General features: G+C 34.9%; 2 protein-coding genes across 2 annotated transcripts; one reads left to right on the top strand and one right to left on the bottom strand.

Moving 5' to 3' along the window:
• The first annotated feature begins 28,940 nt into the window (after positions 1-28,940).
• On the top strand, positions 28,941-38,177 carry kbtbd8 (kelch repeat and BTB (POZ) domain containing 8). Its single transcript, XM_051123134.1, has 4 exons — positions 28,941-29,062; positions 29,972-30,179; positions 31,385-32,502; positions 35,297-38,177. Exons 1-4 carry the CDS (start codon positions 29,047-29,049, stop codon positions 35,758-35,760), a joined length of 1,806 nt encoding a protein of 601 aa, XP_050979091.1. The 5' UTR covers positions 28,941-29,046; the 3' UTR covers positions 35,761-38,177.
• Positions 38,178-111,440: 73,263 nt separating this feature from the next.
• suclg2 (succinate-CoA ligase GDP-forming subunit beta) lies at positions 111,441-271,967 on the bottom strand. Its single transcript, XM_051122645.1, has 11 exons — positions 271,803-271,967; positions 242,377-242,518; positions 210,941-211,040; positions 207,637-207,727; positions 201,064-201,216; positions 197,939-198,028; positions 191,251-191,347; positions 185,494-185,655; positions 181,418-181,560; positions 122,546-122,666; positions 111,441-112,063 (listed from the first exon to the last, which is right to left on the bottom strand). The coding sequence occupies exons 1-11, from the start codon at positions 271,884-271,886 to the stop codon at positions 111,948-111,950; spliced, it is 1,299 nt and encodes a 432-aa protein (XP_050978602.1). The 5' UTR covers positions 271,887-271,967; the 3' UTR covers positions 111,441-111,947.
• Between the last annotated feature and the right edge of the window lie 16,391 nt (positions 271,968-288,358).

Here is a 288,358-nt window from a genome sequence, read left to right as displayed (position 1 = left end):
ATCTGCAATGTGTTGTTTACGTTAAGGGAATTGGCGAGCGAGCGTGCTCACAGCTCCGGCATTTTCAGCGCCTCTGATTGACGCATTTTCAGCGTTGACTAATTTAAGCGCCTCTGATTGGCCAATGCACACCTAAATTCAACAGAAACACTTTTGATTAGTTAAAAGGATAAACGCTGCACTGTAATGTAAACAAATATAAATGTAATTTCGCGCAATTGATACTTTTCAATCATTTTCACATTTTGTTAACTTGTGCAGTTGTCTTGTATTTATTGAATATTTTTGTTCATTTTGGTGGCATTTTTGGCTTTGTCTTTAAATATATAGGTACCAAACTTGAGTTTCCAATATATTTCTGATCTGATTCTGGTCCATTTATAATCTTAGAACCAAATTAAATCCAGATTATAAATGTCTGGTCTTCAAATATGTAAGAACCATACTTGAGTCATTTAGTTTCAAATTTGTTTGTTTCTGCTAAAACTATTACTTTTTAAATTTAGAAAGTGGCCAGGACAGTTTTTGGATTTTGGACTGAAAACACCTGTCCCAAATGTGTTGTCAAACACTATTTTTTCAGTATGATCTATTTTTTTAGATTACTCTGACCTGGCAAAAACACCAATAGAGGAAGTAGGCAAAAAAGGCGAACTGACTTTTGACTAGATTATTCATTATACTTCTTTAAAGTAATTATTCTTCCTGCAGATGTTTGTATGGACATGTGGAAACCAAACTCTCACATAGGGGTGAAACTTCAGCCAGATGTAGATGAGATTCAAATGAGGAGATTGACAAATGTGTAGAGGGAGTTTGCCCCCTGGTGGACAGGAGTCATACTGACATGCCCTGCAGTCACTCCATTCTGCTCTGGAGGTCCTGTGGAAAGACTCTTATAAACTTCCTGATTTGTAGATTTAATCATATCTGAATTTTTATATGTCTGCATCTGTACCATATGTTGTAAAATCACACATTCATGATGTTTGTGGGGCTTTACAATAACATGGATAACGTGATGGACTGTTGTTGAGCGTCTTGTAATGGTTTGTGTACATCCTGGCAGACTTGAGTTAGAAACAGCTTGTTTTGAAGGAAAATCAATTGCCTTAGACTCTCTTTTGCCCTTCGCTTGAGTTCTCAGCTGCTGAAACGTGAAAGTTGTTGGACAGAATCACAGCCGCAGGGTGGGTCCTCAAAATGCTCACACACACACACACACACACACACACACACACACACACTCAACCTTTAACATACCAAAACACTTATCTTTTTGTGTCCATCTCTAATTGTAACTGACTACATCCATATGTATGCAGAGACTTGGCAAACAACGAAAGAACTGGCCAACTCTGTTAACAATTTGGAGAACAGAAAATATACACTACTGTCCAAAAATTTGGGGTCTGTAAGATTATTCTATTTCCACAAAGGCTGCATTTATTTGATTAAAAAGAGTAAAAGTGTAATATTGTGAAATATTATTACAATTTTAAATACCTGATTTCTATTTTCGTATATTTTTAAAACTATATTTTATCAGTCATTACTCCAGTTCTTCAGAATCATTATTATATTCTGATGTAATGCTCGATTATTTTATTATCGATGTTAAAAACAGTTGTGCTGCTTAATATGTTTGTAAACTTTAATTTGTAACAGAACGTTTTAAAAAGCAGTATGGAATTTTTTTTTAATATTATAAATTTATTTTAATTATTTTTTTTGCCCCAATACAGTACTGAACCTGTTTGATTTGCCATATTTAATAAATTTAAGCTATTATTTGCTTAAAATCTTGACTTTATTCAAACATGTTGCATTATGACACTATAACCCAGGTTTGATATCTATATATCTTGCGATCAGACACTTGATATAACTTGTTTGAACTGGTATTGGAAAGTTTTATGTCCATAAATGTAAATATACTAAATGTAAGCCCCACTTTAAAATCTTCAAACAAGAACTGTAGTTGTATTTAAATACAATTTTAACGTCTGTTAACAAGAAAGCTATAAAAGCATCTAGAATTTATGCCATGTTTAATATTCCTCCTTAATATACTTGTATTTTTATTTGTATGCCCATTTTTTTTTTACTTCTGTCTATTTTAAGAATTTGTAAATTATATTACTCTTTCTGTTAACTATTAATCCCTAATTTGTTTAATGTTAAAAGATTGTTTACGTACTGTATTTTCTGTTCGTTTTGTACGTGCTGTAATCTTTGTTGTTCGTTATTGCAATAAAAAAAAAAAAAAAACAGCTTTTCAGTCAATGTCACCTTTAATTTTCATCTCTAAATTAACTTTCTTGTACAACAGAGGTGGTTTTTGTTTTTGTAGGAGATTAATTTTATGGAAAAGAGCAGTTTGGACATTCTGCTAAACATGTCCTTTCTGCGTTCCACAGATGAAACAAAACCATACTGGTTATATAACACATTAAGGCAAGTAAATGAAGACAGGAGTTACATTCTTGGATGAACCATCCTTTAAACATCAGGTGAAGTCACAACAAAAACAGAACGTAAGCATCCACCAGATGGCATTAGTGCTCCATGATTAATCTCTCTGTTTACCATAATGTGAAGTAGTAAAATAAATCGTTTTAGATATATTTGAGTGCAATTAAAACTTCTAACTTACAGCTTAGCATCTTTTCATTGGACTTGTACAATGTGATTCTTCTAGCTGTCAGAAGAAGTAGCACTTTGAATATGGTAACGTCACAATTATGTCCTGCACTACAGTAAAAGTGGTCACTTGAGACGGCATGATTGACCAATTGACAACAATTTAACAAGCTTGATTAATCTGAGATAAACAAACTACTTATTACAAGTGATCTTGTCTAAATCAACACATACAGCCAAGGACATCCACATTATAGGTCTCTTGTTTAATTGTGCAATGCTATGTATGTTGCATAATGCCATAATGCTCAAGGCTTAAACGCTGAATGTGTGTTTGTCACATAGCAATGAGGTTATTGCTGTTTTAGAACCAGGTGCTGTTAGCAACAGGCTGCTGTGCTGGGTGTGTGTATGTGTGTGTGTAACATCTGTTTGGGCCAAACTGTTTAGGCGTTGTACTGGCAGCAGACCTATTTGTCCATATGGAAAGGAGGATTAGATGATAATCAACATTTTATCGCCCTGCAATAATATTTAATTTGCAGTGACACAAATTGGAGTACATGCATCTGCATGACTAACTCTGGCCTGAACACTTTAGTTTAACGCATAGTTTGAGTTTGAATACATTCACAGTGGTTTCCATCCGTTTTTTTTTTAGCCTTTATTTTAAAGAGACAGTTCACCCCAAAAATGAAAATGCTGTTATTAATTATTTACTCTCATGTTGTTCCAGACCAGTACACCTTCTGATGTCACATGGACTATTTTAATGATGTCCTTACTACATTTCTGGACCTTGAACATATCATTTGCGTTTCTGTCTTTGCAGGGTCAGAAATCTTTCGGATTTCATCAAAAATATTTTTGTGTTCTGAAGATGAATGAAGGTCTTACATTTGGAATGACATGAGGGTGAATAATTAATGACAGAATTTTCATTTTTGGGTTAACTATTCTTTTAAGGATAGTTAAGCCTCTTTAAAAATTCATGTTGTAGTATTTTATTAATACTACTGAGTTCCAGTCTTCTAATCCAGAAGTTTGCAACTGTTTTGACTTCAAAGGCCCCCCGTTGTCCAATTTAATATCCAAAATCCCCTCAAATAAGAAGAAATATTTCTTCCAGTATTTTCTGCTGCAGTCATGACAAAGTTTTCAAACCTTTTTGTTAACAGAAACTGGGATAGCGTGTTTAGTATTATATAATAATACAATAGTAATTTAATATTAAAAGTGTGTATTTCAGAATCAGAATCAATTATACAATATATTCAAATTAAATATATATTTAAAAATATATTTTTTGAAATGTATATATTTAAAATATATATATATATATATTTGCTATTCCAGAAGTTTCAAGAACTGTTTTTCCCTAATACATCATATTTTCCAAGAGGAAAAAATTTATTTTAATTTCATTTAATGGAAGTCAGGGGAAATATGGGAGGAAAATAAATTGACAAAATGTGTTTTAGATATGTTATAAATAAATAAATAAATAAATAGATAAATTAAAAAAAACTATTGTTTAACTTAACAACTTAACACTTAATTTACTAAATATTATTACAGTTGTTCATTGTTTTTAAAATGCTGGTTGGGAATTGTGATGATAATAATTGAGATTAATTGCAATGAGATAATTAGATTTATTTATTTTTTTTATTATTCTTTGACGTTTATTCCATGAATATCTCTTATTTTGTGTTTCTGACAATTCTACACTGTCAGAAAAAAAAAGTACAGTTTTGTCACTGGGGCAGTACCCTAAGGTACAAAAGTGAAAAGGTACATCTTTGTACCTTACCTACCCCTAAACTGTACGTATTAGTACCAGGGGTTGCACTAGACTTCAATATTGTCCGTCAAAATCTATTATTACCTGTCATTTTAATTTTCATATTTTTAATTAGAATAACACATTTAATTGCTTTTATTTTTGTTCACAGTTTCATTTTTAATCATGAACCTACAGGAGGACAGCGCAGTGTTTAAAAAATATGCTAAGGATGGGTTAAAAAAAAATCGATTCTCGATTTTTATAGATTCTCATTTTGATGAACCAATATTGATTCTTAAATCACAGTCAGTCTCTTGGTCTGTGCTGTTTTCAGTTGATGAATGGACAGCACATAGTGCGTCTTCCTTCCAGGCTAGGCTTTGTGTTACTTTTGATATAAAACAAAGTCTCAGATTTCAAATTCTGTCAATTTCATTAGGAAATTAAAGCAATAAATACCGTTTTGGCACTCTGTAATGTGGCGTAATAGATCGTTGTAGCTTCTGTGTACTCACCTGTGTAATCAAACACATAGGAAAACATTCGAGATAGTTTCGTTTTTGTTCTGTATCCCCTGCTTTGCTGCCACACTGGAGCGCACTGCACCGCAGCGAAAGAACTGCACTTTTTTTCTCACAGTGTAGTTTTTTTTTTTTTTTTTTTAAGATTTTTGCCTTTATTTTCATAGGACAGTAGAGTAACGGCAGGAAGCGAATTGGGAGAGAGAAAGAGAGAGAGATGGGGGCAGGATCAGAAAAGGTCAAAACAAATTTAAGATCAAAATTAAGTCTTACATATAATTTTGTATAGCTTTCAGGCTTCTATTTGGGGGTCAAAGTCTCTCCCACATAGTTTTCAACTCTAGTCTGCAGTAAACTTCTAAGTGCACTAATGAAGTATTTGCAAGCATATCTGGATAATTAAATGCAGTGTGAAATGAAGCTCTGCAGCATTTATTTCCTGTCACAGCGAGAGCATATGTTGTCAGTCTGGCTGCTGTCTGATATTTCTGTCTGTTCTTCAGAAGAACTTTTCCTTTCTGAGACTGATTAAGATGTTTGTCATGCTTTGGAGAGCCCTTCAGAAGAAGCACGCTCGCTCGGCATTTCTCATCGATTGAGGCGTGTAGAACTCATTTGTCTGAATCACTGCTGGATATCAACCGATAGGACGTGTATCTTATGACAGACTTAAGGTTCCCCTTCTTTTCCTTTCCCAATGACAGACGTCTTATTAATGAGTCCTTCTCAAACTCTAGACTAAAATCTGGTCCCTCTAATCATTTACTCACCTTTATGATGTTCCAATCCTGTATGACTTTCTTCTTCTGCGTTACACAAAAGAATGTTTCTCCACATAATGAAAGTCAATGAGGTCTGAAACAACACCGGACTGAATTTCTCTTTAATCAAGGCAGTGTGACACACTTCAGGTTGTCTGCGTTCTGCCAGTGTGTTCTGACATTTACGCAATTCCATGCATAGCTGAGTAAATGTCATTTTGTGTGGATATGAACTGTTTTTCAACATTGAATTACAGGCCACTCTGACATGTACAGTACCTGACAGGCGAACGCTTTGAGAAAAACATGTTATTCTTTCCTCATGTCAACAACTGCAAACATGATGGAACTGTTTTATTAACCTCGGTATTGCTTTTGTCCCCTCGACCGATTTTTTACCTGTCACGCAGCTGAGATACATAGATATATCTAGTATAAATGATATCACACTTCCAATAAAGTGGGCTTTCGGTGGAAACGTAAAGTCATGTTACCTGATCTGACAGGTGGTGCGATTAATAAATCAGTGAAACTTGTCTTTGTGTTATGTTTGTAAGATAATATTATAGACATTATCATTTGTGTGACAAAATACCCCTTTTATGCAATATATACACACTAGGGCTCGGTATAAAAAATGATTTTAATCGATTCTCATTTTTACAAAACAATATAGATTCCTAAATCCCAAGAATCGATTAGCCTAGCCTGTTTTCAGTTAACGAAACAAAACATTTAAGTGCACCTCCCATATAATGAATCGCGATAAGCTTTGTGCTCTGTTAATTTTGATGTGAAACAAAATCTCAGATTTCAAATTCTGTCCATTTTATTGTAGTATTCAAACTATAAATGCTACATATTGCTGTAGCACCTAAACCGATCGCCTCCTCCGCTTTAATAGCAGTTTTAGCAAAAATAAACATGAATAAAAATCCAAAAGTATGTTAAAAGAAAGAGTACAATTTACTGAAATCTGTATCCTGTCTCATGTAATCGCTTAATCAGTGTTTCAACCGTGCAAAGATCTCAGTGTAACATTTTATAAACAATGTCACGTAACTTGACATTTACCTCAGAAAAAATATATTCGATGACCATAAACTCGTTAGTCATCTAGAAAAATATGGTGCATTTTGCTGTATGCAGCATATTCATTATCACTATACTGTTCTTCAGTGTTTGATTTATGTTTAAATAAATCTGTCAAGCCACCATTTAAATGCTTATATTCAAAAATGACATATAATTATGTAATTGTAACTTTATTTATTATAAAAACTTCATTGAGTGTAATTTAAGCGTTTGTATACAGATCAGTTAAAGGAGTAGCTCACTTCCAGAACAGCAATTTACAGATAACGTACTCTCTTGTCATCCAAGATGTTCATGTCTTTCTTTCTTCAGTCGTAAATCGATCCAAAATGGGGTTGTAAACGATCCCAGCCAAGGAAGAAGGGTCTTATCTAGCAAAACGATCGGTTATTTTCATTAAAAAATACAATTTAAATACTTTTTAATCTCAAATGCCTTGTCTTGTCTTGCTCTTCCTGAACTCTGTGTATTCTGACTCAAGACAGTTAGAGTATGTTGAAAAACTCCAATCGTATTTTCTCCCTCAACTTCAAAAATCATTTCAAAATCATCCTACATCACTGCAGAAGTACTGACCCAATCTTTGCAAAGTGAACATGCAGAGATCAAACACCCTTAACAAAAAAGGCAAAACAGCGATATAGGATGATTTTGAAGTTGAGGGAGAACATGAGATGGGAGTTTTTCGACATACCCAACTGTCATGAACCGGAAAAACACACAGAGGTCAGGAAGAGCAAGACAAGACATTAAAAAGTATATAAATTGTATAATTTTTATGAAAATAACTGATCGTTTCGCTAGATAAGACCCTTCTTCCTTGGCTGGGATCGTTTACAACTGCATTTGAGATCATTTGAAGCTGCATTTAAACTGCATTTTGGAAGTTCAAAATCGGGGCACCATATCAGTCCATTATATGGAGAAAAATCCTGAAATGTTTTCCTCAAAAAACATAATTTTTTTACGACTGAAGAAAGAAAGAGATGAACATCTTGGATGACAAGGGGGTGAGTAAATTATCTGTAAATTGTTGTTCTGGAAGTGGACTTCTTTAATTTTAACCTTAAATATTATAGTAATGTAGTACCAATTGACTCTCATGTATATTTTACAGCATTGGTTGAGAGATAGCGAAATCGAATCGCATTGAATTGGAAATCGGACAAAATCGCAAGCTTGTGAATCAGATTTGAATTGTGAAATCTGTGTCAAAACACAGCCCTGGTATACACTACTGTTCAAAAGTTTTTATTTTCTTTAAGAAAACATAAATAACCGTTATATCCACTATTCATTATACCGCATCTGCATTCATGTCCTTAACCCCAATGAGACATTAACAATGACAAAAATAACACTGGCCAGAACAGAGCAAATGAAAATTTTGGTTTTCAGAGTGACAGAGACAGATATTGCTCTGACGCAAAGGGAGAACCTGAATGGCAAGTGTACTTTAGGCAGGCGAAAGGTGTAAAAAAAAAAAAAATGACATACTCGCTTGAATAATTAAACAGCCTGTCCCTTTCAGAGATCAATCAACGACTTTACTCGACCTACAAGGTCTTCAGATCTTCCAAGTTTAAAATGAACAGCAAAATGCCTATCGCAGGCGATGGGTGGTCTGAAAGTAAAATCACATTGCCATAAATAAAACAACTCCCTCGGTTTTCATACAAAGCAATACTGCTGTGAAACAAAGCAAGCATTCATAATAAGCGGCGTAGACCGCTCGGCATCAGCTAGGGAGCCGGATTAAAGGTGTGCTTATTTCCTAAAAGGATTTTGACCTCTGTGTCTCTCTGACAGGAGGAATCATTAACCACTTGAAGCGCCGGCCGCTGCTTCAGCCCCTCTGATGCAAATTTCATGTCAAAACATCAAACGCGCTTCTGATCAAAGGTCATCTCCCTTTTGTGTAGGTGTTTGATAGCAAAATTTCTATTTCATCTCCAACTGTCATAGTGCGTTAGAGTGCACGAGGAGACAAGGGAGGCTCTGTGCTCGGAGCGCATCGAGCACGAGTTGAGAGGAAAGCGAAAATGGTCTTTTTGAGGTGTTGATGAGTAGTTTAGATTTTAAAATTTGTTTGCTTTTCCAGATAACAGACTTACCATATGAGGGCAGCAGCTGAATGATAACTTGTAGGGCAATATCTCTGCAATTTAAGCTGGGCAAATCAATTTTTTTGTCCTGTTGCAATATAGTCTTTGCAATAAACTTCTCATCTAGACTTATAAATGCTTGTGTGTGTGTGCACGTTACAGCACAACCCACAACTTAAATTGTACTGTCATGTTTATATGTATAGTGTGCATATATATGTATTCATGGGGTCTAAAAGATCTAATAGCATTTTGAATAATGTTTTTAAAAAATGTTTATAGATAGATATATATATATATATATATACATATTTTCTTAAATTTCTTAAAAATAAATGTAAATTATGAAACTTATGTTTAAAAAAAAGGTGTCCTGCATTTTCATGTCACTACCGAAAAAGTGCTTGTTTTAGTCCATTGGCTGAGACTTATTTTAACTACACCCCTATATTTATAATCAGGAAATTATTGTGTGTCCCTCTCTCTCATAGCTACATGGAGATAGGCCCCATCATTTTGAGTTAATGTATTCAATGTATTAATATATTTTTTGGGTGTTATCCTATAAAATTTCCACTACCGTAACAGCCAAAACCAAAACATGTCATCGTTGTTTCGGTAGTGACAAAAGGGAATATGATAGTTTTTAGTTCAATGTATATTCAGACTAATGAACCCTTAAGTTTGAAATCAGTATGATCAACTTTTTGCCTTTTACAAAGAAAAACTGGATTCAAAATACAACAAATCTTATAAATCACACTTGAAATATTGTTAAAATTGTAATTATTATTGATTTACATCTGAAAAATGTTAAATAAACTAGAAAAAATATATATTAACAAGAAAGATGTAAACAAAATCTTAATATAGAAAAGATCTAATAGCATTTTGAAAATGATAATGAAATAATGTTTTTAAAAACACATTTTTTATTTTTTATTTTTTTGAAGTGAAGTTCAAAAAATGTTTTTTTTTTTTTTTTTAACATTTTTTCTTTTTCTTTTTAAAAGTGCTTATTTTAGTCCATTGGCTGAGACTGATTTTAACTACACCCCTACATTTATAATCAGGAAATTATTGTGTGTCCCTCTTTCTTATAGCTACATGGAGATAGGCCCCATCATTTTGAGTTCATGTATTCAGTGTATTAATATATTTTTTGGGTGTTATCCTATAAAATTTCCACTACCGTAACAGCCAAAACCAAAACATGTCATCATTGTTTCGGTAGTGACAAAGGGGAATATGATAGTTTTTGGTTCAAACTAATGAACCCTCAAGTTTGAAATCAGTATGATCAACTTCTTGCCTTTTACAAAGAAAAACTGGATTCAAAATACAACCAATCTTATAAATCACACTTGAAATATTGTTAAAATTGTAATTATTACTGATTTACCTCTGAAAAATGTTAAATAAAATAGAAAAATATATATATTTACAAGAAAGATGCAAGCAAAATCTTAATATAGAACCCTTCTTATTAAATTTAATACTGTATTACTGTAGTGGGGAGAGGACAACTGCACAATTACTAGAAATTTGTACCTTGAATATTACAAAATTGCATACATACAAAATTTGTGGGATTTTTTTTCCACTAGAGTTTTCAACTCTGGCTTTGAACCAATTCTGTTGAATGGCCCATATATTCTAAGAATAATATTACAGAAATTGATATTGGTTTTAGACTTTTGGATCCCGCTATACATACAGATTTTAATCTGCATACTATTCGCAATCCCATCTCAGCATACAAGAGTCCCATCCCAGCATTCACCATGTCCTCAGAAATAAGGTTGTGAAATTAAACAGGCTGCACTTTTGGAGACGTCAGAGCCCATTGCACTGCATTATCATTACTGCATTTTCTGCCGACCTCTTCTAGTTCCCATGCAAATGTGGCACCTGCAGAGTGTGGCTGCTCAAACGCAGGCCTGTGGAATAGATTTCACGGCTCATAATGCAAGGCCGGGGATTGCAGGTATTAGAATGTGACACTGCATGCAAATGAGCATAAGCCACGTGATTAATAGTCAAAACAGCCCAGTCCATTTGCAGCTGGAAGCATCTCTCAGGTGTTAAAATGTTGATATTTTGAGCCGGAAGACATCCATCATTTTAACCTCACTCTCCGAGCTTGACGTATCAGTGCGTGTCAATCATCGGAGAACAAGTTCCCTGTCACAAACGCTAAGACTGCCATAGCACAGACAAATCTCCGTTCGCTAACAGAATGAGACGTTCGTGTGTTGTTTATTTCACACCGCTGACTCGCTAAAGTGTGTAAGAACAGAGATGGATCTACTGAGAGGTGCGCCTGCTGTTCTTTTCCACACCTATAGATGGCTCTGTTGCACTTCCGTTCAAAGCAAATCACATTTGCATTTTTAGCACATCCACATATTCTCTCTTTGTGAATATGAGCATAGGTGTGTATTGGTTTTACACCTTCACTTTTTGGAGGCATCACGCTGTGACTTTGTTCCTGAGAGGATGTGTTAGGTATTTCTGTTGCTGATTACTAGCAAAGTTCATAACAGAGATGCGATTCAGCTATTGCGTATACGTACAGTCAGTGAGGAACCGAAAGTGGCTCTGTTACAGTGCTGTGTGTGAACTTTATTTCATTAATCTTCCTGTTTGCAAATGGAAAAATGCTCTTTGAAAACTTTGTTTTGCCCAATGTTGTTCTTCCTGTGATGTAAGTTAGTGGTTAAAAGAGAAGTCCACTTCCAGAACAATAATTGTCATCCAAGATGTTCGTGTTTTTCTTTCTTCAGTCGTGAAGAAATTATGTTTTTTGAGGAAAACATTTAAGGATTTTTCTTCATATAATGGACTGATATGGTGCCCCAATTTTGAACTTCCAAAACACACTTAAAATGCGGCTTCAAACAATCCCAAATGCGGTTGTAAATGATCCCAGCCGAGGAAGAAGGGTCTTATCTAGCGAAACGATCGGTTATTTTCATTAAAAAAATACAATTTAAATACCTCTTGATCTGAAACGCTCATCTTGCCTTTCTCTCCCTGAACTCTGTGTATTCTGACTCAAGACAGTTAGGGTATGTCGAAAAACTCCAATCGTATTTTGTCCCTCAACTTCAAAAATCATTTCAAAATCATCCTACATTGCTGCAGAAGTACCGACCCAGTCTTTACAAAGTGAACATGCAAAGAAAATCAAACACCCTTAACAAAAAAGGTAAAACAGCAATATAAGACGATTTTGAAGTTGAGAAAGAACATGAGACGGGAATTTTTTGACATACCCTAACTGTCATGAACCGGAAAGAAAACAGTTCAGGCAAGAGTGAGACAAGACGAGCATTTGAGATTAAAAAGTATATAAATTATATAATTTTATTGAAAATAACCAATCGTTCCGCTGGACAAGACCCTTCTTCCTTGGCTGGGATTGTTTACAACCGCATTTTAAACTGCATTTTGGAAGTTCAAAATCGGGGCACCATATTTGGAGAAAAATCCTGAAATGTTTCCCTCAAAAAACGGCTGAAGAAAGAAAGACATTAACATCTTGGATGACAAGGGGTGAGTACGTTATCTGTCAATTTTTGTTCTGGAAGTGGACTTTAAAGCTCCTTTAAACGCGAAAGTAAGCTTATGGGCGAGACTTCCGGTTCATTAGCCGCTATATAAACAACGAGAACGGTAAACGGTAAAACTCTTTGCACTACAAACCATTGATATTACATTAAAATAATATGGTAAGACACACCAACTTAATATCAAGCAACCAAACAAACTGTTTTGTACAGCTGAAAATAGCTGGACGTGGATGAGACTGAAAGCTAGACCCATAAAATTTACAACTGGCTACACCCGCTCTTACTGGAAAAATAAGGTGGATATAGTTTAATTAATTAATCACAATTTGTCTTATTCCAGAAGTTTCCAAAACTGTATATATCACTAAGAACAATAGTTAAACTGCAGAAATACAAAATATGATTTCAGTTTACCTTTTTAATATGCTGCATATTTCTTTGGTACTGTAATTATGTTAGATCATTTTAATTTATGTATAATAATATTGATATTTATTTTATGTTAAATTATATTAATTTAAATAATTTTAGTTTAGAAAAGTTTGCTGAGGCCCACTAGTGGGTCTCAGCCCCCTGTTTGAGAACCTTTGATCTTCAGGAAACTGATTTGTATGCCACTCAGGTTTTCTAATATGAGAATATGATGTCTGAAAGACCATCAGTGTTAGAGAAACACAAAACTCATCTCCGTAACAGATTGCCTTGTCGTAACATGTCCAAAGTGAGTCAATGGGAGAGAGATAGATTCATTCCAATGGGCAATTTATTCTCTCCCGGCTGCATATTAAAGTCGAGCCTCAATGTCCATTGTTGGGCATAAGGGATTAAGACTTTCACACGCGGCGCTAATAGAGAGAGAGAACGAGATTAGGAAAAGTTATTCAAGATTTATCCGCAGATATTTTTTGAAGGACCATCAAAATGCCCGGCGTAGTCCCTCCAGTGCAGTTTAGCAGACGTATTTATTTCAGTCTTTGTATTACTGCCATTAAAATTTGCAATGTTTGCACGCTCATTCTCTCCCCAGGTCAGAGCCTTTGCCACACAAAGACCCGTCATTAGTATTCCTTATACGACTTTGCGCCAGACAGCCAGCGCTGCTTATAAAAAGCTCCTCTTCTATCAGAGACACCCCCCTTACACATAGTGATGGGCTTATTTAAGCATGAGATATAGGTGTATAAATGGAAAGAGAAAGCCGAAAACCTTTATTCAACAACACAAAACCTATTCTGACTAAATCTGTTCCATTTTTTGTTTAGGTAGGATTCAAATGGAATATGTAAAGAGAGTCAAAACATCTTCTCTTTCAGAAAAGATGGATTTTCATGCACGCATATGCATACGCTCACACGCCTGCTCATAAATACAAAACACTGGCCTCTACTAACAGTTGTCATGTTGTCAGATGAAATGACCTTTACCTAAATGACTGCATGTCTCTTCACGCCACATTGAGTGGCTTTGCATCGGTAGACAGGCCTCTGTTGGACACCGTCACATGTGTGTTTAGTCGCCTGAAGAGATGCAGTAAACTTAAAAGAAATTAAAGTAATAGTTTGCCCAAAATTGAACATTTTCACCCTCAGGACATCCAAGTTGTAGATGAGCTTGTTTCATCGGAATAGATACCTGCAGTGAATGGGTGCCGTCAGAATAAGAGTCCAAACTGCTTATAAAAACATCACAATAACGCACAACGACTCTAGTCCAACAATTAATGTCTTGTAAAGTGAAAAGCTGCATATTTGCAATAAACAAATCCATCAATAAGACGTTTTTAAATTCAAACTGTTGCTTCCAGCTAAAATATGACTTCTTTCTATATTATTAATTTTAATCAGTTCATCTGAATGAGGAAAGAAATATGCACGCTTTTTACAAATTAAAATAGAGTACCAAAACAGTTCTAAGTATGTTGGTGATTTTTTGATGTTGCATTATTATGGATTATGAACCGGTAATTTGGCCAGAAGTGACGATTTAAAGTTAAAATGCCTTAATGACAGATTTGTTTATTACAAACAACCAGCTTTTTGCTTTGCAAGATGTTAACTGGTTGACTGGAGATTATTGTATCAGCTGTTCAGACTCTCATTCTGATGGCACCCATTCACCGCAGAGAGTGAGAAAAGATTTTTGGGTGAATTATTCCTTTAAGAACATTATAGCAGATTTACGTTTTCTACAACAAATCCTGTGAATGCCCATTAAATAATCTTCAGCACCTGTTCTGTAGCATTATAGTTAATATATTCCAGATTTTCACTAGGCAAACTAATCTATTTATGAAAAGTATTTAAGAATATTTATCTTGAATCTGAGAGGATATTACATTTTCAAAATGTTAACGCTCCAGTAAGAACAAGCAGGGACTTTTTAAAATTCATTTTTAATAACTAAATGACATTTACATTTGCCGTAATATTTGCTAAATCAAAAGACAGCATTTGTGATGAAGATATTGTCATGTATTTTCTGTCCCTTCTGAAGCACAAACTCAGTTCAGCTCTACTAGGTTCCAGTCAGTTCACCTCAGTTCGCATTAACTTCAGCAGCTAACTCAGCTCAATGTTATTCAATCAGCTCAATTCTGTGCAATCCAACTACAGTTTACTGAGCTCAGTTGATTTCAGCCCAAATAAACTCAATTTCTGCTTGATGCAGAATGCTCAGTAAGCAGGATAGCCGGAAACTGCTATAATTCATTGCCTCAAATATCCAATAACATGACACAGCATCTATGCAGCATAATCTAAGATATTACCATGCTAATCAGAACATCCATATTGCTATAAAATTACATACATATAGAAGCCCTATTTGGTTCCATTTGCATTGCGTATACTCTTAGAAGACAGCTTCTAGCAAGAGCTGCTTAAAATAGAGAGATATCCACCTTATGACAAAACACATTTAGTTCCACTTAGTTTTCTTTACTTTGCATGCTTTTAGCAGACACTTTCATATTGAAGTGGCATATAGATGAGACCAGGGTTTTCAAAACTTTTACTCTAGTAAATGTTTCTGTTGTTGTTCAGTGAACACAGGTTGACCTTTTGTGACAACATGCCCCAATAGCATATTGTTACTGGGGTAAGGTGTCACAATGGGAAAATGTACTACTATAAATGGTTATAGTAATAAAGAAAATATTCTAATTGAAGAGAGTTACATACAAAACTACTGCTAGAGAACATGCAACTGGACATTGACTGAAGTCTTACTTGTGTGACAACTTGCCCCGGTCTCCTCTATATGGTGTTTGCATACGGTACGAGTGTAGTAACTGTTGCATGTGACAATCAGTTGTTTTTATACAATAACTGTACACATTACTTACTATCACTACTTGACTGTTTCACAATTTTTCATTGCACAATAGATGTGCTAAGTTATTGTTGAATAAAGTATTGCATTTCTTCTCATGGCAGAGGCACACACTGTTGCAAGGGCAGTAAAGCTACGGTGCCCTTGTTAAAGGAATGGACGCCTGAGGCTGGTTCAAATGCATCTATATCCAGGGTGTGATCTTAAGCTGGAACATTTTCATCTGACCCAGGATCAGTCCAGCCCTCTGGAAACACAGCCAGGGAATCAATCACATAGTAATGCCGACCACCCTCTCCCTCAGAGCTTTCTAAAAAACACAGCCCTCCTTTACCCCCTCTTCTCTGCTCTCTAGGTCAGAGTTTGTCTATGAATTTTTCTGTCTCACTCTCCCAAGGGCAGCTGGACACTTCAAGCCGCTCGCTGAGACTGTGCTGTGACCATTTACTATGATGTGTTTTGGTCAAGATAATAAGGACACTTGTGTCATATTTATGAGGTTAGCTGTGGTGCTTTCAGCTACTTCATAGCAAACTTTTTTAATTTAGAGTACCATACACTGGAAATGACTCGAATCTAATGTATCAAACAGTGGTTGTAAGAAAGCTAGAGTTATCAGGAGAAGACACCCAGGACATGTTCCAAGCCCCCGTGTCTAGATGTTCCCACTAAGGTCCTCTTTGGTGGAGGATGATCACAGACTTTGAGATTTACTTTAAATTTCAGCAAGCTGATCACTCACTAAAAACTCCCACAGATCATGTTTTCATGCCATTTTAAGTCTTATTTTGATGTAGCAAATTGGTTATATCTGAGTGTGCAAGTTGTTTACTTACTTTTTGAAATTAGTATTCCCATTAACATCATTATATTGTTCACTCAGACTGATTCGCACAAACACAAGAGGCGGGATTTATCGCATTAACCAATCACAGCCAAACATAACCAATCATATCCAATCAGATTGCTTCCTTTCATGTGACTTTCCTCATTCATTCTTAATGACCTCCCACCAAACTGTTAAAACTCAATGGGCTCAAAGGAGGCGATAGAGACACAGATTCCTGCTGCCACTTTACCTGCTGGTGTTGCTGCTGGACAATATTTCTTTAGAAAAACAAGTGATTTATGCACTCTTTAATGTTCTAATATTGGTGTTGTTTTATTTATGTACTTCAGATTATTTTGCAGTGCCTCATTTGCCTCCTCAGAGGAAACGCCCCTAAATACGCCTTGTATTAATGATTTTTAATATACTAACAGAGCTGGGTAGATTACTTACAAATTGTAATCGGTTACTGATTCCAAATTACATGACAAAAATTGTAGTCAGTAACATAATCCATTACATTACACATTTTAGGTAAAATAATCAGACTACTTTTAGATTACTTTTGACCTAACTTGTATATCACATTGATTTAAACAGGATAATCTTGTACAATGATGATGTAAAAATACAAAGAGTGAGAAAATATATTCCTGTGCATTAAAAACATTGCTTCCCAAACTAGGGTTTGTAAAGGAACTGCAGGGGGTTTGTGAGTTTAATGAAGTGCAAAATAATCAAAATAATCAAAATAATACACTTACTAAAAAAGATGAAATATTTTGTTTACCTGCAAGCCCATTAACCAATGTCAAAGAACTGTGAATGTGCGAACGTAATACTTAATTATTAAAATATTTATTTTAAAATCTCAGCGATACTTAAAGGGGTCATTGATTGTGATTTCACTTTTTAACTTTGGTTAGTGTGTAATGTTGCTATTTGATCATAAACAACATCTGCAAAGTTAACGATACTCAAAGTTCAATGCAAAAGGAGAAATTGTCTTTTACAGCATTGCTGATTGACCACCCCTTTAAAGTAAATATATTCAGTGAAAGATGTTCAGATGACAAAAAGTTTGAAAATGTCTGCAAAGAAATAATGTGAATTTGTGGATTTTAATGAGTTTAAAGGACAAACGTCTTTCAGTAATACAAAATAAAGCTACTAAGTGATCATTACAAAAAAATTGAATCATGAATGTTCATCAGTAGTTGATGCAATGTTGAAACACTTCTTAAACCTGAAATGACTTTTGTAAATCCATTCATCAAATGCTGTGTCGCCACCTGACTAATGACTAGTCTATGTGTGAATGTCCACAAAACTGGACTTTCTGAGTGTATATAAGCAGTAGACTATTTTAGAAAGTAAAATTTAGATGATAAAAAAGAGGAATTGGAGAGAATCAATAAATGATGAATAATTTATTGCTATTGTGTGAATAATATGTAATTATGGAATCAATAAAAAAGTGACTGTAGTCTGATTACGAGTATTTTAAAATGAAACTCACAGGTGCATCTCCAAAAATTAGAATATTGTGAAAAAAATCATTTTTTGTTTGTAACTTATTTAAAATCTGAAACTTTCATATATTCAAGATTTATTACACATAAAGTAAAACATTTCTAAAGTTTTTTTGTTTTAGACATTATTTTTTTTGTTAATAGGCATTATTTTGATGATTAGAGCTTAAAGCTCATGAAAGTTAAAAATCCAGTATCTTAAAATATTAGAATATTTCCTAAGATCAATCAAAAAACGGATTTGCAAAACAGGAAAGTTCAAGTTCTTTAAAGTATGTTCATTTATGCACTCAATACTTGGTCAGCAGCACATATTACAACAAATTCCTTGCTCCTAGCACAAAATACAGCATCAGTAAAGTGTGACATGTAAGTTTGTATATTGTTGGATCGACTGTTTCTCATCTTTCTCTTGAAAATATCCCATGGATTCTCAATGGGGTTCAGGTCAGGCATGTTGGCTGGTCAATAAAGCACAGTAATATCATGGTCAGCAAACCACTTGGAAGCGGTTATTGCACTGTGGACAAGTGCTGAAGTCCTGCTGGAAAAGGAAATCAGCATCTCCATAAAGCAAAGCATACTGTGCAAAACACAGTAGACCAACACCAGCAGATGTCACGGCACCCCAAATCATTACTGACTTCAGAAACTTCACACTGGACTTCAAGCAGCTTGGATACTGTGCCTTTCCAGTCTTCCTCCAGACTCTGGGATCATGATTTTAACATGAAATGCAAAATTTACTTCTATCTGAAAAGAGGACTTTGGACGACTGAGCAACAGTCCAGTTCATTTTCTCCTTAGCCCAGGTAAGATGCTGTTTCAGAAGTGGCTTGGTAGTCCTTTTCCTGAAGACATCTGAGCGTGGTGACTTGATGTGCTGACTTCGGCTTCATTACACCCCTTGTGAAGCTCTCCCAAGTGTTTGAATCGGCTTTGCTTGACAGTTTTCTCAAGCTTGCGGTCATCCCTGTTGCTTGTGCACCTTTTAGTACCCAATTTCTTTCTTCCAGTCAACTTTGCATTTAATATGCTTTGATACAGCACTCTGTAAACAGCCACCCCATTCAGTAATGACCTTTTGTGACTTACTCTTTTTGTGGAGGGTGTCAATGATGGTCTTCTGGACCACTGCTATGTCAGCAGTCTTCCCCATTAGTGTGGTTTCAAAGAACAAGAAATACCCGGAATTTATACTGTAGGGATGGTCATTTAATGAAACTCAAATGTAAATATTCTAATGTTTTGAGATACTGGATTTTTGACTTTCATGAGCTGTAAGATCTAATCATCAAAATTAAAACAAAACACATTAGAAATGTTTTACTTTACATGTAATAAATCTAGAATATATGAAAGTTTCAGTTTTTTAAATAAATTACAGACAAAAAATGAACTTTTTTTGCGATATTCTAATTTTTTGAGATGCACTTGTACTGTAATTACAAGTACTTTGGAATCTGATTACATAATCCAGATTACATGTAATCAGTTACTCAGATCTGCATATTAATAAAGTATTCTTTTACCAAAAAACATGCATGCCAAGCAGTGTTGTTATAAAGATGTGTTAGAATGTTTGTGTAGAAATAAAAACAAATAACTTACTTTATATCCACTGGAATCGCACTAATACATATACTGGGCTAAATTATGTGATGGAAAGGTAAATCCAGACATCTGGATTATGAAAGATATTGCTTTCAGTACGAAAATCAAATGAAGCAACATATGAGAGATGGTCTATTGAATTGACTGGCATACCGTCACTGTACGCCACAAAGATCAAGTAGTAAAGTTGCATTTTCTGCCTCCAGTCCTGAACTGAAGGACTATGTGATTGCCACTGTGTGATACATTACGTTGACATGATTGCTGAATATTCTCCTGAGGACTGGGATAAAAAATGAAAAAAGGCCAGAGAAGTTTCTGTTGGGACCTCAGAATTCATGGCATGCAATTGGATTTGCTGAAGGATCTTTCCGTGTGGCTGCAGTGATATTGATGACAGGCAGAGCTTTCACACACGGTCGCTCACCACTCGTGCTGAGGGACTTTCTCTAATCCGATTCTGCTATTAGAGCAGGAGACCTCTCAGACGGGGGTCCGTTGGCCTCTCCCTCGCTCTCTGTTCTCAGAGCTAAGCAACCGAACTGAGCTTCATGGGGCTTACTGCTGTTGAGAGGACAGGCTCAACAGAGAAAGAAAGAGAGAGACAATTAGAAGGATGCTAAAAAAAGCATGATTGTACAAAACTGGATCCATCAGCTTGACAGGTAGGACAAATGAGTTCCCTTACAGCAGGTTCCACTGTGCCTTATTTATTTGCATTAATAACCTGAAGGACAGATGCAGTGCGGCCACTAAATCTAATGAAGTGTTAACACAGAGAAAGAGAGAGAGAGAGAAACTGTGAAGAACTGTTAGTATTATAAATGAATAATGTGGCATTAGGTTACATTCAGCAAGATTGGACTACATATATATGTGTACATTTTCAACAGACTGTATATATGAAAAATAACAACTGTTTTCAGACAGGTTTCCTGAGCACAAATCCTGAACACACTCCACAATTGCTGTGGAGGAATGAAATCAAAAGCTCTACAAGGATTTTTTGTTTTACTTATACATGTTTCTGCATATTAAACTGTTATATGAGTATTTTAACAAACAAACAAATAAATAAAAATACACACACATTGTAATTTTTGGACCAAGTTTCATCAAAATAAAATAAAATAAAAAAAAAATAAAACAAGTTTGTATGCAAAATATCCATACTGATGGGCAAAATGCATAAAAATAAGCACCACATAGAAGTGTTAATGCTAACTAAAACTATTCAAAATTGTTTTCAGTAATTGAAGTAACAAAATTTAAAACTAAAATATAAATATTAGATTTAAAAAACTTAGGAAATTAGAAATGTCACCTTGACAACTAACTGATATCAGTTTTTAAAAAAAATAATTTTATATATATTTTATATAAATTTTAAAAAAGTTTAAGTTACTAAAATTACTAAAACTAAAACTTTTATTAAAGCTAAGCAGAAATAAATAAAAATGACAAAAGCACATAATGAAATTTCTGTAACACTTCACAATCAGGTTTATTAGTTAACATTACATAACTACATTAGTTAACATGAGCTAAGAATGAAACAATACAAGGTGGGTGAAAAATAACTAGGCAATATTTAGTGGCTATAGAACTTGTAGTATCAATAGTATCAATAATTATAATAATTAATTATTTAATAATAATTTATAATGTTTCTTAACATTAGTTAATGCACTGTGAACTAACATGAACAAACAATGAACTGATTAGTTTTATTAACAGTGTAATAAATGTATTGTTCATTGTTCGTTAAGAAATTATGTTTTTTGAGGAAAATATTTCAGCCTTGTTTTTTCCATATAATGAACTGATATGGTGCCCTGATTTTGAACTTCCAAAATGCAGTTGTAAACGATCCCAGCTGAGGAAGGGTCTTATCGAAACGATTGGTTATTTTCATTAAAAAAATACAATTTAAATACTTTTTAATCTCAAATGCTTGAATTGTTCTGCCTGAACTCTGTGTAAAAGTAAATAAACGGTATTATTTTTATAAAAAATAACCGATCGTTTCGCTAGATAAGACCCTTCTTTCTTGGCTGGGATTGTTTACAACCGCATTTGGGATTGTTTGAAGCCGCATTTAAACTGCATTTTGAAAGTTCAAAATCAGGGCACAATATCAGTCCATTATATGGAGAAAAATGACAATGGGGTGAGTACATTATATGCTATGCAACTACATAATGTTCTCAATAAAATCATTTCATTGTAGACACATCGGATGATTTAAGAAGGCCTTGCAGCTTAATCGAGAAGTTCCCCTGTCATTGCGGAAACCCCCCTGTAACACATTGAGAAATAATTGTTCAGTCATTTGAATAAGTGGCTCCCCGACATGTACGATAACCATTGTTAAGACACACATAGCTCTGTTTCCATGCCGGGGAAGAAGATTGTTCTCTCTGTGAGATGGAGCCACGAGTGATGGACATGCTACTCGCAGATGCTCGCATATTCATTCCACGTATGGGGGGTAGAGAGGCACTTTTTAAACATGAGGCGGGAAGCTCGGGCAGGTATTTACTGCTGCTTCCCATCGCGCTCCTATTTGCCTCATCACGGGTGGCGAGGGAAGACGCGGGAGACTGAACGGTTTCTCTGAGCATCTGCAGATGCTCTAACACGGGTCCCCGGAGGCATATAATAACCTATTACCTCCATCTCTGACTAAAACACACATTTAAACTACAATTACACCCCCTGCTTTCTCTCCCTCTTGCTTTTCATTTCATTCCCCTACAGCGTCTCTTTTGCAATTCAGTACTGGAGCTCCGGCATCTGTGTTCCCTGTACAGCTCTCTCTCTCTTTCTCTCTGTCACGTTTCCACTCTCTCGCTTTCATCAGATGGGGAAAGAAGTGAGATCGTCTCACAGTCTGAGAGGTGTTTGGTGGGCCAATTTATTACCTACTGCAATTGCTCTCAGCGCACATTTCCTCCACTCACATGCACACATGTGAAGAGGTTTAGTCAAACAGAAAAAAAGCTCTTTTTTTACTGTGATTTCTACACTTTTTTGTTTGTTAATGCTGAATTTGTTGAGTCAGTGTTTTATATTATTTATATTTAATTATTACAAAGGCCCATACACAACTGGCAAAGGCAACAACACAACTGACACATTCAAGGCCCATAAGGGTATTTAGGACATAGATAAAATACTCCATCTGACATCAGTAGTTCAACCTTAATTTTATGAAGCTATAACAACTTTATTCAACAATTTCTTCTTTTCTGTTTCAGTCTTCGATGTGCGTTCACGACAGTACTGTGACACAAGCTGTCTATGGATGGTCAGAAAGCTCTCAGATTTCATAAAAAATATTTTATTTTTTGTTCCGAAGATGAACAAAGGTCTTACAGGTTTGGAACGACATGAGGGTGAGTAATTAATGAATTTTCATTTTTGGGTGAACTGTCCCTTTAAACCAACACTATTTTCTTGGCTGTCATATTATGGCATTGCAGCAGTTATCGATTGTACTGAAAATCATTTCAGAGGACTTCAGTAGTAATATTACTGTAAAATTGATGTATTTGCCACAATTCCATATACCACAACCAAACACAGCTCATTGGAAAAACATGCTTCTACCAACATTGTTGCAAAACTCCAAAAATGTACCTGAAATTAATGCAAGAAACCTTTTTTCCTTTTTACACAAATTATGATTTCAATGCATTTTGCTGTTTGAATATGTTTGTTTCGCATATCCAGTTTCATATGGTTTTTCTGATATGTGAGCCATTCGTAAGGGTCAATTTTTATAATCTGAAAGCTGAATAAATAAGCTTTCCACTAATGTATGGTTTGTTAGGACAATATTTGGCTGAGATACAACTATTCGAAAATCTGGAATCTGAGATTGCAAAAAAAAAAAAAAATCTAAATACTGAGCAAACTGCCTTTAAAGTTGTCCAAATGAAGTTCTTAGCAATGCATATTACTAAAACATTAAGTTTTGATATATTTACAGTAGGAAATTTACAAAATATCTTCATGAAACATGATCTTTACTTAATATCCTAATAATTTTTTGTCATAAAAGAAAAATCTATCATTTTGACCCATAAAATGTATTTTTTTGCTATTGCTGCAAACATACCCGTGCTACTTAACACTGGTTTTGTGGTCCAGGGTCACATATAGTAAACTTGCTCGGTAGCTCACCTGGTACAGTATTGCACTTGTGATGCTTGAGCACTATGAAGCACAGTTTGACAAGAGAGCTCAAAGCAGTATAAAAACAAGGTAAAATGGCATAGTTGCTTCAACAAATGCATTTTATTCCACACTTTTTTCTTTAACACCATTGGTTAGGGTGATTAACTGAACATGCATCTTAACACCACTCGCTGAATAATTCCCTTTGAAACTGCTGCGAAATGTACAAGAAGCAGTGTAATTTTTTCAAAAATATCACAACAGGCCAATATTTTTCATGAGCCAAACATAAGGGCCAGAAAGTTCTCGGATTTCATCAGAAATATCTTAATTTGTGTTCCGAAGACGAACGAAGGTCTTACGGGTTTGGAATGACATGAGGGTGAGTTAATTAATGACAATTTTTTATTTTTGGGTGAACTATCCTTTGAAAGGTCTGATATACTACCATGAATAACGATGAGTATTCTAGTGAACGTTGTAATAAATTAATTATAAATAATATAAAAGAAAAGTGTAGAAATAACAGCTTAATATGGTTTTTCGTATATAGTAAACTTGCTCGGTAGCCCACCTGATACACCATTGTGCTTGTGAGCCGGAGCATTCGAGTACGAGTCCCGTGAAACACGGTTCGGCAAAAGAGCTCGAAGCCATGTAAAAACAAGGCAAAATGGCATGTTGCTTCAGAAAAATGCATTTTATTCCACACTTTTTTCTTTAAAACCATTGGTTAGGTTTAGGGCAGGGTTTAGTGTAAGCAGAGTGTCTATTTACATTAAATATCCCGCCTTGTTAGCAGAGGCTATTTACATTAACTCTGCCCACCAACATGTGATGGGCTTAGACAAGATTACAAAAGATGGCTGTCAAGTAACCGCTCCATTGGTATGAGCAGTAAACCACTTAATACTGGCTTTTTGACACGATTGACCCGAGTTCCAATCCACCTTTCTCTGAATTCGTTCTTCTCCCTTTTCACATCACATATCACATCAGAAAGTCATTAATTTTCAATAAAAATAAATAATTAAGAAGTGGAAAATAAGGTGTTTATTTAGGGGTAGGTGTAAGGAGGGCTTTAATCTCACAATAAGGTGGCAACTATTTAATAATTTTAATAAAAATGTCAATTTACATTCAATACATTATTACTGTATACTGTTTTATAATGTCTTACAATAGTGAGGTGCAAATATAAATAGTATAAATAGCATATTACTATTTTTTGCTAAGAAAATACTACTATTTTTAGATAGTATAAACAGTCTCTGTTGCTATTTGCCCTTAGTGTAAATAGCATATTGTCAAGAAAATACTGCTATTTTCACTTAACGGCACTCACTGGATGGCTCACTTTGAAACTGCTGTGCAATGTACAAGTAGTGTAGTAGTGTAGTGTACAACAGGCCCATATTTTTTATGAGCCAAAAATGACTATTATACTCATGGTGACATTATAACGCTGGGTTTCTCCAGTTCTTAACGTGGTGACTGGGGCACTGCATATACTCTGAAGTTTTGTTTGGAATACATAAATGCACATGTAAAATGTAAAAACGTGAATTTGGATAGCAAAGTTTAGGGTTTATATAAACAGAACTTTCAAAATCTGAAATTTTTCACTTTTAGGTTTCATTTACAATCTTCAAAGATGAAGAAAGTCTTAAAAAATTCATTGTTTATTGTCAATAGTGTAGAGATGAAATAAGCACAGCTCACATAAAAATGACTTTCAAAGTAAGCAGCTTTCTGTTGATCCTGAGCTCTGGATTTTTCCTGTGGAAATCAAACAATGATAAATATTACCACATGGATTATATTTGGAACAACATGAGCTTGAGGGTGAACTATCCCTTTAGGTAAAATTATATGATAATTAAAACTCAGATCAATATATTTTTTTCCCATGTTGTTTATTTAATGAGCCATTATCCATGGATGCAAGATCATGTACAGTCAGCCATCATTATTGCAAAATAAACCGCTTCAGGGCGATACAAGACTTCTGTACTATGGTCCTGATGATATCATACCCTAACCCTAATGATGCCATAAATTGCTTTGAGATGCACTGCAAAGCAAACAAGGCCAAATTTGTTGTTATTGCTGTTGTCTGTTCCTGACTGCATATCTTGAAAATTGTGACTGGTTAACAAAGCAAATGTCTTTACTGTCAAAAGCTGAAATGGTAAAGCCATAAATGCGTGAAGCAATTCCAGATAAAATGTACAGCAGCTTATCATGTAGGATTGCTATATTGGACAGGAGAGACTTTCCTGAGGGAAAACTACAAGGTTAAAACGTTACTGTGTGATTGTAGATTTCCGCAGTCCTGGGCATATTCTGAATTTTGCAAGGAATACAGCTTTTCGAGTTTGACCTGTTCGCATTTTGAATTAGTAAATCCGCTTTGCTCTGATGTTAGTACAAAGTGTGCAGTCCCAAGGATATATGATGATATGGTGTGCTGATATCAGGAAATCCGCCACTATATATAAAAGTAGCAGGCTATAGGAATGTAAACATAAGCAAAAAGATATTATACAGCCAAGCCTTTCATTTCAGTGCAATTTCATGGCCTGTTCTAGTTGTGGAGGAAAGGAATCGGAAAAAAAAGTGAAATCGATTGCCTGGATTGCAGTGGACCACCTTTTTGTGCAGTGTTGGACGGTGTCAAAATGGATCTCCAGTCTGTGCTAGACTGACAGGAAGAAAAGAAAAGAACACAGCTCAAGCTGTGCCAAAACATGTGCTTGTATCCTCTGGCCTGAGACACAGAGAGGGCACACAGAGCCAGGAATCAGGAAGCAACGAGAACAGGAGTGCTGTAATGGATGACTTAAACTGAATTATATTCCAGGTCCATTGTTTTATATTATTATGTAAAACAAATATGAATAATGTGTATTATTTTGAATAAATTATTCATATTCAGGCTGCCTCTATTAATGTAGCAGGAACTGCTGTTGAATTTAGAAAATAAATTACCTTGAAAAACTGCAGTGTCTGAGACAGCATACAGAAATCTGTATAATTGAAGATGTACCTTGAAACAGTCCTAATGTTTCTTTGAACTGACTGACAACAGCATGGCAGTTTATCTAGCAAGAGAGATGTAGGAATAAATCTATATTTTCAATTTATTTTCTTAATGCATGTTATTGATCTTATTGTAAATGATTCATTCATGCACATAATTAACTTTTTTCTATAAAAAAAAAGTATTTTCTGACCTTGCAATTTTTAATCACAACGTCATAACTTCTGGTAAAACATAGATTCCTTACAATTGACTACAAGCTCACATTTAGATCTGCCTCTGTCCAATTAACTAGACACAGAACCACATCCCAGCTCTTGTTTTTTTCTTTTTCGATAACGAGTTTCACTGGGATGTACAGCACAATACAGAAGAAAAGCTCTGTTGCTACTTAAGTTTCATGAAGACTTTAAGTAGTTGTTATTTACCAGATCTGTGGGGTGTAGGTTTCTGAGTGAATCTTACACAACCTGTACAACATTTCAATGCAAAATCAGAAAAAATATTTTTTTTAGTGAATTTAGATTTATTTATATATTTTCGTACAAATATATACAAATGTATTTATATATTTGTGCTACATGACATTATTGCAATAAACAAACTGTGCTTACTTACTAAAACAATGACTAAAAATTGAAAATTCTATTTTTTTCCCATTGATTTTGGGAAATCACCAATATTTTGTCAGATTCATACTAATCAGAAAATTTATAAAAGAATGGATAAACAAGGGGTGAATAGGTGAATAAAATTCCCAAATTGAGGTTTGCAAGTGGGTTTATGAATAAATAATTTCAAAATAAAAAATCGAAATAAAACACTTCATAAAAATGTATATTTTATTTGTTCACCTGCATGTGACCATTAACCAACATCAGTATACCATGAACCCAAATGCATTTTTAAATATCCTAAATCTTAAAAGATTAGTTCACTTCCAGAATGAACATTTCCTGACACTCCCATGTCATCCAAGATCTTCATGTCTTTCTTTCTTCAGTCGAAAAGAAATTAATGTTTTTGAGGATTTTTCTCCATATATTTTTCTCTTTGCATGTTCGCTTTGTAAACACTGGGGTGGTATTTCTGTCTATGTTACATGTGACCTTTCCAACGTTATAAATTGCGTGACGTCTAGCTAGTGCAAGACAAGCATTTGTGGTTAAAAAGTATATACTTTTGTATTTGTTAAAGCTGCATTAATACTGCAGTTTGGACCTTCAACCCATTGAAGTCCACTATATGGAGAAAAATCCTGCAATGTTCCTCAAAAACCTTAATTTCTTTTAAACTGAAGAAAGAAAGACATAAACATCATCAATTCCAAGCTGATCTGGAACCACTGATTACTCCCAACAATTCTTCTGGCCTGTGGCATTGTGTTTGCTCTCTGGGGGTCTGGGCCTGAAATTATGTAAAGCTGCTTTACAACAATTACTATTGTTAAAAGTACTATACAAACAGTTAAGTGAAAAGAAAAGAAAAGAAAAGAAAGAGACGGGAGCTAACTCTGTTTACCAAGCTAGTTTTTACCTTTACACTTTAAGCTGTGGAAGTTGTAGCCCTTAATTTCATCTGGAACAAAAAACAAGTGTGAAGAAAGATGAGATAAAATAGATTTGTCACTATTTTTCAGGACTGTAACCACCATATATAGGGCACACATCCAAACCAGTATTCAGACATCAAAACAATAATTTTCATTGAGCTATTGCTAAACTTGTATACTTAGTCTAATATTTTGTTTACCTTCTAGGTATTATTAATTAACTGTGTTCATTTAACTTCCTAAATGCTGGTTTATCTTCATATGTATCAGTTATCCATATCACAAACACATGCACACACGTTCATAATGGAATATAAACTCCCTTGGTATTGCTTTGAACTATTTTGCGAAAACAGCCGGCCTCGAAAGACTATTGGCTGTCGCTGGGGTTCGGCGACGCTGATTGGTTGCTGCCTGTTTCCGGGGCTCCATTCCATTAGTGACGTTTTCCCAGTCGCCGTGAGACAGATTGGGGAGAATGGCTGCCAGTGGAGGTTAGATCTTCTCTTCAAAATCCAAACTTATTTCTGAAAGTTTTCCAGTTTGTTTGCGTGTTATTGCCCTGTAATATCATATTACTTTGACGGAATGAGATAGAGTTAGACGGCTTGTTCAAATATACGGCGAGTTCCGGTGGTTGTTTGGATATAGGCAGAAAAGTACGGAGAGGTAGCGGCTAGCGAGACTAGCTCAGCGAGAGACTGTGTAAACACTCGCTTATTTGCTTGCTACTTTACGATACAATTCATTCAGCTATGCTGATTCTCTTCTAACTGTGTACTTTCGCGATATTTAATGCGTTGTCACGGTTTATTTAGTGTTATGAAAGAGCTCTAGTCTGGGCTTCAATGGCTCGAGACCGGACTAGCCTGATGTTGTGCTAACCGGTAAAACAGCACCTGGATTAGCACAGCTAATAAGTTAAGCACCGAAACTCGCTTACTCGAAGTAAATAAACACAGTTCTTAGATAAGATTATCAGTAGAGTATGAAATGTATGAGGTTGTCAAAACCAATACTAGTTCTTTGGACCGTATTGCTTATTTTTCTGCTCTTAACTCGTTTCATAGTAAAGCCATGTGGGTGCTGTGGTTGGTAAGTTGATTAATAGACAAGAAGTTGGGTTTGAACAGCTCTGAAGGAATATTATTTTGTAAACTTTAATGTCACTAACTTTGCACAGAGCCTATGGGTTAGGAACATCTGTTGAATGAGCTCTTTTTTATTTTTGCATTGAGACTGTTTTGACAAGAGATTGTTTTGGGCTCTAGTTCTAAAACAAAAAACAAAGGCTAATAAAGTGTAAAAATGCTCTCTTTCCCTATTACATGTCACCGTGATATTCTTTATTGTCGCTGTAAAACCTGGAATCATCTTAGCTGTTTAACCATTTTGTCTTGTAGACATAGGAAAGCTGTTACAAGTACAGAATGGGACTCCAGCAAGCACAAGCTACAACGGGGTAGATGCCCTACATGCCTGTAACATCCTCCAACAGCTTAAAGCCTTGTACGACGAAGCTCAGCTGACTGACATTGTCGTGGAAGTGGACCATGGCAAGACATTTTCTTGTCACAGAAATGTCCTCGCTGCCATCAGCCCTTACTTCAGGTAGCACCTGCACACTTCACACATCTGGACTGTTAAAGTTCACCCAAAAATTAAAAATTCTGTCATTAATTACTCACGCTCATGTCGTTCCAAGACCAGTGTTTATCTTCTGAACATACATTAAGATATTTCTGATGAAATCTGAGAGCTTTTTGACCCTGCATAGACAGCAAGGCAACTGACACATTTAAGGCCCAGAAAGATAGTAAGGACACTGTTAAAATAGTACATGTGACATCCGTGGTTCACCCGCAATGTTATGAAGCTACGAGAATGTAATGGACTATTTTAACGATATCCTTACAATATTTCTCGGCCTTGATTGTGTCAGTTGTGTTGCTGTCTATGCAGGATCAGAAAGCTCTCGTATTTCATCAGAAATATCTTAATTTGTGTTCCGAACAAAGGTTTTACAGGTTTGGAGTGACATAAGGGTAAGTAATTAGTAACAGAATTTTAATTTTTGGGTAAACTATCCCTTTATGTATCAAGCTTTTTCTTAACATTTGTTGAGAGATTGTGAAGTGATAAAAGCTAAAATTGAAACACAGACCCTTAATTTATTGTATAACATGATATTTAAAGATTTAACCATTAAATACTATAAATAGATTTGAAAGCTTTGTTTTCAATACTTTATTATACATTAATTTATAAAAACTTTAAAGGAATGTTCCTGGTTCAAGACTAGTATAGTTAAATACAGTCTTTCAGCTTGAATATCATGACCATGTAAACCTATTAGCTCTGGTGTAATATGCACAGTAATTATTATTATTATTTTTTTTTGCGATGTCATAATTCAAAGGCCAAGCAGGTTTTCACTCAGTTCATTTAAGCTCTTGAACCAAGATGTAAACTATAAAATCTCTATATTGAGTGATTGATAATTTTTTGCTTTAAAAATTTGAATGGAGTTTTTTTTTTCTTTTGGAAACTGACAATAAACAAGAGCTTCCTTAAATAGAATACGCTCATTTAACATAAACTACACGTTAATTGTAAAAAAATGCTTTGGAGTGCCACTTATTTAGACTTTAACATGCCTGACTTGATTATTGGAATCTAGTTAACCACAGTTCACTGAATACATATTGTCATAAAAAATGACCTCCTTTTTTCCTCTGTTAAAATTCAGAAATGCAGTCAGCAACACTGCTTTGTTGTGTTCCCGTGGTAATGGTGTTTGTTTTATCTTTTGTCAGATCCATGTTCACAAGTGGCCTTACTGAGAGCAGTCAGCGGGAGGTGCGGATTGTTGGCGTCGAGTCAGAGTCCATGCATTTGGTCCTGGACTATGCTTACACCTCACGTGTCACTCTCACCGAGTCTAACGTGCAGGCACTGTTCACCGCTGCCAGCATCTTCCAGATCCCAGCCCTCCAAGACCAATGTGCCCAGTTCATGATCAGCCGTTTGGACCCTCAGAACTGCATTGGGGTCTTCATGTTCGCAGATGCTTATGGCCACCAGGAGCTGCGGGAGCGCTCGCAGGATTACATCCGCAAGAAGTTCCTGTGCGTGATGGGAGAGCAGGAGTTCCTTCATCTGACCAAAGAGCAGCTGGTCAGCATTCTCAACAGTGACGATTTGAACGTGGAAAAAGAGGAGCACGTGTACGAAAGCATTGTGCACTGGCTGGAGTATGACTGCTCACGTCGGGAGGCAGATTTACCGGAGGTTTTTGCCAAATGCATCCGCTTGCCCCTGCTGGACGAGGCCTTTCTGAGCCGTATACCCCCAGCCTTCGCCCTGGCCTTGTCCAGGGACTCCTCGGATAAGGGTCGGCTCAACGGCACCAACGGCTGCCCGCAGCGGCTGGGTATGACTGCATCCGAGATGGTCATCTGCTTCGACGCGGCTCACAAGCACTCAGGGAAGAAGCAGACCGTGCCTTGCCTGGACATTGCTGCCGGGAAGGTGTACAAGCTGTGCAAGCCACCTAATGACCTCAGAGAGGTTGGCATTTTGGTCTCGTCAGAGAACGACATCTTCATCGCTGGAGGCTATCGGCCAAGCAATAGCGAGGTGTGCATCGACCATCGCGCAGAGAGCGACTTCTGGCAGTACGAACATGCTGGCAACAGGTGGCTCCCACGATCGCCCATGTTGCGGGCGCGCATCGGCTGCAAACTGGTACACTGCTACGGGAAACTCTACGCTCTGGGTGGTCGAGTGTACGAAGGGGACGGACGAAATGCTTTGAAATCCGTGGAGTGCTATGATGCCAGGGACAACTGCTGGACGGCGGTCAGTCCCATGCCGGTGGCCATGGAGTTCCACAGCATAGTAGAGTATAAAGACCGCATCTATGTGCTGCAAGGTGAGTGGGGTTATTGCAGAGTCACCTGAAATCAGGGTCATCAAAGTGTGCAAAAACGTATTTCCTTGTAATTCATTGGCCTGTCATGTCTTCTAGCTCTGCTTAGATGATAAGGTCAGGTGGGTTAACCTCTCTCAGCAAAATCAGCATTAACTGAGAGCACAGAAGACCTAGACTAGCACTTAATATTAGGAATGCACCAAAATTTCACCCACTGGAAACTGTCAACAGAAAATGGCATATAAATTTATTAGTCAAAAGAGAAATTTGAGAAAGAAAAAACATATTGTGGAGCAAAACAATGTATAGAATTGTAACATTTGTATTATAATGTGCAGCTGAAATAAAGACTCTTAAAAGTCAATATTGCACACTGAAACATGTATAATTAGGGCCCTATCGTTTTAGTAATGCAGAAAATATGGATGAAATCGCAGAAACCATTCATAAAAATGGAATTTACTGTATAACGCGGAATGTCACGGAATTTGCGAATAAATCGAAAGTAGGTCAGATCGCCATAGGGGCTAGTGTCTGGGAATATTATGGGTCAAAAAGACTTAAATATGAATCCTGCAGGTTCTGTGTGAGTGAATGCTGCAGACATGTTTTGTTTACGCTTGTGGTGTGAATGAGAGTAACTTTATGAGCATTTGACCGTTTTTAGAAAGACTGTTGTCATATACACAAACAAAACTATTCCCAACAACCCATCAAAATAAAAGTCTGGTTAAACTTAAAGAAATTGTGACAGAGAAAGATTAGTTTTGTACAGTAGAAGTACATCTTAATGCAATACTACTGCTGACAGTAAAATTATTATTAAAACTTTATTCTTATTCCTTATTTTAATAGTACACCTGTTTTGCAGCAGTTTGTTTGCCAGAAAAATTAAAAAGGCTTTATTGTATTACAAGAAAAATTAAATTAATATTGTATACCTTTATTTAATTAGCAGGAAAATCTTAAAATAAAATGCATTTCATAGGGCCCTAAAAATGTCACTTTTAAAAAAAAAAAAAAAAAAAAACTTTAATAAACTGCTGTTAAATTTTATAAGTTTAATGATTTCAAGACATGCTCATTGATTAGTAAATCTTAATTTAACCATAAAATTTAACCATAAAAGTTAGTAAAAATAAATAAAACGGAATCCAAAAAAACGAAAACGGGAAAAAATGGGAACTTGAAAAATGAAACTGAATTGTGATTTCATAGGGCACTACATAATTCAATGCTTTCTGTAGTTTTAAAGAATATTTCTAAAACACTTGCCTCTATAAAATGTCACACCAACTTAAAGTTGGGGTAACCAGTTTACTAAAGAAGTATTTAAAAATGATGACAACAGCATTAACAATCATAATAATTATTAAATGTGTCCATGTTTATATATCACATTTATAATTGGAAACTAAAACATTTTTATTAATTGAAATAAAGTATAAATATTACATGTCAAACTTATTTTGGTTGCCAAAGCAGCTGTTCTAATTTTGTCTGGTTTAAGTTGAAGCACTAAATGGAAATAAAATACAAAACTATAAGTAAAATAAAAATAAAAACAAATGGTAGTATTTAAAATAAACAACAACTAATAAAAATGACAAAAACCTAAAAAAAATTAACTAAAAAATAAAATAAAACGCCATTCAAAATATTTTTCCTTTTAACCTTGTGTGGGGTAGAGGTGTCACGATAAATTGTTCTCTGAAAATGAATCTTATGAAATGAACTTATGCTGCATCCCAATTCGCCTACTTATACTATGCCCTAAAAGTATATACTCTTTTTGTGAAGAAAAACTTTCATTTGAGTATGTAGCAGAACAGTTGGCAAGATTTAGGACATACTATTTCGTCATAGCTGCGTCTTTAATGGACGCTCTGTTTATAGTTATATGCATCATGTCACTGTTTAAACTGGCCGGTCAATCATCTTGTCACAGTTAACATGATCCCCATTTCATTTAATTTGATTTTTTTTACTGGATTTGAGAGAAATGAAGAGGCACGTTTATCTGCCAGTCGCAGGTTTTCTCATGCCGAGAACTCTGCTCATGTGCTTGTGTAATGATGCATTTGAAGGTTAATGACCAAACGCATCATTATAAAAGTTCACAATGTTGCTGCAGATGAAATATAACCTGGATAACATTAAAAACTTTTTTTCTTTAAATCAGGTTAGACATTTTTTATCACTCTGTCCTTCTGTCTCGCATATCCGCCATGTTGGTAGTTCTTACCGAATCCTCGTCCACCGCGCAATGTGTTGTGAGCAATATTAGCAATTAGAGTGTGGCATACTTTTTTTCAAACATACTACAATTTAGGACATACTAATTCTGTTTTCAATTACTATTTAGGACGGATAGTATGCGAATTGGGACGCAGCATTCGTTTTTAACAGCACACTCAAATGCTCACATAGAAGATCGCTTTTGCATTTCACTGAATAAGTTTAAGTGGTTAAATGTACTTGCCCACTGTGATTCAGCCTTTTCAAGCTTTATAAATGATTATTTTAAGTTCAAGTGGTGTACAAGCAGAATATGTCTGTTTTTAAAGCATGCAGTGCCATCTGCTGTTAAAAACTAAGCTCATAACTTGATTCAAGAGAGAATTGCCGAATCGATCCATGAAACGATTTGTCGTGACACCCCTATTGTGAGTCCAGAATTTTTGGTTTTGGCCAAGTAGGTTAATTGTGGTGCTAGGTAATAGGAAATACATATTATGCCATTTTGGCCATCAGTATGGATATTGATCATTCTTTTATCCTTATTCCCCCAAAGGAGAGTACTTCTTCTGTTTTGACCCTCGCAAAGACTACTGGGGGCATTTACCATCCATGAACGTTCCCCGTTCTCAAGGCTTGGCTGCCCTGTACAAAAACTGCATCTACTACATAGCAGGCATCTGCAGGAACCACCAGCGCACGTTTACGGTCGAGGTGTACGACATCGAGCAGAACACCTGGTGCCGTAAAAGAGACCTCCCGTTTGACCAAGCGACCAGCCCCTACATCAAGGTGCTCCTGCTTCAGGGCAGACTGCACCTGTTTGTTCGAGCTACACAAGTCATGGTAGAAGAGCACGTGTTCCGCACCAGCCGCAAGAACTCTCTCTACCAGTACGACGACGAAGCCGACCAATGGACAAAGGTCTACGAGACGCCGGACCGCCTCTGGGACCTCGGCCGCCATTTCGAGTGCGTGGTGGCCAAACTATATCCTCAGTGTCTTCAGAAAGTGCTGTGAGGAGGGGGAAGATCATATACAACGTGTGCTGTTTGAGACAGCGGATCAATATTTTTGCAGAAGGGGGATGGTGGTACTGCTCAACACATGGTGCTGTTTGTGTCCCCGACACCAGAACTGCAGGGGAAGTCTTAAAGCGTTAAAGGTTTCAATCAATAAACTCGAGGGTGCTGTTCGGAAAAACGCAGTATTTTATGTTCGACAATTGTGCGCCAAGCACCCACGCAATCGCTTGTTTTACAGTTAGAAAAGTGAATCATAAGTGCAATTATCTTTTGTTTTTGTTTCGCAGATGTCGAGTCGTTTCTGCTCCATTATATCGTTGCTGTTTTGGTTTGGGTTGTTGGCATGCGTCGTTGGCGAACATGAGCAGTGTGTCAACAGTTGAGTAAAATAAAAGAAAAAAAAGTGAAATGAATATATAAAGCTATAAATATTCATACGGGTATGATGAGCGTTTTGGCTCACTGTTGGTGTGAATACTGAATATTTTTAAAATGTCATTTCTTTCAGGTTTTCAAATAAATGCGTTGATCCATGCCACCTACAAAAAGATTTGCTTAAGAATTTAGTTAGATTATTAATGGAAAGTTATTTGTTTGCCAAGACAGGTGCATGTACGTAGGTGGCTCTTTTTTACATTTTTGATTTTTCTTTTCCTTTTTAAGTCAACCCATGTGCTATAACTATAACAGTTTTAATTTTCATTCAGACTCTGCTTTTATGTTTCGTTGAGCCCAGCTCCCACATCCAAATCTATATCTTTGCAATTTCGCATCACCAGCCAGATCTTTAGTGAGGTTACAAGATTTTACTCAGTCTCCATATTGGAGAAGAACTAAGGATACCAGCTTTATGTGTAGCTGAAATCAAAAGCGGGCAATTTGTTGACAGCCAAACACAGCTCAGATCAGGAGAGGACATCGATAGGGTTGGCCAAAATGTGGATGCCTACATTCCACCGTCATTTGTGACTCTGAAACCTGCAGGTGAGGTTGGAGTATAGATGCCTCCAAAATGCCAAAACGAGTTCAAGGAGTCTTAGCCTGCACCCCACGGCAGCAATAACAGGCGTTCTGTCATTGTTCCTTAGATAAAGTGCATTAGAAACTTAAGCGATGATGTTTCCATGAAGAATTCCAGAAAAGTGGCCTTTGTTTTGCCACCGTAGGCTGGTTAACGTTCAGTGAGATGTGTTGCTATCCAGGGATGTTACAGTGCCTGTTCACATAAAAAAAACAAAACAAGCCCAGGCATCAGTAATGGAGTGCGAAAAAGCCGCTCTGACGTCTTACAGTTTGGTTTGCTTCTGCACTACGGTGCTTTGACTTTAGGAAATCCAGTCCTCCTATATTAGCGTTTCCATGCCCTGTAAATGAACACTCTCTTTCTTTCTTCCCATCCCCTCATCTTCCAGTCTCAAACTATGGAGAAGAAGAATTGTTTTTGGTGCTGCTTTTTTGACAATCTTGTACAGTGATTTTACAGCCATTTGTCATTGCTCGACACTTCCAAAAGTCGTCAGTCTTATAAGTTATTGTCTCTCGACGTTCGTTTTGTTTCTCCAGCCTCATGTTTATTTCGTCATGCAGGTTCCTGATTTTGCACTACATTATTTCCTCCCTTGAAAGCGACTCTGTTTTCAGACACAGAGACTGAGGACGTGGTAAACGACGTCTTTAAATAGGACGGCTGATGCGCTCTCTCATGTCGGGCTCTTTGGCGCCCGCGAGGCCCAAGCTTCATCTGAGGCTTTGGTGAAGGGAGAGGGATGAGAAATCGCATTGGCTTTGGTGCAGTTGCCGCACGTTTCACACACTTGCATACGCTCAGTAGCACGGGAACCAGAAATGGACACTTCTCAGGATTATTGTCGATACACAGTACTGTATTTAAATGGTTTGTTGTATGTGTAATATACTGTACCATATGTTTGCTGTACTTGCACAGTTTTTTTGTTTTTGTTTTTTGTCCTTTATTTCTAACTTGAAAAATAGATGTTTTTTGTTTTGTTTTTCCTCCTTTCGGATGGGTGTGTGTGTTATTTTTCTTTCTAGTTTTAATATTTACTCTTAGGTTTGTTAGAGTTTTTGATTTTCCTCTGTTAAAAAAAATTGTGAATCACAAAACATGGACATTAACATAAGCATTTTCTTTTTTTTTTCCTCAGTGTGTTCTTTTGTTTCTTAGTGGTTGCGTCAGTCTTAAGGAATACAAAGCATTACAGAAAATAAGTTATGGCAGTGCTATTTTCCAAAGCACCAGTCTGTCTAGATGTTGAAAGCTTTGAAAGAATTTATAAATTATACTTTTGTGTTGTTGGCTGCTGCAGGTGTGAATGCTCTACAGCCAGTTCTTTCATTTGTCACGGCTTGCAGTTAATTTATCCTCAGACATTAAAACAGTGTTTTATTTTCCTTTTGCATTACTGCTTTGCATTTTGTTCATTTTTTTTATGTATTTGGTTTGCTTGTATGTATGGTGTGAGAGTTTAGTAAACATTAATTGATCTCTACTGTGAAATTCACCTTGCACATAATTTGAAAAATAAAACAATAAAAAGTGAACAAGTGGTGCTGGTATTTTTAAAAGTGAAGAATTGATATAGGTAGTTAACCAAAAAAAAAAATATATATATATATATTATATGAATTTCAAAGTGACCATATTTATATATGTATAAATACCAGTCAAATGTTCTTGAACAGTAGGAGTTTAAATGTTTTGTGAAGAAGTTTCTTCTGTTCACCAAGCCTGCATTTATTTGATCCAAAGTACAGCAAAAACAGTAAAATTCTGAAATATTTTTACTATTTAAAATAATTGTTTTCTGCCTAAATATATATTTTAAAATGTAATGTATTCCTGTGATTTCAAAGCTGAATTTTTAGCATTATTACTCCAGTCACATGATCCGAAATCATTCTAATATTATGATTTACTGCTTAAAAATATGGTATAGTGTATAATTTTGCAAAAGCTTTTTATTTCAGAAAAAATGTACTGAACTGTTGCAATATTAATAATAAATGTTTCTTGAACAGCAAATCATGTGAAGGATCATGTGACATTGAAGACTGGAGTAATGGTGCTGAAAATTTAGCTTTGATCACAGGAATAAATTACATTTTAAAATATATTCAAATAGAAAACTATTATTTTAAATAGTAAAAATATTTTAAAACGTTACTGTTTTTGTTGTACTGTGGATCAAATAAATGCAGGCTTGATGAGCAGAAAAGACTTTAAGACTAAAAAACATTAAAAATCTTATACAAATCTCTGTTCAAAAAGACTGGTAGTGTGTATATATGTATATACATACATACATACAGAAAATTTCTTATTCATTGGTGGAAAACAAGCTGCTGACATTAATTTATATCTCATCTCCAACAAAATAGTTTACACAGGTTTGCACGGGTACAGTGTGAGCTTTTTTTTTATTATTATTATTTATGGCACTGCTTGCATGTCCTGGCTGATAAACAGCCTTATTTTTTGGTTACTATAGCAAAGTTATTGTACTGTTTCAGCGGACATTAAAATGTTTCTTTCATATTTAGAAAGAAGCTATGACTGTAAAGCAAGGAAAATGCTTTACTATATTTGCAGTGATCTAGGCAGCTACTTTAGTTTAATATAAAATCACAAATGGGGGGAAAGAAAAATACAAACCCAGACTTCATTCAATGCTCCTTTCAGTTCATTGCCTATTAATTTTTAAGGAATGCCTGTGCTGTTTTCACAGCTTCTTTCTCTATGAAGTGGTTATGTCTCATAAATCAGCCTGAGCTTACCATCATATTGATCCTGACTGACTGGAGTTGCTTTCATCTAACTTGACCACGTACTTTAAAGAGCTTCTCCCTCATGCTGGGGTATGCGCTATTTAATTATTTAACAAAAACCTATTTTTAATCAAACTGGGAGGAGAACTGAATATTCATTTGCTCCAAAATTGTGACAAATGAGGAAATTAACTCGCCAACTTATCCAACAGACTTCTGCTCTCAAATCTAAAAAAACCTATGCAGTTTATAATTAATTTTAAAGTGATAGTTCTCCCATTTTTGAAAACTACCCCATGGTTTACCCTCAAGCCATCCTAGATGTGTATGATATTTTCTCTTTTCAGACGAATACAATTAGAGTTATGTTAAAAAATGTCCTGGCTCTTTTAAGCTTTATAATGGCAGTGAATGGCTGTTGAGATTTTGAAGTCCAATAAGTGCATCCATCCATCATAAAATGTACTCCACATGGCTCCGGGAGATTAATAAAGGCCTTTATTAACCCCTGGAGCTGTGTGGAGTACTTTTTATGATGGATGGATGCAACTGGATTTAAAAAAAAATCAACAGCCATTCACTGCCATTATAAATCTTGGAAGAGCCAGATCATTTTTTAATATAACTCTGATTGTATTCATCTGAAAGAAGAAAGTCCTATACACCTAGGATGGCTTGAGGGTGAATAAATCATTGGGTAATTTTCTTTTGGATGAACTATCCCTTTAAAGGAGAACTCCACTTCCAGAACAACAATTCACAAATAATTTACTTACCCCCTTGTCATCTGTCGTGAAAAAATTATGGTTTTGGAGGAAAACATTTCAGGATTTTTCTCCATATAAAGGACTTCATTGGTGCCCCGATTTTGAACTTCTAAAATGCAGTTTAAATGCGGCTTCAAAGGCTCTAAATGATCCCAGCCGAGGAAGAAGGGTCTCATCTAGCAAAACGATCTGTCATTTTTTCTGAAAAATAAAAATTTGTATACTTTTTAAGCTCTGGGATGCGCGTTCATGACACTACGTGACCCAGTGTTTACAAAGCAAACGCGCAAAGACTAAGAAAGTGCAAGTAAGTCAAACAAAAAGCTACAACGATGTCGGACGATTCTGAAGTTGTAGGAGAAAATAAGATATTTTCGCCATTCTCTACCTTTTTGAGCTGGAGTACACAGACGATGAACTTAGACGTCATTCGTAGTACTGGTGGGAAGTTCGGATCATTTTACAGACTCGGACATTTGAGTCTCGTTCAGCAAAATGAACAAATCTTTTTTCGAGTCATTTCGTTCATTTTAGCAAAATATAATTAAAATGTTACGCGTTGCTTCCCTAACACATCTACTGCTTACACAAATGTTGATCACACTACAAACAAAACTATAATGCTATAAGAAACAGAAAAGATTAATTCATTGTTTACCTGAGCCTTTAGTCTATGATTAGCTCACCTCACTTCTTATCTGACAAGTTTTCAGGTTTGAGTCATTCGTTCATCACGTGACAGCCCCATAAGCTCAACCAATGCAGTGTGAGCCGGAAAAATAATTGATTAGTTCATCTCTCGAGTCTTCAGGTTTGAGTTGTTCGTTCACCACGTGACAGATAAGATGAACGAACGACTCGAAAAACCCGAAAGACTCGAAACAGGTGAACTAATTCCAGTACAGAACCTGATAGGATGTTGTGCATGCGCGACTGAACGAATCACTTCCCGAGACGACTCGTTCTTCCCGAGTCACATTAAAGATTCGTTCAAAATGAACGAATCGTTCAAGAACGACCCATCACTAATTCGTAGCATCGTGGACGTGCATCCCAGAGCCTGTGCTACATGAGCTTTTGTGCTTAAAAAGTATACAAATTTTTATTTTTCGAAAAAAATGACCGATCGTTTCACTAGATCCTTCTTCCTCGGCTGGGATCGTTTAGAGCCCTTGGAAGCTGCATTTAAACTACATTTTGAAAGTTCAAAATCGGGGCACCAATGAAGTCCATTATATGGAGAAAAATCCTGAAATGTTTTTCTCAAAAACCATAATTTCTTTACGACTTAAGACAGAAAGACATGAACATCTTGGATGACAAGGGGGTGAGCAAATTATTTGTAAACTGTTGTTCTGGAAGTGGAGTTCTCCTTTAAGACGCAATCGACACTGACAACCACATTACATATCAAATATACCATATAAACAGGTTTCTAAGTGTCTAGTACAGCAGCAGCACACAGGAAGAACATATTAAAAAAGACAGAGAGCGAGAGAAGGGAGAAAACGAGTGTGAGACCCAGCGGTCCCATGTGTAATAGCAAAGGCAGAGGGCTTCATCATACTGCCCTTGGCTTCACTTTCCCCAATGTCACCCTATATGCAGTAGAAGAAAGACAGCAGGAATACATCAGACACGCTTCCATTGCTTCTCTACCACACACACAAAACAAATGCTCCCAGCTGGAGCTCCATCATAAGCTCACCTGAGCAGCTTTGACTTTGGCAGTCGGGTTGTTGGAAGTGTAATGGAAGAGAGACCCCTGATACCGCCGGAGAGCCCACCTCACTGAAACGAGACAAATGCACAACTGCTATTTCTTTTGTTTAGAAAGCAAAGACATAAAAACCAAATCCATTACGACGGAGACAATCAGAACGCAAGGAAAGCATGAATGCCTGCAGCTCGTGTGAAATGAAAGACTTTTATGCTTGTATTTTTCATGCATGTTTTTTTCCTCCAAGCCGTTTCTGTAAGGACTCCTGTCTTGTGCTTATTCACGAGGACGTGCGGTTTTCTATGTAATTTATAAGCTAAACACAATCACGATAGCTTCTCAAGGTTGTAAGGATTTGCAATGAAGGATAATCGCGCCGTCGTCAGCTGGTAACTGTAATCTTTGAAAATGATCCATGTCTCGCAAACGTGTAATCTTCCTTATGTTTATGAGAGATGCTGAATTATGAGAGGTTGTGTATTTTGTAAGCCTGGGAAGACGTTCATGTAGTAATCACCTTTGTGTGGAAGCGTCTTTTGATTGATGTTTTCTATTGTTCCTTCACTGTGACATTGTAAGGTGGATGAAATATGATTAATTTTCTGTCTTGGGGGTGAAATAAGAATCCAAAATGTTTTGATTACAGAATCGTTTTTTAAAAAGTCTACAATAAATGTGTTTGTGTTTTGCAATTAATTTCCAAAACTGCCTTCACAATGCTTTAAAAAGATCAGTCATACAAATTATTTGGAGCTACTTTTTTTTAGAAGACATCCTGAAATTGCAAAGGCCTGAGGTGACCTTAACATAAATACTTTATTATTACACAGGAAAAGGAAATTGCTCATGGTCATAATCTAGGCAGAATTTTAATAATGCTCAAATATAAATATTAGGGTTGTTAGTCAATTAAATTTTTTTATCTAATTAATTACATGTGTCGATTAATTAATTGCAAAATAAATTTGACTGTGAAAATACCCACAAAAGATTTTTTAAAGCTATTTTTGTGTTAGTAAGAAAGTAAGAATTGTAGCTTTAAAAAGATATAAAATCATTGAATCAACATAAAATTTATTGCACATAAACATTTAGGCTGCAACCGCCCAACGTAAACTGTAAAACATAAAAGAAGATAATTTAAGAAACATCTCAGTATTTTTTGTTCATGAAAATCATTGGTAACCCAAACAGCTTTGTTACTAACAGTCTTCAGAATACTTTCTTTTATGTTCCACAAATGAAAGGTTTTGAAAGGACATGAGGGTGAGTAAATGATGACAGATTTTTTTTTTTTTTTTGTGTGAACTATCCCTTTTATGTTTTTATTATTAATATTTTATCTTTTTTTTTTTTTTTTTTTTAATGAAATGATACTCTAAATAAGAAACTAAATCTGCCAGCAGGTGGCTGTAAATGTCTTTATGAGTCATTCACTCATTTGATTCGATTCGTCCAAATGGCTGATTCATTCAGAAATGAAGTAAATGGCTCTCTTTATGAATGGGCCTTTGAATTATTGATACACACGATTCGTTCAAAACGCAGATTCATTCAGAAATTAAACACCGCTGTGTTGGATGTGCAACAATTCTGCTATAGCTTCAAAGGTAATATGTTTTCTGCAAAATTTAGCAAAAACACTTAATATAATGTTTAAAATATAACACATCAGCTTCTTATTTACTGAACTGTTGTATAAAATCTAATTTAAGCTCGTGTCATATTGCTCTTGCTGCCCATGCGATATCGCGTCATATGTGATATATAAATATGAGACAAAATGCATACTGGAGGGCATTTTTTGGCACGAATATCTTGAATTTTAGGGCATAACTGCATTTATGGAGTTGTCCCCCTCCATCATATTTGTCAGCAGTCAACTGTATGAAATATAAGATGATGTACAGGTCTGGGGGCGGGGCCAGCGCGTTAACTGCGTTAAAATATTTTAATCGCGTATTTTTTTCATAACTAATTAATTAAGTTAACGTGTTAAACTGACAGCCCTAATATATATTATAAATTAAATTTCTCACAAAATGTATCAATGTATTTTTCTTTTTTTGTTTTTGCCAAATCAGTTTTGAAAACTAGAACTAATGTATTTAGATTATGTAAGGCTTATGAGATCATTGTTTATATTTCTCATTAGAACATTATTAAAAATTAGATACGTTTTATGCATCTTCTATTTGAAAACCTGGGCTATAAGACCAAAAAAAGCACTAGGAGACTGATGTGCATCATTTAGCTGATAAGTTTCTCTTCTTGCTCGGGGTTGTTTTCTTCAATTCGAAACGTGAGTGTGATCTAATAGGTGTCATCAGAAATGGGTTTTTATTACAGTTGGAGAGGATACGGGATGAATTGAAAAGCAATCTTGTAGGTGACTGATATTTGAGAGTATATGGGCGTAATGGCACTGAACAAATCTTTCTCATCAAAATGCTTTTCTTTTGCTGGCTGTTTTTCCCTCTCCATATCATGTGAGCAATGAATCACTATATGAGCAGGCAGGTGTTCAGAGCTAGTGATGTGAGGTGTTGCTACAGTACTGAAAACACTATCACACATTTTCACATGTGTAAATATGCATAAGCAAGTCATTGGTCTGATAGTTTGATATAGAAATTGTACATTTTCATTACTGATTAATTTAGCAGTATCATATGAGTGCTGTTCTTCAGACCAACCGATATTGCTTTTACAAAACAAACGATTCAATAAATTCAATAAATAGTTAATATCAAGTAACTTACATTTTAGACAATTATTACACAGTACACAGTTATACACCAGATGCTACAATAGAAGTAGCCGAATCACAGCACACTACACATAATATTGGCCTTTTCAGATATTTAATTGTAAATTTAAACATAATGCGTTACTTTACTACTTAAAAAAAAAAAAGTAAACAATGTAATTTACGTAACTTGTAATGTGTTACCGCCAACACTGCTTGTTGCACTGGCATGTTGTTGCATACTGCAGAAAGAGTCACAAAGAAATACCCACTACTAATGTACAGACTGACAGTAATTTCAGCCAAACAAGTTGATTTGGTTGATATCGCCAGAGGGTGAGTGGATGAGCACTCTGGAGTACATGTCATTGGGCTTTATTTAGCAAAAGCCAGATTTCCAGTTGTTTCTCATTATTAAGGCCTTTGGGTCTCTGCTAAAACTTGTCTCCACAGATCACGATGGTCCCACTGTCCCTCTCCAGAGCGCTGAGTATGCGTGCTCAGGGAAAAGATCATGGCCTGTAGGCCTCTGCATTGTTCTCTTTCTCTTATTTTCACTCTCTGAATGTAATTACGTCTGTGCCATCCCATTGCCCCGGGATGGGAGTGTGGTGCGTGTGCCAGCCCTGAAGGACTGCCCAGTGAGCCTCATTACCCTACCACAACCTGCCACAGAGGACAGGAGTATAGATAAAGAAGGAATTAGTGGCCTCTGTGGCCACATGGCATCCCAAAGTGCAGCAGTGCTTTTTGTAAGCAAAAAGATTCAGTCCAAACACACAACTTAAAGAGACAGTTCACTCAAAAATGAAAAATCGGTCATTAATTACTCATACTTGAGTCGTTCCAAACCCGTAAGACCTTTGTTCATTTCAGAACACAAATTAAGATATTTTTGATGAAATCCAAGAGCTTTCCAACCCTGCATAGACAGCAATGCACCTGTCACATTCAAGGCCCAGAAAGGTAGTAAGAACATTGTTAAAATAGTCCATGTGACATCAGTGGTTCAACCATAGTTTTATGAAGCTACGAGAATACTTTTTGTGCACAAGTTGACGTTTCTTTCCACAATCACGATTTTTGACTCGAACTTGACTTCGCACATGCTGAAAACATTAAAGGAGAAGTCTACTTCCAAAACAAAGATTTACATATAATGTACTCACCCCCTTGTCATCCAAGATGTTCATGTCCTTCTTTCTTCAGTCGTAAAGAAATTATGTATTTTGAGGAAAACATTTCTCTATTTTTCTCTGTATAATGGACTGATATCGTGCCCCGATTTTGAACTTTCAAATTGCAGTTTAAATGCGGCTTCAAACGATCCCAAATGCGGTTGTAAATGATCCCAGCCAAGGAAGAAGGGTCTTATCTAGCAAAATGATCGGTTATTTTCATTGAAAAAAATACAGTTTAAATAGTTTTTAAATCTCAGATGCTCGTCTTGCCTTTCTCTCCCTGAACTCTGTGAATTCTGACTCAAGACAGTTAGGGTATGTCGAAAAACTCGTATTTTCTCCCTCAACTTCAAAAATCTTTTCAAAATCATCCTACATCGCTGCAGAAGTTCCAACACAGTCTTTGCAAAGTGAACATGTAAAAAAGATCAAACACCCTTAACAAAAAATGTAAAACAGCGATATAGGACGATTTTGAAGTTGAGGGAGAACATGAGATGGGAGTTTTTCGACATACCCTAACTGTCATGAACTGGAACAAAAACAGTCCAGGGAGAGTAAGACAAGATGAGCGTTTGGCATTAAAAAGTAAATAAATTCTATTTTTTTATATCGTTTCACTAGATAAGACCCTTCTTTCTTGGCTGGGATCATTTACAACTGCATTTAGGATCGTTTGAAGCCGCATTTAAACTGCATTTTAGAAGTTCAAAATCAGGGCACCATATCAGTCCATTATATGAAGAAAAATGCAGAAATGTTTTCCTCAAAAAACAATTTCTTTACGACTGAAGAAAGAAAGACATGAACATCTTGGATGACAAGGGGGTGAGTAAATTATATGTGAATATGTGTTTTGGAAGTAGACTTCTTTAATCTCACAGCTTTGTTCACACATAGCATCAATACAGAACTAATCTGGCAATGTTACAACTTCTGAGGCCAGCGAACCGCCACAGCTGATCTGCCACCGTTTTGACAACTGGTCTAATTCACAGATGACCTCTAAATGGAAAAATGCTGTTACATTTACAGAAAGTGCTGCATGTGTGAAAGCACTTCTAATGTCTTCAAAACTTTCCCCAAAAATGTCACCCCTCTCCTTCAAAATCTTCAGGAACTCATCCATATATCTTGAGAAATGCTGACTGCCTCCTTCTGACAGGCAAGCTGTCACTTCCAGGAATTCTCAACCTCTTTCACACATACATCATGCTGACAACAGTAAAAGATAGTCTGCCTCTGATGTCTTCTGATGCCGGTAATGCCCTAAATCCTTGCTCCTGGGATGTGGCGTTACATGATCTCAATTATTCCTGAATTTCTAAATCACACCAAGCACATCAATCCTAATGAAACTTTAGTGATGTCATTAAGACAAGAAGACTCATACTGAAGGGTTTACAGACATCATTGTTCAGCAAAAACCTCTGAAATGAGAAACCCCTCTCTTCCTTTACTTACATCTCTCTGTGTAGGTGAAGACGAGAGCTGTGCTCATTTGGAAGACGAAGCGGCATTAAATTGGATTTTTTGGTGAAGGAGGCAGCGCTCAGCGAATTGTCCAGAGTCTCTAATTTATTACCATTTAAATAGAGGAATCATTTCTGAAATTATTTCAGCTTCCGTTAATGAGTTTTTAGTTGCCAATGTGAAATGAGATGGAACCCTAATGTGCACAGAGCAGAAATGGTCTTAATTTAATCACAGACCGCACCACATTTAGGAATGGCCACACTAGCCTCGGAAATGGAACTCATTTGGTTCCAATCTTTATTTTTCACAGGCTTTGGGCTCTCCTTCAACCTCTGGCCTTCCCTGACGATTACTGGGATGTATTTCCCAGCCAGAAGGCCCCTAGCACATGGTTTTGCTGCCATGGCAGAAGGTGCAGTATTTCTCTGCGCTCTGGGTCCTCTAAATCAGCAATGTTTTATCCGTTTGTCTTTATCCTGGTTGCCCGAACAAATCTGAGCGTTTTCAATACATGTTATGGCTGAGTAATGTTGAGTGATACTTCATTTTCAGCTTAAGATCGATTTTTTTAGTCCAAAACTAGGCTTTCATTCTTTTTCATTGTCATCGCTACATCTTTTTCAACCCAACCCACGATTAAATGTTTCGAAGAGCACAAATTGATATTTAATGAACTCTTTTGATATGACAGACTGTGTTAGCCTATTACAAAGCGCACTATAGTAAAAAGTGATTTATCAAACATGACTTTTCAAATTGCATTTTCAATATCATCACTTTTTTCTTGCAGCACATATAGATTTTAGAGCCGCTCAAATAGCTTAGCGTAGCTTTAACAAAGGACCAGCTGTGACTAGCAAGAGGTGCAGTTTTAAGCCCATCAACATGCATTTTCTTTCTCATTTTGGTAACTGGCTGTGTGCTCAACATCATCCACTGTGCCCATCAGCCAAACACTGTGACATGAATAAATACCCACCACCATCATTTAGATACTCTTGCCATAGTGAACACATTTGCCAGGCTGGAACTAGTGCACTGGCCACTACCAAATGGATTCAGACTTGAATGTCCCATTTGTTTTATCCCGATTCATGGCCTAGTAGTGTATTTGGGATTGCATTCATCATGGTTGGTGCTTTTTGGACCAAACTAAGCTTTGGCAACTTGTTAAAAGGTCCAACTAAAGAACTTCTCATACAGTGCCTTGCAAAAGCATTCATACTTTTTCATTTTTTCACATTTTGTTATGTTGCTGCCTTATGTTAAACTGTTTTAAATTACTTTTTTACCACATCAATCTACACTCCATGCACTATAATGACAAAGCAAAAACAGAAAAATGAAACTGTCACAACTTTATAAATTTATTCAAAATAAAAAAACTGAAATTAGTACTTTGCAAAAGTATTCATACCCTAACTCAGTACTTACCTGAAGCACCTTTACAGCCTCAAGTCTTTTTAGGTATGATGAAACAAGATTTGCACATCAACTTTTGGCAGTTATCTGCCAATCTTCGCCTCAATTCTTTACCTCTTTAGCTCTGTCAGTTTGGATGGGGTCTGGCAGACATTTTCAGGTTTCTCCAGAAATGTTTGACTGGGTTCAAGCCACTTAAGGACAACCACAGAGTTGTCTATAGGCCACTCTTTCTGTGTGATTAGGGTCATTGCCCTGTTGGAAGGTGAACCTTCTTCCCAGTCTGAGGTTCTGAATGCTCTGGGCTGGGTTTTCATTAAGGCCATCTCTATATTTTGGTGCACCGAGCTTTTCTTCTACTCTGACGAGTCCCTCAGTCCCTGGCACTGAAAAACAACCCCGCAGCATGAGGTTGATACCAGCACACTTTACTTTTGGGATGATACTCTGCAGGTGATGAGCAGTGCCTTGTTTCCTTCAAACATGATGCTTGGAAGTGAGGTTCATCAGACCACAGAATCTTGTTTCTCACAGTCTGGGGGGCCTTTATGTGCTTTTTGCAAATTCCAAATGTGTTTTCAATTGTTTTCACTGAGAAGAGGATCAAGTCTTGCCACACCAATATAAAGCGCAGATCAGTGGAGTGTTGCGGTGATGTTTGTCCTTCTGTAAGTTTCATATATGATCATGGAGCTCAACTAGAGTGACCATCAGGTTCTTGGTCACCACTCTAGCCAAGGCCCTTCTCCATCAATTGCTCAGTTCAGACTACATGCTTCTGTGAACCTTCAATGCAGCAGACCTCTTCCACAGATGTGTGTCTCTGAGCTCTACAGGCATTTTTTTTTTTTTTAACTTAGGGCTTGGGCTTTTTGCTCGGATATGCATTTTCAGCTGTTAGATCATTTAAAGCTAAATTTCAACTGTCCCAGATAAGGGTATGAATACTTATGCAATGGAATCATTTAGGTTTTTAATTTTTAATGCATTTGCACAGATGTTAAAAACTTGTTTTTTGGTTTGCTTTTATGGTGTATGGGGTGTAGACTGATTTTCACATGACAAAATGTGAAAAAAAATGAAGAGGTATGAATACTTTCGCAAGGCACTGTATATGTCAGAAGAGTTTACCTGTGTGTTGAGATGTTTCTGATGCATCGGTACTCGTGAATGCGCAGTGGAAACTGACATGCACGAAAGAGAATAAAATATTTAAATAAAGTCAATATTTTAGTTATATTTGCACACAAAAGTATTTTTGTGGATTTATAAAATCACGGTTGAACCACTATCAAATGGACTATTTTAACAATCTCCTTACTACCTACCTTTCTGGGCCTTGAGTGTGTCAGTTGCGTTGCTGTCTATGCATGGTCCAAAAGCTCTCTGATTTTATCAAAAATATCTCAGTTTGTGTTCCAAAAATGAACGTGTCACGCTTGACGTCGTGTGCGGGAACAGATACGCAGGAGAGCGGAGATCCAAACAATGCACTTTTAATAAACAATCCAAAGGAACAGACTCAGGGAAACAACGGGAACCAGCAACCAACGACGAGCAAAACAAACTGAAGACAATCTAATCACCGACAAGACCGTGTGGAACAAACAAACCTTATATACACAGAAACAGGGGAGTGGTCACAAACGAGATAACGAGGGGAAGTACAAATAAGGGCAAGACTAAACCAAAAAGCACAAAACCAAAGGGGGGGAACACAGACTAAACCAAATGTACAAGAACCATAGGGGAAAAAAAACACTAGGAAAAACATGACAAAACAGAACACAATCCTGACATTACCCCCCCCTCCCCTAAGGCGCGACTCGCGCCGTAACTATACACAAATGGGTGGGAGGGTGGGCGCCCTGGAGGCTGTGCCAGGCGGACACGGGGGAAGCAGGGTGGTGCCTCCAGGGTGGGTCCAGGGACCATGGCGGGTCTGGGAGTTCAGGGAGCCATGGCCAAGGGTATAGTCCAGGCGGCCATGGTGGGTCTGGGAGTTCCGGGAGCCATGGCCGAGCACACAGTTCATTTGGCCATGGCGGGTCTGGGGATTCAGAGAGCCATGGCCGAGCACACAGTCCTTGTGGCCATGGCGGGTCCGGAGGTTCGGGAAGCCATGGCCGGGTAAACAGTTCAGGAGGCCAAGGCTGAACAGGGGAGTAGCCCCCCCCCAAAATTTTCTTGGGGGAATTTATAGGGAGCGCTGGATGAGGTGCTGACTCAGGAGGGCGAGCTAAAGGAGGAGCCGACTCAGGGAGGCCGACTCAGGAGGGCGCGCAGACTCAGGAGGGCGCGACTCAGGAGGGCGCGCAGACTCAGGAGGCGCGCAGACTCAGGAGGGCGCGCAGACTCAGGAGGGCGCGCAGACTCAGGAGGGCGCGACTCAGGAGGGCGCGCAGACTCAGGAGGGCGCGCAGACTCAGGAGGGCGCGCAGACTCAGGAGGGCGCGCAGACTCAGGAGGGCGCGCAGACTCAGGAGGGCGCAGACTCAGGAGGGCGCGCAGACTCAGGAGGGCGCGCAGACTCAGGAGGGTTCCAGGGCAACTGCGACAAGGCCTGGGACCTGGGGAGAGCAGGGATAGAGAAGGTGGACAGAAGGAAGGGAGAAGCAGAGAGTCTGTGGGGGAGCGCCGACTCCGAGGGAGGATCCACAGCAGAAGCAGCCACGTCAGGAGGCATTGGCACGGCTTCTCTAACTGACAGGAGCTCTGGAGCTGACTTGAGACCTGACGGGACCTCTGGAGCAGACTTGAGACCAGACAGGAACTCTGGAGCAGGCCTGAGACCAGGCGGGAGCTGGAGCGGAGCAGGAAACCGCGTTCTGGCCTGGGACCTGGGGAAAGCAGTGATAGAGGAGGAAGACTGAATAGGGGGAGAAGCAGAAAGGTTGTTGAGGGACGCCGCCTCCCTTGGAGGATCTACAGCCGTGGCTGACACCTCTGGGGGCATGGGCGCGGCTTCTCTGGCGGAAGGGGCCTTGGGCCCAGACGGGCTCTCAGTGGCGAACTTGTGAGCCGACGTGACCTCGGGAGCACAGTGTGCCGCCCACACACACCAAATAGCCACCGCCATTAGGGGAAGAGCAACTGCGGATGGCAGGATCTCTGTATTAGGCTCGTGAAGACCCGCTGTGGCGTGACTTGACTCAGGAAGTGGAGCGGTGTCTTGGCTTGGCTCGTGGGGAACAGCTGTGATTTGGTTTGACTCAGGAAGTGCCGAAGGAGACGTGGGCTCTGGAGGGAGCTCTTGAGGAGCGGGCTCTGGACGGCGCTCTTGAGGAGCGGGCTCTGGACGGCTGGACGACCCCAACGGAGACTCTGGAGGGCTGGGCGTCTCCAGCGGAGACACTGGATGAGCAGGCTCTGTACGAGCGGTCGCTTGAGGGCGCTCTGGCGGGTCCGGGGGCTCAGGCTTGGCGGCCATCTTGGCCGGGGGCTCAGGCTTGGCGGCCATCTTGGCCGGGGGCTCAGGCTTGGCGGCCATCCTGGCCGGGGGCTCAGGCTTGGCGGCCATCCTGGCCGGGGGCGCAGGCTTGGCGGCCATCTTGGCCGGAGACTCTGGCGTGGCTGCCATCTTGCGTGCAGACTCTGGCGTGGCGGCAGCCATCTTGCGTGCAGACTCTGGCGTGGCGGCAGCCATCTTGCGTGCCATGGGCGGTGTCCGAGTGCTCGCCGCGGGTTCCATGGTGCAAGCAGGGGTGGACACTCGGATCGTCGCTGCCCATGCTGACATTAGCGGGGGGTCCAGCACACTGGCCACCACGGTTGGCCATGACCTTGGAGGGCTGGCCGCGATCTCCGGACTGACGATGAGAGAGGAGGGAGTATGAACAGGAGGAAGCGCAGGAAGACCAGAGGGAGCGGACCGGTTGGGACGGCATGTGGAGGAAGCCGGTTGATGGTGGGCTGGAGCGGCAACGTGTTCTCTAATGGGGGAAAGATTGGAATCTTTCACATCCACGTAAAAATCGGAATGACAGAGGGTGAGGACCTGGTTGATAAATTCAGCAACCGGTTTATAGCGATCCTCATAGGGTATGGAACTGAGCAACTGGGAATCATTTAGCCCCATTAGAAAACACGTATTAACCATGGCATCGCTCCAACTCACCAGATGACAAACATCCAAGAATTCCTCCACATAACGTTCCACCGGCCTCATCCCCCGCCGAATACTCATAATCCTCCTCTCGGCATCCATGTTGTAATGTGGTCGGTGATTCTGTCACGCTTGACGTCGTGTGCGGGAACAGATACGCAGGAGAGCGGAGATCCAAACAATGCACTTTTAATAAACAATCCAAAGGAACAGACTCAGGGAAACAACGGGAACCAGCAACCAACGACGAGCAAAACAAACTGAAGACAATCTAATCACCGACAAGACCGTGTGGAACAAACAAACCTTATATACACAGAAACAGGGGAGTGGTCACAAACGAGATAACGAGGGGAAGTACAAATAAGGGCAAGACTAAACCAAAAAGCACAAAACCAAAGGGGGGAACACAGACTAAACCAAATGTACAAGAACCATAGGGGAAAAAAAACACTAGGAAAAACATGACAAAACAGAACACAATCCTGACAGAACGAAGGACTGACGGGTTTAAAATGACATAAGGGCGAGTAATTAATTTTCATTTCTGGGTGAACTATTCCTTTAAGTATTTAACCATTACTAATGGTTCAGAAATATGATTTATAGGCCATGACCAAAAGGCTGGTAAGCCATTGTTTTCCACCCCAAAGCTAAAAAAGCCTCAAAGCTTTCTTCATCAGACTTTCTTCATCTGAGTCAACCATAATATTTCCGATCCCCTGTCTCGCCATAGGTATTAACCGCCTGTCTCAGGCATAGCAGGACAATGACATTTACCGTGGCTTTACAGTTCTTCACTTTCCCTCACTTTTCCCTCAAAGGAAAAGGTCACACTTGAGGCTTAATAAAGTAGTTGGAACAGAACAAAACAAACAAAATCAGAGCCGAGCCAAAAACAGTTATTCTCTCCCTGTTGCCTGCCTACCTAATGTGAGTACACAGAGGTGGTGCTGTAACGCTTTCCAGGGTGTCATTATTGTAAGACATTCCAGCAGAATTGGATTATGGTCGGCGAGTGAGATTTCGCGGTGAGCTCGGGAAGGGAAAGAAAGGCAGTAATTGGTCACGCTTATTTACTGCTGTGAATCAAGTCACCCCGCTTTGAGTTGTGGTGCACGCCCGCTTGAGGATTTGGCTCTATGCACAAATTACGGAACGTTTTCCGAGGATAAGTAGCTGGAGGCGTAATGAAGTCTCTTTTCGCCTCACACTCGCTTACTTCACCGCCGTCCCTATCGGCCAACAATAAACGCCGGGAACTGCCCAACGGACCCCAGACTGCTGACCAAGGCCTCTGTATGTGTTAACAGCACATTACATCATACCTCAGATGGCCGGCTATTATTGAGGACTTTTCTGTATTGAGGAATGTATTTCTAAATAACGTTTCTATATTACGTAAATCCAAAGTGAAAAAACATGTCCTCGTTTGGTATATTTAAACATAGTGTACTTACAATAGTGCTCTACAGTATATACAGTTGAAGTCAAAAGTTTACATACACCTTGCAGAATCGGCAAAATCATTTTACCAAAATAAGAGGGATCATACAAAATGCATGATATTTTTTATTTAGTACTGACATGAATAAGATATTTCACATAAAATATGTTTATATATACACTATTTTATTACATAAACAGTTTATACATAGAAAAAACTTACATTTTCGATTCATCAAAATATCCAGCATTAGCAGCTATTACAGTTCTGCATAATCTGGGCCTAAATTCATTGTATTCTAAACTTAATTGGCAATCAATTGTTAAAGCTATTAAGGTGTGCTGACCCAAAAATCTTTTAAAAACCTGGGCCAAGTTTAAACCAGTAACCAGGCATCACAGCTGGTAAAGGGGCATGTCTGACTTTGACATGTATATATTGCCATTATTATGTAATCAAAATGAAAATTATTATTGCTGGTCTTCAATGATAATGTCAAGTTACTTTAATGTATTTGCACCAAAAAAATGATAAGGATTTATGCTGATATCGTTCAAAACCATACTTTGCCAGGGGTATTTCCAAACTTTTGGAGGGCAGTGTAGTCCACAAGAGAAAAACATAGTTGAATTTATAAAAATGACCCAGTTCAAAAGTTTACAGAAGGTTCAAACGCTCACTGACGCTTCAGAAGGAAAAACAATGCATTAAGACCCAGGGTGTGAAAATGTTTTGAATTTGAAGATCAGGGTAAATGTAACTTATTTTGTCTTCTGGGAAACAAGTAAGTAAGTACTAAATGAAAAAACTGAGTTGAGATTTTTTTTTTTTTATTTAGCCTAGTATTAGTTTTATTGTGATATTGACACTGTAAAATAAATTTACTTATATCATAAGTAATACATTTTGGTCATATTGCATTCACTTGTGTGAGTTTTGCTTCAGTGACAGGTAGTATTGGCCTGAATTTGGACAGGAAATGGCCACCTCAACAGATTTATTCTTGTGTTTTATAATGAGCTGAATTTTCTAGGCCTACTAGTTCTGCATTGTGACCCCTTTCTGAAACCCATGTTTAATGGAGTAAATAAGCACCCATCCACAGGCGTACCCACACAAACACACTTTTAGCTCTCTCCTCCGGAGGGCAGAGTCATTACATTCCCCCTTTATGTCCCAGCTCCTTGTTATGACCAGAATCCATATCCCACTGCCAAAACCTGCAGGTCAAACTAATGAGGATGAAGACAGAAAATTGCAGTAATTAGCCTTTTGCTTTTCTGTGTTCTTAATGAATCTCAGATCAGCCCTTCACTCATTAAATGCTTTTACCTGTGTGATAATTAACCAATGAATACATTAGGAAACAAAAAGAAAAAAATTAGGGGTGACCACCAGATGGAGACTCATTACCGGTGCACCAATCAGGCGCAGGCCCTAATGAGGGCCCCGGTCATCGGCAGACACCCCGAAACGCTGAACGTGATCAATCAAACTCTGGCGGTTGGTTGTTTGGTGTGACGCAGAGCGAAGGGCAAAGAGAACGCCCTCATCATCATCTGCACAGCGGAAAAACTCATTAGCTCACGGTTTTTAATTGCAGCGCCAATGCATACGGAAATGTTTTTATAATGTGTCAGAGTTTCTTAGTTCACAATCAATTTTTAAAAGCATGGCTGATCTGTTCTTCTCATCACTGGGGTTTCAATTTTAAGTAATTCTATATGGGTTAAATTTACAGATTCTGTGTTTCTTTAACAAAGTGTTTTTCTTTAGTAATTTGGTAAAAACCTAGAGTACTTACATTAATCTTCAAACATGTTTCTTCAGTATTTTGTACGTTTTTTGTGCAAAAAAAAATTATTTGATACATTTAATGTTCTTTGTTTCTCATGATCAACATTTAAATGTCTCAGTGTGATACTATATACCTATATAAATTATTTTACAAATGTCTTAATTAAAACAAATATATATATATATATATATATATATATACACTACCGTTCAAAAGTTTGGGGTCAGTACATTTTTATTGTTTCTTTTTTTTTAAGAAATTAATACTTTTATTCACCAAGGATGTATTGTTAATAATTAAAAGTTTATTAAAAGTTAATAATAAATAATTTACATTGTTATAAAATATTTATATTTTGAATAAACACTGTACTTTTTAAACTTGTTATTCATGAAAGAATCCTGAAAAAAAAAAAAAAAAAATCACAGGTTCCAAAAAATATTTGGCAGCACAAATGATGATATTATCCAACATTGATCATTCTAATAATAAATCCGCATATTAGAATGATTTCTGAAGGATCATGTGACACTTAAGACTGGAGTAACAGCTGATAAAAATTCAGCTTTTCATCACAGGAATAAATTCTATTTTAAAGTATGTTAAAATAAAAAACATTATTTTATATTGTAAAAACATTTTGCAATATTACTGTTTTTTTCTATATTTTGAATCAAATAAATGCAGCCTTGATGAGCATAAGAGACTTCTTTAAAGACTATTACAAGTCTTACTGACCCCAAACTTTTGAACGGTAGTGTATATAAATAACACACTGGCACACTTACCAGGAAGCATGGTAGACAGGTTGGACGACTACTGGAATATGTATGACCTGTATGGTGCTGCATTTTTACTGCAGGTTGCTTCTTGTTCCCTGTGAATGACTACCGTATCAAACAGGGAGAGGCAGAAGAGGCACGAGACGAACACTGAACGGAGAAAAAGAGGGGCTCTGTGGGGTAGAGCAAAGATCAAAGGTCAAAAAACAGAGCACGTACACTGGCTGCATCAAAAAGATAAAAACAACATAGAGTGACATTAAAATTGCAAAACCATCTCTCTTCTTTATTAATGAACTGTATTTTAACAAATATGTAAATTGTTTATTAAAAGACTGCTTTTCGCATTTGTGAAATTCAAAGAACTGTCTCTTGTGCGAAAAACATGCCTAATTAATTTATTCAGTTTAAAGTCTTCTGTTTTTTTCTGTTTAAAATTGCATTTTCAATATTTTTCATTCCAACGCATAAGTCCTTAAAAATACTTCAGTATGATGAAAAATCAGATTCTAAATAATAACTTTAATTGTAAAGTTCAGCTTATTGTCTCACATTTGACCATTTTCTTTGCCTGTTTAACATTTTGTCAACCAGAAACCCTGAAATACATATTTTGAATGTTTGGAAAGTGTGATAATGACCATAGAATGGCAAACTAGAATAAAAGGGTGGAAAAAAATCTCTCCCAAGGACAAAAACATGGTGTCAGATCAGGATTTACTATGCAGCCATGACTGTTTGGAGCTTTGCTCAATTTTTCACGCCAATTAGAAAGCTGGGTAACAAGTTTTGAAATGTCATAGCTAAGGGCGTGACTGGCTAATGAAGCGAGTCCCGGATGTTCTGAACCAGTAGCTTGGAGCTGAAAACTCTCTATTCCTCTCCACTGTATTTTTCTTCTTCTCTCTTCGTCTTGCACACACACTTTCTCTCACATTCAGCAAATTGCCAAGCCAATAAATTAGGCAGGCCCTGTTCAAGGTCTGGGGACAAGGCAAAGGACGCAGAAGAAAGCCCCTGAGATATAGAAGGGCCTGCACGCTAGCTCAGTGTGGTTGTCTCTGCTTGATTCCCCGACCCCTCCACACCCTTTGTATTTTTCGTCTTTTACGTCCCCCACCCTCGTCATCCATCCCCTAGTGCTTTGGTTTGTAAGTGTTGTCCTTCATGGTCTGGCTTTTACAGAGCTTTCCTTTTTTTATGAGTTTGTGTCCAAAGGTTATGAAATGACCCATGCTAGAACACATTAATACACTCACTCTATGACCAAAAAAACCCCTTTATCCCAGATCAACTCCACCATTTATAACACTGATGAGAATAAAGTTGGATTTAGAGCTCATGTATTATGTTCAAACGTGTCGCTTGCTCTATGATCCGTTTAGACCGGCGGTTTTCAGAGTGGAAATAAGTGGGTCGGGCGAAATGTGAAAATGGTGCCGTGTTTTCGTCAGAAAAATGTACGTTCTCATATTCAATTACTAAGTTTGTGGCCATAACTTGTACTTACATGTTTTTCACATAAACTGTGTCGCAGATCACGGCGTTACTATTCAGCTGCCACGCTCATCACGAGCTGCAGGAAAACAGACGTGCTTGTCCTAATGTTCGACCCCCACTTTGCGAGTACATTTTCATTGGGACCTATTTAATAATTCAAATTTCAAATACCCAGTCATACAAGTAATATTTAGAATACAAATTATTTCAGGAAAATTAAATATATGCCATATGCAATTAATATATGTGTACATTATTCTTATATTGCATCATATTGATATTTGTCCTGGCATTTAATTGCACTATTCAATGGGTAAATTAATTTATCAGAGTCCAAAAATCACCAGACAAACACACACATGGTTAGGCTTTTATTTGTGCATATAACATGGACCGATCTATGGAAATTGTGGTGAATGCGTCTTCCGACGGAGCTTAGTCTTTTGGCTGCTTTATTTTTAACTAAGCACCAGATCGCGCTGTTTTCGACACTCTTGAAGCTTTGAATCTTGTCCTGAAATAAAAGTCTCGGTGCTTCATGGGGCTTTATTTGCCCATGACTCCTGTCAACTGTTTAATGAATGAGTGTCACGTCCCGCTTGTTTACTTTGAACCGGAAGACGCTCCCACTTTTGACGCAAGGCCTCATGGGGCGTAGGAAACTTGTGGATAGGTTCAGTTAAATGTTCTATGATTGGCTGTTAATAATCTGTTCACTGATTTGTTAAAGCCGACGCGGCTACCACTGCCGCTCACAAAAAGACAAAATATCTTTATCTTTGGCGGCGCCTGACGCAAAGCGCCGTGCTTGTGGAAGCGGCAGGATTTTGGGTGCACGAGCACCGCTTGCGCTCCGCGGTTTGCCGCTTTCCGCATGTCTTCCACTGAAAATGAACTAGACACTTGCGACTGCCGCGTCCCGTGTGAAATGGCCTTTATTCTTTAACGCGGAAGTACGCCTATGGGCGAGATTTCCGGTTCATTAGATGCAATAGAAAAATAACGAGAAGAATAACAACGTGCAGCAAAGTGTAAAACTGTCTGCACTACAAACCAGTGTGTTCATAATTAAGACATACAAATTGGCAAAATCAAGCAGCAAAACGAGATATTTTGGACATGATGAGACGTACTGGAAGCCAGATAAAATTTACAAATTTCTACACACGCTTTAATTGTTGTGACACCCAAAAAGAAAAAAAATATTAAAGATATATAAGGAGTATGGTAATGCAATAAAATTAATTGGCTAAATAACTAGTACGCTATTTAAAATATTGTTTACTGTTGTCACATGATCCTTCAGAAATCATTCTAATATGCTGATTTTATGCGCAAGAAACATTTCTTATTATTATCAATGTTGAAAACAGTTGTGCTGCTTAATATTTTTTATAAAAGTCATGATACATTTTTACAGGATCATTTGATGCATGAAAGGTTCAGAAGAACAGTATTTATTTACACGTGATAATATCCAAGGATTTCCAGTGCCAATGACAGTATGATATGCACTGAGTTAAGGAAAAAAAGTTGCTACAAAGACATTTCCCTGTGAGACTGCCATGCCGAGATCAGTATTTAGACGGTACTCTTCAGATGCCTCTGTGGAACAATAAAAGATCACAGATGAACTAAACTGCATTCAGCAAAGATCTGTTAAAGCGGTAGAGAGCAGGAAAAAGGATGAGAAGCATGAGTGTCTATGTGTCGGTATGTGTGTGTGTCTGTTCCAGCCCGCATGTTGCTAAGGGAGGTATTGAAATACTGCTTCATCAGTCACTACGCTGTGTGTGTCCCATCTCTGGAAAAGGGGAGGAGATGAAAGTAATTTAATGTACATTTATAATTAATTCCCTCTGTGTGTGCGTGCGAGTGTGTGTGTGGTGGTCGGCCTGGGCCGCTGTGATGGAGTGTATTTATTATGTGCTTTTGAAGGAGGTGGCATGATGGGGCGCGGCCCAGTGACATCGCAGCGCGAGACTCATCAGTCCTGTGCCGGGCTACGGCACAAATGTGGGGCACGACAGAGCTGCAGTGGCACTTGCATTCTCTATAATTCTCATTCTATCTTTTGCGTCCTTTCCAATGTCTTCACTTGCCTGGCTATTTTGTCACAATCTCCTCTCCTTGATGATCCTCTCCATTAGATTCACTGCGCTGCTCAGACTGTGATTAAACCTGTCAGTTCACACGCTCTCAAAGACGCATTAGTCTCTCCTGATATCTACAGTAATTAATGCATGGTAAACAGATGTTGAAAGAGGTCAGCTGGCATTAGACAGGTGTGAAAACAGGTGACTGTAATGGGCCGCATATGGAGGTGTGATGGATTAATGTCTTTCCCCCTGTGGCAGCTGGTGATGGGCGCTCTCTGTGACCCTCCACGAAGAGCGGACCAACATTTCGGCCAGTGTTGGCAAACACTCCATCCCCTCCTTTCTTCTCTACATGGCTCTTTAATTCTCACAGTTCACATTTACTCACCATTTTATCACTTAAATGGTTAGTAGTAGTGGCTGATTGCTATACTGTCAAGGCCGATATTATCGGCTGATATTTGGCATTTTTTGAATTTCTGTTTGCCTGATAAGTGACGGAAATTGAACTTTTATTATTTTAACAGATTTGAGAACCAGCTGCCTCTGGGCTCTCGTTTTTATAATTATACACTACCAGTCAAAAGTTTTTAAACAGTAAGATTTTCAATGTTTCTTAAAGAATTCTCTTTTGCTCACCAAGTCTGCTTTTATTTGGTCCAAAGTAATATTGTGAAATATTTAATATAACTGCTTTCTGTTTGCGTATATTTTTTATTCCTGTAACCAAAGCTAAATTTTCAGCATCATTACTTCAGTCTTTAGTGTCACATGATCCTTCAGAAATCAGTCTAATATGTTGATTTGCTGTTCAAGAAGCATTTAATATTATTATTATTGTCAATATTTAAAACAGCTGAGTACATTTTTTTCAGGATGAATAGAAAAATCCAAAGATCAGCATTTATCTGAAATAAAAAGCTTTTGTAACATTTTACACTATACCATTCAAAAGCTTGGAGTCAGTATAATTTTCTTTCTTTCTTTTTTTTTTTGAGGGGAAATTATAGAAATTAATACTTTTATTTATTAAAAGGGTCATCGGATGCAAAGTTCACTTTTACATGCTGTTTGAACATTAATGTGTGTTGGCAGTGTATGTACACATCTACCCTATAATGATAAAAATCCATTCAGTGGTTTTTAAATAATCTGTAAAAATAATATCCCCTCACGTGAGTATAAGTTTTTTTTTTATGAATCTCTGTAATCACCTTTCCTAATAACTTGCTAGTTAGCAAGTTTTGCAGCTAAATGCGCTAAATGCGGCTAAAGTAAACAGGCTCGTCACTCCACAGAGAGAAGAGAGGGGCGGGGCGAGCAGAGCTCATTTGCATTTAAAGGAACAATCCATCAGAATGGGATGATTTTTGCAGAGCTCATTTTGACAAGGTAAAATGGGTGTTGTTTTACACTACCATTGAGAATTTTTAACCAAAGTATATCATAAACTTTTCATTAAGACCCTAAAAAATCATATCAACCTGTGGAAAATGGGCATCCGATGACCCCTTTAAGGATGCTTTAAATTGATCAAAGACATTTATAATGTTCCAAAAGATTTCTATTTCAGATAAAGGCTGTTCTTCTGAACTTTGTATTCATCAGCAAAACCTGAAAAGAATTCTAATCAGCTGTTTTCAACATCATCATAATAATAAATGTTGTTTGAGCAGCTATTTCTGAATATTAGAATGATTTCTGAAGGATCATCATGTGACTGGAGTAATGATGCTAAAATTACAGGAATAAATTACATTTTAAAAATATTCAAATAGAAAACAGTTATTTTAAATAGTGAAAATATTTCAAAAATTTACTGTTTTTGCTATACTTTAGATCAAATAAATGCAAGCTTGGTGAGCAAAAGAGACTTTTTTAAAAAACTTTAAAAATCTTACTGTTCAAAAACTTTTGACTGGTAGTGTATGTCTTAAAGGGACTTATGTCTTCACCAAAAGTGAAAATTCTGTCATTAATTACTCACCCTCATGTCATTCTAAACCTGTAAGACCTTTGTTCATCTTCGGAACACAAAGGTTATATATATATATTTATATTTTTGATGAAATCTGAGAACTTTCTGACCCTGCATAGACAGCAACGCAACTAACATATTCAAGGCCAGAAAAGTAGTAAAGACATCGTTAAAATAGTCAATGTGACATCAGTGGTTCAACCGGAATGATATGAAGCTACAAGAATATTTTTCTTTAGAAAGCTCTCAGATTTCATCAAAAATTAATGAATGAAGATCTTAGATATCAGCATTGACACTGGCCATGAAACAAGCCATAATGGTTAACCACTAGTTATTAGGCTGGTTTTAACCCCATATTGAAGGAAAAATGCAATGTCTTTACTTGTCCTTAGTCATTCCAATCCCATATATCTTTCTGTCTTCCATCGGATTAAATTATAAATCACTTTTATGGTGTCATTTTTGGAGTATTCACTTTCATTATATATAAAAGAGCAGCTTGAACATTCTACAAAACATCTCCTTTTATGTTCCACAGAAGAAAGAACATCATAGGTGAGAATGAAATGAGGATGAGTAAATGATTACAGAATATTCATGTTCACAAATGCAAAAATTCACAAAAATGCAATATCTGCTTTTTTCATGCGGAACTTAATCTCAGTCTGAGCAACAAGATCTAGACCGCACTGTATGATAAATTTAATATCAAGCTTTAATTACCTCATTGTCGTGAGAAAATGACCTCATTGTCATCAAGTTGTTGATTACTGACAGCTACAAGCAGATTCACTTCTTATATTACATGTATACGTCTCAGCAACTTCCTTACGCCCACACAAACACACACATACACGATGTTGTAGGTATTCTGTGTCACTTGGTGAACTCTCAGCAGAGCTTGTTTTTACGGTGGAGATTATTTCATGTAATTGGGCCCTCTGTGGTAATGACCTTGCATCTTTTTTCCCCTTCCCTCTGTAAATTGGAGAAGGGAAATCTAGTTTGACATGGAGCCCAGAAGATGTATTAGGGTTCTATGGTAACTGCCTGGCACAATAAGGTCGCAGCGTAAGTGTTTAATTAGAGTAAGTGTGGCCGTCCCTAAGGAGAGACATTTTATTACCTCAATATGTCATATGAAAGATTCACCAACAGAGAGAGAGGGGGTACTGTAAAATATAAAAATGAAATATATTTTCAGGTATGCAGTAATTACAACGCATAATGTGCTGAGTTTTAATAGATACCTGTGTAAAACTCAGGTTAAACGCATATGGCACAGATAATCAGATATATTTTGTAAGGCAGCATAATCCATTTACACCAGCCACATACTCATTTCAGTTTTGCCTTAAAGGGATAGTTCACCCAGAAATAAAAATTCTGTCATTAATTACTCACCCTCATGTCATTCCAAATCCGTAAGACCTTCGTTCATCTTCGAAACACAAATTAAGATATTTTTGATGAAATCCAAGAGCTTTCTGACCCTGCATAGACAGCAATGCAACTACCATGTTCAAGGCACAGAAAGGTTGTAAGGACATCGTTATAATAGTCCATGTGACATCAGTGGTTCAACCATAATGTTACGAAAATACTTTTTGCGTTCAAAGAAAATAAAAATAATTTATTCAACAATTTCTTCTTTTCCATGTCAGCTCTCAGATTTAATCAAAAATATAAATATATATATATATATATATATATATATATATAATCTTTGTGTTTCGAAGATGAACAAAGGCCTTACAGATTTGGAAACGACATGAGGGTGAGTAATTAATGAAAGAATTTTCATTTTTGTGTGAATTATCCCTTGAAGCAATATCTAAAGCATGCAACAAACTGCAAAATGCACCAAAGTGCAAAATAATTGTTTCCAAACAGGTTTCCCAAACACTATATACAGCCGTAAAACGTGATTTCTTATAATTTATAAGAATAGCTGTTTTTGATTTATGAATACATTAAGATTTGTGGTTAAGATTACTTAAGGTGTTCCAAGCATACTTCATCAAGAAGGAATACACTTTAAAAAAATCTGTAACATTTACAGTGAAGAAACAGCAGCTGTGGTTATCGAAATTTTACCATAAAAAACATGGTAGTAACATTTTTGATTTTACAGGTTTAACTTACATTTACCGTAATATACCGCAATTATATATGGTAATTTCATTAACTGATATAATGCTAATATACAAACCTATTCAAGTACTGAAGTCAGTTTTGTACCTTTGTAATACACTGATAACCTCCAAATTCAGGTGGTGAAGAGAAAATCACGATGAATCAAAGCCAACCGCAATCAACTTATATAACATATATAGAAAGTGCAAAGTGTCATTCACACAAACACTAAACACCAGCATGGTAACACACATGAAACTTAAGTAATGCAATAAACATTCATTTAACAACATTAGGTGTAACATACAACCCTAATGTATAAAACTGATTAACAAAAACTAAAAAGAAACATACATTTGAAATGTAATGCAGGGAATTCTGGGAATGTCAATTTACGGTTATGCACTGTAAATTATAAGGTCTTTTTTTTTACTTCCAAAAACGGTATACTACCGTAAAATTACATGTAATGTCCAATACAGTTTTTCACCGTATACAGTAGGGGAATTTGCCGTTAACCATTTAACAGGTTTTTACTGTAGCATTTTTACAGTCTTTTACCATTTTACAGTGCACAAGTACCACAAGAATGATAGTTTGTGTTTGAGAAATCAGATTGCTGTTGTAGTCTTTATATAATGGGTTATTAAAAAAAAACACATCATCAAAACACACATCAAAACCCAAACTGAATCCTGAGAGGGTCTATTGTTTGGACAAACATAACCCCACTCACAATCACGCACCATTGGTTAAGAGCAGATTGGTTTTCTGGTTTATTTTTTTGCCATTTACAGAGCTAGGTTGTCATAAAAGTGAGTGATACCAAAGCCACTAGATGGCAAGCCTGAAAGCATTAGCCAAAAACCCCGTAACGGCTAAAGCTAACGCTTCCGGTTTGGCAGTATGTGGGAAAGGATACTGGAGGCCGTTTTTTTTTAATGGATGTCAATGGAGAGGCTTCACTACGCTGAATAAAGAACTTTATAGAGGAAACGGCTTATCATTTAATGAATCGACAACCTGTGCTAATCTTCAACATGTTTTACACTAAACTAAACTTTAGGATTGAACTATTTTTAGTTTACCATGAAAAAATTGCTGTTTTATAAGGAAAATCCCTTATTTTTGCGACAGGTGGGATTCAGTTTATGGCATTTCACATTCATTTCTATGGTATCCGTAAACGGCGATTGGGTGTCGCACAACTCTGAATGAAATTCAATGACGTCAATGCTGTAATGTGATTGGTTATTAAGGGACCGTTACGCTTTCTCCAATAGTAAGTAATACAGTCCCTCTCATCTCCCATCATAAGAAAATCTCTGGTGATACTACTCAGAACATCTATTTCAGTAAATGTATTAGATTTTAATAAATAAAATTTATACAAGACCATTTTATGCTACAATCTTTCTGTCCAGTCACAAACTTCACCCTGTCCAGATGACATCTGAACACTTGCTTTCAAAGAACTCAATGAGGTTTTGACTCATAAATGGCCGTGTCAGACACCAGAGGTCAGTATTGCTCCACCATACAGATGAACACAGCGGAAATAGATTTACATGCAGATCTCGGTGTGGTCACAGGTGTTTTCTCTATTAGAATATTTAGGGGGAAACAGTTCAATCTGCTGCTGAAAAAGAACATCATCAGAGAAATGTCAGTGTAATCTCACTCACCTCAATTCAAGAAACACAAGTCGTGATTTAAAGCCATGATCTTTAATACTAAAACAAACAACACATTCCAGGTTACAGTGTGGAAACAAACACCAATCACAGACTGAAATATAGAACTGACCTTCTGTAAGAAAATACAAAAGTAAAATTTAGAGTAACAATGCTTTTCAAAGTTGTTTCCAATTTGGCTCAAAACTTTTAAGACTATTTCTCAAAAAAAAAAAAAAAAAAAGTTGTATCTGTTCATATTATTATTACTATTGAGCTGAGAAGAACTAAGAAATCAACAGTTGTATAAGAATAATAATACTGTAACAAATTTGATGCTCATTGTTAGTGTTATTTAATGCAGTAAGTAATGTTAACTAATGGCACCTTGTTGTAAAGCGTTACCAAAATTACTTTTGTACTTCAGACGACTGACGTCAACTGAGGTAACTGGAACAAATACAGAAACCTCAGTGGTAATTTGGTGTTTTTGGCTGGTTGGGCCTAAACATTATATTGCAAAATAAATTACAGTCTTGGATCTCAAGCCACAGTTATTAACATTGGAAACACAGTCTCAGTATAGGTACCAAAAGCGGTCAGAGAGATGGAGGATTAAAATTCAGAAGGGAAAACATGACCATTCTCCCCCCTGCAATTGATTGGCGAGGTGTTGTTGTCAACATTAAGATTTGATTACTGCTGACACGATGGCCTGAGTGGAAAACAAAGTCGTGTAATGCCAGTGATGCAGTGTGCATATTAAATATAGCACGGATCCTGTCGCTGTAATTAATATGCTGCTGTGGTTTATGAATTTCCTGTCAAAAACAGAGGACCACAGCAGCATGGACAAACATATGTTGTTTCAACGCTTATTCATTCACTGTTATGTGCTTAATAGATGGAAAAAGAGTTTAGAACTGGCTTGTTTGAGGTAAATTAATAGTCAAATTATTTGTAAATATTATTTTTGAGTACTCAGTTATTACCATGAACACCAGTGTATGTATTTCACTGTAAAATGGCTTTAAAATAAGCTTGCTGTGTCTGTGTGTGTGTGAAGGTTGCGTGCCAGAGTTATGTTAGGATCTGTTGCTGTTTCTCTTGAGGATTTTCTCACCTGCTCTTGTGATATTTGCCACTCCATATAACACATCAAATGTCATATGTGCCTTCGGTCTTAAAGGCTTGCTGATCATTATCAACCTGTTAAGAAATGTGACAATTAATGGATTAATTTAAATATAATTGCAATGTGTGAGTCAGATGATTTAATCCAATGTCAGTAAAGACGAGATTTTATTTTACCCTTTTATACTCACTGTTTTGTACTTAAGAATATTGTATATCTACTTATCTGTATTATTTTCTAAAGCCAAAAATCTCCACATTAATGGGTCTTGATGAAACTGCATGGACCACTATTCTGTGTACTTTCTTAATTCACTGTGGATATTATAAAGTGTTACCCTTTAGCCTTTATGAGACCATTTTTGATCATTTTACCAAATGTATAGCTAAACAACAGCTTATTAAGTCTAAAAATATTTTGAATATACAATAAATATTTCAATATGTAAATTGTATTAAATCTGTTGAGAACAAGACATACACATTTAAGCAATACATCTAAATACATATTTATATAAAAATACATGCAAGAAAAAACATTTTTAATGTTTTTTAAAGAAGTCTCTTATGCTCACCAAGCCTGCATTTATTTGATCAAAAATACAGTAAAAACTGGAATACTGTAAAACATAACCACATTTTAAAATAACTAAATTTAATATGATTTGATGCTCAAGAAACCGTTTGTGCTGTTCAATATTTTTCAGGAAACTATATTTTTCTTTTTTTCCAGTTTTCTTTGTCAAATGTTCCAAACAACAGTATCTATTTTTAATTTTTAATAACATTTTTAATATTTTTAGCTTCACTTTTGATCAATTTAATGCATCCTTGCTGAATAAAAAAGACTTTCAAATCCCAAACTTTCAAACGGTGTATCTAAACCTTTTTTTTAAATTATAAAGTTGACCAGTCTCTTTTAAAAGTAATGCATTACAATATTGGGTAACTAAGAATGAACAATACTTCTACAGCATTTATTAATCTTAGTTAATGTGAATTTCAGCATTTACTAATGCATTATTAAAATGAAAAGTGCTTGTTAACGTTAGTTAATGCACTGTGAATTAACATGAACTAACAATGAACAACTCTATTTACATTAACATTAACAAAGATGAATAAATACTGTAATAGATGTATTGCTCATTGTTCTCTCATATTGTATTGTAAATTTATTGTAAACTCACTAAATATTGCGTTATTGAGGGAGAAAATATGATCAGAGTTTTTCGACATACCCTAACTGTCATGAGCCAGAATACACAGAGCTCAGGGAGAGCAAGACGAGCATTTGACATTAAAAAGTATATAAATTGTATTATTTTTCTGAAAATAACCAATCGTTTCACTAGAAAAGATAGTTTATAACTGCATTTGGGATCGTTTGAAGCCGCATTTAAACTGCATTTTGGAAGTTCAAACTTGGGCCCCATATCAGTCCATTATATGGAGAAAAATCCTGACATGTTTTATATATTTCTTTACAACCGAAGAAAGAAAGACATGAACATCTTGGATTGTAAATTGTTGTTCTGGAAGTGGACTTCTCCTTTAACATTAGTTAATGCACTGGGATAGCTTGTTTGTTTCAATATTAAAAAAAGTTCTATCTTTGGCAAACATAAAAGCCCTTTCACAACAGTGAAATTATTAAGCGTCAGACTGAAGGAAAAGTAAATTCATGTCTGTACAGTAAAACACAAAAGAATAAAGTTCAACATTCTACAAAAAATGAAGCTCAAATTTTAGTTTATCTAGAGTAATTTTTGCTTATTAGTATGGTTGAATTGGCTCATCGAAGGTCAGCAGCAAAGACATTGGTTAATAAAATGGGATTAAATATAAAGAATATTTGTGTTATTTAACAATTAGACTTGAGTCATTTTCTGAATTGCATTTCACTGTTTTTATTCATTTTGAAGAAGTAACTCAGCTCTTTTTTGTAAATTAAAAAGTACTGCATTACTTTACAAGTTACTTGAAAAAAGTAATCAGATTATGTAATTAAAGCATTACTACCAACACTAAATATGACAAAAAGTTCCTTCTTATTTCCAAGCAAATATTCCGGCAAATTTGATTGGGTGGATCGACTGTCAGTCTGGATGAAACAGCGTGATCCCGCCCTTATACATGACCTCACCCCTGAATTGCATTATTTGGGCTCTCAAGCCCCTGACTTCACTGTCACAGATACTCCCGTTCAAAAGCTTCCTGTATATAAAGCAGACATTTCAGTGCACATCTCAGGTCAAAAGCACTACTCCTGAGATTGTTTGAAAATAGAAAAATGTTCTTTCAGGCATTAGCCCTACAGAGCAGTTTTGTCCCTTTTTTTTTTCTCCTACGGAGGAGAAAATGAGTGATTCGGTTGCATCTGGGCTCCTTCCTCACTTTCTGTCATTTTCAGGCCAGCGCTCCCCAGAGAGTCCTCCAGCCGTAGGCGTGACATATATAACGCATGGACTCTGTCACGCTGCCTTATTTTAGAGTGCCCCGCTTGGCTGCGGGAACTTTAACTTTATGTAAATCATATTAATAAATTTGCGCCAAAGTTGCTCAAAGGATTTTCACCCACGTTACTGGAGGGTGACAGAAGGGGGGACCGTAATCCCTTTTGTTCAGTTCCGGCTCGCTGCGAATCCTCTGTGTACTTGTGTATGAATGATCGTAGTATGTATGTGTGCAGGCAATGCTTCGCCACCTAATGTCAACTTTACATTCATTAGGACAACACGCAACAACATACAGTGCCACTATAATAATTACAGACGTGTCAAAACAACAGTGAAGACAAAATATTATGAATAATTGATTCATTTGATCCTTTTAAGACCTAATTTACCACCTGAGCACCGTTTGCATTCAATTTTCATTTAAAACAATTATTTCAGCATTGCTTACCGAGTTAAAAGCATTGCTTTGGTAATGCAGGAATGGAGTTAAGAGTGATGGATGAATTCAGCCTGCTGACATGAATGCTAATCTCATATGTAAATGTGGCTGCTCTAAGTAGTTGAAAGATTGGATAGTTAGGCTGGTTGAGGATTTTTCTCAACGCACCTGCCACTGTCATTACAGTCTGCACACACAGCGCTATATAGTTGTCCCTCTGACTCTCAATTATCAGAGCTGTGTTAATACAGGGACGTTAATTAGTTCCCTGCAGGGTTAAAGTTTAGAGCTGTTAAAACTTTAAATGTGTGCAGTCTTTTTTGTCTTTGGTGATGTTGGCTATGAACTCAGACTTACTGATTACACACACTCGTACAAATATTGAGACGTAGGGGATAATGTACAGTCAAATGGTCATTAACATGAATATTATGACAAAATAAAGCCGGGGGGGGGTCTTGTGTCACCTTAGGGGTTTATTTAAGAAGAAATTATTACTTGTTATAGCTGCAACTGACCAATAAATTGATCAATTACTTTTTAAACTTATTTTCCCCCCTAGTAATACTTACAACAATCTATATATAATTGTGAAGTATCACTGCATAAGACTATAAGACTTTTAGGGGTTCAAGTGAAAACTGTAATTGTTAGACTGTCCCAGGATAAGCATTCTCCACCTAAAACTGATCGTGCAGACCAAACCGTAAGTCGTAGAGACTTGAAAGTTGGAGAGATGGTAGTACTCACATTGTCTACAACGTCACCAATGCTCGTCCAAATCAGCCTGACGGTGGCACTACACTGATCAAAAGTACGAAATCGCCCATAACCGTTAGTTGCAGGCTCTTATATTGTTGGACTCCTTGGCTCACAATGGACTTTTTGTGAACTAGTCCTAGTTTTTTTCACCTGATCAGAACCAAATCAGTGCAGAAAGATTCTCAGGAGCAATTAAATAGTAATAATTATCAAAAAACAGTTGAACTTTCGACTTCCTTTAGGAATGGGACGCCAAAACATTTGTAAGGGGCGGAGACACTATTACCAAAATTCCTATAACTCTTGAATGGAAAGACATATCATTACCAAACTCAGTGGTGCTATAACAGGTAAAAACATTAAAATGGCTATAACTATATGCATCAGTTAGTCCGACTGACTATGCTGTGTCTTTGTCCAAAGTGCCGCAAGTGTCTATGAGGACATTCGTATATCTTAAATAACATGGCCACCAATGGCCAATGAATTTTGAGCACCTATTAGACAAGGTTAAGGGAGGCTGATTGGAACGAAACTTGGTGGGCTTGTTCGACTCATTGCTCCAGAGGTCTGTACAAATTTTGAAAGAAATCAGCTACTGTGTGGTGCTAACAAGTTCTACACATCTGTAATCACCTGGTGTTTCACACATCCACACAATCATGTGATCGATCTCCTCATGCTGAGCAACTTTGCCACTAGAACCACTGCTGTCAATCAAATCAGAAAAGAAAAAATGTTGAATTTTACACTTTGGTTAGCTATAACAGCTGTTAGGGTCATTTTAAAAGGGGCATGGCCAAGTATATCCAAAATGCATAACATGCATTGTCTGTGTGAGCACATGCCACAGATGATTCTAAACAAGCATTTGTTGCAAGTTTTATGGAAATCATAGGTGGCACTGTAACAGTCATAAACGTTAAAAATCATCATATTTCTGTGGCAACCTGGATTTCCCAAAAATACTTTTTAAATCATTGAATTAGGTGGTTACATGCTTGCTAAATATTATTTAATGTCTTTTTTTAAATGTGCCTAAAAGTCTTAAACCACTTAAACCCTGAATGGTTTTTCACTTAATATACTGAAAAAATTGCATTAAGACAAAATATACTACATACTATATACTATATATATACTACTATACCCTGATAGCACAGGTACATCTCAGAGATGTCTATTTGATGTCTGCAAGATTTATTTTTTAGATTATTTGCTCATCTGCAATACGTCTACAGGACGTTTCCTATTAGATGTCAATTAGATGTCAAATCAGATGTCTTTAAGATGTTTTTGATTTAGAATGTATGTAAAACTGACATTTTACAGACATCTGCAAGATGTTTGTACACAGCAGATGCTTTCCAGATCAAGTGATCTTTAACAGACATCTTGCAGACATGCATGTGCTATCTGGGTACATTGTCAGAAAAGTCTTAATATCTTATGCAGTTTTGCTTCTCAAGTAATATGATCTTACTTCAAGGATTGTTATATTTTCACTGGAAAACTAGATAAAATACTTAAGAATATAATTTTTGCATTTAATAAAAATAAGTAAAATGTACAATAATTTTAGATGTTTTCTATATGGTTGCAGTACAAATGTGCTAACTGATGATGATTTGTATATGCATGTTTAGAAACAGCACAACACAGTTCATGAAGTGATATAGAGTATTATATTTTTCTTCATCTAAATTGTGCATACAAATTAAATATTTTCTTTTTGAAACATTGCATATTGTCGAGGCAGATTTTTTTTTGTCTACGTAATCTTCCTGTCCTGCCTTGAAAAGTACACGAAAAAATATAAGATTGCAACAAGGGACATTCAGTCTATCTTCAAAAGTAAGTGACATTGAATCTCATACTTCATCAGTCCCTCAAGGCTTTTTTTCATTTTAGATTCTTTTTAGACCATTAGTCCAAGTAGGACAGTGATCCAATTCACCATGGACTAAAGACTGGACAGAGGGCGTCTCCTACCAAAACCTCTGCGCAAATTCACATGATGTCCTAGAAAATGTGCTGTATAAGACATATGCATTAGAGATAGATAGATAGATAGATAGATAGATAGATAATTAGAGACAAAGTAGACAGACAGAAAAGTTTCTATTATCTCTATTTATCTGGAGGCGATTTGGTTTTAATGGGCTTCAGTGTGCTTCATTCTGCCAGCATGGGTCACACACCTGGGTCTCCATCAGAGCCAGCAAATATATCTTTCTGTTGCTGTTTAAAAATTAATTTGCGTGTATGGAGCATTGATTAGTATGAGCTCACTCTCATGTGATCAATACACCTGATGAGGATAATTATAAAGCGGAACTGAGATGTGTCAGCATTAGATATGGTGAATAGGAAAGAAGAAAAGACTTGATGTTATCTTTAGCTCATCATTAGCACCCATTATGTGTGTGTGTGTGTGTGACTAAGATGTCTGACTGCTAATTGACCACACAGGTTAGTCCTGATGAAGGTCAAGGCAGACATGGGTTTATGCTTCAGTGCTTGAAAAACACAGACAGCCTGACAGAAACCAATAGTATTTCTTGTAAAGTCCTGAGGTAACATGAACCTTACAAGGTGTTCTAAAATGACACTTTTTTTTTAATGTGAACAATGATTTTTTTACACTTCTCCTCACCAACTTTCAGCTTCTTTTCAGCACAGCAGTAAATGTCACATTCAAAATGCACCAAAACACTTCATACATATCTCAAATCGACTCATTCTCCCATAATACCATCAAAGGTTGTCACCGAACTATGGAAGCCTGTATAAGAAATTAAAAAAAGGTAATTGCAACTTTTTATATTGCAATTCAGTTTTTTTTATCTTGCAATTCTGACATTTTTCCGCTGAATTGCGTGATACAAACTTGCAATTCAAACTTATAAACTCAGAATTGCAAGGTATAAACTCACAATTTGGACTTTTTTCACATGCAATACGAGTTAAGTCAAAATTTTATGAGATATAAACTCTTTCTTTCTTTCAATTCTGAGAACATCTTTGCGAGAAAAAAGTCACAATTGTGAGGTACAAACACGCAATTGCAAGAAAAAATTCAGAATTGCAAGAAATTGTACAAGCTCGCATGTGTGGGAAAAAAGTCACAATCTCACAGTTCTGACTTTATAATTCGCAATTGTGAATTTGTCACGCAATTCTGAGACAAAAATGTCAGAATTGCAAGATATAAACTCGCATTTGCAAGAAAAAAGTCAGAATTGTTACTAATCTTGCAATTCTGACTTTATTTCTCACAATTGCCAGTTTATGTCCTGCCATTTTGATTTTATAACTCGAATTTGTGAGTTTATGTCATGCAATTTTGAAAAAAAAAAAAAATCAGAATTGCGAAATACAAACTCGCAGTTGCGAGAAAAAAGTCAGAATTGTGAGTTTTTATTCTAGCATTTCTGACTTGATAACTTGCTATAGCAAGTTTATATCATGTAATTCTGAGACAAAATGTCAGAACTGCAAGACACAAACTTACATTTGAGAGAAAAAAGACAATTGTGAGAGATTTAAAAACTCACAATTCTGACTTTTTTCTCGCACATGCGAGCTTGTATCTTGCAATTCTGACTTTATTTGTAATTGCGTTTTTGTACCTCAGAGTTGTGACTTTTTTTCTTGCAAAGTTTTTAAATCTTAAGTTTTCAAATCTGTCTCGCAATTCTGACTTTATTTCTCGCAAATGCAAGTATATATCCCACTATTCTGACTTTATAATTCGCAATTGTGAGTTTGTCCCGTAATTCTGAGACAAAAATATCAGAATTGCAAGATATAAACTCGCATATGCAAGAAAAAAGTCAGAACTGTGAGTTACTAATCTTGCAATTCTGACTTTTTTTCTCACAATTGCCAGTTTATGTCCTGCCATTTTGATTTTATATCTTGAATTTGTGAGTTTATGTCACGCAATTTTGAAAAAAAAAATTCAGAATTGCGAAATATAAACTTGTAGTTGAGAGAAAAAATTCAAAATTGTGAGTTTTTATTTTAGCATTTCTGACTTTATAACTTGCTAATGCGAGTTTATATCATGCAATTCTGAGAAAAAAGTCAGAATTGTGAGTTGGTATTATGCAATTTTAAGGAAAAAAAGGTCAGAATTGTGAGATAAAAAGTCAATTTAGATTTTTTATTCAGTGGCAGAAAGTGGATTTTTTTAGTGGATTTTTAAAGGAACTTTGATTTGTCCATGGACTAGGGTGACGATATGAAGAGTTCATTTGCAAAAACAGATAACTCAGTTTTTAACAATTTTCAAAAATCATGTTTTTTTATTGTGCATTCCAATGTATCTGATTCAAACTGCAGTTGGGTTATTTTAATTAAGTTAAAGTAACAAAAAATAAATAAATAAAAAATACAGCTAACTAACAGAATAAAACACAATAAACACACAATAATATAATAAAAAACATAATTTTTGAAAATTTTAAAAAAGTTATTTGTTTTGCAAATAAACTCTTTATATGTCCTCTTTGGCTGCATGGGATTTCTAAATTGCCTAAAATGTCTGGGTTTTGGCTTTGTTTTCCTGTTGTATTCATACTTGCCGAAGGTAATGACTAAAAAAAGTTGTTTGACTAATAGCATCCAGGCATTGTACATAATCGACCAATCATGGTGTGCGATCAGTCGTGGTGAGACCTACATATAGCAGTCGGAGCAATGCAAAAATGAGCAAAAAGCCAAAACCTGGACATTTTAGGCTATTTAGAAATTTCAGCCAGGACATGTCAGAGAAAAAGATTTCACGAGTTCACACTTACATATAATGAACTGAGTAAAGGTTATGCGTTTTTGGCGTGCTGTCTGGGAGAGGGCTCTGAGCTCGGTAATCATTCCAGAGCCCGGGGCACTGCCCCTGCCCGGGGAGCGGGGTCAGAGCTAGGCATTTTAGCCCGAACCCAAAGCGCTCCCCCCCCGGGGAAGGAATGGCCTGAAGGTGAGGAGTCGGGGTGGTGGATAGTGGCTGCGAGACGAGAAAAATGACAAATAATAAATAAAACTGCTTTGGTTATTTGTAGAGATTCTCTCGTGCTGACTGGATAGGGAGTGTGATTGCTGATGATGAATTGGCCGTGATAATTATCTGTGCGTGCTCCTCCCGAAATTTGTTAATAAAACATCACTTAGTGATTAGTTGGATTTTTTTCAGGAGAAAAACCTGGTAAGCAGGATACTGAATTAAAAGTCTCAATTTGACCTCCATTTAACCTCATTGCTGTCAAGAAGAATCATTTATGATATTTTTTTTCCTGTTGTCAGTGAGGTGTCAGGTGTTTTCCACACCTTTGGGTTTTTACAGTTTTACGTAAGTGGTAATTAATAGTGACACTGCAGTGAGCATCTAGTTTTACACCTCAAAGCACAGAAAGAAATCTGTACACTATAGAATGTGTGGAAGATTTGCATTCGCATTTCTGACATTGCAAGCTCCTGTATACAATCATATACTGTTATTGTCAGAGTAACAGTGAGCTCATAGATACAGAGAGATCACTGGAAAGTTCAAACTTCTGATAGAAAATAGGCACCTGCTTTTGTTAAGTGGATAAGATGAAGAAAAAAGAAGAAGAAAGGAAAGAGAGGTGAAGAAAGTCCCCCGCAGCGTGCCCTTCAGGCGCTCCTGAGAGCTCACGCTCTTAATGGGAGTAAATGTTGCCCTGTCTGACTTCCACCCAAAACTCACACACTTGTCCTCATCAAAGACCCCCGCTGTCCTGTCAGAGAGGGAGCGAGTGTGTGTGTGTCTGTGTAAGTGAGCAAATTGCTATAAGGCCAATGTGAGAGGCCAGAGGGGGTCAGGCACGACCACTGGATGATGTGACTGAGTGTGCGACCGCCCGCGGGGACGAAAGCCTTCCACTCCGCTGAATCAGAGCTTGTATATTTGTTTAAGTTGCATGATTCATGAAGGGTGACATGGTATTGGCACAGCATGAGAGACTATGCGCTTTTGATGCGTGTGTGTGTGTGTGTGTGTTAAAGAGGCTGTTGAGGGCACAAGGTGAAGGTGACATTATTGCTATCATCGCTGTTAAATAAAGGCAAGAGGTTGCATGTGTCTCCCTCTTTCTGAGTAAACACTCATATGCTGTACACTGAAAAAAAAAAAAACTCACAAAACTCAGAAATAGAACAATTACAAACTAGTAGGAAATAACATTGAATTGAAATGTTGCAAACTGTACTATGCATTCTTCAAAACATTCATATGAGCAGAGATCAGTCATGAAATGGCTGTTAATTGGTTCCGTGGAACACGTGAGTGTAAGATAACAGGAAGTGCATTAACACATTACCTCACAGGTGTCAATTTGGGGTGAGCTAACTATAGATATACAGTATTAGTAAGAGAATATTAATTTTATATATAATATTTAAATTAGGCAAATAAATGAATCTAAATCACGTTATAACAGCGCAAGAAGCAAAGGTGTGAAAGGCCTATTTTAGGGTGTGCATTTTCCTCCACTGTCCATGGCAACTGAGGAGTCTATGACATAACTTTGCTCTTTAGATTTTAGGTCATGAAGAGTTGAATGATATCCAATATGCCTTGATCAGCCACAGTGTCTATGCTGTATTTTACCACTGCTTTGGTGTATTGAAACAGAACTTTGTAATTTTTCATTATTCACATGGATGCCTAGTGGCTCGCTTTCTTTTCTAAGGTAGTAATAACTGGCATTTTGTAATTTCTTAAAATCTTTTTTTTTTTGTTTGCAATACAGCTTTGCTCAGATAATCTTGTAACCTTTTTTTAAATCAAGTTATTAAATGTTTGTTTGATCACACTTTAGTTTAGGGACCAATTCTCACTGTTAACTAACTATTAACTAACTACTTTAACCTCAATATGCTCCCAATTTGCCGCTTATTAAAAGTGAGTAAAGTAGTTGGTAATTTTAGGTATTGGGAAGAATTAAGGGATGTAAAATATGGTCATGTAGACCATTAGTAAGTTATTAGTAAGTACTAATAAACAGCCAATATACTAGTAATGTGCATGCTAATGAGCAGCTAGTTAATAGTGAGAATTGTATGGAAACGACACTGATTTTAAAAAAAAAAGGTAATTGCGACTTTTTATCTCACAATTCTGATTTGCCATTGTGACTTTTTGCGGGTTTATATCTCACAATTGTAATTTTATAACACGCAATTGAAAGTTATTAAGTCATAACTGTGAGATGAAAACTTGCGAAAACATATCAAGTCTTTTTTCCTCCTCAGAATTGGACTTTAGAGCTTGCAATTGCGAGTTTATATATCTCACAATTCTGATAAAAAAGTCAAAACAGCAAGAAAAAAGTCAGAATTGCCAAATATAAACTCGGAATTGCAAGAAAAAAAGTCAGAATTCTGAAATATAAACAGAATTGCAAGTAAAAAAGTCAGAATTGCAAAATATAAACTCAGAATTGCGAGAAAAAAGTCAAAATTGTTAGAAAAAAAGTCAGAATTGCGAAATATAAACTTGGAATTGCAAGTAAAAAAGTCAGAATTGCGAGAAAAAGTCACAGTTGTGAAATAGAAATTCAGAATTGCAAGAAGAAAGTCAGAACTGTGAAGAAAGATGTCAGAATGGCAAAATATAAACTTAGAACAGCAAGTAAAATATCAGAATTGCAAGAAAAAGTCAAAATTTCTAGAAAAAAAGTCAGAATTGTGATATATAAACTTGGAATTGCAAGTAAAGAAGTCAGAATTGTGAAATAGAAATTTAGAATTGCAAGAAAAAAGTCAGAATTGTTAGAAAAGATGTCAGAATTGCCAAATATAAACTCGGAATTGCAAGTATAAAAGTCAGAATTGCAATAAAAAAGTCAATTGCTAGACAAAAAAGTCAGAATTGTGAAATATAAAATTGGAATTGCTAGAAAAAAAGTCAGAATTACTAGAAAAAAGTCAGAATTGCAAAATACAAACTGGGAATTGCAAGAGAAAAGTCAGAATTGTGGAATATAAACTCAGAATTGCAAGAAGAAAGCCAAAATTGCTACAAAAAAGGTCAGAATTGCAAAATATAAACTCAGAATAGCAAGAAAAAAAGTCAGAATTGTGAGATACAAACTCACATTTGTGAGAAGGAAAGTCAGAATTGAGAGTTTATATTACACAATTCTAAGAAAAAAAGTCTAAATTACAATAAAAATTGTGATAAAAAAAAAAAAGTGAATTGTGAATTGTGAAATAAAAAGTTGCAATTACCTTTTTTGTTTATTTTTTTATTTAGTGGCAGGAACGGGCTTCAAGCACAGCTCACACATAAGTCACTTTCAAACAAAGCAGTTTTCTGTTGCGAAATCTGCACTGAGAAATCTTCCACCCTCACACAAAATTTCCTATTGAAATGACTGGATTTTGCCAAGGAAGATTCACTGATCGCACCTACAGTATTTCCAGAGAAGGTGGATTAGTCTCCACATTTTGTCAGCTGCTCATTTGCATAAAGTTTTCATGATGTCTCAAATTGCCAATGCTCATTAAAAATGAATGACTTCCAGTCAGTATGAACCAACCCTGTTGCAGTTTCATTTGTTTATATTCAGAGCCAATATAGATTCCAGGGTTAAAAATTATGCTGTTTTTAACAAATTAATCAAACCTTTCTAATGTTCACTGTTCACATCAAGAAAAAAAACTAATTTATTTAATCGTTTTCCTTTTTCCTGAGCTGATTACCTGAAATGATGGAGGTTAACTAATCTGGAAATTAGATGCATCATCTAAAGTCAGCGAATGTGAACAAATCAGGCAGACTGGTGCCTCTCACAGTTCATCTGTTTGTCACAGATTAACTGCTGTTAATCACTGTCTCTACAAACACACACACACCTAAAAACACACATCCACTTGCACAAGCTGCTCTACTCTAAGCAAACACAGACTCAAACATGTCCACTTTCATTGTCTAGGTCTAGAGGAGATCCAGCAGAGCCATAATGATTCATTCACAGGCTGACATGCTGATTTTCCACTATCTGAAAGGGCTGGAGTAACCATCCCAAACATTAGTTACACAGCGAGCATCTTTTGACAGGCCGAGGAGGAGAAATAGAGAAGAAAATGGCAAGGTTATCAAATAAAATTTGGAAGGAGGGAAGCAGAAGAAGGAATGCCAGCCAAACACAGTCGCATTAACTATGGCACGAGTCCCAGTAACCTGCTCTGTGGAGGCCAATCAAATATTCTATTACATTACACCCCAATTTTTGCCCTGCGCTCCATCCTGTGCCAATTTGGAGGGGCTCAGTGGACCGAGAGGGTTGTGTATACGATGCCTCGTGGAGAAAATGTTTACCCTCTCGCCATCTGTCTGTGTAGTCGGACATATTGGAAATCAAAGTGGGGGGACAGAAGGGGACCAGGCCCCAGGTTGCTAAGGGCTTTGGCTCGGGCCGGCGCCGTTAAGCAGCTCATGGGTCTAGACGTACACATGGAGTCAGTGGATGCAGGCTAACAGGTAAAAAGATGACAGAGGCCACCACCTGCGTCTGATGTTGAGACATATGGTGTGACGAGTTGTTGAGGAGAGATGCAGGTGTACACATATTAACATATAAAAACACAGAACCTACGTCCAAAGACTGAAGTCCAACAGAAAAGTGCAGCAGGTTTTTAGCAACAAGACATCTGGGAGCAATCCCAGACACCTGAACTGATAAAGGAATCATATATGCAAAAACTAGAAGGCCATCCTGAATTAATTTTTAAGGGATATTAGATCCGAAAAAGTTAGTTAATTTGAAGTTACAGAGATAAAGATGGATCTAACGTTAAAACAATAGATAGAACTAAAGAATGATAAAAAATATAGATAGACAGATAGATAGATTAGAACAATAGATAGAATGATAGAATGATAGATAGATAGATACATAGACAAAATGACTGACAGAAGGGTAGATAGATAGATAGATAGATAGATAGATAGATAGATAGATAGGTAGGTAGGTAGTTAGATAGAATGACAGAACGACAGAATGATCGACAGAACAATAGAATTATAGGTAGACAGATAGATAGACAAAATGATTGACAGAACGACAGAACGGTAGATAGATAGATAGATAGATAGAATGACAGAACGACAGAATGATCGACAGAACAATAGAAATATAGGTAGACAGATAGACAAAATGATTGACAGAACGACAGAACGATAGATAGATAGATAGATAGATAGATAGATAGAATGACAGAACGACAGAATGATCGACAGAACGATAGAACGATAGAATGATAGATAGATAGATAGATAGATAGATAGAGCGAGAGAGATGGACAAAATGATTGACAGAACGACAGAACGGTAGATAGATAGATAGATAGATAGATAGATAGATAGGTAGGTAGATACAACGACAGAATGATTGATAGATAGAATGACAGAACGATAGATAGATAGATAGATAGATAGATAGATAGATAGACAGATAGATAGATAGATAGAATGACAGAACGACAGAATGATCGACAGAACGATATATATATATATATATATATAGATAGATAGATAGATAGATAGAACGACAGAACGACAGAATGATCGACAGAACGATAGATAGATAGATAGATAGATAGATAGATAGATAGATAGATAGATAGATAGACAAAATGACTGACAGAACGGCAGAACGGTAGATAGATAGATAGGTAGGTAGGTAGATAGAACAACAGAATGATTGACAGATAGAATGACAGAATGACAGAACGACAGAATGATTGACAGAATGATAGAACAATAGAATGATAGATAGATAGATAGATAGATAGGTAGATAGATAGATAGATAGATAGATAGATAGATAGATAGATAGATAGATAGATAGATAGATAGGTAGATAGAACGACAGAATGATAGATAGAATGACAGAATGACAGAACGATAGATAGATAGATAGATAGATAGATAGATAGATAGATAGATAGATAGATAGAACAACAGAATGATAGAACAACAGACAGACCGATAAATGACAGATGGATGGATAGATGTTTAGATAGATAGATACACAGAATGAACTTCCCACAAATCTGCTTTAGTGAAGGTCATTTATCTGGGCAGGTGACAGCATGTGACATCAGTCTCTCTCTCTCTCTCTCTCTCTCTCTCTCTCTCTCTCTCTCTCTCATAGATGACCAGGCTCCTCATAAAAAAGATCAAACTATATGAAATCAGCCATATGAAACTATTTCCTCTCTTCTTTCCATCACCTGCTCTCTCCTCCTGGCACAGACAGGTGTCCAAGCAAACATCCATCAGGGCTGCATGACATCAGGGCTTCAGACTGATCCAGGTACAGGCGACATGCTAAGTCCAGATCCCCAGTGGATGGTACTAATTGCTCAGTGCTGGTCTGAATCCACCAGGCGGGCCGGCAGGAGAGGGTGGGAGCAGTATGGAGAGGGAGAAAGAGGAAAACAAGACACATTCTGATAGGAAAGACAAAGGAGAACCCTGGAAACTGGGACCGAGGAATGAAACTTAATGACTTCTCAACTTCTAATTTCTTAATTAAGGCCCATTTCCCTTTCCTCCTCTAACAGTTGGGGCGGCTAATTAGGCACGGCTCGTGCCCGATGCTGAGGGCTCACACTGGTATATTGACTGGCATATGCTGCAGTGACTGTGGGCAGATTGTGTGTGGAGGGGTCCATTAGAGAAGCCAAGCTGCAGGAGCGACTGCAGAGCCCACTGAAGCTGGGACGGCGGGATGAGATGGAGAGGAGATAATTGGGGAGTAAAGTCACAGATCCTGCTGTCCCATGAAGACCCTTTAGGCAGCAGTCAGTGAGCAATGAGCTTCCTAACTGGCCACTCTGTGGTGCCATTCAGCCACAGGCCTATGAGAAAAAACTGCTGGAGAACTATTAAATTACAATCAATCTCCAAACAGAGAGTTTTTAAACTCTAGAGCTTTTGCTTTGTAGAGGCATTACTGGTTGGTTTGTTCATTGTTATATATGTTAATTTGATTATAAATACATTATTTTATTAATTTATTCCAATAATGGTTAGAATGTTCATTGTTTATGCTAGTTTCATTATTAATTTTATATTATTTATTTTATTTTAGTTATTTTATTTTAGAATTTTATTGGTTGGTTTGTTGATTATAAATATGGTGTTTTTTTTTTTTTTTTAAATTGTATTCCAATTAAAAATGGTTAGATTGTTATTATATTATTATAAATTCAGTATTTTTTAATTCAATTATAAATATAGTATTATTTTATTGATTTTGTTATTTTATTCCAATAAAAAATGGTTAGTTTATTCATTTTCTGTGCTAGTTTCATTATACATTTAATATTAATTAGTTTATTTTAGTCATTTTATTTTATAATTTTATTCCAATAAAAAATTGTTAATTTGTTATAAATTTAGTATTTATTAATTTATTTTAGTTAATTAATGTATTATTTTATTCTAATCAAAATATTGGTTTGTTCATTATATAAATGTTAGTTTGATTACGAATATAGGGTTTATTATTTCATCTTATTATTCTAATAAAATATTGGTTAGTTTGTTCATTATGATAGTTTGATTATAAATACAGTATGTATTATTTTATTATTTTATTCTAATAAAAATTGTTAGCTTGTTCATTGTTTATGTTATTGTTCCAATGATTTATTATAAAAATTATTGGTTAATTTGTCCAATGTGTATATGCTAGTTTGATTATAAATATAGTATTATTTTATTTTATTTTCCCAAAAGACTTAAGTATTATGGAATCAAATCAAAATGAAAAATAGCTGTACTTCAGTGTTTCAGTATGTGTGTAAATTTATAGCACCTGAGTGCTGATGAGTCAGTGAGAAGGCCCATCCAACCCATCAGTCTCAGTCATCTGCTCAGGACCACCACACATGAGGTTCAGACCCGATCTTGTCACCACTGTGCCCAACATGCTTGTGCAAATGTGAGTGACAGAACAAGAGATGCTCTCACATCTGACAGCATGAAAAATGAGCCTGTCTTCCTTACAGACAGGTACAGCTCTGCTCCGTGACATGACCAGCAATCAGAAACATTTCATTTGAACAGCATAATACTAAACCAGCATTATATAATGTTCCTCATATTGCAGTAAAACACTTTGCATTAAAAAACACTCACTTTCTCATAAGTGAACAGCTCTAAAACATTTTAGGGTATTGCATGTGCGCTTCTAACATGAAGGCTGGTCCAAATGGTAGGTATTATGTTTGTGCTGTCTACTAAAATAACTCTTCTGAGAATTGCATGTTTTTTAATGATCTCACTATAAAAAAACAATAATTTAAAATTAAAGTTCAGTCAACTCAAATAAGTTTAGAAGTCTAGAAATTGCACTGGAAACTAGAAGCTGTACTAAGCGTCTTAGATATTTGATTTGATTAAATTAAAAATTTGGTTTTCTAGACTTAAAAGCTGGGTTTGTTACCCAGATTCCTTAAAAACTCACTTAGTACAACTAACATTTCAAGTTGACTAAACTTTTTTGAGTTGACTGAACTTAAAATTTTAAGGTAGCAGGGTAACAAATTATTTTAAGTTGACTCTACAAATATTTTTTATTTTTTTTACAGTGAAAATGTTTAATAACGCTGAAGCGATAAATATACAGTACAATTCAAAAGTTTGGGGTCGGTATGATTTTGTAATGTTTTTGAAATAAGTAGCTTAATCGTAAGCTACTTTGATTATAAATATAGTATTTTTTATTTTATTTTATTATTTCATTCAAAAAAAAAAATTGTTAGTTTATTCATTGTTTATGTTAGTTTGATTATAAATAAAAAATATAATATATAATATAATAAATATATAATATAATAAAACAATATTGGCTAGTTTATTGATTACTTATAAATTAGATTTATTTTATTTTTTTTATTTTATTTTATTTTATTTCCCAAGAACAGAATTTCCCAATACACTTAAGTATTATGAAATCAAAGAGAACAACTGTTTTGTAATTTAAAAATGAAAATAACTGTGTAAAATTGTAAAAAAAAATTTTTCACCCAGTATTTTTACTGAATAGAAATTTCAAAAGAACAGCATTTATTTAACAAAATTGAGTATATTTTTGTAACAATTCAGTGCATGTGCATTTCTTAAAAAAAAAAAAAAAAGAGAAAATCCTGAAACCAAACTTTTGAATGGTAGTGCAAAATACATATACTTATAAATATAATACATTTGACTTCCATCCATTTGAACTACTTTGCCAAATATATGTGCGGAATGTATTTTATTCTTATTAGAATATAATATTGTTAGCTTAGCGAAATGCAAACACCAAACTTTATTGAAATGCGGAGATGCAAATTCTGTGTGCTGCCTGTATTGAGCAGACCAAATTTTAATATTTAATTTAACATGCTGTTTTAAGTAGGCAGTAGACAAACCCATTTATTATTTAGTATATTTTTTAGTTAACATAAATATATAATACCTATTATTGTAAAACAATATAATATATACATAATAATAATAATAATAAAAGAATGCTAGGGAGTAATGCTCTCTGATTATGAGGTCATACTAGGTCATGAGTGAAGGATCATTTAAGTGATATGAAACATTTCATGGGTGTCATTTTTCAGAAAATGCAATGTCTTTTCATTACCGTACGATATATTAACATATGTGGGCCGTGAGCGTGGCAGTCGAGAGAAGAGGAAGTCAGCAGACTGAAGATGATTTATGCTGTCATGCTTAAAATGTGAAATACAGTAGAAGTGTCCGCAGGGACAGAGGGAGTTCTGCTCATCGCTTCAGGGGTTTAGATACCTTACTTTCCCCCATGAGAGTGTTCACTACGTCCTCTCCCCTCTCTCTCTCTCTCTCTCTCTCTCATGAGAGTCACTCTTTTCCATCTCAGTCACAGTCTCTCAAGAAACACTGGCGGCCCACCAGAGAGGAGCCCTGACTAATATTTATTCAGTTATTCATTTTATCTCTCTCCATTTGTCTCTGTATCTCTTTCACTCTCCGAGAAAATGAGAGCTGATGCTTGTAATGAGCTTAAAATACAGACCCGACCGACAGGCTCCTCAATAACCTCAAAGCTGCTTCAACCTACCATGTCGACTCTAATTTAGCACAGCATCAACCACCAGATATTTTAAAACCATAGGACTTGATGAGCATGACAGTGTATGAAATACAACACCGCACAGAGCCACACAAACACACACACACACTCTTGTGATCAGTGAGATGGGAAATGAACTCTGTAACACGTTCTTAGAGCAAGTAAATACTACAAGAAAACATTAAAAAAATGTTTTTTGTATTTTTTTTTAAGTTCTAGTAACACAAATAAAGAATCTCAGCACATCCTGTAAATTACATTATACTTTGATATAAGATATACTAAGATTATATTCAAGCGGCAACCTCCCGCTCTCTCTGTTGAAACCATCACGGAAGTGACTAAAACTGCAATTCATCAGCTGGCCGCTAGAGACTGGCTCCAAAAGGAAGTCAATCCCAAGGACTCCCCATGTTAAAATGCCCATCTTTACAGCAGAAAAAAATATGTTTACAGCCTGGTACAAAAAGTGGTTTTGGTCTATATGGCTAATTTTGCCCTTCATGTCAACTGTGAGGGGGGGGATTTTTATATAACTCATCCGTTTAAATTATATTAAGCCTTAAAATTGGGCATAATTTAGGGTCGTGGCTAGTATTGCTTTCGTCAACGAAAATTATGACTAAATATTGTCGTCAACGAACCTTTATCACATGACGAAAACGAGACGAGACGCAACGTAAATGACTATAATTAAATGTATAATGCAATATTGTTGACGAATAAAAACAAGACTAAATGTGATTTACAAAATAAAAACTATGCTAAAATGTCTCTTCATTTTCGTTGACCAAAACGAGACGAAACACGTTATTTCGTTTTTGTCGACTAAAACTAGACTAAAATGTCATCAGTTTTCGTTGACTAAAATAAGACTAAAATGCTCAGACTTTTAGTTGACTGAAACTTGACTAGACTAAAAAGAGTATGAACGTGACTAAAACTAATGAAAACTAAAATGACAGCTTCACACAAAGACTAGACTAAAACTAAAATTAAAACAGGCCGCCAAAAACAACACCAGTCGTGGCCACTTGAGTGACAGATGTGACATGCAATGACGCGATTCCAAGATAGCGACGGCCGACTCCTGCTCACTAAGAGCTTCAAAAATATTCTTCAGAAACCTACGGGTGACGTCATATATTTTTTTTACAGTCTATGATTATACTACAGCCTGTTGAATGCTTAAATCTGATTGGCTGAGAAACGTTCTGAAGGTATGCATTATTTTCAGGGAAACGCACGGTGAACGTAGTTCCAGGCATGATTTCAGTTATTTCAAAGGTCTTTACAGCCTAAAACAGCAAAATAACCATAACCCACAACGACGCTGGCCAAAAAAATAAAAACAGTAAACAATATGATAAAAAAGACATATTATTTCTATGTTTTCGGCACAAAATTGCATTTTATTATGTACGGAAAGCACATACTCTATTTCTCCCACTCTCTCTCCCTTATAGACGCACACATACGTGCTAATGTTGTTAGCGCTGCTCTGACGATTAATGACCTTAAAAACTACATGATATTGCTCACAAGCGAGGCTCCTGAAGAAAAACTAAAGTTTTACTATTAGTAGAGACACTGCTGCCAATCACTTCTGAGAAATGCACAGATTCAGAGAGGTAATTCACGAGCTTAATCTCTCTCTCTCTCTCTCTCTTTCCGTCTGTCTGCTTGTCTGTCTGTCCGTCTTAACTTCATTATTAACTGCATTAGTCGGCTATCAATGGCTCAAGCGTCGTTTTTAGGTCTAAAGCAACGGAGGTGTTGGATGAGCTGCGTAAGAAATTAATCCTACTCACAATAGTGTTTTAAGGACAAAAATTTGAAAATATGAAATCTATGAAAATAATGCACACCCCTTACACCTCAGGTAAATTCGTAGAATTTAACGGACCGAAGTCAATTATTCCTTACTTAATTACAAATAGCAATTAAATTGTTTAAATGATGGCAGATTTTAAATCATGGCAACGTGTTATCAAGTTATATTATTGTAAATTAGTTTTTAAAAAAGCCATGCAAACTACTGTATCACCGCTATTTTTTAAGCTCCAGGAACACCTTTTTTTCACAGTGAAGTGTAAGACAAAAGATCAATAGTTGTGTGTGTGAAGCATCCCGAGAGGTGCAGGTACAGCCACTTCTGGAAGCCCAAGGACCCACATCATTTTTTCTGTCCCTGCTCTCTCTCTCTCTCGTTTTCTTCCAATATGATTACTCCTGAATGAAGGTTAAACCCACAGCAAAGTTACAGAAGAAAAAGCCTGTTCTCCAGGCTCTGGATTTTGACACAGAGGGGATAAATTCTTTAGTGTAGATTGTATCAAGTTCAAGCTGCTAGAATATGCTTTGAATGCTAAACGACAGAGCTTGGGCCAAAAAACATTACATGTTTCATATTGCACCTGACAGGTGAGTAAAATTACAGCTTCATGTCAAAGTGATAAGAAGCTTTTAAAGGGAACCTTGGGTATTAAAGAGGTCATCGGATGCTAAGGTCACTTTTACGTGTTGTTTGAACATTAATGTGTGTTGTCAGTGTATGTACAAATCTACCCTATAATGATAAAAATCCATGCAGTGATTTTTAATTAATCTGTAAAAATAATATCCCCTTTTTCAAATCGAGCCATTCTCAGATGCCTGCCGTTGTTGCATCACACCAACAGAGGCCACTCCCATGACAGTTGATTGACATGAGCGTCTTACCTCAGATCAGTTGTAACAGTCCGTCCTTTTTTGTTTTGATGCCGGAGCAGGGATGTAAGTTAGACAAGAATATCTCAGATTGAGCGAATGAGGTGTTGCTGGATGTAATAATGAACATAGTGGTCGTCATTTACTCCCAACATCTGAGCCAGTAGATTACGTTTGTTTGTGAAGGGAATGCGCCTCCCGATCTACATATATCCGGCTATTTTCATGCAAATCATTCATGATCCAGCTTCACTTACAGCAGAAGTAAGTATAAGTATTTTTTTATGAATCTTTGCGATCGCCTTTCTTAATAAAGTGCTAGTTGGCAAGTTTAGCGGCTAAATGCGGCTAAAGTAAACAGGCTCGTCTTTCCACAAAAGAGAGGGGCGGGGCGAGCAGAGCTCATTAACATTTAAAGCAGCCTTGACCAGAATGAGATGATTTTTGCAGAACTGATTTTGTCAAGGTAAAAAGGGTGTTGTTTTAGACTACCATTGAGAATTTTTAACCAAAGTATATTATAGACTTTTCATTAAGACCCTAAAGAATCATATCAACTTGTGGAAAATGGGCATCCGATGACCCCTTTAAGACTTGTATGGCTTAATATAATGCAAATGATGTCTCTTACTAAAATATATAGTAGAAAACCATTACAGATTTACCTTATTTAAAAAAAATCCACATCTTTTTATACATATTTTGGACTAAGGGGGGGCACCATTATTTCGATGACATGAAATGGTCACACTCTGTAAGCTACTGGTGCTGCCTGTTGCTATTTTTACCACAACTCAGAAAATAACATACTGTCACAAAACTTCACAAGGTGTGAGAAATCACAATGCTTTTTAAAATTAAATAAAAATTAATGACAGATTTTTTCATTTTTTATATGTGAGAAAGACCCCAAAGTCTAGAAATGCTGTTTTATCTTTTATCTATGTCTTGTCTGCAAGCTAGTTGCTAACCTGGCATCTTCTCTGCTCTCTTTGCTTTGGTAAACCCTTTGACGGCTTGTCATCTCAACCACTGTTTACAGAATGTTAATTAGCTTCGAATAATTTAAATAATTTATGCTTCTCAATTATTGCAACATCCACCTTGATTTACCTGACAGAACATCTCCTGTCACACCAACCCCAATCATCCCATTACATTCATCGGGAACGCTTCACTAATCTTGCGTTTCGTTAAGCTGCCGGAAACATGACGAAAACCAACTTGGCGTAACGACAATTGAGCTTAAACAGAAACTAAAACAATCTTAAGACAAATTGTTGTTTGGCTCACCAGATGCACACTTCAGAGCTGAGCGCTCACATTTTTCCTCCTTTAATTAAACTAACCAAGTTCAGTTAAAGCAGGCTATGTGAACATGCTGCCCAACTTGGCTCTATCCAGCGGGCTGCTAATATGCCGGGTGATTAGCGCGCACTACAGGTGTGCTAGCTAGCTGAGGGGAAGCGTGCAGCGCTTGGCTTCATTCTTCTCCGGGTCTGGCCACTTATTACACTGTGCAAGTCAGGGCCGTTCATTCACTCCAGCAACATCCATCTGCTCCGGCATTAGTGGCTAAATTAGCCGCTTAATGTTGCGTATTTGTTTAAGTAATTGGCTGGTAATTAATAACCTGAAATGCTGCAGGCTCACAGTTTGAGAAGTTTTAGGTGCCTCCTCTGAGACGATGGCATTTAGTCGTGATCCCATTAGTATTTGTAAGTATTTGAAAGTAAAGTGTGGTGCTAGCACACATATATTAATATGTGTTTGGATAGCCGCTGAAATCTGTATCAGAATGATTTCTGAAGTATCATGTGACACTGAAGACTACAGTAATGATTGATGAAAATTCAGCTTTTCTGTCACAGGAATTAATTACATTTAAAAATATATTAAAGCAGAAAACAGGCATTTTAAATTGTAATAATATTCACAATAGTACAGTTTTAACTATATTTATTTGATTTTAGAACATTTTAAAGTTTACAGTAATTAGATGCTGCCAATGCACACACACACACACTGTAAGTATGAATACAAATAAGATCAACCAAGTTGCTACAGAGAGGTGCTTTAAGGTAACTAACTTGTACACTTGTAAGTGCAAACTGTGAAGGGTTTAACATTTTACAGACTTAAAAAATAGGATCATCACATCAAACAGACTTGGCAGAAGGAAAGAGAAGGAGTGAAATCCAACCGTTTTTTGCGAGGTAGGGTGTGTAGCGTGTAATTTGTTTGCTGTGCCCTTGGCAGTTAGGGTTTGGAAAGCAGATCTCGCTGGCATACTTCCGTCTGCTACTTTGGAAAGATCTGTCAGTGAGGTGGGAATTGCTGAATTAGCGCCATATTAAACCTTGACACTAATGACTGTGTTCAGAGGTTGTTTTTTTATAAATATTTGATGTATCATCATCTATGGAATAGCGGGGTATGAGGAAGTGAGGGAATATGCCAGAGGGATGTTGGGGAGAGAGAGATTGTGAGAAAAAGAACGAGACATACAGAGTGTTAAAACAGCACCGCACTGGGTTTAACACTGCAGCTGCAGTCGGATGAGTATTTCTGAAATCATTAATTAGACAATTTTGGGTATTCATATTCATATATGTGACTCTGGACCACAAAACCAGTCATAAGGGTCAATTTTTAGAAATGTATATGTCATCCAAAAGGAATCAATGGAAAATAAATAAGCTTTCCATTGATGTACGGTTTGTTAGGATAGGACAATATTTGGCTGAGATACAACTATTTGAAAATCTGGAGTCTGAGGGTGCAAAAAAATCAAAATATTGAGCAAATGAAGTTTTTAGCAATGCATATTACTAATCAAAACGTTTTGATATATTTACGGTAGGAAATTTACAAAGTATCTTAATGGAACATGATCTTTACTTAATATCCTAATGATTTTTGGCATAGAAGAAAAATCAATACATACAATGTATTGCTGGCTATTGCTACAAATATACCCGTGCTACTTAAGACTGGTTTTGTGGTCCAGGGTCACATAACATGTTTAACACAATTACCAAGGAATTTCAACAAAAACCTTTATTTCTCCTTTACATCTCCTCTCTCCACACAACATGCTCCTCAGCAAAGGTGAGCTTAGCCATTTGATTCTTGCTGTTTATGAGAGGTTTGGTCAATGCAGAGTGTGCTTTCAATCCGATATCTCTTAAACATGCTGAGACAGATCTTTACCCTGTTCAGCGCTAAATTGGCAAGCAATTCCAGCTGCAGTGTTGAACCGATTCCCCATTAAGTCTCTGCATTATCCTGTCTTCTCGTGTATTTGTCTTACACGGATGTCCAGCCTTTTTGGGGGACTTGAATGAATTAGTGTCATTGTGAACCTGCAATAATTGAGAAATCACAGATTTGGAATGACCAGCTTCCCTTGCAATGGTTAAAAGTGTCATCAATTTGGCCTTCATCTGGACAATCTGCTGTTGCAGGGTTTTAGTCAATTTAGAGTGGCCCACCATCTTGTAATCTCAGTGGAAATTATAGGAATGCGACCAGTTACACATTTAAGGAAATTAGCACCAGGTACCAGATTTACTTGGAGGTATCTATAGTTCTGAAGTTCTTGTTCAAATATCTCATTTAGGTTTTTTATACTGTGCTTTAGAATACTATTAATTGGTGAAATATGCTTCCCTTTTACTCCTGTTAGGATAACTTCAAATGTGGCCCTGGACCACAAAACCAGTCTTAAGTAGCACGGGTATAATAACAATAGCTTGTAACAATAGCCAAAAATACATTGTATGTCACACCCCTGGACTTTGAGTTGGTTTCTCCCATCCATTTCCCCCCCCCGCTGTTCTGTGTTCTTGATTTATCCCTAATTGCCTGCACCTGAGCTTGTAATCACCATGTCTATTTATTGTGTGTGTTCACCATTTAGTCTTGTCGAACCTTAATGTTGCTACCCTGTGTTTACCCTGCTTACTTGGATTATTAAAGACTTTCACGTTTTACTTCGTCGTTGTTCGTTTGTTTTGTGAAAGCGTGACAGAAGGTTCGACCGATACAGTTTTTTTTGCGTGTGTTACCCGTTTTGTTTGTCGTGTTTTTTCAGTCTTTTTGTTTCCGTCGTGTTTACACCAGTTCACTCCATCATGAAACTCGCTTCCATCAACGTCCCCCCAAGGAGGAGAGATGCCATTCTGGGAGGAAGGACCATCTATATCTTCCAGGATGGCAGGGATCTTGAGGACTATGTGGAGGAGTTTATTAGCATTTGCCATCTTGCTAGCTGCGATGACGTCTGCCTTATGGAGGGATTTTGGTGTGGACTGGAGCAGTGGAAAAGGAGAGTGCTGTGGACAGCACTACCCACTGCACCACCGCTGAGGGTGAGCGGAATGGGGTTTTGGGACATTGCTCGAAGAACGACTTACCTGAATATAATTCTGAGGATGTGAATACTGGATCTGTTGTAATCTCCGAACTATCCACGGGCTCTAATTTCCCACCCACCCTCCCTCAGTTTCCTCAGTTAAATAACCATAAGGTTTCAGCCATGCCACCAATGCTACCTGTCAGTCCCTCTGCTCACCCTCAGCTCACCATCTGTGCGGTGGGTTCGCCGCAGGCCTGCCAGTCACCATCGGCGTCATGGCTGGAGGATCCGTCATCTCCGCCTTCAGCCTCTGAGTCCTGGACTCCACCTCGGTCCTCCGAACCTGCGGCTCCACCCCGTCTCTCAGCTCCCTCGCCTCCACCGTCGCCCGTCGGTCCACCAGCTCCACCGGGCTCCATCGTCCCTCCGGCTCCGCCCTGGTCAGCCATCGCCCCACCTTCGCCTCTGGACTCCACTCCTCCGGCTGCGCCTCGTCGCTCCGTCCCTCCGGCTCTGTGGACCTCCTCCCTCCCGCGGGCACAGCCTCGGTCCTCTGTCGCTCCGGCTCCGCTGCGGCCCTCCGGAACTCCGCCTCCGCCTTGGCCCTCCGGATCCTTGATGTCGCCCTGGATCATCGGCTCTCCGTCTATGCCTCGGGCTCTACCACCACCTGCTCCACCTCCGTCGGTCGCCCCCCTGGAGTCGTCAGCCTGTTCTCCACCATGGCTCCTCTCTCCATCGGCTCCACCGTGGGTTTCCATCTTGGCTGCGGTCTGGGTCTCTCCTGGCTCCTCCTCCTTCGGATCCCTCCTATCTCCTCTTTGGCTCCTACCTCCGTCATCACCCCCATGGACTACTCCGTCACATCTCTGGAATTCATCCTTTGTCCTCCTCCCGGGAGTCCGTCCTCCTCCAAAACCTCCTCCTAAAACTGGGTATTTTCTGTTCTCTTGTTTGTCGGTGCGAGGACGCGCCTTTCCGGGAGGGGGAGGTAATGTCACACCCCTGGACTTTGAGTTGGTTTCTCCCATCCATTTCCCCCCCTGCTGTTCTGTGTTCTTGGTTTATCCCTAATTGCCTGCACCTGAGCTTGTAATCACCATGTCTATTTATTGTGTGTGTTCACCATTTAGTCTTGTCGAACCTTAATGTTGCTACCCCGTGTTCCTGTGTTTACCCTGCTTCCTTGGATTATTAAAGACTTTCACGTTTTACTTCGTCGTTGTTCGTTTGTTTTGTGAAAGCGTGACATTGTATGGGTCAAAATGATAGATTTCCTTTTATGCCAAAAATCATTAGGATATTAAGTATAGATCATGTTTCATGAAGATATTTTGTACATTTCCTACGTAAATATATCAAAACTTTTGATTAGTATTATGCAAGTAAAGAACTTCATTTGGACAACTTTAAAGGCGATTTTCTCAATATTTTGATTTTTTTTTTTGCACCCTCAGATTCCAGATTTTCAAATAGGTCTATCTTGTACAAATATTGTCCTCTCCTAATAAACCATTCATCAATCGAAAGCTTTCTTTCAGCTTTCAGATGATGTACAAAAGAATTAAGAATTAAAGTAAAGAATTAACTGTGAAACCATCAGGAACCATTTAGTCTCCAGCGCCACCATTTTCCAGAGCTGCAACCTACCTGGAGTCTTCAGAAGTTCAATGTGTCAGGTTCTCAGAGACTTTGCTTGAGAAAAAAAACTAAAAAATGACCCTCACTTAATAAGAATAACATTCTTATGTTAAGAAATACATGAAGACAGTTTTTTTTTATAGGCTTTATAGACATAAGTTCAGAGTGACTCTTGAAGGACCAGCACCACATCCTCTTGTACTTCTGATTCAAGAATTTGTCTTCCAGAATCTAGCAGTACATTTTGGGAGTTCATGTTTAGTCTATCTCCTATCCTGAAAAGTCTGACTTGCAGAGATGTACTAAAATGAACTCCCAAAACTTACTGCCCGATTTTGGAAGATAAATTCTTGAAAGAATGGTGTAAGAGGATTTGATGCTGGTCCTTCAAAAGTCACTCTCAACTTATCTGTCTATAAAGCCTATAGAAAACAGTCTTCATGTATTTCACAACACTTCAGCATGTTATTCTCTTTAAATGAGGGTCATTTTTTAGGATTTTTCACCCAAGAAAAGTCTCTGAGAACCTGACACATTGAACTTCTGAAGACTCCAGGTAGGTTGCAGCTCTGGAAAATGGTGGCGTTGGAGACTAAATGTGACCCAGGATCACAAAACCAGTCATAAGGGTCATTTTTTCAAAATTGAGATTTATACATCATCTAAAAGCTGAATAAATAAGCTTTCCATTGATGTATGGTTTGTTAGGATAGGACAATATTTGGTCGAGATACAACTATTCGAAAATCTGGAATGGAGGGTGCCAAAAAATCTAAATATTGAGAGAATTTGTATATGTATATGTATATTACTATTCAAAAAATAAGTTTTCATATATTTACAGTAGGAATTTTACAAAATATCTTCATGGAACATGATCTTTAGTTAATTTCCTAATGATTTTTGCCATAAAAGAAAAATCGATAATTTTGACCCATACAATGTATTTTTGGCTATTGCTACAAATATACCCCAGCGACTTAAAACTGTTTTTGTGGTCCAGGGTCACAAATGGTTCCTGATGGTTTCACAGCTAATTCTTTACTTTAATTCTTAATTCTTTTGCAGTTAACGTGTCTTTTCTTCTCCACCGTTTTTTTTCCTCACTGTGCTGACCCAACGAGCATTTCTCTGTCCAATGGTCATGCCTTAACTTTGCAAATTCTAGTATTGCATTAGTATTGCATCCTTCTCATGGGCATTTAATAATTTTTGACTTTTCAGTCTGGGTTAAATCTCTTTTTTGTTTTTTTTATATGTAAAAGAAAACATGCCTAATAATTACGCACACCTGAATATAAGGAGTTCTTCACTTCCAGCCTTCATGGACAAATATATATCATGTATAAATGATTAAATACAAAATTAATAGTAGTTATTAAGATTGATGTGGTTTGGAATTGGTAAAATGTGCTTGGAAAAAAAATATGACCAGAATATTAGCGTGCCTAATAATTATGCACACAGTGTATAAATCTTAAATGTATAATTTTAAAAAATTGACCCTTATGACTGGTTTTGTGGTCCAGGCTCACAAATAGGACTATGCAGTGACCTTTAAATTTAGGAATTTGTAGGATTTTCTCTAATTTTGGTCTGTAATCTCCACTGTATATGTATTCACCCAGAAATGGCAGCATGACTTAAACACCACCACATATCCGGCAAGTTGTCAAAAGCTCTTCTAGAACAGCATCTATAGTCACCTAAAAAATATTTACAGATGTGGAAAAAAAACGGCAGAGCCTTTGGCAACTTTAGCTGCCAAGGGGTGCAGCACATATGCAGCGCTACTTACTTTAAGACATGCAGAGGAAAGATAAAGATACCTGGGTTTCACACAGTACATCCCTGAGAATTTCATTTGACACCACTATCTAGGCTAAACTCAACATCTATCTTTTCATTTGAAGGTTAGGTGACACAAGACTGTCCTCAAGTTTTTTCTTGAAGTGGCACTTTTTCAATTTGTCACTGAAAGATAAACAGGCAATAGGATTTACATTAACAGAAAACAATAACCAGGTCACCTTTTCCAGCTCTTTGAACACGTCTGTTTGAATGGTAATAACCCAAGTCGCAGTGCTACTGTATCTAATTTTAAATCTGACAAAAATACAATAAGCGCACATGCAGAGCGTAATGAATACCGCTCGTGAAAAAAATAATCCTGACAGGTTTTACCCTTGTAAATTACCGAGGGAGACATCCGATTCTGTGTGAAATTCGAATCCATATTGATCCAGTCAAGCCACCGATAAGAACGGAGATAAATATTCGTTGGTATTAAAGGAAAAGCCCCGGGCAATTACTACAGTGATGGCTTAAGCTACTAATTGCAGTAGAGTTATCAATGGTCGGAAGCGAGAGAGGGAATAATCAGTTCGTATAACCTTGCGAGCGTGACAGTGACCTGTGAATATTGTTATAATATAGAACAAACTGAGAGCTGCACCTCTGTAGCACGAATCCAGCGCAGCGGACTCATTAAAAGTGAGAAACTCACAGAATGCGGCTTTAAATAGCAAAACAGACATGACCCTTGGAGATCAAGTCCAACTTGAAAGGACTTTTCCTCGCCCATTTTAAAAGAGAAGAAAGTGCCTTTTCATGATGGGTAGTTTGAACTGCATTAGCTTGCATAATTTAAGGTTAATGAGACAACAACCCAGCATGAATATAGAATCTCATCTCGTCTCTCATCTCTGCTACTCCACGACTGTGGGCGTTCATTAAAAAGGGATCGGGCAGAATGTTTTAATGATTTGTGAAACCATTAGAATTTCACAGCGCTATTACATCACATTCGCATCCATTCCCCAGTGTTTGCCTCTCAAAGAGAAGCTGCAGACTCATTTAACATCCTCTCAAATGTTGGGGGAGATAATTTGCTCTAACTGGGCAAGTAACCCCCCTGAAAACTAAATTATCACTGACTCAGGATCAGTTGCATGCATTTGTAAGATGAACCTCACAGAATAAGGAGAGTCCATAAAACGTGTCCATGTAAGTGAGGACTTAAGCAGCTATACTCTTCCAAGACGTCAGTTTGTCCGGTTACAAACGTCACTGTATAAGTGGATTTTGAGGAAATGCCCTCAGTGATTAAACAGGATTCAAAAATCATTATTGTAATTGCATGTTTATGCCACATCTTCAGGGTAATAATGTTTCATTTCATTCATAGTTGAATATATGAGCATCCAGTTTAATATTATTCATATTTGTCACAGCTGTGTGAATAATATTACAATCATTTCAATGGGAATTCACACAAGATTTTTTCATTTTCTGCAGCGGAGAAATTTCATCGTGTGTTAAAGTTTGTTGACCTTTGACATGCAAATTTGCAGCATTGACCACCAAACCCACAAAGGTAGTAAAGACATTGTTATAATAGTCCATGTGACATCAGTGGTTTAACTGTAATGTTATGAAGACAAAAGAATACTTTTTGAGTGCAAAGAAAACAAAAATAACAACCTTATTCAACTATTTGTGTGTGTCTCTGTGTCAGTCCTCGACGCCCATTCACAAGAATACCATGACACTTACTGAAGAAGTGCACCAAATCAACAATGCTGAGAACCAGTCTTTCCTGTAGAGGACTGGATAAAAATATTAAAAACAACCCAATAAAATGACCCAACAGGCTAAACCCAGTATTTGGTTTAAAATAATAACCCAGCATTTTTTAAAGCGTATGTATAAGTAAACCTCTGCATGTATATATACAGTGATTATGTTAATTCAGCAAAACAAAGTGAAGTTGGCAGGGCAGAAATCTGTGGTTTGTGCAGACAGATTCCTGAATTTTTCATATGTAAGAGCATATCATCAGCATAATGTGATATGGATCTGCTTGCTGAGGATTGTCAGACAGGAAACCAACTGTGTTTGTCAACCAGACTGACCTTGTGTAAACAGCAACCAACACTCTGTTAATTGATTATCCAGCATTAAAGGGACAGCTCACCCAAAAATGCCATCCTAGGAGTATATGACTTTGTTCTTTTAGACGAATACAATCAGAGTTATATTCAAAAATGTTCTGGCTCTTCTATGCTTTATAATTGGAGTGAATGGGTGTTGAGATTTTGATGTCCAAAAAAGTGCATCCATCCATCATAAAAAGTACTCCACATGGCTCCAGAGGTTAATAAAGATCTTCTGAAGTGAATCGATTACATTTGTGTAAGAAAAATATCCATATTTAAAACTATAAACAATAATCTCAGCTACTGATAACTTCTCTAGTGGCGTTCCAGTGGATCGCCACTAGAAAATCACGTTTGATTTAAAATCAAATGAGTATGATAATTTTCTTTTTCGTTCAATACATTAAAAAGTAATCCATATTCAATATTACAAATTTTCTGAAGTTCTTAAAGAGACAGTTCACGCAAAAATGAAAATTCTGTCATTAATTCTGTCACTCACCCTCATGTTGTTACAAACCTGTAACAGCTAAGTACATCTTCTGACATCATCTACATTTTTTGATAAAATCTGAGAGGGGATCCTAAGACAGAAGGACATGAGGGGGATTAATTAATGACAGAATTTTAATTTTTTGCGTGAACTATCCACAAGTTGTTATTCACAATAAATCTTGCTTGCTGCTTGCGTGTTTTTTTCTGTCTAAGAGCTTATTGTTATGTGTAAGTATATATCTTAAGCTTTTGTCATGGAATTATAATGAGTGTGCATCCAGCTGCAATTGTGTGGATGTGTTTCCTGCTTTACTCTTCATTAAATCTTGAGTGAAAGAGGATGGCATGGGCACAGACAGGACGGAAGACACAGAGACGACAGTCATGTAATTTCTCCACTCGCATTAGACTCCACAGGGCCTGTATGTGAGGAAGGGCTTTCCACTTTCCTCTTAATGACATGGGCGTGCAGATGAGGCGTCATCCCGTGATACAGGCATCCGTAATTGGACGGGGGGGACGAAGTGTCCTAACCCCTCCGCTGTTCCACCAGCCCAACACGACAACTAATCACCTCGCAATTTGCATGGAGAGCTTCGCAAATCAGCCTAAATAACGGGGCACCGGTTTGAGAGATGAGTTTTTAATCTCGGCGAGATGAGATACTGACCCGAGTGTTTTCTTCCCCCTTCGTTTTTCTTCTTTCAGGTTTTCATTTGCGCTCTCTTCTCATTTTTGCAATGGACTGCTGAATAAATGCGCAGAGGCAGGAGTCTCATCCCGCTCAGACAGCGAGAAAAAAACAGGCCTCTTAAAAAAATGAAAAAGAAGAAGCCGCACTTGTCCCTGTGAATAAGTCTCCTCTAAAATGCAATCAAAGTGATGACAGATATTTTAGCAGGAGGGAAATATTCCAGTGGAGCCTTTTCAGATGATCAGACAGTTATTCATCTCTCATTGCCCCTGCTTGACCCGTGTAATGGAGAATTTTACAACTGGAAGTGTCTGAAATATCTAGTGGATGTAAGTAATGAGAGCGTTTAGGGGGAATGGCTGCTGTGAGATCTATCTGAGGGCCACGGATCAGGCCTAGATGGCAGGGTTATGAGAAGCACCTGTTTGACGTGGGTGTTGGATTACACTGGGAAAGTTTTCAATCGAAACTTTCTCTAAGAGTTTTTGAGACACTTTATATACTTTATTCTAGCACTTAATATGCAAGTTCAAGTCCAGATCCAGATCTTTATTAATTACAAATTAGCATAACTGAGTGAAAAGTAGAAAACTGACAAACTGACGTAAATCTAAGTCTGCATTTAAATATGCATACCACGTTACCTGTAATTTGGGTTTTAGAAAGTTGGTATATTAAAGGGATAGTTCACCCCAAAATGAAAATTACTCCCTTGATTTACTCACCTCAAGACATCTTAGGTGTTCATGACTTTCTTCTTTCAGACGACTGCAAATGTAGTTATATTAAAAAATGTCCTGGCTCTTCCAAGCTTTATAATTGCAGTGAATGGCTGTTGAGATTTTGAAGCTCAAAAAAGTGCATCCATCCATCATAAAAATTGCTTCACATGGCCCCAGTAGTTAATAAAGGCCTTCAATGCATCAATGCATTTGTTTAAGAAAAATATCCATATTTAAAACTTTACAAACTGTAATTTCTATCCTCCGCTAACAGTTGTACACACGTTCATAAGAGACTGGCATTCCAGCGGCTAACGTAGGACCAGTGTTGGGCATGTTAGTTCAAAAAAGTAATTAGTTATAGTTACTAGTTACTTTTCACAAATAGTAAATGGTGAGTTACACTGAGTTACATCATCACAAAAGTAACTAATTACCAGGAAAAGTAACTATTGTGTTACTTTTTATATATTTTTTTAAATATGTCAAATAATTTGGATGCCCCGATATTAAATATGTTAAATGAATAAGACATTGTAAGCTAATCTACACTATTTTAATGTTGCTAATGTGAGAGACACCTTCCAGGGGCTAAATAGCACGTTACTGGGGTCACTTCGACCCACGTTTGAAACTGCAAAGTAATACTTTTATTTATGTATAGTCATTATAACAACAAAACAATGTACTTTTGTAAAATAAAGAAAATAAACAGGGTGCACTCTCTGCCGTCTTAGTCTCCGTCACCTCTCTTTACAGACACGTAAATAAAACAACCTGAATTTCAGTGAATACCTGTTTTACAGACATGAGAAATATATGTATAGAAAGCTTGAAATGTCTACTTTTACTTGAAGTAAGTCACATCGAAAACAAATATTCCGTATGATACCAACACGACCCTCAGTTTTTCCCATCTAAACTCATTAGGCCTCATTCATGAAACTTGTGTATAGATATATGAGTAAATTCTGAGTAATTTGCACGTAAAACAGACCTTCCAGAAAACTGTCCTGCTTCGTAAACATCTGATTTGATAGTTAAACGTGTATGTTAATGAATTCCAATCACTGGTAAACGGGGCGCTCGTACACGCTCATTCACAATTAGCCTATGAATTATAGCTACGCAAATTGCATGTCGAGGAATGCAGTAACGGTAAGAGCGTTGTAACAGGGGAAACAGTAATTTGTTTGATTACGGTTTATAAAGTTGCATATATGGATATTTTTCTTACATAAACGCATCAATTCACTTCAGAAGGCCTTTATTAACCCCCCCCAAAGTGTGTGGAGTACTTTTTATGATGCATGGATGCACTTTTTTGGGGTTCAAGGTCTCAACACCCATTCACCGCTATTATAAAGCTTGGAAGAGGCAGGAGATTTTTTAATATAACTCCGATTTGTCTGAAATAAAGTCATATACACTTAGGATGGCTTGAGAGTAAGTAAATCATGGGGTAAATTTTCATTTTTGGAAAATTAGTTCGGAACTATCACTTTAATAAATGGGTTTCTTAAGGTTTTATTTGTTAACATTAGGTTACATGAACTAACAATGGACAGTGCTTCTTCAGCTTAACGTTAATCTCTTTATTTATTAATACATACTGAAAAAAAAATATCGCAGCAATGAATTTTTGCAAAGTTCTTTTTATATTTGCCTGTAGTTGTTTCCTTTGTTCAAACAGCATCCCTCATCTCTGGAAAAACCTGCAGTGATGTGGCTAGGCAGAATGGCCCAGTGCCACATTTCAGTGTGCACCAGGTGCTAGCAAGAGTGTGAGTAGCTTAAAACAACATTCATTCTATTAGTGTAAACCCTCTAGACTAAACAAAACAAACAAATTCACAAATGCGTTCCTTCTCTTCATAGCGCACGTACACACACATCACAGTGCAAAGCAGCAGGGAGCTCTCATCACGGGCGAGGATGCCAGCCCTCATCACCTTCAGAATTTGTGGAGTGCTGCCGCGCTGTATATGTAGCCTTCATCGGCTCATTACAGACCTGCTTCATCAGACGGCCCAAACCGCTGCTGACAGCCCACTCTTCCTCTGTTCGCACACAACACACTCTCTACGCCGTGCCGCATACTCAGAGTTATTTTATCTCAATGACATTTGACATACGCAAGCTTTATATATTCACCTTGAGCAGAAGGGCAGGGAGGAGGAGATTGAAGAAACACTGGGGAAATAGAGAAAGTCACCTTTGTCCTTTGATTCCATCTGAGTGCGTTTGTGACATCTGGGTTTATGCACCACATCTATGATCACAGAATTCAATTTGTAATTGTACAAGTTGCAAGAAAAAAAATACAATATTTTTAGTTTCACATTCACCAATATAATTCCATATACACTGTTAGACAATAAAAAAATACAGTAACACTACAATGCATGTGCATAAATATGCATTAATTCATGCTTAATTAATGCACAGATAATCACAAGTTAATTTATAATTCATGAAGAACTAAACCATTTATTAATTATTACTACATCAGCAACTAATAAACATTTTCTATGAACCATAGATTAAGTAATCAATAAATTGCTATTAGTTAAATGTGTCATAATGTATTAGTTCCCTAATAACTTATTTTATTAAATAATTATGTAAATTAATTACCACAGTGGTCAAAGTTATGTACTTCAACTTCCAGTTGTCTACTTTAAATACTAATTAGTTAATGATTTTCAAATGTATCATTATGTTGTGACTTTACTTGTTGAGGCACAAAACTATTAACTAATTGTTAAGTAATATGTCATTGCGGTTATGGATTTAGAATTAGTTAGTTAGTCATGTGCCTCAATGGGTTGAAGCCATGCATTTCAACTTCCAGTTGTCTGCTTTAATTAATCATTAGCTAATGATTTGCAAATATATCATTGTTATGACTTTACTTGTTGAGGCACGTGGCTAACTAATTCTAAATCCATAATCACAATGATATATTACTTAACAATTAGTTAATAGTTCTGTGCCGCCACAAGTAAAGTCATAACATAATGATATCTTTGCAAATCATTAGCTAATGATTAATTAAAGCAGACAACTGGAAGATGAAATGTGTGGCTTCAACCCATTGTGGTAATTAACACAGGAATTTACACTATTAGTTCATAAAATAAGTTATTAGAGAATTAATACAGTATGACACATTTAACTAATAACAGTTTATTGATTACCTAATCTATGAATCATATAGAATGTTCATTTGTTGCTGATGAAGTAATTACTAATAAATGGTTTAGTTCTTCCTGAGTTATATATTAAGTCATGATTATCTCTGCTTTAGTTAAGCATGAATTAATGCACATTTGTGCACACGTATTGTAAAGTGTTACCAAAAATACTGATATAAATGACTAATAATATTCATAAAACAATGAATTTTGCCAAAACATTGCCAAGTTTAAAAGATTGTAAATTAAGCTGTTATAGGGCTGTCAAAATGGCTAAAAACTAAATTCAAATTTTGTACTTAAATATTATATCAAATTTAAAATCATAATAAAAAGCTTTTGGCTTTTGGCTTCTCTAATGCACGTTTATTCAAAGCAATAAAATAACATGACTGTCTATGGAAAAAAAAGTGCATAATAATATTTATAAACCAATTATAATTAATTAAGTTGCTTAAACAACTATAAACAAAACAGCATCATCTATGTATGTATGAGTTTAAAACAAAGGACCAAAAGTCAGTCACAGAGTACTTCTTTTCATTTATAAACATGCGATGCAGTGATGGGGAAAAAAATGCCATTAACTCTCGAGATACGTTTTTTTCCAAAGTTAAACCTGTATTATTTTACATGGCTTTCTACATATGGGTCTCTCTTGTGTGAGGCGCTAGTGCAACGGTGATAGATGTCCCTCTAAAAAAGTGCAAAATAATGAAAATTAGTTTCAGTTTTGACGTAAACAAGATGCTGCATCTAGTGGCTTCAACTGGATAGGCTAAGAAAAACATTATAATGCAACGACAATTACATTGTCATCGTATCTTTTGCGACACTTCTTAAAGCACACCTAAAATTCGAATGCAACACTTTGGAAGCATAACAAATGCAGTGCAATTTCTTCCTGCCTATCGTCCGCCATGTTTATTCTGAAGTCTCAAGAGATTTTGCGAGATTTTCTGGAGTGTAAATGAACAGTATAAACCAGAGGTTACGCTAGACTTTAACAGGGTCATAAAAATTCTGTCATAATCTATTACTATCCACCATTTTAATTTTCATATTTTATTTAGAATAAAGCATTTAATTGCTTTTATTTTTGTTCACATTTTTATTTTTAATCATAAACCTACAGGATGACACCGCAATGTTTAAAAACAACAAAATATGCTAGGGCTGGGTAAACAAAAAAATGATTTCTCAATTTTAATAGATTCTCATTTTAATGAACCAAAATCGGCTCTTAAATCACAATCGTTCTTTTGGTTTATGCTGTTTTCAGTTGATGAATAAACACTGCGTCTTCCTTCCAAAAAATAGCAATAAGCTAGGCTTTGTGTTACTTTTGTTTTTTGTTTTTGTTTTAGTTCTGGATCCAGCGCTCTGCTGCCACACTGAAGCGCACTCATCACCAACTGGACAGGAGTGGGAATTACAGCTACAATTTAACAATAGATCACCCTCAGTGCACCCTCAGCCTTCAGATTTTTCCGTCACTGATAAAAAAAAAAAAACAGTCAATGACGGTTAACGCGACCTCTGGTATAAAGCTCATTTTAACAAAGTTTTAACCCAGTACATTTTAATTTAACAAATAGTGAGCAGATTATCATAACAGACTTTAGAAGTACGATTAGTTAAACCACTGAATTTTATTTTCATTTGTCTAGCCATCTGATCTGAATGCATCGGCTGTTTTTCCAGTGTGTTTTTCTGCTGCGTGTGTGTTTATGTCATCCTCGCACCTGCTCCAAACTCCACCAGGACGCTACAACATCTCATTATCGGGCCGTTTTAAACCAAACGCTCCTGCTTTCACTTCTGTTTTAATTAGAGAGGCTTTTTCAGAGGTCACATGAAATGAGCTTTTAATTAGTGTCAGCCATCAGTTGATTTCCTCTTTATTGAAGCCGTCTCTCTGGATACCTCTTTGTAGTTAATTGGATCAGAGAAGCACTCACAAATACACATACAAATCACTGTCAAAAGTTTGCAGGAGAAGAAAGTTTGTCAAACAAAAAGAAACTAACAAATATTTGAAAAGACGGCACGGTTGACTGCCAGCAGTGTATTCAGTCAGCACCTTTGTTGCTTCCTCGTTTAATTAATAAAGGGCCATTAAGCGCTCGTTAACAAAGGGGGATAATATACAGCCCCAGCTGGTGAGGGGGGAGCGCATAAAATGAGAGAATGAGAACGGAGAGACCACCAATTGGAAGTTTTACAATATAAATGAGGATATTGAAAAAGCACAATCATGAAACTATAAGAGCAGGAGTAGCTGAAAAGACTGATGCTAACTTAGTAAGACACGGACAGATGAAAGACAGGACACATGACAAGTGTGGGAGGAGATGTTAATCGAGCTTTAAAGAAGTTGTTCACTTCCAGAACAAAAATGTACAGATAATTTACTCACCCCCTGTCATCCAAGATGCTCATGTCTTTCTTTCTTCAGTAAAAAAGAAAAAAAAAATTCAGGAATGTTCTCAATATAATGGACTTCTATGGTGCTTGCGAGTTTGAACTTCCAAAATGCAGCTTCAAAGGGCTCTAAATGATCCCAGCCGAGGAAGAAGAGCCTTATCAAGTAAACTGATTGGTTATTTTCTAAAGAAATTGACAATTTATATACTTTTTAAACTCAAATGTTTGTCTTGCCTAGCTCTGCGTGAACTCTGTGCATTCCGGTTATGACGGTTAGGGTATGTCGAAAAAAAAATCTAATTTTCTTCTCCAAATTTAAAATTGTCCTAGTTTTACCTTTTTGTAAAGGGTGTTTGACCCTCCTTGCGTGTTCCCTTTGTAAACACTGGGTCGGTATTCTGCAGCGATGTAGGACGATTTTGAAGTTGGAGAAAAACAAAAGATGGGAGTTTTTCGACATACCCTGTCTTGAATCGGAAAACACAGATTTTACGCAGAGCTAGACAAATTGACCCTTCTTCCGTGGCTGGGATCATTTAGAGCCCGTTTGAAGCTGCATTTTGAAAGTTCGAACTTGCGTGCACCATCCACTATATGGAGAGAAATCCTGAAATGTTTGCTTCAAAAAACAATTTTGTCACGACTGAAGAAAGAAAAACACGATGACAAGGGGGTGAGTAAATGATCTGTGAATTTTTGTTCTGAAAGTGAACTTCTCCTTTAAGGTGCTTCTCTAAAAGTTTAGCCTTGGGTAAACTAACAAAATCATCCATAACAAGTTAAATATGGCATCATAATCACACTTAATTTTATTATTTTTTAAATCAAATCACCTTATCTTTTCTTGGTTGCAGAAATATCAGAAATATTATGTATATATATACTATATAATAAATTACAAATTATAAATTATAATAAATAGATAATGTGTATGTGTATGTATATACACTGACCAAAATTATAAACGCAACACTTTTGTTTTTGCCCCCATTTTTCATGAGCTGAACTCAAAGATCTAAGACTTTTTCTATGTACACAAAAGGCCTATTTCTCTTAAATATTGTTCACAAATCTGTCTAAATCTGTGTTAGTGAGCACTTCTCCTTTGCCGAGATAATCCATCCACCTCACAGGTGTGACATATCAAGATGCTGATGAGACAGCATGATTATTGCACAGGTGTGCTGTAGGCTGGCCACAAGAAAAGGCCACTCTAAAATGTGCAGTTTTATCACACAGCACAATGCCACAGATGTCGCAAGTTTTGAGGGAGTGTGCAATTGGCATGCTGACTGCAGGAATGTCCACCAGACCCGTGAATTGAATGTTCATTTTCTCTACCATATTCCATCTCCAAAGGCGTTTCAGAGAATTTGGCAGTACATCCAACCACCCTCACAACCGCAACCCACGTGTAACCACACCAGCCCAGGACCTCCACATCCAGCATCTTCACCTCCAAGATGGTCAGAGACCAGCCACCTGGACAGCTGCTGCAACAATCGGTTTGCATAACCAAAGAATTTCTGCACAAACTGTCAGAAACCATCTCAGGCAAGCTCATTTGCATGCGCATCCTCCTCATCGGGGTCTCGACCTGACTGCAGTTCGTCGTCGTAATCGACTTGAGCGGGCAAATGCTCACATTTGATGGTGTCTGGCACTTTGGAGAGGTGTTCTCTTCATGGATGAATCCCGGTTTTCACTGTACAGGGCAGATGGCAGACAGCGTGTATGGCGTCTTGTGGGTGAGCGGTTTGCTGATGTCAAAGTTGTGAAACGAGTGGCCCATGGTGGCAGTGGAGTTATAGTATGGGCAGGCGTATGTTATGGAAAACGAGACGCTGTGACAAGATCCTGAGGGCCATTGCTGTGCCATTCATACACGACCATCACCTCATGTAACAGCATGATAATGCACGGCCCCATGTTGCAAGGATCTGTACAGAATTCCTGGAAGCTGAAAACATCCCTGTTCTTGCATGGCCAGCATACTCACCGGACATGTCACCCATTGAGCATGTTTGGGATGCTCTGGATCGACAGATACGACAGCGTGTTCCAGTTCCTGCCATTATTGAGCAACTTCGCACAGCCATTGAAGAGGAGTGGACCAACATTCCACAGGCCACAATCAACAACCTGATCAACTCTATGCGAAGGAGATGTGTTGCACTGCATGAGGCAAATGGTGGTCACACCAGATACTGACTGGTTTTCACTAAATTTCACCAAGCTGATCAATCACTAAAAACTCCCACAGACCATGTTTTCATGCCATTTCAAGTCTTATTTTTATGTAACAAAGTGGTTATATCTGAGTGTGTACATTGTTTATTTACTTTTTCCATTAACGCCATTGTATTGTTCATTCAAACTGATTCATGAATGCATAACGCGAACACGAGGCGGGATTTATCGCATGAACCAATCACAGCTGAACATAACCAGTCATATCCAATCATACTGCAATGGAGGCATTGCCTCCTCTCACATGACTTTCCCCCATTCATTCTCAAAACTCACTGCACACTTTAGATGGTCTGTTAAAACTCAATGGGCTCAGGGGAGGCGACAGAGACACGGACTCCTGCTGTAACTTTACCTGCTGGTGTTGCTGTTGGACGATGTTTCGAGTGATTTCACTTTTTAATGTTATATTTTGTAATACTGGCATTATTTTATTTTGTAGTATGATTTTTTTTTTTCCTCATCAAATATTTTGAAGAGAGGCTGCCTCCCTATATGGACATCTTTTTTTCATCCAAGTTATAATCTATAGATATGGATTAGAGCTATTTGAAATAATAGCACGAATGGCATCTGGAATAGAATTCATGACTGTCAGGTCTATTATTCCAGGTAGAAAGAGTGAATAAAACTACGATTGAAAACGAAAACTGTCTAGATTCTGTAACTTTTTCCTTCTTTTTCATCCTCCACCTTAAACCTCGAACTCCTTGTTAAGGAGACAAAGAGAGTAATTTAAATCGATCTTAAAGTGCTGCAATTACAGAATCCCAGGCTGCAATTCTATAAGAGGGAAATGGATTTCTCTGCCCATCTGTGCTATATGGCCAAACCATGAGACCTGAATATAAAGCACTGACTAGATAACAAAATCAACCACCTGAGAGCGCTTTCGGCCAACATTTTCCCTTCAGCTTTGTTGTAAAACATATCCATCGTTGTCTTTTATGGCTCACCGCAATAATGCCGCACAGGCTCCACGAGATGAGCCTCTTTGTGAAGTTTTACAGTGGCAGAAGGCAATCCTTTAGACGACAATGCCTCCTACAGCTCAAGGACAGCGAGAGGTCAGCAAACTGGCAGACTTATTCCTCAGGCAAGTTTTCAGGAAACTTCAACCTGACCTTGGGAAGTACCGAACGTTATTAAACTCATACGGAAGAGCTCCAGACATCCGTTTTTGACTCCCACCACAACGCACTGAACTGGCAACACATAATGAGTGAATAGCCCATGTGTCTGACAACCCAAATACAACATCTACAAGCACATTGCTGGTTTATGAACTAATAAATTTGTGGCTGTTACCGCTAAACGACACAATAAATAACCAATATTCCTCAACGGATGACTTGACCTTACTGTCCAGGGAGAAAATTGCGCTTTTCAAGAAAAGGCTGGCGATCAGTTTCACGCTAAACTCAAAAGACAGATTCCTAAAGTGGCAATTACCATTTTGACATCCGTTCTGAGGGAAACAAAGGGCTGGAATTCTTTCAAAAGTCCAAATGAACAATTACAAGGGTGTATAAAGAAAGACGGCTCTTTAAAATGCAGTTTACGTAATGAGACCAGCAGACAGAATAGCTTTTGAACTACTATATCCACAGTTTCCCATCATCTTAAGGGTTTTCAGCTCATCTGTATTTACACAAGAAAGCGGCGCTAATTTTGGTCATTACATTTACTCTCCTCAACACACTCACAAACACAATGACCTCTGAATTATACAATGACGCCGCAAGAGCATATTCTAAAAAGACTCCCAACTCCACAGGCTAATCCATCAACACACTTGTATTTGACACGGTGAAGGAAGAGCTTGAAATAGGCAATTATTGAACCATCTCCTCGATTTACACCCATCCGCACCTCACCTTCACATGTAACTTTGTGGATACGTGCGGCACGACATGGCATCGCTCGGTCAAAAATCAGCACTTCGCAGGCCGTGCGAGTTGGTTTCGGAATTTTCGCGGACGCTCGAAGATCAATTTGACTGCGAGGCTGAAGAGTGAGAAGTGAGCGGACATCAGGCAGAATGAAAAAGTGCAAGAAGACAAGGAGAAAGTGAGACAGAGTTCTGTCGCTCGAGGCACTTGATCTGGTCCGGGTGTCCTCTCGGATCGCCTGACAGATAATCCATTAAATGTTCCAAGCCGCTGACAGGGATGGATTTCAGAAAACGCCTCTGAACACACACTCACACACAGTGTAATGCTGTAATTATTACTTGTGGTTTAAAAACGCATTTTCTTACGGTACTCCCATTTACAGACAATTATTGTGATTCTTAATCAAAAATGAAAAATATATATATTTTTTAAATTGAAATATCTTTTATTTTTAACATTGCGGACTCATTTTTAAATATACATTAACATCAATACATTCAAGATTACAAAAGCTTACATTTATTGTGGGCTTTCAGTTTTTAAAACATCTTCATGACAGGCACAGTATAAAAACCACCACTTTATGCTTATTTAAAAATTAAAAACTAAATGCAAGTGAATATACATTGATGCATATGCGTATCACTAATCAATATTGCATTCGTAGTCAATCGTAGTCAATAGTTTTAAATTTTATACTCATAAAAAAGACTTATGACACTCTTATAAACAAAATAAACCTTAAGTCAAACTGGGACGGCAATATCATATGGAGATTAAGAAATCAATATCAGATTTGAGATTTATTTCACAGTTCAATCATATAAAAACGAGGCTATTCCACCATATGACACTGTGATATTTCATGGTTTACATAAGGCGATGAACATTCACTATTGGGATTAATATGGAATGCGATTAAAGTTTAATTAAAAATAAAAATAAATCTACACTTCTGATCAGATCAAAGGCTTAAAGTAAGGCAATGAATAGTTATTTATTGAGCTTTAGAAATGGCTGCTTACAGCAAAATTATTAACTCCGGGAAAAGTCACGTTTCCCAAGACTGCCTTGTATTTAGGACACTCTTAGAAGTTGGGGTCTGTGAAGAGGGTCTCAAATACAGTACTGTCCCAAGAAAAACTGGACAAGATGCCCAATGACTCTGTAAGTCGCTGCGGTTCAGCAGGCAGGTGTGTGAATGAAGTGTGTAAGGCTCTGTATATGTCACGGTGATTCTGGCCACAACTCTAGTGGTGTATGTGTGTGATAATGGCGTGTATGCATATATTCATTTATTTCTTGGCAATGGCGGCAACAGCTTTCTTGGCGGCATCATCAAGGTCAGTGGCAGAGGTGATGGGCAGCCCGCTCTCAGACAGGATACGCTTCGCCTCCTGGACATTAGTTCCTGAACATCAAAATATAAAACAACAGCAAACACACTTGGGTTAATGGGGCTTGTTAAGCCTTCACTTACATTCTGACAGACACACACAATCTCAGGGATGCATATTCTATCAGCTATTTTGTTTTTAATTTTTGGCATCTGTAGGTATTGGATATTTATAATAACCACTGCTGGATATTTTGGATATTTAACCGTGGATGCTCACTTCTCATCGCCATTGTAGCTGCAGTCGTTTATGATTTTAGCTCATACATGTGATGTGTTATAATTATTTTAACTATTTATTTACACGTAATGTACACGTAACTTGAATAATTTATACAATACCAAATTTATCATTACATTCAATTGCTTATATCTATGGCCACACAATATGATATAAACAAAACGAATATAAATAAAATAAATAAAGAAGAAAAAAAAAAAAAAAAAAAAAAAATAATTCAAAACATTTTCAAATAATTAGGTTATATCTAAAATATGCTAAAATGCTAGCAAATAAAAACAAAATTTTGTGTGTATTTTTTGTTTAGGTCTAAAATATCACCCATGACATAATACAAATCAAACATACTATTAAAATCAATCGATTTTAAGCTGCATAATATAAAAATGTTTGTAAATAAATAAATAAATAAAATAAATGTAATATAAACAACACAGAAGAGAATAGAACAGAACAACAAAATATAATACTAAATCTACTAGCTAAATACTAAATCTAATAAAAACAAAATATATTTTTTGTGTGTATTTTTTGTTTAGGTCTAAAATATCACTCATAACATAATACAAATATAATTAATGTCATATATATAAAAAAATATAAATGAAGTAAAATATCAAATAAATATCAAAAATACCAATAAAATCAATATATAAAAATGATATAAAATGATATAAAAATGTTTGTAAATAAATAAAATGAATATAATATAAACAACACAACAGAACAGAATAACAAAATATAATTCCAAACCTATCATTAAAATAATTTGGTTATGTCTTGACCCGCATATTATAAAACAATACTAGCCCAAAAAAAAAAAAAATTGTGTGTATTTTTTGTTCAGGACAAAAATATCAACCATAACATAATACAAATATAATTAATGTTATATAAATAAATATATAAATATATATGACATAAAATATCAATATCAAAAAAAAAAAAAAAATACCAAACATACCATTAAAATCAATTGGACATACGTAGGCCCACATACTATAAAAATAATATTTATATAAATAAATAAATAAAAATGAATATAACATTATTAATACAACAGAACAGAATACCAAAATAAAATACCAAATCTACCATTAAAATAATTTGGTTATGACTTGACTATGACAAATAAATATATATATATTTTTGTGTGTATTTTTCATATATATATATATATATATATATATATATATGAATGAATGAATAAATATAAAATAATATATAACATTTCAAACCCATCATTAAAATAATTTAGTTATGTCTAGACCCACATATTATAAAACAATACTAGCAAATATAAATAATTAATAAAAAAAATAAATAATACAAATTATTAATTATTATTCATTACAATATATTGTATATATAAATGTATATGTATAGATGTAGAAATATATATACAATATATATGTCATATAAATAAAAATATAAATATATATGACATAAAATATCAATATCAAACAAATATTACCATTAAAATTAATTGGTCACTAATATTACATTACACAAATGGAACTAATTACATAAAATTTTATTAGATTATAAAGATAGAATATTAAGATTAAATATAATATTATATTATATATTAATTATATTATATTATGTAATAGTATATAATTAATACTATACAAAACAAATATATTATTAAAAATATAATATATAATATAATATAATATGATATAATATAATATAATAATGCTTATCAGCATCAGCCTGTATTTCAATATTAGTGCATCCCTACCATCCTTACAATGAGGCCTAACAAGAAATCCGTCCATAGTTAAAGAAAAAAAAGCTCAACATTTTCTCAAAATGCTGTGACTGGCAGGGGCTGAGTTTGGGGAGTGTGTCTCTGCTGGTTTGACGGAGCAGTGGTGTTGAAAATGCACTGGGATCGTTCCATTGGCTGAAAAGGACAGGAAATGTTCCATTGGCTGAATGGCAGTGGGGTTGTTCGTTCCATTGGCTGCAAGCGCGAGTGCTGCATTCATTGGCCGGAGGGATGTGTCGTTGCCAGCTGCAGACGTCCCGACTGAGCACGCACTGTATCATTTTGCTTGGGCTGCCCTTGCGGTCTCTACAGTGACTCTGAATGTCACTGAACTATGGCCCCCCTGACACAGGGCCAGGGCCCGGGGCCAACACAATAAAACAAATCAGAAAACTACTCCACAGGGGTCAAAAGGACAGAAACGGACTGAGAAGAAAAGGCAGAAGGACAAGAAGTAAAGGGAATGGAAGTTCTAAGATGTAAGTGGAGGAAGAACAGATGTGTGTGACTCTGTTGAGCAGTTGTAGGTGTTGATTTTACAGGTGAATGTGGAGATTCAGGGAGAACATCTCACTCACAGGAAATTTGTGTTAAAAAACAAGCCTATAAAAAGATGGATTTCCAGTTTTTTTACTTTAACTTTTAAATGTTATTTTTAAAATTCTGAAGAAGCTATTTGAGCAAAATGGTTTTTAACAATGATTGAAACACTTTTTTTTTTAAAGATTTTTTAAGATTTATTTTGACAGGACAGTATAGTGACAGTAAGTGGGAGAGGGGCAGAGGGGGGATCAGGAAAGGTCCACAAACTTGAAATCAAACTCGGGATGCCTGAAGCGCAATGGAGCGAAAATATATTTCAACATTTTCCATAACATTTTTTTACATTTATTTTAAAATAAAAATATAAACATCATTATATATTTAATAGTCATTATTTTTTAACTTTATTGAACTTTATTTTACATTTTAATTATTCATATACTTATTTGAACTTTGTATTTTCTAAACTACTATATATTTTATAATAAACTATGTTTTGTTTTATTAATTTATAACTATTTTATTTTATTTAAAAACGTATTTAAACGTGTTTTTCTAAACTATTATACATTGTTTCAATTAGTCATATACTTATTTAAACATTCATTTTTATGACTATTATATATTTTGTTTTATCTAGTAGCGTTTGTTTACTTTTTTTTTATAAAATTCATATTTTATATTGTTTAATTTAGTAAATTTATACTTCAACTGTAACTATTATACATTTTTAAAATAATTTTGAATTTGTTTTTGTATTTTTGTATTGAAGTTTTTTTTTTATTTATTAATATACTAATTTAAACATTTATATTTTTTAAACCATTACATATTTTATAAAATAACATTTTTTACAACATATATTTTGTTTTATTTAACAATCTATAACAAATGTTATTTTTATTTAAAACCTTATTTAACCGTATTTTTCTAAACATTTTATTTTATTTTTTTTTATTCATCTGCTTATTTAAACATTTCTTTTTATTTACCTATTATACAATTTGTTTTATCTAGTAATGTTTACACATTTTCAGTCATTTTGAACTATTTTTAAATGTATTTTTGTATTGTACTTAATTTTATATTTTAATTACTCATACATTCATTTGAACATTTACATTTACAATCATTTATAACTATTCATATTTTATTTTAAAACGTAAACGTATTTTTCTAAACCATTATACATTGTTTGGTTTTATTTATGTACTCATTTTTATTGTACACTTTTTACGTACAGCAATATACGTTTACTTTTCGTTTTATTTTTTATAAACTTCACTACATTTTATATAGTTTTATTTAGCTCATTTACAGTTAAACTTGAACTATTACACATTTTTAAATGTATTTTTGTACTGAACTTTTTTATTTAATAAATCAAATAAATCTGAATATTATCAGATTGGATCTGCAATTCTACATGTGCCAAAATATGTCTTTTAATGTGTCTGTAACAGTTCAGGTGACATACTCACATATAAATCTAAAGTATCTCTACGTCAGTATACAAGTATACGTACATGAGCGTGTGTGTGTGTTGTTGTTGTCCTGCAGTGTAATTATGATAATACTCGCTCTCTCAGGAGAGAGGATGTTCTAATCAATAGCAGTTTCATGAGGAATTCAATTACCAACACCACTTAACTACTGATATTTCAGCGCTTTTGTCCGCTCGCACAATAACTCATTTCTAACACGTCTCCCGCATTTGGCAGCATCAAACAATCAATTGTATAATTTCATTAGCAGAGGGCGAGGGCGAGCGGGGCCGTGTGCTGGGAGTATAGAATATCTGCCGACCGCCGCTGCTTGACAATGCTGAGTCGTCTGAGGGCAACGAGAGCAAACTTAAACAAAAGCCATGAAAAATACTTACATATATACACACAGCAATTTTTTTTCATGGACTGCTCTGATTGCCAGTGACGGCCTTGTGCGAGTCATTTCTTTGCATGTGTTATATACGTGTCTGAATATGTTCTGTATATGGTAATACCTCACACACATACTGTATATTGATCTCAGGATGTAAGAGCTGACAGGTCTGTACTCACTCACTGCCACTAGGTGCTGCTAGAGACCAACTTAACACCAAAACCAAGCAGAATCAATCAGTATGAATTGGCCTATGCCTCTAAACAAAGCTTACGTTACAGTATATAATGTATAAACATACATACTCATTATGGAACTGACATAATATGATTATGAATAAGTATGCACAAATAATAACAATGAGTTTTGAAAGAAGCTTTATCAGAAAACTACTGAAACGTGAGTTTTAACCAATACAGCATGCATTCAAAAAGTTTGGGTTTGAGTGGTTTTGTGTTGTTGTTGTTGTTGTAAAGAGATTAATACTTTAAGCAGTGCAAAAATTTTTATAACAGATGTTTTTTTGAGTATGATTTCTGAAGGATCATGTGACTGGAGAAATGATGCTAAAAATTCAGCTTTGCCCAACAAGAATAAATTATATTTTAAAATATCTTAGAATAGAAAAGTATATTACTGTATTTTAAAAACAAATAAGTGCTAATATCTCAAAATCTCACAATTTTTAAACAGTAATATACACAAAAAATTATATATTTTTTTAATTAAAATATTTTTAAAAATCAATAATAAAATGCAAGATAACACACATACTCGTTATGGAACTCAAAATAAAATGGATTATGAATAAGTATGCACATATAATAATATAATATAATAATGAGTTTATAGAGGAGCATTATCCGAAAACTACTGAAATGTGAGTTATCATAACATATACAACATCTATTCAAAAGTTTGGGGTTAAGAGTTGTAATAATATTTCACAATATTACTAATATTAATATTACTATATTAATTAATACTAATTAATAATATATTTTTAATCAAATAAGTGTGATTAAACATTACAAAATCTCAAACTTTTAAACAGTAATATACACAAAATACTACTTAATAAAATAATATGTGACCCTGGACCACAAAACCAGTCATAAGGGTCAGTTTTTTTAAATTGAGATTAATACATGATCTAAAAGCTGAATAAATAAGCTTTCCATTGATGCATGGTTTGTTAGGATAGAGCAATATTTGGTAAAGATACAACTAGTTCAATATATGGAATCTGAGGGTGCAAAAAATCAAAGTAAATCGCCTTTAAAATTGCCTAAAATGCATATTACTAATCAAAAATTAAGTTTTGATATATATACAGTAGGAATATTACTAAATATCTTCATGGAACATGATCTTTACTTAATTTCCCAATGATTTTTGCCATAAAGGTAAAATCAATCATTTTGACCCATACAATGTTTTTTTTTGGCTATTGCTACAAATATACCCCAGCGACTTAAGACTGGTTTTGTGGTCCAGGGTCACATATGGTTAACCTGTGTTAAATGAAGCTGCAATGAAGTGCTAGAGCACTTAGGTACTAGTTAGTCCAAACCACTATTTTGGTTTCCAGCAACAGTATTCTGTGCACGGAAGTATGTAAGACTAGAAAGAGAAAAGTAAAAAAAAAAAAATTAAACAGCCTCCATCCCAGTCATGGCAGAGCAGATAAAATTGATTTGAATGCTTTTGAGCTTCACAATATCTTGCATTTTATTATTATTATTATTTTGCTTTTTTTAATATGTGACCCTGGACCACAAAACCAGTCTTAAGTCGCTGGGGTATATTTGTAGCAATAGCCAAAAATACATTGTATGGGTCAAAATTATAGATTTTTCTTTTATGCCAAAAATCATTAGTAAATTAAGTAAAGATCATGTTCCATGAAGATATTTTGTAAAATTCCTACTGTAAATATATCAAGACTTAATTTTTGATTAGTAATACGCATTATTAAGAACTTAATTTGGTCAACTTTAAATTTTCTCAATATTTTGATTTTTTTTGCACCATCAGATTCCACATATTCAAATAGTTGTATCTCGGCCAAATATTGTCCTATCCTATACATCAATGAAAAGCTTATTTATTCAGCTTTCAGATGATGTATAAATCTCAATTTCGAAAATTTGACCCTTATGACTGGTTTTGTGGTCCAGGGTCACATATGTAAACTCTTACTTAAGAATTTCATAGAGTTCCCCACTTAATTTGCAGAGAAATGTGCAAAATGTCAGTGGATTCTGAACAGCTCTGATAACAGGATGCTAAAAAAAGATTAAAAACCATTTCTTAAAACCATTATTACAAAAATATGATTTGTCTTTAATTATTTTATGACTTTAAAGTGAATATGACGCATACATATAATCACATTTTATGCAGAAATCATACTTTTCCCTTGCAACGGTAATTTTTTTTTTTTTTTTGTTATATTTATGGGATTTTCATACCTTTATTGTGAGAGGACAGTGGAGAGCTGACAGGAAAGTACTGGGAGGAGAAAGGGAAGTAGGACCCTGAGGAGGGATTCGAACTCGGGTCGCCGTGAGCGCAGTTGCGCTATATGTGGTGGCACTAACCACAAGGCTATAGGTACCGACCTTGCAACAGTAATTTTAACTGGTAGTAAAATCATAAATGAAAGAGAAATCAAAATTAAGAATCCCTTTAATTACCCCTGAGATTTTAAAATAAATATTTTAACATTTAAGTATCACATTTGCATGTTCACTCTTCTCTGATTTTACAGTTCTCACTAATCTTTTCATGATTTAAATAATTGTTAGCTTTTCATTAAACTCACAAATGCCCTTCAGTTACTTTACCAAACCCATTTTGGGAAACCTTGATGTGATATAATATAAAATGCACTTTATGTTGTTAATTACAATGAATGGAACATGGAATGGAAATGTCTGAATATAATTTTAATATGAATCTATATGACATGCATTGCATTTCAATTTAAATTTGCTCAAATGTTTTTGAGTTGTCTGAACTGAGTACCACTGATCTTATACCCAAACAGGACACTTGTCTTAGGTGTCTACACGAAGAAGCTGATTGTGGAAAAGCCGAAGGAAGACAATATGTAGAGATGTACACATGCACACACTCTGATATGTACTTGAAGTCTTTCTTGGAAAGGTGTGGCTTATGGAGAGACGGGGTAAGGTAAGAAATGGGCCTGAATCAATAGGCAGCTAATACAACTAAACTCTAAGCTGGGAACCATCTTATAGCGATCTGTCAGACATGATCAGCCACAGACAGAGAGACAGAATAGACGATCGATCTGTAAGCAGCATGCAGCCTCTTACACCCATTACTGAGGGCTTTCAGGCCACTGTGGCTAATTCACTTTTCCAGAGAGGGCAGGCGAATCCGAGCCACTGTTGCTTCAAGGCATTTTCATTTGGATGGTAAAATGCTTCGTGAAAATTGCGTGTCAGTAATTACTTTCACACTATGTATTATATAGAGGCTTTTAGCCATTTAATTTAAAGGGCTAGTTCACCTCAAAAAATTTAAAAAGAAAATGATGAAATTACTAAAATTTAATTTAAATTAGGGCTGTCAAATGATTAATTGCGATTAATCACATGCAAAATTAAAGTTTGTGTTTACATAAAATATGTGTGTGTACTGTGTATATTAATTATGTATATATAAATACTAGGGCTGTCAGTTTAACATGTTAATTAGTTGAAAAAATAATGCGATTAAAGTATTTTTAAAATTACGCGCTGGCCCCGCCCCCAAACCAGTACATCATCTTATATTTTATACAGATGATTGCTGACAAATATGATGCAGGTCAACAACTCCATAAATGCAGTTATGCCCTAAAATTCAAGATATTGGTGCAAAAAATGCCCCTGTACAGTACATGTCTCATATTTTATATATTTCACATATCAGACAATATCACACAGGCAGCAAGAACAATATGACAAGATTCTGTCCCAAGTTTATCATGAGCTTAAATGTGATTTTATACAACATTTCAGTAAATAAGAAGTTGATACTGATATTTATACACTATATTTAGCCATAGCAGAATTGTTGCACTGATCAACACAGCAGTGTTTAGCTTCTGAATGAATCTGCGTTTTGAATGAATCGTGTGAATCAATGATTCAAAGGCCCATTCATTAAGAGAGCCGTTCTTAATTCCTAAATGAATCAGCTGTTTGAATGAATTCAATTGAATGATTGAATGACTCACAAAGACATTTACCGCCACCTGCTGGCAGATTTAGTTTCTTATTTAGAGTATTATTTCATTAAAAAAATAAAATAAAATAATATAAATAAAAACATTAAAGGGATAGTTCACCCAAACCTACTTGATACTTTCTAATTTAACAAAAAATAGCTTTAAATAATCTTTTGTGCGTATTTTCAGTCAAATTTATTTTGCGATGAATTAGATTACTTAATTGACACGTTATTAATTAGATTAAAATGTGTAATTGACTGACAGCCCTAATAAATACACACACATACATGTATATAATTTATTTATTAATATATTTATATTTACATATAATTTATATTATACGTGCATATAAATATTTTGCATATAATTATAACATTTTTCTTAAATATACACATGCATCTGTGTATTTATACATACTGTAATAAATACACGCAGTACAAAAAAATATTAGGTAAACAAACTTTTATTCCTCATGTGATTAATCATGATTAATCATTTGACAGCCCTAATTTAAATATATTATTAAAATTATTTTAACTATAAATTTAATAATACAATTTAATTCAATAATACAAATATATTTATTTAAAAATTCCGTCCGTAAATTTTTAAAGACTGTGCTGGTTGCTCTTTTCCATGCAATTTCAATGAATGTAAAACTAAGGCATTCAAGTTTGCAGAAATATCAAAAAAATGGCCCATATGTTTTCTGCAAGTCTTCTAAAGCCATTTGATAGCTTTATTTGAGAAAAAGACAAATGACATTGCCCTCTCGACACCTGTTCAATCTTTCTTTTGCGAATCTGAGAGAAGCAGTGATGTTTGTGAATGAATCATTCGTTTGAGTCATCACAATGATTCATTCAAGTTCTCAACTCACTGACTTGAAGGAACAGTTCACTCAAAAATGAAAATTCTGTCATTAATTACTCATCCTCATCTTGTTTTAAACCCGTAAGAACATAATTTCATCTTCAGAACATAATTTCAGATATTTTTGATGAAATCCGAGAGCTTTTTGATCCTGACAGCAATGCATCTACCACGTTCAAGGTCCAGAAAGATAGTAAGGACATAGTTAAAATAGTCCATGTGACATCAGTGGTTCAACCGTAATTGTTAAAGCTAGAAGTAAACGAAAATAATGACTTAATTTAACAATTTCTTTTCTTCCACGTCAGTCTTTGCCATTGCTGTCTATGCAGGGTCAGAAAGTGCTCGGATTTCATCAAAAATATCTCAATTTGTATTCCAAAGATGAATGAAGATCTTACGGGTTTAGAACGACATGAGGGTGAGTAATTAATCATTTAACCATTTAAACGGTATTCAATGACGCATATTCAATGGCCCACATATGCATTTCCTCCAAAATTGCAAATATTATCAGAATATCTAATATAAAGCTTGTCCTATATTTAAGCGGTCCTCAGAAGGACAGGGTACGGCATGGACAAACGAGGGGCAGAAAACTAATGGAGTGGAGTATATGTCTCTCTCCGGGCAAAACGACTCAGCTGTTTTCTGCCAATTATCCTAATGGCCAGATGGGAGCAGGCCGAGGCCCAGTGTCACACAAGCACGTAGCATTAGCATACACAGGTGAGAGGTCCCGCAATCAACGCCTGGCCCCTCTGCTTCTCTCACCGCCACCAACAAATGCTGCGGCGTGACACGCTTGCTAACCAACACCGAAAAACTCTACACTTGACAGACACGGGGTTGGTTAAGCATTTGCAGAGTGTTAAGCGGCATGCTTTGATTCGAATATTGCAAATTGGGATAGAAATGTTATTGTTTGGCCACACCCACCTTCGAGCCTGACCACCAGGGGAACCTTGAGCTCCAGTTCTCTGCAAGCCTTGGTGATGCCGTTAGCAATGATGGCACAGTTAACAATCCCTCCGAAGATGTTTACCAAGATGGCCTCTACCTGAAAGTGGAAAAATGCTTTATTTAGACCAAAACGTGCTAGAAAATGCAATGTTTAAAAGAAAACTCCACTTCCAAAACAACAATTTACAAATAATTTACTCACCCCCTTGTCATCCAAGATGTTCATGTCTTTCTGTCTTCAGTCGTAAAGAAATTATTGTTTTTGAGGAAAACATTTCAGGATTTTTCTTCATATAATGGACTTAATTGGTGCCCCGATTTTGAACTTCCAAAAAAAGTTTAAATGCAGCTTCAAAGGGCTCTAAACGATCCCAGCTGAGGAAGAAGGGTCTTATCTAGCAAAACGATCTGTCATTTTTTTCGAAAAATAAAAATGTGTATACTTTTTCAGCACAAAAGCTTGTGTAGCACAGGCTCTGGGATGCACGTTCACAGCACTACGTACTATTGGATCACGTCGAAAGGTCAAACTACAGACCCAGTGTTTACAAAGCGAACGCGCAAAGACTAAGAAAGTGCAAGTAAGTCAAACGCTGTTTAAAAACAAAAAGCTACAACGAAGTCGGACGATTCTGAAGTTGTAGGAGAAAATAAGATGGGAGTTTTTCGCCGTACTCTACCTTTTTGAGCCGGAGTACACAGACGATGAACTTAGACATGATTCATAGTAGTGACGGGAAGTTCGGATCATTTTACCGACTCGGACCGAGTCTCTTTCAGGAAAATGAACGAATCTTTTTCCGAGTCACTTCGTTCATTTCATTCATTTTAGCAAAATATAATTCAAATTACTTCCCTAACACATCTACTGCTTACACAAACGTTGATTACACTACAAACAAAACAAAACTGTAATGGTATAAGAAATAGAAAAGATTAATTCATTGTTTACCTGGGTCTTTAGTCTATACTCTTTAGTCTTTATTAGCTCACCTCACTTCTTAGCGGACAAGTTTTCTGGTTTGAGTTGTTCGTTTATCACGTGACAGCCCCATAAGATGAACGAACGACTCGAAAAACCCGAAGACTCGAAACAGGTGAACTAATTCCAGTACAGAACCTAGCAGGATGTTGCGCATGCACGATTGAACGAATCACTCCCTGAGATGACTCGTTCTTACCGAGTCACATTAAAGATCCGTTCAAAATGAATGAATCATTCAAGAACGCGCATCCCAGAGCCTGTGGTACACCAGCTTTTGTGCTTAAAAAGTATACAAATTTTATTTTTCGAAAAAAATTGGCAGATCGTTTTGCTAGATAAGACCCTTCTTGTTTGGCTGAGATTGGTTAGAGCCCTTTGAAGCTGCATTTAAACATTTTGGAAGTTCAAAATCAGGGGGCACAACTGAAGTCCATTATATGGAGAAAAATCCTGAAATCTTTTCCTCAAAAACCATGATTTCTTTACGACTGAAGACAGAAAGACACGAACATCTTGGATGACAAGGGGGTGAGTAAATTATTTGTAAATTGTTGTTCTGGAAGTGGACTTCTCCTTTAAGAAGACAGAAAGGCAAGAACCTTCATGGTTCTCAGACACTTTAACCAGCAAATGTTCTTAAACATCATTAAAATCAATCAATTTCAAGGCAATTCAACATTTTGGAGTTGAGGAGAACTAGAAAAGTTAATATTCCTAATGGGTGATCATGAAAAATTCATTTTAAAAAATGTCTATTATTTATCAAATTTTATAACAGTTTCAGGCTTTCCATGGCTGGAGAAAACGCTGAACCCCATATGAATAAAGACCAGCTGCCAAATAGGTTATTAGCACTAGCATGCTAAAAATCTTCATGGGGCTGGAAAAGACATTTGAGGTGCTTAAGTCCTGAAATGAGCGGCCCACCTGAGGAGAAACTGGATATTTGAGTCTAGCGCAGTATTAGCTGTGCTAACAATGCTACATAATGACCATAATTCCTCAAAAGAAAATAAGCAGATAGCGCTTTACACAATCCACCAATTTACATAAATGTATAGCAGCGATCAAAGGGATATTAGCGGGGGCAAACACTCATGTATGTCCATACACGTCCAGAATTGTTAACAGCTTGTGAATGTGTTTCTCTTACAGGGAAAGAATTTCAATTAATCAACGTCGATTCATTTCTGTCAAATTAGCAAGTCAACAGATCAGATTAATTTAGCATGTTTACTTGTAATCTATGCTAATCTGTGGCAGTGACTGCTGACTGCATTGGTTGGTAATGATGTTTACATGGTTAGAGAGGAAATCTGAGGATCAGAGAGATTTTGGCAGATTCACCCACAATTGCTGTTATTTACCTTACCGGCTAGAAACTAGATATTATTATTATTATTATTATTATTATTAATTGTTATTAATTATTATTTAATATTTATTTTATAAATTTTTTATATAGTAAAAACATTCTTTTTTTTACTATTTACATTTTATATATTATTATTATTACTATTATTATTAGTAGTAGTAGTAGTAATAATTAAACTGTCAATTTTTGTTTAATGCAGGATAAACGTTCATAATGCAATAGCTTTTTAATTTCATTTATTTATTATTATTATTATATTATTATTATTATTCCTACTACTATTATTATTTATTTGACACATTTAATTTTTGTGTAAAAATGTTCATAATGGCATAATATACATTTTTGTATATTAATATTATTATTAGTAGTAGTAGTAATAGTAAATTTACTGATTTTTTTGGAAAAACACAGTTAATAATATAATTGCTTTTTCACTATTTATTTTATAAATTATTATTGTTAATATTATTATTATTATTTAACACTTATACTATTTATATTATCATTATTATCATTATCATTATTATTATTATTATTTAATATTTAATATTTAATATTTATACTAAATTGTGTGCAAAAAAATTTCATCATGGCATAATTGCTTTTTTCACAATTTCCATGTTTTGTATTTTAATACAAATTTTGATATAATACAATTTTTGTTTAATGCAGAATAAACAGTTCATAATGTTATAATTTTTCACAATTTATTTAATAAATAATAATAATAATAATAATTATTATTATTATTCACATTTCATTTCTGTGTAAAAAAGATTCATAATTGCTTTTTCTTTTTTGTATTTAATAATAATAATAATAATAATAATAATAATAATAATAATAATAATAATAATATACATTTATTGACAAATTTTGTTTAATGCAAGATAAACAGTTCATAATGGAATAATTTATTTTTTACAAAATATTTTATAAATTATTATTATTATTGATGATGATCATAAAAATGTACAAAATAAATGACAAATGCCATTACTGTTTATCCTGCAAATTAAAGTAAAACTAATAGCAACAAAATAATAATAATAATAATAGTTTGTAATAATCACTATTTATTTTATAAATTATTATTATTATTAACATTTAATTTCTGTGTAAAAAAAGAGTAATAATGGCATAACTGCTTTTTCATAATTTACCTTTTTTTTATATAATAATAATATTATTATAAATTTACTGACAATTTTAGTTTAATGCAGGATAAACAGTTCATAATGGAATAATTTATTTTTCACTATTTATTTTATAAATGACTACTATTATTAATATTATTATTATTGATCATGATGATAAAAATGTACAAAATACATAAAATACAAAAATGCCATTATGAACTGTTTATTTTGCAAATTAAAGTAATATTAATAGCAATAGTAATAATAATGATAATAGTAATAATAATAAAAAAACAAACAAACAAAACAAAACAAAAGAAACAATTAGGGTTTGATGCTTTCATAGACAATATTTTTAATACATAAATATAGCGAGAAGTTTTTATAGTGCATTCTGGGAATTTTTCGGCAGGTTCAGTGCAATGCAACCATTCTGACAGCCCTCTCTGCCTGACTCCCTAGTCAGTGCACTTACTACTGACTGAGACACACCCAGACACACACACAGAGAGAAAAGGTAAATCCAAATAAGATTTTTACATAAAAAGGGGGAAAACATCAAAGATAAATCCACAGGCTGACAGACAGTAGAGGTGAACAGCCTGAGACAGAAATAGACACAGGCCGAGACCCAAAGACAGGCAAGACAATGCCTCCACCAACAGGTACATCCCCACCTGGCTGAGCTGCCAGATGGCACATCCACATCTTTACATCCCGAGATTCGCAGGCAGCTAGTGTTTCATTGTCAACTTGTGATATAAATAAATCCACACCAAAACAAATGAAGGCAAACACGTCTGGCTGTGGTGTTGCTGACAGAGTAAAGGGCGCCCGGTGCCAGAGTTTCCAGCATGTGACCCTGAAGCAGCACATTCCCTCTCACACAGCAGATGAGTGTGGGGTCTGTTAGTACATCTGACAGACTGGATGGAGACAGAAAGAGAAAGTGTCTGTAATGTCCAGCTGCCGACGCTGGAACTGGCAGGCGTTTACCATGACTGCAGAATGTCTACATCTGCTGCGCCTTCCACGTCAGTGGTTTACACGTTAATGCACAACTCTAGCGGGATAAGAACAGAAAAAGCATGATATGTACAGACAGAGTCACTGCGCAGCCAAAGGCAGTAATACGTGACCTAAACCTTTCAATTCAGAGCTCTGCTCGAACGGAGACGTCTTTTGTCACAAACACAACCACACTGAACCACGTCACCCTGACTGTGTGACACATTACAACCGGGCCATTATTAAAATCACCAGGTTTCAAATATGTATACAAAACTGTTTTTCTATTAGAAATGATATTATCAGCACACCAAATTAACTGAAAAGCTTTTAAATTTCTATTAAAGTAGTATATTAGATTAGATTATATTTTCAATCTGGAGACTTTTGTGCCCCAATGTACATAAAATATCTGACTGAAATATAGGCTAATAATTATTAATAATTAAAAATCAAAAGTTAAACAATAAAATGTTAAAATATAAATAAAAACAAATAATAAAAAAAAAATAATAAAAAAAATAAATTATTAAAATAAAATAATAATAATAATAATAATAATAATGATAATTATTATATTATTCACATTTCATTTCTGTGTAAAAAAGATTCATAATAGCATAATTTACATGTTTTTATATTTTACAACAATAATAATAATAATAATAATAATAATAATAATAATATAAATTCACTGACAATTTTGTTGTATTTTTGTTTAATGCAGGATAAAGAGTTCATAATGGAATAATTTATAATTTAAAATAATTAAAATAATAAAATTAATAATAAAAAAAATAATAAAAATGTCCCTGTCACACTGAAAATGGGATAAATAATACATTTAAATAGTAATAATTAAAATTAAGGTGACAATAAAATGTAAAAAATTGACTTAAATTAGAACGTTTGAAATGTTTGAAAGAGACAAATATTTTTTTTAAATACAGAAAATTAAAGAGGAATGTACGGTATATATAATATATGATGCACATTTTTAAAAAAATTATAAAATGTCATTCAAATACAAATAAAATGAAGATAAAGACTTTTTGTGATGCAATTTCCTATCACATTTATTAGATGTTCAATTCCAGATTTTCAATCTGGATACTGTTCAATATCAATGTAACAATAAAAAATAAGTAAAAAGTGATGCAATTTGTGACTAAATTGATTAAAATGAATGTGGAGAAAAATGGGATGATCAAAATTAAGGTGTAAAAAATCAGAAATAAAATCATATAAAAATATGTTATTGAAATGCAGGAAATGTAAGAATAATGTAAGGAGAATGTAAATTATGTTAGAATACAAAATAATAAAAATCATCATAATCATAATAAAATATGTGATTCAAGTAAAGTTATGTCAAAAATATGTGTAATGTAATTCCTCTGTTAATTTGAAAATAGGGAAAATAATACAGTTAAATAATAATAATTTAAAATTAAGTTGACAATAAAATGTAACAATTTTACATAAAAAATTAGAAAATTTGAATTGTATAAATGACACAAATTTTTTATTTGAAATATAGGAAATTAATGAGGAATGTAACTGATTTCCTGTCACATTTGTTAGATAATATTTTCATTCCCAGATTTTCAATATCAGGATAACAATAAAATGTTAAATTATATATAAAAAAATAAAAACAAAAAATTATGAAATTTGTGATTAAAATGATTAAAATTAATTAGAATACAAACTTTAAAAATAATAATAAAAAAATATGTGATTCAAGTAAAGTTATGAAAAAAAGATACATAATGTAATTTCCCTGTCACACTGAAAATAGGGTAAATAATACAGCTAAATAATAATAATTAAAAATTAAGGTGACACTAAAATGTAAAAATTTTACTTTAAAAATGTGAAAATTTGAAATGTATGAATTATACAAATATTTTATTTAAATACAGGAAGTTAAAGAGGAATGCAAGGTATATTATTGCATTTTCAATCTCAGATTTTCAAAATCAAGGTAATACAATTTTCAAATAAACAAATAAATGATGAAATTGTGATTGAAATGATTAAAATGAATGTGGAGAAAAATGTAATGTAGCTGAAATTTAGGAATAATGTAAGGCAAATGTAAATTATGTTGGAATATAAAATAAAAAATAATAAAGTGAAGTAAAGTTATGAAAAAGATATATGTAATCACACTATAGTGTGAGACAGTGATTCAAACACAAGCAAATTAAATTGAATATAAAGAAGAACTGATTTCTGATGTAATTTCCTGTCACATGTGAGTCTGGGATACATTTTATTGAAATGCAGGAAATTAAAGAATGAAAGGTGAATATAATGTTCTACAAAAAGTTGATAAAACATGGTATTCAAATCCAAGCAAATACAATAAAACCTAAGTTGTGATGTCACTTCCTGTCACATTTGAGTCACATAAGCTCTTTTCTATTCCCAGAATCGTTCCGTTTTGATGGAGAGCAGGCTGCTCTGCTCTTCCGATTTTCCCTACACTCCTCACACTGACACTAGAGGGCAGCACAGATCCAGGAGCAACAGCACAAATCCTCATTCCCCACACAACAGTGTCTCCAGCAGCAGCGCATTTTTCAATTCGCCCTTTATTGTGCACAGTCATATTTCTTCCAGTCATGCGTTTCCTATTGACATCTATGTATATTAATGATACAGTAGGCATGATTTATGCTTTCTCGTACATGAGTAAATGCTGCTTCGTAAAAATATAGTGCACTTCGCTCAAACTGCCAGTGGGATTTAGCATGAAAAAGAACAAAAGCGATAGAAACTGTCAGAGTCGCGGGATTCTGTTTTCTTACTTTTCCTAAACAAACTCGTTTTGCTGTTGGAATGTCGGATTGCACCTCCAGGCTTGCACATTGTAAAGTTAATTTTCAGCATACTGCATTAATGGTGAAGTGAAACACATGCAACTCAGCTGAAAGCATAACAGGCTTTGCTTATGACAATGAGATGAAAAAGAGGGCTGAAAAGCACTACAGGTGATGACAATAAGTAGCAGAGCACAGAATACAGTGTGAATTGATCAAGAAAAGAACTGTTTGTGTATATGCTAAACATGAAGCTGACTTAATGTCAGCTGTCCACTTAAATAGCAAATCATTTCTTGCCTTTCATAGCTGCAGCAATCCAATTCATCTACTCTTTGTTAAGTGCAAGCTCAATTTAGATCAATTTATCACTGATTAAGCTAGTTAATGCCCCTCTGAATAATTCAAATATCAAAAACATAAAAAAAAAAAAACTGGTCAATAAAATAGGCAGTACAGCAGCACAAAGGATGATTCAGAGTAAAAAGCTTTGAAGACACTGACACGTCATCCGTACTCCGAAGAGATGTCAAAATAAATAAAGTAAATTAAGCTAATTAAAGCAAACAATTAAATATTTATTAATAATACAAATATTTATTATTAATAATTAAATATTTATTTTATTTTATTTTATATGTTATTTTATTTTATTACATTTATTTCATATAAACCTGGAAGCCCACTTCTGCCACGGAATAAAATAAAATAAAATAAAATAAAATAAAATAATCATGCAATATCTAATTTGTCTCAAAATTATGAGTTTAAATCTCACAATTCTGATTTCGTATCTCATTTTTTAATTCATATCTCACAATTCTAAGTTTAGATCATGCAATTTTTAATTTGTCTCAAATTTTTTGGGTTAAATCTCACTATTCTAGGTGAATATCTCAATTTTGAATTTAGACCATGCAATTTTTTAGTTTGTCTCAATTCTGAGTTTAAATCTCACAATTCTAGGTTTATATTTCAAATTTTGAGTTCATATCTTGCAATTCTGAGGTTAGATTGTGCAATTTTTAGTTTGTCTCAAAATTTTGAGTTTAAATCACACAATTTAGGTTTTATCTCAATTCTGAGTTTATACCTCGCAATTCTGATTTCATATCTCATTTTTGAGTTCACATCTCACAATTCTAAGTTTAGATTATGCAATTTTTAATTTGTCTCAAAATTTTGAGTTTAAATTTCACTATTCTAGGTGTATATCTCAATTCTGAATTTAGACCATGCAATTTTTAGTTTGTCTCAATTCTGAGTTTATATCTCATAAATCTGAGTTTATATCTTAATTTTGAGTTCATATCTTGCAAATCTGCGTTTAGATCATGCAATTTTAATTAGTCTCAATTCTGAGTTTAAATCTTACAATTCTTGGTTTCTATCCTAATTTTGAGTTCATATCTCGCAATTCTGAGTTTAGATCATGCAATTTTTAGTTTGTCTCAGAATTGAGTTTAAATCTCACAATTTAGGTTTTATCTCGATTCTAAATTTATATCTCACAAATCTGAGTTTATATCTTAAATTTGAGTTTATATCTTGCAATTCTGAGTTAAGATCATGCAATTTTTTATTCGTCTCAATTCTGAGCTTAAATCTTACAATTCTAGGGTTATATCTTAATTTTGAGTTCATATCTCGCAATTCTGAGTTTAGATTGTGCCATTTTTAGTTTGTCTCAAAATTTAAAATTTAAATATATTTATATATATATTTAAGTATAAAAAGATTTTATCGAAAAATTTTATGTCGAAAAGAAAAAATAAAGTCGCTATGTTCCAGCCAAACTTCCTGTACAGGAACAGAAAACAACACATGGGATCTTGAATCCAATTTTTTACGCTTTTTCTGCGTTAAAATAAGCAGAGAGGTGACTCAAACAGTATCAAAACCCTTTTAAGCAAAGTACACCATCTGCTGCTCTTAAAGTTGCTGTTTGCCTGCATTAGGCGCCAGTGGGTCTAATATCACATGCTTGTTTCAGTATACATGAATCATGACTTCTAAGAAAGCTGCACCAGTACGTTGTCCCTGCTGGTTTTCACTTTTAAGAAAGCAGCCTACTTTTGACTAGCCCTTTTTATCTTTATTTGCTTTGGAGTAGCTTTTGTTTCAGCACGCGTTCTTTGTGACACAAGACGACTGGGGTGTTGGAAGAGGGTTTGTGCCAATAGCTTGTACACTGCACCCACTGGTCAGTCATTAGCTTCGTCCAACGTCCTTTGTGATGTGTTTTAAAGCCTTGAAACAATAATCCCAAAAAACAAGATGAAACAAAAGCCGTCTGATTTAAAAAAGGAGGCAAATCTTCATTAATACGCAGCTCATTAGAAATACCGTTGTGCCACTATCAGCAGCAGGACGCCTGTGGTGTGGTCGGGGAGCGCTGCCATTATCATCCAACTGCACATTGGCAGCAGTGCTCCCAGAAAAAAGGGTGTCTACCCCGTTGACCAGTGCTAATCAATCTGTGGAAGTGCATCTGTCTTTTGTTAACGCCTAAAAGAGTGAAAACGTTCGTCTAGCCGTACCCTATTAGCACCATTGTTCTGGTTTATCGGCGCAACGCAGGCTTCGTGCGTTCGCTTTCGCACCTTAGTCTCTTAGTTGATGTGGAATACTTCAATACGAAAGAAGTCAAAGGTTAAAACCCAACATTTTCAAATGAAGAGGGGCGGGTGACAGCAGTCATTAATCTGAAAGGAGGAGCGAAAGGGGAATAGTTTGTTTTTGGACATTAGACAGACAATATAATGCCGTTTCTGTAGGTGTGTAGACGGTAATAGATGGATATTGTGCGAATTGCTTCCTTAGTATTAAATATTAACAGTCAGAGCATGAATACACAAGACTTTTGAGGAAAAAAGGCACGTTATCAGAGCTGGGAAACACTTCTGATGGACAAAATGCTCCAGCATGTGCCATTTGAACAGACTGAGCTTCATATCTCATCATATCAGTCAACCAAACTTGGCATAGTCATAGAGATATGAAAATAATATTCAAATATTTTGGCAAAGTGTAAGCTTAGTGACAGCAAAGCCAGCGCCGTCGATAAGAAAGTTAATATGCTTTTTCCTTTTTGATATCTCCGTCTTTTGGCTCTCTTCATTTGGCACAATCTTATCAAATCTAGAGGCTATTTTCCCCTTCTGCTAATCCATCGCCAGTAGTTCTGCTGTTCCTCTGGAGCAAAGAGAAAGAAAAAAGAGACGGGGGGAGAGAAAGACGTGGTTTGGTCCCAGGCTGTTATTGAGGGCTCAGATTGGGCCTGGCACTGGGGATAAGAGAGAAATAATTATCCAGCCTGCTGAAGCATGACAGCCTCTCTCTTCACCCAGAGTGAAGGAGATGAAGCATTATGTCAAAAAATCAGCTCGCAAAACACAGACACATCTTGACACCGCCATTCCGAGTATCACTTCGTGTTAGGAGACACTTGAGAACTGCTGGTCGACTTTTCGTGATTGACAGCTTTGACGGGATCTGTCTTCCGGCTTGCGGTTGGAGCTCAGCGTATCGAATGCATCTTGGTCAACAAGTTTTAGGATGTACGAATGCATAAAAAGGAAGACATGTTCGCATTTGGGATGTCCAGCCCAAACACATTCGTGATCCTGAGGGACCTAAGATTTGAAAAATATTACTGAACTTGGGAAGAAATACAGAATTCTGGCATGAAACTCTAGCTCAATCTGACCTGGTGACATCATTGTCACATGGCAGCTGATTGGTTCTCTCCTGTATCGGTAGCCAATGAACTCACTGCTCAATATTTAAATACCTGGCTTTTGTTTGCTGTTGCAGTTTGCAGCGCATTTCAGAAACCCTCCACCTTCCCCAGCTCCACCTGTATAGATCTGCTATGGCGTGATTCATGTATGCTATATGGGGGTTATTTATATGTGTCATATGTGCAGCAGCAGTGTTTCTCACATGCTTACAGCAGCATGTTGTGGATGTACTGGCAGTACTTCGTACCAAATACATTAACACTGTCATGTACATTACCATGCCAATCCCTCTGAAAGTTGTCATGACAGAAATAAAACCAACATCTCTTCAACATCTCTTGTTCCAAAAATCTCTCTTCTCCGTACTTGCTCTTGAAATGAAATTCATTATTTTTCCCTCTCAAAACACATGCCATTTTCTCCATAAGATCTGGCTCACATTGTGCTAACGTCTTTCATCCCTCCCTACCACGTGAAATCGCGGTCAGACGTGTGTGCCTGCTCTCTCCATCTCTCCAGGAAAGAAAAGAAACCAATCAAAGCAGAAATGGATTTGCAGCCAGAGACTACAGGCATTGACGGAAGGGGGGGGCCGGTGTGTCCTAGTGAATTGAAACCTGGCGTCGGCCGTATCCGCTTCAAGGTCTGTGTCTCTTGTGCCTTAGTGGTGGGGTTGTGAACTGTGACAGCCACCGTTTCAGGTTGAAGCATATCAGAGATGAGCTAGACCATCCTTTCAGACGTCACGTCATTCAATTCTCTCTCAACACACAGGACTCAATACTTGTCAATAGAGAAAAGGACAGACTGAGCTTCAAGAGGACAAGAACACTTATAAAAAGTTACAAACGCACATGTGTAAACACTTGAGACAATGTCAGCTGACGGTTTCAAATTATGGAGATTTGAATAATTTTACTGGCTCAATAAATTGTCCTTTGATATTTCAGGTTTTTCTTAAAGGGATAGTTCTGTCATTAATTACTCACTCTCATGTCGTTCCAAACCTCGAAGATCTTCATTCATCTTTGAAACACAAATTGAGATATTTTTGATGAAATCCAAGAGTTTTCTGACCCTGTATAGACAGCTACACAACTACCACGTTCAAGGTCCAGAAAGGTAGAAAGGACAATGTTAAAATAGTCCATGTGACATCAACAGAAAATACTCTCTGTGCTCAAAGAAAACAAAAATAACAACTTTATTCAAGTATTTTCTCAGGTGTCATGGTACCCTTGTGAACACGCATCGAAGACTGACACGGAAGTGTTAAAGTGCCTCTATTGTGAATTTTTGAAAATGACCTTTCATGCAGTGTGTAACACAGCTCTAAGTAAATGAAAACATCCAGCAAAGTTTTAAATCTGAAAGTGCTCTGTGTATAAAGTTATTGTCTTTCAAAAGAAAGAGTCGATTCAGAATCATGAAAATGAGCCGTTTTTAAAACGAATCTTAAGCTGTTTCAAGTTGACGTCAATTTGAAACATTAGCATATTGCCCACCCACTGTTGCACGCACAGAAAACTTGAACCCCCCCTGCCTCAAACACCATAGCGGATTCACGTGGAGAAGACGCTGTGCTCTGCATTGTGAAGGTAAATCCATTAGGGTACAGTTAGGGTATGTCGAAAAACTCCCATCTCGTTTTCTCCTCCAACTTCGGAATCGTCCTACATCGCTGCAGAAGTACCGACCCCGTGTTTACAAAGTGCACGTGCAAGGAGGGTCAACCGCCCTTTACAAAAAAAAAAAAAAAAAAGAGGTAAAGGTAAAACAGCAATGTAGGGTGATTTTGAAGTTGGAGGAGAAAATGAGACGGGAGTTTTTCAACATACCCTAACCATCTTGAACAGGAGAGCACAGAGTACGTCCAGTATGTGCATCACAGAGCAAAACAACATGGGCATTTGTGATTAAAAAGTGTATAATTATGATGTTTCTTAAGAAAATAACCAATCGTTTTGCTAGATAAGACCCTTATTCCTTGGCTGGGATCGTTTAGAGCCCTTTGAAGCTGCAGTGAAACTGCATTTTTAACCTTTAATCTGTTGAGCACCACTGAAGTCCACTATTCAGGGAAAATCTTGAAATGTTTTCCTCAAAAACCTTAAATTCTTTACGACTGAAGAAAGAGATCTTGGATGATATGGGGATGAGTAAATTATCAGGAAATTTTTATTCTGAACGTGGCGTAATCCTTCAAAAAATTTTGCTCTCATGTACTCTGTAGCATGCAAAATATGTATTTAGTTTAGTTGTGTGTGTGTGTGTGTGTTGTGTTGCTCCGTGCAGCTTGTAGGTCTCTGGCTAACCTGCTAACAGCAATATCTGTTCGCTCGCAATTGTCTAGAAATGTGACGTTCGCTGGTGTACAAACTGCCGTGCTTTATATACGTTTCTGTGTTGGGCTAACGCATATACCATGGCTGTTTGGGTGCTTACCACCAAGCTGTGGGCTAGAGTAATGGTGATGGGCGTTCCATTTCTGAAATTTTTTGCCATGGGATTGACATCCCATGGTAACTAGGAATTCACAAACTCCAGTGTTGATCCAGAACACTTAAGAAGAGATGATGTCAACCCCACAGAGGACTTCAGATGATACCAACCCTGAAACAACATACAGCACTACCAAATTCTGCTACTAATTTATAGTGTTCTTTGTCTGTTTGATTACGTCATTAATTGATCTTTACCACACATCTCTACCATATGTACATCAAGCTACTACTACATATATTGTAAAAATGTCAATTTGGTGTAAAGTTGCTTTGCGACGATATGTATTGTGAAAAGCGCTATACAAATAAATTTGAATTGAAAATTTGAAAATGCACTGCACGCACAATCACAGCAGATTAGCGCCATGCAAAGGAGGGCTTTGGACAAATGATTCGTTGTGTGAATCGTTTGGAAGTCGTTGAGCAAATAAGGTAAAAATAAATGCATATTATAAGACAATAAAAGTGTTTTTTTGACCTTGCATGCAGGTCAGCCTGTTGCTGGGCACTCCCAAAACCAAAATATGAACCTTTCATAATCTATAATAGGAGCACTTGTTCTTTTTTTTTTTGTTCTTTGTGCACAAAAAGCCTTCTTGTGGCTTCATTACGGTTGAACCACTGATGTCACGTGGACTATTTTAACTATGTCCTTTCTGGGACATGAATGTGTCAGTTGTGTTGCTGTCTATGCAGGGTCAGAAACCTCTTGGATTTCATAAAAAAATATCTTAATTTGTGTTCCGAAGATGAACAAAGGTCTTAACGGTTTGGGATGACACAAGGGTGAGTGATTAATACAAAATTCTAATTTTTGGGTGAACTATCCTAATATAACTTGGCAAATAAACCAGAAAACATTTTATTTTATTTTATTTTATTTTATTTTATTTTACATACCCTAAAATATGAAATGTGGATTTTAAGCATTTCAGACTTTTTTGTTAATCACATAGTTACTTGCACTGAGTAGCTCTGTCCATTTCAAGATTCCACTCCATGTAACTGTATATTAAACATCAAACATGTTCTGATGCTTTTCACTGTCAGTGTGGACAGAAAAAGACGGGAGAACCCGTTATGTCACGCCTGGTTAGGACATCGTGACTCGTGCTGTCTGGCATAAAGGGGCTATAAAAGCGTACCGCCGTCTGTATTTGTGTGTGTGTGTGAGAGAGAGTTCCTCTGTGCTTTTAAGTCTCTTTATGTTTCTTCCTGCATTTTCTAATCAGACCACGTAAAAAAATATACTTGATGCACGGAAGCCGAGCGAATGTCCATCACCGCTCAATTTAAAGTCTGAACTTGGATGCAGCCTCATTTATGAGAGAAATCTGGAGGTCTCAAAGGTCTCGGAAGACAATGTGCTGCAGATATGAAAGAGGAAATGGAGAAATGGAAAACTGATTCAAAAATCACACACTACTGCTCTTTTCTAAAATCTAGTGAGCTGCCTAGTTCAAGGCATTTTGTGATATCAAAGGTAAGGCGAAGCAAAGGCTCTTAGGACACCTAACTTTACTTCAGTTTTAAGCGAAAACAAGTATCCTTTCTGTTGGAGACAATCCCAGAATGCACTGCATCAAGCTCTGTTGAATAATAATTTCTGGCTAGACTAAGTGAAAAAAAAATCATTAAAATTAAACATTTTACGTAATACTGAAATCTAACAATAAAAAGGGTTCAGTGCAATTATTTTATATAATATTTGAGGAAAAACACCCAATTTGGGTGACCCACATTTGAGTAACTACTGGGAGTGACCAAAACAAAACAAAACAAAAAAACAAAAAATAAAATAAAATAAAATATAAAATAAAATAGTTTTTAAACAAATATTTAACTCAACCATAAAACATATCAATAAACAATTCAAATTAAATCACATTGTAATTAAAATCACATTAACTTACATAATATTTGTGTATTCTGTGTATTTTTAATGCATATTGGAGTATCATGCTAAATGTTATGTCAAAATGAGTAACCACTGGTAAGGAGACAATCCCACAATACACTGCAACAAGCTCTGCAAATAAAATAAATAAAATAAAACAAAATAAAATAAAAAATAGATAAAATAAATAAATTAAAAAAAAAAACGTTTAAACATTTAACTCAATACTGAAACATATCCATAAAACAATTCAGTGTAACTAAAATCGCATTACTTTACATAATATTTGCGTATTCTCTTTTTTTATGCATATTAGAGTATTATGCAAAATTTTCACGTCAAAATGAGTAACCATTGGGTTGGAGACAAACCCACAATACACTGCAGCAAGCTCTGCAAATAAAACGAAATAAAATAAAATTCTGATTAAACAAAAATTTAATTCAACACTAAAATATATCCAGAAAACAATTCAGTGTAATTAAAATTGCATTACTTTAAATAATATTGGCGTATTCTCTTTATTTTTATGCATATTAGAGTATCATGCTAATATTTATGCCAAAATGAGCAACCTCTGGGATAGAGACAATCCCACAATACACTGCAAGCAAATAAAATAAAATCAAATTAAATAACAAAACAATGAAATAAAATAAATAATAAGTAAAATAAAATAACAAATTCAGTTTAAACAAACATTTAACTCAATACTGAAACATATCCATAAAACAGTTCAGTGTAATTAAAATCGCATTACTTTACATAATATTTGCATATTTTTATGCATATTAGAGTATCATGCTGTTAGCTTAGCAACATGCTAACAACATGTTTAAGAATCACTGACGTAGTTCTCCAAATCAGTCACTTATAAGGGTTCCTTGATAGTTATACTTCCTAAAAAAGCAGCTGTCTACTGTATGTAGTCACTAGGCAGCTCACAATGATTTGGGACAGGACATCTTCCATACAAAAGCTGTCCTGATATTCCATCAGTGCAAAAATGAGAGCGGAAAAAATGTGACACTCAAAAACATGCAGTGACACTTTAAAATATTCAGAAATGATAAAATGATGGGATAAAAAAAAATGAGTGAGCAAGCAAGCATGGCGAGAAAGCTGACACATGTCAGTCAAGACGGCAGATTTCATTTCCTCTCATGAAGCCTTTCGCTCATGCGCGCACACACATACACACACACTGAGCTGCTGTGTTGAGCGGCTGACATCAGCAGACAGCGGCAGGAACATTATTCATTCCGGAGAGAGACGTGTCGTCTGTGACAGACAGACATAAATATCCCATAACACCCTCAGAGGGGTTAATGTGTGTCGATCAGAGAGCATTGAGACAGGGGAACAGAGATGTTCAACAGACAGCAAATGTATGACACATGAACAAGAGCACAGGAACACATGCAACACTCACACATCCGTCACAACACGTTGAGTACAGGAGAGCGGAGAAGCACCGTCAAGCGGAAATCCTGCTAAATATAGGAAGATACCCGACAGAATCGTCTGACACATTCACAAATGTATGAAGTACTACTGCCTCAAGATCTCGCTAAATTCGAATTGACTTGAATTTTACTTCATATTAGAACAGCTATGGTATCTGACTCGCTGTCATTTCTTTAATAGAAGAACTTGTTGATGGCATTATACAAATATCGCTTGAGTATTTTGGTGGATGCACACGAGAGTTTCTCAAAACGACCACACCAAACACGTATTTCACCAAGAACAGCAAGATTTTTAATGTTTTTAAAAAAGTCTCTTCTGCTCACCAAGCCTGCATTTATTTGATCCAAAGTACAGCAAAGACAATACAATTTTGAAATATTTTTACTATTTAAAATAACTGATTTCTATTTTAATATATTTCAAAATGTCATTTATTCCTGTGATTTCAAAGCTGATTTTTTAGCATCGTTACTCCAGGCACATGATCCTTCAGAAATCATTCTAATATTCAGATTTGCTGCTCAAAAAATGTTGAATTATTATGTTTTCAGGCTTCTGAAACTGTTCTCAACTGTTTTAAATTTTGATAATAATAATTAAAAATGTTTCTTGAACATCGAATCAGTATATTAGAATGATTTCTGAAGGATCATGTGACACTGAAGACTGGAGTAATGATGCTGAAAATGTAGCTTTGATCACAGGAATGAATTACATTTTAAAATATATTCAAATAGAAAGCAGTTATTTCACATGATAAAAATATTTTAAAAATGTACTGATTTTGCTTTATTATGGATCAAATAAGGATTGGTGAGCAATAAAATATTTCTTTAAAAAACATTAAAGATCTTGCTGTTCAAAAACTTTTGACTGGTAGTGTATGGCATGACTTTCTTTTCTGTAAAGGAGGCATAAATGCAATCCATTAACTGGCCTATGTAATATTTTAAACAATAATATTAAACAAACAAACAAATAAAAAATGTGGTAAGTAACATACTGTTTTTAAAATAAGCTTCTAATGCTCACAAAGTCTGCATTTATTAATCAAAAATACGATAAAAACAGTAATAATGTGAAATATTGCAATTTAAATGAACAGTTTTCTATTTTAATATATTTCAAAAATTGGAATTCTTGGAACTCCAACCATTTCACCTTTTGTATCATTCCACTTCTGGTATTTCTCATAGTGAGTGTCATGGCGGACACACAAATCTTATATAATTATATAAATAATACTGTTTTTGTGTCACGGAATGTAGTTTTGAAGGAGAAGTCCACTTCCAAAACAAAGTTTCACATATAATGTACTCCCCCGTGTCATCCAAGATGTTCATGTCTTTCTTTCTTCAGTTGTAAAGAAATTATGTTTTTTGAGGAAAACATTTTCAGGACTTTTTCTTTATATAATGGACTGCTATGATGCCCCAAGTTTGAAATTCCAAAATGCAGTTTAAATGCATCTTCAAACGATCCCAGATGATCCCAGCTGAGGAAGAAGGGTCTTATCTAGCAAACGCAAACGCTTGTCTTGCCTTGCTCTCCCTGAACTCTGTGTATTCTGACTCCAATTGTATTGTACTCCAAAAACTCCAATTGTATTTTCTTCCTCAACTTCAAAAATCATTTCAAAATCATCCTACATCACTGCAGAATTACCGACCCAGTCTTTGCAAAGTGAACATGCAAAGAAGATCAAACACCCTTAACAAAAAAGGCAAAACAGTGATACAGGATGATTTTGAAGTTGAGGGAGAACATGAGATGGGAGTTTTGCGACATACCCTAACTGTCATAAACAAGAACAAAAACAGTCCAGGCAGAGTAAGACAAGACGAGCGTTTGAGATTAAAAAGTATATAAATTGTATTATTTTTATTTAAATAACTGATCGTTTCACTAGATAAGACCCTTCTTCCTCAGCTGAGATCGTTTAAAGCCGCATTTAAACTGCATTTTGAAAGTTCAAAATCAGGGCACCATATCAGTCCATTATATGGAGAAAAATGCTGAAATGTTTTCCTCAAAAAAACATAATTTCTTTATGACTGAAGAAAGAAAGAAAGACATGAACATCTTGGATGACAAGGGGGTGAGTACATTATTTGTTAACTGTTGTTCTGGAAGTGGACTTCTCCTTTAAGAGTTTTTTTTTTTTAGGTGAGAATGTACTCGTTCAGACTTCAAATACGCGGTTTGTTAATAAAGATAACATCTATTTGAACATTTGCTTTAGTGTTTTCAGAGATGTGAGCTCCAGGGGGTCAGCGGCAGTTCAGCCAGATCTTCTGGAATTCGCCGCTGGCTCTGATGTCTCTGTAGTGGTTAAACACGAGATATAATTTGTTTTGGGTAAATAACTTGGAACATAAAAGTCTTTACTGTCACTTTCGGTCAATTTAATGGATCCCTGCTCAATAATTATATAAAGTATTCATTTATTTTATTTAAAACAAAAAAATATATTATATATATAGAGTCCTAGAGTCTGGAGGAAGGGTGGAGAAGCTCATAGCCCAAGTTGCCTAAAGTCCAGTGTTAAGTTTCCACAGTCTGTGATGATTTGGGGTGCAATGTCATCTGCTGGTGTTGGTCACTGTACCCGTTTACCAAGAACTTTTAGAGCACTTCATGGTTCCTTCTGCTGATCAGCTTTTTAAAGATGCTGATTTCATTTTCCAGCAGGATTTGGCACCTGCCTACACTTCCAAAAGCACTAAACGTTGGTTAAATGACCATGGTGTTGGTGTGCTTGACTGGCCAGCAAACTCACCAGATAATCTATGGGGTATTGTCAACAGGAAAATGAGAAACAAGAGACCAAAAAATGCAGATGAGCTGAAGGCCACTGTCAAAGAAACCTGGGCTTCCATATCACCTCAGCAGTGCCACAGACTGATCACCTCTATGCCACGCCAAATTGAGGCAGTAATTAAAGCAAAAAGGAGTACATTATACAGTAAATTAACATACTTTTCAGAAGGCCAACAATCAGTGTTGTTTTTGACAACCATCTTAGATTTAGTCTTAGTCTTAGTCTTTTGGACTAAAATGCTTATTAGTTTTAGTCAAATTTTAGTCACTTCTATATGTGATAGTTTTAGTCCAGTTTTAGTCGACAAAAACTCAAAAAGGTTTTAGTCTAGTTTTAGTCAAAAAAAAAGAAAAAAAGAAGTATAGTCTTTTAACAAATTAATTTAGGTCAATAAGTATTGGAGATTGCTGCTGGGCAGTGTCACACATAAGTTGTGAAAATAGCAGCCGATCTATAAGTTCAACACATTGTGAGCTTGCAGATCAGCTATTTTCACCAATAATTACAATAATAAAGGAATGGTTTTAGACATATAAGGTTTCCACCCAACTGCAAATACTTTCTGATCTAAAGATTGTGCATTACACACAGATAAAGTGGTAACAGTGGAATCAATGTTCATTACTCCAAAAAAGCCAAAAACAAAAACATTCTACTTCAGCAATTGTGGCTTTATTTCTCAGAATTTGCTAAAGTACAATGAACATACACATGCCCAAAATATGAGTGATGGATGAGGAACACATATGCTCAACTTGGCCTTGTCTGCCAGTGCAATTAAGATGCATATTATTTGTAAAAACAGACATCATACAACCCCACTCTATCTTTAACTTGTGCAAACAATGTAATAAAATAATTAAAGATTCCTGAGGTACAGTGAGGTAGGTTGTAAGTTATACCAGAGAGTTATACATACTTGAAAGTATGAAACAAACATGTTCTTAAGTTTTTGGAACAAAATAAATACGACCACCCTGTAAATAGTGTAAACACTGTAGTAAATTCAACAAATAAAAACAACAACAACAACAGCAGAGGAGGGTCCGTCTCACAACAAGAACAAACAGAATATCACAATCACATATCTGTAACTGTACTAATAATAGGCTTTGAAAAAATATCCTTGTGGTGAGCCTTCAGATGCCGCTTAAGGTTGGTCGTATTTTTTCCGCCTACTTTGTGGCCACATTTGTCACCGTCTTCCTTCACAATACACTCTGTTTTATTATCTGCTGGGTTATATTTAAAATACACCCATATGTCGTCTCTACGTTTGCGACCACCAAGCCCCTGTGTTGAAACTGCCGCCATTGTGGTCCATTGTCTGTGATGAGTGACAACAGTGTGACGTGTTGAGCACGTTGTGCGCTGCATGCCAGGTGATGGGCGTGACCAAACAAGGATAGAATGCAGCAACAGATACTTTTTAGGTTTTAATTGACACGCACAATAAGCAGAAATGTCATGCATTTTAAACGTCTGACAGACCACCCACTAACATTTTCGTCCATTCTCGTCTCGTCAACGAAAACTCACACAAGTCTCGTCATGTTTTAGTCATCAGAGAGCAGTGTTTATCTCGTCACCGTCTCGTTATCGTCATGAAAAAAAGTGGCGTCAACGAAATGATTTCGTCATCGTCATCGTTGACGAAAACAACACTGCCAACAATTCACAAAAAATTTCTTTTTATTGGTCTTATTAAGTATTCTAATTTGTTGAGATAGTAAATTGGTGGGTTTTTGTTAAATGTGAGCCAAAATCACATATATATATCCTCTGGTATGGAATGCTTCTTACGTTCCTGGTCGATAAAATGAAGTTACATTATGAAAATAAAGTGATTCCCAACTGCTGTTTGCTGTTGACATGGAGGTGCACCTTTGCATCCAACTCACCTAAACCTTCCTGAATTGAAATTTATCATCCACTACACCTCATGAAATCTTCACCTCCTCGTGATAAGCCAGAAGTATCAGACAACCAAATTCAATGCAGACAGACTTAATCGAGGCCATACAGCCCTCGTACACAGCACACACTGTTGGCCTTGAGATCCGCTTGCTGTACTGGAGCTTACCTCCAGTCATACTGTGTGTGTATACAGTTTTTTTCCCTCGACAGGCCTGGGTAGAAAAATTTATAGCAGTGCATTTCCGCACAAGACGTTCCCAACGTCTACTTCAATCATGGAGTTCTGCCACAAGTAGACTGCGGCGCTGCGCTTTGCTGCGAGCCAGAATTACTTTATTAAATTGAGGAAATGCATAATACACACAGAACGGCATACATAATCACCTCTGAGACTCGTCGCAACAAACCAACGCTGCATATAAAAGACCGACCCTCCTACTTTGTTCGCGACGCTCCGTGGCCAATCAAAATTAATTTATTCTAATGTATTCGCGCAGAAGGTCAATTATCCAAATGATTCAGATTCCGATTGCTCCGGACCTTAGAAGCCAATGAGGCATCTAAAGGGCAGCTGTGCCCTTTTTTTTGCAAGGCAAATCGTCCTCTTTTAGTTACACTTTAGAGGCATGTCTCAGCCTTTGTAAAAACGACACTTGCTAATGGCTGCGGAACCGGCCTTTAACAACAACCATAAAAGTAAGATTGTTAAACATTAGCTGGCAGTGGTAACGATTGCCGGACAAGGACAGACACCGAAGATCAGAGCTATGTATTATTAAAAATGTATGGCTGTAAATAGTTTAAGATACTGTGTATTTATTAAGTCTACACAGTTCTTCTAATCTATAGTCATATATGGGCCAGATTCTGACTGTATTTTACACCGTGCACTCAATAAGCTTTCCTTTCTTAATTTTTAAGAATTGCACTTTTACATTTTCCATTTGTATTATTTGTTGTTTTTTTTTTTTTTTTTTTTTTTTTTGGCGACTAAAGTGGGTTGACGACCACATAACCAACCGAATGCTACTCGATATATCATAACACACTTCCTGTTATTGAATGTTTGCTAGTAATAATATAAGTTATTAATAATTCAATAATTAACAAAAAAAGGAATAATTATTAAAATAATATGCAAGCTAAAAACTTATGCATTTAAAAAGTAATAAAAAAAAAATGCAGTATTAAAAAAAAAATCTGAATAAATTAATAACTATTAACATTTGTCATCATAATTAAAAACGTCTGCATAAAAAAGATAAAAGTAACTATTTAGGTAAAAACTATTCCATTGCAATAGCCTATAAACCCAAAAATGTTACTGATTAAATTAATAATTAACTATTATCAACATATTTGGCATTGTAACTAAAACATTTGCATTTAAAAAAACATTTTCCAGCTTTAAAAGAAACTTTTACAGTAACAAGGTTACTGAGTGTAAATGTAAACTATTAATTCTTATAAGGGGTGTTGTGATATACCAGAATTGACAATAATTGTGATATTTAAATAATGAAATATCGCTATTGTGTTAATTTGGGGTGTCAGAATATACCGGTATTAGCGATAATAAAAAATGAATATTATACATCCAACACTATGAGACATAATAATCCAGCGGCAGCGCTGTTATGGAGCACTAAATTCTCACTGTGATTTGTTTCATTAATATTCAACACCGGAGGGCGCACTCACACAGAAATGTGACACTCATAGAAGTAATAAAACAAATGACTTCCCAGGAAATGCCTTATATAGTCAAAAGAATCCAGCTTTGCTGTAGCTGTAAAAAATGCAGAAAGAAATGTTTCGTATATGAAACATGACAATCAGCACACGAATATAACAGTATATGGTTTATTTGTGTTCTTCAAGCCATCTCAGGTATTTTCATATGGATAAAATATGACTTTTTATCTCACAATTCAGAATTTTTGTCCACAACTTCAAGCTTACATCTCGCGATTCTGAACTCTCAAAATCAGAATCGCATTATATAAACTTACAATTCTGAAAAATAAACTTGCAATTCTGAGAAATAAATTTTGAACGCAAAGATATAAACTCACAATTCTGACTCCAAATTGCAAGTTTATACCTCGCAATTGTGACTTTTTTTCTCAGAATTACAAGTTTATATCTCACAGTTCTGACTTTATACGCAATTGTGAGTAAAGTCAGAATTGTGAGATACAAATTCACAATTCCGAGAACAAATCAGTCTTTTTCCCCCTCAAAATTGGACTCTGTGAAACTGTGAGTTTATATCAAGCAATTCTGACTTTATTTCTCAGAATTGCGAGATACAAACTTGCAATTCTGAGAAATAAAGACTTTATAACTCATAACTGCAAAAAAAAAAAGAAAGAAAAAAGTCAGAATCGCGAGATATAAACTCGCATTTGCAAAAAAAAAGTCAGAATTGTGAGTTTATATCTCGCAACTTACTTTATAACTCTCTTTATAACTATACTTTATAATCTCACAATTCTGACTTAATATCTCAGAATTGCAAGTTCATATCTCACAATTCTGACTTTATAACTCATAATTGCTAGTTTACCTCACAATTCAGATAAAAAAAGTCAGTTTTTCAAGAAAAATGTCAGAATTGCGAGATATAAACTCGCATTTGCGAGAAAAAAGTCAGAACTGTAAATTGTGAGTTTATATCACACAATTCTGACTTCGTTTTTAGAATTACATTTATATCTTGCAATTCTGACCTTATAAATTGCAATTGCTAGTTTATATCATAAGTCTGAGGGAAAAAAAGTTAGAATTGCGAGATACAAACTCGCATTTCCGAGAAAAAAAGTCAGAATTGTGAGTTTATGTCTCGCAACTGACTTTATAACTTGCAGCTACGAGTTTATATCTCACAATTTTGGCTTAATTCTCAGAATTGCAAGTTAATATCTCGCAATTCTGACTTTATAACTCATAATTGCTAGTTTACCTCACAATTCTAATTAAAAAAAGAATTGTAAGAAAAACATCAGAATTGCGAGATATAAACTAGATAGAAAAAAAAGTCCGAATTGTGAATTGTGAGTTTATATCAAACACATCTAACTTTTCTCAGAATTTCTCAGAATTGCAAGTTCATATCTTGCATTTCTGACATAACGTGCAATTGCAAGTTTACATTACGCAATTCTGACTTTATAACTTGCAATTTCTAGCTTATATCACAGTTCTTAGAAAAATATATTGCGAGATACAAACTCACATTTGGGAGAAAAAAAGTCTGAATTGCGTGTTTTTATCTTGCAATTCTGACTAAAAACTGTCAGCATTTTAGTCTCTTTCTGTATAGTGTAATTGTTCCTTTTGTATGCAATAGTGTAATTCATTGGTCAAACAAGAATAAATTAATAAAGATTAATTTGATTGATAGCATGATTTATTTATTATTAATATTTCTATAGATATCACAATAATTCGTTATCGTGAACTTCTGAGGTCGCGATAATCATGTAGCGAATTCCTATATAGAGCTCTAAGTGCATTAATACACTTTTTAATATGCGTTTTTATATATACTGTATACCCTCACACAAATGTGCATGTGCGTACTGTATTTGTCATATGCATTTATAGCCATGATGATAAAGCAAAGAAATAAAGTGTGCACAGGGACTGGATAATTCACTTTTCTGCCACTGTTTAGCGTGCAAGGCAATTTAGCCAGGATGAAATAACCTCAGAGCGTTTTAATCCAGATAGATGGAATACTATTTTGATATGGCGCTTTGGCCCTCAGCAGAGCCCACTCTAAAAATAGGGCCTTTTAAGACCACTAATTTGTTATTCATCTGTGTGAATCACTGTATCACTGCACTTATTGAAATGCAATGGCTGGTTTCTGCTGCCTCTCCACCCAAACTAAATGAGTAATTTAAAAACTGATAGAATTTTCTCTCTTTCGTTCACCATTCCCCCTCTCTTTTTCCTTCCTTCCCTATTCTTTATCCCTCCCTTATTCTCTGGCAGCTCAAGGCCGCCTATAGAAACATCACAATACATGTGGACTCGTCAACATCAAATCTGTGAAATAATGGACACACTGATTGCATGTGAACCTGTTAGTGCATCAAACAATGTGGTGTTAACACTCTGGCACAAGCAAACTTTGTATAGAACTTTAACTTTATGTACGGTCTAATCGATGACAAACTTATGAAACTTATGTGCTTCGACGTACCAATAAACATCACTAAGCAACATTAACCTTGTAAGACTAGGTTGGTCTCGTAGACATGCTTTCCATTTGTTCATTTTAAAGAATGTGTAAAGAGCACGAAGAGTGTTAATATGGGTGAGAGTCTCTCCATGCCTTAGTGGTCTGTGGCAGGACCAAATGCCCCCTGACAGATACTTAAGACCTGCAGACTGAAGCCTCAATCTGCATAGCTCAGAAGCCCATCAATTAGCCATTGCAGCTTTGCTGAGGTATTAAAGGGATCAAATCGGCTCAGATGAGCTGTGGCCCTCAATCCATGAGTCACTGAAGTTTTCACACTGAGCCCAATCCCCCTGTCCATTAAAGTCCAGCATGGAGGGCACACTCTCCAAAGGTGGGGTCCACTGCACATGCAACTGAGGCCGGTTAATGAGACTGCTAGAATTAAAAAAAAAAAAAAAAAAAAAAAAAAAAAAAAAAGAGAGAGGGACACAAAGATATAGTCTTCACCAGAGACAGTATAAGGAGACAAGACTATCTTTAAAAAAAAAACAAAAACAGGCCAACACTGCAGTGAGGAATGAATGAATTATGACATGCTGATTAATGAATTACAATGAACCGAACATCAATATTTGCTGCGAAAAGCCCCCAAATACAGTGAAGTCAAATACATAATTACAAATACACACACTATTATTATTTAATATAATAATAATAATAATAATAATAATAATAATAATAATAATAATAATAATAATAATACTTGATTATGAGCATATTTAATTTAGGCTAGTTCTTCTTCTTCTTCTTCTTCTTCTTCTTCTTCTTCTTCTATTTAGATAATTATTAATTACTATATTGCAATTAATCATAAGTCAATTATATTACTATATATAATTATACTACTATTATTTCATATAATAATAATAATAGATGACAAGCATATTTAATTTAGGCTGGTTATTATTATTATTGTTATTATTATATTTAGATAATTATTATTTACTATACCTATAATTAAATTCATCATGAGTAAATTTATAATGAAATAATTGTATTATTATTATTATTATTATTAATACTTACTACTACTACTACTACTACTGCTACTAATAATAATAATAGACGAAAAGCATATTTAATTTAGGCTGGTTATTATTATTATAATAATAATAATAATAATAATTATTATTATTATTATTATTATTATCATTCTTATTATTTTTTAGATAAGAACAATCTTTATTTACTATACCTATATTGCACTTCATCATAAGTAAATCATAATGGAATATTTATACTATTATTGTTTCATAAAAGGCAATAATAATAATAATAATAATAATAATAATAATAATAATAATAATAATAATAATAATATAAAAAGAGTAAAAATATAATAATTATTATTATTATTATTAAAGATAACAATGATAATAATAATAATAAGAAGAAGAATAGATGACAAGCATATTTAATTTAGGCTGGTTATTATAATTATAATTATAATTATACTATATTATTATTATTAATATAATTATTATTAATAATAATAATAATAATAATAGATGACAAGCATATTTGGTTTAGGCTGGTTATTATTATTATCATTATTATTATTATTATTATTATTATTGATGACAAGCATAGTTAATTTAGGCTAGTAATAATAATAATAATAATAATTGATGACAAGCACATTTATTTTAGGCCTGTTATTATTATTACTATTACCATTATATTTACTTATTTATTTATTTTAATCTCATTGATAAAAAGGGGTTGGACAAAATATTTGAACAGTTGGGGAATAGTCAATTTTTGCTTAGGTGTTTGGAATGGAAGGAGATATGATTAAAATCTGGGCTAAATTAAATTGTGCAAAATTAAAGTGTTGGATTGACAGTGCCAATAAATTAAAATGTAAGAAAATGTAATACATTAGAAAAATGCTGAACAGAAGCATTTTCATTTGTGGTCTCAGACTTTTGGATCACACTGAATGTGACTGAAACGCAAGCTGAGCAAACAGTTTTGAAGGATTCTGTCTTTCTTTATTCAAGTAAACAGGAGCTGAACTTGCACGACCGGGAATCGCTGTCCAGGGCCATGACTTGCTTTAAAAAAAAAAAGTACCAGAATTCACATTCACTCACATCTACCTCTCACAAAAAAACCTTTCCCCACTCAGTATTACCCACACACCTACACACAAACAACAGGTAACCTTCCCATCAGCCTCTGATGCAGCCTTTGAAAGCCTTCCTAAAAGATGAGCTTCAGTGATTACGGGAGTGGACAGTTTTCTAATTATTCTGTCAAACATCAATCCAGCCGGCTGATGCGGACATTCTAGCCGCTGATGGACAATGTAATCACTTCTGTACTTTCAAACATAGGAGCTGGAGCACAGACAGGTCCTGACAGAAGTGGTGAAAAATGGGAAATGTGAAAGCCTCTATCAACCGATTTAGTGCCAAAAAAAAGAGAAAACCACATAAAATGTAGCTGAATTCAGGGGGAAGATTAAAAAGGACATTCCATTCACAAAATATTAAGGATGTATGAAACAAACAAGAGTTTGATTATTTACTAACCAAAATGCTGAATACTGAATATACATGGATGTTACGACCCTCTTAAGAATGATGTTGAGGGGTCTGCAGTAGTGTTAACATCAGTGGTTACGTGAGGTGCTGCTTGTTTTTAGAAATGTCGAGCCTCCTTAAACAGTGTCAGTAGCAGGTGCCATGGGGCACATTCAGCTTCTATTTTTCTTCATCAGACTGTAAAACTCCAACACCTCCGCACAATACAACTGCAGAACATTGCCACTTGCCTCCCTGAGGATTGGAAATCCCTGCTGTCAACAAAGTATTTGCAATTCTAGAGATATTTTCAGAATGAACTTTCGCTTGGTGGTTACTGTGCAATGGCGCCAAACGAAGCCTTGAACATTCAGTTACTTAACTGCAGATGAGCCTTGAGCATTGTGAGAAGATCAAGAAGCAGGTAGACTACTGGGTACTGGCCAAAACATTCAGCATCTTCACAAAGAAATGCAAAATTAGATTCTGCTTTTTAGACTTTCTAATTCCACTTTCGGCGCATAAACATTATTTCGAACATTTGCCGTTCAAATGAGCTCTCTTTTTTCCGCCTTTGCCGCATAAACATTACACCGATCGTTTGCGGTTCAAATAAGTTGCGCTGTTTTGTTCCGCTTTTGGTGGATAAATATTACACTGAACATTTGCCGTCCAAATGAGTCACATGGTTTCGTTTCTGCTTTTGGTGCATAAACATTTTATTGATTATTGTGGTTCAAATGAGTAGTGCCATGTCGTTACGCGTTTGACGCACAAATGCTATATTGAACATCTGCTGTTCAAATGAGTTGTGCTTTCGTTGCGCCTTTGGCATGTAAACATTACATCGAACATTTGCGGTTCAAATGAGTCATGCTGTTTTGTTATGCTTTTGCTCCATAAACATTATATCGAACATTTGCAGTTCAAATGAGTTGCGCTGTTTCGTTCGAACATTTGCGGTTCAAATGAGTCGCACGGTTTCGCTCTGCTTTTGGCACATAAGCATCTGTGTGAACATCTGTGGTTCAAATGAGTTGTGCCATTTTGTTACGATTTTGGCGCATATGAGTTACACTGTTTCATTCCACTTTTGGGGCGTACACATTACATCAAACATATGTGGTTCAAATGAGTTGCGCTTTTGGCATGTAAACACTACAGCGAACATTTGCGGTTCAATTGAGTCGTGCTGTGTTGATACGCTTTCACTGCATAAACATTATATTGAACATTTGCAGTTCAAATGAGTTTTGGTTTCACACGGTTTCGCTCTGCTTTTGGCACATAAACATTTTATTGAACATCTGTGGTTCATATAAGTTGTACGATTTCGTTACACATGCCCATTATATGGAATGTTTGCGGTTCAAATAAGTCACGCTGTTTCATTCCACTTTTGGCGCGAAAACATTATATGGAATGTTTGTGGTTCAAATGAGTCACACTGTTTCGTTCCACTTTTGGCACATAAACATTATATTGAACATCTGTGGTTCAAATAAGTTGTGCCATTTCGTTACGCTTGGCACATAAACATTATATGGAACTTTTGTGGTTTAACTGAGTTACACTGTTTCATTCCACTTTTGGTGGATAAACATTACATCAAACATTTCCGGTTCAAATGAGCTGCGCTGTTTCATTCTGCTTTTGGCTCATAAACGTAACATTTGTGGTTCAAAAGAGTAGTGCAGTTTTGTTATGCTTTTGACGCATAAACATTATATAGAACATTTGCAGTTTAAATGAGTTGCGCTTTTGGCATGTAAACATTACATCAAACATTTGCAGTTCAATTGAGTCGTGCTGTGTTGATACGCTTTCGTTGCATAAACATTATATCGAACATTTGCAGTTCAAATGAGTCGTACAGTTTCATAACATAAACATTTTATTGAACATCTGTGGTTCATATGAGTTGTACGATTTCGTTACGCACGCCCATTATATGGAACATTTGCGGTTCAAGTAAGTCACGCTGTTTCGTTTCACTTTTGGTGCATAAACATTATATGGAACGTTTGCGGTTCAAATAAAGCACACTGTTTTGTTCTGCTTTTGGTGGATAAACATTACATCGAACATTTGCGGTTCAAACGAGCTGCGCTGTTTTATTCTGCTTTTGGCACATAAACATTATATGGGACCTTTGTGGTTCAAATGAGCTGCGCTGTTTCATTCCATTTTTGGCACATAAAAATTATAGCGAACATTTGTGGTTTAAAAGAGTAGTGCTGTTTCGTTACGCTTTTGACGCATAAACATTATATAGAAAATTTGCGGTTTAAATGAGTTGCTCTTTTTCGTTCAAACATTTGTGGTTCAAATGAGCACATAAACATTTTGTTGAACATCTATGGTTCAAATGAGTTGTGCCATTTCGTTATGCATGCCCATTATATGGAACTTTTGTGGTTCAAATGAGTCACATTATATGGAACGTTTGAGGTTCAAATAAGTCACGCTGTTTCGTTTGACTTTTGGCACGTAAACATTTTATGGAATGTTTGTGGTTCAAATGAGTCACACTGTTTCGTTCAAACATTTGGGTTCAAATGAGCACATAAACATTTTGTTGAACATCTGTGGTTCAAATGAGTTGTGCCATTTCATTACGCATGACCATTATATGGAACATTTGCGGTTCAAATAAGTCACGCTGTTTCGTTCCACTTTTGGTGCGTAAACATTATATGGAATGTTTGTGGTTCAAATGAGACATACTATTTCGTTCCACTTTAGGCGCATAATCATTATATTGAACATCTGTGGTTCGAATGAGTTGTGTCATTTCGTTACGAATTTGGCGCATAAATATTATAGCAAACATTTACGGTTCAAATGAGTTGCAATGTTTCGTTACGCTTTTGGCGCATAAACATTATATGGAACGTTTGTGGTTTAACTGTGTTACACTGTTTCATTCCACTTTTGGTGGATAAATATTACATCAAACATTTTTTCAAATTTCAAATGAGTCACGCTGTTTCGTTCCACTTTTTGCCGCATAAACATTTTATCGAACTTTTGCAATTTAAATGAGTTGTGCTGTTTCTCACGAACATTTGCAGTTCAGATGAGTCACACTGTTTCATTTTGTTTTTGCCACAAAAATATCAATCATTTGCAGTTCAAATGAGTAGTGCCGTTTTGTTACTCTTTTGATGCATAAACATTTTATCGAACTTTTGCAATTTAAATGAGTTGTGCTGTTTCTCACGAACATTTGCGGTTCAAATGAGCCGCACTGTTTGTTACGCTTTTAGTACTTAAACATTATATCGAATATTTATCAAACTCTTGTTATGGTTTTAACAAGGAAAATTATATTGCGCTAACTATCATAATCATTTTATCGCCCTAGTCCCAGCCTAATTTATTCTAACTAAATATTCAGTTTCAGTCTGAAAATGGAAGTAATATTGGTTTTGAATGCATTCTAATGTTGATTTTTTTTAACAGAGGAGCTGCTGAACTACAACAATTGGGGTTAATGTCCAGCACATGGTTTTGTTTCATTGGAAATCATCTCTGTTGAGTGTGAAACTGGTCACAGTGGAGAGCCAGATAGACAGAAAGTGAGGGCTTGACCTGAGCTATGACAGACCGCGTGCTTCAGCAGCCACGTAATGAAAGAAACATTTCATGCGATTCTCATCATCTTTCCATTACAAGGCAAAAGAGGTGTGCTGATCAGACACAAGCCTGATATCAAACCAAGTCCCTGCAAGCCAAATTACGCTGACAGTAATCTCAGTGAACACCTCTCAGCATGCTTCATCATATCAGAGAGAGAGCAAGATATAAGCTAAAAGTACTCAAACACACATAAAACTACACCAAATCCAATTAATATGGTTGCAAAAAAGCACAGACCCAATCTGAGTTTAACAGTGACGCAAAATGTGATGTGACGTAAAGATTGAGGAGCCTTGGGTGAGGGTGACGGGTCTGTCCGCTTGCATCAGTTTTATCATACATCATTAGCTTAATTATGGCACAGGCCCAGGCCCTCAGAGGGGTCATTTCAGTACCAGGGTCTCCACACGGCCCCTTTCTAATAATAAGAAGTTCAAAAAAACTGTAGCAAAATTATCAGCCTACAGGCAAATCAAGCTCCAGACTGAGATGAAAATGTGAAGAGAAAGAGGCTTGGAAGATTATGATTTATTGATGTAAACAACTAAAAAAAAATATCAATTGGCACGTCTAAGCAGATACTGGCAGGGAAATAAAGTGCCTAAATTGAACAGAAAGATGATTGTGTGAATGCTAGAGGCAGAAAGACACACAAAGTACAACTAGTTTAACAAACACCCCTTTTTTTTTTGAATATCTGAATACAGGAATGGACAGAACACCAGGACTTTTCCCAGTCAGCCGGTCAAATTTAGGCCAACTGTTGATCCCTTAAACCTTAACCCACCCTTAAACCTACCCATACCACTAAATCTCTCCCTAACTTTACCCATATCCCACCTCAATAGCAGCAAAAGTGTTTTGCAATACAATATGGCCACATTAAGTACATTATACTTATGTTTTGATGTAAGTACATAGTAGTTAAGGCCACTTAATATAAAGTGGGGCCGACCTTCGTTCATCTTCAGAACGCAACTACCACGTTCAAGGAAAGTTCTCAATTGCTTAAACACATTTCTTGAAATTATGCCTCTTTTTTTGCAAAACTCTAAACACAAATCCATAACTTCTAACTCAATTTCCCAAACTCTAACTCAATTCAGGTCAAAATGAAGCTCTCCACTCAATATAACTCGAACTTTGCTCTTAGACATGACACACAAACCATCAAAAACACACAGATTACAAAAAAGTTTTACACACTGATGAGATCAATTCAAAACAATACTACGAAAACTGGTAATAAGTGTTGTTTTGGAGAAAATAAATAAATAAAAAAAAAAAAAAAAAAAAAAAAAAAAAAAAAAAATCACATGATGAACACAACAAATGTATGCATTTGCAAGTGTTTTAATCCTTAATTTATTGTACTGTGGAGTAAGTACAAAACAGCAAACAACAAAAAAAATAATTATTCTGCCCCAGCATCCTGTCTTTGGTCTGGGACAGACCAAAGAACCTCTTCAACATCACAGGCTAAATTGGCCCTGGACAGGCAGCGGGGGTAAAATCCTCTTGCATGCCTGATACAAGCCTGGCACGCATCAACTAAAATATATGAGACAGCTGGTTTTCTTGCCCTTGCCCTTCCTATTTCTCTTCCACGTTGTTGTCGTCATCCTCCTCCTTCTACTCCTCTTCCTCTTTCACCTCCTACTCTTCCTCTTCAAAATTACACATTACTGTATGCAGGAAATTGATTGAAAAAGACCGGATAGGATTCACAGTTGCACTTTTACTAGTTACAAAATCTAAAGATAAAAAAATAAACTAAAAATACATTACAAAGTCATTGTGAAATAGAAAAGAAAAAGAAATACGGGCAAAGGCGAAAATAGAAATTAGAAAGTGCACTGAATTTGTAACTCTTGTGTTGTCCTCTGTCTACACTCTTAAAAATAAAGGTGCTTCACGATGCCATAGAAGAACCTTTTTTATGTAAATGGTTCCATAAAGAACCTTTAACATCTGAAGACCCTTTCTGCTTCACAAAAGGTTGTGGTTGTGGCAAAAGAAGGTTCTTCAGATTATAAAAAGTTAAGAAAGAGTTGGTTCTTTTAAAGAACCTTTAACTGAATGGTTCTTTGTGGAACCAAAAATGGTTCTTCTATGGCATCGTTGTGAAGAACCTTTTAAGCACTGTTATTTTTAAGAGTGTACACTCTTAAAAATAAAGGTGCTTCACGATGCCATAGAAGAACCTTTTTGTTTAAATGGTTCCATAAAGAACCTTTAACATCTGAAGAACCTTGCTGTTTTACAAAAGGTTCTTTGTGGCAAAGAAGGTTCTTCAGATTATTAAAAGGTAAGCAAGAAACGGTTCTTTAAAGAACCTTTGACTGAATGGTTCTTTGTGGAACCAAAAATGGTTCTTCTATGGCATCACTTGAAGAACCTTTTGAAGCATCTTTATTTTTAAGAGTGTATATATGTTTTCCATTTGAAGGTTCATGAGATGTTGAGATGTACCTTTGAGCTATTTCAGAGGACTGCTTTATCATTGGTTGGTCTGTAGTCTCTACATGAGTAAAAGTCAATATTCACTTGCACAATTCATGGCAAATTTACAAAAAGTCTAATAGAAATGTGTAGAATGTGCTTGACAGTTTATGACAACTAGATCAAAAATGTATATACGACGAGCTAATGACTTGATGTTTTGAGGGGTAAGAGTATAGCAACATGACAATAGGAACTGATAATGTAGGAAACCGCAGACAAATCAGTTGCATGAACGTATCGAAGCAAATGCAAATTGTTCAAAAAAATTAGAAACATTTTATGATGTGCACAAGTGACTAGATGATGTGGAGGTTGAACAAGTAGTTTTGAGAATTTAATTTCTGATCTGAGAAATGCACCAAACTGTAAGCTGACTTTGGCCCTTTTATCTCCATCGAAGGTTCTGATTGATGTGTGATAAATTTTGACTCCTAGTGTTCCCACTTGGGTAATTGTGTGCTAATTGAGCTCAAACGTTGCAGACAGTTCACCAAATCTTACTCATGTGTTAAAGCAGGGGAACAGTGTTTATAGTTCAGGGAAATGGGTGTGCTTTGTGAAAAATGGCATTATGGTTTTGAAATTTTAATGTAAAAGATTGGTTATAGTGTTTTAGCAATCAAGAAAAATTGTAATTGATTAGAACTGTTCTGCTCTTTATTTTCAAACCATCTCTGCCTCTTTAGGCTCACAAATAAACCAGCTGACTATTAAATTTACATTCCACTACAGTGCATGACTCACATCTAACTTAAAGGCAGATTGAACACTTCAGTGAGCCATAACTGCCAATGGAAATCTTTACTGACAGACATGCAGATATCAGGCTTACAGGGATAATTTTGAATGCTTGTGAACGCGCATGCATCCTATGATGCAACCTAGCACGCAGTGACGGGTCATTAGCTTAAATCTGACATTTTATCAGTGGATAATGAAAGCTTGAAGAACATCAGTCAACTTTCTGCTTCATAAAGCACAACTGAAAGCGCCATAATGCTTTTGGCTGTAGAGCTGTCAGCAAAGAGAGAGACCTCCTGAACTTATTTATCAATGTAACCCTCATGCTGAGGGCTTCGAGGTGACTGGCAACAAGGAATGCAAACATCTGCTTCATTGCTTATGAACATGCAATAAACCGCAAGTGTTCATGCCCTAAGATGGTTGGAGGCAGATTCAAGGATGGATTGGACATGCTAATGATGCAACTGGAGGGTGTTGGACGACATTGGCTTTATTAATTGATCTAAGACCATAATCAATGAAAACGACAGAACAGATTCTGCAAACTGAATTCAGCATAAATAAACCTGTTTATCTCTATAAATCTACATAAGATTTTGCAAAATAAGTTTGTATGAAGCAAATACCTTTTATGAAATACTAGAGCAAACTACACTAAAATAATGATGATATTAAGGAGTGAAATTACTCATATTATAACCTATATATGCAAGTACTGCATGGAGGAAATTCTAGACCACAGTTACCCTCCCCAGAAGTGGTCGACCAACAAAGATCACTCCAAAGCAAAATGTATAATAGTTTACGAGGTTGCAAAGAACCCCAGAAAAACTTCTAAGCAACTAAAAGCCTTTCTCACATTGGTTAATGTTGAAGTTCATGAGTCCATCATCAGAAGAACAATGAACAACCATGGTGTACATGGTAGGGTTACAAGGAGAAAGCCACAACTCTCCAAAAAAACACTGCTCCAAGGCTACTGGAGAAATGTTTTGTGAACAGATGAGACCAAAATATATATTATGGTTTAGAATGAAGTGTTATGTTTGGAGAAAAAAAAAACACTGCATTCCAGCATAAGAAGAACCTTATCCCATCTGTGAAACGCGGTGGTGCTAGTATCATGGTTTGGGCCTGTTTTGCTGCATCTGGGCCAGGACGACTTGCCATCATTGACAGAACAATAAATTCTGAATTATACCAGCAAATTCTAAAGGACAATATCATGACATCTGTTTATGAACTAAAATCTAAATAGAAAGTGGGTCATGCAGTAAGACAACGACCCCAAGCGCACAAGTCATTCTACCAAAAAATGGTTAAACAAGAACAAAAGTAATGTTATGGAATGGAATGTTGTGGAAGGACCTGAAGCAAGCAGTTCTCAGGAGGAAACCCACCAACTAAAATGGGCTAAAAATTTCTACAAGTCGTTGTGCAGGACTGATCAGCAGTTACAAAAAATGTTACCTGCAGTTATTGCTTCAAAAAGGGGTCACAACAGATACTGAAAGCAAAGATTCACATACTTTTGCGCTGTTTGATTGTCTAACTTACATCCCTACTCATCCTACTACATCCGGCATTGAAACAATGGAGGCTACTGGACTGTGACAGCTGATCTGAGGTAAGACGCTCATGTCAATCAACTATCGTGGGAGCGGCCTCTTTCGGTGTGACGCCAAAACAAGGGGATATTATTTTTACAGATGAATTAAAAACCACTGCATGGATTTTTATCATTATAGGGTAGATGTGTACATACACTGCCAACACACATTAATGTTCAAACAACATGTAAAAGTGAAGTTTGCACCCGATGACCCCTTTAAAAAATCTTTACTCGGGTTGCACTCTGTGATCTACTGGCACTACCCGTTGATATTTTTACTGCAACACAACTCAGAAAATAAAATATTGATACAATGCCACATTGTGCGGCTTTTGGTTGTTATTTTCAGTCGAAGAGCAACAAGAGAAGCGATGTAAGTCTTCACTGCTTTCCTAGCAATAAGAAGAAGAGAAAAGAATGGGAAGATGCCTGTGGATGAATAAAACTTCCTAAAGACCTGCGTCTTTGTTCTCTCCACTTTAGCCCTGATGCCTTTGAGGCTTTTGGTAGACCACAGCTATGGAAAGAGGTTACAAACAGCAGAGACAAGAAACGCTAGATGCCATCCTTTAGGATGTGAACATGCCAATGCTTGTCATGATGCAGATTTCACTCGATATTTGGGGGCATTTAGACTCCTTGTGAGGAAAAAACGATGGTGCGTCATTTTGTTTAAGCCTGCGCTTATATTGTGTTGCGGTACAAATAGCAACAGGTAGCGCCAGTAGCACACCGAGTGCAACCATTTGATGTCATTGTAATAATGGCGCCCCCCACAGTCCAAAATATGTATAAAACAATGTGTTTTTTTTTAATAACGTAACTTTTTAATGCATTTTCTCCTACATATTTCAGTAAGAGACATCATTTATGTAATATTAAGCCATACAAGTATTAATACCCGGGGTTTATTTTAAAAAGATTTGTGAACTATTGTTTTTTAGTTAAAAAAAAAGTCATAATAAAGTCTTTATAGTGCAAACTCATCATGATTAGTGTAATGATATATAAATAAAGAGACAAGAAAACTCTCAGGTGTGTCCTGCTGTCTACCTTCATATGTTGTGCTGTAATGTTAGCATTGCATTGAACTCAAACAACAGGGAGTTAAACAGACAGCAGTGAATTTACCAGGATTATAACTGGAAACTCTTTGCTATGATGAGCTACTTGAGGAGGACTGCACATCATAACCTTGCTAATGTTCCATTTAGCCTTCGAGGTAATATTCGCCAGCTAAATAGTCTGGGGTATCATGCTCGAAATTGTCAACCGTAGGTGTTCACATAATGATGGAGATGCAATGCGAGCGTGCGGAATGAAAATTGGACAAATTGGATCTCATCTTTACGCACCCCAGGATCCAAACTCTGTCCATTGTTATTGTTATGTTGGTAGGGAAGGATTGGACACGATCCACGCTAATGAGCAGAATGAAAAACCAATCAATGCACTTCACAGTCTGTGAGTGTATAATTCACTTATTAGTAGGAATCAGTAACTACGTTCACAGGCAGCCTAATAATCCGACTGACAGCTCACTCAGAATGAAATACCTCAATCAGAAAATCATCAGACTGAAAGAGATGGTGCAGATGTTAAATAATCCATTAAATAAAACAATAACTGTCAAATAAAAATTCCTTCATAACTAGATTCAAAAATATAGTGTGTGCATGTGAAAATGCTTGTCTCTCACCAATCTCTGCTCAAGACTCTCATCCAAAGATGACTTGGAGGATTGGAGGTGTATTAAGTAAAGTTGGCAACATAATAAGAAAGCTTGCTTAGCATATTTTTAGACATGTTAGCAAGGCAAACGCCAATTACGCACTGCGGTGCCATGCTGAGTTGTCTAACGTCTTTAGTCAGCGGACTGGGTTTTTTTTTTTTTTGATAGAACTCACAATATTCTTGCTGTTATGGTAACATTAACAATACATGCTTTTACATCTTTTGCATGCATGCAAACAATCAATACAAAATATGTGGTGCAAAAGAGATGTCAGAGTTCATGGCACATAAACAGATTCAGATTTTCAAAAACGCATGAGATGACCATAAATTTAGATGTTTAGACAATGCATGATTAGCATTTTAAAGAGAGCACATGCTTTAGTCGAAATGTCCAAGACACTTCTGGGAACACAAGGACACTGAATGTACTGCTTAATATATATATATATGCATTGTTACCTCATCACTAAAAGGTGCAAATATTCATGATGATAATGTAATGCAGGCATTGCTGAAGGTCAGGTAAGCCTCGGTAAGTGACACACTCATAAAACTGAAGCTTGGAATTTTTTATGAGGCATGAGACAGAACGGAGTTACTAATCGAGAGACATTTGAAGGGGGAGAAAATGTCACATAATTGAATTATGACACAGTGAGTTGGGTTTTATCACAGCAAAATTCAATAAAAAGCGGCAGAGGATTAGAGAAGTGACCAGATAAATCTTTAAAAGGAAGATAATTAAAAACAAAGCAATCCATTTATCGTGTCCTGTCCACAAATGATTCATAAAACGATCCGATACTTGTTTAGACTGTCCTGTACATTGTAATGTTACGTTGACTGGAAAGCCCAAATCAGAAGTTTAATAACCAAATAAATCTGAGATGCTAATGAATAATCATAATTAGTATAGCAAATTACAGTACATACACACACATACACACATACACAGAGCTGTTAACATTACTATAAATTCCCTTGTAAGCTGAGGTGTAACAAAGCTTACATTATAAAATGTTGAAAATACATATGTAACAGTGCAGTGGTGTTCTGAAATGAAAAGGCAAAGTCTTTTCATAGTGTTTTTTTTTTAATCTAATGTAAATTTGTCCCAATTACATTATCTTGAATAAACATTACTTACATAAAAAAAGGTAATACAAATGTAATTGATATTCTATTCATTAAAGCCAAGTGTGAATCTCATTAAGTTAGTGATTTTAAGCATTTTACATTTTTCCCCAAATAATAATTTAACAGGCAGTAACAATTTAAACAATATATATTATTTGTGAATAAAATGTATATTTTTAATAGTTAACTTTTAACTTTTTACCAAGATGATTACTCACTAAAAACTCCCACAGATCATGTTTTCATGTCATTTTAATTCTTATTTTGACATAAAGTGGTTATATCTAAGTGTGTGAGTTATTTACTTAGTTTTTTAAAATTAGTTTTCCCATTAATGCCATTATATTGTTCATTCAAACTTAATCGTGAATGAGGAATGTGCATAAATGCAAGAGGCAGGATTTATCGGATGAACCAATCACAGCTGAACATAATCAGTCATGTCCAATCATATCACAATGGAGGCATTGCCTCCTCTCACATGACTTTCCCCCATTTATTCTCAATTACCCCCCACCAAACTCACCACACACTTTAGGGTGTCTGTTAAAACTCAGTGGGCTCAGGGGAGGCGAGAGAGACGCGGACTCTGTACACTGTAACTTTACCTGCTGGTGTTGCTGTTGGACAATGTTTTTTTAGAAAAAATTTGATTCATACACTTTTATATTTTTTTGTAATATTGGCTTTGTTTTATTTTAGTACAACATTTTTTTTCTCATTCAATATTTTGGGAAGACTCCGCCTCCCTTGCCTCATCAGAGGAAACACCCTTGGTATGTAACTGTCTGTAAATTACTTATTTGCCAAACAACTAAAATGTTCTTTAAATCTGTGCCAGTTATGAAGGGATTTGGGTGAGCAGATCCACAGTAGCTTTGACGGCTATGTATATAGTCATGGCTGATTTCATGCGCAAGAAAAGTTGTCAGCGAGTTGCCTGCCCAAGCAGAAAACTGTGCTGTTGCACTCAGCCTACATGGTTAAAAAAGTCTCCACTCGCTAAAATATGAATATATGACTGATGAGTAAATGACAGAATTTTCATTTTCTGCAGACCATTTCATTTAAATATGGTTGTTTTATTATCTTATGGATTGTTAATGCAAAAAAATACAAGAAAATAGAGGAGCTGGAGAAGAAAACGTTTTCTTCTTCACCAAATATGACCATACCTTGTGGAACATCTGGAGAGGAACTAGGAAACGTTCTAGAGCAGTGGTTCTCAAACTGTGGTACGAGTACCAGCAGTGGTACTCAGGCTCCCTTTAATGGTTCGCAGAGGAATCACTAAATTAAATGTAAATTAATGTTAAAACACAATGGTCTGGCTTCACAGACATAAGTCAGGATTAGACCATAGTTCAATCAGGACATTAAAGTAATTTTTATAAACATGCCTTATAAAAGACATTACTGGTGTGCATCTTGAGATGAAACCAGGCCACTGACCTACAAGTTCAGTACAGTTTTTATGCAAGTTTTTTTTAATTTGACCTGTTTGTAAACAGTGTTCAATGTTCAAACTGTGTATTTACAAAAATATTCTTTCATTTTTGAACTCTGCAGAGCTGTAACTGAATAGCCTACTATGCTACTGTATTTCAGTGTTGTCATTATGGTGGTACTTGGAGAGATGCCTTCTTTCTGAGGTGGTACTCGGTATAAAAAGTTTGAGAACCACTGTTCTAGAGGAAAATACAAACCTTCCAGCTCACCACACATGCATGGTTTTCATTTTTAATGCTATCATGTTTCTGAAAAAAAAAAATCTGATTGACTGAGAAGAAGTGGTCCGCAGTTTTGCTGGTGGGAGCGAGAAGTGCTGGGCCTCGACAGACTCACTTCATTATGGACTTAACTCCCCTTGGTCCCTGTGAGGGAGAGCGAAAGATGAGAAAGGCTCCGAGAGAGATGAGAGGATAGAAAGAGAGAGAGGACGAAAAAAAGAGAGAGTACTGCTGTATCTGGGACAACCGTTGACATGACAAAACGGTTCTCTACGCAATAACAGTAAAAGAACGACTCAATTAGTGTGGCTCCTATCTCGGCTCCTTTATCGATCGTCTCCAGATGAAGAACAGCAGACTAGAGAGTTTTCAATCAACCGCTACTTTCTGAAGAAGGACAGCGGCGAGGTTCACGGCAGGTGAAAATCCATGGCTGGAAATATAAATAAATATGCAAAGCGTATATATCGTTGATTGGTAGGCAGGGTGTGTAGGTTCGTCTGACCCGATTCGGCGCTATTGAAATGCCACTTCTTTCATGATTGTGTCGAATACAATTGCCGGGCCCGAGTCGGACACGAACGGAGAGTGTCCCTGCGGATAGATCAATCGGACAACTCATCAGACGCAGGGGGCACTCAGGACAATTCAATCCCTTTCAAAATTAACCTTCAAGACAAGAAGGGAAGAAAGCCGGCTACGTTGGCACGACGCCCCCAACGGGAATGTTTTTCAGATGGCACGCTGAGCCTAAATGCGACGGCAATCTTTTTCAACAAGGTGAAAAACAGCATGTAATGAACGTAACTGAATTTGTGACCGTTCTCATGATTTCAACGCCATTTAAGAAACCAAAGGACAGATGGTTTCTCGGTCTCAGTGGTAATACGGACACTTTCGTGCATTTTTCAATTTGCGGACTACATGCGCTTCCCGCCCTCTTGGTTAAGGAAGTAATGGAGGTGCAAATTTTCAAGAAATGCGTGGATGAGAATTTATGTTTCTATTGTTACAGTGTGCGTATGTGAGCGCGTGTCGCTCCGCCATCTGGCCCCGCATTACGTGAGTGATTGGGTGTGTGTGTTTCTGGAAGAGCTCCAGGCGAGGACTCATCTGCTTCATCAGGCCTCCATCAGTCCTTTGACACCAGAAAAGAACAGCAACAAGCGCCGAAAGCCCAACAAGCCTCCCTACAGCTGAGCACCTCATCAACATCGCCTTGTGTGTGTGTGTGTGGTGGACTAAGCTAAAGGAGCACATCTAACATTGTTAGATGAACATCTTGTACCTCTCTTAGGTATCTGTAAATACATTTCATACCATCTTATAGTTGATGTAGTTGGAGGACCCAGAACTCTAATCTCATTTACATTACATTCTTTGGATGTCATGCATTCATCTCAGGAATGCAATGAATAACATGCATTCACTGACAAGGGCGGGTAAAATAAGTATTGAACACGTCACCATTTTTCTCAGTAATTATATTTCTAAAGGTGCTGTTGACTTGACATTTTCACCAGATGTCGGTAACAACCCTAGTAATACATACATACAAAGAAAACAAAACAAATAAGTTCATAAATTAAGTTGTGTGTAATAAAATGGAATTAAAAAAAAAGCATTGAACACATAAAGAAAGGGAGGTGTGAAAAGGCATGGAAAGTCAAAAATAATCAGTAATTAGAAAGCAATTCTGGCCCTTGTCAGTGAAAATTAATATTAGCTGGTTCAGTCCCAACACCTACAGTATCAGGATGATGAAGATGAAACAAGCATGGACATTTCAGCAAGACAATGATCCCAAACACAGCCAAGGAAACTCTCAATTCGTTTCAGAAAAAGAAAATAAAGCTGCTGAATGGCCAGCCAATCACTTGACTGGAATCCAATAGAAAACAATAACTAAAGATCAGAGAAGAGGCCCACTGAACCTTTAAGAAGCAAAATCACACCTGAGCAATGTATGCAACTAGTTTCTCCATACAGGAGGTGTCTTGAAGCTGCGTACTGCGAAGACTTTTGTACAAAGTGTTAAATACATTTCAGCAGTTCAATACTTTTTCCCCCAAGTCATTCCATTTTATTACACATAACTTAATTTCTGAAATTATTTGTTTTGTTTTATTCGTATGTATGGAATGCTTGAATTGTTATCAACATCTGGTGAACATTTCATGTCAAAAGCACCTTTAGAAATATATTTACCGGGAAAAATGGCGATGTGTTCAATACTTATTTTACCCGCTGTAAATGCTGTTCTTTTGAACACTGTATTCATCAAACAGTCCTGAATCTGTAAGTATCTCCTGTTTTTACCTTACTTTTTATTAAAATGTAAAATGAGTTTTAATCAAAACGCAGCTTTAAGAGATTTCTTTCAAAAACATTTTTTAAAAAAATCTCACAAATCAATTATTTAAGTGAAAAAAAGACCCTAAGCTACAACATTTTGTGAAATAATTTGTTTACAATATGCCTAAAAAAAGGAAGGTTGATTTGTTTGTTTGCTTGAAATGTAAACTGTGATATTTTCTGATGAAAAATGCTACTTTGTTGTATGATGAATAAAATTCATATTTTCTTTAGGAACAGTCTAAATTTGTAGATAAAAGCAGGCAAACACTTACATTAAATTTCTAAAAAAATATGTTAAAATACGTTTTTAGTGTATAATTATAGCCAATCATTTAAAAACAGACCAATTAAATTCCACTAGAATCCCATCCGCAACATTACACAATTGTCACAGATTCCATTAAAAAATTACTAAATACCCTAACATTGACCTAACATAAATTATATAACATATCATATTTATAAAAATGATCAATTTAGGTATTTTTGCATGTGTAATTCAGCTGTGCTACATCATTCCTAGTTTGCACATCTCACATGCTTCTGTCTTTTGGTTAAACTTTGAATCATTTGCACACAAAAACGAATATGCGATAATGTGCTCACACACACACACGCTAGGTTTCTATGTTTTACAGAGGCATTCCATAGATGATAATGATACTGTACAAACTGTATTTTCAGTCCCCTGACCTTAACCCTACCCCTCACATTTTCAAAAATGGTCCCCATAAGGACAAGGATTTGGTCCCCATAAAGTTGCCAACTTTGTGAGGACATTTTATTTCCATAACGTAGCACATGGCTGAACCACAGATACACACACACACACACACACACACACACCTAAGGTAAGCAGAGAAGTACAGGAAGTGACTTAACAAGACTAGGAAGTTACAGCATTCATAAAAACCCATCTCTGCCATAACTAGAGCCTATCTTACCCATTTTTTCCCACTCTTCGCTGTGCTCTCTTGGGTCCTGGCACACCATTATCTGGCAGCCATTGATAAATGAAGTAAAGATAAAGGAAAGAGGAGCTAATTAATATCGAGGAGAGCTCCAAGTTGCTCATCGATACAGTGCCCTAAAACACGATCAAACTTAGGAGAGAGAGAGAGAGAGAGACAGGGACAGATAACAAAGAGCTTTCCTTGGGGTCACGTGTGTAATGATCGCAGGAATAATTCGGAGGAGATAGCAGGGAAATATTGGATCAACATTTTACTTCGCGCCCTCCTGTATGCACTTGTGTACGACCAGATCAGATTTAGCATTCGTATTGGACAGCGGTACACTTAGGAATACAACAGCAGACCTTATCTGGTCAAGATTTGTGTCGGAAGGGAAAAATAAAGAGGCCCAAAGGAAAAACTTCATACATCGCAATCAATACCGAAACCAAATTAGACAAAGATATAAAACGCCAGAATCGCACTTAATGAATAAGGTGTAACCTATGGTAAAGGACGAAGTGATAGTAAGGTTATCTAATGAAAATTTCATGGGGATGGTCGAGCAAGATAAACCTGGCATCATTCATTATTTCAAACGTTTAGTATACAGATAACAACTTAAAGGGATAGCTCACCCAAAAATGAAAATTACCTCATGATTTACCCCCCTCGAGCCATCCTAGGTGTATATGACTTCCTTCTTCCAAAACGTCCTGGCTCTTCCAAGCTTTATAATGGCAGTGAATGGGTGTTGAGCTTTTGAAGTTCAATAAAGTGCATCCATCCATCATAAAAAGTACTCCAAGTGGGTTAACAAAAGTTTATAAAGGTTTATAAAGTTTTAAATATGTATTATTTCTTTCACAAACACATCGATTTGCTTTAGAACACGTTTATTAACCCTCTAGAGCTGTGTAGAGTACTTTTTATGATGGATGGGTTCACTTTTTTTTGACTTCAAAATCTCAACAGCCATTATACAACTTTATATAACTAATTTTTTAATACAACTCCTATTGAATTTGTCTGAAAGAAGAAAGTCATATACACCTAGGATGGCTCGAGGGGGAGTAAACCATGGGGTAGTTTTCATCTTTGGGTGAACTATTTTGATTAAATAAATGCAGCCTTGATGAGCAGAAGACATTTAAAAAAAAAACATTAAAAATCTTACTACACTGTGTGTGTTGCATTTAAACTGATATTATATTTACCTGTATTTACAGACATTTGAATGTCTGTAAATCTACACAGAATCCCAGCTTTGTCTCTGAAAGCTGCTCAGTGTTTGTTTGAATGGTCTTTTCTCATTGGATAAATGGACAGGACGTTTATCTGTTTTTAACAGCCCTGCCTGCCTGTCAAACACTTGGGGTGTATTTATGCTCAATGTTATGACAAGCTCTCACTGCATCTCGCTCCGAGAGCGTGTGTGGACACCAGTAAAGTGGTCTGCGTGTGGGCTTCTGATGAGTATTATATAACATCCAAGAAAGGAATATGACAGAGACATCATTTATTATCCCACATTTTTGGTTAACTAAACATCAGAGACTCAAATTTGAGACCAGCTCCTGCCTCTTCGCCCTCTTTTGTCATATATATTCTGTTAAAATCAGTAAAGTGCCCAAAAGACCTAAACAACTTCTAAATTTCAGTAAGGATCTTCCTTTACAGCCAGTGCACACGTTACTTAAACTCGACCAAAATGTCAATGAGTCTGCAAGAATAGCTTTTACTGTTGAACAGATCAAAGTGAAAGACTAGATTGAGGCAGACAGCACTTAACCTTTCTGACTAACAGAAAAACTAGATGACACATTGTAAGCAAATTATCAAAAGCATCTGTTGAGTATCTCTTGCAATGAGGTCTTGCATTAGTCAATGAAAGGCTAACAAACGGAGGCTCTCATATTAATTGGATATATAGTCCTCTATGAGGTTTCTCGGAAAAAGATCACAGGCCCAGTCTTAAAAAAGCAATATCAAAAGCTAACATTTATGCAGAACATCCTCTTTTATTAGACACTGACTAGACAACACAGATATTATTCTGCATGGGGGTTATTTATTTATTCATTCGTTGCTAAAATTCAGGCATTCTAACTAAAAGGGATATTTGCCGCTGCTTGATCTAATAGAGATCAAAGCCCACTGGATGATGTGTTTGTACACGAACATGAACATGTACATGGACATTTCGGTGAGGGTTTCATGGCAATTTTTTTATGTCATATGTTCATTAATGAGATTAAAGAAGATTGCAAACTTTACATGCTTGCTTCCTTCTTTTCCTTTTCATCCTGGTTCCACTTTCCCTCTACAATATAATATAATATAATATACCATTTAAATGTTTGAGGTTAGCACACTTTTCTTTCTTTTCTTTTTAAAATTATTTTTTAAAATTAATACTTGTATTCAGTGAGAATGGATTAACCTAGATAAAAGTGGCATATAATGATATTTATAATGTTACAAATGATTTATATTTCAATATTTATATTTTTCAGATGCTCTTTTGAACTTTCTACTCGAATCCTGGAAAAAAAGTTTTTTTTTCAGATTTCTACAAAAATGTAAAGCAGCAGAATTGTTTACAACACTGTTAATAACAAATGTTAATATGCAGCAAATTAGCATGTTAGAATGATTTCTGAAGGATCATGTGACATGTCATGATTTTACATATAAATGGTTGAAAAATAAAAATTTTAATAGAAGACAATTGCTATTCTAGCCAAGCAAGATGTGGGGTTCCTCAGTGCAGGGTTGCCAGGTTTTCACAACAAAACCCGCCTAGTTGCTACTCAAAACTAGCCCAAAACAAGCCCAGTCGCATTGTGGGGGGTCCCCCAGTAAAAATGAAGTTCTGGAGAAAAAAATGTGCATTACAGCGGCTAAATATCATGTTATTGGGGTCGCGTCAACCCGTGGACGTGAAAAACAACCTGTGACAACAGTGCTAAAGTAGCCCAATTCTGCTGGAAAACGGCAGACTTGGCAACAGTGCATCAAGGGTGCATACTTGGACGGACCCTTACTATTTATTATTTATATAAACGATTTAACAAATTTTTCAAATATTCTTACTCCAATAATGTTTACAGATGATACAACCTTAGTTCTCTCTCACTCGAATTTTAATTCATTGATTAAGAATGCATATGATGGTCTACTCACTTATGATAATTGGTTTAATTTACATAAATTATCTTTAAATATTAAAATAATAATAATAATAATAATAATTTTAGTGGCAAAAAATACCATAAGCTCTAGAGAGCCACTGTCCTGCAAAGTACCCTATAAGGTTTGTTTTTGGACTAGGGCCTACACTATTTTGGGGTTTTTGATTCATGTTGTAATTAATTTGATGTAGTCGATTAAAATGCATATATTTGTTATTAAAATTGAGCTCTTTCCTTAATTTCATAAGTCGCAATTTTCGTAAGTTTTTATTGTATATATATATTTTACATTTGTGCAAATAAACAAAATAAATAAATAAACTAAAAAATAGTCACTGAAGACTGGAATAATAACAGAAATAAAAAATATAAAATTAATAATTAAAAGAATACATTCTGCCATCACAAAAATAAATTTCATTTTAAAATAAAAAATTTAAATTGCACTGATATTTCACTACATCACAGTTTTACTGTATTTTTGATCAAATAAATGCAGTGTTGGTCAACATAAGAGAACAATAAAGAATCTTACCAACCCAAACTTTTATGAAGTTGTTATATGTGACATTTTTTTGTTAAGACTAAATCTAAATATTGAGAAAATCACCTTTAAATCGCATTTAAAGTTGTCCAAATTCTTAGCAATGCATATAACTAATCAAAAATTAAGTTAAGTTTTGATATATTTACAGTAGGAAATTTACAAAGTATCTTCATGCAATATGATCTTTGGAAAAATGGAAAAATCGATCAGTTTGACCCATACAATGTATTTTTGGCTATTGCTACAAATATAGCTGTGCTACTAAAGACTGGTTTTGTGGTCCAGGGTCACATATACAAAACACAAATGATGTGAATTAAGCAAAACTAAAATTGCCCTTATTCCTTATATACACACAAAGAGAGACGTACACTTGTTCCCTATCCTGTTTGCAGTGCCCTTCAGTCTGGCCATATACGCTTAACATGGTCAAATACCCTGTGATGTCCAATTCACAAGGCACTACTGGGTGATCAGAACATTTATAGTTCCCATTAAAAACCATCTGCACACTAACAGACTTTTTAAAACAGCTCTAACAAACTTTAAAGTGAACAGTATAGGTTCTATGCCACTGAAAAGCACCAAATGGAGCTGCAAAATGACTTGGCTCAACCAGTGACACGAGTTCGGAGTGGGACTACCAGTGGGAGTGTTTGAAACTATGTTTGAAACCAGTCATTAGTTTTGCAGTTCAGTTTGTGGCACCGAAATTATACACCTTAGCTTTAAATTTAACATTACTAAGTGCTATTTATTGTGTCAGCAAGGTCATGTTCACATTTCAACATTTCTGGTTGTAATTGGCCAATGACTGCAAATTATAGTTTATTCTCATCTCATCACTGGCTCAACATAGCAGAAGGAGGACACAACAGGGAGGATGTGATCTCACCAAATTTCTTCTTCACAATAAATCACTTTAATCTTCAGCCCTAAGACTCGGACCACCGCAGCGCAAAACACCCCATCAGACCCCAGAGCTAAAACGACTAATTAAGTCATGAGTCATTTTACAGTTTGCATCCCCTCTAAATCTGCAAGAAGTTCTGCTGTGAGGATTAAATAATTACCTGGACTAAAACAGAAAAACTCTTTTCTACCTCCAAGAGATCTTGCCGAAAATCCAACAGATATTGCCTCATTCGGAAAAAACAAAATGCAGGATTTGCATTTCTGAGCACATTTTTCTATCCCGAATTTGCATAACAAGCTCTCAAAGCCTTTTTTGAGAAACGCCTTACGTGAAAAACATTTTCAAAACAAAACAAGCATACTCCAGAGACCTCATGCACGCAAGGTAATACCGAAAGCAGCTTCTTTGCTGCGCGCTTGCTAGCACATCAGAAAGAACAGCGCTTAGTTTTATTGGTTTTTGTAAAGCATCATCCATCATACTCATGGGTGGGAAAGAAAGTTTTGAAACAAGTGTTGACAATATTGAAAAAGCGAGAAAACCCCCCAAACTCCCGACCACTTTGGCGCTAACTCGTTTTGCGGGTCTACCTAACCAGGTAGAATGGTTACTAGCGAGTAATCTACGCGTTTCTTTTCAAGGATCGGAATGATGCGGACACCTTACGAATTCAGCCCGTGTGGAAAGATGAGTTATTGTTTGCTTATGTATTCTTCACTGTTCCTTGAGCTTCAGCAGCCCGAACACAAAATAAATGTGTCTCCTGCCAGCGAGACATTGTTCTATCAGTCAGCATTAATGGTCTGAGAGCAGGGGCCGAGGATCCGGCGATGCGGGGCTCCGTCGAGCGCGGACCGGGGCCAGACAGCCAGACGCAGGGGAAATGAGCTCCATTACTGAGGTGGCCATGTTGGGGCTGGGAGATTGGGCTGGCTCTTATTGCCTGTGTTTGGAACAAATGGGAAATGTGATTCCCTCAGGCCTGAGACAGCCGAGAAGGGACGACCGATCATTATACACTAACATCACCGGCACAATGGAGATGACAAGGGCATGGAGGCCCCAAAGGAAACAAATGATGGAGTATGTGCAAGGTGGGAGCGAGAGTATATTTGTGTGTTTGTACTGATATATAAAGGCCAGAGTTGTGCTTAATGTTGAGCAGACAGTGGCACGGACAGTAATGAGGAAAGCAGAAAGAGGGCTTCTCATCCTCCAGCGTTAACCTTTCTTTCACTTTTTCATTACACTGCCGCATCTTTCCATCCCGTTTTACTCACTAGCACGCTCTCCCCATGCTCCTGCGAGGGTCCCTGGCCGTGAAGCAGGACACAGCAAGCCAATAGGATTTTGCCGCTCATCCACTGAGGATGCTGGGTAAGATATGGGTGATTGTGGAAACAGAACACGTATTGAAATGACAGATTTTCAGATAAGTCTGCATGCATTTACAATGAAATGTACACAAAATACAATAAAATATATAAAATAAATAAAATATAACACATAAAGATTAAATACAAAATAATTTGAAATAAAAATAGATTTTATATATGATAAAAATAAATCAATAAATATAAAAATAAACACTACTATTCAAACCTTGGAAATCATTAAGTGTATTGAGCAAGGATGCATTAAACTAATCAAAACTAAAATACATTTATATTTGTACTAACTATTCATAAAAGAATTTTGAAAAAAAAAAATATATATATATACACAGCACACACACATATATTATGCAAACAAACTTTTATTTTGGATTCGATTAATCGCGATTAATTGTTTTGACAGCCCTAATTTATTTGTAAGAAGTTTTATATATATTTATATAACCGCATCTTTATTTTGGATGCAATTAACTGCGATTAATCGTTTGACTAATTAATTAGGGCTGTCAAACGATCAACCACAATTTATCGCATCCAAAATAAAAGTTTGTGTTTACATAATATGTGTGTGTGTGTGTGTGTATTGTTTATATTTATATGCATATATACACACAATATACACAGTACACACAAATATTTTTACTTTATTTATTTATTTTTATTTATTTATTTTTACTTTATTTATTTTCGATTATTTTTTGACAGCCCTAATTTATTTGTAAGTAGTTTTATGTATATTTATATATAAACCATGTATTCTCAAATCCTGTAAGTCTTGTAAACTCTGGCCACTTTACTTCCAATCTAAAATAAAACTATTTACAAATATTATTTGTTAATTAGTTGCTAAAAAATTATTTGTATACAAAGTGTGCATTCTTGAATTTTCCTGTCGGTCTTATATTTATATCAGAACATAAAATATCACATTCAAACATCATAAATTTTATTTGTTAAAACTTTTGATGAGGTGGCATACAGATGCTAAATTAAACTATTTTGGATGTTTCCAATACTTTCAAACTTAAAACTAAACTAAAAAATTACATTTACAAGTTTGAAAGTTGGCAACATACAGCGTCTTGCATCACAGGATGATGCATGTTACAAGTTCAATACTTTCAAACTTGTAAAAAATTAAATAAAATACATATGTGTCATATTTGTGGACACTTCAAGCATTCAGTTACATCATTGTCTGGCTTTCAACATTGGCCAATTCTTACAAAGGCTGGCGGCTTCCCTGGTCAAGCACCAGCACCATTTCAGTGTCAGAGAGGCGTTTTCAATCCCATGATGCCCTGAGCAAACATGTGTCATCTTCCAGGACAGAATGAGTGAGTTGTCTCTCTATGATAACACATTAATGTGCTGTACAGGACCTCTACCATTCATGTTCACAGCGGTTTGACCGACAGAACTGGCACACAACAACATTTGTTTCAGATTTACCTTGCAGCGGCCAGCGAATAGTATCAAGTTCCAGCGTTGGCTCCTAGTTAACCTCAAATACACATCACACAACCTGGTGCTGCAGCCTTCTCTACCCAGGGCAGGTGAAATCCCCACCGGTCACAATTACCCAGCCAAGCACCTTCATCAAACACCCGGTGCCTGGGAGCACGTCTGACGCGCCACAGCCCTAATTCACTCCCACTCCAAACTACACTGCATAGGGACCAAATAGCCATGAGCAAAAACATCTATCCATCCACGTCTCCCACATCTAACTTCGGAGGGAGGGGGTGGGATAATGGCGTTGTTTAGCTGTAGCCATTTGGATTCGACTAGCAGGTGCTTTCGGCTTTTTCTAAAACCGTGGCCAACGTGTAATGTTTTATTCATGTTCCATGATAAAACTTTGCAATGCGCCGTGTGTGGTGTGTGTTGACTAAGTTCAAAAGTAGAGTTCTCCATCGCTCTTTTTCCACGGTTCTGTCTCATAAATAAAGAGCCTGAACAATGCTTATTGATGGAGACTGGCTTACGCAATCCAGGTGTTACAAAATATGTCCACTCTATAGAACTGCCTTCATCTATCAACCTAAGCATTATAAATGCATAAAGAGAGGCTGATTTAATAGGCTTGGGATGGGTGAAAAAAAAAAAAAAGACTTTGGGAGCAAATGCACAATGTCCAATGAATAAAGGAGGGAAACTAAGAAAGTGAGAGTGGGAGACAGTTCAAGAGAGCCTCTCCTTTGAGCTGTCAGCGAAGGTAGCTTTGGTGAGTAAGAATAAAATAAATCTTGTATATCAAAGGAGTGTATATATACACAATGCATTTGCCTCCCTGCAGACTCTAAAGGAAGGGTTACGCAGCCTGACGGTACATCAGCTTAAACTCTCCATGCTTCAGTTTCAAAGGCTTCAACTGTACAACACTGCAATTGTAGCTGTACTTTAAAAATGTTCTGGGTTCAAAACGAAAAGCTAAGCTCGAAAGCATTGTTTTGCATAATGTCGATTATCTCAGACGTAACTTCACCCAGTCCTTAGCTCAAAACTGGAGAGTTTAAAAGAAAATCGAGCTCTCACTGGTGTTCATTTATTCTTATGAAACAGGAATTTTAACAGTAGGACTACAGTGAAGGTGGATGAACATGTATAATATCTAATTCCAGTAATGTGTATTGTCTGTTGCTTTCATTGAAAGTGTAAACTACTTTCTATGGTAATCAACATAATGTGACAACTGCTGTCAGCGAATCAAATGAATCTTTAATGTGACTCGCGAAGAACGAGTTGCATGCGCGACATCCTATTAGGTTCTGTACTGGAATTAGTTCACCTGTTTCGAGTCTTCAGGTTTTTCCGAGTCGTTCGTTCATCTTATGGGGCTGTCACGTGATGCTGATTTTGCTAAAATTATCAAAATGACTCGAAAAAAGATTCGTTCATTTTGCTGAACGAGACTCGGTTAAATGATTCAAACTTCCCATCACTACTACGAATCACGTCTAAGTTCATCGTCTGTGTACTCCGGCTAAAAAAGTTAGAGTATGGTGAAAAACTCCATCTTATTTTCTCCTACAACTTCAGAATCGTCCGACACGTTGTACCTTTTTGTTTGTAAACAGCGTTTGACTTACTTGCAGTTTCTTAGTCTTCGCGCTTTGTAAACACTGGGTCTGTAGTTCCGCCTACATTCAGCGTGACCTTTCGACATGATTCAATAGTACGTCGTGAACGTGCATGCCAGAACCCGTGCAACACGACCTTTTGTACTTAAAGTATACACATTTTTATTTTCCAAAGAAAATGACATATCGTTTCACTAGATAAGACCCTTCTTCCTCGGCTGGGATCGTTTACAGCCCTTTGACGCTGGATTTAAACTATATTTCGGAAGTTCAAAATCGGGGGCACAATTGAAGTCCATTATATGGAGAAAAATCCTGAAATGGTTTCCTCAAAAAACTGAAGACAGAAACACATGAACATCTTGGATGACAAGGGGGTGAATAAATTATTTTTAAAGGAGTAAATTATTTGTAAAGGAAGTGGAGTTCTCCTTTAAACAAATACATTCCTATACTAGGGCCCTATGAAATCCGTTTTATTTTTTTCCTAAATTCCGTTTTATTTTTCTCCACATTCAGTTTTTTCAGTTTAAAATTTTCTGGATTCCGTTTTTTCCATTTTAATTTTTCTGGACTCTTTTTTTAACGGTTAAATTACATTTTATTAATCAAAAACCACATCAAATTAATAACAATTATAAAACGTACACAATTTAACATCAATTTATTAAAAATGTAACAAACTTTACATGTTTAGGGCCCTGTGAAATGTTTTTCTCACTTTTTGTTTTATTGTTACCAAATTCTGTTTAAGCCTGTCTAATTATTTGAATGCATAAAAACAACTTAAAGTTTATTTTTACAATATTTTTTACAATATTTACATTTTTCTGGTTATCAAATGAAGGCATAAAATATTAATTTAATATTAAAATATAAATATTAATAAATATTAATTACTATTAAAAATAAAACATGAAAGTGAAATAGTCTGTGATTATTACACAATAAAATAAAGTTTTAACAATTTTAGTAATAATAGTAGTAATAGTAGTAGTAGTAGTAGCAGTATTACATACATTCTACTAAACAATAGTAATATATGTCTTCAAGTTAAACCGAACTTTTATTTTGACGGGTTTCCGTGAACACCTTTACATTTCTGTGTGTATATGTTATGATGATAGTTTCTTTCAAAGGAAATGGTAAAATGCTCACGAAGAAACTTCAGAGCAGTTCTGTAAATGTTGTACATGTATTTGTTCTTATTTGGCGAGACGGCAGACACTGAAATCACCGTGAGCGTCACGTGCACTTCAGTATGTGTGTAGTAAACGAAACCGCGCATCTGCACCATTAACACACAAGGAGGCACACAGAACATGAACGATTCATATTTAAATAGTGTTTTTGCTCATTACTTGGAGATATCGCAATTTTATTTAAGTGTATTGACCTACTTTTGATTAATTCCGTGACATTTTTATGACTGGATTCCGCGATTCTGTCTGCCCTACTCACAGGGCTCCACTATACTAGAAGAGCGGGCTATCCCAGGTGTCGGTTTTTGGACCATTTGAATTATTAGTTTTCCAGTTCATTTTTGCACCATTTTTTTGACAGGCGTGGGTGGGTTGATTCCCACCACCAATCAATTGTTAAATTAATGAGAATAATTTGAAGGAGGCAAGGGAAAAGATTCCCAAAACAAACAAATCAAACATTTCCGATGGAAGATAGAAGGCAACTGCGTATTTCATCCCGCCAGAGGATCCAATAATTAACATTCCCATTAATATTCCTTCCACAGAGCCTGGGTGGCTCTGAACGCTCCTGTGAAATGCAAATCGCTGTACACAGAGGCTCCAGAATGGGAGCTGTGTGACTGCAGGGGAGGGCCGCCATTCTACCCCAATAGAGCTTAGAACATTTCAGGTACCCCATTGATGACAGGAGGGCTGGAGAGACAGGAGGAGACTGGAACTATACACTTCACTTTGGAGAGAAATATTCAACACAGTATGTTTGCCTTCTTTATCTAATCAAGCATGATTCAGTGGGATAAACATTCTAGCATAGATCCTTATTATTGTGTTGTTTGCAGGGCTGCCCCCTAATAGTCGACTAACCGTTAGGCTTGGTCAATCAAAATTGTATTATTCGCTTAGTGGCAGGAAAAAAAAAAAATTCCACAGGAAGTGGCGAAGTCACAGAGTCCGTGATGGACAGTTAACGACTGGTCTATGTGGTAATACAATACATCAGGCAGGACACCTAAACGCTTATCATCTGGCTTATCATCTGAAATACTGTTTGTAAGTAGCAGCAAATTTACATGGCCGCTCAATCTAATGTTAACCTAGAAAAATGTGCGCTATTCAAGTGTCAGAGTGTGGAAGCTGAAAGGTAGCGTGCTTACTGTGTAACAGATGGAGGTGTCAGTGCAGTAATTTGCTCTTTAAATACTTCATCATTTTTGGTCATACAGATAGTAATACATCTTTTGAATCAGTAAAGACTCCACGTCTATTTGTGTCCACTTACAACAACAACAAAACATTGCGCTTTTGTAAAATAATGAAAGCAAACAGGAATGCGCTTTCTGCCGTCTCAGTCTCTGTGAACTTGAGCGTGTCAAGAAAAACAAACTTGCTTGCCTTACAGACATGAAAAATATATATATAGAGAGCGAAATATCACCTTTTAAATGAACCAATTAAAATGGTTCATTTAATGAAATATGCATACAGGCGAATACACTACTGCAGAGATGACGAGTCAGTGTCGGGACTTCATCTCTTAAAGGAGAGCTCCACTTTAGAACTACAATTTACAAATAATTTACTCACCCCCTTGTCATCCAAGATGTTCATGTCTTTCTGTCTTCAGTCGTGAAAAATTATGTTTTTTGAGGAAAGCATTTCAGGATTTTTCTCCATATAATGGACTTCATTGGTGCCCTGATTTTGAACTTCCAAAATGTAGTTTAAATGCAGCTTCAAAGGACTCTAAACGATCCCAGCCGAGGAAGAAGGGTCTTATCTAGCGAAACAATCTGTCATTTTTTTTGGAAAATAAAAATGTTGTACTTTTTAAGCACAAAAGCTTGTGTAGCACAGGCTCTGGGATGCACGTCCACGACGCTACGTAGTACTGAATCACGTCGAAAGGTCACGCGGAACGTAGGCGGAACTACAGACCCAGTGTTTACAAAGTGAACAAGTCAAAACGCTGTTTACAAACAAAAACAATGTCGGACGATTCTATAGTTGTAGGAGAAAATAAGATGGAGTTTTTCGCCATACTCTAACTTTTGGAGCTGGAGTACACAGACGACGATGTGAATTGTAACTTGATTCACAGCGTCGTGGACGCGCATCCCAGAGCTAGGGCTACACAAGCTTTTGTGCTTTATTTTTTGAAAAAAATGACAGATCATTTCGCTAGATAAGACCCTTCTTCCTCGGCTGGGATCGTTTAGAGTCCTTTGAAGCTGTATTCAAACTACAGTTTGGAAGTTCAAAACCGGGGCACCAATGAAGTCCATTATATGGAGAAAATTCCTAAAAAAATCCTGAAAATGCTTTCCTCAAAAACCATAAATTTCTTTACGACTGAAGACAAAAAGACATGAACATCCTGGATGATAAGAGGGTGAGTAAATTATTTGGAAATTGTTGTTCTGGAAGTGGACTTCTCCATTAAGCCGAAAACAAAGATGCACTAGTTTAACAATAAATGATTAAAATGTTAATGTAGCCTCCTTACTGTATCATTACTTCTGCCGGTGTTCTGTGGCAAGCTTTATGCGTGCGCTTGAGTGGTTATTAGGCTATGTAGGCAATTAAATGCCCATTATTATGATGTAAAAGGTTTATAAATAAACATGCGATTAGTCGACCAATGCTTAAAACGAACGACTACTAGCGGACCAGAAAAATCTTTAGTTGAGGGCAGCTCTAGGTGTTTGGCAACAATGTTTGACTCTCTGGAAAAGGACACTGTGTTTTATGGTTTTCCTTTGCTGATAAATTCATAGAAAAACAAAACTGCATCTTCCATCTGAGAAGAACAATATGAATATGAAGTGATGCAATCTTTAGATGAAATCACTTTCTGCATGTGCGTAGTCTTGCTGCTTCAAGCTAGAATGCTCAAAAACAAGGTGCGCTATTAAATCCCAGCACTCCTGACGTACAGTGAACATAATACCAGATGAATTCCATGTTTCCCATTATTGTAAACAGAGTTGTGTTATGAAGACATCAGTGTGCATCCTGAATATAAACACGCTGAGCCGAAACCAAATCAGGTGCATATTGACGTGTGCTTACAACAAATACAAGCAAATTATCAGCAGTGTGCCAAGAATTCCGGTCTACTTCGGAAAGGGATCATTATCTGAGAAACAACTCCTCAGCTCGTAAAAGCCGCAAGAAAAAGGATCTTGCGCTCCAGAGCGAGTAATCAACAGCAAGTGTGTGTCTGGGGGAGAAAAGAATTGGAGAAAAGATGAGTTATGAGGTGTGTGTGTATGTGTGTGTGTCTTGGTGTGTTTACAATTCCAGAGCTGAAAAGTGTGACTGTGGCGAAGATATTGATCAGAGCGCAAGCTCGTAATGATGGTAAAAAGAACTGGGTTCGGCCGCAAGCCCAGTCTTTTGTGGTGCCTAAGGAGTCAACAAAATCTCAGATGGTGGAAACTTCAAAGAGCGGAAAAGTAGTACTAAATTGAGAACTGTAATAATGTTAAAGAAGATCAACCTTTAACTTCTTATTTCTTATCACACTCTCAAAACACCTTTATGTTCATCTTTTATGGTGAAAGTAAAGTAACTTTGGGCATTTACATTTTTGGTTCATATTGACAGAATCATTCCTACCTTGGGATCGGCAGTGAGAAGCTTGAAGGCCGCGTACACCTGGTTTTCCTTTACACCTCCACCCAGGTCCAGGAAATTGGCAGGCTTTCCACCATGCAAGTCGATGATATCACATGTTGCCATAGCAAGGCCAGCACCATTAACTGTGAATACAGATCATGTTTTGGACATTAAAAAACTTGCTCAGCTAAAAAGTCATTCCAAACCTGTACAATTTTTTATCTTTCATGGAGCACACAATAAGAAATATGTTAATAATGTGTCAGTCGCTTATTTGTATGTAATTAAACTTAGCTTAAAAAGCTTAAACTTTTAGGCTTCAAAAATGACACAAATGCATGATTAAAATATAATAGAAATCTAAAATATAGAAATACAACTATATACAAATATCTATACCAGAGGCATTTCCTCCGAGGAGACAAGGGAGGCAGTGCCTCCTCAAAATAGAAATCATAGTACAAAAATAAAACAATGCCAATATTACAAATATAACTTAAAGCACATCACCTCCCCTGAGCCTACGCACACAGATGTCACAGTTCGGTACGTACCTCAGTTCGGGGGGTCACGGTTCGATATGATTTCAGTACAACAGGAAAAAAAAACCAATAAATATACTATGCTTGCTATGCTAATTTTCTTTTCATTTATTTTGAACAGACAGTAGTACAAATTACATTTTTTTTTCCCACCTAGATGTGAAAATACTAAATATTATATCAAATTATAATGTTATGTATAACATTATATATATATATATATATATATATATATATATATAAAATATGCAGCACATATATCCATAAAAGGAATAAATACCTGACATATATCTGATTTAGTTAACAGATAAACAAGGGGAAAAAAACAGTGCAACATGTAACATAGCCTATACAGGTACATCTCAAAAAATTGGAATATCATCAAAAAGTTTTTTTTTTTTTTTTATTGTAACTTTATTTTAATTTTATTGTAATTTTAAAAATAGAAACTTTCATATATTCTAGATTCATTACATGTAAGGTAAAATATTTTTAAAGGGTTTTTTTTTTTTTTTTTTTTAATTTTTATAAAAAGCTTAAAGATCATGAAAGTCAAAAATCCAGTATCTCAAAATATTAGAATATTTCCTAAGATCAATTAAAAAATGGATTTGCAAAACAGAAAAGTTCAAGTTCTTTAAAGTATGTTCATTTATGTACTCAATACTCGGTCGGCAGCACATATTACAGCAAATGACTTGCTCCTAGCACAAATTACAGCATCAGTGAGGTATGGCATGGAAGTGATCAGCCTGTGGCACTGCTGAGGCACTACTGAGCCTTCAGATCATAAGTATATTGTTGGATCGACTGTTTCTCATCTTTCTCTTGAAAATATCCCATGAATTCTCTATGGGGTTCAGGTCAGGGATGTTGGCTGGTCAATAAAGCACAGTAATATCATGGTCAGCAAACCACTTGGAAGTGGTTTTTGCACTATGGGCAGGTGCTAAAGTCCTGCTGGAAAAGGAAATCAGCATCTCCATAAAGTTTGTCAGCAGACGGAAGCATAAAGTGCTCCAAAATCTCCTGGTAGACGGCTGCATAGACTTTGGACTTGATAAAACACAATGGACCAACACCAGCATACGTCACAACACCCCAAATCATTACTGACTTCAGAAACTTCACACTGGAGTTCAAGCAGCTTGGATTCTGTGCCTCTCCAGTCTCCCTCCAGACTCTGCGATCATGATTTCAACGTGAAATGCTAAATTTTCTCCTTAGCCCAGGTAAGATGCTTCTGACATTGTTTCTGTTTCAGAAATGGCTTAGTAGCCCTTTTCCTGAAGACGTCTGAGCGTGGTGGCTCTTGATGCATTGACTCCAGCTTCATTCTACTCCTTGTGAAGCTCTCCCAAGTGTTTGAATCAGCCTTGCTTGACAGTTTTCTCAAGCTTGTGGTCATCCCTGTTGCTTGTGCACCTTTGCCTACCCAATTTCTTCCTTCCAGTCAACTTTGCATTTAATATGCTTTGATACAGCACTCTGTAAACAGCCACCCCATTCAGTAATGACCTTCTGTGACTTACTCTCTTTGTGGAGGGTGTCAATGATTGGACCATTGCCAAGTCAGCAGTCTTCCCCATTAGTGTGGTTTTAAAGAACAAGAGATGCAATGAATTTATACTGTAGGGATGGACATTTAATGAAACTCAAATGTAAATCTAATATTTTAAAATACTGGATTTTTGACTTTCATGAGCTATACGCTCTAAACATCAAAATAAAAAAAACAAAAAACAGAAATGTTTTACATTACATTTAATGAATCTAGAACATATGAAAGTTTCATTTTTTTTAAATAAGTTACAAAAAAAGAACTTTTTCATAATATTCTAATTTTTTGAGACACAACTGTATATGCTGAGTTTCAGTTCATTTTTGTGACAGAAAGGAAACTCAAATGGCAGAAAGTGACATCCTATTTGTTTTCTTTAAATTACAAAAGACCTTTTACATTGATGCATTATTAATAAGACAATAAATAGCAGTGTTTCAAGCTGATTTTGCAGGTATAAGAAAACAGTTTAAGTAATCGTGGGGACACACCCACATAACATACCAGTTCCAGGCGTCCAGCATTGCTAACTTGACAGCACAGTTGATACTTTATCAAAATAAAATACAGTGAACCAAACACGCCCGCCTCATTGTTTGTACAAAGCCTATAATTTACATACTAAATAATAGTTTAGCATTTAGATACATCGCAAATATGGAAATATTATGGAATATTTGGATTCGTGCTGAATGAGGTCCATTTCACAAGCATTTGAATACGCAAGCCTTTAAAGTAACGTTATACTCCTTTGTCAGTGAGAGACGTGTTCAGAATCAGCACATGGTCACTGTCTAGTGGGCTTTGTTTTCAAATGCCCAACTCATGGCATTCGCTGTTCTTCTGCTGGCGGTTATCAAACAGAGTTGCATTACTGCAGGCGCCCCCTTCTGGACTGAGGGTGAATTGCCTGTATTCGTTGTAAGGCATCATGCACCGAACCGAGATGCCCGTACCGTGACGGTTCGGTATGAATACATGTATCGTTACACCCCTTTTTTATATATATACTGTAGACTTGTCCATACAGCACATTTACAAGAAAACAGGCACAGGCAATAGCAAACAAAAAAGTAATTTCACATCCCAACCCCAATGAAAACACAAGTGAGCTCTAAATCTGCTGCCCACTGCTTTCTAAGGAAAGCAAATTGTGTCTGACTAAAAGTATACAAGGTGTCAAGAGCGGTTGTTGTATCTGTGTTAGCCGGCCTGGTGAGTCCCATCTCGTCGTGCTTTGAGCTGTAAGGCAGCCAACTGATTCAGCCATTTCCTGCTCATCCCACCTCTCCCGGCTTCACACATCTCCCCTTATTCTGTTCTTCAGTGCTGAGCTAATGTGTTGGCACAGACTCTGACACTCGACTCAATAAAGTGAAATTCAGCTGAACAGCTGTCGCTTTGCCGCTTTACAAAGCTTTTAAGGTGCAAACTAACTGCAAGTAAATTGTGTGTGAGTGCGTTTGTGTCTACACGACAAGGTCAGTTAGAGTCACTTCCACGCTCGTCTCGTCTATACGGCTCTTTCTTGGCGCTTTACTGTGAGAGCCGTCATTTATAATGAGGGACCACTTAAATGTGTAGACTAACAATCATCTTGGTTGAGTCGTTTTTCCGGAAGATTCCTGCTAATTAGAGCCCGTTGGTTCAGGCAGGTCCCTTATGGAGCTGTTAGAGAGCTGCTGGAGATGATGACTGGATCGGCGCCCATTTGGTAACACTTTCACAAAATCCTCTTCTCAAGACTAAAATAAACGCGTTGGAAACTACTAAGAAGAGCATTTCTGAAGCTGGTTTTTGAAATATCCCTTGAGACATGAGCTTGATGTGGAACAGGTTTCTGAAACCTTTGAAATTTGGATGTTTTGAAGAAGTTCATTTGCTATGTTTTTCATTATTTCATGTAGAAGTTCATCTAGTACACTGTTTATCTTTTTATAGCAAGCTAATGTGTATGAAAGATTAAAACAAACCAAAACAGGCTATGTTTCCATCCAGTCCGATGTACTTGAGATCATATTTGGCTGCTTCGGTCTCTAAGGGGTCGCTCTCTGCGGTATCGTCCATGGCGAACACAGCTTTCTGTCTGAACTCTGCATTGTCGTCGAAGTTGATTTTAGCATCAAAGCACACCACTGTGGACAGAGAGCAAAAACAGTGTTGGAAATAAGTCTTATACTGGCACGGTGTCAGATACTGTACTTCCCTGAGCTTTTGTGTCATACTCATACAAAAGCATACTGGGAAATACATAAATACAGCATGAAAAGTAAAGATAAAGTTAGTACAGGTCAGTTTATGTTAGTCAAAAGTAAGAAATTTGCACAAACAAAATTAACAAACCTCTTTACTAATCTCATTAATTCTCATTCATTCTGTTTAAATTTCTGGAATAAAATCAATTTGATACTTTTGTTAGGATTAAATGTACATGTCCACACACATTGTACCGTTCAAAAGTTTGGGGTCAGTAAGGTTTTCTTAAAATGTATTTTTTATTGAATTATTTAATTAGTATTGTTATTTATTTGTTTTATTTTAATTAAAAAAATAATAATAATACTATTATTCAGCAAGGATGCATTTAATTGATTAAAAGTGACAGTGAAGAGATTTATAATGTTGCAAAATATTTATAAATAAAATAAAAAAAAATAACCAAATTAAATGTATATTTTGAAAAAAATCCTGTTCTTTTTAACTTCTTATTGATCAAATATATATATCACGGATAACAAAAAAAAATGCTGCTTGAGCACTAAATCATATTAGAATGATTTCTGAGGGATCATGTGACAAAATAAAATATGTATTTTTGAAAAAATGATGTTCTTTTTAACTTTTTATTTATCAAATAATATCACGAATAATAATACAAAATGCTGCTTGAGCACTAAATCATCACATTAAAATGGTTTCTAAGGGATAATGAGACAAAATAAAATATATTTTTTAAAAAATGCTGTTCTCCTTAATTATTTTATCAAAAATTATTTATGGCTAATAATAATAATTATTATTATTATTAATAATAATAAATTATTATTATTACTATTATTATTATTATTATTATATTAATTATATTTTAAATATCATATAAAAATTATTTCTGGGTGATCATGCGACAACATGAAATGTATATTTTCGAAAAAATGCCGTTCTTTTTAACTTCTTATCAAAAAAATATATCACGGATAATAATAAAAAGTGCTAAATCATCATATTAGAATGATTTCTAATGGATCAACAGACAAAATTAAATATATATTTTTGAAAAAATGCTGTTCTTTTTAACTTCTTAAAAATATCACAAATAATAACAACAATAAAAATGCTGCTTTAGCACTAAATCATCATATTAGAATGATTTTCAAGGGATAACAAGACAAAAATTATATATTTTCGAACAAATGCTGTTCTTTTTATTTTCTTATTTATCAAAAATATATCACGGATAACAATAAAAAGTGCTTGAGCACTAAATGATCATATTAGAATGATTTCTGAGGGATCATGGGATAAAAAATATATATTTTTGAAAAAATGCTGTTCTTTTTAACTTTTTTATTAAAAAAACATATCACAGATAATAATAATAAAAAATGCTGCTTGAGCACTAATTCATATTAGAATGATTTCTGATGGATCATGTCACAAAATAAAATATGTATTTAAAAAAAAATGCTGTTCTTTTTAACTTAAAAGATATCACGAATAATAATAATAAAAATGCAGCTTGAGCACTAAATCATCATATTAGAATGATTTTCAAGGGACAACGATACAAAATAAAATATATATTTTCGAAAAAATGCTGTTCTCTAACTATTTTATTTATCAAAAATTAATTACAGATAATAATAATAATAAATGCTGCTTGAGCACTAAATCTTCATATTAAAATGATTTCTGGGGGATCATGTGACAAAATAAAATGTACATATTTGAAAATAGGCCGTTCTTTTTAACTATTTTTTATTTATCAAAAATAAAACGCTGCTTGAGCACTAAACCATCATAACAGAATGATTTCTCAATGTGACACTGAAGACTGAAGTAATGATGCTGAAAATGTAGCTTTGCATTACAGGAATGAATTAGATAGAAAACAGTTTTTTTAAATTGTAATAATATTACACAATAATACTGTTTTACTGTATTTTGAAAAAGTAAATGCAGCTTTATTTTAAATGCAGTTCATTTTAAAATATCCAGTATCTTAAATTTTATAACATACTGGCAGACATGTTCAATTTGTTCAATATGATACCTTGATATTATAGAGGTAAATAGCAAAATGCATGCAAAGGCATGTTCAAGTTTGTGTTTTTCTAAGAAACTGTGAGATCAGTTATTATACAAATACATACGGAGCACATGTGGCAAATTGGTGATGGGAATTCTAAATCAAATAATTTACACTGAGTGAATGGGAGCTGCATACAAGTAAACACAGTCATACAACTCTGATGACAAAAGCCCAGAGCTACGACATGATCGTTACTCATACCATGTACATCTATATATCTCATTTGTACAGCAGGAGCATCTTATACAGCAAGCAGCCACACAAACACAGAAGCTGTATCAGAAAATTAGCCTGGGAATAGAGTTTTCTGTGACTGTCTTGGCTGTATGTGACCAGACCCAGCAACTCTCTCATTTGTAGTGTTTTGCAGCCTCTCGAGCCTGCAAGGACTCAGGGCTCGCTAACAAAACTAATCTGTGTAGGGAAGTACACTGGGTTCACTGATCTATTATCAAACTCAACTTTACACTGTTACCAGGAGAGTTTTACTTACATCTGTGGGGAACTATGGGTACAGAACCGATAAAGAAAGAAGGTGAAAGTAAAGTAGAGTCATGCCGGCAAGACAGTAACAAAGATCTAGATCATTTTCACCACCTCACAAGCTGACAAAACAGCATGTTTTTAATATATAATAAAACATGCGGTTTGATAATGTTTCAAAGTGATTTAAGTAGGAGAGACAGACAGTTATTGTCACTTTAGACAAACAAAAAAGTAAAAAAAAGTAGGCAATGCGTCTAATGACAGCCAAAGCCATTTGTTGACTTTTGTTTTGATGTTGCTGTCAAGAAAAAATAGCATGATTAATGTCAGTGTTTCCTGAAAATCTCTATTATGATTTTCATACAGAAAACACATAAACCAAACCTAATGAATAAATGAAAGCCTGAATAAACACATAGAGGCAAAAATATAAAGAGTTAAGTACAAAGGTGAATGAATGAATAAGTAAATAAATGAATAACTAAAGAAGTAAATGAATGAATGAATCAAATGAATGATTGAATAAGTAAATAAATAAATACATTTAAGAATCTAAATAACATGTAAACAATAAATAAATAAATAAATAAATAAAATCAGAAAAGACAAAACAATAAGGAAAAAAGAAAGGAACAAAAAATACAACAAAAAAGTAAAATAAAAATAGATAAATCTATAAATATACACTATAAATGAAACTAATATTTTAAATACATTTTAAATTAAAATAAAAAAGTAACATTTCATTTTCTTAAAATGTTTAATGCTTATAATTGTATTTTTTATTACAATAGTACACACATATATACATACACACACACACACACACACACACACATATATATATATATATATATATATATATAAATAATTGCAATTTAAAAAAAACATTAAATATTTAAATTGTTTTTTTTATTTTTATATATATATATATATATATATATATAGTAAATATAAAATATAATCTTATATTATTATAAAGTTATATTATTATAAAGTATAATATTAAATATAATATTATGCATGTATATATATATATATATATATATATATATACACAAACAAACATACGTATATAAATATATATATATATATATATATATATATATATATATATATAAGTATGGGGTCAGTAAGACTTGTAATAGTCTTTAAAGAAGTCTCTTATGCTCATCAAGGCTGCATTTATTTGATTAAAAATATTGAAAAAAAAACAGTAATATTGCAAAATGTTTTTACAATATAAAATAATGTTTTTTATTTTAACATACTTTAAAATAGAATTTATTCCTGTGATGAAAAGCTGAATTTTTATCAGCTGTTACTTCAGTCTTAAGTGTCACATGATTCTTCAGAAATCATTCTAATATGCAGATTTACTATTAGAATGATCAATGTTGGATAATATCAACAGTTGTGCTGCCAAATATTTTTTGGAACCCGTGATTTTTTTTTTTTCAGGATTCTTTCATGAATAACAAGTTTAAAAAGTACAGTGTTTATTCAAAATATAAATATTTTATAACAATGTAAATTATTTATTATTAACTTTTAATAAACTTTTAATTATTAACTTAATACATCCTTGGTGAATAAAAGTATTAATTTCTTAAAAAAAAAAAAAAAAAAAAAAAGAAACAATAAAAATGTACTGACCCCAAACGTTTGAACGGTAGTGTATATATATATATATATATATTAAATTAAAATAATTAAAATAAAAAACATTAAATATTCAAATTTTATAAATATAATATTATGCATGTATATATATATATATGTACACAAACAAACATACGTATATATATATATATAATTACAATTAAAATAAAAAACATTAATATTCAAATTTAATTATATATTTCACTTTATAATTTCTTTTTTTATTTTATATATATATATATATATATATATATATATAAATTATATTAATATAAAGTAGTATTATATTATAATACAATATTATTATAATTCTAAATACTTCTTTTTATTTACATTTTTATTTAATATTATGTATGTGTGCATATATATATATATATATATATGCACAAACAAACACACACACATATATATATATATATATATATATATATATATATATATATATATATATAAATAATTACAAGGAAAATAAACAAAATATTTAAATTAGATTACATATTTCACTTTATCATTTAAATGTAAAATATTAAATGTAAAATTACAGAAGTACAATATTAAATATAATATTCTTTTAATTCTTAATACTTCTTTTTATTTACATTTTTTTATTTAATATTATGTATGTATATATATATATACACAAACAAACATATGTATACAAGAAAAGAAAAGGAAAAGAAAAAGAAAAAAGAAAAAAGAAAAGAAAAGAAAAGAAAAGAAAAGAAAAGAAAAGAAAAGAAAAGAAAAGAAAAGAAAAGAAAAGAAAAGAAAAGAAAAGAAAAGAAAAGAAAAAAGAAGTAAAGAAAAAGTGGCAGCGCTTTTGTGACGGCCCCTTTGGGGACTAAATCATTTTGCCATTATGGAGCAGGGCTGAGATGATTTCTCTCCCCTTCTTTAATTTGACAGGCTAATACTGCAGACATTACCCTCTCTGGACCTACTGTATGTAATTTCATACCAATAAACGTTACAACATCCTACATCATTTCCTAACAGGTACCTATAAAAAAAAAACAAGTGGAAATGGCATTGGGAGAAGTATTTGGTCATATTAAGAACATATTTGTGGCAGTGTTACGTAGGTGAAGCCCTGTAAAGTTTTGCTGAGGCAGCATTCTCCATATCCACAGGTTTGATATAACCATTAATATGAAACGACACTTATCCTTGGAATCTGCAAGGTCCTATTTGGATCTTTACAGGAGCTCTTATGCAATCTGTGAGCAAGCGTCATTCACGCACGAACACACACACACACACACGCACATCTTACCTTGTCCCTCAGGTGTTTCGCCGAGCGGATTGACTTCGACTTGAGTGGCGTCGACTTTGAGGAACAGATCATAGAGTCGCTTAATCTGATCTGCAGCCTGTGACAGAAGCACAGAGAGCACTAATTACCCAGCTGCACACTTGCGGCAGAGCTCTGAGAGCTTATATAAGCCATTCAAACTAGCTTGATATCTTTTAAGCACGACTAAACACATAAATACATATATGCGTTCTGGGTCATATACTGTACACAGTCTGCTAATGAGAAAGCAGCTTTGACCGGACATTTGCACTGCTGGTCGGAACGGTCACTGCCAAGACAATGAGAAGGCGCCTTGGAAAACTTCAAACATGACAGAAATTGATTTGGAGTCGGCAGGGCCATTAACTCAGCGGGGAGTCGCGGTGGCAGTTAATGCGTCCCTGCTGAGAGACACGGCAGCGTCCAGCAGCTCTCTCCAATTCCCAGCGGCCATGCAAATGAGGCTTACGATTGGAAAACGGCTGGAAATTGGATACTGAGATGCTTTTGCTAGTTATAGGAGATTTTGTAATACACTGGATTCTGTACTTCTGTAACATTTTGTTATGATTTCATATTTTGTGCTTTTTATGACAATTTCATAATACTGTTTTACATATTTTTGTAATACTTGTGTAGATTCTGTAACTTTGAATACTTTTGTAAAACTTTCGTTTTCACATTTCAGCATTTTGTGACAATTTATTTAATACTTTATATTATTTACCTTTTTGCAAATTTTATACATTTTGCAACACTTTCATATTTCATGCATTTGTGATAGTTCTACATATTTCATAATGTGTTATACTTTTGTAAAATTTCTGTGAAAGATCATATAATATGTACATATTTCCATTAAATATTTCGGTCTGCTTTATTTTTCATTCTGTTCTTCATAGATTTCTTCATAATTTCGTAAAAATCACAGATAATTTCTTATTTCATCTTTTATTTACATTATATTAAATTTCACAATACTGTCATATTTCATAAATGTGTAATATCTCTGTATGTACTACATATTTCATACTTGTGACTTTCTGTAACAATTTTGTAAAAGAAAAAAAATTATATATATATATATATATATATATATATATATATATATATATATATATATATATATATATATATAAGCAATTTTACTTCTGTTAAAATATACATATTAGAAAATATAAATATTTAACAAATATATATATATATATATATATATATATATATATATATATATATATATATATATATAAATATTTTTAAAAATCCATGAAAGATAACATAATGCTTTTGTTTTTCTCTTTATATAATAAGTATAGGTTTTAGCACTTTTTAAATTTTCTGTACTCTGGTTAAAAATATAAATATTAAAACATATTCATACTTAATATTATAAATATTAAAACATTTCATACTTTTTAAAAACATTCATTACATAAGGATTACATAATATTTGTTTTTCTCTTTATATAATAAGTACAGCTTTTTGTACCAAGTTTTTAGTGTTCTGTACTCGTTACAAAATATAAATAAAACAAAACATTAAAATTCAATATAAATTTTTACAAATCTTTTATACTTTAGAGAAATTTTCATTAAAGACCACATAATACTTTTGTTTTTCTCTTTATGTAATAAGTATAGTTCAGCACTTTTTAGTATTCTGAGCTCATTAAAAATATAAATATTAAAAAAATATTAATATTTAAAATTCTAAATATTTAAAAAAAAAGTATTTTATACTTTTGAAAAACTTTTACGAAAGATTACATAATACTTTTGTTTTTCTTTTTATATAAGTATAGTTTTCAGCAGTTTTTTAGTATTCTGTAATTTTGTTAAAAATATAAACATATATATAAAAAAAAAATAATATTATAAATACTAACAAATATTTTATTATTTTGAAAAACTTCCATGAACTATTATACAGTACTTTTTTCTCCTTATAAGTTTAGTTTTTAGCACTTCTTAGTATTCTGTACTCTTGTTAAAAGTATTAATAAATTAGAAAATATAATATTAAATATTATAAATCTTTGAAAATATTATGAATATTAACAAAAATTCCATATTTAAAAAAAAAAAAAACTAAAAAAAAAAAAAAAATGACATAATACTTTTGCTTTTCTCTTTATATAATAAGTATAATTTGTAGCACTTTTTAGTATTCTGTACTCTTTTTTTGGAAATATAAGTAATAAATATTACAAAATATTTCATACTTATTAAAACTTTCATAAAAGATTACATAATACTTTTGTTTTTCTCTTTTAGTACCACTTTTACTGTTTTCCCTAATATTTTCATATTTCCTTTTGTAATACTTCTGTGGATTATGTAATATGTATATCACACAGTTTGAAGATTTCCTGTTTTTACACTTGCCAAAATAAATGTAAGCATTTTGACTGTCTTGACTTTTGTGGATTTTGAAATGCTATCAATAATTTATATGTTTGTAATACTTTTATAGATTCTGAATATTTCATAATTGTGTAAAACTTTGATAATGATTTATACAGTGCTTTGTAGCATAAAATTTCCATATTTTAACTTTCTATAACAATTCAGGTTTTTCACTCAATCTCGATTTTTTCATACTTTCTTTAATGAAAATAAGAAAAATTAAATAATAATAAGAAAAATTAATAATTGCATTTAAAAAATACATTTTCAGGACTATTTCACTCACTGTCTTAATCACATCTCCCAAATTCACAAAAATTCAAAAAAGTCAATGTTATTATTTAGCATCCATAAATCTATCTACAGTTGTTTATTCATTTCATTAATAAAGGCATCATCTGAATCTGAGTTTTGACGAGAGGTTAAGACAGGAAAGATAACCGTCTGCTTATTGCTCTACACTTTGCTATTTCATGTGCTTTCTGAAAGCATGTCATCCTAACAAATTCTACTTTCAAAGCGTTTAAGAGCTAAAATGACATCTCCCTCTCCCATAGCCAACAGAAGCGCTTTTGATAATGAGCGCACGCTGACAGAAAACATTGTAGCGCTGCTCTCATCAGCACGCACAGGCGAGCGTCGGCTCTTTGTCATATCGCTGCACTTCAAAGTGGCGAAGCTAAGTTAACGGTATACTGCATCCCAAACATTCTAATTAGCAATGACTCAAATAGATGCTCGCAGTAGATGCGCAGTAAAAGGACGACTTTAGAAGAGCCAAACTGACAAGCCAGACATTTAACAGTCATTTCCATAATGCCAAGCTTCTCGAATGAGAAAATCACACCCTTGTATACACAGATAAACAATGTTGAGAGATTCAACATTTAATTATGAAATGAACAAATACAGACTCATTTAGTTTAGTTTAGTTTACCTGCTGTCAGTTTTAACAAAAACACTTACACTATATTCTGTAGGGAGATGATTGTTGACATATGTTAAAATTACAGAATTCTAAAAAAAAAAAAAAAAAAAAATCTAACTAAAGCAGAATTTGGATTTTGAAGAATTCTCTCTCCCTCTCATCATTTTGTAATCTCAATTCATTCCTTTATTAAAGATAAATGTTTGCACTTATTAACATATCATTTTCCACATTTAGACTTTTTTTGACAATTTGTAGACTTTGTGGTATTTTTGTACCTGTAATATTTCCTTAAACCCTCCGATATTTTCGCATCACATACTTTTGTAAAACTTCAGTGAAAGATTTTTGTCATACTTTGATATATTGCACTCATGCAAAACTATTGTAGATTTCATATTTGAATGAAAAATGTTCTAACAGCCTAGCTTATCATAGAATTCATAATATGTCATAATTTTGTGACAGTTTTCTAGTATATTTTGTCTTTTAGTAACAATTCTGTATTTCCAAATGTTTCATATATGTGAACCTGGACCACAAAACCAGTCATAAGGGTCAATTTTTTGAAATGGAGATTTATATATTTCTGAAAGCTGAATAAATAAGCTTTTCGCTGATGTATGCTTTGTTAGGATAATATTTGGCTGAAATACAACTATTTGAAAATCTGAAAAAAAAAAAAAAAAAAAAAAAAATCTAAATACTTAGAAAATCACCTTTAAAGTTGTCAAAATGTTCTTAGAAATGCATATTACTAATCAAAAATTAAGTTTTGATAATTTTACGGTAGGAAATTTACAAAATATCTTGATGGAACATGATCTTTACTTCATATCCTAATGATTTTTTGGCATAAAAGAAAAAATTATAATTTTAACCCATACAATGTATTTTTGGCTATTGCTACAAATATACCCCAGCAACTTAAGACTGGTTTTGTGGTCCAGGGTCACATATTTGTAAAACTTCATCATAAAATTCATATTTCATAATTGTGACAGTTTTCTAGTATATTTTGTCTTTTAGTAACAATTCTGTAGGTTTCCAAATATGTTTCATATATTTGTAATATTTCCATATATTCTGTAACATTTTAGATAATTTTCACACACTTACACTGAAGATTTCATAATGCTTTCACACTTTGTAATATAAAATTTAACATTTATTTATATCTATATATTTATACTTTGTAACGTATAGTTTTCATAGTTTGACTTTTCGTAACAATTTTGTAGATTTGTAATATTTTCGTATTTGTAATGTTTCCTTAGATTCTGTGATACTTTTGTATTTTATACTTTTCTAACACTTCCGTAAAAGATCTTGCAAAACTTTTGTTCATATTATCATGGAAAATGTCATAACAGCTTAAATTTATCATAGAATTCATAATAGTTTGTACTTTCGTAACACATTTCGTAACACACGTTTAGTAACAATTTTGTAGATTTCCAAATTATTTTTTTAATATCTTTGTAATACTTTTTAGATTCTGTAACATTTTATATGATTTCCACACACTTTAATTGAAGACTTCATAATGCTTTTACACTTCGTAACATAACATTTAAATATTTTAACTTTCTGTAACAATTTTGTATATTTTCCAATACTTCTGTATTTCATACTTTTGTAACGCTTATATTGTTAGTTTATACTCTCGTAACACTTTATTGAAGAATTGGTAATGATTTATACAGTACTTTGTAACATATAATTTTCATATTTTGACTTTCCGTAACAATTTTGTAGATTCTGCAGTATTTTTGTATTTGTAATGTTTCCTTAGATTCTGCGATACTTTCGTATTTCATACTTTTGTAACACTTCCGTGAAAGATTTTTGTAATACTTTAATATATTGTACTCTTCCAAAACTTTTGTAGATTTCACATTTGCATGAAAAATGTCATAACAGCCTAATTTATCATTTCATACTTTCATAACACTTTTATGGAATATTTTTGTCTTTAAGTAACAACTTGGTAGATTTCCAAATATTTCCGTATTTCAAATATCTGTAATACTTTTTTTAATAATTTTGACTTTCTGTAACAATTTTGTATATTTTGCAATACTTTCGCATTTCGTACTTTTGTAACGCTTATATCTTGCAATTTATACTTTTTTAACACTTTACTGAAGATTAGATAATGATTTATACAGTACTTTGTAACATTTAATTTTCATACACTGACTTTCAATAACAATTTTTTAGATTCTGCAATATTGTAAGACTTAATAATTTTGACTTTCTGTAACAATTTTGTATATTTTGCAATACTTTCGTATTTCATACTTTTGTAACACTTCCATCATCTCACATTTCATATTTGCATGAAAAATGTCATAACAGCTTAATTCATCATAGAATTCATATTTCATACTAAAAGACAAAATATTCCATAAGTATTTTGAAATTTTATTGAAAATTATGTCTTTTAGTGACAATTTTGTAGATTTCCAAATATTTTTCATATTTGTAATACTTCTGTATACTCTGTAACATTTTATATGATTTTCACACATTTTAATTGAAGATTTCATAATGCTTTCACACTCAACATAAAATGTAAATATTTTTAAAGACTTTCTGTAAAAATTTAACATATTTCGCAATACTTCTGTATTGCACTTATGTAACACTTATATTTTGTTATTTATACTCTTGTAAGACTTACTGAAGATTAGATAATCATTTATACAGTACTCTGTAACATAATTTTTTTACATTTTGACATCCTGTAACAATTCTGTAGATTTTACTAAATAGACCTTCATGCTTTTAATCACAGCAATCTCCTAAATTTCAAAAATATTACGTGCAATAGGTAATAGTATGTACATGTACATTCTAGATTCATCAATACTTATAATACATTATCTGATATATTTGGAGCAACATGAAGTGAAAAACTAACATTTACACTGAATCTCCTGCGCTAAATTCTCTCAGAGACCCTGTACGAAGCCTCTGTGTAAATGTCTCTAAATCTCAGAGATTTAAACTTGTGCTTATCATTTATGGTGACGGTAGCCACAGCAAATGTGCGACCTGTTTATAGGCGGCAGTTTATGTGAACAATGTGCCAGCACGATCCGTTGATGACCGGTCATGTCAGCTCAGCCCTAAACACGACAAGAAACGTTTAATGACTGTATTGGCAGAGTCATCCTGTCCATTACTCTCGCTTTTTCCATGAGCGTAAATGGAGACATAGTGGTCGGTGGGGGTGGTGATGTAAGGTGAGGGCCGCTGTGCTTCTGTTAACGACATACACTCTAATGGCACAATCTCTTTGGCAGCGATTCAGTCCAAACCCATTACCTGTCTCTCCAACGGTCCTTTGAATCCCAAATTAGCTGCCATACGTAGCGCCTGGTCGTCTCGGACCCCCTCGAAAATATCTATGACTTCCTGAGGCAAGAGAAAAGGCAAGAGAAAACCAACCATCAGCTAAAATTTGACACAAAGAGGATGTTCGTATTAAAATCAAGAGAGCTGCAATTAAGCGCTGGCACGCAGCCAACCTCAAACGAGAAAAAGACGAGAGCTGGAGAACAATGGCCTACAATGGCTTCGCAATTATAAGGCCAACTCTAAAAGATCACTCATATACAGAGATAGACACACACAAGAGAGATAATGCGTAAAATCAGACATCACAAAAAGCTACAAGAATAACAAGCAGCTGTTATATGTCTTGATACGAGTCTATTTTTTTATCTGTGGTTAACTTATAATGGTGGGCAAGGATTTTATGCCTTTAAGTGTTCTGTGCAAAACAAAGGTATGCATCCTTTTTAACATTCTTTTGACAAAATTGTGCTACTGGCATTAACACGTGTCGAAGACTGAAACGGAAGAGAAGAAATAGTTGAATAAAGTCATTATTTTTGTTTTCTTTGCGCACAAAAAGTATTCTCGTAGCTTTAGAAAATTATGGTTGAACCACTGATGTCACATGGACTATTTTGTATTTGTAATCCTTCTTTAGATTCTGCGATACTTTCATTTTTCACACTTTTGTAACACTTCCATGAAAGATTTTTGTAATACTTTCATATACTGTACACTTCCAAAACCTTTGTAGAGTTCACATTTCAAATTTGCATAAAAAATGTCATAACAGCTTAATTTATCATAGAATTCATAATACTTTCTTGACACTTTTATGCAATATTTTTGTCTTTAAGTAACAATTTGGTGGAGTTTTAACTATTTGCATATTCCAAATATCTGTAATACTTCTGTAAATTCTGCAACATTTTCAGATTTCATAATGCTTTTGCACTTTGTAACATAAAATGTAAAAATGTTGACTTTCTGTAACAATTTTTCAATTTTTAACAATTTAACAATTTTTCTATTTCATACTTCTGTAACACTTATATCTAGCAATTCATACTCTTGTAACACTTTACTGAAGAACAGATAATGATTTAAGCAGTTTGTTGTAACATAATTTCCATACATTGACTTTCAATAACAAGTTTGTAGATATATTTTGGTTATTGTAAAACTTTCCTTCATACTTTTGTAACACTTTTGTGATTTCACATTTCATATTTGCATGAACAATGTCATAACAGCTTAATTTATCATAGAATTCATAATATTTCATACTAAAAGAAAATATTCCATACGTATTATGAACATTTTTTTTAATATTATGATTTTTAGTAACAATTTTGTAGATTTCCAAACATTTTTCATATATTTGTAATATTTCTGTACACATTTGAATTGAAGATTTCATAGTGCATAATGCAAACCAAGGGTATGCACCCTTTTTTACTTTGTTTTTTTTTTTACTTTTGACAAAATCGTGCTACTGTCACGTGTCGAAGACTGACACGGAAGAGAAGAAATAGTTGAATAAAGTTGTTACACAAAAAGTATTCTCGTAGCTTTAGAAAATTACGGTTAAAACATTTCACATGGACTATTTTAATGATGTCCTTACTACCTTTCTGGGCCTTGAATGTGTCAGTTGTGTTGCTGTCTATGCAGGGTCAGAAAGCTCTCGGATTTCATCAAAAATATCTTAATTTGTGTTCTGAAGACGAAAGAAGGTCTTACAGGTTTGGAACGACATAAGAGTAATTAATGACAGAATTTAGATTTTGTATTTGTAATCCTTCGTTAGATTCTGCAATACTTTCATATTTCATACTTTTGTAACATTTCCATGAAAGATTTTTGTAATGCTTTCATATATAGTACAATTACAAAACTTTTGTAGATTTCACATTTCAAATTTACATGAAAAATGTCATAACAGCTTAATTTCTTGACACTTTTTTCAAATTTACATGAAAAATGTCATAACAGCTTAATTTCTTGACACTTTTGTGCAATATTTTTGTCTAAGTAACAATTTGGTGGAGTTTTAAACATTTTCATATTTCAAATATCTGTAATACTTCTGTAAATTCTGCAACATTTTATATAATTTTCACACTTTACTTGAAGATTTCATCATGCTTTCACACTTTGTAACATAAAATGTAACAATTTTAACTTTCTGTAAGAATTTTTCACTTTTTAACAATTTAACAATTTTTCTATTTCATACTTTTGTAACACTTATGTCTAGCAATTTCTACACTTGTAACACTTTACTAAAGAATAGATAATGATTTAAGCAGTACATTGTAACAATTTTCATACACTGACTTTCAATAAGAAGTTTGTAGATTTTGCAATATTTTTGTAATTGTAAAACTTTCTTAGATTCAACTACACTTTCATATTTCATACTTTTGTTAAACTTTTGCGATTTTACATTTTATATTTGCATGAACAATGTCAAAACAGCTTAATTTATCATAGAATTCATAATATTTTATAATAAAAGAAAATATTGCAGAAGTTTTATGAATTTTTATTTAATATTATGTCTTTTAGTGACAATTTTGTAGATTTCCAAATATTTTTCATATCTTTGTAATATTTCTGTATACTCACTAACATGTTATGATTTTCACACTTGAACTGAAGATTTCATAGTGCATAATGCAAAACAAGGGTATGCACCTTTTTGATTGTTTTTTTTTTTTTTTTTACTTTTGACAAAATTGCGCTACTGTCACGTGTCGAAGACTGACACGGAAGAGAAGAAATAGTTAAATGAAGTAGTTATTTTTGTTTTCTTTGCGCACAAAAAGAATTCTCGTAGCTTCAGAAAATTACAGTTAAAAAACTGTTAAAATAGTCCATGTGACATCAATGTCCTTACTACCTTTTTGGACCTTGAACATGTCAGTTGCGTTGCTGTCTATACAGTGTCAAAAAGCTCTCGGATTTCATCAAAAATATCTTAATAAATATCTTAATTATCTTAAAAAGACAAAAGAAGGTCTTACGGGTTTGAAACAACATGAGTAATTAATGACACAGTTTAGAACTATCCCTTTATAAGCCTTTTCAGTCAGATACAAGTGAGATACCTTGAAGATGAGCTCTGGCGTGGTGGCAGCCACTTCCTCTATGTCCACACCACCCTGAGGGCTGCCCACCATCACGGGTCCATTACAGGAACGGTCCATCAGGATGGCGAAATATGTTTCCCTGGAGATATCCAGAGCTTCGGCTACCATCACCTGCTCGGCACAAACGCACAATCACCAGGTGAGGGGAGGATTCATCATTGTGTGTGTTATCTATTCAATACGGTGTATTAAAAGACACTGATTTTTGAAGCAGGGCACAAATTTACTGGCTGCGGGTCTTGCTGCTATTTCTAATACAGGATAATCGGCCATTATGAAACTCGATGACAGATAGTAAGTGGATAAAGACAGAACTACCAATAACAGGGTCGAAAGAACAACTAATAAAAAAGGTGATGGAAGAGAAGTGACACAAAAGAGGATTAGGGAAGGAATGAGGAAGAAAAGCAGGGAGAGACCGAGGTGTGGTGCAGGTGTACTTGATAAAATAAAATAAAATAAAATAAAACAAAAATTAAAAAAATTAAAAAAGGGGAGGCTAGGCATATTTGTAACATTTTAATAGACTACTGTTCCCTTTTTACTGTTAAAAAATAACCCTCAAACCAACCAACCAACCAAAAAATAAAATAAAATATTAAAATAAAATAAAATGAAATAAATAAAATAAAATAATAATAAAATAATAAAATAAAATAAAAAAGGGTAGACTAGGCGTATTTGTAACATTTTAACAGACTACTGTCCCATCTTCACTGTCAATAAAATAACCTTCAAAAAAAATAAATAAATAAATAAAATAAAATAAAATAAAATAAAATAAATAAAGGGGAGACTAAGCATATTTGCAACATTTTAACAGACTTCTGTCCTATCTTCACTGTCAATAAAATAACCCTAAAAAAAAAAAATAAAAAAAATAAAATAAAATAAAATAAAATAAAATAAAATAAAATAAAATAAAATAAAATAAAATAAAATAAAATAAAATAAAATAAAGGGGAGACTTGGCATATTTGTAACATTTTAATAGACTACTGTCCCCTCTTTACTGTCAAAAAATAACCCTCAAACCAACCAACCAACCAACCGAAAAATAAAATAAAATAAAATAAAATAAAATAAAAGGGGAGACTGGCGATATTTGCATTTTAACAGACTACTGTCCCCTCTTCAAAAAAAAAAAAAACACTCAAACAGAACAAATTTTAAAAAGAAGAAGAAGAAGAAGAAGAAGAAGAAGAAGAAGAAGAAGACGACACTCAAACAAAACAAAAAACAAAACACACACAAAAATAAATAAAATAAAAATAAAAATAAAAAAAAATGATATGAGTAAAAATGATAAAATTAATAAAAATTAAAAGATATTTACATTCAGTAGAGTACTGCCCCCTCTTCGCTGTTAAAAAACAACAAAAAAATAAAAAAATAAAAAAATAGAAAAACACACACACACACACACACACACACACACACACACACACACAAAACAAACATAATTAATAAAATAAAATAAATAATAAAATAATGGGAAAATTAGCTGTATTTGTAACATTTTTAAATCTAGTAACAGACTACATCCCCCTACATATATTCAATTCATAATGTCAATCTTGTATTTCACTCATGTTAACATTAAATTAACAAACTAGAAAATAAAATTATCAAAGCTTAAATTTTCCCCATTTTATCTACAGAAAAACATATCTATTTTTAGTTGAACAATTCACACCAAGTGGGGGGGAAAAAAAAAAACAAAACAAAAAAAATCACACTCAGGCAGTGATACACTGTTACTGAGCATATGTTGAATAAGCGTCATCTCTCTTACTTGTACATAATCTAAGAAATGTAGAGTGTTACAACTGCCCCAGTCTCCCCTACACTCTACAATCTCCAGCACCCATGTCCATTTTATCCCTTTCATCTTGTGAAGGAGGCAACAAAAGAGGCAAACGTTTGCGCTCTCTGTTCATTCTATTTCCTGCATCGTCCTTCCATCTATTTTATCCTTTACTCCATTTCCTCGCTTCACAGTCTATTACAGCAGAAAAGAAAGAGAGAAGGCCAACAAGACAGACTGCGCTAACATAGTTGAGCGCAACACGGCACATTAACGCAGAGTCCTGACGGCACACTGACAGCTCACAAGCAGCATTCCTCTCCGAGACTGACAACACAATTACATCCTTTTAACACAAGTCATATTCAAACCCTCATCCATATTCAATCCCCTCTAGGGCTGAAAGCTATAAAGAGTAAAAAATAAAATCTGTTCAATACATATTTTATTATTTATGTATTTACCTCAACCAAACAGCCATCAGCCATCGACCTACATAGATTTTTTTCATTGTAAAAGGTAAAAAATAACAATAACAAAACTAAATTATTTATATTTACACTACTGATTTTATTATCTTTTGAAAGAAGTCTGTCCGTGTTACAATTGTTCGTTCATACATCAAAAAACAACAACAGAGTGTCTTTAAAAACCCTTTTGTGCAAACTACTTCCATCAGCCACAGATTCAAATCTCAGTTTGACAGTTTAACAGCTGAGCTCAAGCCTCCGTTACTAATTTGAAAACGTCCTTTTAGAACTAGTAACAAAGGAACGTTGAGTTGCTTCATTGAAAATGTACTGTATTACTGTATTAAAAGATCACTGTATTATGATAAAGAGATTGACTGTGTGAGTGTGATAACCTGCATCTGATACAGCATTCATTCTTCAGATTAATCTCATATTCACAATAAAACATTAGTTTGAATGTCCGCTTAGGAAAGCAATATCTTTGTCGCACTATCCTTTCAGCTGTTAAAGGAGAAGTCCACTTCCAGAACAACAATTCACAAATAATTTACTCACCTCCTTGTCATCCAAGATGTTCATGTCTTTCTGTCTTCAGTCGTAAAGAAATTATGGTTTTTGAGTAAAGCATTTCAGGATTTTTCTTCATATAATATACTTCAATTGTGCCCCCGAATTTGAACTTCAAAAAAGTAGTTTAAATTCAGCTTCAAAGGGCTCTAAATGATCCCAGCCAAGGAAGAAGGGTCTTATCTAGCGAAACGATCTGCCATTTTTTAAAAAAAATAAAAATCTGTATACTTTTTAAAGCACAAAAGCTCATGTAGCACAGGCTCTCGGATGCGCGTCCACGGGTCGTTCTTGAATGATTCGTTCATTTTGCACGAATCTTTAATGTGTCTCGCGAAGCATGCGCAACATCCTATTAGGTTCTGTACTGGAATTAGTTCACCTGTTTCGAGTCTTCAGGTTTTTTGAGTCATTCGTTCATCTTATGGGGCTGTCACATCATGCTGATTTTGACTCGAAAAAAAGATTAGTTCATTTTGCTGAACGAGACTCAAAGGTCCAAGTCGGTAAAATGATCTGAACTCCCCATCACTACTACGAATCACATCTAAGTTCATCGTCTGTGTACTCTGGCTAAAAAAGGTATAGTATGGCGAAAAACTCCATCTTATTTTCTCCTACAACTTAAGAATCGCCCAACACGTTGTACCTTTTTGTTTGTAAACAGCGTTTGACGTACTTCCACTTTCTTAGTCTTTGCGCGTTCCTTTGTAAACACTGGGTCTGTAGTTCCGCCTACATTTGGCGTGACCTTTCGACAAGATTCAATAGTACGTAACATCGTGAACGCGCATGCCAGAACCTGTGCTACATGAGCTTTTGTGCTTAAAAAGTATACACATTTTTATTTTCCGAAAGAAATGACCAATTGTTTTGCTAGATAAGACCCTTCTTCCTTGGCTGGGATCATTTAGAGCCTTTAGGCTGCATTTAAACTACATTTTGGAAGTTCAAAATTGGGGGCACAATTAAAGTCCATTATATGAAGAAAAATCCTAAAATCTTTCCTCAAAAACCATAATTTCTTTAGACTGAAGACAGAAAGACATGAACATCTTGGATGACAAGGGGGTGAGTAAATTATTTGTGAATTGTTGTTCTGGAAGTGGACTTCTTTAAAGTGGAAGTGAAGCAGTCAGTAAATTTACATTATTTAGTAAAGTGAGAGATATTCTGTTGCTTCTGATCGGTGCTGATTCCTCAATAAAGCTTATCATTCTCATGTGTTTTTTAAGCCTTGTCAGTTTAAATAATAAAGTATTTTTATCTATTCAAACATCAGACGGCACAAAATAGATTTAAATGCAGTACCTTTTCTGAAAGAGATTTAAATGCGGTACTCGTGCATTGTGACAGATCGTTCCTGTTTGCGTCTTTAAAATAGTTACATTTATTGTGTTTGTTACATATTTTTTTTTTATTAAAAGTGGGAGCTGTTTTTCTAAATGATCTAAACTTGACTGACTGCTTAATTTCCACTTTAAGGGTGATTTCCGATGCTCCTCAGTGCATTTGTTGGCTGCTTTTACAAGGAGCTGTTGAAACTAGAAATAACTTCCTTGTTTACAACTCTGTTTTAGTCTCTTTCAATACAAAAGTCTTTACTGCTGACTCATAAAAACAATCTCTTGTTGGAATAATGTAAATAAAATCACCATCATAAACACACACACTGTTTCTCAATACTAAACACTGTTAAATACTACTAATATGTACATAAAATATTATTTATTAAATAATAATACTTTATCATCATAAAAGCTGCTAAGCAATTCAGTCAAAAGTACAAAGGCAGTGCTCTGATATACAGCATAAATTTAAATAAAATATAACATGATGAGATTTTGCCCTCAGCCAACACTATAATTCCTAATAATAATAATTTCTTACACTTATATAGCGCTTTTCTGGGTACTCAAAGCGCTTTACATAGAAGGAGGAATCTCCCCAACCACCGCCAGTACGTAGCATCCACCTGGATGATGCGACGGCAGCCATATTGCGCCAGAACACCCACCACACACCAGCTTATTGGTGGAGAGGAGATGTGAGTGATGAAGCCAATCAGAATATGGGGATGATTAGGAGGCCATGATGGTCAGAGGCCAACGGGCAAATTTGGCCAGGATTACTCCCCTACTCTTTTTCGAAGCACATCCTGGGATTTTTAAGTCAGGACCTCAGTTTAACATCTCATCCAAAGGACGAAGCTCTTTGACAGCATAGTATCCCCATCACTACACTGGGGCATTAGGACCCACACAGACCACAGGGTGAGCACCCCCTGCTGGCCTCACTAACGCCTCTTCCAGCAGCAACCTAGTTTTCCCAGGAGGTCTCCCATCCAGGTACTGACCAGACTCAGCCCTGCTTAGCATCAGTGGGCAACCAGTCTTGGGCTGCAGGGTGATATGGCTGCTGACAAACACTATCTGCTCTAAAACAAATAATAGATTATTGAGAACAAAGACTGCCTGTTAGATTTACCAAAAACAAAGTATATTTAACGTTTAACCACTCATCAGAGCCAGTGGCAAATTCCAAAAGAATTGGCAGAGGTGAGGATGCTCTCGGCAGGTTCTTGAGCACTGAACGGTCGCTGAGCTCACACATTAAAGCGAATTTTAAACAGACGTCGTCACTATTAATAAATTACATATTTGAAGTCTAAACAAGTACATTCTCGCCTAAAAACTCTTAAACCATGACACAAAAACACATTTTTGCTCATATATCTCATGAGTCATATGTACAATCAAGTATGATAACATCTGAAGGCTTAAAAAATTGCTTTTCCTTTTTCCTCTCAATAAACCGATACTGTATTCTGAATTCATGAGGAAAACCTCATTATACGATAACGCATCCATGTGAGAAGAAAACCAGAGGGCTATTGAATAGCAAATGTGACATTCTCTCAAATGCAGCGAGAGAAGTTTGTGGGGGGACGCCACATGCTCGAGCTGGCATTTCTGAAGCATTTATTTATTTTTGCTTATATCCCTCCTCTCTTCCTCCTCACTACAATCCATTCTACTCTTCCAGCCATGCACTTCGACCCCTCAGGCAGGAAAAAGACAAAAATATGATGCCGTCATTGTACAAAAAGTTTTGGGGCGGTCGCATGAGGGGAAGCTTGCGGGAATAAAAGTGGGTGATAATGGGAAGCTCTAGGCCGTGTTTAAAAATGAGTGGACAAACACGTGCTAAGTGCAGGAAGCCATCATTACCTCCTGAGGGAGAGAGAGAGATAAACAGTTATAAACATACGGGGTGGTTGTAGGAGTACGCCTGTCGGTGTGAGTGTCAGACACAGAGAGAAGCAGAGAAAGAGGAAGGAAAATGATATTTCTGCTTGTTAGTGACACATGGAAATGGCTGTTTACCAACATTTCCTGCACACCGAGGTCTGACTCACACGGTTTATTCATCTCAATGACCTGCGACACCTAACTCAGCTAACAGCAAAAGAAGATTTCTTTAAACCAATGACAGAAAGGAGAAAAAGTGCATTTTTAAATAGTACTGTATTACACAGCTTCCTCCTGCAGCCAGGAAGACAAGGAGAATGGAAAGAAAGAGACAATTTAATTTCCAAGTGCAAAAGCGATTATTTATTCAGTGGAACAACATTAAAAACAAGAGAAATTATGCCAGAGATAAACAAGGTGATTTTCTTCATACCGTTTTTACTTTCACTCCTTCCTTAGGGGTCTGTTTGGTGGTCAAATTGAAGCCGAGCATCTTACCGGCCAAATCTCCAACAACAGCAGGACTGAAATAGAGAAACATTTTTACAATTTTTATTCATTGTGACTTGCAAATAACCAATAAACAAAAATGCTAGTATTGCTCTACACCTACAGTTGGTCTCACATAGAAAATAAACAATCATATTTTTTTGCATAGAGTGTATTTGTTTAGACTAGCATTAATAATTACAGATACTATTCATTTATACATCAAAACTCTTGTGATTGTGTATCTTTACAGTATCTTTAGTTGTCAGTAACAGACTGATGTAAGTCTTACAAACCTAAAATATACATCACAGTATGAGTGATGGAGTGATGGAGTGATGGAATTTGAAATGATTAAAAGGATAGTTCACCCAAAAATGAAAATTCTGTCATTAATTACTCCCCCTTGTGTTTTTCCAAACCCCTAAGACCTCTGTTTATCTTCGGAACACAAATTAAGATATTTTTGATGAAGTCCGAGCGCTTTCTGACCCTGCACAAACAGCAATGCAACTGACACGTTCAAGGCTCATAAAGGTAGTAAGGACATTGTTAAAATAGTCCATGTTACATTAGTTTCTTTAGTTGTCATGTCAGTGGTTTAATCTTAATTTTACGAAGCTATGAGAATACTTTATGCAGGGTCAGAAGGCTCTCGGATTTCATCACAAATATCTTAATTTGTGTTCTGAAGATGAATGAAGGTCTTACAGGTTTGGAACGACATGTGGGTGAGTAATTAATGACAGAGTTTTCCTTTTTGGGTGAATTACTCTACCAATCAAAAGTTTTTGAACAGTACATTTTTTTAAAGACGTCACTTCTGCTCACCATGCCTTTGCATTTATTTGATGCAAAATGCAGTAAAAGCAATATTAGTAATATTGTGAAATATTTTACTATTTAAAATAACTGCTTTTAATTTGAATATACTTTAAAATGTAATTTATTCCTGTGATCAAAGCTAAATTTTTAGCACCATCACTCCAGTCTTCAATGTCACATGATCCTTCAGAAATCATTCTAATGCTGATTTGCTGTTCAAGAAACATTTTTTATTATTACCAATATTTAAAAAAAGTACATTTTTATCAGGATTTATCTGAAATAAAAAGCTTTTGTAACATTCAAAGGTAATATGTTCTCTGCAAAATTGAGGAAAAACACATATAATATTTAAAATTTAACATAATATCAACTTATTTACTAAACTGTTGTATAAAATCACATTTAAGCTCATGATAGATCGGGACAGAATCAGCACTCCTGTCATATTGCTTTTGCTGCCTGTGTGACATCGTGTGATATGAGACAAAACACATTCAGGAACATTTTTGCACCAATATCTTGCATTTTAGGGCATAACTGCATTTGTTGTTGTTGTTTGTTGTTTGAGTTGTTGCCCTGCATCATATGTGTCAACAGTCAACTGTATGAAATATAAGATGACGTAGAGGTCTGGGGGCGGGGCTAGCGCGTTAACTGCGTTAAAATATTTTAATCACGTTATTTTTTCATAACTAATTAATTAAGTTAATGCCTTAAACTGACAGTTGACAAAAAAAAAAATAAATAAAAAAATAAAAGTTTTAAAAAAATACTGTTTTGCTGTATCTAACCTAAAATGATAAAAATCCATGCAGTGGTTTTTAATTCATCTGTAAAAATAATATTCCCTTTTTCCAAATTGAGGCATTCTCAGATGCCTGTTGTTGTGGTGTCACACCGACAGAGGCCGCTCCCACGATAGTTGATTGACATGAGCGTCTTACCTCAGATCAGCTGTAACAGTCTGACCTCCATGTTTTGATGCAGGAGCAGGGATGTAAGTTAGACAAGAATTGAGCGATTGAGGTTTTGTGTTGCTGGATGTAATAATGAACATAGTGGTCGTCATTGCAGTGAAGCTGAAGATGCAGTGGATTACGCTTGTTTGTGAAGAGAATGCGCCTCCCGATCTACATATATCCGTCTATGTTCACGCGAATCATTCGTGATCCAGCTTCACTTACAGCAGAAATGAGTATAAGGGTTTTTTTTTAATGAATCTTTGCGATCGCCTTTCCTTATAATGTGCTACTTAGCAAGTTTAGCGGCTAAACACGGCTAAATGCAGCTAAAGTAAACCGGCTCGTCACTCCACAGAGAGAAGAGAGGGGCCGGGGCGAGCAGAGCTCATTTGCATTTAAAGCAGCCTCGACCAGAATGGGATGATTTTGACAGAGTTGATTTTGGCAAGGTAAAAAGGGTGTTGTTTTACACTACCATTGAGAATTTTTAACCAAAGTATATTATAGACTTTTCATTAAGACCCTAAAGAATCATATCAACTTGTGGAAAATGGGCATCCGATGACCCCTTTAAAAAACATAAAAAAATTTACAGTTCAAAAACTTTTGACTGGTAGTGTATCCATTTAATACTCAGTATACGCTACGCGATTTTACACCTGTACGACAGTTTTCTGGAGATTGCGACACGTGAGTGATGACTGCATAGTTTGAATTATCAAAGAAGCTCATAAGAGTAATTTTTCCCAGATCGGACATTTCGTGCACTCTAACAAGCTGATATCGGTTCAAACTGTATGCGTACGCAAGTTTATGCATGTGCGCTGATACATTGTGCCATGGTGCTCATGCTAGCAATGCAGGTTTAAATTAGGCTCATTTGCTGATCACGTTGTTCTGCCATCATACTGCAAATAACAATGGTACAGACTAACTAAAAAAGTTGAAGAAACACATACTAGCAGACTCTCAACGATCTTCTAGAGACACAAAAAGCACTGTGCTCATTTGCTAGATAAAACAGATCAGGCTGTGTTACAGAGTGTTTTCTCTGGACGATTCTCTTCAACCCGAATGCCAAAGTACACTACGTGACAGTGATACACGACGCAGGCATTCAGTCATAAATCAGCCCCTACTTGAGGAAAACTCATGGCTTTCTGGTAAAGTTTTCAGAGATTGCTATATTTCAAACGTCTCCTTCATTCTCAAGGGTTTTTTCACAACATTCTTATAGTTTCTATAACACTTATAATTTGTTCAGCTGAGGAATCCATCATTCTGCATTACATCTGAGTTTTAAGGACATCACAAATGCTGAGGCTAGAGCGATACTCTGCTCCATTTTCTCGCTGAGAAATACAGGGTGTCAAAGAATGACAGGAGTTTTAAGAGGAACGAAAGACAGGAAAGCAGGATGTATTCTTTCTCAGAAAATGGGTCTAGGCAGGTACTCACTCTTTTGTTAAATGCACCCCTCCTTTCAAGCCGCTGTCGAACACTCCTTTGCCTCTTCCTCCTGCTAAAATCTGAGCTTTCAGGACAATCTCCTTCGCTTCTAAAGTGACAAAGGGATAAAAAAAAAAAAAAAAAAAAAAAAAAAAAAAAAAGGTTAGAGCCTCAAGATGGCAGGTAAAAAAGGTGCTCCGGACACAAAGTAGTGCTTAGCGGGTGACACAGGTTCAAATCTGGCCTGCAACAATCTCATTTAAGAGACTCTCACAGTACCTCAACAATCATACAGATAAACAAGCAAGCAGAAATGAGATTGGAAGAGGATCTGATGTTTTCAGCTGTAATTTGATTTTAAATATTACGCTGATCTCCACAGGCATGTTTTGATGATGCGTCTTCCAGAGCGGTTAGCAATTTTGTCATTATTTCTTTCATCATGGAAACATCGCTGAGATGGAAGCACACGGCTGAGGAAATAATAGCTTGTCATGAGACACTATGTTGAAACATTTGATCAGTATTGTGGTATATAAATCATTTGATCCAGTTTTGTAAAAGGGACCATATACTGTTGAGCGACTGTAAAGTGACTGAGATTAAAAGAACCTCAGAGATTTTTCACATTACTCTACCAGGGTGTGCAATTTATATATTGTATTCTTACAGCTGACATTTTTACCCACTTTTTTCAAAGGTAAGCTGGAGTAACAAATTGAAAATGTGTTGTGCCATATACCTGGAACAAAAAAAAAAAAAAAAAAAAAAACATTTTAATAATCTAATAGTAATTAAACAATAACATCAATAAATTAAAATTTAGAAAATCAACTAAATAAATAAACAAACAAACAAAATTATTAAATGTTTAATAATTTCATAGTAACAATAAATATATAATAGTATAAATAAATAAAATAAATACGTTAGGGCTGTCAGTCGACTACAATTTTTAATCTAATTAATTATATGATGTGTCGATTAATTAATCAAATTATCCACAAATATTCACAAAAGGTTAATTAAAGCTATTTTTGTGTTAAATGAGAAAGTATTAAGCAGACATTACAAATTGTAGCTTTAGAAAGAAACATTTAGGCTGCAACAGCCTAACGTAAACTATGGAACATAAAGAAGATACTTTGAGTATCAGTATTGTTTTGTTCATATAATGAAAGTTATTGATAACCAAAACAGCTTTGTTACAAACAGTCTTCAAAATACTTTCTTTTATGTTGACATGAGGGTGAGTAAATGATGACAGAATTTAATTTTTTTTGGGTGAACCATCCCTTTAATGTTGTTATTTTTATTATTACTATTATTATTATTTTTTAATGAAATGATACTCTAAATAAGAAACTAAATCTGCCAGCAGGTGGCGGTAAATGTCTTTATGAGTCATCCACTCATTCGATTCGAAACAGCAGATTCATTCAGGAATTAAGTAAATGGCTCCCTTTATGAATGGGCCTTTGAATCATTGATTCACACAATTCGCTCAAAATGCAGATTCATTCAGAAACCAAACACCTCTGTGTTGCTCAGAGACCTGCAACAATTCTGCTATGGCTTCAAAGGTAATATGTTCTCCGCAAAATTAAGCAAAATATAACACAATATCAACTTCTTATTTAGTGAACTGTTGTATAAAGTCACATTTAAGCTTGTGATAGATCGGGATAAAATCAGCACTCGTGTCATATTGCTCTTGCTGCCCGTGTGATATTGTGTGATATGTGATATATATAAATATGAGAAAAAACACATACAGGGGCATTTTTTTTGCACCAATATCTCAAATATAAGAATTTTCATAACTAATTAAATAAGTTAAAGGAGAAGACCACTTCCAAAACAAAAATTTACAGATAATGTACTCACCCCCTTGTCATCCAAGATGTTCATGTCTTTTTTTCTTCAGCCGTGAAGAAATTATGTTTTTTGAGTTAAACATTTCAGGATTTTTCTCCATATAATGGACTGATATGGTGCCCTGATTTTGAACTTCCAAAATGCAGTTTAAATATGGCTTCAAACGATCCCAAATGCGGTTGTAAACGATCCCAGCCGAGGAAGAAGGGTCTTATTTAGGGAAACGATCGGTTATTTTCATTTAAAAAATACAATTGAAATCTTTTTAATCTCAAACGCTCGTCTTTTCTTGCTCTCCTTGAACTCTGTGTATTCTGACTCAAGACAGTTAGGGTATGTCGAAAAACTTTGATCGTATTTTCTCCCTTAACTTCAAAAATCATTTCAAAATCATCCTACATCGCTGCAGAAGTACCGACACAGTCTTTACAAAGTGAACATGCAAAGAAGATCAAACACACTTAACAAAACAGGTAAAACAGCGATATAGGATGATTCTGAAGTTGAGGGAGAAAATGAGATAGGAGTTTTTCGATATACCCTAACTGTCATGAACCGGAAAAAACAGTTCAGGCAGAGTGAGACAAGACGAGTGTTTGACATTAAAAAGTAAATAAATTGTATTATTTTTATGAAAATAACCGATCGTTTCACTAGATAAGAACCTTTTTTCTCGGCTGGGATGTTTAACCGCATTTGGGTTCGTCTGAAGCCGCATTTAAACTGCATTTCGGAAGTTCAAAATCGGGGGCACCATTAAAGTCCATTATATGGAGAAAAATGCTGAAATGTTTCCCACAAAAAACAAATTTCTTTACGGCTGAAGAAAGAAAGACATGAACATCTTGGATGACAAGGGGTGAGTACATTATATGTCAATTTTTGTTCTGGAAGTGGATTTTCTCCTTTAATGCGTTAAACTGACAGCCATAAAATACATACATACATAAATGTGTACCGCATGTTCTGTAATAAATTTGTCAAAATCGTTCTTGACGCGTTCTGTCTACTGCCATCATTATACACTTACAAGCACTCAGTTTTGCAAGGTTATAATGTGAAGTCAGGAGGAGGTTTAAATCATGTTACATTTTATGGCATCCAGCTAGACTCTCATCACCTCAGAGGTTTGAACCGGAACAATGAATTGGCACATGGAATAATGACTTCACAAAGTCATTAACATCTTCACATGATCATAAAAGGCTGTCGCGACTGAGAACTACAAATGAATTCAAAGATGAACCAAAACGTCCTGCAGGCATCTGGGAAATAAACAGAAAAAAGAGAAAGGAGGAAAAATGAGAAAAACCAGAAGAGCAAGTGATTGACAGGTGCTGTAAACCAAAAGGAGCACCTGGAAGATAAAAGAGGGGCTCTGTGAAGATATAAATGCTACTTATAAATACACTTTTAATTAATTTTGTCCCAAAGAGCATTGATAACAACAGTCCAGTGTAAGCAGAAGCTGATTATTTTACCCAAATTTGCGTGGCTAGACATTTTTGTGTGTTTTCAAGTTAAGCCATTACCTTAGCAAACATTAAAATCAATTTAAAGTTAAGTCTCCTGCGCAGAATCTGTTACCACATCTGCACTCAGCTCTAACCATGTCTTATGAAAAAATAATCTTCCATGGCTTGAGCAGAAGATCTGGTGTTTGTCCAGTATTTTACAGGACGTTTTTAGAAGAACAACAAATGTTTGGCATTCACTGTAAAAAAACAAAAAAAAAAAACAAAAAAAAACTATTTTTTTTGAGTCAACTTAAAATTATTTGTTACCTGGCTGCCTTAAAATTTTAAGTTCAGTCAACTCAAAAAAAGTTTATTCAACTTGAAATGTTAAATTATACTAAGTGACAACTTAGATATTTGAGTTGATTCAACTTAACATTTTAAGGCAGTTGGGGTACTTACCCATATGTTAAGTTTAACAAACACAAATATATAAGTTGTTACTTAGTACAACTTAACATTTCAAGTTGACTAAATAATTTATTTATTTTATTTAATTTTTTTATTTCTTTTAGAACAAAGTCTCATTTGCTCACAAAGGCTGCATTTATCTGATCAAATATAAATAAAAACAGTAATATTGTAAATTATAATTACAATTTAAAATAACTGTTTTCTATTTGAATATATCAAGGGTCCTGTGAAATTAATTTCATTTTTTATTTTTTCATTTTAATTCTAAACTGTTTTAATGGTTAAAAAAATCTAAATGTATGTCTCATTAATTCCATCTTGAAACGTACACAATTTAAAAGCAATTTAAACAAAAATGACATTTCTAAGACCCACTGAAATATGCTTTATTTTATTGTAAAAAAAAAAAAAAAATAGAAAATGTATTTTTATCAAATTCTTCCATTTTAATGGTTTCACTAAACTGTAATAATAACAAGCATCTCTAATTGTTTTTGTTTGTTTGTTTGTTTTGTTTTGTTTTGTTTTTTTAATTAAATGTATTACATTTAAAACTATTCTTTTCTGTCTTTTTTTTTTTTTTTTCCAAAAATACTTTGTTGTGTATTTACATTTTTCTGATAAATAAATTCTGGTAAATATTTTTGTTTTTGGTAAATATTCCTTAAAAAAAATGTTTTAATAATAATTCCATTTGTAATAATAGCACTATAATTACATTAAGTACTATATTTCTGTCACAGTTTCTTCAAGTTAAACCAAACCTTTAATTTGACGGGTAGCTGAGAAGGCCTGTTTCTGTTTATAAGGCTAATCAGTAATGATGTTCTTTGATAATGTTATACTGGAGCTGGTCGCAATGCAGTGGGACAGCTAACCAATCACAACACATTTAGTTTTTCGCAAGCCGGGCCTTCATTAAACCCGGAACTAATCAAGCCTTATGTGCCAGGCTGGGGAGAAAGGTATTGTAATAATGTAAATTTTGTGATAAATAATGTGTTTTTTGAACCACCAAGCATGAGAGCATGTTCTAGTACACCCCCAAAAACAAAATCAAGACTTTATAAAAGAGCATAATAGGACCCCTTTAATTTACAGAACATTTGAAATATGGCAGGAAATGATGAACAGAACATGATGGAGCATGAAGGCCTTGGCTCCCACATAAGTCATTCTTAAAGAGCCACGCTGCTGTTCACAGCCCTCGGGGTGGACGTTAAGAGTTCTCCCACTTTAGGTGCTGATTAAGACTCACTATCACCGCTGCGTCTCACCCAAACCACAACTCAGCCATTGACTTGAGCGCATGCATAATTTATCACTGCCACACAGAGCTGATAGCATTGATCATGTGTGCGACCGTGAGGGATAAGAATGCAAAAGCGGCAAAAACAGAGATACAGAAGCCGCTGGATCACTTAATCAAAACTAAGAGAGATATAACAAAACAACTGAGGAGAGGCTGGCGATGGTTGAAGACTTAGCACAACACCTCTTGTCCCGATAAGAGATCTGATAGTGTTAGACAGGAAACTCCTGCACATGGGAATGTGATGATGAGCGCTACAGAGAGCCAGAGATGAGAGCGATATCGAGTGAGTGAAAGAGAGACACTGAGATGGAAAAAAATAAATGGACAATTCTGTCATTTATTTCTCACCCTCATGTCATTCCAAACCCGTAAGACTTTCGTTTATCTTCAGAACACAAATTAAGATATTTTTAATTAAACCCAACAGCTTTCTTATCCTACGTAGACGGCAACACTACTACCATGTTCAAGGCTCACAAAGGCAGTAAAGACATCGTTAAAATAGTTGATGTGACATCAGTGGTTCAGCCGTAATGTTATGAAGCTACAAGAATAATTTATGAAAGTAACCGATCGTTTCGCTAAATAAGACCCTTCTTTCGCAGCTGGGATCGTTTGAAGCCACATTTAAACTGCATTTTGGAAGTTCAAACTCGGGGCTTCATATCAGTCCATTATATGGAGAAAAATCCTGAAATGTTTTCCTCAAAAAACATAATTTCTCTACGACTGAGGAAAGAAAGACATGAACATCTGGATGACAAGGGGGTTGAGTACATTATATGTGAGTCATTCTTTTGGAAGTGGACTTCTCCTTTAAATGACAGAATTTTATTTTTTGTGTAAACTATCACTTTAACCATTCAGGCATGTACAAGGCCAGGAAAATGTGATGCAAAATGTCTGTTGACAAAGAGTTTGAGCAATTCTGTAGGAGATGACATAATTAGTTCACTGTATTTTAGGAACAGAAGTGACTTCATAAACAGCCATATAAATACATTTTTAGCAGGAAAAAGCATAATTCATAAACACCCTTGCAGATTTTGTGAACTCAGCTGCTAAGCTACTAGGCTAAGCTGTTAACTAGATAAGCTCTTTTGGAGGTGGATTGTGAATTGAAGCAATATTTATAAACACACACACACAAAAACTGTTGTTTGTGTGAACAACAGATGTGCTTTAACAGAAGGGTTTATTCAGCCATTTTATATCATTTAATGGTTTTTTGTGAGACGACTTGTGTTTAATAAACTAGCTCATTATAATTGCCCCATTACAACACAGTTAAAGATGTTAACACATTTTGTGAGAATCGCAGTCAAAGCACTGTAAAATACTACACACATAATTGTTTTTACTTAAAACAATATATTTAAAAAAAAAAAAAACAATATAATTAAAGTAACACTACTGTTCAAAGGTTTGAGGTTGGTACCTTTTTTTAACTGGTTATATGAAAGAAGACTATGTTGTTATGTTTTAACAAAACTGCATTTATTTGATCAAAAATACAGTAAAAATCAATAATATTGTGAAATATTATTACAATTTAAATGAACTGTTTTGTATTTTAATATATTTTGAATTATAATTTATTCCTGTGATGGTAAAGCTGAATTTTCAGCATCATTTCTCCAGTCTTATGTGTCACATGATCCTTCAGAAATCATGCAGATTTTGTACCAAAACTCAAAAGCGCTCATTCTTATTATTATCAATGTTAAAAACAGTTGTGCTGTTTAATATTCTTGTGGAAACCATGATATACATATACATATACATATATATATATATATTTTTTTACATATTTATATATATACATATACATATACATATATAGGATTCCTTTCTATTCTACATATACATACATACATATATATGCCACATTAAAAAAATATATATAAAAATCTAAAAGGATTCCTTTCTATTCTACAATAGCGTTTTGATGCCACATTAAAAAAAAATTAAAAATCTAAAATTACGAGATTGAAGTCATAATATTTTGAGAATAAAATGGTTGTGAGGATTTAAGATGTAGTCCAACGCAAAATATATGGCTAAACACACACTAAAACACATCCATGATGGAGAAAACACTCACAAACACAGAAATTAAATAGTTAAACTGTTATATTAATGCTCATTAAGCATTACTGCTTTTACACACACAGACATAATTTGTTGCACCTTGAAGATTTGTGTAATAAATGGTAGGTGACAAAATGTTTAGTGCAAATATTGACTTTAAGATTTTATATATCATTTTCAGGTTTCGCTGTAATCATAATCTTGTATTATTGTCAAATATGATATATCTGTATAATTTAAGTGTTAAACTTTGACTAAATGTGATTTGAAATGTTGTAACAGTGATTTAGTTTATGCATAAATTGAAATTAATTGAAAACAAGCCATGAAATGCACTGTTGTAGTCTGTTTAATGATGCATTAATGGTCTTCTACTGCCATCTAGTGGTTAAAGTTGCAATTTCATGGCGTTTTAAAAAAAGGATGCATTGTTTTAAGTTTATAACTGTAACTTTGCCTTTTTTGCCTTATGTTGATAAAATTGTATGCTTCTTTAGAATTATATGATAATGATTTTACTTAGGTTTGTGAAATTTTGTTTTCTTTTAGGATTTATAGATTTTTGGGTACAGTAGATCATGATCTTATTATTAAGTGGTGCTGTTTTTGCTGTCTAAATGCAAATGTTCAACATTTTTTTGATAATTGTTGATCTAGAGGGTCCAGAGAATGTTACTACAGTGATTTTATGTATTTTGAGTTTAAAACCTAGGACTAGTTTACAAAAGTAGGTTTTTTTTTTTTTTTTTTTAATAATATAACATATTTAAAGAATAGTTGGATTGACAGCAATGGTCCTGGAGGCAAAGTTGTTCAGAATGAGGACATCTATATCATATGATATGAAGATCTAGTGGTTGTGTGAATATATTTGCATGTTTTTAGCAAGTTGAGGCCAATTACCATAGAAATTTTGTTTTTGAAGCCGTTTTAACTGTTATAGTGCCACCTATGGTCTGATCTTCATGAAACTTTGCATGCCTGTTTAGCATCATAAAAGGTTGTGTGGATTTAAGATGTAGTCCAATGCAAAATATATGGCAACACAATAAAACACATCCATGATGGAGAATAAACTCACAAACAGAAATTAAATAGTTAAACTGTTATATTAATGTTCATTAAGCATTACTACACACACATTTTGTTGCACGTAAGAGATTTGTGTATTAAATGGTAGGTGACAAAATGTTTAGTGCAAGTCTTTTTAAGATTTTATATATAGTTTTCAGGTTTCACTGTAATCATAATCTTGTATTATTGTCAAATATGATATATGTGTTTAAATGAAGTGTTAAACTTTGACTAAATGTGATTTGAAATGTTATATAGTGATTTAGTCTTTGCATGAATTGAAATGAATGGAAAATCTGTGAATAGCACTGCGCATTTCAATGAGCCATTGGTGGTCTTCTACTGCCATCTAGTGGTTATAGTTGTAATTTCATTACATTTTGAAGAGCGATGCATTGTTTTTAAGCTTTATAACTGTTACATTGCCTTTTTTTGCCTGATGTCTTTAAAATGCAGGCTTGTTTAGAATCATATGATGATGATTTGACTTAGGTTTGTGATATTTTCTTTTCTTTTAGGTTTTATAGACTCGGGTACAGTAGATCATGATCTTATTATTAAGTGGCTATCTAAATGGTAGGGATGTGACGAGACCAGTCGGATTTCGCGAGATCTCGTGACAGTATCCTCCCACAACATTTTGCCATGTTTACATTAGAGCTGCACTATTAATCCTTAAAATATTGAGGTGTCGATTCAAACACCCACGCGATCTTATTCCTAAATGACAACGAGTTATCTATGTCTATTAGGACTGTTTCACATCGCCAGTGTCAGTGGAGCGTGAGAAGCAGGTTTTGTCGCTGCCATGTTAATGAATCAGAAGGTCGGAGTAAATGTGAACGCAGAAAGAGCAACACAAACAGTCTTTTCAACCACATTATAATCATTATTTCAGTGTTACAGATATTTAAATAATAGAAGTACTGGGATAAAAGTTTATAGTTTGGGTATAAACACTTATTGTCTACAGTAGCGATAAAAACGAAAGTATTTTAACACGTGTATCTATTGTAACGCTTATCCTCTTCCGCCAGGAGGTGGCGACAACTGCCCGTTTAAAAAAAAAAAGTATGTCATTGAATCATTCATTCAGGAGATTTCAATAGTCAAACAAGTCTTAATGAAGTGAGACACTGTCTCCTTTATTGAATGTTTTTTTTTTTTTTTTTTTTTTTTAAATGAATATATGTTTTTAAAAGACTTAAGCAATGAACAGTTTGTCATTTGCCATTTACCATACACAGCTTGTGTTTTTGAAGCCTTTTTAACTCTTATAGCGCCACCTATGGTCCGATCTTTACGAAACTTTGCATGCTTGTTAAGAATCATCTGACACATGTTTTCACCAATTTTCGTAAAGTTTTGAGTTTTTGTTTAGTATTGATAGGCTTTTGGGTATATGTGGCCACGCCCCTGTTGTAAATGACCCCGTTATAGCTAACCGAAGGACAAAATTCAACATTTGTTTGATAATTATTGATCTAGAGAGTTCAGAGAATATTACTGCAGTGGTTTGATCGAGATTAAGCGAAAAACCTAGGACTAGTTCACAAAAGTAGGTTTTTAACATATTTGTGAATAATTAATGAACGGTTTGATTGACAGCAATGGTTCTTGAGGCAAAGTTGTTCATCATGAGGAGATCTATCAAATGATATGAAGATCTAGTCTTTGTGTGAATAGATGAGCATTTATTTAGCCATTTGAAGCCACTTACCATACACAGCTTATGTTTTTAAAGCCTTTTTAACTGTTATAGCGCCACCTATGGTCCGATCTTCACGAAACTTTGCATGCTTGTTAAGAGTCACCTGACACATGTTCTCACCATTTTTCGTAAAGTTTTGAGTTTTCGTTTAGGTTTTATAGGCTTTTGGGTATATGTGGCCACGCCCCTTTTCTAAATGACCTTGTTAAAGCTAACCAAAGGACAAAATTCAACATTTTTTTGATAATTATTGATCTAGAGAGTCTGGAGAACTGTGCTGCAGTGGTTTGATCGAGATTGAGTGAAAAACCTAGGACTAGTTCGCAAAAGTAGGTTTTTCACATATTTGCGAATAATTAATGAACGGTTTGATTGACAGCAATGGTTCTTGAGGCAAAGTTGCTCAGCATGTGGAGATCTATCAAATGATATGCATATTGTGTGGATGTGTGAAACACCACGTGAGTGAGGCAAGTTACAGAGGCAAAAAACTCGTTAGCGCCAACTAGTGGCCGATTTCTTTCAAAATTCTTACAGTCCTTTAGGGCCATGAGTCAAACATGCCCAGTGAGTTTCGTTCCGATTGACGTCCGTTAACCTTGTCTAATGGGTGCTCAAACTTCATTGGCTGATGGCGGCCATGTTTTTTGAGATACACCAATGTCCTTATAGACCCTTATGGCACATTGGACAAAGACACTACATACCAAGTTTGAGGTCGATCGGACTAACGGTTGCGTAGTTATAGGCATTTTCGTGTTTTTTTCCCTTATAGCGCCACCAAGTGGCAGAGCTATGCAATTTTTTTGATTTGACCAAAGATTGAGCTCTTACATATGCGTACCAAGTTTGGTGAAGATACCTCATTTGGTTCATGAGTTATAGCCATTTTAGTAAAAATGGTCTCCCACCTGACAAACTTTTTGGGGCCCCTTCGCAACGATGAGTCAAAATTTCAACTTTTTTTTAATAATTATTGGTATTCACTGTCCAGAGAACATTTCTGCAGTGGTTTGGTTCCGATCGGGTGAAAAACCTAGGACTAGTTCGCAAAAGTAGGTTTCGGACATAATTAACATTTGCGGGAAAACGGGGCCTCCAGGACCCCAAATCACAGGGGGTTTTTTAAATTTGTATTGATCCAAGGATTCCAAAAATGTTAAAATTTTGAGTCTACGACAAGCGGTTTAGAAGTTATGACCACTTTCGCGTTGTTGATCGCTGTAGCGCCACCTATAGGCCGATTAGGGCGATACTTTGTCACAACGTCCCCACGGGGAGCTCTACCATTTGGCCAAGATTCAGCTCTCTAGGCCCTACGGTTTTGTCTGCACGATCAGTTTTAGCGGAAAATCAGCCTGGAGCTCCAGGTGCAAGACCTCCATTGCCTTCTCAGGACCACAAAAGCCTCAAAAGGCAGTTTATTTATTTATTTTTTCAGCACAGCAGTATTTACGTGCAGGTCGTGTATGCCAGCTTTTGCTGCTTTTGTACAATACAAAATAAATAAAATGGTGTGTGAACGTTCTGTAGGCTGCATGTCTGAGGCAGAGATGGGCCAAGTGATAACTAAGAGAAAACGCATTTTGTCACCTTATACTAAAAATGTATTTTTAGGTAGTGTGGGTTGGTATATACTCACACTTTGTTGCAAAAATAAGACATAGTTGGCTAAGTGTTTTGTACTGCAATGCATTCTCATGTTTGGAAAAAAATATAGGAACTTTAAAATAGAGCTGTAAAATATATTCATCACTTTATTTTTATTTATTTATTTATTTATTTATTGCTGACAATGAACACACAGTGGAAGCATTTTTATGATAGCTGCATGTTTAATTAAGACCTTATTTGATATTTGTTGTTTACTGTACAATATTTATAAAATTAAATTAAATTAAATTAAATTAAATTAAATTAAATTAAATAGTGGGGTTCACCAGGGAAACACAATGTAATTTCTTTATGTCATGTTAAAGTTATTTTAGTGTCACTGAAATACTAATAGAGTGTCAATTAATATTTTGAATCGGCTTAATTTTCATATTTTCTGATTTCATTTTAATTAATAATTAATTAATTGATTTATTTATTTATTGCAGTTTTTTTTTTATTAATTTTTATTTCAGTTTTAGTTTGTTATTTTAATACATCAAGTTAAACTAAACTAAAATGAGAAATGTTGTCCTGGCAACTAGCTTAAATGAAAAAAAAATATATATATTTTATTTTATTTTATTATTTTATTTTATTTCAGGTAAGGTTAATTTTATTTAAAAAATTGTATTGTTATTTTTATATATTTTAACAAAAACGTTTTTTTTTTTTTATAATTTTAGTTTTAGTATTAGTATTTCATTCAGATATACAACAGAAAGGTTAAGGCTAAAAAAGTTTTACAGTTTTTTTATCATTATATTTTAGATATTTTATAAAATAAAGAGTTGAATGCTTTTTAAAGACCCACAAATGCCTTATGACAATAATAGATCCCTATATGTCGTCTATGTAGTCTGTATCCATACTAGTCAATATCTATTTATAATTAAAACATATTTCATTAAATATTTCATGTTATCTTTATATATCTATATAAATACATGTGATTGCATTAGACATCTAATAACATGAAAATCCACTTTCTTGAAAGCTAGCATCAGCTTTAAGTGTGCCAAGTTAACAAAGGTCGACTTCACAAACAAAACGTCCAACATGGTGTTTGTTCAGAGCACTGTTTGATTATCTCATTAATTAACTGAACTGAATGCTAAACGAACATACGCCGTTAATTCAGGGTGTAATTTGCATTACTGTCAATTCATAATTTTAAATGAGGGCATAAATGAAGAAAAATAATGAAAATAAAAAAAAATAATAATAATAAATCACCCATGAGCAAGAGTTTAAAATAAGCAAGATACTGCCTACTGAAGTGAAACACTAATAATTTCTTGCCCTAACATACTATTTAGCCCAAAAAATTACATGCAGAAGCAAATACGTTTGTACAGTTTGCATGACATCGGAAGTAATTTCAGTAATACAGTCCCTCCAATTCCTCATTAATAAGTTGAAATGAACTTGAAGCTTATGTACCAATGACATCAGTAAGTAGTTCAGCGCTGTGTTGCTGCTTCTGCTTCACTGTTTCTTATTTTCTGAGTCCCTAATGTCTCTCTGGCTGTGGACATGACTGCAGGGTAAGAGACACAGAGGTGTCCTGTTGTTTGATATTCAGCGAGAGCAATGGGGCTGCGGTAATGGGGTGTGGAGCGGGGTTCAGGGGAAACCGTGCGCTTTCAGACAGCTGAGAGAACAACACAGGGAAGTCAAGATCCCTCATGTGTGTTTAAGGCCATAAAATGGGTTGAGACTAAGAGAAACATACTAAACAGGAGGACTGAGTTGGGGGAAGTAGTGTTTACTGAAGATAATGTTCTGCTATAGGGCAAATATTAGTAAATGAAACATCCTATGATAACAGGGCTACAGGATGTACTTCTGTGTGCATTACAGTCACTGTGATTACAGCAAATTATTGTATTATTTTTACTCATGCGATGGAAAACATCATTTGCTCAGGAAAAGCATCCTCAAAAACAGGATTAGTTTTCTACATGACGTTTGAGAGCGTTCTAATAATATATATACTTGATGATACACTGTAAAAAAAAAAATAGTCTAAAAATCAAACCAAAAACTGTTATTTTACCCCAAAAAATGCTTTTAAGGCTTTAAGATAGAAATAATATTATATATAATAAATAAATAAATAAATAGTAGACAGACAGACAGAGAGACAGACAGACAGACAGACAGACAGATAGATAGGCCAATAAATAAATAAACAAATAAATAGAAATTGAATTATATATAATAAATAAACTAATAAATAGACATACATATATAGGCTAATAATTAAATAAATAAATAAATAGATAAAAAATAAACAGTAGATAGATAGATAGATAGATAGATAGATAGATAGATAGATAGATAGATAGATAGATAGGCCAACAAATAGAAATGGAATTATATATAATAAATAAACAAATAAATAGACAGACAGACAGACATATATAAATAAATAAATAAATAAATAAATAAACAGTAGATAGATAGATAGATAGATAGATAGATAGATAGATAGACAGACAGATAGACCAATAAATACATAAACAGAAATATTATTATATATAATAAATAAATAGTAAATAAATAAATAAATAAAAATATAAATATTATTATATAAAGAAAATAAATAGAAAAAGTAGATCAGAATCAGAATCAATACCCAAGCCTAAATAAATAAAAATACTATAATAAATAAATAAATGAATAAATAGATAGATAGATAGATAGATAGATAGAAAGATAGATAGATAGATAGATAGATAGATAGAAATAGTGTTATATATAATAAATAGAAATAGTAAACAAAGAATATTATATATAGTAAATAAATAGTAAAAGTAGACAGATAGACAGATGGATAGATGGATAGATAGACAGATAGATACTGTAGATAGACAGATAGATAGACAGATAGATAGACAGACAGATAGACAGATAGAGAGACAGATAGAGAGACAGATAGAGAGACAGATAGAGAGACAGATAGAGAGAAAGATAGACAGATAGACAGATAGACAGATAGATAGATAGATAGATAGATAGATAGATAGATAGATAGATAACAACATTACATTTTTTACTGCTGTTCAAATATAACAAATATAAAGTGAATGAAATCCTTGAGAATCAGAATCGATACCCAAGCCTAAATAAATAAAAATACTGTAATAAATAAATACAAAAATAAATAGAAATAGTATTATATATAATACATAGAAATAGTAAATAAAAATTTTTATATATAGTAAATAGAAAAAGTAGACAGATGGATAGATAGACAGATAGATAGATAGACAGATAGATAGATAGATAGATAGATAGATAGATAGATAGATAGATAGATAGATAGATAAATAATCACAATATTAAATTTTTTACTGCTGTTCGAATATAACAAATACAAAGTGAATGAAATCCTTGAGAATCAGAATCGATACCCAAGCCTAACAGGCAAACAACTAAAAAAAAAAGCAACATTTCTTTATACCCTAATGTATAAACACCATCTTTCTCTGTCCTAAATCCAACTAATTTGTTGTTGCCTGATAAACAGCACTCAGCTCAGACTCGAGTGCTTGACCTGTGCAAGTCGTCGTGCTGCTGTGTTTTCCACCTCTTGACATCACCGTCTGCTCCTGCCTGCACAGGAACAAGTCCGAACGGAACAATGATCCGGCTCTAACTCCTGTCTAATGATGCCTGTCTGCTTGGAAACGGAGCAGAGGTTGATAAGAGAAGGCCACTACTTCTGTCTCAAGTTTCATGCGTGTTATTTCAACTTCAACTGTCACCACATCACTGACAGCTGAGTTCTTGTTAAATTCATCCACCTGCTCCTCATCACAATCCTTCATAATGATCTCCCACCTCTATTAGAGTGCTGCCGAATGTAGTAGAGAACCTGCTGGAGTCTTTCGAGTGTATTCAAAATTTCACAAGACCACATTACAGAAAGCCAAAGCCAGGAAGATGAACATTGTACGCTAATGTACATCCAGTTTCGTTATCACCTCATAAATGGGTCCTTAAGTAAACTGAATATACACACAAACATATTATACGAGTACTATACGCAAACTTAAACCAAAATGCCCTTTTCCCCATATTTTTGTGCTCTTGTGTTGCAGCTAAAACATTATGTTTGTAAGAATTTAGATGATTTTTAAATACAGCATATTAAAGATTAGTTTCCTAAAAGAAATACTAAGGAAGTCAGCTAAGGAATACATATTAAGTTTTAGGTAATCTTAGGTTTTTAGGCTTTAAAGACTTAGTATGCGTCAGACGTCTGTGCAAGAATTAACAACACAGCACCACCTTTGCAGGGTAAAGGCTTAAACAAGAGGAATAGAAAACATTCATTCGGCAAAAGACCAACAATCTATCAATACGTCGTCAATAAGAGATTAAGTTACTTAAGTTAGCAATTAATTTTAAATCTAGAAAATTCTAGAAAATCTTAAGTTTATCTAAAACCTAAAGTTTAGTTATGTCACAGCCATCAGCTATGATGTGCTTACTTGCTAGTCATTGCAGTTAGTATCGGGGGAGGGGCTTTCTCATTCTGTATTTGATTGGACGAAAATCTGTGCAGTGCAGGATGAGTCATCAAGATTTTTGGTCTGCTTTTTTAAAAGGAAAAGGCTGTAAATCTAATGCATTTATCTGCTAAATTGAATGTTTAGAATAGGGGTGGGCAACATGACCAAAATCTTATATCACAATATGAGTAATTGTATTTCACGGTAATGATATTTATCACAATATAGTTGTTTTTGCTTTAAATAAGGTCTTTACTGATACCATAAAAATTTCATAATTCTTGAAACCACTGTCAATATCAAGACAGTTAGGGTATGTAAAACTTAGGGATGGCGAAAACTAAAAAATTTCTTGACCGACCACCAAGCCTCATTAGCCGGTTGAAACCGGTTAACCGATTAGTTTAAAATATGGTACGCTATTTGAAATAACAGCCATTTCGAGCCGCGCCTGCAATTTCGCAACTCTGTCGCATCTCTCTGCCGCTCTGCCTCCCGCACACACACACACACACACACACTGCCACTCACGTCACTTTTTTAAAATCCCCTACAGCGCGAAACATGAGTCCCGCAAACGCGGCGCGGAAGAGCTTGTTGTATGTAATCGCAGGACAAATGGCTCCTTAGTTTCAAATGGTTTGGGTACAAGGTGATCGCTTTGAAAATAAAGGCGTTTGTCTAGGTTAGAAGCTCATTTGAAACATTGCCACGGCTCATTTAAGAAAATGACAGCTCCGAAGAGACGCCGCTCTAACCTCGAGTGTTTTAGCCTGTTGCCTTTACTTTTCGCAAACCTTGTGAGCGCGCGAGCCCAAACGCTGTGACCTCGCGCCAAATGTTTTTATTGGTTTATTAAGTACAAACAGGCGAGTTATGAAAAATTGAGTGTGAGGGATAATTTGTTCACTTAACACAAAAAGATGAGGAATGAGATGGCTAACTGTAGTAGCGTATAGTCCACTGTCTATAATAGCCTAATTTAGATATCACTTTTTTTTTTAACCGACTACCGACAACTTTGACCGGTTAACGTTGATACGGTCAACCACCGGTCAAACGGTCATCGGTTAACATCCCTAGTAAAACTCCAATCGTATTTTCTCCCTCAACTTCAAAAATCATTTCGAAATCATCCTACATCGCTGCAGAAGTACCGACCCAGTCTTTGCAAAGTGAACATGCAAAGAAGATCAAACACCCTTAACAAAATAGGTAAAACAGCGATATAGGAAGATTTTGAAGTTGAGGGAGAACATGAGATGGGAGTTTATCAACCCTAACTGTCATGAACCGGAACAAAAAGCATTTTCCTTGTATTATTCCTTAACATATAATATGTATAAGACAAATTTGTACAAGATGTACATTGCCGCTCAAACGTTTGGGATTAGTAAGATTTTTAATGTTTTTTAAAGAACTTATATGCTCATCAAGGCTGCATTCACTTGATCAAAAATACAAGTTTAAAATTATGGTGTTATATATTCATATATTTTAAAATATCATTTATTCCTGTGAAGCAAAGCTGAATTTTTATCAGCCATTACTTCAGTTTTCAGTGTCACATGATTCTTCAAAAATCATTCTAATATGCTGAATGATTTCTGAAGGATCATGTGACACCGAAGACTGGAGTAATGATGCTGAAAATTCAGCTTTGCATCACAAGAATAAGTACATTTTAAAATACAGATGCAGCTTAATGAATTAGAATGTCGTGGAAAAGTTCATTTATTTCAGTAATTCAACTCAAATTGTGAAACTTGCATATTAAATAAATTCAGTGCACACAGACTGAAGTAGTTTAAGTCTCTGGCTCACATATAACAAAAACCCACCAATTCACAACAAATCTCAACAAATTAGAATATGGTGACATTTCAATCAGCTAATCAACTCAGAACACCTGCAAAGGTCTCCTGAGCCTTCAAAATGGTCTCTCTGTTTGGTTCACTAGGCTACACAATCATGGGGAAGACTGCTGATCTGACAGTTGTCCAGAAGACAATCATTGACACCCTTCACAAGGAGGGTAAGCCACAAACATTCTTTGCCAAAGAAGGTGGCTGTTCACAGAGTGCTGTATCCAAGCATGTTAACAGAAAGTTAAGTGGAAGAAAAAGTGTGGAAGAAAAAGATGCACAACCAACCAAGAGAACCGCAGCCTTGAGAGGCTTGTCAAGCAAAATCAATTCAAGAATTTGGGTGAACTTCACAAGGAATGGACTGAGGCTGGGGTCAAGGCATCAAGTGCCACCACACATAGACGTGTTTGGAATTTGGCTACAGTTGTCGTATTCCTAAATATATGTAAAGCACCAAAAGTTGGTTAAATGACCATGGTGTTGGTGTGCTTGACTGACCAGCAAACTCACCAGACCTGAACCCCATTGAGAATCTATGGGGTATCGTCAACAGGAAAATGAGAAACAAGAGACCAAAAAAAAATGCAATTGAGCTGAAGGCCACTGTCAAAGAAACCTGGGCTTCCATACCACCTCAGCAGTGCCACAGACTGATCATCTCCATGCCACGCTGAATTGAGACAGTAATTAAAGCAACAGGAGCCCCTACCAAGTGAGTACGTATACAGTACATGAACATACTTTCCAGAAGGCCAACAATTCACTATAAATGTTTTTTTTATTGGTTTTATGAAGTATTCTAATTCGTTGAGATAGTGAATTGGTGGGTTTTTGTTAAATGTGAGCCAAAATCATCACAATTAAAAGAACCAAAGACTTAAACTACTTCAGTCTGTGTGCACTGAATTTAAACACACAAGTTTCGCAATTTGAGTTGAATTACTGAAATGAACTTGTCCACGACATATTAATTTATTGAGATGCACCTGTATATTCACACAGAAAGCAGTTATTTTAAATAGAAATACTATTTCACAGTATTAAAGTTTTTTTCAGTATTTTTGATCAAATAAATGCAGCCTTGATGACTGACATAAGAAACATTTTTAAAAACCAATAAAAATCTTACTGATCATAAACTTTTGAGTGGTAGTGTAGTTGAAGTTCATGCATCTTTTCTGCAGTTGAATAGAGCATAGAACTAGAGGGTTAATGAAGAAAATGTTACTTGAATTATGTTGTAAGTTACATTTTCAAGCTGACTAGTTAAACATCGTAAAAACAAAACAAAATCGAGATTCGATTTTTTTGCCTTATCTCCCAGCCCTACTTTTACGAAACACAGCCACATCCATCAGTCGACACGAATCTAGCAAGCACAGAACTGCAAATCTGCTTTCACAATTATCTCCGTCTCACACAGCCTCTAAAAAAAAAAATCTATATTTAGCATTCCAGACTCCATCTGTAAGCATTTTCCATACTTTTTCATCATCTTCTCTCTTCTTATAGCCGTCTCGTCCTCCATTCTCCGCCTGTCCGCGGCAACATCTGGCAGCGAGAACATTCTGCTGCTGCAGAAAAGGCAAATCTGTTCACCATGCCCTTGAGCGTGCCACATTAACCTTACCTCAAATCTCACCCACCCACATCAGACACGGTGAATGGAAACACGCCGGGTGCGTGGCGTGGAAATAGTATTAAAGCACGCAGGCGTGCTTTCTGTGAGGAAAAAAAGAGTTGAAATGAAACGAAAATTACATGTGACTTGGATTTGCATAGCGAAGATAATGAACTAGCACAAGAATGGTTGTTTTTCCTCAGGGTTCCAGGTAGGTAATGATGGTAGGAGCATTCGAAGCACCATCCATCTTTCCTGTATGACAGCATTGTGTGCTGAAATCCTGTCAGTCCTGATGCATTCTGGGAACTTATGCAGCGGTACAGCTTCATAGAATGATACCGCTGACTAGTCAAAATGTCAGTGACTTTTCTGAAGCTCATATTCGCTCATATAACTTTAGCTGACTGACATGTTATTTCCAAAGTAGTTACCTCCAAAGCTTAGGTGATTTTTCATGTCTAGACGATCAAACAGAGGCCTAATTAGTTGTTACCACACTACATAAACACCAACGGAACTAATTCAAGCACCCAAACTTTGTTTACAAAATCTCTGACGTGCCTCGCCTCAAATTTAACGTTTTGAGTTGATTCTACAGATGATCAACTGTCCGTTTCACAAGCGCTAACAAGATACAGATTGGCTATACTCAGTTTGCTTGCATGGTAAACATCAATTTTGCGAGGGATTAATCCGAGAGAGATTGCGCTGGCTCCCAAAAAGCATTTTTCAAGCTCACCAGAGGAGGCTGAAGTAATTAAGTGAGGAAAGTTTCCTCGGGGAAGCTGAAAGGCTTTCATTACCCTTTCTGATTCATTGTCCCAGCACAATATCAAACCGAGGAGAAGAAGAGAGAGCAGGAGAACGCCGACTCGCTTCTGAAGCGGGCCAGCTGTGATTCAGCCTGAGCGAGTGTGTAAATCCGGGTGCGGAATCTGACCTCTGGCTGGCTCGCCGCTTTATTCCACTCTCTGGAACACTCCACAAGCTGTCAACATCCATGTCCATGTCAATCAACATCGCCGTCTTGTCCCCAATCTCTCTTGAGTTCCTCGTGAAAAACAGAGCTACTGCTCAGATTTAACGGGCTCACATAGCAGGAGATGTTGGCAAAAAGCTGGGCAGAAGATAAACACCCGGTTCTAAATAAAATCAGATAAACTCAGTGGTTTTTGAAAGGTTAGGGAGTAGAGATGGGTCACGATGGCTGATTAGTCATCCAACAACTGACTAGATTTAGACTTTTTCTTTCAGTTTTGATATTTTAGGCAGCAGATCTAATTAGCATGCTAATTAAAACATTATCGTGCAAACTAACAGCTAAAGCACAGCATGCTAATTAAAACAAAAATATAGAAAGAAAGAAAACCTCACTTATCAACTAGTTGCTGCTTGACAAGAAAGGGGCTTTTTGGAGAAAAAAAATTGGGTTTTATTGCATATAAAAATCCAAAATAAATTAAAAACTCCTGAAAAATATATATTTCCTCTCCCCTGTCATGTTAAATGTATAAACCTGAAGAGAAACATTTTAATTTACATTTGTATGGCACTTTTCAGAATAAATATCACAAATATCATTAAAAAAAAAAAAAAAACACTTTCTTAGGCTGGCTGACCATTGTGACACCAACTTTCCAACATTTTGACAATAACTTTTTCTGTTTTATACAGAAAAAAACATACAAGTTTCATTGTACGAGTTCATTCGAGTGCGTTTTGTCAGAAAAGAAAAGTCTAATTTTTCTTTTTTTAGAACCTGTGAATTCACCTCTTGATGAATAAAAGCTTAAAAAGAACAGCATTTAGTCAAAATATAATTTTTTTCTAACAACATAAGTCTTTGCCATCACTTTTTATCCATTTAACACATCTTTGGTGAATAAAAATATTAATTTCTTTAAAAAAAAAAAAAAAAAAAAAAAAAAGAAAGAATAAAAATGTACTGACCCCAAACTTTTAGATGGTAGTTTATATTCTTACAAAAGATTTCTATTTTAAATAAACGCTGTTCTTTTCAACTCTGTATTCGTTAAATAATCCCAGAAAAGCACAACTGTTTTCAACATTGATAATAAATCAGCATATTAAAATGATTTCTGAAGGATCATGTGACACTGAAGACTGGAGTAATGATGCTGAAAATTCAGCTTTGCATCACAGGAATAAATTACATTTTAAATATATTCACACAAAAACAGTTTTGTTTTTTTTTTTAAATAGAAATAATATTTTACAAAATTACAGTCTTTTTCTGTATTTTTGATCAAATAAATGCAGCCTTGATAACTGACATAAGAAAAAAAACATGCAAGTTTCATTGAGTCTAATTTTCTCTGTCATGACACTTTTTAATTTTTCTTCTCACAGCAGTTACATGTCATCTCTACTTACACATTAAGCAGCAATAACGTCATTTTCTAAATACTAAGATGATGATTTTACCTCAGCATCCGGAGAATTTAAAGAATAATAAAACCTACAGTATAAAATCAGTTACAGAAAGGAGAAAAAAAAAAAAAGGCTGTATTTCTTCTTCTAAATTTGGTGCTCAATGGACCATGGAATACCTCTAATAAAACATGCAATTTAGAGTCCTCATCACCAAAATAATGGTGTCGCACCTTCTGCTTGTAGATCGCTGGCAGCACTGTGAGGTCTGGAGGCGTGAGGTATGATAATGTGCCATGTGTAATATCAACGCAGCCGAGCCGTCAACAAACCGAAATTACATTTTGATTTGTGAGCTCCCTCAAACGCTGCTTGTATTCCCTTTGTGTGTATTTGTACAATCATTTGAAAGGCATTTCTAACAACCACTGCACAAATCATTTCTCCAATTACGATTCTTTATGATCCATAAATGTGGAGCTTTCTGTATTATGGAAAGACTTTTTTTTTCCTTTGAGATCCAAAATTCCATTAGTCATTCAGTGGTAAAGTGTTTCGGGTTAATAAGCCTTTTTTCTAGGGAAATTGTGCAAAAAAGTCTAGATAGGTAAAAAAAATATATATATATAAATTTCTTTTAAATCTAATTCTTTTTAGTCAAACAACAGAACATTGTAGCGCACCTCCTATCCAATAAATCGTAATAAGCGTTGTGCTTTGTTACTTTTTATATAAAACAAATTCTGTCCATTTTATTAAAGTATTCAAATATTCAAACAATAAATGCCATTTTGGCACAGTTTAAAGTGAGATTGCTGTAGCACCTTAGTTCAAGAGAAGTGGCAGCATGAAGCGCACATAAACTGATCATTTCCTCCACTTTAATATCAGCTTCAGCGCAAAAAAAAAACATGAACAAACATCCGAAGGTATGTAAAAAGAAAGTGCAACTTACTGAAATCTGTATCCTGTCTCATGTAATTGCTTAATCAGTGTTTCAGTTGTACAAAGAGGTCAGTATAACAGCTTGTAAACAATGGCACATAATGTCATGTTTGTTCTTCAATGTTTAATTTAGGTTTGAACAAATGCAAAAGTTTTTATGACAGCCACCATTTAAATGTTTGTATTCGGAAAAATAAATTGAAATACAAATATAATTATGTAATTGTAAGTTATTATTATAAAAAGCTAATTGAGTGTAATTTAAGTTAACTTAACCTTGAATATTATAGTAATGTGGTACCAAATGACTCTACTGTATATTTTCCAACATTTGGTGAGAGATTTTTCTCCTTGAGAAAATTTGGCATGTGCTGTACCTGATATGCATCCAAAATAATCTTCCGAAATGAATCGGAAACCGAATCTTGAGAATCAGAATCTAACCGAACTGTGAAATTTTCCAAACAGCCCTTTTTTAAATTTTGAGCCAAATCAGACTAAGAGACTGAATTGTTGATGAAAATCAACAATTCAGTGATGAATCAATGATAAAAATGTTTAAAATTAGACATACTCTAATAACTACCATTTCTGTCCTTTAGTGTGACGTAATGTCCTACGGTATGATGGATAAAAGAAACACAGATTGGTTTTTATCTCAAAATATTTTATATATATATAAAAAAAATGTCACACCATTGGACACATTTATGATACAGTTGAGTTAAAATGTGAAAAAAATAAAATTAAATAAAATTGTTAGTTTGAGACCCTTTCATATTTCTCACATTATATAAATATCTTCTAAATAATCACACTCCAAAATAATCTACATCAAAACGAAATGAATCGGAAATCGAATCTTGAGAATCAGAATCTAACCAAATTGTGAAATTTGTGTCAAAACCCAGCCCTTTTTTACATTTTTGAGTCAAATCTCAAAATTGTCCTATGGTGTGATTGTCTCAAGCAGGGTTAATTTTATAAATTCAACTTTTAGAAATTAAAAAGAAAAGCACAAAAATGTTAATAAATACCTCTAGCATAATTGTACAAGTGTCTATTTTAGTAAATGGCAATCATTTTTTCATCCATATATTTCTGAAAGCATAGGAACTTAGTATATTTTGTCTCTAAAAAACCATGTTCTCTGGTGTGACGGGCAATTCCAGAGAAAAGTTTAATTAGCTGAAGGACCTCTTTCATGGTTGTGTTACTGAAGCCCCCTGTGAAGGCCATAACATGTGCACATGGTAAATCTTTGTCTCAGAATTGTTCAAATATTTGTTTTGTTCAAATACTTTTTTGGAACCAGTACAAAAGTGTTACGTTTTGTTGTCCTTTGGTGTGACACCCATAAATTATATATTTTAATTAAAAACTGTATGTTAAACTACATAATCATATAAAAATTATACAAATGTGTCTTGCTAAGCGCTAAAGACAGGTTAGTTCGGAATAGCAAAGTCATTCATTGACACAAAAGGCTGAAACGTCCTTTGGTGTGACAGAATATGTCCTCTGGTGTGACTGTCACACGACAGGACAAAGATGTCAAACCAGAGGACACAGTCTCTTTAGGAAGCATTTTAAATAGTTAAATAAGATTTGTTTAACTCATTTTATTCTTTTTTGATCTTTTCTGTGCTCTTAAATGCAATAACTACAATTAAACTATTTTCTGATGTTTTTTTGTTATGAAGTGTCATAAAAAAAGTATAAAATTTGATACTTGTTTTTAAAACAGGTAGAACTGAGGGAGAGAAACTAGTGAAAGAGAGAGGACACAGAAATATATAGACAGAAAATTAACAGGGATCCACCAGAAGGGAGGAGATCCTAAGAGAACGATGCAGAAAGTAAATAGGATCAAAATGATGCCTTAAAAAAAGTAGCCATATAGTTTGAAAAATTCATTTACATCTTATTGAATATACTTTGAAAATCAATCATATTTAGCTGTGCCGCACACGCAGTAAGGAAGCTCTAGAAGAGTTTCAGTAACATACTGATTGACGATTGACTAAGAGACTGAATTGTTGGTGAAAATCATTTAGTTTTGTTTAAAAAACATGTTGATATTGTTTGTTTAAAAATTAAACTTTCTTTCCCCTTCGACATTAGATAGAAATACTTTAATAACTTCCATTTCTGTCCTTTAATGTGACGTAATGTCCTATGGTGTGATGCATAAAAGAAACACAGATTTGTTTTTATCTCAAAATATCTTATAGAAAAAAGTTACACTATAGGACAAATTTATGGTACAGCTGAGTAAAAATGTAAAACAATAAACAAATAAATAAATAAATAAATAAATAAATAGTGAGTTAGTTTGTGACCCGTTATATATTCTCAAAGTTTAGACCTCACACTACATAAATATATGCATTTCTTCTTGAAAAATTGTCTTTTATAAAATAAGCATTTTTACTGCCTATTTGTCAATACACCAATCTAGTTGTATTGGTGTTATTAACGTGCAAGCAGTGGACAGTATTAGCACTGAATCTTTTTTAAAGAGAAAAAAACCCCTACAAATCTCTTTTATCTCAGATCAGAGAAAGCAACAGCCGACCAACAGCTCTGTGCCAGAGACAGCCTATCAAAGTGAATGACAGAATGAGAAAAAATTGAAATAAAAGCTAAATAAAAAAAAACTAAATCATCAGTGTTTTATTAAAAACAGAAATCATACATACATACATATTTATTTAATACCATTAGGGAAAAACAATATCAAATTATATTTCACATTATAAAGTTATTTATTTATTTTATATTCATTTTATTTATTTATTTATTCATTCATTCATTCATTCACAAAATAGTAACGAATTTTAATTTACATTTACATTTACTGCTTACTGGCAATGACATTAAAATAAATACTGGATTTTTGATATTAAACCAAAAATAAATATCCCACATCCCTGAAATCTGAAGTCTAGGGCCCTATGATTTCAGCGGTGTGGAAAACGCGAATGGAATCAAAAAAAAAAAAAAAAAATCGGAATTTGTCAAAGTTTGAATTAATTAATAAAAAGTAGGTCATTACACTTAAATCAAAATGCAATATGGACTAGTATCTGCAAATATTACGCCGCAAAAATACCATTTAAATGTGAATCCTGCATGTTCTGTGTGTCTCTGTTTTAATGAATGGAGCAGACAAGCGGTTTTGTTTACTACACACACTAAAGCGCGTGACGCTCGCGGTGATTTTAGCATTTGACCGTTCCATTTTAGGAAAACTAGAGTCATATCATATACACACAGAAATGTTAAAGGTAGACACAGCAACTTGTCAAAATAAAAGTCCAGTTTAACTCGAAGACATTGTGCCAGAAATATATTACTACTATTAAAATGAAAAAAAAAAAACATTATTTTTTAGTTTGTTTGCCCAAAAAAAAAGTTTGCTTAATTTTCAATAATTAAAAGATAAGTGAAATTAATGTTTTATGCCTTCATTTGATAACCAAAACATTTTAAACACACAACACCGAATTTCGTTTCATAAGGCTATTTTAAGAATAAATTTGAATAAATTAAATATGCATTCAAATAATTAGACATGCTAAAACACAGAATTTGATAACAATAAAACATGGTGAGAAAAAATAAAACATTTCATAGGGCCCTAAACATTGTTAAACCTTTATGAAATGAATGTAAAATTGTATGTGTTTCATGATTTTAATTAATTAGACATGCTCTTTAATTGATAAATGTACCATTAAAAAGGAGTTGACAAAAATTAAAAAACAGAAAAAGACGGAATCCAGAAAAATTAAAACTGAAAAATGGAATTTGGAAAAAAATAAAACAGGGCCCTAGAGGTCCTCTAAAGTAAACATTTTGGGCAAAACTAATATTTCCATCACAATGATGCACAAAGAGAGATTATGGTATGGCATGATATACCTAAAATATGGAGATATATCACATTATGGGATACTAGTCAGTTTCTAGTCAACACAAGCACAAGCGTGGAGGCTTTCGGAACGAGGGAAGACTCAGCAGATGGCGCGTCTGTAGCAGAGTGGTGGGTCGGCAGAGAGACATATGGTGTGATGCCACTGATGAAGAGCCTAGAGAAGAGAAGTGTGAAAGCACTGATGCTCTAAGGCCCTCCGAGAGCCAAAGCTACCGATCTCACCACAACTGGACACAACTAATGGCGATTAAAAAGTATTTCTTTATGAATAACAATTTACAATAATTCATTAAAAAAAAAAATCTAACTGTGAATTAATTAAACTCACTGGATGAAATTCCAATAAAAGTGTTCATCCGCAGTTATGAAGAGCATTTTAAAAGCTCATGTCTGCATGCAGTGGTAGAAAATGGGGCATGGGTGCAACAACCTTGAGCTTTCGTTTTTCAAAAACTGTTACCTTGTTAATTATTCCCCACTAAGATCAAAAGCAGCGGTCGTGATTGATAACGGCCTCAATCCAGATGATGTAAAAAGCTGTTAAGAAAATATAATCAGCTGCAAGACTCTCGCTCTCACCTCTGCGAAATGAATAGCTTGACAGTAACTTATGTCACCTTCATCAAATTTTCCTATAAGGCTACGATCAAAACCTTTTCTCGAGTCGAGTCAAATTATATATGTAAAACCACTCTGTATTATGCCATATACTTCCGCCTCTCTTCACAGGGTTGCTGAATGTCAGGGTAATTCAGCACAGCGCTGTAGGTTGACATATGAAAGTGGCTGCCTCTCTAATAAGGACACATGAGATTTGACTGCCATGCATAAACCATTGCTGTTTACTTTGAATATTCATACCTCTGCGAAATGTATTAATACATCTCTCTCCTGTTAATTGTCAGTCTAACGTTCTCTGTCATTTAAAACAAGCTCTAATTTCTGCATTAATAAGCGGGAGAGAAAAGTTACTGCAAGGATTTGGTGAACAGAAGTTTGTCTAGACAAAGAAACGGTTCAATATTTCTCCATCTCTGCTTCTGCTTGGGCCTGAATAATGCAGACAGTGAGAAAACCATTCTGGAACATTCTAGCAGACAAATCCATCAACATTTACCCAGCAGATGCATCTGTCAACAGGACCTGCGGCGGAAACAAAACAGGCCAATATGATTCAGCGTTCTCATTGGCTGAGAAATATCTGTTTGCGGGTACCAGGATGGAAAGGCGGCGAAAGTAATGATTAACATTTATTTTCCTTTCATGTCAGAAGACGGTGTTCTGGGAATAGGGGTTATACTGGAACCCTCGTCATCCTGCGCATTTCTTTTTTTTTTTACCTATAAAAAAAGGCCTCTCTCCGAGGTGAATTCACTTTTGATTACAGGTGTTGAAATCCAGGCAAAAACGAGGAACCTCTCCAATTCCCCAACCCTTCAATCTTGGGCAGATCTCTTCCTCTTAAATAGGACAAGAGCACGGTGGAGATAGTCTGAGAGAGTCTTTCTACGGTTGAGCTATGCAACCGTTCTCGCTTTGATTTATTGCGCCGTCTCCGTTCGGTGGCAAAAAGTTCCCACCTTATCGTCCAATCAGAAGTCAGCGGTAGCATATTTTAGCTATGCTGTGTGACCCCACTCTCTATCTTCCTCTCCTATATCTTTCTCGCCCTCTTTTGCACTCGCTTTATCTTTCGTCTTCTCTCTCATTGTTCCTTTGTGTGTGTGTTAATGTGCACACGTGTGTGTTTTGGCAGCAAGCAGTGCTGCATAATCGAGAGGCGGTTGGTGACTGATGAAGGCAGCATCAGACTTGCCTCTTTGACAGTCAGATTACTTAACGGCACAGGGGGTTGTTTAAAATGGGCAGCCCCCCTGCCTCTGTGCCAAACACAGGCCCAACTTTAGGGACAGGTGTGGGATCATTAGCGCCATGGCCTGCAGTCACTCAATAAATAAAGCAAGAACATCAACAAAGAAACTCACCACTGCCTTCACAGTCACTTGTCACTTGGATGAAACAGTATTATTCCATCTTTCTTCCCAAGTTGTTAGTATAATGATTTCTTCCTACTATCTTTAATGGATAGTTCACATCAATTTACCTTACTCCCATGACTTTTGAAACCATATGGCTTATCTTATTATCATTATCATATAACCATCTTATTTCTTGTGGAGCACAAAAGGAGATGTTTAGCAGAGTGTTCAGGCTGCTCTTTTCCATACAATGAAAGTAAATGGTGACTTTAGTGGTCAAGCATGTTTCTTAATGAGTAACAACTCAATTCATATACAATTTCATGTATGAGCTATATTTTAATTACTAACAATTGAAAATTTCTTGTGCATAAATATATAAAGATAGGACTTTGCCTCATATAGCAATTTGCCAATGATCCATGAAAGCATCAAGCAGGTTTGTAACTCTCTTTCAAATTTGGAAAAAAATAACCTTTTTAACGGCTGGTATGTATTGTTGGCCAATTCTGAATTTTAAATATCATGTGGTGCGACCACTGCAAAGTGTTTTCTATTCTAGATATAAACATTAACATTATTTATAAAAACTCAAAATAACAAATAGATGCAACTATTTTTTTTTCCTAAACACTTTAAATACTGAAAACATCTAAAAAATTTAAGCATGGTAAGGAAATTAATTAACTGTAATATAAATCATATATTTATGGGTCAATGATGTGACATCTGTTCAATTGCAATTTCAGTTAAAAAATTGGTGTAAATGCATTAAAAAGATGCCATATATATGAAGTACCTCTCCTATGTATGGACTCACTTTAACTTTTCAAGCTTAGTTATTTGTAATTTTTCTTTCTTGTAATTTATTCAAAGTGTCAAAATATCATGTGGTGCGACTGTCCGGCCAAAACTGTTGTTTTGGAAACGTCTTTGAAATTACCTTAAATTATTTAGATCACTTTTCTGCACAATTCAATCACAATCACAATTTTCTGCATGATATCCAAAGTGTTTTGTAATCCTGTTTAAAATAAGTATTTATTTTTATTATAAATTTCATAGTGACCTTTTGTGGGAAGCTAGCTTGTTTTGTTTAGGTGGCCAGTTCTGTGCTTGTAAATGTTGACTGAAATATCATGTGGTGCGACCACTGCAAAGTGTTTTCCATTATAGATATAAACATCAACATTATAGTTGATAGAGTTTTGTTCCATATACTCAAACTTCATATTATAAATATAATTATTTCCTGAACGGCATGCCATAAAATACATATATAAATATAAATAAAAATGTGTATATATATGTATATATATATATATATATATATATATATATATATATATATATATATATATATATATATACACATATATGTGTATATATATATATATATATATATATATATATATATATGTGTATATATATATATATATATATATGCAGCAATATATGCAGAATTCTTAATAAATTCACTAATAAAAAGACAAAAAGGCATAAAAAATAATAGTAATAATGATACATTTAATGGCAAGCATGCTAAAACAGAAAGTGCAGCTGTATATTTTCAACACTTTGGTGTATTGCAAGAAACTCTAAAAACAAAAAAACATTACTTTTAAAAGCATTGTTTGCTGTGGTTGAGGAGCACTAAACCGGAGAGCTCAAATTGAGCTGTCAGCTGAATTGCTGCATGGGTAAGTGGGCCCAACTGTGGGGTGGCATCTCTGCACTGGGGAGAACAGCTCACTGCACTATCGCAGTCACAGAAATCCTTCACGTCTCGCTTGGTCGCCTATGTACATGTCACCCGGGCCCGGGCCCTGCCCTATCCCACAGGAACCAGGCTGAAACACTCAATGTGCTGGACTGGAAATGCCATCTCGAAAAATATGTCCCAAATTGAGTCAGAAAAAAGATGTCATTGTCTCACCCTCAACATCTGACCTGAACCAGCACCTGGACTGCAGATCCAAACTCACATGAACAACAAACCCCATTTAAATAGAAATATTTAGTCACACACAGTAAGGGCCTAAGAACTCGAAATGGAACGCTAAAGCCTGTTGTGTACAGTGAGATAAGAAGAAGATTACAAATAAATAAAAAGGCATGAGAGAAAACAAGAATGAGCATGCATGGATAAAACAGCGAGAGAGCGGCAAACCATGTAAACAGAACAGAAGCAGAAGAAATAAGAGAAGATCTTCAGTCCTGTTGACCCTTCAAGGCATGTCCACCAGAATAAACGCAAAAACATCAATGCAATTTGTGTTCTTCGTTCTCATTGGCTAATTCTAGCCCTCATGCCCCAGCTCGCTGCGTGGGAGGCCAGATCTCAGCATACAAGCACCAATCAATGTAACAAATAAACATCACCTCATTAGCATGTTATCAATGAAGTGTTATTCATGTAATCACACTGTTGACTCTGAAAGCTATTAGACAGGCTTCAAAAAAAAGCATCACTACATTTAGACACTTAGTAGCAAGCAGTTTAGATCGAGAAGGACACTTACTGAGTCTCTTGGCAGCCTCAAGGGCTTCCGAGGCAGTGTCAGCAACAAAAAAGCGCTGGACGGTCACACCGCTGTCCTGCATCAGCTTCTTGCTCTGGTACTCTTGCAGGTTCAGCCATCTTCTGGGACTTACCCTCGATAACTAATAACACAAAGAGAAACAGTATGGTTTAATTAAAGGACACCTATTATACCCCTTTTCACAAGATGTAATATAAGTCTCAAGCGTCCCCAGAATGTGTTGGTGAAGTTTCAGCTAGAATAGAAATGTGGATTTTAAGGGGTGGTAATATTATAATAAGATCACCTTTCTACGTCACGATAAATGTAAGTTTGGAACGACATGAGGGTGAGTAATTATGACAGAATTTTCATTTTTGGGTCAACCATCCTTTTAACATGGTACACATCAAAAAATATGCCAGGTCCAACAGGGAACCTACAGTCAAACTGCGTCATTATACACGTGACAGATCAGAGACTAGACCACATTTCAACATCTCTACTGTCACATGGGATACACCATCACATTGTTCTGTCCTACCCACCACGAATACGCAATGAGTTGGATTCATTCTTTCAGGCAGGTCTTTGAAGTCATTTCACAACACACATCAACTGTAATGAAGCGGTTTCAAGACCATTCATGTCTCGCCTCACATTCAGGCTAAGATTTCTAATCGTTGCAGCTCGGCACTAGGTTAATATTCACACAAATTCATGATCACGTCCTTTGATGAGCATTGAATGTGATAGTTAACAACCCATAAGACACTCATTAAATAGACAATTTCCCATTATTCACCACTATGGAATGAGAGTAAAACAGGTTATCAGAGCGGCAAAGTGCTAAATGCAGTTAAGCACCTTATTAAGTCATGCTTTTGAACAACTCTCTATGGCTTTTGCTAATTGAGCGTCTACGCGTCTCCATAGAGAATAATGAGGGCGGCCACCAAAGTTGGCAGGCTGTGGAAGAGGAAGTGTACACTCAAAAGTGCATACTACCGAAGCGCACATTTGATGTGGAACTGCCCAATATGGAGACGTACGGACTACGAAAGTACAGAGGGGAATTCACTCAGAATTGCATATTAATGAAACATCAGAACTGCACTCTATTCACAGCAACTCGTCAAAATAAAAGTTTGGTTTAACTTGACAGGCAAAAATATATTAATATACTGCTTAATGTAAAGATAGTACTACTAATAATGAAAATATTATTAAAACAAATTTTAAGGAATATGTACCAATACAAAAATATTTACCAGAATTTATTTACCAAAAAATGTAAACACACAACACAGTATTTCTAAAAAAAATATAATAAATGAATTCTTTATTAAATCTAATTATATTTATAAATTCTTTAGACATGCAAGAAAACAATAAAACGTACTTCATATGGCCGTAAAAACGTAATTTTTGGTAAACTTTTAATAAACTGCTGTTAAATTATGCAAGTTTCATGATTAGACATGCTTTTGGTCATTCTTTTTTAATGTAAAGTGTACAAAAATCAAAGTGGAATTTAGGAAAAAATGAAACAGATTTCATAGGCCCTATTTATTTAATTTGTGTCTTTGTTTTATTGTACTTGTCCTTTAGTTTGTTACTTGCATCTAGGTTATTATTATTAATAACAAAACTAAAATAAAAAATGACTGTCATGATATAAATTGTTGTTGTGAAATAAAATCACTATATCATGAAATATTATTTGGCTTTATCCCTTAAGCTAACTTACCAATATAGCAAAGATCTCTACATACCTGTAGGCTCAGTAGTTGTTCGCCATAATCCTGTGTAGTGGCACTTGGGGATGAAACGCTTTGTTTTAATTTACTTTTCCTGTTGTTCTATGTTTTATCAGTAGTAGTATCATGATATTTTAGCCAGGTATCGTATCGAAGTCAAAATTTTGGTATCGTGACAACACTATACTATAGAAGTGGAATTGAGTACACTGCTGAAGTACTCAGAAGCAAACACAATGAGTACACTTTCAGCATTGCGCTCTACAAAAGTGTGCACTCAGAATCGCCTAGCATGGAAAAGTACAGTCCATGCAGACTTGCTTTCTTGAGGCCTTTGCTCGCTCAAGTCTGTTAAGTCCACTTGGTGCTTAAGAGCACAATCTTGAGTCTAAAATGACAATTTGGACACTCCATTGTCTTGTGGATTTCACAAATGTGCCTGAGAAAAGAGCACAAGACCTCAAGACCACATGAATTGTGCCATATGAAGTAGAACCAGAAAGAGAGCCACAAACAGATAGAAACAAGAAAAGTTTGTATGTCTCAATCCACTCGCTAACTTAATCACTTACTCTTTGATAAGAGTGAGATGATGCACTACTCTCATTCTCGGCAGTGTTCTTCTCAACGCCTGCATTTTATCATTTCGCTACTATACATCACAGTGTGCTTTGACTGCGCTTGGCTACACTGAACTAAATAAACTATGATTCATCATATCATTGCATTTGTTGCTCACAGCACATTTCTCATAAAGGAAAACAAATCAAGAAAGGATTCGGTTGGTAAGTTTAGCCAAAACTTTAATATTGCAATACCAATTTCCTGGCATTGTATGCATTAGACAATAAATGTTCGCTTTCTCACTAAGAACAAAATATGACACTCTGGTTATTTTTTCTGACAAATCACTTCTAACTAGTCACGAAAAAAGTACCAGGATTAAAAAAAAAAGATAAAAAAAAAAAAAGAGACCATATACCATAGTGACATTGTTTTTTTGTTTTTTGTTTTTTTAGGAAAAATACAAATAATAAACCTATATACACTACCAGGCAAGATTTTTAATGTTGTTTTTTTTTTTTTTTTAAAAAGACTCTTCTGCTCACCAAGCCTGCATTTATTTGATCCAAAGTGTAGCAAAAACAGTAAAATTCTGAAATATTTTTACTATTTAAAAAAAAAAAGTTTTATTTGAATATATTTTAAAATGTAATTTATTCCTGTGATTTCCAAGCATCATTACTGCAGTCTTCAGTGTCGCATGATCCTTCAGAAATCATTCTAATATGTGAACATAAATTCTTTTATTTAGCAAGGATGCTTTAAGTAGATCAAAAGTGATGATAAAGACATTTAGACACATTTATATTACAAAAGATTTCTATTTCAGATATATGCTGTTCTCCTGAACTTTCAAGGAAACCTGACAAAAATTCTACTCAGCTGTTTTCAACATAGTAATATTTTTATTTATTTATTTATTTATTTATTTATTTATTTATTTATTTATTTATTTATTTATTTATTAATTACTACTACTACTACTACTATATTATTTTAGCAGTGAATTAGAATATTAGAATGATTTCTGAAGGATCATGTGACTGGAGTAATGATGCTAAAAATTCAGCTTTAAAATCAAAGGAATAAATTACATTTTAAAATACATTCAAATAGAAAGCAGTTACTTTAAATAGCAAAAGTGTAAAATTTAACTGCTTTTGCTGTACTTTGGATCAAATAAATGCAGGCTTGGTGAGCAGAAGAGACTTTAAAAAAAAACATTAAAAATCTTAATGTTCAAAAACATTTCACCAGCAGTGTATATAATTTCTGTACCACTTTTTTTTTTGACATCCAATATTTTGAGGAAACACACCTGATATACCTGCATACATACATGCATAATATTTAAATAAGATATAATATATAATAAATAATAATCTATACATGTTATATGAATATATATTTTACACATTTATTTTTTTACTTAATATAGTTTACATTTTATATTACTAATAAATAATAAATATTAATTTAAAATTAAGTATTTAATCACTGATTAATTCTTGTTTTATTTTTTATATATTATATATTTACTGTAATTATTCTTGGAAGATCTTGGTTGACATGCTTTATTATATAACACATATTACACATAATGTAAATATGTTAATATTAATATTAATTTTTTGAAAATCTAGGGTACTGCTTAGATTGATATATATAACGTATCAAAAGAATCTAACAATCACCACAGCATCTAAGCATACTGAAATACACAATACCATTGTTAGCTATTAAACATGGCTTTTTCCACAGAAAGGTATTATTTTCATGGTTAGCATCTGCTGAGTCCTCTGAGGGTCATTCCTAATGGCCGTGGTGTTGCATTCGATGTATATTTTTACCTCTGTATGGGGGTGGATACAGTCATATTTAAAACTGGGAACAGCTCCCTGTTGTACAAGCGAGCTGTTGTTAACATTTGCTACTTACGAAAGGTTCAGTAAAGGGACACTGGCTAACAAAGCTGTCTAACACATGAAACTATGCAAACCATGCACTTGTCATATTTATGACAAAACAAGTTGCCAATACCCTAAAAATTTTCTGATTCTCTATGTAGCATGGTAACATGCTGATACACGACATGCGTGCACTGACAGACTCCAGAGCAACATTTACCTTCAGTCAGCCACATAACTGAAGGTTTTTATTTAGATTTCACAGATGAGGGTTTATTTTCTGACTGTCTAGGGCACAATGGGCATGCGGTTCACTGCTTTTTATTAATTCATATGGGAAATAAGCGCTGTTTTCTCAACAGATTATGCTTCATTGCATCAGCAATAAACATAAAGTGTGCCTTACGTGAATAAACTCCCCAAAACAAATATTAATAAAGAGATATGCGAGATGGAGAGAGAGACAATCATAGATGGGTGGATTTGTTCTTTCAGGACAAAGGGAAAACATGTGACAGGTGAACAAAAGTAGAGCTGAATTAACAATACTGCACGTTTAATTAAAACGTGTTAGCGAATGAACCCACGGCTATCTGAAAACATGAACAAGAAATGTTTAGTTGGACTTATGCATGATATATGATGATAAAAAGTAGCATTTTCATTTATTTTTGTCCAAATGTTGCACAACATTGCTGTATAACTGTATATAGCAATAGTAATATATTTCTGGCATAATTTCATCAAGTTAAACCAAACTTTTATTTTGGTCTTTAATTTTTCTTTCAGTTTCAGTGTGTATTTGACATAGTTTTTCCTCAAAGCAAACGGTGTAAAGCTGATAAAGCGACTCTTAAAGCAGCTCTGGAGATGATGTATGTGTTCATGCCCACATATCGCATATGTTTGAGTTTGTGTGACAGACAAAACCATGCCATTCATTTACACAAAGACACAGAACAAGCCTACTAGCAATGAGCACTGATTGGCTGGTGATATTTATTTAGAAAAATTCATGAGAGCTGGCAACCCTGCAACTATATCGATAATGTTGCAGTGGTACAATACTGCTCTAATCACTTTCAGTATGCTTTTTCTAGCTGAAAAACAAAAACATTTACAGCCAATCAGAATCCACCTGACTTTGAAGAGCTTGAGCATTTAAAGTGGCAGCTATAGTTAAGTCAAACAGAGCAACCATCAAAATCTGTATTCACAGACCTGTCATTCAAAGACCAGGAAAGCAACTATAGCATTAGATACCAGGTGTCAGGTGTATGAACATCTAAATCTGGAGCCTAATGAGAGAATTATAAGTTTAAAAATATCAACATGCAAGTCTGGATCTGAGGCGATGATATTCGCCTAACAGTTATATTTTTGTGTCTTTCACATGTCATCAGCGTTCCCGGTTCCGGCCCTGCTTGACTAACCGGACTGTGAAAGTGCTAAAAGAGCTCCATGGCAACCTTTCTGCAAATGTTAGATGTAATTGTTTTCTTTTCCCCCTTCTCGCTAAATTAAGCGGGAGACACTTTGAAGCTGTACAGGTTATTAGTTCACTCAAGGGCACAGAGAGGTTGAGGTGTATCCGAAATGGGAGGTGGGCGTCAGGGGCGCGAGCGCTGTGCTCCGGGAGGAGGCGGTAAGAGGGGGGACGGCAGGTGTCTGATCTCCCCGGAGACTCTGCCTCAACAGTAATTATCTTCATCAGCACTCTGGAGACACCACCAGTTAAATACCAACACATACACACACACACACACAAAGCACAGCTTTCTACACCCACAAACCCACATGCAGTTAAAAGCTCAAAAATACAAAAACATAAATATCTAGTGTTAATTAGAATGGATGCATTGATGTACTCACAAATAAACAAACTTACATGAGCCAGTAAATAATTGTGGATAACTCTAATGTTCTAATGTTAATCTTTAAGTTTATGGAAGCATATTTCCACACAAAAAATTAAATAATAATCTTGCTTTGTTAAGACACAATTAGCCCTGGTGAAAAAGACAGCATATGCTGGTGAGTATGTTTTGGTGCTGGTTTAAGCTGGTCCTTAGCTGGTTTATGCTGGTCCTTTGCTGGTTTAAACGATAATGATAACTAGATAAAAAAAAGTTTGTCAAGACAAACTTTAAGTTGGCTTGAGAAAGCTGGACCATAAAGTTTGAAAAGTTTTAAAAAGTTTTCAGTGTGAAATAGTTGGAAGTTTAAAGTACTTTTAAAAGTTTGAATGCAGTCTTTCAGATAGATAGATAGACAATTAACATGTTAGTATGATTAGCAAGTTACAAGCATGTTGCTAGTCTGTTGCTAGCATGATTAACATGTGTCTAGCATGATTAGCAAGTTGCTAACATGTTTTAACATGGTTAGCAGGTTGTTAACATGTTTCTAGCATGATTAGCATGTGTCTAGCATGTTGCTAGCATGATTAACATGTTTCTAGCATGATTAGCAAGTTGCTAACATGTTTTAACATGGTTAGCAGGTTGTTAACATGTTTCTAGCATGATTACCAAGTTGTTAACATGTTTTTAGCATGTTTCTTGTATGATTAGCAAGTTGCTAGCATCTTTCTAGATTGATTAACAAGTTACTATCATGTTGCTAGCATGATTAGCCAGGTATTAGCATGTCATTAACATTTTCCTAACATGATTAACAAGTTACTAGCAAGATTCTAGCACGATTAGCAAGTTACTAACAAGTTACTAGCATGATTAACATGTTAATAGCATGTTACTAGCATGATTAGCAAGTTGTTAACATGTTTCTGGCATTTTTCTTGTATGATTAACAAGTTGCTAGCATCTTTCTAACTTGATTAACAAGTTACTAGTATGTTGTTAGCATGATTAGCAAGTTACTAGCATGATTCTAGCACGATTAGCAAGTTACTAGCAAGTTACTAGCATGATTAGCATGTTAATAGTATGTCACTAGCATGATTAGCAAGTTACTAGCATGATTCTAGCACGATTAGCAAGTTAACAGCAAGTTACTAGCATGATTAGCATGTTAATAGTATGTCACTAGCATGATTAGCAAGTTACTAGCATGATTCTAGCACGATTAGCAAGTTAACAGCAAGTTACTAGCATGATTCTAGTTGCTAGGCTTGGCTAGATAAATGTATAGAAATAGACAAATAGGTAAATCGATTAGAGATATTAGATAGAATGGAATTAGATAGAAAATGCCCGATCATTTCACTAGATAAGACCCTTATTCCTCAGCTAGAATCATGTAGAGCTGCACTGAAACTGCAATTTGGACATTCAGCCTGCTGATCTTCACTGAAGTGCACTGAAATGTCTTCCTCAAAAACATTCATTTCTTTTTAACTAAAAAAAAAGAAAGACAAACATCTTGGATGACAGGGGTGAGGAAGTTATCGGGAAATTTTTATTCAGGATCAAAACATACCTACCAGCATATGCTGGTTTTTTCACCAGGGAAGTTACAGGAAAGCAGCAAGAGCTTAAAAACACCTACATAAAACCCTATTTCTGACCTTTTTATGCGAATAGTCAAGTCATGTTTTTCAAATTCAGAGAATGAAAAGCTATTCCAAAACAGCATGACTTTTGGTTAAAGTTTCGCTTTTGCCGAGCATGAAGCGACAACTGTGACGTTTGTCTGTAATTGTTAAATGTCAGAGAATGGCATAAAAATTAAAGGAGAAGTCCACTTCCAAAACAAAGATTCACATAATGTACTCACCCCCTTGTCATCCAAGATGTTCATGTCTTTCTTTCTTCAGTCGTAAAGAAATTATGTTTTTTAAGGAAAACATTTCAGGATTTTTCTCCATATAATGGACTGATATGGTGCCCCGAGTTTGAACTTCCAAAATGCAGTTTAAATGCGGCTTCAAACGATCACAAATGCGGTTGTAAATGATCCCAGCCAAGAAAGAAGGGTCTTATCTAGCGAAACGATTGGTTATTTTAATAATAATAATACAATTTCTATACATTTTCATCCTGTCTTACTCTGCCTGGACTGTTTTTGTTCCGGTTCATGACAGTTAGGGTATGTCGAAAAACTCCCATCTCATGTTCTCCCTCAACTTCAAAATCATCCTATATCACTGTTTTACCTTTTTTATTAAAGGTGTTTGATCTTCTTTGCATGTTCACTTTGCAAAGACTGTGTCGGTACTTCTGCAGTGATGTAGGATGATTTTGAAATGATTTTTGAAATTGAGGGAGAAAATATTGAAGTTTTGACATACCCTAACTGTCTTGAGTCAGAATACACAGAGTTCAGGGAGAGCAAGACAAGACGAGCATTTGAGATCAAAAAGTATTTAAATTGTTTTTTTTTTTTTTTTTTTAATGAAAATAACGTTTCGCGTTTCACAAGATAAGACCCTTCTTCCTCGCCTAGGATCGTTTATATCCGCATTTGGGATTGTTTGAAGCTGCATTTTGAAAGTTCAAAATCGAGGCACCATATCAGTCCACTATATGAAGAAAAATTTAGAAATGTTTTCCTCAAAAAATATAATTTCTTTACAACTGAAGAAAGAAAGACATGAACATCTTGGATGACAAGGGGGTGAGTACATTATATGTGAATCTTTGTTTTGGAAGTGGACTTCTCCTTTAAATTCTCTATTTCCATTTATTTCCAAGTCATTCTGGATTAAAACTGTTCAACAGTTCAGATAAGTCCTACAATTTTATTATCCTCTCATCATGCATCAGCTTATCAGTGTCACTGCAAATACAAGCGTTAATAGTTTTACGAGAATGTTAATTACTTTAATGTCTCAGGTAATTAATTAATCTGTGTTTAAAGATGCTGTGTGAAGTTAAAGTTAGTTAAACTTTTAAAGCCACGTCTCAGCACACTGCGTCCTGTTTCAGGTCTGTTACACACAATCTGTTTGTGTACACACTAAGACTACCTGCGTTGTTGATGTACATCCTTCTCCCTCTAACCAATCAGGCCACAGGGTAACAGTAACCAGTCCTAAATTCAGTTAACATGCATTCATGGTTACCAAGTTTTAATTCTAATTACTGAAGTTTTAATGCTTGATTATCATAATATTAGAATGCTTGACTGACTGATATTAAGAGTGTACTTTCAGATATTTAAAAAGATCATATATATATATATATATATATATATACACACAGTACCAGTCAAAAGTTTTTTTAAAGAAACATTTTTACTGTTTAAAATAACTGTTTCTATGTAATTTGATATATATCATAAAAATTTGAAACATTTTTACTGTTTAAAATAACTGTTTCTATGTAAATATATATTAAAATGGTAATTTATTGCTGTTATTTCGAAGCTTGTTATTTTTAGCATCATTCGAGTCACATGATCCTTCAGAAATCATTCTAATATTCTGATTTGCTGCTCAAAAAAAAATTATTTATTATTATTATTATTATTATTATTATTATTATTATTATTGAAAAAAAAGCTGAGTAGAATTTTTCAGGTTTCTTTAATTAATAAAGTTCAGAAGAACAGCATTTATCTGAAATAGAAATCTTTTGTAACATTATATGTTACATAATGTCTTTATCATCGCTTTTGATCAATTTAAAGCATCCTTGCTAAATAAAAGTATTAATTTCTAAAAATTTCTTTACAAAAAAACGTATACGGACTCCAAGCTTTTGAATGGTATAGCGTATAATGTTACAAAAGCTTTTTATTTCACATAAATGCTGATCTTTGGATCTTTCTATTCATCAAAGAATCATGAAAAAAATGTACTCAACTGTTTTAAATATTAATACTACTACTACTACTACTAATAATAATAATAATAATAATAATAAATGTTTTTTTGAACAGCAAATCAGCATATTAAAAAGATTTCTGAAGGATCATGTGAAACTAAAGACTGGAGTAATTATGCTGAAAATGTAGCTTTGATCACAGAAATAAATTACATTTTAAAATATATTCAAATATAAAACATTTTAAATAGTAAAAATATTTCTAAATTTTACTTCGTTTTTGCTGTACTTTGGATCAAATAAAATGCTGTTGTTGAGCAAAACAGACTTCTTTATAAAAAATAAAAAATAAAAACTATTGACTAAAAAAAATTTACTAGCCAATGGCGATTCTTGCCAAGGTCTGTGTAGTAATAATAATCATCATCATCATCAAAAAGAAATAAATTACTGTAAAAGTAATCTTAAAAAGTACTAATATTACTACTATTACTACTACGATTAATATAACCATTAGATCTCTTCTGGTCTTATTTTATACTCTTTAAAATTGGCCTTCTTTTTAGGCTGCTTCCCAGAGCAAAGAAAAAAATTGCAAAAATAGTTATGCACCACGTTCAGTTTGTACCTGGCACAAGCAGTACTACAACTCTTTCACTGCTACCTGAAGAAAAAATCATTTATATATGACAGCCTTAAAAATTGTGAAATTATATTGGAGATTTAGGAGAATAAGTAGATTTTTCAGTTCAACAACTAGGTCAACAAATATGATAGATTACCGTTTTGTCATAAAAGCTGGACGCGTGTAAAGAGCTGTAAACCTTGACTGAATAATTCAGAGTCGAGACACTGTTAACAATTCATCAGTTTTAGCCTACTCAGCAAGCAGTATGTAGTCGAAGATTTAAGAAACAACCTATGGGAATGCAGACAGTACAGCCTTAATAGGAGAGCTCAAATATTCAGTTCACCCTCATGTTGTTGCAAACCTGACTTTATTTCTTCTGTGGAACATAAAAGATATTCTGAAGAATGTCTCAGTGGCTTTAGTCTATGTTGTTTTTGGACGCCATTGACTGTCATTGAAAAGACAAAAACAGTTCTTTAAAATATCTTGTGTGGTCCACAGAAGAATGAAGTTGTACAGGTTTGGAATGGCATGAGGGAGTCATTTTTGGGTGAACTAACACTCTAAACTTCATCCAGCAGGCCACACCACTCCACCCTACTCAGAAAACATCTGAGCCACATAAATGTGGACTAACCCCACAATCCTAAAACAACCTTATTCTCACCTGACCTAAACAGAAACATTCGCTTTTCTTTTATGCTTGTATCCTTTATTAGCACTGAAAGAAACAGCTTCTCTGGATCCTCTGGGAGGCCAGATGTCTCTTAAGGACATGGTGGCCCACAGCAGATCTTGACTTATTGTTGTCCTCACACAAAGGTGAAAGGACGAAGGAAAGCTGTGGCAGCAGTTGCATCAAATTCCATAAGATAGCAGATGCTCCGTAAGGCCCCCACATCAACTTTAGAAAGTCAGGCACAAAGTTAATGTCGTAGAGCCTTTTCGTTTATTTGATAAAAAAATTAAATGTATGGTATGCAATCACATATTTGACATTATCTTACTGTATTTGTTTAATTTACAGCTAAAGGTTGATGACATTCCATTTGTGCTTTTGGCATAAGGATCACAGATCTACTTATATTTAGATTTGAGAGTGCAATACTCCATTGGAAAGAATGGGCCACTGCACTGCAGTGATGACGAGGTCTATGCTAATCCAGCTGGATATATGAAGGTAATGCACGCACGCTTCAGACGGAGGGGAAAAAACACTCCAAGGTGCTGGAGAGGGTCTGCTGCTCTTGAATGTAATAGACTGCTGGCTTAGTCATTGCTCTTATAACCCTATTTTGATACCTGCACTGTTTCTCATTAACTGTGACAGATAAGGGAAAAAAATAGCATTTTGAATTGTGTTTGGGTCGTGTGTGTATAAAACGTGGAGTAAGGAGCAAGTAAACAGTGAGCTTGAAATGCCACCATATGTTAAAGACAACCAACTGCAAACAACATTTGCAACCAATTTAACGTCAATAACATTCAGTAACATTTTCAAGTAAAGCAGGATGTTTAAGTCCTGATTAAGTGAACTTTACAGAAAAACAAGTAAAAGACCTATACGCATTATACCTTCTTCCACGCCATCGGATTTCGTTGTTGGACCAGTGGGTGGGCCTTACAAACTAAAATTAATAATTTTAAATGAAACAGTTCAGCCAAAAAAATGAAAATAAAAATGTACTCACCCTCAGGTCATCTAAGATATGGAGGAGCTTGTTTATTCATCTGAACAGATGTGGGGAAATTTAGCATTACATTACTTGTTCGCCAAGGATCATCTGCAGTGAATGGGTGCCGTCAGAATGAGAGTCCAAAGAGCTGATAAAAACATCACACTGTTCCACAATAATCCACTCGACTGCAGTCCATCAAATTAATGTTTTGTGAAATGAAAAGCCATGCGTTTTTAATAAACAAATCATTAGTTAAACCATTTTACAGACACATAGTTTTTCACTTTACAAAAATGTTAATGTTGTCAGCTGTTTGAACTTTCATTCTGACGGCACCCATTCACTGCAGAGGATCCACTGGTGAGCAAGTAAATGATGGAATGCAACATTTCTCCAAATCCAATGAAAAAACAAACTTATCTACATCTGGGATGGCCTGAGGGTGAGTCAATTTTCAGAAAATTTTCATTTTCAGGTGAACCATTCCTTTAAGTGAATTGAGGCATCACATTGTTTATACCTGGATCTGGTGATATCAAAAGTAAAATAGTTTTAGCTGTGAAAAGTTTTTTTAGGTGTTCAAGCACGTAGCGTAACTGTTAGAATGGCCAAGGATCAGCAATCTCCACGTAAAACTGATCGGGCAGATCAAACCATAAATCATAGAGACTTGAAATTTGGAAGGATGGTAGTACTTACATCATCTACAACGTCACCAACCCTCGCCCCAATCGGCCTGACAGGGGCGCTACAGCGATCAAAAGTACGAAACCGCTCATAACTCCTAAACGGTTAGTCGTAGGCTCAATCCTTGGATCATGCCGTCGCCCAGCAAAATTTTTGGGTATACTGTAATTTTTTTGATAAACCTACTTTTGTGAACTAGTCCTAGGTTTTTTGCCCGATCTTAACCAGACCAGTGCAGGAAGATTTTCACTCTGGAGAGTGAATATCAATAATTATCAAAAAAAAAGTTTCGTCCCTCTGTCGCAATGGGACGCCAAAACATTTGAAAGGGGCAGGGTCATTTTTACTATAACGGCTCTAACTTTTGCATGGAATGAAATATCTTCGACAAACTCACAACGCGTATGTAAGAGCTAAATCTGAGGTCACATGAAAAAGTCGAGGAGTTTTTCCACTTGGTGGCACTATAAGAGGGGAAAAAACATAAAAATGGCCATAACTACGCACTTGTTTGTCCTATTGACATGAAAATAGGTTTGCACGCTCTTGGTCCAAAGTGCCACAAGTGGCTATGAGGACATTTGTGTATCTCTAAAATGAGATACACCTATTGGACAAGCTTATCGGAGGTTGATCGGAATGAAACTTGGTGTGCCTGTTTGACATATGGCCCTAAAGATCTGTGTAAAATGTAAAAAAAAAAAAAGGGCGTAAACGTTTGTCTATAGCACGGTTTTTCACACATTTGCACAATATTCATATCATATGATAGACCTCCTCTTTCCGAACAACGCTGCATTTTTCTAAAAGCACTGCTGTTAATCAAACTGTTTGCTGAATGATTGGTTTGCTTTTGTAAACCAGTCCTAGGTTTTTTGCACAATCTGAGGAAAAAAATAAATAACTGCAGTGCCATTCTCTGGACTCTCTAGGTCAATAATTGTATAAAAAAAAAAAAAAAGTTGAAATTTACCCTTTTGGGAAGCTTTGACAGGGTCATTTAGAAAAGGGACCCATCCAAAAATCCCCAAAACCCATGAAGGCTAAATGAAAACTCAAAACACGAAACCTGCTGAGCACATGCGACAGGTGATTCTATACAAGTATACAAAGTTTTAGGGAGATCGGACCACAGCTGGTGCTATAACAGTCATAAACATTAAAAAACATCATATCTCTATGGTATGACAAAAATGCTTTTTTAATCATTGATTTAGGTCATTACAGGCTTGCTAAATAATATGTAATGTCTTTTTTCATATGTGCTTAAATGTCTTAAACCGCTTGAACCCCGGTAATCGCTGCTTGCAGCTATAGTCTTTTTTTTCTTTAGAATAGTGTGCACTGATGAATCATACATAAGACTAAATATGGATTATAAAAGTTAATATAATCCATTTTGATTTCATGTCAACTTTTACTAACATTAATAGTTTGCCTGACCATATGCACCATTACCAATGCGCAACAAACTGAGCGCAAACTGCTTAGACATCCGATCTCATTGCTTCCCGCCAGGCAGACATGAAGTGTTAGAGTAACTCAGGAGGACATATTTAAGCATCTAGCTGATGGATGAGACACAATCATTATGCAAAAGAAAACAAGAAAGCAATAAATCAACGTTCGTCCTACAAAACCACACGAGAGGAATCACATGTAATCACTCATCCACTAAACATGAAATCTACTGGGGTTTACACAGATTTCACAAACAGACACAAATATAACAGAATTACTCACAGTGCAGGCAAGTCAATGGAGACTGCATTTATTACACTATTAGTCTGCCCTCAACATTAGCATGACTTAGACATTAGGCTGCCAGACAGAGAGAATGGAAATCTTAAAGTCGATGAAGGATTGATTCCTAAAAGAGTTCTTGTGGGAAGACAAAAAGCAAATAAAATTAAGCAACACAACTGCTGTCCTCACTGGGGGAAATGGTTTTACGTTCGCATATTCATGAGGGGATATTTACAAATCTGTATTGACCAATCCAATTCTTCAGAGAGAAGGAAGAGAAGCTTCAGGATTTCAAACGAGGAGATTTTCTGAGGACGGGCTTATGAGAGCTTTTCTTGAGGTCTTTCAGAGGGCAATGCTGTTTCATTGTGCATTAAACTAGAGAGATCATTTATCATGCACTTCCGCGGCATAAAAAATTAAAAATGCATATATAGTTTGTATAATCACTGCATAATGTAGATTCAATACCTACTGTATTCCCATCTTCACCATATATCAAACCCACTTTTCTCAGAGTAAAAGAAACTCCTGCATAACTATGTAGAGAGTTAAAGGGATAGTTCACCTGAAAAAACAAAAATTACCCCATGATTTACTCACCCTCAGGCCATCCTAGGTGTATATGACTTTCTTCTTTCAGACCAATACAATCTGAGTTATATTAAATAATGTCCTGGCTTTTCCAAGCTTTATAATGGCAGGGAATGGCTGGTGGGATTTTGAAGTCCAATAAAGTGCGTCCGTCCATCATAAAAAGTACTCCAAACGGAGTAGGCCTTCTAAAGCAAGCAATGTGTTTGTGTAAAAACTGCGATGAGGAATTGCGGAATGTCACGGAATTTGTCAAAGTTTGAATAAATTAATGGACTAGTATCTGTAAATATTATGCCACAGAAATACCATTTAAATGTGAATCCTGCATGTTCTGGATGTCTCTGTTTCAATGAATGGAGCAGACGAGCGGTTTTGTTTACTACACACACTGAAGCATTCGTAACGCTCACGGTGATTTCAGCGTCTGTCGTCTCACTAAATGAGGACATAAATACATGAACAATATCTGCTGAAAGTCACTTCATGGGCACTTGACCGTTCCATTTTAGGAAAACTAGCGTTATATCATATACACACAGAAATGTAAAGGTAGACACAGCAACCCGTCAAAATAAAAGTCTGGTTTAACTTGAAGACATTGTGCCAGATACATATTAATATTAATACTACTACTAAAATGAAACAAACATTATTGTTAAGGGTATAATCACACAACATTTCTTCCATGTTTTAATTTTAATAGTAAATTCCACTTCATTTGCCAAAAAAAAAAAAACTGCTTCATTTTGAGTAATTAAAAGATAAATGAAATTAATGTTTTATGCCTTCATTTTATAACCAGAACACACACAGAATACACAACACAGAAGTTTAATTTAATTAAGAATACATTTCAATAAATTAAGTATGCATTCAAATAATTAGGCATGCTAAAACACAGAATTTAATAACAATAAAACATATGGTGAGAAAAAAATAAAACATTTCATAAACGTGATTTTTGTTAAACCTTTATTAAATTTATGTGAAATGGTATAAGTTTCATGATTTTAATTAATTAGACATGCTCTTTAATTAATACAATTTCATTTAACCATTAAAAAGGAGTTGAGAACAATTAAAACAGGAAAAAAATGGAATCCAGAAAAATTACAACGGAAAAAACAGAATTTAGAAAAAAATAAAACGGAATTTGGTAAAAAATAAAACGGATTTCATGGGGCCCTACATGTGGAGTACTTTTGATGACGGACGGATGCACTTTATTGGACTTCAAAATCTCAACAGCCATTCACTTCCATTATAAAGCTTGGAAGAGCCAGGACATTTTTAACATAACTCTGATTGTATTCTTCTGAAAGAAGAAAGTCATGTACACCTATGACTTGAGGGTGAGTAAACCATGGGGTCATTTTCATTTTTGGGTGAACAATCCACTCAATACAAATAAAAGAAAAATAAACAGTATATGAAAAACTTGAAAAAAACTTACTTTGAAATAAGTGATTTTAAGAACTAAAATTACTAAATCTAAAACTGAAAAACTAACATATTAAAATAACTATTTATAAAAGCAAATAAAAAATAAAATGGTTACTCAAAATATTAATAACCAAAAATACAATAATTAGTATATAAATTATGGTAAAATAACACTAGTAAATACAACCAATCCTATTTTGAGATAATTTAGTGACTTAAAAAAAGAAATGAACTTTTAAGTTAAGATTATTGATAAATTAAAAATCTGCACAAAAAAGTACAAATATACAATAAAAAGCTTCAAATGACTTGTATCTCTGTCTCTACCTGTTACACATTTGTAGTCACACAGCAAACCGCTTGGACCTACTCTGAATTATATGTTAATTATCTCCTTAATTATCATCATCTAATACTTCAAATCTTCAAAATCTTTAAAAACGGAAATAAGTTTGTATTGCGGGTTTTAAGATTTTTCGGAACATGAATGAAAATACGTACATACAATAAAAGTTCGAAATGTTAACATTTAATGTAAATGTTAAAAAAAAAAAAAGAAGAAAAACAATACATTTTCCAATATATTTTTTAGAAATAATACAGAAATATAAGAAAATTAGTTTTCTACCTGTTACACACATCTACAGATTAAACCGCCCAAACCAACTCTGTTATATGTTAATTCTTTCCCTAATTATCAGCATCTGATGCTTTGACAAACAGTGTTTAAGGAGCGGCCCAGTCGTCTGTATCGGATCCTTCATAGCGCAGTCACAGGCCAGCAGTCTCCAGGGGTTAAAATCCTCATTACTAGTCATAGCTCTGCCCTAAACCCTTTGAAATGACTCTTCTTAATTAGCACCTCCAAATGGCCTCACATTTAATTAACTTGTGGATTCCTTGAGGGGCGTTTTGATATATGAAATGAACACATTTTCCCATTCCTGATTGTAACTAATTGGTTTACTTTATTCAGAAATGATAGCTGCCATTTATCATGAATAATAAAATACCAATGCTAAAATAGTCCCAATCAGCACAACAATGGAGCTAATAAAGTGCAGGGCTCATCACCTGAGATACTTTAAAGATTTAACAAGGTGCATTTACATAGTTGTAGCGTTTACACAAGCTAATTAGAAAAATGGCGGGCTTACAGGAACAAGCATGGTGAAACTATTTTAATTTCGAACCTTAGTATTCCGTCAATGTCACAATGTTGGATAACGAAGCTATGATTTAATTAGCTCGTGCTGGGGAAAAAAGCCAAATAAAGTTCATTTGTGACCTCTGGATGCTCTCAGCTCCTTTTCATAGTCTGATTTTAATGTATGACTTCCATTCAGCAAGGTCAGGTGGGCACTGGATGAGCAGCAGCCTTTGACAAGTTGACAAGAGAGCTCCGTTAGGCCGTGACGTGTGTGTGTTAGCAGAGCTGAGTTAGGGGGAGTCAGCAGAGCATGCCAAAGGATTTAGATCGCAGAGATTTGCATCATGGGATACGCTTTTGCCTTAATCTCCTAAAGACAGACACGGGCTGAAGGTGAAGGCAACTCTCTGCAGATATGAATTTAGCAATTAGCATAGTTAATAGGGAACATCATTCAGAGGAGAGAGATCTGGATGAGGGAGGTCAAGTCTGTGGACAACTGGAAGTGGGCAAAGACTCGGGTTCCAAACCGAGTTTTTATTTCTGCTGTGGAAAAAAAACTAATTGCGATGAACTTTCAAAGAACTGGAGCCATAAAAGTGGTTCATCAGTGTCACGTGATCCTTCAGAAATCATTCTTTTATGCTGATTTACACCTCAAGAAATATTTTTATTATTATCAATGTTGTGCTGAGCTGCTTAAAGGAGTAGTCAACTTCCAGAACAAAAATTTACAGATAATGTATTCACCATCACAGAAAGATGTTCATGTCTTTCTTTCTTCAGTAGTAAAGAAATTATGTTTTTTGAGGAAAACATTTTAGCCTTTTTCTCCATATAGTGGACTTCTATGGTGCCCCAAGTTTAAACTTCCAAAATGCAGTTTAAATGCGGCTTCAAATGATCCCAGCCGAGGAAGAAGGGTCTTAGCGAAACGGGTTTGTGACAGTTAGGGTATGTCGAAAAACTCCCATCTCATGTTCTCCCTCAACTTCAAAATCTTCCTATATCGCTGTTTTACCTTTTTTGTTAAGGGTGTTTGATCTTCTTTGCATGTTCACTTTGCAAAAACTGGGTCAGTACTTCTGCAGTGATGTAGGATGATTTTGAAATGATTTTTGAAGTTGAGGGAGAAAATACTATTGGAGTTTTTCGACATACCCTAACTGTCTTGAGTCAGAATACACAGAGTTCAGGGAGAGAAAGACAAGACGAGCGTTTGACATTAAAAAGTATATAAACTGTATTATTTTTATGAAAATAACCAATCCTTTCGCTAGATAAGACCCTTCTTCCTCTGCTGGGATTGTTACAATCGCATTTGGGATCATCTGAAGCCGCATTTAAACTGCATTTTAGAGGTTCAAACTCGAGGCACCATAGCAGTCGATTATATGGAGAAAAATGCAGAAATTTTTTCCTCAAAAAACTATTTCTTTATGACTGAAGAAAGAAAGACATTAACATCTTGGATGACAAGGGGGTGAGTACATTATCTGTAAATCTTTGTTCTGAAAGTGGACTTCTGCTTTAATATTTTTGTGGAAACCATGATACCACAAACCTTTAAATGGCAGTGTAAGACTAAAAGATTAAAATTACCAAAAAAAAAAAAAAAAAAAAAGCAAGAAAAATATAAGTATGCACCAAAATGAAAATACTGGGCCGAAACTGAAACTTTTTAAAAGTTATTTATAATTTTATTAAATAATCAAAAATGTTGTAAGCCTTTTAATTTAACTCAGTTTTAATTATATTGAATTAAAAAAAAAAATAGAAGCCAATAAAATAATCACACTTTTACTAAAAGTAAAAGTAGAAAATATTTTAGTAGTAGTATATTTTTTTAATGCCATGTCAGCATCTTAGGCTATTTTCATGGCAAAAACAATTCAAAAACACAAGTAAAGCAAATACAATAAAAACCAGCAAGCAAACAAACACAAGGTATATTAAACAATATTTTTTACATTAACATATGATAAAAATTCTAAAACTTAAATTATACTAAATAATACTTTAATTGTGTTCACTTCATAAAAGAGTTTTCTACACACATTAAATGACCAGAAAATATATTAATTAAATTAAATATCTGTTATTTTTATTCAGTTCTATGCAACAGAGTCAGACTTAACTGATTTTTACTATCCAAATAAGAAAAAAACGTATGCATTAAATTGATCAAAAGTGACATTTAATTTTTTACAAAAAAATTATCATTATCAAAATCTGAGCACCAAATCAGCATATTAGAATAATTTCTGAAAGATCATGTGCCATTTTGTGTCAGAAACAAGATAAAGTTAAAATTATTTACCAATATATCTTCAAATCCGTTCAAGACCTCAGTGTATCCATGGTAGAAGCAGCACTGAATCAATGCATCTGCTGATTTGGTAAACTAAAACTGGTTTGAATTATTCATGAATCTGAGTAATCTGGTTTGCAAGTTCTCAACTCAACGATCCAGTCGCTGTGTTTCCTTGAATAGCAATATAACTTAATGTCTGTTTTTACACAAAGTATACTTTTATGTTATGTGCTTGTTTGACCTTTTTGAAGCTTGCCATGCATGAGGACTTTCTGCTTTTTTGTTTTGTTGGAAGAAGAAAGTGAGTTTGTAACAACATAATATTTAGTGACCTTTAATAAGCTAATGTTCTTAATAAGCCTTTGGACATCCAAGGAAACACTAACCAACCGAATAACCATCAAGCTAGACCGACAGAAGTTTTTCACAACTGTCGTTGGTGCAGCAGTTATTGTATAACAACTTTTAATTCGGTGTAACACTAAATACCACCTCATCATAATCATCATTAAAGAAGAATTATCCCAAATGGACCAGAATACGAGTCCCACAGGAGCGTTCAAAAGAGGCACCTCTCCTTCAAAAGACTGCAGACGGAACTCTAAATGATTGCCGCCTTCCTAAATTATTGAAAAAGCCTAAACAGCCCTCATGAGCAACAGAAATGGCTATTAACCTTGGCGAAACGATATTCAAATCCGGTTACAGCAAACTTGCTCTACTGTATCCCTGGCGGCCAGGAAATGTAAATGTGTTCTCGCTGTGGACAGATGGGAGAGACGCCTGCTGTTTGAAGTTCTTGCACCAGAGGAGTCGCACCCTCCCACCCCTCGTTTAAAATATTCAGTACGCAGCCTCATCCAGCAGACTCCCCTGGTCCTGTTTCGACACTCTAGTCGAGCTTTTCAAGCTGCTGCGGCGTTGTGAAGCGAATTAGCTTTGACGTCTTCAATCTTTGCGTAAAGATTTTTTCCCGCCCTAAAGAACGAACGCAGCGGCAAATGTTCCTTTAAGTTTGGAGATGCGGCCGTGGCGCGGTGAGGGTTGTGCTGGGAAAACAGCTCCGGGATTATCTCTAAGTCCAGACAGAAATTTCTGAGGCGGCGTTGACGTTATCGGCCATCGCCTGTCTTAAATCCATCTCTCGTTTTTTGCCATTGTCATTGACAAGCCATCTCTAATTTTCGAGCTGTCATAAAAGATGGGAGTGAATTGCCGTGATACCTACCTGCCAGTCACGGCTGCTGAGCTCCACTAGCGTGGACTGGCAGCTGGCTAATCACTGCCTCTTATCTCTGTGCTAAAAGTCCAAAACACAGATTCTGTAAAACCACAGGCACTCTAATCGGGGGGGGGAAGAAATATTAACTTGAGTGCGCAGTATCGATATACATTTCCCAGTTCAAATGGATTATGATTCACTAGCTCTCGATTCAATTCCCATTTCATTAAATCTGACTAATATGGGAATATTTCAGTCACAATGCCTATTTTGCTTACCAATGAGAGAAATTTAAAGGGATAGTTCACCCAAAAATTAAAATTCGGTAACACTTTAGCATAGGGTCCAATTCTCACCATTAACTACACACTTAAAAATAAAGGTGCTTCTATGGCTATAATGCCATGGAAGAACCTTTTTTTGTCTAAATGGTTCCATCAAGAACCTTTAACATCTGAAGAAACTTTCTGTTTCACAAAAGGTTCTTTGTGGCAAAAGAAGGTTCCTCAGATTATAAAAAGGTAAGAAAGAGATGGAACCAAAAATGGTTCTTCTATGGCATCGCTGTGAAGAACCTTTTAAAGCACCTTTATTTTTAAGAGTGTAGTTGCTTATTAGCATGCATATCACTAGCATATTGGCTGTTTATTAATACTTATAAAGCACATATTTTGCATGACCATATTCTACGTTCCTGATCTTACCCAAAACCTAAACTTAAAGGGGTCATCGGATGCAAAACTCACTTGATGTTTGAACATAAATGTGTGTTGGCAGTGTGTGTACACAACCACCCTATAATGATAAAAAAAAAAAAAAAAAATATATATATATATATATTTTTTTTTTTTTTGCCATTTTTGCCTTTATTATTAAGCACTGTGATTCGTCCGAACTGATTGCATGATGTATAATCATTTTCTGTTTTTAACTGTCTTAAATTTATTTTAAATCAATTTTTAAATCATTTTTAAATCATTATATCAATCATTTTTTACATTTTACATTTTTTGTTTTATTGTTGTGATCATTGTTTTTATGATTGTTCTACTTCCTTTTTTTGTGATTATTGTTTTTATTATTGTTTTTATGATTATTCTACTTCCTTCTATGTAAAGCACATTGAATTACCTCTGTGTATGAAATGTGCTATATAAATAAACTTGCCTTGCCTTGCCTTGCCCATTATAACAGAACAGATCAGAAGTGACAGGAGGGAGAGATGGAGGCGGGATCGGGAAAGGTCCTCAAGTCGGATTCGAATACGGGACACCCGGAGTGCAACACTGCTGTATGTCAGCGCGCTGCCCACAAGGCTGTCTGTGCCGACCAGTTGTATTTTTTTAATCTTTATAAGTAATATCCCCTTTTTTGATTGACAAGGCCGTTTTACCTTAGACTCGCCCTGACTGAGCTGTAACAGTCCAACCATCTTTGTGTCGACTCTGGTTCAGGGGAAGACAAGAATGTCTCCGACTGACTGATTGAGGTGTTTTGTTTTGGGATGTAATAATGTACACAGCAGTCGTCATTTACTCCCATCATGTGAGCCGCTGAAGACACAGAGGATTAACATTATTTTCGTTTTAGAAGGAAATGCGCCTGGCGATCTACATAAATGTGTCTATGTTCGTGCAAATCATTCGTGATTCAGCTTCACCTACAGCAGAAGTGTGTATAAGTGTTTTTATGCATCGCCTTTTTTTAATAATGTGCTAATTAGCAAGTTTCACGGCTAAATGTAGCTAAAGTAAACAGAACAGCTCATCACCACACAGTAGAAAGGGACAGGGTGAGCAGAGCTCAGTAGCATTTAAAGCAGGGGTGTCAAACTCAGTTCCTAGAGGGCCGCAGCCCTGCAGAGTTTTGTTCCAACCTTGCTCCAACACACATACTATGCAGTTTTCAATTAAGCCTGAAGGACTTGATTAGTTGGATCAGGTGTGTTTAATTAGGGTTGCATCTAAACTCTGCAGGGCTGCGGCCCTCTAGGACCAGAGTTTGACACCCCTGATTTAAAGGGATGATTTTTGACAAGATAAAAAGGGTGTTTCTTACACTAACAATGAGACATTTTAACCAAAGTATGTTACAGACTTCTCATTAAGACCCTAAAGAATCATATCAACTTGTGGAAAATGGGCATCCAATGACCCCTTTACCAACTACCTCACTAACTATTAATAAACAGCAAATTAGGAGTTTGTTGAGGCAAACGTCATAGTTAATGGTTTGTTAATAGAGAGAATTGGACCTTAAAATAAAGTGTGACCAAAAATTCTGTCGTTAATTACTCACCCTCATGTCGTTCCAAACCTGTAAGACCTTCAATCATCTATGCAACATAAATTAAGATATTTTTGTTGAAATCCGAGAGTATTCTGACCCTGCATAGACAGAAGTGCAATTATTACGTTCAAGGGCCGGAAAGGTAGTAAGGACATGGCTAAAATAGTCCATGTGACATCAGTGGTTCAACCTTAATTTTGCGAAGGTACAAGAATACTTTTTGTGTGCGAAGAAAACAATTTTAATCAATGATTTCTTCTATCCTGTGACAGTCAAAAATATCTTAATTTGTTATTTGAAGAAGAACGAAGGTCTTACAGGTTTGGAACGACATGAGGATGAATAATTTTTGGGGCGAACTATCCCTTTAATTATAAAGGGAACCTTTAAATATGGTACATTATGAAAAGTATGAAAAAGTAATTGCATTTATTGTATAAATCTAGCATAATCTGATTCATGAACAAATGACTTTTATTAATGGTTTCTTTTCAGGAACTAAAACAAATGTAGCTCAACCAGTCTAATTTACAAATAAATTACTCTTTTGGACCAGTGTTTAATTAAACACTAATAGATAGCAATTACACTAATAATACAGTGAAAGAAAAGTTCTAAATGGGTCTTATGCTTGACAGATTCAGTGAGTTCAGTGAGTACCTCCTGAGTCTTTTTGAGCAATTTGTTAAAAGGACTGGTTCAAAAGAGTTATTTGTTTGTGAATCAGCCTGGTTTAACTATGTGTTTGATTCACTAAAAAGAACCAGTTCATAAGAGTCACTTGTTCGTGAATCTGATTACACTAGCTACACTCACTGTTATTGTGTGACGCTGAAAAGCGCTAACACTGGCACAAAACGTGATTGTTAAAGTGAAGATCACTATTAATCAGAAAATGTTTATTTTTTTTTTTTTACCCAGCACTAGTGCAAACGTCAAAGTATACAGTCACTGATTAATAAAAACAGCTCATTGATCGTCATCAGGAACTGGCTGACAGCCAGACTCCTAAAGAGCTGGTGAAACATGGATTTGATCCAAACATGAGAAGTCCAAACTGAGAGAAAAATGGAAAAAGCTGCTCTAATCTACATCTCATTAGTGTCTGTATCACATCTTGACATTAGTGCTTGCTTTTTTGAATTACTTCTGACCTTCACACACACAATCTGGAGGTCCTTATCATCTTTACAAATAGCTGAGATAAACCTATACATTAAAGACCTATTACCATAAAGATGTCACTTCCCCCCCGATACCAAACGAGACTTAAATAAGTCATTTCAATAAAAATAATATAACTGCATTTGGCAGTATGTACTTTCTCGTTAGAGCAGGCCCTTTCTCAGATGGATGAGGCTTGTGCCCTGTTGCAGCGGGCTGCATCTCATTATACGACAGAAATGAAAATATATGCTAGCTAAGCACTCTGCATGCACTACTAAACCACATCTTATAGCAGCAGAGTGGACTGCATGAAGTAATGAAGTGATGCCTTATACACTAAATTGGTGTTGATCCAATGTCATTTTCCAGCGCAGAACCTCTCTATATAACTTTGAAACTCCATCTCAGGGACACCATTTATAATAATAAGGTCAAAAAAGTTAGAAACCGAGAGTATTTAATGATTTAGTAATTTGATTAAAAATACATTTCCACCGAAAAGCAGACTTTCATGATGACATCAATGCCGCATTCTGGGAGCTGAATCAATAAATCGACTGAATCAAGTCGCAAAATCAGGTCAGTCAGTGCTTCAACTAGCTGTGCAGACTAAAGTCACTGGAAAGGTGTTTTTTAGGAAGAACATCCAGTGTTTTGTGTACCAACCGGTGTTAAGATTTATGAGACGCTGAGCCGTTGTGTGAAGTAATTTCAGAATAAAATTGTTTTAAGACAATATTGATGTCTGAAGGAAGCAGACATGACATCTGTGGTGTTCACAGGGGTTTACTGTGAAGCCAATAATGTGTAAACAGAATTTTGCTATTAAATTATGGCTGCTGTTATTATCAGATGCCTGTAGATGGGTGCTATTTTAGTATGAACGCATTACTACATACCTGATAATTTATGAAAGTCTGCATAAACTAAACCCTTTCTAGGGCCCAATAAAACAGCTCTTTACAGGGAAAATATATTTGTGCACGGTTATTCCACTGATTCATGTGAAAGCCTGTTTCTGCCACTGAATTTAAAAAAAAAAAGGTAACTGTGACTTTTTAATCTCGCAATTCTGAGCCATTTCTGACTTTTTATAACTGAGATATAACTTGCGATTCAGAGAAATTAAGTCAGAATTGTGCGATATAAACAAGCAAATCTGACTTTTCAGAATTGCATGATATTAAAAAAAACAATTGCGAAATATAAACTCACAATTTTGAGAAATAAAGCTTTATTTATTTAATAAAACTTTATTTCTCAAAATTGCAAGTAATTGCGTTTCTATTCTGTTCTGTTCAAATTGTAAGATACAAACTTGCAAATTCTGAGAAACAAAGTCACAATTGCAAGATATAAACTCACAATTCAGAGAAAAAGTCATAACTGCGAGATAAACTCAGAATTCTGAAGATAAAAGTCACAATATAAACTCGCAATTATTAGAGTTTATATCACAATTTGAACAGAAAAGTATAGAAAAATAAATCTTTATTTCCCAAAATTGCGAGTTTATTTCTCAGAATTGCAAGTTTATGTCTTCTGACCTTTTTTTCTCAAAATTTTGAGATATAAACTCGCAACTGTGCGTTACAAAGTCCACTTCTGAGGGAAAAAAAAGACAACAATTCAGACTCTATGACTCACATGTTATAAAGTCAGAATTGTGAGGAAAAAGTCATAACTGTGAGATAAACTCGCAATTCTGAGGATAAAAGTCATTATTGCGAAATAGAAAATTGCAATTCTGAGAAAAAAAGTTGAGTTTGTGTCACAATTTAAACAGAAAAGAATAGACACTCAATAACTTGCAATTTTGAGAAATAAAGTTTTTAAACAAAAACAAATAAAGCTTTATTTCTCAAAATTGCAAGTTTATGTCTCGCTATTTCTCACTTTTTTCTCCGAACTGTGAGACAGCCACAGTCCACTTTTGAGGGGAAAAAAATAGACTGACATGTTCTCAGAATTGCAAGTTTGTATCTCTCACAATTCAGACTTAATGACACGTTATAAAGTCAGAATTGTGAAATATAAATTCACAATTCTGAGAAGTCACAATTGCAAGACATATACTCGCAAAATTCTGAGAAACAAAGTCACAATTGCGAGATATAAACTCACAATTCTGAGAAAAAGTCACAACTGCGAGAGAAACTCACAATTTTAATTGCAACTTGCAATTTTGAGAAATAAAGTTGTATTAAATAAATAAATAAATAAAGCTTTATTTCTCAAAATTGCACATTTTTTTGTGAAATGTCACAATTGCAAGACATACTCACAAATTCTGAAAAACAAAGTCACAATTGTGAGATATAAACTCACAATTTCTGAGAAACAGTCACAATTGCGAGATAAACACAATTCTGAGGAAAAAAGTCACAATTGCGAAACATAAACTTGCAATTCTAAGAAAAAAGTAGAGTTTATACCACAATTTGAACAGAACAGAATACACACACAATAACTCGCAATTTAGAGAAATTTTATTAAATAAACAAATAAAACTTTCCTTCCCAAAATGGCAAGTTTGCTTCTCAGAATTGCAAGTTTAATCACACAGTTCTGAGAAAAAAAGTCAAATTTGCAAGTTTATGTCGCACAATTCTGACTTCATTTCTCTGAATTGCAAGCTCATATCTCACAATTTTGAGAAAAAAAAAATCTGAATTGTGAGACATAAATTTGCAATTTTGAAAAATTAACCACAAACTTAAAACTGGACTTTATAACACACAATTGCAAGTTTATATCTCATAACTCTGAGAGAAAAAGAAAAAGTCAGAAATGGCAAGACATAAACTTGCAATTCTGAGAAATAAACTCACAATTTTGAGAAATAAATTAGTGATTCCGATTTCTCAGATATAAACTTACAATTGTGAGTTTATATCTTGCAATTCTGAGAAAAAAAGTCACAATAACCTTTTTTTGGCAGAAACAGGCTTACATAGATTCCAGTGTACTTTTTGGTACAACAAATAAAAAACAATTCTTAAAGAAACGGTAAGTTTGTTTCTTTATCAAAAATGTAGAAATTTAGCCTAACCAATGGATCCTCTGCAGTGAATGGGTGCCATCAGAATGAGAGTCCAAACAGCTACATCCAGATGTGATGTTTTCAAATGTCTTTGATGACATAACAAACTCAACTACATTTTTAATGGATTGAGGGTTGGTAAGTTTTCAAATTTTACTTTTCGGGTAAGCTTTAAAGAAGCAAAGCCTCTGTCCTCTGACAAACAACACATTTGTTTAATGTGCCAACAGCCCCTGAACTATTTAAGGATATCAGTCAGGATTAAAACAGAATGGAAGCTGCAGCTCAGATCTATTCAATGACCTACTTGAAACTTTCCTTCTGAGCTTTGTTCTATAATGTCAAAATATAGCCTCTGACTTTCCATATAACTGAATTTCCATTGAAACCGCACTGTTGATCTACTTTGTCCTGTTGTCCTGGTTTACGGTCTGTTTGTGCACAGGAATCTTTCAGTGCACAAGTCAAACGACACCCAAAATAAGGAAACATTAAAAATCACTTCATTTTTGCAAGACCAAAAGAGGAACACAAGACAATCGGCCAAAAATACTTATACTGCAGAAAATACAAGAATTATGACAGCAGAGAAATGTGCGTATACCTAAGATAAATATTAAAAACGACCTTTAAACCTTTGCCGTGGACTGACAGCAAATTGCTGTTGGCCAGCTCAGCAGAAAAAAAAAAAAGTTTCATCACTGACGGGTCAAAGGCTGATATAGATGGACGTTACTCTGGCCTATTGCTCAATGGCTGAATGAATAGAGGACAAACCTGAAGGTGAAACAATCATTTCTAGCAAAGCCTTATGAAAAAAAGCACAAAAAAGCTCTAAAACACTCAAACGTTATTAAAAAGTTCACCTTTAGGAACCAGTATTGCAGGAATTATATATAGCAGAATACAAAGCTGACGTACGGTATTATTATCTTATGAGACTTGACCTGGTTAGAATCTTTAGAACAAAATCTTCAGATTATTACATTTATTATTACAACAGAACCTTTGATATGTAGAGTAGAATATCTAGAACCAAATTATTAACTTCAGAACAGAATCTTCAGAAGAGCAGCATCAGAATTTTTAAAACAGAATATTGGTCTAAATGACTTACTGGTCAAAATAACCAGACTGTATCGCAGATCATGCACTGTGTGTTTTAGAAACATATTTATACGGTGACGTCAGTTATCAAACACCTTGTTTACGGTTAAAGTTTAGCACAAATTGAACAGTAAGTGAATAATTCTCCAAAGCAGCACAGAGCTGGATGATCGTCTGTCTGTCATTCTATTTTGTTCTGTTCGCTAGTTAAATGAACAAGCAATGCCAAGTTAAATGAGTGTTTGTACATATATTCAGAGTGTATGTGCAGAATATCATCATTATCAGACGCTGTAAACAGACAGACAGCAGCTGCCACACGCAATACTACGTTCTTCTTCAGGTCACATCACGCACTGGAGGATAAACGTACAGATCTGCGATCTGTTACCTGGTTTCGGCTCACAAGCAGTTGTTTGGTGCTTGCTGCTCGGAGTCCTCTCACAGCCGCCTGACATGCCATGGATGCCGCCATGTTGAACCGGAAGTAAGTCCTGTAGCGCTGACACGTGTGTGCAGAGTGATAGTAAGCGTTGGCTGACTTTTGCAATGTTGAATTACAGGTCTTCAGAAACCTGGGAGTCAACCAAAGAACAGGATTGGACTGTTTACACCACGGCATTATCTCATTTACCTTATTAGGCGGTAGGGCAAAAGTTCATTTGCACACAATTGTCTGAAATGTACAATATACACTAAATTAAGGTATTCTTACGATATTCGTGTGTAGATAATTACATAAATATGATCATTTATATAAATATTGCTATGGAAGTATACATTTGAATAGCTGAATAACGGAGTTTAATGTGTACTATTATAATATTTATAATATTATAATAAAATACAATTGTCATTTTTTTCTATTTATTAATTATTGCGATTTTCTTCTGTTATTGTCAAAAGTCTACACATTAGATAAGTACAATATTATTGTTATGGATGTTTGAATAGCTGTTAAATAATGAAATTTTATGTAATATAATAAAATGTAAAATAAATGTATATAAATCTAAAATTATAATAAAATACATCCTTTCATATAGGTACAGCATATAAAAATCTGTCAATAATACTAAAAACAATCACAACAATAATAATTTTCTGTTTATCTTAGTTTATTTTTTCTATTTATTAATTATTGATAGTTTTTTTCTGTTGTTGTCCGAACATTTGAATAGCTGTTGAATAATGGGATTTTATGTAACTTAATAAAATGTATTATTGTAATAAAATGCATCCCTTCATATAAAAATACAGCCTATTAAATCAGTTAATAATACTAAAATAATAATAATAATAATAATAATAATAACAATAATAAAAAAAATTCTGTTTATCATAGTTTTGTTGTATTTTTTACTATTTATTAATTGTTGCTAAAAAAATCTGTTATTGTCAAAAGTCTACACAAATTAGATCATTTACAATATTATTGTTATAGATGAACATTTAAATAGCTGTTGAATAATGGAAATTTTGTGTAATATAATATTATGATATAATATATATATATATATATATATATATATATATATATATATATATATATATATATATATATTATAAATATAATATAAAAAACATCCCTTCATATAAAAATACAGCCTATTAAATCAGTTAATAATACTAAAATAATAATAATAATAATAACAATAATAACATTTTTTCTGTTTATCATAGTTTTGTTGTATTTTTTTCTATTTATTAATTATTGCTAAAAAATCTGTTATTGTCAGAAGTCTACACAAATTGGATCATTTACAATATTATTGTTATAGATGAACATTTGAATAGCTGTTGAATAATGGAATTTTGTGTAATATAATATTATGATATATATATATATATATATATATATATATATATTATAAATATAATATAAAAAACATCCCTTCATATAAAAATACAGCCTATTAAATCAGTTAATAATAATAATAATAATAATAATAATAATAATAACATTTTTTTCTGTTTATCATAGTTTTGTTGTATTGTTTTCTATTTATTAATTGCTAAAAAAAATCTGTTATTGTCAGAAGTCTACACAAATTAGATTATTTACAATATTATTGTTATAGATGAACATTTGAATAGCTGTTGAATAATGGAATTTTGTGTAATATAATATTATGATATAATATATATACAGTATAATATAAATATAATATAAAATGCACCCCTTCAAATAAAAATACAGCCTATAAGACCTGTTAATAATACTAAAATAATAATAATAATAATAATAATAATAATAATAGTTTTTCTGTTTATCATCGTTTTTGTGGTATTTTTTATAAATATATATTTCTCTTATTGTCAAAGGTCTATACATATTAGATAATTTATAATATTATTGTTATGGATGAAAATTTGAGTAGTTGTTGAATAATGTAATTTTATGTAATACAATAAAATGTATTATTATAAAAACCCCTTCCCATAAAATGACAGCATATAAAAATCTGTCAATTATACAATATATACAATACATACAATACTATATATATATATATATATATATATATTAGTTTGTCTTATCATCAGTCATATTCATATTTTTTTCTATTCATTATTGCCATTTTTTACTGTCAAAAGTCTACAGATATTAGATAATTATCATTATTATAGTTAAGAACGAAAATATGAATACTGTTTTTTTTTTTTTTTTTTTTTTTTTTGGTCAGTATAATAAATTGTATTAATAAAAAATACTGCAATACAAATCAAGAAACTCAAGAAAATTATCAGAATTATTAAATCTAAATTACTTAAGTTTGCTCTTTTGTGTATTCGTTTTTTCTTTATTCAGTTATTATAAACATAAAGATCAAATCTAGACATCTTTGCCTATATAGACGTATGAATTAAATTAGACAGTTTATGTGTGATTTTATTTATTTATTTAATCTTGAGTACCTTTGAATACAATTCAGTCCTCTGTCTTTAGATCTTGTCTTGTCTTGAGTGTCTTTAAGTTATTTACATACTATTTAATGCTGAATGATTTCATCATGTAAGCACTAATCATCTTTCAAACAATACAGGAGATAAAGAAGATCAAGATAAAGGCAGGATCATTTTGTGAATGGATGTTTGACGGGTTGGATCGGTTGCATATCAAGTCCCCAAACTTGGTGGTGTGTTTCTTTACCATTGATCAAAGGGAGGAGGTTTGATTCTCTCTCACACATACACACAGTCTATCTATCTTTTCTCACTCTAAAAGTACTCATTACTCTCTGACAATGTGAAAGGGCAGGAAGGGCAAAATGATCATAAAAAGCTGTGATTATGACAGAGAGACATTTGCTTCAAACTGATGTGTGTCAGCAGAAACCCATTCCGAGAGGATGATGAACCACTCCTGGAGAACATGAGAGCGTCTCCTATCTCCTTCCCTCATTTTTATTTTCACACTACGGTCATATAAACAAGCCTCTGGCCCTTCAATACATTCAAAACCAAAACATTCTGATCAGCACATATTGACATTTTGCAATGCCAGAAGTGCCACTGTTGCCTTTTTCCATTCTGTTATAAAGTTATTTCAACCAAAAACGTGCTTGCGACAACATTTCTGCAAACAGCTTACGTTGCTTCTTGCATGTTTTGCAACACTTTTGGAATATGCAATGATTGATGCTAAAGTGTCTAAAACATTTCAGCAATGTTTTATTACAGTGGTTGTTACAAATATCATAGCAGTTTGGAAATGAAATGTCCAGTGTGTGGCGCAAAAAGGTTAATTCTGTATTGCAAAATAATGGACCACCTACACTAAACCTTGCCCTAAACCTTACTAAGCTTGCTTGTGTAAGTTTTTGGGCTCTTTTTTTCTAAATTGTTTACCAGACTTGTACCCAAGTATCATGATGTACACTACCATTCAAAAGTTTTTGAACAGTAGGATTTTTTATGTTTTTTTTTTTTAAAGAAGTTCTTCTGCCTGCATTTATTTGATCCAAAATACAGAAAAACAGTAAAAAAAAAATTTAAATATTTGTACTATTTAAAATAGCTACTTTCTATTTGAATATATTTTAAAATGTAATTTATTCCAGTAATTTCAAAGCTGATTTTTTTAGCATCTTTACTCCAGTCACATGATCCTTCAGAAATCATTCTAATATTCTGATTTGCTGCTCAAAAAACATTTATTATTATTGTAATGTTGAAAACAGCTGAGTAGAATTTTTTCAGGTTTCTTTGATGAATAGAAAGTTCAGAAGAACAGCATTTATCTGAAATAGAAATCTTTTGTAACATTATCACTTTTAATCCGTTTAAAGGATCCTTGCTAAAATAATATAAATATAAATATTATAATATAAATATTGATAATAGTAAATGTTTCAACAAATCAGCATATTAGAATGATTTTTAAAGTATCATGTGACACTGAAGACTGGAGTAATGATGCTGAAAATTCTGCTTTAATCACAGGAATAAATTACTTTTTAAAATATATTAAAACAGAAAGCAGTTATTTTAAATAGTAAAAATATTTCACAATATTACTGCAAATAAATGCAGGCTTGGTGAGCAGAAGAGACTTTTTTAAACACATTAAAATTTTTACTGTTCAAAAACTTTTGACTGGTAGTGTACCAGGTGGGCTACTGAGCAATTTTACCACGTCAGAAATGCAGTGCGTATGCAGCTGGTTATTTGATGAAAACATCAAAATGTCTTAGCATCACAACATGGTAGTGTGCAAGAACACCATGAATATGTCTTTATTAATGTATAAATCTGCCCTGTTAGCGTAATTTTTGTGAAAAGGGTATAAAAGTTATTGGTATTTCAGCTGGAAACTGCAATGAACTGCATGTATAGGTAGGTACGTTTTTGTACTTTTTTGTACAAATGACCTGGATTTATTTTGTAGATTTAGTGCTAGCCTGTCCTTTTCCAGCTACTTTTTAATGGGAAGAGATCCATATTTTATCGTGTGGCGTATTGTTTACCTTTCACCTTTTTTAAATCCAGCCGTCGTACACAAACAAAACTTGCACACTGTGCACAAAATTCCCAATCTGTTGACCAAGCTGTCTTTTTGAGGGAGGATGTTTGTTCCATGGTATAAGAGCTCTGTATTATGGTAATGAAGCTGACCTGAACTTAGATGTTTAATAAAGGACGAGGATTCTTCTCAGCCCACCGAACAAAGCTTTTTGCTTCTCACACCGCATTGATATGCAGCGCTTATTCAAACATTTATGCTGTGGTCACATTTTCCACAGAAGCGTTTTGTATTTAAATTTGAAAGTGTTTCGACTGCAAACTTTTCCAGTACGGGACCTCATGAATGCCATTTATCGTTTCAGGCTATCGTTCCCGATCCCGTGCCATTGTAAGGCTGCGCTGTTGCACCGCAGTTTCTGTTTGAAATATGTCTTCCAGTCTTTTTCATGTTTCGAAAGCCGTCCAAGAATCTTCCAGCTACTTTCTTTCTGTGGAGAACGTGTTTCATGCCCAGCTTCCCTCGAGATGTGAAAACCCCAGATGTTGCGCTGCAGTGATAACACCTCCTTTGCTTTCAACACTGTGAGCAGGAGCTTGTGAATTCTTTCATAAGTAGTAGATTCTGCTTTCATTTCTTCTCAGTTCCTCCTCGGCTGGGCATAAGAGCGTCAAATATCCAAAGCCAATGCCTGCCTGAGGACGGTGGGGCCCGTTCCATCCTTTCTTATACAAGCAGCCCAGTTGGAGACCGTGAAGCTTTCCTGCACAAGCTTTAGATCTCAAGGCTGCCTCTCTTTATGATCAATGCGTTTAACCCTCGTGCGCAGGTAGCTTTATGGATCCGCACTGCGAAACCGCAAACATCTGGCCACCTGATTGGACATCAGCGTGACTCGAGGACAGCTAGGAACTATCGGCCTCATTAGATAAAAGAGAAAGAGGGAAAGAGCGAGGGACGCCTAATTTCCCTTCCTTTCACAGTCTGGTTCTCCAAACACCGAAGCCCTGAAGCACGCTAAGCCTCTTACCTCTCTCTGTCTCTCTCTTTTTTCCTCCTCAAACCGGTTCTGAAGTCTTTTCTGCTCCCCTTCACCCTAACCCACTTTAAAAGCTATTCTCCTCCAGCTCAATGCAAATAAGGCCATTTCATTTTACTATGCTGGCAGTACGTCTCCCACTAAAAGGAATGGGAAGCGGTGGCACTCTCCATCTGTGCGCGGGATGTGGTACCTTTTAATGCCGTGGCGATTTTTCTTTTAGAGTATTACCACACTGAGCACCGAGGGCTGTGAATATTTCTGAGGTACTGCTAGTATATAAAATGTAGTTATAATCTGCAAATGGCTTTGAGTTCACATTCAATTTCATCACCTGTTTGTGGGGCTTTAGACAACTGTAGGCTTGTTTTTTTATCAGTGAAAACAGAGTATGACGCAAAGAACTGAATGAATGTGTGCAACTGCTGAGTCGACAGCTCAGTTCTAGTTGTAGAAAGCGTATAAACTGATCATCTGAGGGAAAAATCGAACCCTACTATTGCTAATTTTTACATTTATCTATAGAGAGGGAGAGATGTCCTTTTAATTTGTTCAATATTCTATCACAAAATAAATTTAGTAATATAATTTATAATACTTTGATATAATTCAGTTAATATAATGATTTTAAAAAAAAAAACATTTTTTATACTTTTATTAATATATTAGTTTTTATTTTTGTAATTTTTATCCAATTTAAATGCCTTGCATTTTAATCAGAAAATAAATTAATAAAAATCTATAAAAGTAATTGCAACTTTTTATCAAGTTATAAAGTCAGAATTGCAAAATATAAACTCGTAAATCTAACTTTTTTCTCAGAATTGCGTGATACGAACTCGCAGTTGAGAGTTATAAAGTCAGAATTTTGAGATATAAAATCGCAAATCTGACTTTTTTCTCAGAATTGCGTTATATAAACTCACAATTGCATGTTATAAAGTTAGAATTTTGAGATATAAATTCACAAATCTGACTTTTTTCTCAGAATTGCATGATACAAACTAGCAATTGCGAGTTATGAAGTCAGAATTGCGAGATATAAACTCATTTTTTTGTCAGTTTATATCATGCAAATCTGACTTTTTTCTCATAATTGCATTATATAAACTCACAATTGCATGTTATAAAGTCAGAATTTCGAGATATAAATTTACAAATCTGAGTTTTTTATTCAGAATCGCGAAATACAAACTCGTAACTGAGAGTTATAAAGTCAGAATTTTAAGATATAAACTCGCACATCTGAGTTTTTTCTCAGAATTGTGTGATATTAACTCGCAATTGCGAGTTATAAAGTCAGAATTGCGAGATATAAACATTTTTTCAGTGTTTATATCATGCAATTCTGAGAAAAAAGTCAGAATTACATGACAAAAGTCAGAATTGCATGAAAAACGTCAGAATTGCGAGATACAAACTTGAGTTTGGGAGTAAAAAAGTCAGAATTGAAAGTTTTATATTGCAATTCTGACTTTATTTCTCACAATTAAGAGTTTATATCAAGCAATTCTGAGGAAAAAGTCAGAATTGTTAGTTTATCTGGCAATTCTGACTTAACCCGCAATTGGAGTTTATATCATGCAATTCTGACTTCATTTCTCAGAATTGTGAAATTGTATCATGCAATTCTGAGAAAAACTGTGACAGACACGTGTTGTGAATTCTTCATGCTTTAGAAATTGGTAATAATTTATGCAAGCCAGTCTCATGTGAAAACTACGGAGCACCTAAAAAAAGGACATGATGCAACAAAAAAAAAAACGTGACGGAAAAAAAATATATATTTCATTGCTTTTGCATAATAATTGCAAAAGTGTCTAGTTTTCCTGGGGGAAATTAAAAATAAATAAATAAAAGTGCATTTGCTTGCAAAAACTTTTGTTTTCTCTAAAACTGTATGATTTATGATTTAAAACTGTATGAAGACTGTACCACCAATTCACAAAACTGAAAAAAATAGTTCTTAACTGTTTTAGAGAATGTTAGATCGTGAGTATTACATGACAACACGTTCTCACTCCCAACTTGTCACATATTGACGCTTGATCAAGACCCCTTGGCATCACTTTTTGCAGCATGATACCTTTTTGGTATCTTTTTAGCATCACTTTTCGACGTGCAGCGTCCTCCATCTGTTGCATTCCAAGTCTTCTGAAGCCATATGATATCTTTATGTGAAAAAGAGAGTAAAACATAAGGTTTATTTGCTAAAAATAATCCCGGTCAACACGCTCACATCTCATTCAAAAAAATACTCCCGTAGCATGACGCAATCGGTCACGAGACAAACAAAAGCTAATGGCATTTCACAACCAAGGCTGAAGTAAGGCTTCTTCTGTGGCATTTTTTGAAATTGCAGCACATAGGATGAGCTTTATGGCGGACGCTAAAATCCCAGTGCCTTTTGCGTGGGCATATTGACCCCAAAGGTTTCTTATTTTAAGCAGTGGAGGACCTTCACACCGAAAATGATGCTAAAGGGGCCAAAGGGTCCTTGCCAAGCATCAATGTGTGACAAGTTGAGAAAGAGAATGTGTTGTACATGAGCATTAGTGAGTGAGTAGTGAATATTACATTCCATAAATGTGATCTGATCACAGAAACAAAGGCTTTTGTCAACAGACATTTTGATCAGGTTCGTTGACACGATCATCACTGATTTGAGATTCAAAGCATGGGTAACAGCGCTTTCATACCTTTGTTTCTCAGTGACAGGAGATGTACATTCCAAAAGGACAAAAAGAATATGATCCACTGATGTTGAATGCATTGACAATGTCACACGATCATTAATCTCCAGTGCTAGATCTTTTAGAAGTGCATGCTAAATCACTTTCATTGCCACCAGGGCATCGATTTCAAACTCAAGTTCAGCCACTAGATGTGATTTAATATGGCAATGTACACGTATGCAAGAGCAACGTGCATTTATATTCAACAGCCGTGGTCCAACCGGCTGCATTGCCGTATTATAGGCCTGCCAATCCATGTAAACAAATTCAAGCTTTACCATGGCAGAGCTGCTAAACACATATCCACAGGAGAATTCAAAGGCACAGTGCGCAAAATGGGTATATTGCTTTTTGTTGATGTGACTCAGACGTGCTGTTCAACATCCAATTTCTCGGTATCCATTTAGTCTTGCATAGCCTTTTGACATGGAAAAAAAAAGTATGGGACAAATACAAAAAACAATGTATTATTTTGTGAAGAATGGATTATTATAATAAAATACAATAATTAAATGTGATGAAATAATTAATTGTTGCCAATGTATGTATATATATATATATATATATTTTTCTGTTATTGTTAAAGTGTACACATATTAATTTACATTTACATAATTTACATTGTTATTGTTATGGATTAAATTTTTAATAGCTGTTGAATTATGGATTTTTGGGGGCAATATAATACATTGTATTAATTTAAAAAATACTGCCTGTGCAAATCTAACTAAATTATTTGGAAAATTATTAAATCTAAATTAATTATTGACAAAAGTATGGGTCAAATACAAAAAAAAAAAAAAAGAGTTTCAAGCATCAACACAGTGTATTATTATGTACAAAATGTATTATAATAAAACACAAAATAAAAAGTATCTCAATAATATTAAAAATTAACAAAAGTTATATAATTTTTCTCTTTATCTTATTTTTCTCTTTTATATTATTTATATTTATTAATTATTGTCAAAAAAATCTGTTATTGTCAAAAGTGTACACATATTAGATAATTTACATTATTATTATTATGGATGAAAATTTTAATAGCTGTTGAATTATGGATTTTTGGGGGGCAATATAATACATTGTATTAATTTAAAAATACTGCATATACAAATCTAACTCATTTATTTAGAAAATTATTAAATCTAAATTAATTCTTGACAAAAGTATGGGTCAAATACAAAAATAGGGTTTTAAGCATCAACACAGTGTATTATTATGTACAAAATGTATTATTATAACAAAATACAAAATAATAAAATGTCAATAATATTAAAAATTAACAAAAGTTATGTCATTTTTCTCTTTATCTTATCTTTAGCTTTCATATTTTTTATATTTATCAATTATTGCCAAAATATTTTTTTCTGTTATTGTCGAAAGTGTGTACATATTAGATAATTTACATTTATTATTGTTATGGATGAAATTTTTAATAGCTGTTGAATGATTTAATTTTATAATAAACTGTATGAATCTGCCTGTACAAATCTAAGTAAATTGTTTATTAATTAGTTTTTTTTTTTTTTTTTTTTACAAATATTATTAGAATGTGTCCTTTTTAATAGATTTTTTTCAGAGATTTTTTTTCAAAAAAAAAAAAAAAAAAAAAAAGAATCTAATAATTTTAGATATTTATGGAAAAAGTGATAATTCTTTGATAAATATAAAGTGAAAGCCATTCATTTGGAAATCTTTTGTAACATTATACATCTCTTAAGTGACACTTTTGATACATTTAATGCAACCTTGTTGAATAAAAGTAATAATTTATTTAAAAAAAATAAATAAATAAATCTCTAAGGGTGAGTGGTGTAGCCATGGTCACACTTTTCAAAACTTAATTGCTTGATGTTTTGAATCAAATGAATGACATCAACATCTCTGTAGCTCTGTATTTTTTCTCAGAATGCCCTCTGAGGTAAACATAATCATTTCATTCATTGAAACAATATTCAAATCATAGACTTCAAAGCTGCTAGCGAGCACATCACCTGCTGGCTTGATACATTCCCCTGCGTTCAAGCACAAAAGAAAGCTTAGAAGTGCATATGAGGGATCCAACAATATGAAACTCATGCTCAAACCTTGCACACTTACCTGCCTTTATCTTCAAGTGACAGGTCACACTTTAAAATTCAGCCCTTTTGTGCTGTCCTCAACAAAGCATTCCCTTTCTCCATCTTACCATCACCTGTTTGAGCCGTTTACTAATTTAGTAGTTCACTTTCAGTTTAGCAGCAGAACACCAGAATGTGATAGTAAATGAACATCTTTGATTTTATGTATCTTAAAGAGGAAGAGGAGTATCTGGGGATGTTGTTTACTCAAGGCCCCTGTGCTGTATACATACATAATAAACATGATGAGGGGCTGAAAACTCCCACTCATGCTTTAGGTTGTTAGCTTGATCATTAGAATAATTACTCTCATCCATGTACTCCTCGGGCAGAGAGAAATAATACTCAGACCGTAATGTTTGAAGGATTGAGGAAAACCTCAATAAAGATAAATAAAAAAGCAATAAAAAGTTGAAAGACACAAAACAATAATATGAAACATCACCACACGCAGGGAGACACAAGGTCATGTGACCTTCACAGATGGTATAGGCCTACCGGAAGGGATTGTCACCAAAATTACCAGGTATAAGGCTTTATATATAAATATAATCATATATAAATAGATAAAGTTTATATGTAGCTATTATAATTGTATATAATTATAGTGTGTGTGTGTGTGTGTGTGTGTGTGTGTGTGTGTGTGTGAGACGTCAGAGCCGAGATGGCTCATTTTAGTGTCTGCATCAAATTAAATTTACTAAAGCAATTTTAATACCTAGAGGTTTAAAGGATAGTGGCAAAGATTGGTATAGATTTTTAATTCACAATTAATTTGTTTTTGTTATCTAATAATTCTGGTTATAAATATGCCTGACAAGATATTTTTGGACTGTTATATGAAGTATTGTTACACTGAATGACAGTGTATGACTGGTAAAAATGTTAAACAGGACACATTCTAATGTTTTTTTTTTCTATTTAATAATAATAAAAGTTAAATATGTACTAAACTTTTGTTATTTTGATGTTTGAAAACCCCTTTTCGTCTTATGACCCATATATGGAAGACTGTTTCCACCACTGAATAAAAAATGTAAAATTATTAATAATAATAATAATAAATGATCTCACAATTCTGTCTTTTTGTCTCAGAATTGTGAGATATAAACTCAGAATTGCCAGTTATAAAGTCAGAATTGTGCGATAAAACCTTGCAATTTTTTTTTTTTTTTGCAAACGCTAGTTTATATCTTGAAAAAAATTTTGAAACTTTTTTTCAGAATTATAAGACATAAACTCACAATTGAGTTCTCAGAATTGTGTGATATAAACTCGCAATTGTGAGATATAAAGTCAGAATTGTGAGATATAAACTCAAAATTCTGACTTTTTTTCTCAGAATTGCGAATTTATATCTTGCAGTTGTGACTTTTTTCTTAGAATTGCAAGTTTATTTCATGCAATTCTGACTTTATTGCAAGGAACAAACGTCAGAATTGTGAAAGAAAGTCAAGATATAAACTTGCAATTGTGAGATAAAAGTTAGAATTGTGAGATACAAACTAGCATTTGCAAGAAAAAATATTTCACAATTTTAACTTTATAACAATCACAAGTTTATATATCACAATTCTAAAGAAAAAGGCAAAATTGTGAGATATAAACTCACAATTCTATGCAAAAAATTTATATCTTGTAATTCTGACTTTATTTCTCATAATTGTGACTTTATAACACAATTGTGAGTTTATATCATGCAGTTCTGACCTTATTTATTAGAATTGTGAGTTTATCTCATGATTCTAACTTTTTAACTCGCAATTACGAGTTTATATCTTACAGTTCTCAGATATAAAGTCAGAATTGCGAGATATAAACTCAAATAGTTATTTCTTAGAATTAAGTTTATCTCACAATTCTAACTTTTTAACTCGCAAGTTAAAAGAGTTTATATCTTACAGTTCTGAGAAAAAAAAGTCAGAACTGTGAATTTATATCTCATAATTCTGACTTTGTAACTCACAAATGCAACTTTATATCTCACAATTCTGAGAAAAAGTCAGAATTGCAAGTTTGTGTCATGCAATTTTGAGATAAAGAGTCGCAATAACATTTTTTTTTATTCAGTGGTTTAAACGGGCTTCCATACCGATAAACCATTATAAGAGTGTCAACAAACGTTTTTTCAAATATTATTAAGCCATAGAGCTAAAATGTTTTGCTAATATATATATATATATATATTTTTTTTATATATATCTACGACTTTTTATTTCTTCATTATAATAATACATTTTATTTCATAACTTCACCATGAGGTGTACTGCAGTCATTGTAGTTTAGTCTTTTATTTCTGTATATTTAAAGAAATGAATTTAAATAATAAAAAAGAACATGACATCATTGACCCAAATGAATAATCTTTTGTTTTCTTTCCCTGTTCTTCCTGTCTGTGTTCTGAGGATGTAATTCACCTTGCTTAAATGAGGAACAGCTGCTTGAGGAACACACTGCATATTGAGTAAGAAAACACTGAGAAAATCATGTGTTTCAAAAACAGATGTGGCTCTCGCTACAGAGCACAGAACCTGCTGCTTTAGTGTTTGAGAACTAAGCAAAAGAGCATGATTATTTATGATTGTACATCTCAGAGTAACTTAATGGCTGGTGCAGCATTGAGAAAAAACCTTGCTTATTTATAATAGCATGGAGTTCCCAGGCTCAGCATGCTGACAAAGTGGGCAGTAGTGCGGGCTGGCGTGGATGAAAGATATGAGAGACCCATTAACCTTGTTATGTCGCTATGAGCCGAGGAACCTCTTTCACTATCTTAAGCTCTCATCACTTATGGGCCCTCAGGGGACCTGCAACTAATTAACCTTGTGGAGACAGGCTCTGTTGTAGTGGGCTGAGGAGAGAATATTAAGAAACCTTTCAGAGGGCCATTAACAATGAGATTAACATATCCAACTTTCAAGTGGATTTTTGACACAAAACCAATATTTGTTCGAACACACACCACAAGCAAACCTCCTTTACTAAACTCAAAGTGACACGCTGGTTTTTGAGGAAAGCAGCACTCACAAGGCCAGTTGTTTAGAAACTCTGTATTTTTTCTTGTAGCATATCTATTATACCTGGAGTTTGGCATTTTAGGGACAATGTTGTCTCCAAGTTGTTAAATGGATTGCACTTGCAGACCGACTTTGAGGCCCTTTATCTTGTTTGCTTAAAATGAGCGCCTCTTGTTTATCTGATGCTAATGATATAACTGAAATCAACACTTTCATCGCTTACAAAATAAAAGTTTGCCTAATATATGTGTGTCTAATATGTGTAATTATTATGTATATATAAATACAAACACATTCATGCATATATTTAAGAAATATTTACAAGTACATGTGACCCGGGACCACAAAACCAGTCTTAAGTACCAAGAGTATATTTGTAGCAGTAGCCAAAAATACATTGTACAGGTCAAAATTATCGATTTTTTTTAATGCCAAAAATCATTAGGATATTAAGTAAAGATAATGTTCCATGAAGATATTTAGTAAACTTCCTACTATAAATATATCAAAACTTAATTTTTGATTAGTAATATGCATTGTTAAGAACTTCATTTGGACATTTTAAAGGCGATTTTCTCAGTATTTTTTTGCACCCTCAGATTCCAGATATTCAACACAAACCATTCATCAAAGAAAAACTTATTCATTCAGATTATGTATAAATCAAATTTTTAATTCATAACTCAAACTTTTATTTTGTATGCAGTATACATATATATATATATATATATATATATTTTTTTTTTTTTTTTTTTTTAATGTGTGTGTGTGTAAGAGAGAGAGATTATAATATTTTTCACTGATGAGTTTAAATATTTTAGCCTAGACATGAATTTATGATTATTTTTTTCTTATTAAGTGATACATTTCTGAAGGCAGTATATATTAATATAAATATTAATAGTAAATATTGGAATATATTAAAAATGTGAGGACTTGTGCGTTATTGAATAAAATTGTGAATCTTGTGGTAATTGCTACAAATCCAAACAGACTGAAAGCAATCTATTTTAGACAAGTAAAACTTTCTGCCTCTACCGTTTCTGAGAACTTTTAACAAACCAAATACCTTGTTTTTGGACATGATTTTATGGTAATACTATGTTTATTTTAGTGTACTTGTTATGCTTTATATGTTCTTACTGTAGTAATAACCGTAAATTACGCATAATTACATGCAACTAACCCTTAGGCCTCATCCGCACTAATACGTTTTCATTTAAAAACGCCTGTTTTTTACTCCATTTTGTCTTTCCGTCCACACTGAGACTGCGTTTTTGTCAAGGAAAACAGAAAGTGGTTTAATTTGAAAACGCTGTTTTCACGTTGTAGTGTTGTCACAAACCCGTCCGTTCGCCACCAGATCATTATATGGACTCTCACACTACACAAACTGTTGCACGTCACCCCGGACTACATTTCCCATCATCCACTGCACTGATTACACACACAGCTGTAGCCAATCACACACACTATTTAACAACATTGTTTGCTTTTATCTCCTGTGTCTAGTGATAGCAACTCTACGGAGCCTCTCCGTGTAGTTTACTGAGTTTAGTCAAGTCTTGTTCATAGTCTGTTCACCCGTGTCTTTATCCTAGCCTGTGTATCTCGTTTCTGTGTGTTCTCTGCCTGCCCTGGATTTTGCTTGCTCTGGATTACCCCTGTCATCACGTCCCGTTTGGATATTGTATGCTTCTTGCCTCTTTTGGATAACCCCTTTGCTCTGCCCTTTAGATAACGTTTGCTGATGTTTTGACCCACGCCTGTGTTAAGAATACTCTTTTTGTCTAGCCCTGTTCAACCTTGCTTGCCAGTGTTGATCTTTGCCTGTTATAACCACATCTCTGTTTTAATAAAAGCTCGCACATGGATCCACACGCTTCCTCTGTTCACTCTGTAACAAGAGTGGACTGTGAGAACAGGCTTTTGCAAAACGATCTGTATTTATACCAGTATTGTGCCTGTTATGTGCTATTCACTTTCACACTGTTCACACTCAGTCCTGTAAAGATGACAGTGTACTATCTGTACTATCTCAGTGAGTTTTTATGAAGTTGTACACATAGCAAATTTAACGTTTTCCAATGTTTCATTGTTTAAATGCCAAGTTCACACTGCAGGATTTTAAGCCCGGTTTGCAAGCTCACCAACAGGTTGGGCTGTGATCAGGGAAAGATCTCTGGGTGATCAGCGCTCGTCTGTCTTTATGTGTGAACTACTCAACAATTCATCATAGAGGATTGCTGACACCTTGATGCACCAGACAAATATCTAGCATGCTAAGGCTGGCCGCACACTTGAAGATTTTAAGCCCGATTTGCATCCCTGAGCAATCAGGGGGGTGTGGCCTTATTCAAGACTTGTCACAAAAGACTTTTTGTCCAAAAAAATCCTCTATTGTGTGGTGTCATTGTGATTATTTAAAAGAAAGTTCACTTTCAGAACAAAAATTTACAAATAATTTACTCACCCCCTTGTCATGCAAGATGTTCATGTGTCATGTGGCGAAGACTGACACAGAAAAAAATAAATTGTTAAATAAAGATGTTATTTTTGTTTTCTATGCACACAAAAAGTATTCTTGTAGCTTCAGAACAATATGGTTAAACCACCATGTCACACTGACTATTTTAACAATATCCTTACTACCTTTCTGGGCTTTTCTGGAAAGCTCTCGGATTTCATAAAAAATAATTTGTGTTCCAAAGATGAATAAAGGATTTACGGGTTTGGAATGACATGAGGGTGAGTAATTAATGACAGAATTTTCAATGTTTTACAGAAATTGTTCCTTTAAAGGAGAAGTCCACTTCCAGAACAACAATTTACAAATAATGTACTCACCCCCTTGTCATCCAAGATGTTCATGTCTTTCTTTCTTCATTCGTAAAGAAATTATGTTTTTTGAGGAAAACATTTCAGCATTTTTCTCCATATAATGGACTGTTATGGTGCCCCGATTTTGAACTTCCAAAATGCAGTTTAAATGCAGTTTCAAACAATCGCAAATGCAGTTTTATCTAGCGTAACGATTGGATATTTTAATAAAAATAATACAATTTCT

The sequence above is a fragment of the Labeo rohita genome, chromosome 11, assembly GCF_022985175.1.
Source record: "Labeo rohita strain BAU-BD-2019 chromosome 11, IGBB_LRoh.1.0, whole genome shotgun sequence".
In the NCBI taxonomy this organism is placed as follows: Eukaryota; Metazoa; Chordata; class Actinopteri; order Cypriniformes; family Cyprinidae; genus Labeo; species Labeo rohita.
Note: the sequence above shows the minus strand (reverse complement) of the source record. Positions and strands in the feature narration are given on the sequence as shown.

Excerpts from the sequence above, each read along its gene's own strand:
- kbtbd8 (XM_051123134.1), top strand. Across the intron at positions 30,180-31,384 it reads GCCATCAGCCCTTACTTCAG|ATCCATGTTCACAAGTGGCC; the intron begins GTAGCACCTGCA and ends ATCTTTTGTCAG. Across the intron at positions 32,503-35,296 it reads CCGCATCTATGTGCTGCAAG|GAGAGTACTTCTTCTGTTTT; the intron begins GTGAGTGGGGTT and ends ATTCCCCCAAAG.
- suclg2 (XM_051122645.1), bottom strand. The coding sequence starts at position 271,886 with ATGGCGGCATCCATGGCATGTCAGGCGGCTGTGAGAGGACTCCGAGCA. Across the intron at positions 242,519-271,802 it reads TGCTTGTGAGCCGAAACCAG|TTATCGAGGGTAAGTCCCAG; the intron begins GTAACAGATCGC and ends TTGTGTTATTAG. Across the intron at positions 207,728-210,940 it reads GGGGTGCATTTAACAAAAGA|TCCTGCTGTTGTTGGAGATT; the intron begins GTGAGTACCTGC and ends TCTCTATTTCAG.